The sequence below is a fragment of the Canis lupus genome, chromosome 34 (genome assembly GCF_048164855.1).
Source record: "Canis lupus baileyi chromosome 34, mCanLup2.hap1, whole genome shotgun sequence".
NCBI classification, from domain to species: Eukaryota; Metazoa; Chordata; class Mammalia; order Carnivora; family Canidae; genus Canis; species Canis lupus.
The window spans coordinates 8186936-8415555 of NC_132871.1; the positions used below are offsets into that span (position 1 = coordinate 8186936).

The 228620-nt window shown below is 37.9% G+C and overlaps 1 protein-coding gene and 1 long non-coding RNA gene across 4 annotated transcripts; one reads left to right on the forward strand and one right to left on the reverse strand.

Annotated features, from left to right (window-relative positions):
* Positions 1-28563: 28563 nt before the first annotated feature.
* On the forward strand, positions 28564-209218 carry CCDC141 (coiled-coil domain containing 141). Of its 3 annotated transcripts, XM_072811090.1 has the most exons (24): positions 28564-28873; positions 31284-31406; positions 74493-74684; positions 78434-78542; positions 83306-83559; positions 97785-97901; positions 125569-125763; positions 138957-139129; positions 152230-152371; positions 154072-154191; positions 155855-156046; positions 162419-162598; positions 167667-167846; positions 168442-168567; positions 170617-170805; positions 171701-171880; positions 173978-174127; positions 182643-182783; positions 183551-183745; positions 185153-185336; positions 188074-188186; positions 192007-192123; positions 207625-207709; positions 208417-209218. In XM_072811090.1, the coding sequence occupies exons 1-24, from the start codon at positions 28772-28774 to the stop codon at positions 208458-208460; spliced, it is 3603 nt and encodes a 1200-aa protein (XP_072667191.1). In that variant the 5' UTR covers positions 28564-28771; the 3' UTR covers positions 208461-209218. The 3 variants fall into 3 exon arrangements, with proteins under 3 accessions (XP_072667191.1, XP_072667193.1, XP_072667192.1); XM_072811092.1 differs by lacking the exons at positions 207625-207709; positions 208417-209218 and adding an exon at positions 202035-202177 and having other exon boundaries at positions 192010-192123; XM_072811091.1 differs by lacking the exons at positions 207625-207709; positions 208417-209218 and adding an exon at positions 202035-202176.
* On the reverse strand, positions 178149-190083 carry LOC140624334 (uncharacterized). Its single transcript, XR_012023824.1, has 3 exons — positions 189930-190083; positions 179931-179990; positions 178149-178728 (listed from the first exon to the last, which is right to left on the reverse strand). It is a non-coding gene; the product is annotated as an uncharacterized lncRNA (long non-coding RNA).
* Positions 209219-228620: the final 19402 nt, after the last annotated feature.

Here is a 228620-nt window from a genome sequence, read left to right on the forward strand (position 1 = left end):
GGAAGAAGGCATACATAATTACTTAAGTGTAATCCTTTATATCAGAGGAATCTTTCTGGAACAAAAACAGCAATTGTTAATAAAACTTAATTTCTCATGATAGACTAGAAACAAAATTCTGAAGTAGTCTAATAAAAATTGTACAACTCTTTTAGAAATAAAATTTATAAAATGTTAGTGCTTATAAGTTTATATTAAGTTTAAATGGTAAAATACATATTTAATTTTTGTGTTAATTTTTATTTCAGAAAGTGTTTTTGAAAAAGATTAAAAATAATTTTTTAGTCTGTGATCAATACAAAATTATGCAAAGAATTGTATGCTGGTTCCTTTTCATGTCCACAAAAATGTTCATGTATCTTCCAATGCAGAAAACCCCCTCTGAACCTGCTGGTTCTCCCATCCTTCTTCACTGCCAGGCCTCCTGGAGAAATTCATGTCTGTTCCCCCTGCATCCTCATCTCTCACTGTTCAACACCTCGCAATCTGTTTTTACATAGCACTTCAGTGAAGCTGTTCTCAGTGGGCTCTCAGTTACTGAATTGAATGAATGTTTCCTTTGATCTGCATTCCTTATCCTTCTCTGTCTCTGCAACATTTACACCATTGAGCAACCTTTCCTCGTTGGTGTCTCGTCCCTTGAAGATGTTATCCTCAGCCATAACTGAGTAGAGTCGCAACTCTAAGCATACCTACTACAGCGCACGCTCAGATTCTGTCTTCAGAATGCTTCTGGAGGGATCTCATCCTTAGGGTTTCTATTTTTATCCCAATGTTCTTTGTTCCATATCTGGTCCAAAATTTTAGACCGTACTTTCAGCTACCTACTTGACATTTCAGTCTAGATGAAGTCATCCTATTTTTCACTTTTCTACTCTCTGAGCAATTTTGGTTCATTTTTTTCTAGTCAGACATGCCAGAAAATCTGGGGGCAATAGCTGATTGCTCCCTTTTTTCTTATGCTGCCACTGCTTCTGAGAACATTCAGGAAAATTATTTCTATATTTGATATCCTCTCAGTCTTTTAGGACTTAACTTTTGAGTATAAACTTGTGATTCTTCATTTCAGTCCTCATAATGGTGCTAACCACATGCTACAATTGTTTATTGATGTCTGTGCCTGCTACACTAGAATCTCTGTTGAGGGAAGGAATCTTTTGGGACTCTCCTGTTCCCAGCCTTGTGCTCATATGTAATAGCCGCTCATATGTAATAGCCGCTCACTTTTCTGTGTGTGAATGGTCTGTTGTAGACCTTAGTAAGAATCCCCCCCCCCCATATTATAGATTGAAGTGTGTTTTAAATATATTTCCTAAAATTTTGACTGACTTATGAATTAATCTACTCATAAAGAAGTCATTTGGTATTTTAGATACTTATATATTAAGTAATTTAGATATTTAGTTACACTCAATATCTATTCTACTGAATTTCAGAGTAGTAAAAATGTTTTTATTAAGATTTGCTAGAAGGGAACTGCACTATAAGTAATGGGAGTCTTAGTTTTATCATCAACTTGACTACTTATTGTTCAGTGAGTTAATTTTTAATATGCCTTAAGCTGTCCAGCCTACAGCAAGAGTAAAATAAGGCATCATCTGAAAATGTTATTTGTAATTTGAATATTTCAGATGAACTGAATACGCTTTGACATATTGTTGCTGTTCATTTGTAAATTTGCTGCTACTTTCTATATGTATATCTTATGTATACATACTTTATGATTGAAAACCCAACAATGCCCTAATGTTTTCTTTCATAGCATAATAGTTCACTTAGAGTACATGTGAAGGAAATGACTGCAGTCTGTTTGAAATCACGAGTTCTGTATACATCATGAATTAATGTTGGCCCACAAATGAGAAAGAACCATCATCTCTATATGCCATTATTGGTATATGACACAACTTACCACATTACTTTTGCTCATCTCAGGGAATTCTTGAAGTATTAATTGGGCTAGATTTGTTTTTTGTTTTGCTGGGGGGAGGGGGTGTTTTCTCTTTTTACTGTATATGTGCTCCTCTCTAAACTCAGTATATATAGTTTTGACACCTGTTCTTCACATGTCTGGCTCTGCAGAGTTAAGATGCAAAGATGGTAACTTTTTTTCCAGATAAAATTGACTTCATTCCAAGTCCTCATTATTGGTGACCTTATTGCTAGGGTGACTCATTGGTGATGGTGATGAAACTGCTCAGCCTGCCAGCCAGGATGTTGATGGCAGGTCTAGGCTTCATTACTGTGTAGAAGACTGGATCCCACTCTAACTTTATAGGCATTGAAATCGGCCAGCACTCCTGAGTGTAACCTAGTGTGAATGTGTTGTTCCATTACCCTGTCAGTTGAAATTGGGGTGTGTTGTTTAGTGTATTGACTGTGGCACACCATTTAGGGCGAACATGATTTTCTGATAGGGCTGAGCAAACCATATTCTCTCATGTAAACCTGTTGTATAACCAACGGCATGATTGTGAGATTAGCTGAACGTAGCTCTCTGTATAGTCTACAGTTGGAAAAAGAACTCTTAATTCTCTGCTACATTGTAAGTTCCTTGCCAGAGACATTGGCTGTTGCTCTGCACTTTTCCTATCCTCACAGGGCCATAGTAAAATCCTGTGGTTCCTAAGAACTAAAATATGCTGTGGTTGCTAAAGTCCCCCACATCTTGAGCTTATTGAAAATGGTGTGGGAAACCAACATTAGTAAATATCATCAGTAACAAGAGTTACATGATTGAGATAACTGGTTAAACCTCCAAAGGAAAAATCTCCTAGAATTCAGAAGATAGACTGCAACATACCTGACTAGTTAACTTAATTAGCAGACTTACCAGTGTTGACTTTAAGTTTTGAAACTAAAAAACTTCAGTGAGAAATGGGAAATATGCTTCTGGGACGGAGGGCAATAAATAACCTTGATGAGGAAAAATTAAGTATTGATTTAACACTTGACAATACGTGGCTTCGGTGTGTGCTCTAGAAAAGTCTAAGTTTAGCTAAGAAGCATAAATAATGGCAAGCATACAAAGGATCATAGAAGAGCCAAAGTAAGAACTGCAGTGAATATAACGGAAAGAGTTTGGAGTTTGAATATCAAATTCTGACTTTGTCATTTACTTGACCTTTGTAAAAATTACCAAACTTCTCTGGGTCTGTAAATACAATCACATTTTAAAAATGTGTTGAAAACTACAATGTTATCCAAAGTGGAAGGAATTATTATTATAATTTTCTTTTTAGAATAGACAGTACAGCATTCTTTTAATGTTGCTTCTGTCTCAGATGACGAGCATGGGGTCATGGGGGAAATGGCACTGTCCTCACCTCTCTGAGCTCAATTTCCCCTACATTCAGAATTACTAAGAGTGGAGTTGGTGAGCTCATCAGTAAATGACAAGACTTTTAAATCTGACAGATTAACTCTTTTATGGCAGGATGATAGACCAGCGAGATGGAAGACAAGTGAGGAATATCATCTACTTTGAGGGTGACAGGACATGACACAGTGCCATTAATAAGTAAGTAAAAGTCATACTCAGAGTGGATCTCAGAGAGCACCAGCCAGTGGAAACAAACGCACCAAGCTGTTAAAAGTATCCTAATAATGAGGTAACAAGCGTGACTTGAGACCACTGTTAGTACTGTTACGGCTAGAGAACTTGAGCAGTGGTAATGTGATAGAGACTGCTAGAAATAGGGATGCTCTGTGAAATACAGGGGAATGTTTTAAGACTGAAAACGTTCATAGATACGATTCTGAATAATGTGACTGCAGTATTTTAAAGCAAACTTGGAGAACTTGACAACACTAGTCCGTGTGCTTCAAGGACAGCAGAGCCTGTACTAGAACATAAAGCACTCAGAGGTCAAAGGAGAGCCAGACCTGTGACTAAATATTTTGAAAGCAGCAAGTAAATTTTTAAAAGAAGATTATTTTTGTTAGAGAACCGTTATGAGGCGCTATATATATATAAAGCATATATATATATAACATATATATAAAACATATCATACCAATATAGTTATATGCAAATCCTTAGCAAATAACTAAAGATTGTTACAACCACTAAAAAGCACAGTGTTCATGGATTTTAAGGCAGGCATGTGGAAAACTACTTCTGACAAAAGGCTATTGAAGTCTAAAGCCGTTCTTAGTGAATATCAAGGAGTCACCTTAGAAGTATTTACAAGTTACATGCCTTCACTTTAGGGTGCCCCCAAATGAGCCTCTCCTTGGAGAGACAGGAGGATAATTCAGATGTCCTTCCACTCAGAAGATAGGGGCCTAGACAATATGATCAGACCTCATATTGTGTGTTGGATCTACATGCCTTTCTTTCTTTTAATTATTATTGTTACTATAGTTCTTTATTAGTTTAGATGTCAGGTAAAAATTTCTGTGCTTGATTTTTTCCCTTAGGAATGCTTCTTCATCTTAGCTCTTATGTTCATCTACACAGCCAACAAATTTGTTGAGAAAAAATGATCAATATAGGTAATTTTTAAAGGTGTGAGGGGATCAAAATGTCAACTGACAGTTTTGAGTCAGTATAGATTTGAGGGCTGACTAGTCACCTCACACTCTGGAATATCTTTTCACAAGCTCTTGAGTTTCTAAATTGACACTGATTGGAAGAATCTGATGATTATCTTGCTGTGAGATCGATACTGAAATTCTCAGTGGCATCATTTGGTAAGTGTTGCACCCTGGAATTTTTCTCCCAACATTTTATAAAAATTTTCAAACATATAAAAAGGTTAAGATTTTATAAAGTATTAATCACCCACATGGTAGTTAGCATTAATTATGCTTGCATGATCACATGTCCATCCATCAATTCATCAAATTGCAGACATCTTCACTACTAATAACTTCAGTATATGTATCGTTAACTAGAGCTCAGTATATGCTGACCACATTTTAAATGTAAAATTAGCATACAATGAAATGCATAAATCTTGAGTATGCATTACCTAGTTTTGGAAAATGCATACAGTACTACCAAAATATAAAAACATTATCAGAAAATTCCCCTTTGGCCCTTTCTAGTCAATCTTTGACCCCACTCCACTCTCCCAAAGGCAACCACTGTTCTTTTGTCTACCAGGAATCCAATTTCTCTGTTCTAGGTCTTTATATAAATAGAGCCGCACAGCATGAACTCTTTCTAGAAGCCTCTTCACTTAACATGTTTTGGAAATCTATTCATGTTGTTAGGTGTTTTAGTTCATTCCTTTTTATTGCTGAGTAGTATTCCATTGTATGACTATATTGCAGTTTATCCGTCTCCCTATTTACGAATATCTGGGCTGTTTCCAGCATTAGTAGTTATAAATAAAGCTGCTATGATTATTCTTAATGTAAGTCTTATGTGAACATAGGCTTTTATTTCTCTTGGGTGAATACCTAGGATTAGAATTTCTGTGTCATAGGGTAGTTTTAAAAGAAACTGCTATCCTTTTCCAATGTGGTTATACTGTGTCCTGGATTTTCACTATATTTTGGATGTGTAGAAAGGTGTAAACTATTTTTATGATTCATATTTGAAATTTTAGAAGTGGGTTTGTGATAGAAATGGCATTGTTAACGGTTGGCAGTTGGTATTCTTTGAGGAAATACCTGTCTGCCCAAAACAGCTCCCCAATGGGTTCCTATGCCTGAAATTTTAGGATTAGTTTCACTTCTTGAAGGATTAAAGCATTTCTGAAGCATGGTGATATATTAGCTAGAAGAAACAGCACTGGTTTGTTTATTTTACTAACTTTTGCCACCCGTTTTCAGTAGGTGAAATAAGACCAATTAAACAGAAAAGATTATTTCTGTTCAATTGGGGTGGAAGGGGTAGTCAGAAATGTGTACTACTCGTCTGTCATGGGTACAGTAATGTGAGAGAGCACTCTCTGGATGGGAAGGCCCCCCAGTTGGTGGTCAAGAAACCCGAAGACGGGGTGGGAAGAATTCTACCTCACGGTTGTAATAAGGGATAGCTCTGTCTTTGCAGGACATCTTAGCCTTTACAAATCACATTTTCTGTGTTGTCTTTTTGTTTAGTACCGCCTAGCTGTAGTTATTTCACACCTTAGTGACTTTCTTACTCACTGTTTTATCCTTCCTGCCTGTTATATTACATATAGCGGTTACTTGTATAAGCCTGTAAAATTATAATCATATGTATGTCTCTAATGCTTGTGTTCAAAGATATTTATGTATGGTTCATTCAATCTTTCCTACTCCGTTTTTAAGGGCTGGGATATTTGGCCTCTACTGTAAATCCCTATAATGTTCCACATATTGTAAATGCAATAAAGATGTTAAAAACTATTAGTAATGGCAGCATATTTTGATATGTATTTCTTTGATATGTTATCACTTTGGACAGTAAGTTTGATTTCTGTTAATAAAGATTGTTCATAAAATCTAGGGAGAATTAAATCATACTGGTCTCTATAATATAACCTGATGAATTCTTCATTTTTGGATCTATTCGAATTATGTCCTCTAAAACTTTAAATTTTTTCTAACATTTTCTAAAATGTTTGATTAAAACAAAATGTAACTTTTTTCTTCTGAAATCTGGAGTCCTAGAAGACAGAGGCTAAATACCCTTTCCCTTGTGCTTCTCATTCTCTATCAACAGCCCCCCATCCCACACCCAGGTTTGGCACAGAAATTAAGAGTTTCCTTTAAATTCTACATTGTATGAAATTGTTAGTTTTTTTATTTTTCCCCACAATAGGTAGTGGTTAGATTCCTTTTGATACTACCAATAAGTCTATTTTTAAGACTTAAAAAAGATGAATATATATTTGGGACTGGGGAAAGCATATTAGAACAAATGTAGCTAAATAACAAAATCATATTATGCTATAAATAATAGCAGCTCCAGAATGGCTACCAGGAATTTAGAATTGCCAAAATTTGGAAATTGGCAAGCCTTATACCTTGTCCAATGAAGTTAGGTACATTTTGGTGATAGTTGAACATATAAACAAAATATGTATACAAAAAAGAATGTACCTTTATTTTCAGTAGGTTTTTTTCATTTTACTACTGACAATATTTACCCTCACCTTTAAATTTCCCATTGGACACTTGGTATATCTACAGAGCTGTTCTACCTAATGTGTAAAATCTACCCAAAAGTAGTCTGATAATCATTCTTATGTGAAAGTCAAAATGGGTGCAAGAAATACCCAGTTTTTGCCGTGTCCAGAAGAGAATTACAGTTAATACAGAAGTCAAAAGTACTTAACAAAAAAATGGAAAAGCTGGAAAAGAAGTGAACAATAAGCATAAAAGCTCATTTGTGACCATGATTAAGTAAAACGTAATGGTTGACAAACCATACTCACTTATTAAATATTAATATTAAATATTAATTATTAAGTAGCCTTGCATTACAACAGACCATAACTTAGCTATCTTTGGAAGCTTACCTTCCACTTTAATTACTTTGATTATTTAACAAAAAGGATCTAGTCTTGAAAAGATTTGGTTATCAATGATTATAAGAACAAAAAGTTGAAAGCAACCCAAATGTTTTAATAAAGGTATCCTGTAAGAATATTATACCATTGAAAATGTTATAAAACTTTATTGAAATTGATAGAAGTCCATTAAAAAGATACTCATGATATATTGTTGAGTGAAAAAAGGCAGTTTCCAAAACTATAGGAATATTAGGATCCATTTTTAAAGATAAAAAATAGCTACTTGCAGAACTTTAGTAAGTTACTTTGAGATGTGGAATTAATAGATCATTATCAATTTCTTTGTTTTATTTTCTAATTGTTTTATTAAAATGGGTTTCTAAAAGCACTTCTAAGTATAAAATGCCTACTACATACATTCTTATATCCCAAAATATCTGTTGCAATAAGAATTCTCAAGAATATATAAGAAAATCTGGGGGGAGCATAGTTTTAAAATGTAAATCACTGTACCTTTTTTATTTTCAAAATGTTATAGAAAGTAAATCTCAATGAAGCCTTTATGTGAAATATGGATAACATAACATCATGTGTTTAAATACCTTGAGAAAACTGTGTGCATTGAAATTTGCTTACATCTCTACAAGTCTATTTCACATTATTTTGTGCAGGACAAAACTGCATTTTAAGAATGGACAAAGAAAGAAAATACTCTTAATGGAGAGTATAACTATAACTTCTAGTAAGCTATAACTTCTAGGTTGATACTAATGAAGCCATGCCTGTTTTGAAAAGGTTAAAATCCCTCAATCCTACAATGAGGGTTCTTTCAAACCCTTGAAGGTAAGTAATCTTGCCAGTGTGTATTCTTAGTAAAAATGGAGACTGGGAAACAAATGAGTCAATATCAACCCTTGGCATTCCTGTCTTTCTATCCATTTTATTCTTTTATCTACAACACACTCAGAATTGGATGATTAGCTCTACCAGTTGTCTACACAGTTGCATCTATGGGGAAGTGCTGTAATGCTGTCAGGACCAGGTTTTCCCAGACTTTTAGGACCGGGAAAAATTTTCCCATCAAAAACTGATTAAAATGCAATTTGGCTCACTTTAGCTAAATTATGGATTAACCAAGCTTCTCTGTATGGTGACCTAGAAATTCAGTTAGTATTAATAATATTACTGTAAGTTGTGAACAATTTACTTACCTACCAATAGATTTTTAGAACATATCCCATTCAGTAGTTGGAAACTACTTTTGTTCTTTTTCAATTTTTTGTTTTTAAGATTTTTTTTTTTTAATTAGAGAAAGGGTCAAGAGGACTCTACACCGATCACAGAGCCCAATGCGGGTCTCAACCTCACGACCCTGAGATCAGGACCTGAGCTTAACTGAGCTACCCAGGCACCCCAAGACTTGGTTTTGTTCTAAGAAAATGTTGAGCTTATAGACCACAGAGATCTCTTTGGTACTTAGGGCATGAACATAGATTTAGTTTCAAGGGAAAAACATAGTTACATTGCAGACATGTAGTTTGGAGTAGAATATTTGTTCTAAATCAGTAATTATCAAACCTGACTATGCCTGTAAATTAACTGGAGATGTTATTAAAATGCAGATTCTGATTCAGTAAGTTGGGTGGAACCTGAGGATCCGCATTTCCAACAAGTTTCCAGCTATTGATGATACCACCAGTCTGCAGACGACTTTGGATTGCAAAATTCTAGAATATCTTTTTTTTTAAATTGTATTTATTTATTAATGATAAGCACAGAGAGGGAGAGAGAGGCAGAGACACAGGCAGAAGGAGAAACAGGCTCCATGAAGGGAGCCCGACGTGGGACTCGATCCTGGGCCTCCAGGATCACGCCCTGGGCTGAAGGCAGCACTAAGCCGCTGAGCCACCCAGGCTGCCCTAGAATATCTTTTATGAAAAAAATTTAGTATATGAATCTTTTGAAGACACTGATCATCTTTCAAATTATCTGATTTCTGTAATTTGAATAAAAGAATGCAGAGGTGCATTTTGGGAAGTATGTTACATACTTCTAGGGACCATAGAAATCAAATATATTTATAATCAATAGGTTCAGGAAAATAAGGTCATCCCATATGTGGTGAATTTTAGCAAACTCAAAACAGTGAAGCCTGAACTGAAATTTCTATTATCTCATGACTGACTGATAATTATAGTCCACTGTGCCTTTTTGCTTTATTTTTTTAAATTCTGTTTTGGGGCACCTGGGAAGCTCAGTCAGTTAAGCATCTGACTCTTGATTTGGACTCAAGTCATGATCTCAGGGTCAGGAGATAAGAGTCCCACATCAGGCTCTGTACTAGACGAGGAGCCTGCTTAAGATTCTCTCTCTTCCCTGCCTGCTCTCTCTCCCCTTCCCTCTCTCCCTCCTTCAAAAGAAAATCTGTTTAAACTTAAGAAATAAATAAATAAATAGAATAAACTTAAGAAAGTATAGCTATTGTTTTTAAAAAGTACCTTAGGAACTAGAGAAAAATATAAAAAGCAAAAACTGTCCATAATTCATCAATGCAGAAAATACAGTTAATATTTGATGCATTTCATTTGTGCCTTCTCTGATTTTCTCTGGTGCCTAAATCAATACCTGGAACATCAGAAATCCTCAATAAGTATCTGTTGAAAAAAATATTTGAATAGAATCTAATATGCCATCAAGTTTCTGCTCTGTTTTGTTTTTAACCTATTTGATCTGTTTGGGCTTTTCCTTAAGAGTTACTAGTATGATGAGGAGATGAGAGAGTAGACAAGACCTCAAGTTTGTTTTTTGAAGTTCCATTCTCCAAATGTAAAAATGTCTTCTCTTGTCAAGAGCCCTTCTAAATGTAGTGTCATCTAGAATGGGCTACACTTTAAGTCATTATCATCAACTAAAATGTTAGGTAAGAGGCAGCTCCCTGGTAGGGACCGATTAACAACCAGGTAAGGACAAGAGTGGATGGCACTGAGGCAAGAGGCTCATGGCAGATGATGTGCACCCTGGCAGAGGAGACCAGGAGATAACAGAGCATGGGGAGAGCGCAAAAATAGACCTCTACCTTGTAATTCTCCATGAGCTGGTCTATTTGCTTTATTCTGCAAATTTTGCAAATCTAGGTGTAGTTAGAATTCTGTACAGAGATTCTAAATGAAATGGACACTATTCATTATTCTGGAGCGTGCATTCTAAACCAAAGAGCTGCCTTTCAGTTCCTTGGTTCCTTGGTCCTGGGGTTTTGCTTTTAAAGAAATGAATTTGAATTTATTCTTGGATTTGACTGAAATGTACCTTCGCTTCAGCCACAGTACTTACCCCAGCCTCTTGACAGTCATGAAGAAGAAAATAAACAAATATTTTACAACCCAGATGTCCTCAAGCCTAACCAGTCTGTGGAGAGGGAGTATCACATTACAGTGGTAACTCAGATTTTCTGTTTAACCATATTATTTGTTTACATTTTCTACCACCTGTTTGACCTGGAGTGTTTGGACCACTCAACCAAGTCTACCTGTGATCCATTGGTTACTGATGCCAAATCACTCTCCTATTCTGTCTGGGTACCTATCAACCAAGGTAGACAAAAGTGATTTTAAAAGTAAAAACAAGAATCTCCTGAACAACCAATGAGTCAAAGAAGAAATCAAAAGGGAAATGATAAACCCTGAAGCAAAGATAAATGGAAACACAACATACCCAAATCTATAGAATGCTGCAAAAGCAGTTCTAAGAGGGACATTTATAGTGATAAATGCCTAGATTAAGAGAAAAGAAAGATCTTGAACAACCTAGTTTTATACCTTAAGGAACTAAAAAAAGAACAAACTAAACCCAAAGTTAAGAGAAGGAAGAAAATAGCAAAGATCAGAACAGAAATAGGAGCTGGAAAACAATAGAAAAGACCAACGAAACTAAGAGCTCTTTTTAAAAAAAGATAAAAACTGGCAAATCTTTGGCTAGACTAAGGAAAAAAGACTCAAAATCAAAATCAGAAGTGAAAGAAGAGACCTTACTACTGATACCACAATACACAAAAGATCAGAGGCTACTCTGAGGAACTATATACAACAAACTAGATAATCTAGAAGCAATGGATAAATTTCTGGAAATACAGAACATAGCAAGATTAAATCATGAAGACAGAAAATCTGAACAGTCCATAACAAGTAAACAGATAGAATCAGTAATCAAAAACCTCCAAAAAGGAAAAGGCCAGGAGGAAATGGCTTCACTGGTAAATCCTATCAATTTTAAAGAAAAATTAACATCAATCCTCCTTAAACTCTTTTAAAATATCGAGGGTGAAAGAATAGTTTCAAATTCATTCTGCAAGGTTAGCATCACTCTGATACCCCAACCCAGACACATAAGATTATAAAACTATAGGCCAGTATCCTCGATGAATACTGATGCAAAAATTCTCAATATTTGCAAACTGAATACACTAACAATGAGACTGAAGAAAGAGAAATTAAGGAGTCAATCCCATTTACAGTTGCACCCAAAAGCATAAGATACCTGGGAATAAACCTAATCAAAGAAATAAAGGATCTATACCCTAAAAACTATAGAACACTTCTGAAAGAAATTGAGGAAGACATAAAGAGATGGAAAAATATTCCATGCTCATGGATTGGCAGAATTAATATTGTGAAAATGTCAATGTTACCCAGGGCAATTTACACGTTTAATGCAATCCCTATCAAAATACCATGGACTTTCTTCAGAGAGTTGGAACAAATTATTTTAAGATTTGTGTGGAATGAGAAAAGACTCCAAATAGCCAGGGGAATTTTAAAAAAGAAAACCATAGCTGGGGGCATCACAATGCCAGATTTCAGGTTGTACTACAAAGCTGTGGTCATCAAGACAGTGTGGTACTGGCACAAAAACAGACACATAGATCAGTGGAACAGAATAGAGAATCCAGAAGTGGACCCTCAACTTTATGGTCAACTAATATTCAACAAAGGAGGAAAGACTATCCACTGGAAAAAAGAGTCTCTTCAATAAATTGTGCTGGGAAAATTGGACAGCCACGTGCTGAAGAATGAAACTGGACCACTCTCTTGCACCATACACAAAGATAAACTCAAAATGGATGAAAGATCCAAATGTGAGAGAAGAGTCCATCAAAATCCTAGAGGAGAATACAGGCAACACCCTGTTTGAACTCGGCCACAGTAACTTCTTGCAAGATAGATCCACGAAGGCAAAAGAAACAAAAGCAAAAATGAGCTATTGGGATTTCATCGAGATAAGAAGCTTTTGCATAGCAAAAGGTACAGTCAACAAAACTAAAAGACAACCTACAGAATGGGAGAAGATATTTGCAAATGACGTATCAGATAAAGGGCTAGTTTCCAAGATCTAAAAGAACTTATTAAACTCAACAGTAAAGAAACAAACAACCCAATCATGAAATGGGCAAAAGACATGAACAGAAATCTCAGAGGAAGACATACACATGGCCAACAATCACATGAGAAAATGCTCCACATCACTGGCCATCAGGGAAATACAAATCAAAACCACAGATACCACCTCACACCAGTGAGAATGGGGAAAATTAACAAGGCAGGAAACCACAAACGTTGGAGAGGATGTGGAGAAAGGGGAACCCTCTTGCACTGTTAGTGGGAATGTGAACTGGTGCAGCCACTCTGGAAAACTGTGTGGAGTTTCCTCAAAGAGTTAAAAATAGACCTACCCTACGACCCAGCAATTGCACTGCTGGGGATTTACCCCAAAGATGCAGATGCAATGAAACGCCAGGACACCTGCACCCCAATGTTTCTAGCAGCAATGTCCACAATAGCCAAACTGTGGAAGGAGCCTCGGTGTCCATCGAAAGATGATGGATAAAGAAGATGTGGTTTACGTATTCAATGGGATATTACTCAGCCATTAGAAACAACAAATACCCACCATTTGCTTCGACGTGGATGGAACTGGTGGGTATTATGCTGAGTGAAATAAGTCAATCGGAGAAGGACAAACATTATATGGTCTCATTCAATTGGGGAATATAAAAAATAGTGAAAGGGAATAAAGGGGAAAGGAGAAAAAATGGGAAATATCAGGGAGGGAGACAGAACATGATAGACTCCTAACTCTGGGAAATGAACTAGGTGTGGTGGAAGGGGAGGTGGGCGGGGGGTGGGGGTGACTGGGTGACAGGCGCTGAGGGGGGCACTTGATGGGATGGGCACTGGGTGTTATTCTATATGTTGGCAAATTGAACACCAATAAAAAATAAATTTATAAAAAATATATATTAGCAAACTGAATTCTATAGCACATTAGAAGGATCATATATTGGGACAAGTGAGATTTATCTCTTGGGAATCGAGGACTGTTCAACATATCAAATCAATACATGTGATACACTGCATTAATAGAATGAAAGAAAAATGATATGATCATTCAGTAGGTGTAGCAAAGGCAATTAGCAAATACAATCCTTTTTATGATAATAACTCTCAACTAATTGGGTATAGAAGGAAAATACCTTAATATAATAAAGGCCATATATGACAAACCCACTGCTAACATCATATTCAATAATGAAAGGTTAAAAGCTTTTCCTTTAGGATCAGGAACAAGACAAGAGTTCCCACTCTCAACTACTCTTACTCAACATAGTACTAGAGCATTCAGGCAAGATAAATAAAAGGTATCCAAATTGGAAAGGAAGATGTAAAATTGTCTATGTAGATGATATGCTCTTGTATAAAGAAAAAACCCTTAAAGACTCTACCAAAAACCTATTATAACTAATCAATGAATTCAGTTGCAATATATAAGTTGCAGTATATAAGCTCAACTACAGAAATCAGTTATATTTCTCAACACTAACACAAACTATCTGAAAAAGAAATTTATATAAATAAATTTATATAAAGAAATTTATATAAATAAATTTATAAATAAATTTATAAAAGTTATTCATAATAACATCAAAAACAATAAAACAGGAATAATTTTAATCAAGAAAGATGAAAGAGCTGTACTCTCAAAACTATAAGATTTGATGAAAGACATTGAAGAAGACACAAACAAGTGGAGAGAGATCCCATGTTCATGGATTAGAAAACTATTGTTAAAATGTTCATACTATACAAAGTCATCTATAGATTCAATACAATCCCTATCAAAATTCCAATGGCATTTCTCACAAAAATACAAAATCTTAAAATTTATATAACCCCCAAAGACCCCAAATACCCAAAACAATCCTGAGGAAGAAAGGCATTACATTTCCTGATTTCAAACTGTATTACAAAGCTATAGAAATTATTTTGTAAATTTTTATTTAAATTTGATTAACATGTATTCTTGGTTTCAGAGGTAGAAGCCAGTGATTCACCAGTTATATAATACCCAATACTCATTCCATTATGTGCCCTTCGTAATGTCCATCATCCAGGTACCCCATCCTCCCACCCCTCTTCCCTCAGCAACCCTTTGTTTCCTATGATTAAGAGTCTCTTACAGTTTGTCTCCATCTCTGATTTCATCTTGCTTTAATTTTTCTGCCCTTTCCCTATGATCCTCTGCTTTGTTTCTTAAATTCCACATGTGAGTGAGATCATACGATAATTGTCTTTCTCTGATTGACTTACTTCACAAAGCTATAGTAATTAAAACAATATGATGCATAGACCAATGAAACAGATTTAAGATCCAGAAGTAAATCACCATCTACATGGTCAACTAATATTAACAAGGAAGCTAAAAAGTCTCAACAGGGGAAGAATAATCTTTCAATAAATAGTGTTGGGAAAACTGGAAAACCACATGCAGGAAAATGAAATTGGACCCTTATCTTACACCACTCACAAAAATTAACACACAATTGACTGAGACTTAAACATAAGATCTGAAACCATAAAACTCCTAGAAGAAAGCATAATGAAAAAGCTCCTTGACATTGGTCTTTGCAATGATTTTTGGATATGGTAGGAAAGCACAAGCAACAAAAGCAAAAATCATTAAGTGGAACTACATCAAATCTTTTAAAAGCCTCTGCACAGCTAAAGGAAAAACAACCCTCACAAAAAAACAACAAAATGAAAAGACAATATACAGAATAGAAGAAAATATTTGTAAAGCATAAGTCTGAGAAGTGGTTAATATCCAAAGTATATAGCCAAAACAAATGAAAAACAAACAAAAAACAACCCACAATCATACAACTCGATAGCAAAAAATAACCCACTTAAAAATAACCCACTTAAAAAATAGGCAGAGGAACTGAACAGACATTTTTCCAAAGAAGAGATACAGATAGAAAATGGGTACCTGAAGAGATGTTCGATACCACTAATTGTAAGGGAAATGCAAATTAAACCCAATGAAATGTCACCTCACACCTATTAGAAAGAATGGCTGTCATCAAAAAGACAGAAGAGAGCAAGAGTTGGTGAGGATGTTGAGAAAAGGGAATGCTTATTCACTGTTGGTGGGAATGCAAATTGGTGCAGCCACTACAGAAAACAAGATGGATGTTTCTTTAAAAATTAAAAGTAGAGGTACCAATTGATCCAGCAATCCCACTTCTGGGTATATATCCAAAGGAAATGAAAGCAGAATCTTGAAGAGATGTCAGCACTCCCATGTTTATTTGCAGCATTATTCACAATAGCCAAGCTATGAAAACAACCAAAATGTCTGTCAATGGATGAAAGTATAAAGAAATGGATAAAGAAAAATATATATACATCTTATGCGTATATATACATACACACATACATACATTACATATATATATAATATATATACACATTGTGTGTATGTGTGTATATATATATACGCATAAGATGTATATACACACACACACACATACACACACACAATGGAATGTCATTTAGCCAAGGAAAGAAGAAAATCCTACCATTTGTGAGAACATGGTTGGACCTTTAGGACATTCTGCTAAGTGAAAAGTGAAATAAGTCAGAACAAGAAAAATATTGTATGATCTCACATGTGGAATCTAAAAAAAGTTAAACCCATAGGAACAGAATAGAATGGTAGTTACCAGGGACTGGGAGATCAGAGTAATGGAGAGACGTTGGTCCAAGAGTACAAACTTCCGAATAGAAGATTAAATTCTTGGGATTTAATGCACAGCATGGTAATTGTAGTTAACAATACTGTATTATATACTTGAAAGTTGCTAAGAGTACATCTTTAGTCTCACTGCAAGGGTGCCTGGTTGCTCATTTGTTTAAGTGTCCAGCTCTCAATTTTGCCTCAGGTCATAGTCTCACGGTTGTGATATCAGGCCCTGCCTTGGGCTCTGAACGTGGAACCTACTTGGGTCTCTCTCTCCCTCTTCCTCTGCCCCTCACCCACCCCTCCCTCCCTATCTATCTATCTATCTATCTATCTATCTATCTATCTATCCTGTACGTATATATATATTCTCACTGCAAAAAAGGTATGATATATGATGTGATGGAGGAGCTGGCTGATGCTATTGTGTTAATTATTTTGCAATCAACACATTGTACAACCTTAGCTTATACAATGTCATGTCAATTATATCTCAATAAGGCTGAAAAAATAAATAATTAGGATGCTAATATTTCTAAGTCTAAAGTTTCTGATAGCTCAAAGTATCTTTAAATGTCTCCACAAGAATTTAAATATTTTTAAAAACACCTTTATTTTTTAAAAGATTTTATTTATTCATGAGAGACACAGAGAGAGAGGCAGAGACATAGACAGAGGGAGAAGCAGACTCCATGCAGGGAGCCTGATGTAGGACTCTATCCCAGAATTCTGGGATCACGACCTGAGCTGAAGGCAGACACTCAACCACTGAGCAACCCAGGTGCCCCTTTAAAACACCTTTAAAAACCTAATTAATATTAAAACACTGTTTGGTATGTGATATACTATTGGCAAGAAGGAAGAAGTAATGGATTAGTAATTTCACAGATTAACCACAGAGTGTGTATCTTAAAAAAGATTGGAAATATTACATTAAAATATGAATTGAAAAAGTGGAAAAGTGAAGGTTAGTGGATTCAGATATTCAGGGAGTCACTCAATGTTTAAACATGGTCCTATATGCCTTTACATTTTATCTATATTAAATATACCTATGTCGAGATATATCAATATAACTAAATATAAAATATATAAATGAAATAGTTATATGTGACATACAAATTTGTCCATAAATATATATTTATTAAAAATTATATATAAGTAATAGCAATCCAATAAAATGACAAGACAGATATAGATTGAATATTCAACATAGCAAATTTCAAAATTAATACTAAATAAAGTATTTCTACATGGATTTTTTTCTTAAATACCAGTGAAGTACATGGAAAAAATGAAAATCCAAGGAAGTCATGTATCTTGTTTTGATTATTTATATTTGAACATACTTGTGTAAAGTATGGGGAAATTAGGAAAATAGAATTAGGATCCTGAGAAGTTAAAAGTCCATGAAATAGATTGTGAAATAGATTGTATAGCAGATGCTTTTGTTTCAGGTTTGAAGTATAGGAAAAATGAACATCAATGCATAATTTATACAAATACCTATAAAATTAAACAATCCTATAGGGAATGTTACAGAAGAATTGATTTCCATTCTTCTATGTGTAAATTCCTTAATAATGTAATTTCATTTTAACAACCAAAAAAAAAAAAAAAGTAGGAAGAACTATGACACAAACCCAAAACAGTTTTATTATGATGCTGTTAATTTATATCCATGTATAAAACTATTCTGTATTGTGATGGCTCACATTGATTTGGGCTTTTTTTCTTTTTCTTTTTTCTTTTTTTTTTTAGAGATAGGGGAGAGGGGCAGAGTGAAAGAGAGAGAGAGAGAATCCCAAACAGGCTTACCTGGCTTGATCTCACAATCCTAAGATCATGTTTTGAGCTGAAATAAAGAGTTGGATGCTTAACTGACTGAACCACATAGGGGCCCCTGATTTGGGAAATCCTTTAAGAGAGTTCTTGTCATCTCCAGGACTTTAGGCTTGATATACTTTCTATGCGATAAAAGCCTTCTTGTCGAAGTACCTCATGTGTGTATTTTATCTTTGAGTTTTCTAATGGGGAAAACAGAACAGAGATGGAGTTTTGTACAACAGATTCGTAAGAGGGCTTGATGTAAGGTTCTGACTTGGGGCTCTGTAGAAGAAGTGCTGAACCATGTGAACTAGCTGAGTCAAGGGTGTGTATGGACATCTGAATAATTTTTGACTTCACATAATTAGGATAGAACTTTGTTTCTGTGGTATTGGAGCAAGAGACGAAGAGGGAAGTGTCTGGGCTATAGACTGACTTACTCAGAGACTTGAATAAGCCACTGAATTTCTTTTGCCTTGGTTCTCCAACCCCTATGACAGAAGTACAGGGTTGCTGAGGGTCCCAGCCAGATTCAGCCTTACAAGTTATACAAATCTAAAGGAATTTGATGAAGATGGTGCTAATAAAGGAAATTAGGGCTTATGCACAGCAGGTGCTCAGCAAACTTTTGTGGTGAGGCCATCCACTCACCCTGGATGCAGGGACGAGCCAGAAGCAGAATCTAAACTCCACATAAAGTGAGTTGACTTTGCTTTTGAAGTCCTTCCTTTGTGAGTCTGGAATTTGTGATAGGAAACTGGTTTGCTTAGGGTGGTGTGAGTTTTGTGGGGTGTGGCAGAAATGCCACTTTTGTTTCCATTTTTGATTTCCAGGTTTCTGTGAGTTTCTCTCATCTTGTTTCCTGTTTTTCCTAAAAGCTGGAGTATATGAATATCTTTTTTCCTGCAGGTGTTAGTAACCTCTTTATCCTTCCGGACATTCTCAGCAATCATTGCCTTTCATGTTGGGTTCGATGACTTGGGTGAGTAGTGCATTAACAAAAATGAAGATTCTCATAGCAAGGGACTTCTGCATGAACACTGATGGGAGGCATTCTCATTTGGAGCGAGGACGCAGATCTTAAAGTCCATACGATAGATTTTTAGAAACTCAGTTAAGTTGTAAAAAATATGACCTGCATGTTGGCAAATCGAATTCCAATAAAAAATATACCAATAGACCTGCCCTACGACCCAGCAATTGCACTGTTGGGGATTTACCCCAAAGATACAGATGCAATGAAACGCAGGGACACCTGCACCCCGATGTTTATAGCAGCAATGGCCACAATAGCCAAACTGTGGAAGGAGCCTCGGTGTCCATCGAAAGATGAATGGATAAAGAAGATGTGGTTTATGTATACAATGGAATATTACTCAGCTATTAGAAATGACAAATACCCACCATTTGCTTCAACGTGGATGGAACTGGAGGGTATTATGCTGAGTGAAGTAAGTCAGTCGGAGAAGGACAAACATTATATGTTCTCATTCATTCGGGGAATATAAATAATAGTGAAAGGGAATATAAGGAAAGGGAGAAGAAATGTGTGGGAAATATCAGAAAGGGAGACAGAACGTAAAGACTGCTAACTCTGGGAAACGAACTAGGGGTGGTAGAAGGGGAGGAGGGCGGGGGGTGGGAGTGATTGGGTGACGGGCACTGGGGGTTATTCTGTATGTGGGAAACGAACTAGGGGTGGTAGAAGGGGAGGAGGGCGGGGGGTGGGAGTGATTGGGTGACGGGCACTGGGGGTTATTCTGTATGTTGGTAAATTGAACACCAATAAACAATAAAAAAAATACCAAAAGAATATGATCTACAGTAGAATTTTGTTAAAACTGACTTGGTCATTAAACCAATGCCAACAAACTGTCAATAGATTATGAAATATCACCCCATAAAACTGAGAAAGCCCATAGTAACACTACTTAAGAGGGTCTTATTGTATGTAATGTACATATCTGCATGTTATTATATGTGTAATAGACACATACTTGCATTCATTTCTTTATGTCTTCCTGTTTCTTACTAAAAACCTTGTATTTTAAAAAGAAACTTTTTCTCCTTTTAACTATTTACATACTTCTTGCTTAGAATCCATGGATAATACCAGCCTGTGTAAGGTATTTGATTTTTATGTCCTTGGGTTTTACATTCTATTATTTTTCCTTCCTTGGAAAAAATTCTTACTGCTTGGAGAAGAGACAGCTCACCCTCAGTGTCATTGCTGGCTTCCCAAGCAGCTGGAAGGACTTTTGCTTTTCAAGCCTCCCTGGGGATTATTCTGGGCTGGAAATTCTCAGCCTCAACTGGAGTTTAGCATCAGTTAAGAAAAACAAAAGAAATCTAATTTTCCCAAAATCAAGTTGTCTAAGATTCCTATCTTCTCATATAACCACCCACTGTTCTGAAAGGTAACTCTTAGGACACTTGATTATATGTTAAAAGGAACTATATCAGAGAAAGGACCTCACTACATTGAGAGCTTAAGAGCATAGCTCAACACTGGTAGGGAGTCGTGTGACTTAAAATTTAAAAAATAAATATTGTACATGAAAGCTTTTTGGTGATTTTTTTTAACCTTTTCTGGCTTGAAATATCATATACAGCTCTCTTATTCAGAAAGAGTTTTCCCAAATCAATGATAGCTACATATTGACTGTTCATCAAATATATGTCTACACCTATATTTGACTGTTTTGCAGGTCATACTCTAAATAATTTTCAAGAAAAGATGTATGTAAGTATTGATATTTTGCACGTCATTCTTTATATACTATTGCTTAAAATTATCATAATATAGTCACCTTTGATCTTCTGACCAAGTTAAGTATTCTTTGAACTTACCTGAGTTTTATTTTCCTTATCATTTATAGAAAGGAAATTTGCTGGATTATAGTAGTTGCTTGTTTATAATTATTCTCCCAGGTCTTACAGAAAAGCTAGGGATTTATATGTCATTAAACATATTTAATTTGTAAGGAAATCTATGGAAGTCCATATGCAGATAGAGTAAAACTGTCAGAAGGAGGCATGATATTTTGGATATGCTATTCTTCTTAAGGGAAACTTAAATGACCATACTGAAGCATCCCAAAGACTCACACTGTTGGCATTTGTGGGTTGAGTACTATGAAGTTCATCCTACCTCTTGCTTTCACTTTGACTCCTACGGCCTCTTTTCTACAAAGGGCTTTTTAAAAATAATGTTAAGTCAAACGATGTCTTACCCCGGATGAAACTTGTAATAATGTTCCATCTCACTGAGAATGAAAGAAAGCCAAAGTCCTTACTTTGGCTTGCTAGCAGAGTAGCCACATAATTTATCATCCAAATGGGATTCTTGAGAGTGAAAGGCTCCTTAAGAGAAATTATGCCAGGGCAACGGAAGTAAACCATGACTGCCCCAAGCAAACCAGGAGATAGAGGCACTTACCTACAAAGCCCTGTGTGAATGAGTCACCACTACCTCTCAGGCTCATGTTCCATCAGAGTCCTTTTCTTTCAAGTCTCACTTAGCTCCAGCTATACTGACCTACTTGGTGCTTTCCAAATATAACATGCACATGCCCCAGATGGATGGAATGTTTTTCCCTGAGATATTGTCCTGCTCTTTTCAATTTAATTCTGATCTGTAACCAAATCTCATCTAAGAGACATCTTTTCTGACTCCCTCCTAAAATAGTATCACTCCTCCTGTTCACACTCTCCGCCTTACCTTGCCTTATTTTTTTTTTCATAACGTGTTACATTCTGACATAATTGTATTTGTACTTTTTGTTTTTTATATTTGGTTATGTCCCCTCTACCAGAAGGCAAGCTCGATCAGTGAAAGAGCTTTGTTTTGTGTATTTCTGTGTGCCTGGCATCAGAATAGTGTCTGACATTTAGTAGGTATTTAAACATACTTGATGAATGAACAAGTGAATACATGCTTTGAAAAATGAGCTGATGGCTAGAACGGAGGCTGTTTTAAGAGGAAAGGGCAATTTCTATTTACATATGGATTGCAATTCAGTGAGAATGCTTATAATCCAAAATAAACTAGAAGTACCAGGAGGAGTGTCAAATAATATGAAGATTGACTTAGGAAAAATTTTGGCTAAAGTGAGTGGTAAAAATGGTAATCTCTAGAAATGACGACTCACTGAAATGTTTTGATCATCTGATTATAGTAAAATAATTTCCTCCCTGGCAATGCATATTTTATGTCTTTCTAATATATTGAATCCATTTGGGTTGCTAAGCATGTGTTTTAATTCAACTTAATTTTTAAAATTTGTTTAAAAAATGTTGGTAGTTACTAGAGTTAGGATATCCCTTACCAGATATTGTTGCCATCTTAGAAACAATATGTGACTATCAGAATACCACCCAGGTACCAGACATTGTTCTAAGTGTCTTACAAATATTATCTTATTTAATTCCCCCCAAAACATATATGATGTAGGTATTCCCATTATCCCCAATATGCAATGAGGAAACTGAGGCACAGAGAGATTAAGGTAGTGGGACTTCAGAACTTATGTTCCTGACCCATTGCCTTTCCTATATTGTGTGATTTATTTTGTTGTTGTTTCCTAATCACTATCAGTTTATTCTTCTTCTTAATCTCTGTATTCCAATAGAAATACCCTGAAGGTATCCCCTGATTTCTCTGGCACATTCTAAATATGTGATTCAGTCTATTTAAACTACCAATGGTTATTGTTTGCCTATATCATAGTGTATTTTTAGGTTGGCTGCTTATTTTGTTGCTTATAATATGGCTTTTCTTATTGGAATGTTACCTTTTCAAGGGTAGAGACCTGTTTCACTCACTGCATGAGTGCCTGGTGTATAGCAAATGCTCAATAACTATTGGTTGTATGAATAAATACTGGCTGAATGAACTGTATTAAAAGTATCTTTTTCCTATATATAACGTGATTCAGTTGTGTCAGCCAATATTTATAAGCACCAATTCTGTGCCTAGTGTTGTGTTCTGTGTATAGCACTTGCTAAATACCAGGTCCTCTTCCAAGTACTTTATGTAAGCAACTCTTTCAGTCTTTATCATCTTCCTATGAGGTGGTCTGAAAAGATCCCCTAAAAATGTTAAGACATGGCTCCTTTCGATATGGAGCTTCAAATCTAGTTGAGAAATAATACTAATGGAAATGAAATAGAAAACAAAGCAAGTTTGTAATATAAACATGTAATTATTAAATTTTTAGAACAGTCAAATTTTAGAAAAAAGGAATATAGGCAGGTATTTCAACTTTTATTTTATTTACTTATTTTTAAAGATTTTATTTATTTATTTGACAGAGAAAGAGAGAGGATACAAGCACGGGGAGCAGGAATAGGAGGAAGAGAGGGAGAAGTAGACTCCCTGGTGAGCAAGGAGCCTGATGCGGGTCTCTATCCCAGGACACTGGGATCATGATCTGAGCTGAAGGTAGACACTTAACCAACTGAACCATCCAGGTGCCCTATTTCAACTTTTAAAGGTTTTTTTTTGTTTTTTTGTTTTGTTTTTAATGAGACACAGAGAGAGGGGCAGAGACATAGGCAGAGAGAGAAACAGGCTTCCTGCTGGGAGCCCGACATGGGACTCAATCCTGAAACTCCAGGATCACGCCCTAGCCAAAGGCAGAGGCTCAACTGCTGAGCCACCCAGACATCCCTATTTCAAGTTTTAAAAGGAGTTGGCGATTCATCTTGGTCTTGAGTGATGGGAGGACTTCAGAGAGATGAAGGGAAGAAGGGGATGATATTCCTACATAGAACAACTAAATTAGGGATCCCTGGGTGGCGCAGCGGTCTGGCGCCTGCCTTTGGCCCAGGGCGCAATCCTGGGGACCCGGGATCGAATCCCATGTTGGGCTCCCAGTGCATGGAGCCTGCTTCTCCCTCTGCCTATGTCTCTGCCTCTCTCTCACTGTGTGCCTATCATAAATTAAAAAAAAAAAAAAAGAACAACTAAATTAAGGTAGAGACCAAGGATGATCCTTGAGGCCTGGTAATAAAGGTATATGTCATTGAGCAGGTAGGAGGGGCCAGGCCATAGATAGCTTTGAAGCCCAAGCAGAAAAGTTTGGATAGGAGGTGGCAGGTATTAGTAAATCACTGTGCCTGTGTGATCTATAAAGTTAGGAAAATATGTCTTCCAGCCTTATGTAGATTAAATGGAATAGAATATAAAGCCCTTGTCCCAGTTCTTGGCATGAAATTAACTATCACTAAATGGTCTACTATTATTACCGCTAGTAATAATAATAGCAGAGAAGATTTTGCCTTGAATTTTTAACCTGGATAAATAGTCTTGTTCTGCTTTATTTATGTCAGGTCTATCCAATTTGTCTTTAAAGAGTTTAGTGATAATATTGACTAAGACAAACACTTGGGATTTTCTATGAAGAAATGAGCAGAGCCCACATGTACTCCAGTAAAGAAAATGTGTTGTTTTAATGTCATACCCATAGACAGAGCTAAAAAATAATCACATGAGGGACACCTGGATGGCTCAGTAGGTTAAGCGTCCGACTCTTGATTTTGGCTCGGGTCATGATCTTGGGATTCTGGGATGGAGCCCTGCATAGGGATCAATGCTCAGTGGAGAGTCCGCTTATCCTTCTGCCTCTCCTTTTCCCCCCTCCTCCTTCCCCTGCTCACGCACTCTCTCTCTCTCTCTCTCCAATAAATAAAATCATAAAAAAAAATCGCATGATGAAGTTTTCAAACTACTAGCTACCTATATTTTATTAAATAGTGTTATTTGCCACTGTGGAAAACAGTGTAGTGTTTCCTTTCCTCAAAAAATTAAAAACGGAATTACCATATGATACAGGGATTCCATTTCTGGGTATATACACAAAAGAATTGAAAGCGGGACCTCAGATAATTTGTACAGCTGTGTTCATAGCAGCATTACTCATAATAGGTAAAATATGGGAGCAGCACGAGTGTCCATAGATGGAGGGATGTGGTGTATATATACACATACACTACGGAATATTAGTCAACCTTGAAAAGGAAAGAAATTCTGACAGATGCTGCATCATGGATGAACCTCAAAGACATTATGCTAAGTGCAATGAGCCAGTCACAAAAAGATAAACACTGTATGATTCCATTTATATGAAGTACTTAGGATAGTCAAAAGCACAGAGACAGAAAGCAGAATGGTGGCTGCCAGGGGTTTGAGGAAGGAGAGAATGGAGAATTATTGTTTAATGGGTAATAGAGTTTCAGTTTTACAAGGTTAAAAGAGTTATGGAGATAGGTGGGTATAATGGTTGCACCACATAATTAATGTTTTTAATATTCCTGAACTGTACACTTAAAAATAGTGAAGATGGTAAATTTCATGTAATGTGTATTTTACCATAATAAAAAAAAATTGGAGGAAAAGAAGTGCTATTTTGCAACTCTACAGAATCCAGTTATAGCTTTTTGATATATCCCCATGAAAGACGCTTCACTAAAATTCAGCTGGTATAAAAACAGGCATTTCCCAGAGGGATAAACAGAGAAGGCATAATAACCTCTGCAAGATCCTCCATAAACTTCAAAGGATATGAGAATGCCTGTAAGGTTTTTTGTTTTGTTTTGTTTTGTTTTGTTTTGGTTTGGTTGTTGTTTTTTTTTTTTTTTTTTTTTTTTAGGTTTTTTTTTTTTTGTGATGATAGAAGAGGTAGAGTATAAACAAACTATCTCAAAAAGCTTTTTTTAATCCATCTAATTATAGTGTACCAGTTTCTTTAATATACTATATTTTATACTAACTATCCTCCAAACCATTTCCCAGAGTTAATAGTGCAACTTATAATTAAATATTATGCTAGATGCAGAAACATAGGCCAAAGTTCAAAATGAGCTAGATACGAATAGAGAAGTCTGAACAAAAGAGCTTCTGTAGGGAAAGGACTAAAAAGTTGAAAAGAAAGCAAGGGATGGGGAGAAAAAAGTGAATCAAGCCTTTTTAAGGTTTTTAAAGCCAAGAATTTGAATTCAAAAATATTAGTCAGAAATCACTTAAATTCACGTTTGCCGTTTGCATTATGGTTCATGTCTCCCAATGTAGAAAACAATTTCTTTCTTTTTTTTTGTAAACAATTTCTTTATGCAACACCAGAGGCCTGCTCCATCTAATTAGCAAAGAAAGGTCATCTACACACAAAAAGGCAATACCTTTGCTGCTGACGAGCTGGATTAATCTTTTAACAAAGTCTTAAATATTTCTAATTCCTTTTGCCCTTAAACCTTGGAATTAATCAGACTTTCAGCCATATTTTCTGTCCTCTTCATCTCTCTTCTCCTTTTTCCTTGGTGTGGACCTGCAGTGCCACACATTCCACCCTGCCCTCCGCACTCTTTTGGACAATCATCCATCCTAAGTGGAGCTTTATGACTATGCAGCCTGCTGACAAAGGTCCCTTTGCCTCTTGAGGGTCTACCTGCAACTATGACATATACCGACATATACCGTCATAGTTTTTTTTTTCTTTCCTTTTCTCTCTCTCTCTCTCTCTCTCTTTTTGGAGTTGAAGGGGACACACTGAGTTTCTACCTGATTAACTTGAAGTAAAAGTGCACTGTGTATTTTGGGTGCAGGTCACTGTTTGCTGTTCCGGTTGGCAATGTACACAATGATTTAAGCAATGCTCCTTTGGGCATTTTAGTGTAGGGTGTGGATATTATGTGACACAGTTGTCGACTCTTGGTTTTTCTTGAGGGCAATTAGCAGAAAACTGGTTTTTCTGTTTGTTTTGGTTTGTTTGGACTAACCACTTGCTGGAGCAGAAGGAGCCTGCCTTCAACACTGAGGCAGACTTGACAAAGAGGTCAGGTTGATTCTCCATCTCTGCCAAGAAATGAAACCACTTACAATATTTTCTATATCCTGGCATCTCTTGGTATCCACTCTCTTGAGCTTGCTCCAGCCTCTCCCTTCATGGTATCAGATAAGGTTTATAGAATCCCAGGAACTGGGATCCAGGCCTGGTTTCCATCTTGCTGGTCAGCAATCAGATGCTGAGACCAGAGACCTGGGTCCTGGCTACATAATTTCAGAGCAGCCATGACATGTTCTGGGAAACTAATTGCTGAACCCTAAAGTGCATGTGAAAGCACTTTTCCCTCTTTGACTCAAGAATATTATCACGAACTTTAGGAAAACAAAGCAATGGTGCTGACTCAGTCTTCTGAACATTAGGCTCGAACCTAAACATGTTTTTGAAATGAGCTAAGGGTTTAAACAGTAAGTGGACTAGTTTAACTCTGTTTATTGCTACATCCTCCATTCTGGCTCTGTCCCAGAGAGATTTCCAATGGCTCTAGCAGCTTTGGAGTTAGTATCTCTGATGTATTCACATCTGACCTCTGACCTAAACTTCAGTGTTATTTTCAGCTGTTCTTTGACAGGGAATCCAACAGCTGCTGTTTAATACCACAGACAACTTGTGACACACGCTGGGTTTCTAGCAAGAGGATTAATCTGCTGATCTTTGGCTCTGATTTGAAGCTGTCTATAATTTTCCTGCATGCGGGTGGAGGACAATAAAAAAACCAAACCTGAAGTAAAATGTTATCCTTTTTAAAAAAATTGTAGTAAAATATATAGTGTTAACCTTAAATTAAACAAAAATTTTTTTTCTTGCTGCAATGAAAAGGTAATAGCAAGGTATATTACTTCCTGGTCATCGTGATAATTGAATTTGAAAATGCTGGTGAGTGAAATAAAGCGGTCATAAAGACATCCTGAAATGGTAGAGATCTACTGATAATTGCTCACTGAAATATTTTTAAAATGTCCCTAACAAATCCAAGACTCTGAGAAAATGTGGCCATTCCATACAAGCTTCATTTGACAAAAGGCAATAATTTTTAGAAAGCAAATTAACCTAAAATTAGAAGCAATCTGTGGCTTAATCCCAAAATACATATTAGCACTTATTTTTAAGGTACATTTTGGGGGGCTTTCTTTGCATAAGGGTGACTTGAAAATCTTGCAAAGATATCCATCTTTGCAGGTCTAAGACTAGCTGGTTTCAAAGTCCACCCTAACTATATAGATTCAATGGCAAAACTAATTTGGGTTGTCAGGATGTAATTTTTTTCCATTTGCTATTAAACATCAGCTGATAGGCAGAGAGCTTGAAACTGCCCTCCCCGTTTAAGATAATGGCAAAAATATCAGGCACTTAGTGTTACCATACCAGGGGTGTGGCGATTCTTTCCCATTCTCTTCTCTCTCTCCCCTCTCATGATAAACTCAATGGGGTTGTCTATTTTTAACCTCCTGTTCTTTCCTTTTGGCAGAGTCATCAGTGTGAGCTGAGCGCTTTCCCTGAATGAATCCAAGTAACCCCAGTGATTGCCTTCTGAAATGACCAGCAGACACACATCTGTCCAGAGGCCGTCCAGAGTATAAATTCTGGTTCTGAAGTACCATGTCCAGCCAAGGAAGTCCTGGTGTGGGGTTTTCTACGACAACAGTCAGTTCAGTAGCTGTTCAGGCTGGGGACTCCAAAATTGTGATAGCTGTCATAAAGGTAAGACAACTTTCTTTTTTTTCTCTGCGGCTGTTGGCTTTTTGCAGGGTGTTGATAATCCTAAAGAACATTCCCACACAGTCAGCAGCACTCACCATATAGAAGATAGCGCACGTACATCTTACTGCTTTCTTAAATTGGCAGCTAAGAGAAACCTCTAAGTTTCAGCTACTTACTACAGTTTCTCTTTCAGTTAGTCAGAAAACATCTATAGCAGCTTAATTAAAACAAAAACAAAAAAACGTTACCATGTACTTTCGATTTGATTTTTAAAGGCAAAGTACTCAAGTGCTCATGACCACAAGTTCGTGGGTTACCAGGCTGGATAGTCAATTGGACCTGTGAAATGTTCGTGATTTTTGAGAGTGGATATGATGGAGGAAGGAAGAGGACAGTCGCAGTAGATATGAGGTGGCACTGTTTCCAGCATGATGGAGAACAGACAGGAGACACCTAGTAGGAGGCTCTGATATATGCCCTCTGCGGCCTTACTTTTGATGTGGTAAAGGCACTGGTAAATCGTTATCACATTTTGGGGGGAATGAAGACTCTGCCAGCGAAAGTGCAGAGGCATGCGTCAAATTTGCCCTTAACAGCAGGAAGTTGAAGCCACTTGCAGCTTAAGCTATTGCATATTTTACATCAAGTAATTCGCTGATTTGCAAAGAAAGCCACATACTTTAGGTTGAAGAAGACATCCATGATTTTATTTCCTATGAAAGTGTCTTGCAAAAACCCCTGAAGCATTATGCTCGGATTTAGACAAGTCACCACCTCAGGAATGCAGTGTTTAATGAGGGAACAAGGCAAACAAGCTCGTGCTCACCAGCCAGTTACTTTCAGGACCTCACCAATCTGAGTTGAATGATTTCTCTGGCTTAGAAGCCTAGACTGAGACCTGTTTAATTTAACTTAATTGCTGCAAATTTTATGTTAATATGAAAATTTGTAACAGGAAAGCAGCACTTGATACCGAGCAAAATGATTTACTCTAGAAGCACTGAATGTAAAGTGTTCCTAGCAATGTGATTCCTAGTGCTCCTGAGCCTTAGCCCCATGTAAACAGCACCTCTACTGATTCCCTTACCCTTGAGTCCTTTCAAAGGCAATAGGTAGACGTGGAAAGAAACCTGGCGCAGAAATAGCAAAAATTGATAATTTGCATGTAATTTTATGATGCTTTGAGTCACTAGAAATTTCAGCCATGAGAGAAAAGGGGCAAACTCCTTGTTTTCAAAAAGTTAACTTTTCTTTCCCTCAAATAAGAAATATTTCTGAGAGCAGGAAGAGGAATAATATGTATGGGATAAATTATAGGATAATCAGAGGTCAACGGATAGTGCAGGAAAAAAAAACCCTAAAATTACACTGGAAGTACTTATTTTAACTTGACTGAACGTTCCCTCTGACTACCCTCCATAGCTTCTTTAACTCACTACTGTTCCAAATAAAATAAGCCTCAAGCTTCTAAAAGAATAGAAGTGTCTGTGTCTGATCCGTATGGATTTGTTTCCAAACCATCTTAGGGCACTAATGATCTGGACTAGCCACATGTTTTTGTTTGTTTGTTTGTTTCATTTCTCTTCAACAATTTGCTTATCCATGTGCACGTGCCTCTTAGTGGTTCCTCTTGCTTAATCAGTTGTTGCTTCTTAGAAAAGCAATTCCCCAGGAAATGCAATAGTGAGTTATATCTTGGAGCAGTGAAAGTGTCCTACGTGAGGAAAACAATCTGGCTGCATTCATACGGCTGTTGTCACATGCATCAATTTTATTGACATTCTCATACATACTTTATTGATTACTCAACAACAAAAGTTGGAAAATGTTATGTTTTTACTTTACTACTCTAAGATAAAAATCTGTTGCTTCATCTGCTGTTTATTCTTCCCAGTTGGACCAGCAAGGTCAATGTAAAAACACTAATCAGACTAAATAGCATTTACAAAACCTTTCCTCTTTGGTGAAGTTTGCATCCTATTTACGCAGGTGCAGTTTCACTATTTTTATGGAATTCTGTGAGAGAGAATATACAGTTGTGCAACATGTTCTGTAATTTTGTCATATTCAATAATAATACTCTCTTGTATGTGTTCTTCCTTTGGGAATTTTTAACTTAAATAGAGTATGCCAAAAATAAATAAATAAATACAGTATTCCAAGAGAAAATAATTTACACTAAGAGTGGAAAAAAAAAGCCAATAAGGCATGGATTTATATTAAAACTGTTATATTTCAATTTAAGTAAGCCCTATCTCTATAGAAAAAATAAATTGTTCACAGTATAACTGAAACAAAAAGAAAGGAAGGAAGGAAACGAGGAAAAAGAAACAAAGAAGGAAAAGGAGAAGGGTAAAGAGGAAGAAACAAGAGGAACTGAAAGTGCATTTTATTTCATTTTTATTTATAGTGTGGCAAGTGGGTACAACTTCAATTGGCCGAATCACAACCCAATCTTCTAGAAATTGGTAGCAGTCAAGATGAAACCAAAAAACTTCTTCATGATCATGAACTTCTTTTGGCCAAGCTCAAGGTAAGATATTAAAATGTGAAGCAGATACAAATTAAAAAAAAAATGAGAAGCTATTTCTTATACTTCCTCTTGATTTCTCTGACATCACTGGCCTATGGCCATTGTAACATAGTGCCATATAGATAATGGAAAACCTCTATCCATAGTTATTTATGAGCAAATCCCAGCATTAGAGAGAAGTAACAAGATTTTTAAAAAACTTTCCCTAATGTGATAGAAAATATGGAGTGATAATATTTTCACTGTGGAAATATAACTAATTTTTTTTCCTGGCTGCCTCAGTGAAAAAAAAAATTCCATCATTTTTCCATTTCATCTATTATACTGTCAAACTCTCTGTTGTTAACGATACCTGCTGGCAAGAATAATACAGAAGCTTATTTTCCCTCTGTTGAGCTGTTGAAAATATCTGATTTTGTATTTAATATTAAGAGTTTTTGAAACCAAATAATAATTTTAGTAAAATCAGAGTTATTATTCCATATATGTGCGGTTCCTTAGTTCAGAATCTAAAAATAATATTAGCTTGAGATTACCAGATAAGGTATCGAGTCAGGACCTGCTACATAATTTGTGGGGCTCAGTGCAAAATAAAAAGGTAGGCCCCCTGTTCAAAAAGCAAGAAAAAGGTTTTTCTTGACCTGTCACATTGCATTTCATCTGCTATTTAATGTCTGTCTCCTTCATGCATGGGGTACGTGCTGGGCCAGTGCGCACCCTCACAAACTCTGAGCCCCCGGCCATAGCTCAGTGCACAGGGTGTGGCCTGGCTCCAACCTTTTCCTAGCTGTGACCTGGCCCCCCCTCCCCGCACTCCAGGGCAGATGGCAGAGGTCACTGAACAAGGGTGGGGACGCAGACAGGATACCAGAGACTCTCCCTGGGAGGCAGGACCCCATGTGAGATAGGGCACCAGTCCCTCAGCACTTCCTCTGTTGTCCCAAGGGACTTTACTTACAAAACACCAATTTCTAAATCAAATTATTAAAAATTTCAAAACAGTGACAGGCAGAGTCACTTTAGACTCCAAGTGGTGTGTCCCCTTCTAAGAAAGGAGCCCAGGGATGCAGCCAGCCCTTATAGGTAGCCTTTTAGGTAAGTGAATGTCTTCACTAAGATCAAAGAGGTTTGATTGGGCAACCGGTAATGACTATTTTTAGTGCTTCAACATTACTGGCTTCTGTGAACATCTAGCTGGATTTTACACTTGCTTCCTGGATTTAGAAGCAGATCTAAACTGCATCTGATATATACAGACCATGTTTTTCTGACTGCACAGTAGTAAAAGCAATTGGGTATATCAGGCTCGAAAGTTGAAGAAAACTTAGTACTGAAAGAGAGAGCCATTAGAATCCAAAATGTAGTCTCCTGTTTAGGCAGCTCCTTGCTCTGGGCTCTGGGCTGTCTTTCAAAGAAGAAATCCTTGGCTACCAGGAAGTCCTTTGTATATAAGAAAAAAACAAATCATGATGTGAAAGAGCATTGAACCAGGAATCAACAGATCTGTGTTGATTATACCACTAACTCATGTAACTCAGCTAAAAATTCAAAGTCTTGCTGCTGCTGCTACACAAATAAACTGAATTCCATGAATTGTGGAAACCCAAGACTTCCTCGAATTTTCTGCTCATCCTCAGAGGTTTACTTTCTCATGGTCTCCTTTGTCCCCAGCATCTTCTTAGATACCTGCCAACTGTTTGTGCTGAAGTTAACTTGGACTTGAAACCACATCCCTTCCCCTGTTGCCACTAATAATTCATGCCCAGCCTGCATTGCAGGTCTATTAATGAAATTCGGGGAAGCTCATGGAAGTCTGGGTCTTACAGACTCCCTCTCTTTTCTCCCAACCCTATTTCTGTCCAGGACCACACAACTCCAGGGAGAATGCTGTCTTAGGCAAAGCAGTACAGCTCCACAGCAACTATCACTAAATTTGCATACCTAAATCCATCCGGGAGCTGAGGGTGGGGTTGGATGGGAAAGGCTTCCCATTTAACAGGATCCATCCTCAGAAGATGCTTGTGGTTCTAGATTCCAAAGTCCTGTTGTCCTTTTATGCCAGTCTTCTGGATGGACTAGCCTTCTGGATTTCAGGCTCTTTAACTCTAAAATGAAGGGAGAGGATAGATCAAACAAAGCTTCATCTCTATTGTGGATCTTTCCATAAGGTGCCATGGGATCATGGGGCCATTCTCTTTCTGTGTGTGTGTGTGTGTGTGTGTGTGTGTGTGTGTATCTAAGAACATAAGGTCCCAGGTAAAAAGGCCTTTTGGCTTCATGTAGGCCCCTAGCCATTACCTCTTTATGTCCCTCTCCCATACCCTCCCTGACCCCCCCATCACTATCTACTAGGCACCCAGCCCCAAAAGAAATTTTAAGTAGTAGCATCATCCTCCAATGCTATTGATTTTAAAGAAGAAATCAAGAAGTCTGAAGTTCTGGATTTGTTGAGAAAAGACTTCTTAAAATAACGAAAAGGTAAATTCCATATTGTAGATATATAAATCAGGAATTTAACCAGTTTATTAGCTATTATGCTGTCAATGTTGGCATAGCTTAACCTGTAGCACAAAATTATTGGATCCAAGTTGGTTTTAATATGAGCTTTTTGAATGGTAAGAACATTAATAGTTCAATAAGCCAATAAATATTTAATATTTAAGTTCATTCCTGTCCTTTTCCAATACACAGAGCCCTGCAATTCATTCTAATTATAAAGAAGAATGCTGTTTAAGGGGTATTTAAAGGGTGTAGGGTTCAGTGCTGAGTCTACTCTAATTTGGGCGCTGCAGTTAGCCTCTCTGGTCTCAGGTTCTTCATTTGAAAAACTATGATAAAAGCAGTTACCTTCCAACACCTAAAAAGGGAAATTTGGGGGGAGAAATGCAATGATATATATATTATACCTGCTGCTTTTAAAAGAAAAAGTGGCATAATTGTTCTTTAATAATTAATATATCAGAGTAATTTGGATTCAATATTTGATAAATTAAATTAATTTAATTAATTTGATAGAAAAGCAACGTTCTGCCTCCATTGAAAATTGTCTAAAATTCTAGTAATTTAGATTAAAAGGAACATTTCTGGAAATGCAGAATTTTTATGAGTTTTCTAATATTGTTAAATGTCTATACCCTGAAGATGTTATTTTCCTTTCAACAGTATAGGACTTAATTCCAGTGGAATGTCTAGAAAAAAAATATTTCCCTATTTTCAGTAGTGAAAACATAATTGTGTGGAAAAAACATTAACTCCCAAAAGACATCTAGATTCCCAAACCATACTCAAATTATCTCTAATGAGAAAGAAGAAATTCGAGAAAGGGGAGAGATTTAAGTCAGGTAAAGATTTGCTTATGGCTGCTCTCGACGTTACATTTCTTCTTTTTTTTTTTTTTTTTGACGTTACATTTCTAAGTGGTCCAGGAAGAAAGAGGAATTGGGAGTACATTAGGGATGTTTCTGAGAATGTTCTCTTCAGCATCTATCTTGCAACTAACAACATTGCTATTGTCCAAAGGAATGATACAAACCAAATAAACTTCCAGCCACTGGCTTCTGTATTTGTACATATACAATATTAGCATTCAGTGAAAAATGACCTTTTAGAGTATAAAATACTAAATTTCACCTCTGATTTGACTCATAAATCTATTAGTTCCATGATTCTGACTAAATTTCTGACCCAGTGAGTACTTATTTTTGTCCTATTTCCATTTACTTAGCTAGAAATGAATTCATGAGAAATAGTCAAAATATATTAGTAGTAAAGCTAAAAGTCTTATTAAAATTTGCCTTACATAAGGAATAGCATGATTTTCTGCTGTGAACTTGAATACTTACTAAGAATGTAGTATTTAAAAATTTTTTTTATTGTACTAAAATATTTTAACGTAAAATTTGCCACTTCATCCATTTTTAAGTGTACATTTCCATGGCATTAATTACACTCAAAAGTGTACAACCATCAACACCATTTCCCAAACTTTTTCTTCACCTCAAATATAAATTCTGTACCTATTAAGCAACGACTCCTATTCTTGACTTCTCTGGCAACCTCAAATCTACTTTCTGCCTCTACAGATTTGTCAATTTTAGGTGCCTCTTATAAACGGACTAGCTCTATAATATTTGTCCTTTGTGGTAGGCTTTATTTCACTTAGCATATAATGTTCTCAAGGTTCATCCACATTATAGCATGTATCAGAACTTCATTCCTTTTTATGAATGAATAATATTTCATTGTACGGATATACCACATTTTATTTATCCATTCATACTTTGATGAACCCTTGAGTTGTTTCCACTTTTTAACTATTATGAGAAATTCTATGGTGAAAGTTGGCGTACAAATATCTGAGGACCTGTTTTCAGTTATTTTGGGTATATTTAACTTTTTAAAGAAACATCAAAATGTCTTCATAGCAGTTGCATTGTACTACATTCCTACTAGCAACAACCATGTGTTCCAGTTTTTCTACATCCTTGCCCAAAGTGCTTTTTTTTGTTTTAGGTTATAGCCATTTTACCATGTGTGAAGTGGTACCTCATGGTGGTTTTGATTTGTATTTCCCTAATGACTAATAATGTTAATCCCCTTTTTATGTGTTTAGACAATCGTGTATCTTCCTTGGAGAAATGTCTAGTCAAGTCTTTTGCCCATTTTAAAATCAGGCTGTTTATTTTTTGTGGTTGAGTTATCAGAGTTCTTTATATATTTTGAATGTTAATCCTTTATATGTTTTAGATATTAATCCCTTATCAGATGTGATTTGCTGACATTTTCTCTCATTCTGTGGGTTGTTTTTTCACTTTCCTGATAAGGTCCTTTAAGATTGAAGAATAAAGTAAATCCATGTGACTTAATTATATATGTTTACACACTAGAGAAAATTTTACAGCATGTATGTTGAGAATGTGATGGAACCCTTTAGGAGGGTATTGGAAGAGGAATAATTTGTGTTATATTATCTGCGTCATAGCAGTGTTTTACTCAAAATGTTTATGTCATATAGGAAATCCACGTTCTCCCTTGCCTGATTTTCCTAGAGACCCAGACCCACAAGTTAGAAAATTCTACTCTCTCAGAAATTCTAGTCTCCCAGATGCTTTCACCCATCTCTCCAGATTCCCTACAGAAGCAAGGGGGGCTATGTTACCTGACTGGTGAGACTAGAGAAAGAAGTGGCTGCCATGGGGAAGCCAACCTCAAGGTCTCTCACTGCAGACCCTGTCTACCCATGGGCTACTTGCTCCTTACTCTGCTGCTGCTGGGCTGGTTGGAAATCCCTGCCTGGCAGAGGCTGGGTCACAATCTCACCCTCTAGGGCAACTAAATGTGTGTCTCTGCCTCAGACTCAACTCTCTTCAGAGGCAGGTCCCAATAACTAGATTTTAGGGAGAATAAATGGAAAACAAAATCAGCCTATCCTCTGGTCCAGTTTTACTGGTAATGAGGGCAGATACTTTGATCCATATCTCGCCTTGATGTCAGTTTTTCAATTGATTTGTAATTTTGAGGGAGAGAGGTAAGATTAATTTGTACCTTCCAAATTCCAGTATTAATTTTTTTTTTTAAAATTTAATCCTAGTGTAGTTAACATCAGTGTTATATTAGTTTCTGGCATACAATATGGTGATTCAACAATTCCATATGTTACCCAGTACCCATCAAAATAAGTGTATTCTCAGTCCCCATCACCTATTTCAACCTATTCCACCATCAGCCTTTCCTCTACCAGCTGTTTGTTTCCTATAGTTGAGTCTGGTTTTGGTCTTTTGGTCTCTCTCTCTCTCTCTCTCTCTTTTCCCCCATTGTTTGTTTTGTTTCTTAAATTCCACATGTGAGTGAAATCATATGGCATTTGTCTTTCTCTGATTGGCTTATTTCGCTTAGCCTTGTACTCTCTAGCTCCATCTATGTTATTGCAAATGGCAAGACTTCATTCTTTTAATGGCTGATTAATATCCTATTTTATATATACATACCACATCCTCTTTATCCATTCACCAGTTGATGGACATTTGGGCTCTTTCCATAATTCAACTATTTTTAAAAATTTATTAATTTTTTAAAGTAGACTCCATGCCCAGTGTGGAGCCCAGGGTGGGGGCTTGAACTCACAACCCTGAGATCAAGACCTGAGCAGAGGTCAAGAGTTGGACACTGAACTGATTGAACTACCCAGGTGTTCCCATAATTTGGCTATTGTAAATAATGCTGCTATAAACAAAGGGGTGCATATATCCCTTTGAATTAGTGTTTTTGTATTCTTTGGGTAAATACCCAGTTGTACAGATTACTGGATGTAGGGTAGTTCTATTTTTAACTTTATGAGGAAACCCCATATTGCCTTCCACAGTGGCTGCACCAGTTTGCTTTCCCACCATAGTATATGAGAGTTTCTTTTTTTCTATGGTTCAAGGGAGCTGTGTCTTAGAGTTGTATACATATAAAGTACCTGTCATATTTTTCACTGATCATTTTGAAGAAAATCTCTAAAATTAGGTAGGAACTATTCCTGGGAGAATAAGAGCTAGTAGGCAGTTTAGTTTTTCTCTTATACTTTTGAAAATGGAGAACTTTTTCCGTTAAAAAACAAACAAACAAAAAGGACCCTTACAGTAAATGAAACAGTAAAACTTCCTAGTGATTTTCTCTACCTCACTTGGCTCTTTTCTAGTCTACAGGGTATTTCTTTTCTGAGATGTTCAGCTCCAGTAAGTACTATGGAGGAATGGAGTGAAATGAAATTCAAATAGCATCCTTTAGATTGGAGAATGCCATGGATAATCTGATAAAATATTGTTTATATAACAGAAGTTGGTTTAAGAGACAGTCTATGAGAGTAAGCTTCTCAGACATGGAGTTAAGGCACATTAATATTGCGAAAATCACAAATAATTTGTTAGTAGTTCAGGCTAAGCAGTTCAGAGTGTGATTATATATAATGAAGTGTTGATGGGAGTTGATTTACTAGAGGGGAAGGAATTCAATAAATGGAACTTTTTAAAAAAAATAAATGGAACATTTTGTGGGCACAGAGACTGTAGAGTAAAAAATTAGGGGAGGGCAATATCTTATCCCTGGTCTTGGTTTAGCAGTTAAGGTTGGACTTGACCCCTTGACAGAAGCTCAAGGACCTGTGGGAAACATGAGGCACTCACCATATTGCTTTGTGGCTGAGACACCAAGTGACAAAGAGTTGGCAAGAAAGAGAGGCATCTTCCATATTTCTGTAGGAAACAGAGCATGGCTTGGTTATAGCAAATACTGATAACTTTTTTGACAACTTTAGAAGGACCCAGTACCCAGGAAGATTATGGCAGATTAAAGATGGCCATAAATTCTTTGGCACTCCTCCCATTGAGAAGTGGGGTCTGTGTTCATTTTCTTTACACTGGACTGACTCTTGTACTTCTTTGACCCAAATATTACAGCATAGATAATGCTGTACCAGTTTCCAGACCTAGCATCAAAAGACTGGCTGCATTTACTTTCTGTAATTTCAAATAGTCACTCTTGGAACTGAACCGACTTGTGAGGAAGTCAAGTAGCACTTTTGAGAGGCCCATGTGGAGAACTGAGGCTCCCAGCAACAGCTCTGGCTGAGATCTTGGGTAACAGCCAACCAACTTGCGAGTTATGTGAGTGAGCCATCTGAGCCGTCTTGGAAGTAGATTCTCCAGGCTTGGTAAAGCTGCCCAGCTGAACTGTGTGGAGCAGAGCAAATCTTCCCCACTGAGCCCTGCCCAAGTTGAGAATTGTGACCAAAGTAAATAATTTTTTTAGGCTACTAAAATTCGCAGCAGTTTGTCACACAGCAAGAGGTAACTAGAACAGAGTGACAGCAAGAGTGGCATTCTCTGGGGATGTTGAAGTCAGCACTCATGAAAAAAAGGTACAGAAAGAAGAAAACAAGAATTTTCATGGAGAGACAGTTGAGAAATGGACCTGAAATTCTCTAAATGAAAGATGATGTGATTGTATTAATGATAAGCAAAGAGAAAATTCTGAAGTTTGTGAATGATTTAGTTTTGGAAAATTGAAAGCGGATTCAGAAATCTATCTATTGTAATGTTAGTCTGTTTAGCCTTCATTTTGGTATAGTTTCTTGAACAGGAGGAAAAGGTTTGTAGTTATAATTTAGCACACAGGGATATGCGCAACACATTATGGGTATAGTGTGGAAAGAATGACTAACTGCCAGAGGATCCAGGGGAAGCTTGACAGAGAAAATGATATTTGGCTGTCCTGGAGATGAATATGAGTTTTCCAGATACCGTAGACCAAATATAGAGGACAAACAATAGACTAGGAGAACTTTATTTGCAGTTTATATGAAAGGCAAAGGGTTACAATCCTTCATATTGATAAGAGAATCAAATAATCCAATAAATCAATAAAAACATCTGATTCACAGCAGAGAGGCAAATCACCAATAAACATTTAAAGGGATGTTCAACATCAGTAAGATGAGAAGCAAAGTGAAATAATAATAAAAAATAAACCATGATTCACCCTTAAAAATTCAAGATATTTATAATACCCAATGACAGTGAGAATACAAGGAAAGGGACATGCTACCATACTGTTGGTAGGAATTTGGACTGACACAATCATTTCAGAAACTAGCAAGCATTCAAATGTAAAATGCTTACATTCTGTGACTCAGCAACCTCGCTTCCCGGAATCTCTCCTTGGAAATGAGGGCACTCGGAAGAATATAGATATGAAAATGCTTTTGCTATGATATCGAGCATCTTTCCACATGTTCTTAATGGAATAATTTAACTGGAAACAAAACAATGACCCAACAATTGGGGAATATGTTTATAAATTAACCATTTATACTGATCATTTATAGTTTCTTTCATACTGTGAAGATTATGCTGAGTCCCAGACTTCTTGTTGTGACGTCGGTAAACTCTTAGATGTTTAACCCAATGTTGGTTGGGCTTTATGTTATTTGTCACCAAATACATTCCTATTTGAAATCTGAGTCAAAAGTCAGGATTACAACTAGTATTTTTTTAAGATCATAGGCCTATAGTCTCCAAGTTGTTTATTTAGAAAACAGTGCTTCTTTAAAATATAAACCTACAAACAACATTTTTCATTGAAAGTAGAACCCATAGTCCTTACTAGTTATCACAAAAAGGGTCTTGGTCTGAGATTTGGACTGACAGGACAAAACTCTGATGGTTTAAGAAATACAAATGAGGGATAGCATAGATAAAATAGTAGTGCTGGACTCATTCACCCCTACTCTCAATCTTCAGTACTGCTGAGTTAGCTTCAATGTTAGGATAAAAATATCCCTTCTGCATTCTATCCAGATGGCAACAGATCCTTCTACTTTAGAAAAGACCGAAGTATTTATTGTACTTAATCAAGAATGCATCTTTTCTAAATATAGATTTTTGTCTTAGATATATTACACCATATAAATGTGTAAAACTCAAGAATTTTTCAAACGGCATAGCTATATCATTCTCATGACAAGTTCATCAAGCTTTTAGTCCTCAGGAGAATAAGGCAAATTTCTGATTCTTTGGTTAGCCCAGTCTTCCAAATTACCTGTATCCTCTGTCTCCCTCCTACCATATATTTGATGTTTAGGGATTTGAGTGAGATTAGAATTTTTGTCTTAAAAAAATGGTATGAAAATGGAATAATGGTTCCAGTTCCAGGCAAAATGGAATAAACACCCTCCACCTTATCTCCCTTAAATGCAGGTATAAACGCTGGCAGATTGTGTGTATACAGAGGATGCTGAAAAGTAAGGACTAGCAGGTAGATTAGGGAAAGAGATGGGAATCCCCAGAACCGCCAAATAGTAGTGTTGTTGTTTTCTCCCTCCAGTGTTGCCCAGCTTCCATTCACAGGCAAGTTGACACCCTGAAGTATGCCCAGAAGTGGATGGCAAGAGCTCCAGAAGAGTCTTCTCTTTCACATCTACGCAGTAGAAAGAGGGCTTCCATGGGTCAGACAGAAAGAGAGGAAATACCAGGCTTTCATTTTTGTTTTTCTTTTCTTTTTTTTTTTTTTTAGGTTTTATTTATTGATTTATTTGAGAGAGAAAGAAAGGGAGAAAGCACACCAGCAGGGGGAGAGCGGAAGGAGAGGGGTGGAGGGAGAGAGAGAGAATCCTCTAGCAGACTCCCCGCTGAGTAAGGACCCTGAGGTGGGGCTTGTTCCCAGGACCCTGCGATCAGTTTCTGAGCAGATGCTTAACTGACTGAGCCACCCAGGTGCCCCTGCTTTTTGCTTTTCTATTCTGTCTTCCCCAGCCCAGGCAATCCCCCAGAAGCAGCTGTGATGGAGAAGGTGGAGGCAACCACGCAGGTGCCTAAACTGCTGAGTGGAGGAAGCCCTCTCTGACCAGAGGAATTATGGCTCAGAGTTTGCAGTGAATTTGCATTGCTTTTTTTCCCCCCTCTGTTCTCCCCAATGTTTGGTCTTGCAGATACAGTGATGGGTACTGCATGGCTGGGTGAGTAAACCAAAACTCCAGGTTTCCAGCCAGAGGACTAGTAAGGGGGCTTCCAAGACACAAATTTCAGGCCCTGAGTCAAGCCAGTGAAATTAAAGGAAGCAATCTCATCTTTCAACTCCATAACCCATATTTCCATAGATGGCTCTCTGATTTTCATTTTAAAAAGCTCACTCTGTCAGTAGACAGGGAGCTCTGAAGAACCAAAAACTCTTAAATTCAGTTTCATGGGATACTTTTTTAAACTTTAATTTTCAACTCAAAACATATCCCAAGTTTTTACATTATTGAATTTGGAGAAACCCAAACCACCCAAGGCTGTTGCTCACTACTTTCTGAGAGCCTGAGGTTCTTTGGTTCAGTGATCCCATAGGCAATTAAACTTTTATTAATGTAGTGGGGAAAAAAAACCCATTTTGCTAGTATGTTATACTTAGTAGAGGAGCAATAAATACCAATATATAATGCAAACCACACATGTAGCTTTAAATTTTCTAATTGCCACATATAAATTGTAGAGCATAAAATACTTACAGTAGAAAAGGATAAATATCTCAAATCAACAAAATTCCCACCTTATGAAATTAAAAAAATAAGAGCAAATTAAAATCAAAGCAGTCAGAATGAGGGAAAAAGTAAAGAGCGGAAATCAATGAAATTGTAAACAGGAAAACAATAGAGAAATAAATGGCTCTTTGAAAAGCTCAATGAAATCGATAAGCTTCTAGCCTGGCTACAAAAGGAAAAAAGAGAGAAGATGCCTAAATGTTAGGCGGGAGGGATGAGGCAGCAAGGTAAACCCCACAGACATTAAAAGGATAATATGGGAATACAATTAACAACTCTATGCATATAAATTCAACAACTTAGATGAAATGAACCAATTATTTTAGGACCCCAAATTGCCAAAACTCACCCAATAAGCAAAGTAAAAAGAAACAAGTGAAATTAATTTAATAATATGCTTGGTTCACCCCAATATATCACAAATTTTATCAAATAGCATGTAATCATTATAAAAATTATTTATGAGATATTGTATTTTTTTGTATTAACGTCTTCAAAATCCAGTATATACTTCTTACTTATAACACATAACAATTTGATGTAGCCACACTTCAATTAGCTAGTGGTTATCATATTGTACAAGGCAGATTTAGAGAATACAGAATAAACCCTCTGGGAATCAAATATTTTATTATTATTATTATTATTATTTTATTATTTTTTTTTTTTTGCTCAGGAGAAGTCTGCTTATAACGAAGCCAACATATGTAGGGCCTGAAAAGGAAAATTATGAGATGAGATTTCTTTCAGGGACAAGAAGTGATCGAAAACCAGGCCAATTTATTTCCAATAGCAAATATTTGAAAGCAGTTAATAAAGTTATTAGACACTTTCATAGGAGGGACTAGAAATATTTTTCCTCGTGTAACATTTTTAAAACTATATACATGTATAAATGTATTTGTGCATGTATTCAGTCACTATTGCAATTAATTTTACTGGAGAAAGTAATTTTTTCAAACGAATTACATAAGCATTTTTAAACAATGAAAAGAAAACCTTGTATTAATACAGTTTGAAAGACTGACCATAGAAGGCAGTAATTAAACTGTGAATTGTTTGGAAGCATTATTGCATTTCAGTAATAATTTTATGTGTAATTAATTTGTTCATTGTTTTTCCATTGCTCAAATATTGCTCAGTGGACTTCTTATGGTTTTGTTGCTTAATGGTGATAATAATGTGGGAGACAAATGCAATCCAAAATCTAAAATTACCCGAAGGGATTCTGTGGTAGGATTAATATTTAAAATACAGCCATTGCCAGATAATATATGGAAAACCTTTACCAAGTGCTGACAAATAGCTCATGCAAGAGTTCTATCAGCCCAATAGGAAAGAAAATTTATTTGGATCTCAAAGGAAGTGATGGGTAAAAATTGAGAGTTAAAATGACAGATCAGTGAAAGGTATTAACAAAGCTGTTGAGACAAGTATAAGAAAGATACGCATGGTATGTGAACAACCCTGCCAGGAAATGTCAACAGATGAGACTAAATTGGCCTAGTGGCTGAAGATTGGGCTAGATGGCAATACATGTTGGGCTACACAGATTTGACTGTGGCCAAACAAGAGTTCTTAAAGCAAGGAAAGATTTGATAAAAATTCAGTTTGAGAAAGGTCATCTTTATAATAGTTTACAGGGTGGGCTTCAATAGAAAATCACAGGAGTTAAAAGATGTATATGGAAGCTTTTAATAGACATTGGAACTTAGAATAGAGTTCTGAGTGTAAGAATAAAGAGAACTAAATTTGAAAATTTGGTTGTAATAGTATCAGATATATATATAGTAGAAATCATCATCATATATAGTAGAAATATACTTTGATGAATTCATAAATTATAAAATATTACTGAATCAAATAATTTATTTTTTACTTAAAGAGCAAGGGAAGAGTCAGTGATAATCCCAAACCTTAAAGCTGGTAGGATAAGAGAAATAGATGTCCCAATGATATTATTACCTAATTGCCAAAGAGGTGCCATTTTGAATGGAAATGTTCTTTATATTTGACAGACTGGAGATTAGTTATATCATTTGCTATAGTAGTTTTATGGAATAGTAATGCTGGATACCAAATTGCAGTTGTTTAGTGAACAAATGTGAAAGGAAGAATCAAAAATAGCAAAAATAGGCCATTTCTCCAATTAATTTGACTGAGGCAAAAAAGGTGATGCTGATTGGGAGAGACCAGTTAGGAGAAATGGGCAACTTTCGCTTGAGTAATGGAGTGTGAGAATTAGTGAAAAGTTTGTTTACTATGAATCTGAATTTCCATGAGATAAAATTGTGATGTTTGGAAGAATAGGGGCACAGTAAGAGAAAGTTTACAAAGAGGATAGATGAAAAGAAGTTCTTATACAAATGACCAAAGATAAGAGGAGTATGAGGCAGTTTTGAGATTCCAAATGGTCATGGTGGATTTGATCGTACAGTATCCTGGATGGAGAAGACTGGGATGGCCCCTTCCTATTCCGGTTGTTCTCAGTCTGATGACTGTTTCCAGACCCAGAACTCTAGACAGTTCAGGAAGCCAATGAAAGAAAATGATGAAAATAAACAATCTCCATATGGAATAGTAAGAGGAAGGAAGGCATCATTAGTTGGTTCTATTCTGGCTAGAATCTCCTAGGATCTTAAAAGGAAAACACAGGACACACATATCTAAGTCCCAAAGCTGAAAAATCAAAGGAAGCCTGGGACACCTGTATGTTTTTGAGTTTTTTTGCAGTAATTCTGATGCACAATGAGGAATAAAAGGCTCTGGCTCAAATCAGAAGAGGCAACTACCATCAAACAACCACATTAAAGTCTTTGAACAGAGGTACTGTCAATGGAATTGGCAAAAGGGGCCATGGAAAGTTAGAGGCAAAAATATTCAGGGTCATATCTCTAAACTTTGGGGAAAATGAAATTTCAAGGCAGAAGTATTGAATAATGCTTAGAAGAAGCATCATGTTCAAGGAATTTGCCATTAGGTTTGACTGTGAGGAGATTATTATTACTCTGAAAGCTTTCTGGAGTGCTCCCCATTTATGCTGTTGACCACATCCTCCTCTGAATCCCTTCTGTAATTTGTAGCCTATCTAACTCTACTTTGGATCCATTTCATGGAAAACCCTTATATGTTTCATTTTTGTTTTCTTCATTAGACTTTGATCATATTTATTTCCCTAGGGCCTAGCACTGTGCTTGGATTATATATCCAATAAATTTTTATAGAATGAACGAATAAACTAGACAAGGAAGGAATGAGTGCATTTATCTATTACATATCTTCAGGAACCATTGATTTCTTTGTACTAACAAAAGAAACATGCATAAAAGGACTGTAGGTAACAGAAATGAAGTAGTGGTTATTTAAATGGTATTTACATTCCCTGCTCTTCTTGCTCACAATGGTTCTGAAGATTTTAAGGAGACTCAATTATTAATGTACAGAACATTTGGGATCCTTAGAGAACATAGTGGAACTGATAAAATATTAATACTATTAGTTTTTTTTTTTTTTGATTTGTGTCATTATTCTTCTTCTAACTGAGCTGGAGGATGAGTTTCCGAGTAAATTATTGATATCCTCATTTTGGAATGCTAGGTCCCCCTCCTCTGAGAAGTGTTCCCTAAGCTCCAGTCCCATCTTAGGCCCATCTCTCTCCATGTGTTTCTACTGTGCTTTTCATGCAGCACCTCTGTACTTATAAGTTCAGTTTCATACCCTAATGTGGTATGTGTTCAAGTACAGACTATAAAATGAATGTTTAAAGTGTAGTTTATGAATAATTTATATCAGAGTCATCTTGGATACCTGTTAAAAGGAGCTATGAAGACCTCTATGAGATAAGACTCTGTGGATAGGGCAGCTTGCTATCTGCAGTTCTTCTGGGATCTTCCTATCATTTCGTGTCACTTTTAACTTTGGTTTGCTTAATTTTCTTTGCATATGTATGCAGTTCTCATAAGAGGATAAGCTTCCCTCTGGGCATAGATTGTGTTGGCACATACTAAGTTATTGTATGGATAATTTTTGTCTAAATTCACGTAAGAGTTTTGGAGCCTTGGGGTACCTAGGTGGCTCAGTTGGTTAAATGTCCAACTCTTTGGTTTTGGTTCAGGTCATGATTTCAGGGTCGTGGATCAAACCCCACACTGGGCTTCACACTAGATGTGGAGTGTGCTTAAGATTCTCTCTCCCCTTTTCCCTGTATCCCTCCCCTCTCTTTCTCTCTTGCTCTCCCCATCTCAAAAACAACAACAAAAAAAGAGTTTGGGATCCTAAATTGTAACCTAAATATAAACATAATACAGTGGACTTTTATTTTGTATGTGCTATGTGCCAAACACTTTTTAAAATCAGTATTTAATAAATTAAATATATTAAATGATTTAGGTATATTAATTGGTTTAATTGTTTACATAACCATATGATATAAATTTAATGAGAGGCAATGCACCTTAGCAGTTGAGTGTGTAAGCTCAACCTACCTGAATATGAATCCCCATGTTCCTGCTTAGTTTTGTAATTCTGGGAAAGTTACTTATTCTCTCTCTGTCAATATCTTCATCTATAAAATGGGGATAATAATAGTGCCTACATGATGGATTAAAACACTGAAAGAATTTAGAACAGGGCCTCACACATTCTGTTGAATGATTGTTAACTATTATTATTTTTACAGATGAGGAAACTAATGCACACACAAGTCATTTGCTATAAAGCTAGAAAGTGATGGAGGGGACTCGAACTCCAGCAGTGTGCTTCTGTGCCATACCTATACTGGGTGTGCTGCATGACCATCAGCCATTAACTGGACTGTAAAATCACACTCATTCAAGAGGGTCATAAGGATGGTATGAGTAGCTTCTCAGCTGAATGAGAAGAACCACTCAATAATCTCTTATCAAGATTATGACCGTGAATTATAGAGAATTTGCAGTAACCAAGTCTCATAGCATCAAGATGGTTCTGCTCCACCAGACTAGATTCCCTATCTACTGTATTCATAAATCTATGCTTAGCTTTGGGGAGTAGAGAGACACAAAAGTAATGTGAGAGACATTCTTGGCCTCCAGCAGTTTATAGTGTGTAACAGCATAGGGAAAATGACCCTGGTAGCCCCATGAAGCAATTAAATAACAGTGAAATCACAACATCAAGGTGCTGGATGATTAATGAGGTCCCTAGATGAAAAGTGTTGATAGTCAAATTCAGGGGAAAAGAGAAATTAATCTAGCTGGAGTGCTTTCTTCGTGAAGGTGGAACTTAAGATCAACCTTGAAATATGGGGCTGTGGGAATAAGCAGTGCGGAGAAGAGTTTCTGGGAGAGGGCAGAGGGCTGACTCTTCATGCCAGAAGTAGCTATGTCTCTCCTCTACTTTGGCTTCATCCTGTGTACAAATGCTAGCTTAATACTAGGATTTATTTATCCTCCTGTTTGGTACAAAAACTTCCCAATGTTCTAGCTTTCATCAAGTTTTAGGGAATGTGTCATTCTCTTTGTTATTGTTTTTGTTTTTTACTGAAGCATGCTGGAGTTCAAGTTCTTCAGGAAAATGCACAATGGCATTCTTGATAAGCCTTCAGAACTCTGTTTTTTTGTTTTTTGTTTTGTTTTGTTTTTCAGTAACATAAAAGGGCACAGAACCCTTAGGGAAAGGTAGCAAATCTAAACAAATCCAAGGGTACAGACAATTTCCTCAAAAAACAGAAGCCACCATTAGTAGTCTAATCCATGCACCTGTGTATTATTTCTAATTACATTATTTACTTCATTTCACAGAACTGGCATGGAAGAGTCATTTATATGCAAAATACCCAAGAAGGAAAAAATTAAGAAAAGGCAGTTATGAAAGATAATGTGATAGAACTGTTTGGGTGCACTTAAACATCTGTTTGAAAATGCCATCTTTTATCAAGTCTGTGAGAAAGAAATATTTTTTTGAACAATTGTTTGGCAGTAAATTAAGGGAAAGAAAATATCTGCTCCCAGGGCATCCGGGTGGCTCGGTTGAGCTTCTGACTTAATTTCGGCTCTGGTCATGATCTCAGGGTTGTGGGATTGAGCCCTGGCACCATGCTGTGTGCTCAGTGTGGAGCCTGCGTAAGCTTCTCTCCCCCCCAGCCCCCTGCCTCTCGACCCATGCTTGCTTGTGCTCTCTCGCTATCTAGAAAAAGAAAGAAATATCTGGTCCCATTTACATTTAATTGTAAAGAGCCTAAGTTGTAACTTTGAAAGGTAAAGTTTGTTCTGGCATTTTTATTGTGAATGGATTTTTATGGTGCCTTAGTAAATGGCTCTGGTTTGAAAAGTGACCCCCTTGCCCCCTGTAAAAGCTTACTTTTTAAAATCCCAATTGGCTGATTCAGTACAATGTCAGAATTTTCCAAGTTGGTTTTCTTAATCTTGCCTCTTTGTCATTGCTTGTGTCACTGACATTTCCTAGTGACAACAGAATCATCCGATATTTTCCTGCCTGGGATTTAGCATAGAAACCCCTGGAAGTTAAGAGTTGTCACAAGAATTCTTCATTAAATGAGGGCTGTGGTCTAGCTTTCAGTTACAGGCTATTTCCACCCAGGACAGCTATGGCCCACAAGGGCTTTCAGCAGCCTGTTAGCTGCCACTTCGATCTCAAACTGGAAGCCAACCAGAAATCTAGTTCTGCCATTTGTGTGTGGATTTGGATTACCAGCCACCCAAACAAATACAGCACGGCGGTCACGCCATCGAACAGGCAAGTGCAGGACGGCTTTTGCAGCCAGAATTAGTTGGTGACATGTTCATTTCTCTTGCATCAGAAAAATATTTTAAGCCAGAAATCCAGTTTGCTTCTATACCGTATGTATAAACTAAAATTTAGAGTATGATTTATAGAAGAGGGTATAACCCATCCTGATAGTGAGACAAAAGCCCTAAAATTTTGGAAAGGAAGTTCGTACTTTCCAAAGTATATATTATCTCACATATTAGTTATCATTAGGAATGATGATGATGATGCTAATAGTTTTTGACTTTTATGGAAGACAGAATAATGGCCAGGCTCTTTAGATACATCGTCTCATTTTGTCCTTATCACACTATTATGAGGAAGGCATTCTTATCATGCCGATTTTCTGGATGTGAAAACTGAGACTCCTCAGAGTAGTCAACTGAGGTCACAAAGTCAGCAAGTGACCCACTCATGGTACAATTTCAGGGGGCACTTAGAGGGTACTTTTGCCCTCACATATCCATGCCCTTCTTCCAACCAGGCAGTTTCTGCTGCCAAAAATTCCACCAACAGAGGATTGTTCTTTCAAATAATCAATAGCCTGTTCTTCACTCAAATGCAAGTAGCGAAGCAAGCACCTTTCCATCCTGGTACATTTTGCGAATTGCTTCCTCTCTCTTTGTACTCTATCTCCTTTGGTTCCTTTGGTTGACACTTAGGATACTCTTTAAAAGTGTAGGGGGGAAAAGATGTAAGGGAGTAGGGGGGGAAATAATAGGAATCTTTTTACAGAAATAAAAGTCTTAAGTTAAAATAAATATTCTCTGCTAATAGATTTGTTGGGATTGGCGAGCATGTGAAAAAAGATTCATCATGAATATCAGGATTTCTTCCTACCTTCAAAATCACATATTTGCTTATTTAGTCCACCAACATTTATGGCTAATCTGTCTGACATCAGGAAACATTGGAGTCCATAGAAATATAACAAGTATTGCATATAACTGGGCTATACTGCTGATGTATTTCCATAAAATACTACTACCACAACTAGGTCAGAATAATTATGTGGCATACATATTTACTTTAGAAACTGCTTTCATATACATTGTCTCATTTTTGGTGACATATTAAGGACCAATGTGGTATGGACTCCCTTTTACAGGCAAGGAAACTGAGTCAGAGATTTGATGACTTGTTCATAGCTGGTAACTGCCGAACATCTAAAATCCAGAGTTTGTCATGATCTTTCCACTATGCTTTATAGTGAGGGCTTGTGGCACTTGCTGAGCATCCAAGACTCATTCTGTCTAGGAGTATATACCTGATTCCACAAAAACTGCTCTCACCTCATAGCCAATGATGGGGATGCCTTGGTCCCAAGTGAGGAACTGTGACCTACATCTAGTCCAGTGACAATGTGGAGTTTTCTAGTGTGGTGATCCTTAAGCGCCCTGGTGATGGTGATGTGCATGAGCCTAGAGGAGCACTGTGGCACCTGGTGGGGGATGTCACATAACTGACGTAAAGGGCTAAGGACAAAATTAAGTAAAATTATGGATTTTATATGAAACTTTTGGATTTTATTTTATTTTATTTTATTTAAGATTTTACTTATTCATGAGAGAGAGAGACGGAGGCACAGGCAGAGGGAGAAGCAGGGTCCTCATGGGGAGCCTGATGCAGGACTTCATCCCAGGGCCCCAGGATCATGACCTGAGCCAAAGGCAGACACTCAACCCCTGAGCCACCCAGGTGCCACATATACTCTTGGATTCTAACTGTAAAACTCCTTATATAATTGAATAGGAGAACTAAAAACACAATTGCTTTGACACATATAAATGTTTTTTATGGAACTCTTTGGATTATAAGTTATAGTAATAACAAGAAAGTCATTATTGCTAATGGATGTAAGGCTATTTTCTCATGTCTTACCTATTTAAATGATCTTCCCATCACTGTGAAATAGATTAAGAGCTATATAGTGATATATCTGAACTATATTGTTTCCACTTTTTAAAATAAATATTGGGATCCCTGGGTGGCACAGCGGTTTGGTGCCTGCCTTTGGCCCAGGGCACGATCCTGGAGACCCAGGATCGAGTCCCACGTCGGGCTCCCGGTGCATAGAGCCTGCTTCTCCCTCTGCCTGTGTCTCTGCCTCTCTCTCTCTCTCTCTCTGTGACTATCATAAATAAATAAAAATTTAAAAAATTAAAATAAGTATTATTATTCTTTAAATACAATAGAACTTTTTATTTTAAAAATTATTTTTGTGCTTTACATTATTGTTATAAATTTCGATTCTAACAAAGCATTTTTTTGCTTACTTAGAACTTATAAAAACAAAGCATTTTTGCTTACTTAGAACTTAGAAAAACAACAGAGTAACTGTATGCCTGCTATTATTTGAGTAAATTAAACACAAAGTCAAATGGAAAGGTTGCAGGTAAAAAAGTGTTTTGGTATGATTATCACAATTCTCATAATCAAGATCTGAGACTATGAGCATCATTTCATCTATCACCATAAGTTATTGCCTATACATGCTAAAGCAATGGATCTACTTGTCTCATTCAACAGGATTTGCCTGAATACATTTCATATGCAAGCACTGATCTAAGCTGGTAGGATTCAACAGTGAGCAAAACAGATAAAAGTCAATGCCCTCCTGAAATTTTATAATCTAGGAAAGGAAGACAAATAATGTGCAACTTACATGAAAAATAAATACGGGTGATGATATAAACCCAGATGCCAAGACAGTCGTCGTCTATGCTTATTGTCATTGAGTTCCATCCAGTCTAACATGTTTGTAAGATTTCATTTTATTTTTTAGATTTTTATGTATTTTTTATTTTTAAACTATTTTAGAAAATAATTTTAGATTCACAGGAGGTTACAAAGTTAGTTCAGAAAGGACTTGAGTACCCCTCCCTTGGTTTCCTCCAATGTTTACAACATATGCCGTTAGAATATAATATCAAAATGAGGAATCTTATACTGGGACAATGTATGTGCATATAAGTCATTTTATTACATGTGGAGAGTAGTGTGAACACCTCTGCAGCCAACACAGAGAGGATTCTCTTACCACAAAGATCTCCCTTTGCTACCCCTTTATATTCTCTTCCACATAGTCCCTGACTCCTGGCAGCCACGAATATGTTTCCCATTACCATTTCATCATTCAAGAATTTTATATAAATGGAGGCATACAATTTTGACTTTTTGAAATCGACTTTTATTTTTCACTCGGCAGCAGAATGCCCTGGAGATCTATCCAAGTTATGTGTATCAATAGTTCATTTCTTTTTTATTGCCAAGTAGCATTCAATGATATGAATCTATGAGTTGGTTTAACTGTTCACCCACTTAGGCTCATCTTACTTATTTCCAGGTTTTGGCTATTACAGATAAAGCTGCTCTGAACATTCGTGTATGGACTTTTCTGTGCGACTAAGTTTTCAATTCTCTGGGATAAATACAATGGCTGAGTCTTATGGTAGTTCCATGTTTATTTTTATAAGGAGGTGCCAGAATGTTTTCCAGAATGGCCATTCCATTTGCATTCCTATCAACATTGCTGACAGATTCAGTTTCTCCACGTCCTCATCAGCATTTAGTCTTATCATGATTTTTTTTTCTTATTTTAGCACTTCTTTTGGGTGTGTGCTACATTAATTATTAAAGTGTAGTGTCCTACTGTAGAATATCATTTCACTTTTGATTTGAAGCAAGGTGTGAAGTAAAGAGAATAGAGAGTGAAAGAGAAGATATAATAGTTTATGAGTAGCTTTGCCTCCCTGAACAGTGCTAAAAGCTTTTCTATCTGAAATAAGTATGTAGTCAAACCGACATAAGAATTACTGGCACAAGAAAAAGAAATTTGTGGTATTGAGTAATTTAAGTATACAATAGTGAGGCCTTCATGTTGATGGGTCATTAGGATGAATGCATCTCTGTCACGATTAATGTTCTGTGTATATGAAGTCAAGGCTATAGGAAGTATTTATTATTTTTTTAAAATACGAAGGTACTTCACTTATCAATAATACAGCCATAAATAAATTTTATTGGTTCCAGGCAGCCCGGGTGGCTCAGAGGTTTAGCGCTGCCTTCAGCCCAGGCTGTGATCCTGGAGACCCGGCATCGAGTCCCACGTCGGGCTCCCTGCATGGAGCCTGTTTCTCCCTTTGCCTGTGTCTCTGCCTCTCTCTCTCTCTTTCTCGCTCTCTCTGTATCTCTCATGAATAAATAAATAAAATCTTAAAAAAAATTTTTTTTTATTGGTTCCCAGAGTCCCATCAAGATTGATAGGAATATTTGAGACATGTTTTAAGTATTTGGATTTGAATTAAGTATTGGGATCCAAAGAGACCTTTGTTTTATAATAGTAAGTAAACAGAACCACTAACCTATGTAACAAGAGCTCAGTGGACACAATTATATTTTTGAACCACCAAATAATAATTAACACTGACTTGGTGCTGTGTGAAGCCAAAGGAAGAAGGGCATACTCTGGCTTCGGGGACTTTATAATCTACTGGAAACTGGATTTTTGTTTTCTAAAATTTGCTTTTAAGGAATTATTATCCAAAAAAACTGTAATGGCCCATCTTCTCAGAATATGAATTTTAAAGCCCCTATTTCCTTTCTTTGCCATTTACCTTTTGCAGCGACTTCATCTTAAAGAATTTTTTTTAAAGATTTATTTCTTCATGAGACAGAGAGAGAGAGAGAGAGAGAGAGGCAGAGACACAGGCAGAGGGAGAAGCAGGCTCCATGCAGGGAGCCCGACGCGGGACTCGATCCCAGGACTCTGGGATCGTGCCCTGGGCCGAAGGCAGGCGCTAAACCACTGAGCCACCCAGGCGTCCAAGAATTTTTTTTTTTTAAATATATAATCCTGTAGGAGATGCAAGAATGGATAAATAGTTCTTACTCTCACCTAATTTATAATCTACAGAATTTAAGACTTTCCTATTTACAATTGTACTATACAATGAAATGTAACATGAAATCAGAAAGGTAGAAATAAAATGAGGAAGGAGTCCAGAGGAAGGAGGAATGCTTATGGCTGGGACAAATAGAAGGATTTGACACAGGAGGCAGCAATGGAACTAAGACTTGAAGCCTAACAGGTTTTGGATAGGCAGATGTGAAAATGTAGAATATTCTAGTTCAAAAGAACAGCAAACACAGAAACAAATATGTGATGTTACCTACAAGAGAATGACCAGATAATAGAACTCAACTATCTCTTTTTCTCAAAAGTTTCCAAACTTTCCATTCTTTGCTTTCAGGTATCCCAAGCTAATTGTCTCCAGTTTAGTGGTCACAAATATTATTTCTATGCATTAGAGACTCTACCTGTACTCCACGGTCTATTTTACACATAGACTCTGGCGCGTCAGGAAAACATATGCCGGATATGCCACATATATTTGCTCTTTTAGAAAATTGCTATTCAGGGGACCATTTAATGCTCCACTGAAGAGAAAATCCATAATCCTTTTTGTGCTCTGCATGGCAGTTGAGGTGGCATAATGTCCATAAAATATGCTATACTTAAAACCAGTGATTTCAAAGCTACACTTAAAAAGACAGAGTGCATTTTTTCAAGTATCATAGAATAGCCTCAGTTCCCTATTCTTTTGGAACCCAAAGGGAAAGTAGTGTCTTTTAGCATCTCTTTAAATAACCGGTTTTATGACGTTGGCCAGAGTGACTTTTTCTCAGATCCAATTCCAAAATACTTTCCTGAGTTTAATGACTAACCAAGTGGGAGAGGAAAAACTTAAATTAAACTGGCCTTGACCGAATCCTGAGGCAAGCCATTTTTCATGGATTGCTCATCTTAGAAGCTCCATATCTCATTGTCAACAAAGTCTGCTTACACTGTAAACTGGGCATTCCATTTTGTTCTAACAACTAGCTATTTTTTACAGAACAAAACAAAACAGAACAAAACCTAAACATGTTATTACTGTTACTGTTAATTAATCTAAGTGTTTATTTGGTGACTGCCCTGAGGATTCTTCAATTGGAGAATGGATTTTTTTAGTCTGAAAAAAATATATATTTTTTTACTAAGTAAAGAAGAAATTGATTTTTTAGACTCTGAAAATAGACTGAAGTATACATATATATTTTCATACCTCTGACAGTATCTAATTTTTCTTTGTGATTTTTTTTGTGTAGCCCAACTGCTATTTTCTTCAGACTTAAGGATGGCACCAAGGAGAAGGGAGGGTTTTATTTTGGTCTAAAGCAGGTGACAGGGAATGAAGGTCTAAAGAAGAGCATAGGGAAGACTTGAGAGGTAGGAATACAGTGTGTTTTACTTCCAGGAGATAGAAAGGAGGGATAACCACCCACTTCCCAGCCTTATAAAGCACCTTTCTCCCAAATTAAGATATAAGTAGAAAGTAGAAGCTCATTTGTAAAATGGGTTTCTCCAGTTTACAATGGAATGATGTGGCTCTTTAGCACAGCCAACACTGTTAAAAGATAGAAGTAGAGGTTTATATTTTTTTCCCCTCCAAAGGTCAACTATTATTTAGACACAAGTCAAGAAAGTAAGATGTGGTGAAAGTTGGACTAATAGGCCACTGGTAGGCACTTTACTTTCGTTGCAAATAATTGTTAAAAAGTTCAAAATTTCTAGATAACAATGAAAGCTTGATCATTTTAACTTACAGATATTTCTGCTATGTGAAAATTGAAATTCCAAATAAATAAACAGATGCATTTTTATGCATATGCAAAATCTACACTATCCCTCACTTAAAAAAAAAAAAAAAGAGTTCTTGAAGCATGGGGGCTGATATAAATTTTGCCTGGGAGCCAGTTCACTCAAACTTTACCATTTCTATCACCTTTTCCTCTCTAGAAACATTCTCAGCAGCTTGTAAAGTCCAGCCTACTCTAGTCCTGAATCTCCACCACAGTGTCACCCCCCTCACCCTTCCACCTCATCCAGAATGCAACCTATATTCCATTAGGTTTAAGTTAACTCATACATCAAAAGGTAGCAAGATATTAATATGCCTATTCTAAATCTAACCCTAACTCTAACCCTAGATTTGAGAAAGTGGCTTACTGAACACATGATAAGAAAAGCTGAGAAGCAGCCTAGTTATCCTAGAGAAGACCCCAAATATTTAAGAACTGGTAGTATTTCTGAAAATAGGTGTGAAGGTAGAGATTTTACAAAAAGATGCTAATGCGTCACTCCTCTCCTTCACTGATTCATTCAGTAGGTAATGAAAGTGGGTACTGCATTATATGTGGGCAATATAAAGGTGGACACAACACACATCTTGTACTTAGGGAGCATACATGAAGGTAGGCTTTTTTTTTTTTTTTTTTTTTGCAACTTTGCATTTTGGAACATTTCAAACCTATAAAAGTCCTTTACCTAGATTTACTAATTGTTAACATTGCACTACACTTGCTTTCTTTTTCTCACTATATTGTGAGAAATGTATGTATATATGTATATACATATATACATATATACATACATACATACACTTTTTGGAGTAGGGAGAGCAGTATTTATTTTTTACTTTTTAAATTTTTAAAATTTTTATTTACTTATTTTATTTCAATTCAATCTGCCAAAATATAGCTTAACACCCAGGAGAGCACTATTTAAAAGTGAGTTTCAGACATCAAATGTTGGGCATTTAAATAAGCAAGCCCAGTAAGTTTGGAGCAGCTTCAGCAGAAATCCATATAAAATTTAGTTACAGAGAGAAAGGGTAGTATAAGAGGAAATCAGAATTTTCTTCATAAGATTATTTTCCAGATATATAAGAGGTGGGTAGATAGCCTGAACAATGGGAAAAGCATACATATACCAGGGTCCCAGGACCAATCCAGTGTGAAGTGTTAGGATAGCAGTAAATAGTTTTGCATGGCTGGACCATGGGCTAGGGAGAAGGTATTTGGTAAAAGGGTCATGGGAAAGATAGGATGGATGGGTAGACAATGACCAGTTCAAGCAGGGCCAGATATGCCATAGAAAGCAGGTTTCTCTTTTTCTTATGGTTGATGAATAATCTCTGACAAGTGTTAGGCAGGGGGAGACCTGATTTGTGTATTATTACCAGAACTTTATGGAGAAAATATCTTAAGTTAGAAAAACTACTGTAAGGGAGGTCTTTTAAAAGCCATAATACTCACCCATGAATAGATGTCCTATTTTCCATCCCCAGAAGCATGGATGTGCGGAAATGTGCTTCAAAAACATGGTTGTACATCAGAATCAGGTGTGGAGATTTTAAGAAACAGAGATTTCCAGGTTGTTTTGTTTTTGTTTTTATTCTGATGTGTTTCGTTTTTTTAATTCCAAATCTATTGAATCAGAATCCTCTGAAGTGGGGCCTGGGAATCTGTATTTTAAAAATCTCTCCCAGATGGTGCTGGTGCTACCTGGATTTGGGATCACTGACCTGTAGAGAGAGGACAGAGATAATCAGTAGCAGGGGTCTTTACAAAGGGCTGGTCAGTGCCCAGAACAACTCTACCAAATGGTAGGGGAATACAGTTTTGCATAAAGCCTGCATTGTTCAAGTCACCATGTCATTCATCCTTTTGTGTCCTTGGAAAATATCACAAAGTCAGGTCCAAGGAAGGGCTTCACAGATATCTGACAAACGAATGAGCACTGCTTGGCCTTAATGGTAGTAAAGGAGCTGGCTAGGACTGTGGTTGTATATCTATCAGTTTATTAAAATAAATGATATAGGTAGCCTGAAGCCAAGATATTTAATCAGATTTTTCAGCAATTCTATTTTTTTTAAAATCAAGACTCAGCCATTAAAAAAAGGACTCAGTCATCTTGATAAAATATCTGCTTTAAAGAAAATAACAGAATATAGGCTATGACATCAGTCACCTTGTGAACACTGTCACACTAAGATTTTATGGGCTAAACTAAGAAAATGTATTCCCTGGTACTCCTTCTGAATCAATTATCATCACTGTGTGATTGTAACAGATAATCTAAGTGATGACAGGTAGAGATAATGGGAGTTAATTCAGACATATATTAAGTAATGGAGGTAGGCAAAATCATTTAAAACTAAACTTGACAGTCATCCCATGTTTATTTCAAATGCTTTGAAATAAGTGTTATGAAACATGTTATCTTACTTGGCAAAAGCAGAGATAGTATTACCATATAATCATTAGCTGACATACAGATGTCAAAACCAAGATTCTTGTTAGATAACAAAAAAAAAATTTTTAAGTCTGTCATTTCTAACCCTCTAGTACTTAAACAGTCTTATTTAGGCATTGTGAATATGGAGAGGGGCTGAATGGGTAGACTGAAATTGGGTGTTGGGGAACAGAACTGATCTTCAGGAATTAATACTTCACTCTGTTCAAAATCCATATTACAGAGTAGCATGCATTTTACTTATTTTTATTTTTAAGATTTTATTTATTTATTCATGAGAGACACAGAGAGAGAGGCAGAGACACAGGCAGAGGGAGAAAGAGGCTCCTCATGGGGTCCCTGATGTGGGACTTGATCCCAGGACCCTTGGGATCACAACCTGAGCTGAAGGCAGAGATGCTCAACCCCTGAGCCACCCAGGTACCCCATTAACATGCATTTTAAAGTATCTAAATAATGATATTGATTAGGTGCAGTTCTTTTGCTAACTCTCAATTCAAGAACGGAAGTGATTTTAAGATTTTGATTTGGTGCATATGCTGATTAAGTAATTTTGGTTTGGAGAAGCCATGAAAAATGTGAACTAAATCTCTAAACATGTTTATTTGTGTAAGGAGGAGAATTAGGCATGGCCAGAATCAGGAACATAGTAATGCTGTAAAGCTGTCTCTCCATCTTTTGGACAAGCTGTCTATATATGGCTGATAGGATGGCCAGACAAGTACATCAGTCTCATGTTCTGTCAACTTAGTAATTCAGGTGAAAAGCCTTTCCAGAACATTCCAGCAGAAACTCTGGAGGAATTGGATATTCTAGCTTGGATCATCTTCCATCCCTGATCAATCACATTTTGATCCTTGAGCCAACCAACCAATCCACAGCTGGGATAGATAACTCCTATGGGCTAGGCTAGCCTTATGTCATTGCCTTTACTTGTTAATGGCTGAGGAGCAGGGTTGGTTCTTGCCAAAGTCATATGTCATGAATTTTCATATGAAAGAAGGGTTCTATTAAGGGAAGAAAAGGGCTATTCACAAAAAGGAAAGAATAAGTTTGTCACAGTGGCTGAACTTTCACATTAGTGTTTGTGTGTCTAGGAAAGGAAGAGAAAGTACCATATTCAATGGCAAAAACAAATTTTGCTCTATCAAGTGAGAAAAAAATGCATTTCTTCAATAGTATAAACAATTGTTTTCTCTATTTTAATAAGGTCTTAAATATTATAAGCCTCTCACCAACCCCAAATTTAATATTAAATCCTTATATGAAATGTGGTAGAAAATAAAGTGAAACATTTTACGTACAAAGTGTCTAGATTTCAGCTACTTCTTATGCGTTGGATGTGGTAGAGACTCAATAAATGTTGAGCAAATTAATGAATTATTGTACTGGAATTCATTGGGACGATAGAAATCATCCAGTTAATCTCTTAGATGGATGTGAACTTCCCCTACAGTATCCTCAGAGTGGTTATTCAACTACTATTTGAACACTTGCTTATGAAAATCCCCACCGTTTTCCTCTCAAGGGACTTTGTTTGCCATATGCTCACATTGTATAAAATGACTAGAAGCTGGTAACATTGAGCAAAGGAGCATTCACATTGTTTAATTTCTTTTCTCTCTCTCTCTCCTCACTCCCCTGAATGTAAGAAGCAAATAACAAGTTACTATTGAATGATGACTCAAGTACTATTACTTGCTAATGATATTCAAATGAACAAGCTGGCCTTTGTTCAGGGAAATTTGGGGGAAATTTTGGCCAAGGAATTGATGGAGGGGAGACAGAGAAAGAAGTCATGGTGCCTTCTTTCAGGTCCAAATCCCTCCAGGGCGCGTTGGAGCTGCTGGAGTGGAAGGCTGTGGTAATGGTGGTACTGGGTGATTGACACCTATGCCAATAGCTATTGTGCCTTCCTTGTGGCTGATAGAGGTGTGTCTTCCACCGGATTACAGAGAAGAAGGACATGAGCTGCTGCCTCATCTGAAAGGTAGAAATATACAGAGTACCTCAGAGAGGTAGTTTATCTTAAAAAACATACACAGTATTGAAGCAGAGGTAGGGATAGTAAGCACATATCCCACACCTATTACATTATGATCTGTTACCTCTAGTAACAAAGATCATTAGAATACAATGTGTTGGTCATTGCAATATGACTTCTGTTGTTATTTTCCCATAGATACATCATATATGAATCTCTTTTTTTTTTATTTATTTATGATAGTCACAGAGAGAGAGAGAGAGAGAGAGAGAGAGAGAGGCAGAGACATAGGCAGAGGGAGAAGCAGGCTCCATGCACCGGGAGCCTGATGTGGGATTCGATCCCGGGTCTCCAGGATCGTGCCCTGGGCCAAAGGCAGGCGCCAAACCGCTGCGCCACCCAGGAATCCCAATATATGAATCTCTAAATACATCCCACTTTTGGATTAACCTGCTTTTTGTTCTATTCTTGGCTTGAATAGAACATCCTAAAATCCTCTCTGAATTTTGGTAAGTTTGGTAATTTCAAAACTCTCAAGAAACCAAAGGAAGTTTTGTGGCCCTTAACACTAAATATACTCTGGCTTTGAAACCAATTTGATAGGACAATTATTAGCATTAGAAGAAATAGTAGAACATGACTATAAACACTGATTTAGAATACATTTCGTATCAGCATTAGCAATGTGGTTTGCAATAAAGACAGTACACGTTCGCTTTCATGTATGTTTACTTTGTTTTAGTGAGGGATGCCTCAGAGATGCATAAAAAGGAGTATGTTGACGTCTTCCTAGTCACCAGTACAATTCTTTGCTCAGGGGAACTACAAATCCCAGAATACAACATTTTATTCTTACTTCAACATGGGTTTCAGAAATTAATGGAGTTAATTTGATGAGGTAGTTGGATTCACTATGAAACCCAAAATGTTAAGACTTGAACTTCATGTAACATAGACTTGTCAAGTTTCCTACATTCATTTGAAGTAGTGAATGTTTGTATTATCTATCTCATGTGATACAGCTAATCATTTGCATACATAAAAGGAAGTATTTCGTCATAAGGAATTCATGTAAAATTTAAGGACAAATGAGTGATAGAGAATTTTTCAGAAAAAATATATTTATAAAATATATCCTAACATATATGTGTCTTTGAAGTGCATTACTGTTATTTGGGCTCAGAGTAAAATATTTCATGTTTTGAACTTTTACCAATCCCGAAATTATTATTGCAGGTTGTAGTGTTGTCATGTCCCTCTTCAAATCAGAAATAGCTTTTTGTTTCCTATTTGGGAAATGGAGTCATTTTGTTTATTACTGCTAGGACCTCAGTATGTTCTTTGTCCAATGGTTTTAAGTACATAAAAACAATCCCAGCAAGAAGATACATGTAAACATAATTAAAGTAACATTTATTGAATGCTTGCTGTATACCAGATACTGTGCTAAGGGCTTCCATGGATTATTTCCTTTGATCTTCACAAAACCTTATAAGGTAGCTATTACTATTGTGTCCATTTTATAATAGGCTAAGACTTGAGAAAAAGTAATTTGTAAAACGTTCAGAGCTACCAAGTGCAGTCGGAATTTGGGCCTCAGATTTGTGTTTAAATCACTATTATACTGTATATGGTAGATCACAAAGGAAACGTTACTATTTTGTAATGTCGCCATTTGAGGCAAATTCATCTCCACCACTGGAAAAACACCTCCATGTACATGATTTTCATTGGTCTTAAAATATTGTCTTTATACAAGAAAGAGTAGACATAATTTTATTTTTTTTCATGAATAAATTTGTTTCCTCTTTGTGAGAAGACAAATTTTGAATTTCATCAAGAAATGTTAAAATATACAGACAAAAAATATCAGGATGTTTCAATCCAGAAACAAGTACTGAACAAAAAAGATTCCTATGCCACTTTCCAGATTGGCTTACTGCATAAATCAAATTATCTGAGTAATTGCTCAACTGCTCACTCATGTTTATTGGCAACCTGTACTTCATAGACATTGTGATTCCACTAGAAGCATATCAAGTACTCTGTGTGTTTGTAAGATGTATCATTTTGATTAGTCTGTGATGCTTCCTCATCCATTAAACTGTCCTTCCTGGTCTCCGTCTTCCTGCATCAAATTGGGGCAAGACTGGCATCTTCTTGGCTCTGTTAATCTTCCTGTTTCTGCCTCTGTTTCCTGAGGCTTCTGATTTACAGGTATTTTGCAATTCAGCATATCTCTTGTCACCTCCTTCTGCAGCCTTCTCTGTTCAACCCTGTGATTTTTGTCAGCCAAGGCAGAGGGAGAAGCAGACTCCCCACTGGGCAAGGAGCCTGATGTGGGGCTCCCTGGACCCTGGGATCATGACCGGAGCCAAAGGCAGGCACTTAACTGACTGAGCCACCCAGGTGCCCCCGATTTCAAATTTTTGATAAGGATTTTAAAACATTTAATGTAAACTGCCAAATTTCAATGCTTACACTTGTATTTGTGTTTTTCATTTCATTGGTTCCGACAGAGCAGCAGTTTGACTTTTCTGGTGTTTTCTCAAAATTGGGAATCCACGGACTTTTTCACTGAGTTCCTGAATTCTTGAGATTGAAAAACACTGCTCTACTGTGCTGAAATGGGCTTGGACAAATGAGCAGCCGCTCAAGCCTAGCTACTCATTCCTCATGCATCTATTGTGTGTATAATCCCTGTGAGCCTCATGCTCTGAGAATGTAAAAAAGTCCCTGTCTTCAAGGGTTACTGGGGAAGTCAGATACATAAAAAGACAATTTTAGTATATTGTGATAGTGCTAGTCAACTGGTACAAACTTTCAGGAGAACAATTTAGCTGTTGCATCAAGAGCCTTGAAAATGTGGGATAATACTTGACCTAGTCATTCCACTCTTAGGAATTTGTTTTATGGAGAAAACCACAAAGATTTATATGAAAAGATCAGGAAGTCAAATGAAATGAGAATTGTTGGAATTAGCTCAGCCCAATATTATTTATAATAGTTAAAAATGGAGACCAGAATTAATATCTGTAAGAGGGGAATACTTCAATAAATTATAGCCTTATTGATGGGATAATAAACATCCACCGCAAATAACATTTCTACAAAATATTGAAAAAGAAAGTATTCATAATATGATATTAAGCAGAAAAAAATATATATAGCTGCAGTACCAGAGATCAGCAAGCTTTCTGGTAAAGGGTCAGACCGTAAATATTTTAAGCTTTGTGGGTCATATTACTTTGTGAGTTGCAACTATTCAGACTCTGCTATTGTAGTGTGAAAGCAGCCATAGACAATCCATAAACAAATGGATTTTGTTCCAATAAATATGGTTGTGTCCCAATAAAAATTTATGGAAGCTGAAATTTAAAAATTTTGTATAATTTCCATATATCATGACATGGTATTTTTGATATTTTGTTTTGAAACCACTTAACATAGATGTAAAATGTAAAACAATGTAAAAACAATTATTAGCTTGTAGATCATACAAAAATAGATTTCAGCCTGGGTTTGGACTGCGGGCCACAGTTTGCTGATTTATACCATATGATTATAATAATGTGTGTGTGTGTGTGTGTGTGTGTGTGTAAAGCCATATGAATATTAATGGTAGTTCTCTCTGGAGTAAGATTATAAGTAATTTATGTTTTTTATTTTTTGTATTTTTCCCATTTTAGTATGAAAAGATTTTCATAATCAGAAATAAAAAATAATTTGCTATAATAATTGTTATAATAGTGGAAAGCACTTTCTTTAAAAACACTTTATTCATTCATTCATTCATTCATTTATTTATTTTAGAGACAGTGAGAGCAGGAGTGGGGGGAAGGGCAGAAGGAGAGAGTTAGAGAGGGAGAAGCAGACTCTGGGTTGAGCACAAGCTCAATTTCACAACCCTGAAATCATGACCAGAACCAAGACCAAGAATCAGATGCTTAACTAACTGAGCCACCCAGGTGTTCCAGTGGGAAGCACTTTAAAGGGGCAAATACAAGGTGCCTGGATGGCTCACTTGGTTGAGCAACCAACTCTTGATTTCAGCTGGGGTCATGGGATCGAACCCAGGATCTGCTTATCCTTCTCCCTCTGCTCCTCCCCCTACTTACTCTCTGTTTCAAATAAATAAATAAAATATTTAAAAATACATACATACATACATTCATACCCATGGAGGTTGGAGGTGAGGGAAAGCTTTCTGAAAAGAGTCAACCCCCAACATCTATCATGTCTTGAAGGATGATGAAGAACTACTCAGGCATAGTTGAATCACAGGAGGGGCGGAAAAAGTGGAGGCAGGAAGGAAGAGCATTCTAGGGTGAAACATGAAGGTTAGTCCATGTGAGAATGGAGAATCCATTGGAGAATCAGGGAGCCACAGAAAGTTTACATTTAAAATTAGACAAAGAAGGTAGACTTTTAAAAGAGAGACAAAGCATGGAGGGAAAATCTGAGTGCAGTAGTAACCAATGGAAGAAAAAAAGATTTAGGAATTGTGTAACAGCATTAATCATAAAAAAGTAAACAAGGATTGTTGACATTGACAAATGTGAGGTCATTGTGGAACTATACAAGAATATTTCAGTAAGGTATTAGGGATGGAAGTCATTCAGAGGGCTGGAGAGCAGTGTGGGAGAATGAGCAGAAACAAGATTAAACAGAGAATCAAGTACTGAAGGTCTTACATACCATGCTTACACTTTGAATTTTATCTTAAAATCAATTGGAAGCCACTGAAAACTTCATGAGTTGCTGAGTGACATGATCATATTTCTGATATAGAAAAATCTGCATGGTCTCGGAACAGAGAATGGATTGGCTAAGAGTGAACCTGGAGACAGAAGGACAAGCTGAGAGGCTATTGTACAAACTCAGGTGAGAAGTGATGAGAGGCCGAGCAGAGGTGAGGGATAGAAGTAGAGGGAGGGGAAGATTGAATGATTTGTAGGAGGTTGACTCAATAGGCCTTTGGAACTGAAGGACATATGGGGGAGAGAAGAGTAAGTAACAGATGTCTTCCTATTTTCTGCTCCTGAAAGCCAGGTGAGTAGGAGATTTGGTGGAGAAAATGACATGATCAGTTTCATATTTTTTTTAAAGTGCCCCTGGCTGACACGATGTGGACAAAATTGATTTGTTACTCATTTTTTTCAATTAAGATATAGTTGACATATAATATTACATTAGTTTCAGGTGTATAATATAGTGATTTGCCAATTATATACATTATGAAATGCTCACCGTGAGAAGTATAGTTACCATGTGTCACCACATAAAGTTATTACAATATTATTGACTATATTCTCTATCCTGTACTTTGCATCCCTGTGGCTTATTCATTTTATGGCCGGAAGTTTGTACCTCTTAATTCTTATCATTTATTTTGCCCATCCCTCCACCTGTTTCCCCTCTGGCAACCACTAATTTGTTCTCTGTATTTATGAGTCTGTTTCTCTTTTGTTTTTAACTCATTTGTTTTGTTTTTCTTTTTAGATTCTACATATAAGTGAAATCATATGGTATTGTCTTTCTCTATCTGACTTACTTCACTTAGCATAATACCGTCTAAGTCCATCCATGTATCCATGTTGCTGTGAATGATGAGATTTCATTCATTTTTTTTCTGAGTAATATTCCATTGTGTATATATACCACATCTTTATCTATTCATCTATCTGTGGACATTTAGGTTGCTTCCATATCTTAGCTATTGTAAATAAGGCTGCAGTAAACATAGGGGTGCATATATCTTTTCAAATTAGTGTTTTAATTTTTCTCAGGTAAATACCAAGAAGTAGAATTACTAGATCATATGGTATTTCCATTTTTAGTTTCTTGAGGAACCTCCATACTGTTTTCCATAGTGGCTACACCAATTTACATTCTCACCAGTAGTGCATGAGAGTTCCCTTTCCTCTGTATCCTCACCAACACGTTGTTTCTTGTCTTCTTGATAGTAGCCATTCTGACTGCTGTGAGGTGATATCTTACTGTGGTGTTGATTCGCATTTCTCTGATGAAAGATGATGTTGAGCATATTTTCACATGTCTGTTGGCCATCTGTATGTCTTCTTTGGAAAAATGTCGAAGAAGGACAAACATTATATGGTCTCATTCATTTGGGGAATATAAATAATAGTGAAAGGGAATAGAGGGGAAGGGAGAAGAAATGGGTAGGAAATATCAGAAAGGGAGACAGAACATGAAGACTCCTAACTCTGGGAAACGAACTAGGGGTGGTGGAAGGGGGTGGGGGTGAATGGGTGACAGGCACTGAGGGGGGCACTTGATGGGATGAGCACTGGATGTTATTCTGTATGTTGGCAAATTGAACACCAATAAAAAATAAATTTATTATTAAAAAAATGCAAAAAAATAAAAATAAAATAAAATAAATAGATAAGTCATAAAAAAAGAAAAATATCTATTCGAGTCCTCTGCCCATTTTTTAATTGGATTATTTATATTTTTGGTATTGAGTTGTTTGAACCCTTTCTATATTTTGGATATTAACCTCAGATATATCATTTGTAAATATTTTCTCTATTCAGTAGGTTGCCTTTTCACTCATTTTTCAGTTGTAGATGTTTTGAGTCTGAGGTAGTTGTTGGTATTTGGGTGAAGATTTTCAGTACAGTTGAAAAATCAGGGACAATAAATTATATAAACAGTGGTTGTATTTATAAGAGCTTATGCATTCATTTGCTCAAAGGTATTGAGCAACAATTCTTACTCTTTCTTTTCTACCTTGCACCCAAGGATTATATGGAGACACAATCTAATCAAAGCTTGTGGCTCATTGTGATAGTCCATCCAAACTTTGGGATCACTTTCCTTTTGCCCACAGGATTGCATCTAAATTTCTGGAAGAAGTTAAGTATAATTTGAAAAAGTTACACAAATGATTGATATAATCTCCCCAGCTCAGTCCTGATATCTACTTGTTGACTGAAAAGAAAAGAGTAAAAACCATGGTCTCCTGAAACACCTAGACATTTAAAATTAGACAAAGAAGGTAGACTTTTAAAAGAGAGACAAAGCATGGAGGGAAAATCTGAGTGCAGTAGTAACCAATGGAAGAAAAAAAGATTTAGGAATTGTGTAACAGCATTAATCACAAAAAAGTAAACAAGGATTGTTGACATTGACAAATGTGAGGTCATTGTGGAACTATACAAGAATATTTCAGTAAGGTATTAGGGATGGAAGTCATTCAGAGGTGAGTTGAGAAGTGGATGGGTATTAAGAAAAAGCTGGAGTATCAAAGAAAAGAAAACACAATCATAACTAGATGTCCTCTCCCCAATCTTTCATATCTGTTACCACAGTTTGTATGACTTGATTAAGAGATACTTGGAAAATTCTTGCTGAATGGCTGAGAGCATGGGTAAGTGAATACATTCTTGAATAACTTCAGGTTCCATTAGGTATTATCTTCTCTGAACCATAAGAGTCATTGAGAGTATTATTGTATTGTAGTTGAACAAGTGACAGTTTGGTTTTAGCTTTAATGGAGAATAAAGAGCACTCTTTCCAGTCAAGTGAAATACTTTCTACAGCTGTCTGTTGACTAAGGATGTTATAAGTGCTTTAGGGATAATGTATAAATCTTTAAGCTATAAAGCACTATATAAATATAATTATTTATATTGCAATACTATTACTGCATTGATAAAAAAAAAAGGGCATGCCAAAATGAGTTTTCTCCCATTTATTTTAGGTGCATTATCAGATACTGATTTATCTTTTTACCTCACAGTTTTTGATAGTGTTCAACATTTCTCTCTTTAGACAAGAAGTCCATCTATAGCCAGTAGCAACTGAGGGAGGCATTGTGAAGAGATGGTGTGAAGGTGGGAGCAGCACTGGGCTTACTTAGAGTTCAAAATTATATCCTGAAGGTGCTTGGGTTTAACTTCTACAGTATATATAAATCCTATGTAATTTTTGCAGGTCTAAAGAAGAAGTGAGAGATGTAGAAGACCTGCAGGATGTTGACAGGGGTTTTTCCACAGTTGGAAAGCTGGGAGTTGTGCATTCTAGGGAATCAGGAGACAAATCAATTTTGGTCCAGTCTAAGAAGACTTATTAATATAACGATGGAAGGGTTTGCTCCAAAAGTAACAGAGAACTGCTGCCCTAGCATGGTTGCTGTGTTGCAATTTTGCTAGAGGGGCTTCCTAATCTTGGTATTAGATTGGAACAACTGGCCTCTGAACTCTCCTCTAACAGCCTGTGAAATAAGGTGAAATCATTTTCAGGAGAAAGTGATCTCTCCTACACATTCCACCACAACATTTATTGGGCTCCCACTATGTGTAGGGCGTTCAGTGTTTCCTGGCATGGTTTCTATTTGGTGGAACAATACTTCATCAAACTGCTCCCCACGATACAAACACATTGTGACAACTAAAGATGCTTCAACATATTTTTAAACACTCCTTTGGGGCATTTTGGTTGGAAACCAATAATAGGTGCTGGAGTTTTATTTTTTTTATTTATAAATTTATTTTTATTGGTGTTCAATTTGCTAGGTGCTGGAGTTTTAAATATGACCACACGTGGTTCTCTTGTATCTCCTTTACAGACTTGAAATCATTCTGATTAGCATGCACAGTTTATTAGTTCTCTCCATTAGCATATTACTTGGATTTGTGTTTCAGGCTACCTAACTGATATGCTGCTTTTCTTATGGAGAAGAGAGATGAAAGAGGTAGTCTCTGTAGAGGCTCAGCAACCCATGTAAAATATAGAACAGTATTTCCTGAGTGCTGGTAGCAAATGAGATAGCACCAGATTCAGAAGGGAGGGCTGGCTAATAGGATGTCATGTACATGGGCAACCGTGGAAAGCTGGAGAACACTAAAAGAATCATGTGGCCTTCCTGGCCTTCCTAACACCTTCAGTGCAGAAGAAGACAGAGACCTAAGTGCTAAACATCAAACACCTAGATAGTGGATTTTTGGCTTTGGATTCAGATCATTCCCCATTTCAGGAATCTCACAGAAATATGCTTCAACCCATCTTTTTCTTGATATTTTAAGTTGGTTGAGAAATATCCCTGTTCCATAAATCCTGCCTATTCCATTCTGTCCGGGTCCCTCTCTCTCCTCCAGTATTTCGGATGGTGTTTGGTTGGCCGTGGGGAGCATTGAACTGTACCTGGCCTCTGATCCCAGCACCCTAAAAGCATTCTAAATTCCAAGGGAATTTGGAGCAGATAGTTTTCTGTCAATCCTTAAAGCAGAAAGTCTATGGGCTTTTTTGGAGAAAATCCCAAGTATGACTTGGGACCAAATTAAACCCAGAGGGTTCTGCAGGAATGTTCTGGCCTTGGGATTGCAATGAATAGAACATTTTTGTGGTTCACACTGGAGGTCATGGGAGAGTCTAAAGGAAATATTGGAAGCCAGAATTGTAGTCCTTCAAACTGCTTGTCCCCAAAACCTCTGTATCACTGATTTATGAAGTATCACTTCAGTGGGAAAAGAATGGTATTGAGAAACTATTCTTTATGTGATTAACAAGGCTAATCACAACAAACCACCTCTGAAGACAACCCTTTTAGAGATAGAGATAGCCAACTTTCAGATTTAGCTTATCACCTTTCTGTCAAACTTGAGAAATATCCCTGAAAGGTTGTGTTCTCTTGCTTTGCTCTAGAATGAATTCATTGCACATTTCTTATTCTCCCCTAAATCTCTGCCTTGGAATAATCAAGTTTTCCTACTTTCAGTTCTTAGTACAGTCTCTCATCCGATGAAGTATCTTAGAATTTAAAATTCCTAATATATCTTTCTTCTCCTTAGATACTCTTGAGCTAACACCCATTATAAGTAGAAATTAAGACCAAGTCATTCCATTGTAATGACAAAAAGTATAAAATGAAAAAATATGCACAATACAAAACTAACTGGCCTGCAAGATAATCTAAGACTTGTCACACAAGAGGAAAATGCCCAGATACTGTGCTTTCCAATAGCTAGATAAGAATGTATACACAGTTGATCTAATTCTTCTGACAATTTAGAAAAGCCTTTATCTGGTTTAGCCTAAACACCAAAGAGATCAGAGCTGGCACATATTCAGTGCATGCCTCTGAAAAGTTCATTGGCACGTTCATCCCAATCTGCCTGAGACTTTGAGGTAACTATGACATTATCAGGCACTGGGCTAGATTTTTTCCTTTTTTGCATAATGAATTCCATTTTCCTTCTTCATTAAGCATGAGGAAACGTTGGATGTATAATGTAAGATTTTACGTTTGTAAAATACAAAGAGTTTACCTTTGTGACTGTATCTGGCAATACTAGGGTACAAACAACCTCCCAGTAGCAGTGGCTCAGAGTAACACATTTTATTTTTATTCATATTACATTTTGCCTAAGTGGTAATTACAGTTCAGTTTTGCATGTCTTCTTTATTTTAAGGTCCAGGGTGTAGGAACATTCCCTTCTATGAAAAGAGAAATGATGGAGTCACTCGGTTCTAAAACTTCTGCTTGGGAGTGGAACACAAAACTCCTGTTCACATTTCATTAGTCTAAGCAAATCACATGAACAAGTCTGATGTTAGGAGGCATGAGAATATAATCCTTACAGGGAGAAACAGCAAGTAACTGGGAACAATAATACAATTAAAGTATATAATGTGTCTTAGGGTATAATTTGAAAGAGTAGAAAAGGGAAGAGCTACTCTAGAATTCTAACTGGAGATAATTCAAGTCCCCTATTCCCAGTAAAACAATGGCATGGCTTTTTTTCTTTTCTTTTCTTTTTTTTTTCAGAATAGTTCTATTTTATGTAATTGCAAAAATGAACACCTCATTTCTCCAATGACAAAAATAACATTCTCATAAAAATTTAAAAACTTACAAGATGGCATAAATAAGAAAGCAAAACTCATTAGAAAACATCTGGGTAAATACCTAGCAAAATGAAAAAATATATTGAAACAAAAACTTACACATAAATATATATAAATATTCATAATAGAACTATGCATTGTAGCTTAAAATTGGAAACACCTAAATGTCAGCAGGCAACTAGATAAATTATGGTATATTCATTCATTGGGATACTACTCCATAATGAAAAGAATATATGCAAGAGCATGAATGAATCTCAAAAACCTTACAGTGACTGAAAGAAGCCAGATAGGAAAACCACATGCTGTGTGGTTTCATTTATGTGAAACTCCAGAAAAGGCAAATCTAATCTAAGGCAGTAAGTCTATCAGTGGCATCCTGAGACATGAAGTCAGCAGGGTTGATTAATAATGTTGAGGTATTTTTCATTAATTGTTAAGTTAGAAGAGTCCTTTATATATTCTGCATAATTGACCCTTTTAGAGAAATTATTTTCAAATGTTTTCTGCCATTCTATAAGTTTTCTTTCCACTTCTTTGATAATGTCCTTGATACTTAAAAGTTCTTAATTTTGAAACAGTCCAATTTCTCTGTTTTTTTTTTGTTGTTGTCGCTTTTGCTTCCAGTGTCATAACTAACAAAGCATTGCTAAATTCAAGATGATGAAGATTTACCTGTTTTTTTCTCAGAATTTTAGAGGTTTAGCTTTTACATTTAAATCATTGATCCACTTTTAGATGGTGTAGTTAAGGGTTCAATATCATTCTTATAATTGTGGATATCTGGTAGTTCTAGTACTATTTTGTATGTGTGTACCAGTACTATTTGTTGAAGAAACTGTTTTTATTTCATTGAATGGTCTTGGCACCACTGTTGAACATCAATTGGCCATAAATGTATGGGTGTATTTCTGAATTCTCAAGTCTAATCCATTTATTTATATGTACATCCTATGACAGTACAACAGTGTTTTGATTACTGTCACTTTGTAGTAAGTTTTGAATTTGAAAATGTGAGTCCTTCAACTTTGTTCTCCTTTTTAAAGATTGTTTTGGTTATTGGGATCCCCTTACAATTCCATATGAATTTGGATTTCTGAAAAAAAAAAAAAAAGGCTGTTGAATTTTTGATAGTGATTACACTGAATCTATAGATAGCTTTGAGTAGTATTGCCATTTTAATAACATTAAGTCTTCTAATCCATGAATGTATCTTAGGTACTATTTATAAAAAATTTATAAAATTTATAAAAAATTTATAAAAAATAAATTTATAAAAAATTTATAAAAATAATAATGAGGCTATTATGTTTAATATTAAAATTGGAAACATCTAGCCTCATTATTATTTTTTCTCAAAACAACCTATAATAGGTTTTTAAAAAAATTTTTTTAATTTTATTTTTTGTATATTTTTTATTGGAGTTCGATTTGCCAACATATAGTATAATACCCAGTGCTCATCCCATCAAGTGTGCCCCTCAGTGCCCGTCACCTAGTCACCCCATCCTCCCACACACCTCCCTTCCACTACCCCTTGTTCTTTCCCCAGAGTTAGGAGTCTCTTGTGGTTTGTCACCCTCTCTGATATTTCCCACTCATTTTCTCTCCTTTCCCCTATAGTCCCTTTCACTATTTATTATATTCCCTGAATGAATGAAACCATATAATGTTTGTCCTTCTCTGATTGATTTACTTCACTCAGTATAATGCCCTCCAGTTCTATCCACGTCGAAGCGAATGGCGGTATTTGTTGTTTCTAATGGCTGAGGAATATTCCATTATATATATAGACCACAGCTTCTTTATCCATTCATAATAGTTTTTATTCTCCATTTGATCTAAGAATTATTCTTTAAAGTGTTATCTTAAGATTTCTAAGAGATTTATTGCTTGGACTTTTTTTTACCTATTGCATTGGGACTAGGTATATCTACTTTAAATATTTTGATGCCATAAATATAAAGATTTGTGAGTACCTTTAGATTGTACTATTTATAAAAATAAAATGCCATTTAAAATCTCCATTTCTTGTTTACACTTCTAATTTATCTGTCATTAATGTTGTCAGTCCTTTTATTTTGTCTGTCTTTGCCTGATATATCTCATCTTTTTATTTTCAAATGTTATATCTTTAGATATGTCTCTAGCAAACATAAATTAATTGACTTTTTGGGATCCCTGGGTGGCGCAGCAGTTTGGCGCCTGCCTTTGGCCCAGGGCATGATCGTGGATCGAATCCCACGTCGGGCTCTCGGTGCATGGAGCCTGCTTCTCCCTCTGCCTATGTCTCTACCTCCCTCTCTCTCTGTGTGTGACTATCATAAATAAATTAAAAAAAAAATTAAAAACAATTAATTGACTTTTTTTTTAAACCTAACCTGTTAATGTTTTTTCTTTTAATTAAGAAAGATAATGCATCCACTTTCTTGGTGTTAATTGATATTTAATCATATTCCTATCATTATGTTTTGTTTCTTTTGTTTGTATCCTGAGAAATATTCTTTTTATATCTTTTGTTTTCTTTATTTTTGTTTGCAAAAACAAGAGATTTTACTTCCCTTTTCTGCTGATATTCTAGAATTTATTCATATTATTTTTAGTCTATTATATTTTTAAAACCTTTCCCATTATTTTGGTGCCAACTTTAAGAATGAAACAGAATCTATGAGATTCTCCTCTTATCCCTAAATGAAACAATGATGTAAGCACAATTATCTTCCATATTTCGTTCAATCTGTATTACCAGTTATAGATATTCTAATTTTTACATTATAAACATCCTCTTTCAAGAACCTATTTTTAACATTTACATTAAGCTCCACAAGCATATTAACAATAATAATTATTTAGAATAAACTAAGTTTTACTGGGTTCATTTCTCATATTTTTTTTTCTTTATCACTCTCTTTGGGATGTGTCCCAGTTAGTTTTCTTTTTCTTTATTTTTTTTTTTCAAATGTGAGGTCAACATAATATTCTGGACCTCTGGGAATGTAAATGTGTGCCTTTGATAAGTTTCTACAATGTTTGAACAATGTTTAAATATGAATGCCTTAAGCCTGGCCATGCTTTCTAGCTTATCACAATTTCCATTGCTCCCTTCGGTCTGCTTGATTTATCTGCCTGCATTGCAGTTTTTGTTTATAAATTCTTTCTAAACCTTCTTAGACCACATACAGTTTAAAATATCCAAATGTTTAAAATATGATTCCAGGTTCTTACATTGAGTGACACTCTTTTCTTTCCTGCACTTAGGCTTTGGAAGATCAGGTATGGGAACTCTTGCAGGAAGCAGACAAGACAGCTGAAGAGAACAAGGATCAGAGTCAGGTCTATGATGCCATGGCCAACACTTTGGGTGAAGCATGGGCAGCCCTTGTCTCCATGCTTGAAAGAAGAAGGGAGCTCCTCAGGTTGACCTCTGAATTTTTTGAAAATGCGTTGGAGGTTTGTGTTTTAAAAAACTACCTTCACATCAGAGAAAATAGCACTCCTGAAAATGTTTTATTTCCACAAATTGACATTGCAATCAGTTTTAAAAATGGCAGAGCGACCAAGTTATATACAATACATTTAATTTTTGATTGCCAAAACATAAAACGGTTAATGCTTTAAATGTAGCCCTTCAAAAAAAAAAAAAAAAAAAAAAAAAAAAAACCCTAAAGGGGCACCTGTGTGGCTCAGTTGGTTAAGCATCTGCCTTTCACTCAAGTCATGATCCTGGGTTCCTGGGATCAAACCTGGCGTTGGTGTCAGGCTCCCAGATCAGTGGGGAGTCTTCTTCTCCCTATGCCCTCTCTTTCCTTGTGCTTTCTCTCAAATAAATAAATAAATAAATAAATAAATAAATAAATAAAATCTTAAAAAAAACCCCTCAGTACAGCTAGTTAAAATTAAGTAAAATATTAAGTAAAAATAGAAACTTATCCCTAAGTCACTATGATTTATTACTTTCTTTAGAAGATGGTAATACAATTACTAAATCAAATAATTACCCCCGATTTTAGTATAATTAGGAAATGTTGGTCTAAAGCGTTCTTGTTGACTAAAAGATGGAGGATAGAATTTCTTCTGCTATTTATGAAAAGGCAATTGCAGAATATTCCATAGAATATTTGACTTATAAGCATAGCACTTTACAGAATACTTTGCTAAGGCATTAACTGGATTCATGGTTTGAACTCATTAAAAATTTAAGGAAAGGAAAGTCCTGGACCTAAGAAGGTCATTTCTTCCTGTGACTTTTCCTGAATTCTGAGATTTTTTTTTTTTTTTTTGCAGTTCCCAATTTCAAAATGCAAGACTCAGAGAACATTATCAAAAGAGCTGTTGTATTTGGTGTAAGACAGTTATTGGAAATTTCACTTTTAACTTCTGTCAAGTGGCAGTACATTCATTTTGATGTCAGAGCACTGCTTCATTATGATAAAGCACTAGCTTTGAAAAATATGACATTTCCAAACTCAAAATTCAGGTCTTAAATCCAAAATAACAAAGGAAGGAAGATTAGTAATAGAACATAAAAATTGGGGTAGACAATCTCATGCATCATGAACTCCTTTAAAAGTAAAAAGAAGTAGCAAAAATCGTGTTGTAGCTTTTAAGTTTTGTTTTCCACAGTTTGAATACAGAAGTTCAGTTACAATTCATTTTACAGATCATCTTGGGAAAAAGCTTCACGCATAGTTTTCTTTCCTGAACACAAACTAGGTGAAATGTACCTACAGGGTCATATTGTAGATACATCTGATTCATTCCATCTTAGTAAGTTGGTTACAGATGTCAACTGCCCTTGAAATTCAACTCATTTGAGCACAGGAAATTATCTTTCTTAAAACATTAGGCCCAACATTTGTTTCCCATGGCATAGTAACATTAATGCTAGCTGATGGGAAGTTATTTCCAGATATTACATGAAGAAAAAGGGAATACTAAGTCTAATAATAATAATAATAATAACAACAATAATAATAGTATTGTATGAATAATAATACTAATAATACTAATTATACATAATACTAATCATACTAATAATCCAGCCTCTGATTTTTAGTGAAAAGATACTGTTTCTTATATTATCCTCCTTCCAATATTGTGGGTCACTTAGTACTAACCTGAAGGCAAACTCCTACATAATCTTTCCTGCCTCTTGTATTGCCAAAACTTGTATTGCTGATTTTAAAAAAATATATGAGAATAGGGTCTTTACAGAGTATCCCACTATTACTACTCCTATCCTGTGCAAGGTGCAAAAAGAAAAGTGAGCAAAAGGATATATCCATAAAGTAAAAGTTAACAGAAGTTTAAGGAAAACTTTTGAGGAAAAGCATTATTTGTTTATTTAATTTCAAATAACATTTGAAATATAGGTATAAGTTACACAGTGACTCTAAAACATTTTGTAATGTTCTACAGAGAAAAACCAAATTACCCTCTAGGGTTGGTTTTATATGTTTGTTTGTCTTGAAACTTCTCTTTAAAAAACATCCTTAAAATAAGCTATTAGAAATGGAATGAATTAGAGATGTAAATGATGTGTGGGAAGGATCCCCTTATTGAACTATGATGCATGCAGTTCCATTAAAATGTGAAATGACTTCTTATTGCATGGTTAATAATTATTACAGGACTGTTTCAGATTCACACACTTAACCATCAGATTATTCAAACACCATGCTGTCAGTAACTGGTATCCACCAGATTGTTCTAACATGATGGTGAAGCCTCCTCCAAGTTTCCAAAGGCGACATGCTCATTAGTCTCTCTTTCACCATTCCATGCCATCTATAACTGGATTTTATGAGGCTATTGAAATAATCAAAGTATAGTAGATCTTATTAATTGAATAGTTACATAAAAATATTAAAGATCATTAAATTCATAGACGGTAGTTTGGAAAAAACTTGAAAAAAAGACAAGCATGTGATAAGCTTTTGTGTCTTTCTCATCAATACTTTACCTTTTTGAGTTTATTAAATACCTGATACAAAGGTAAACATATTGATTAAACTATTCCTATAAACTATAATAATTCCTTTTGAATCTGAATGCTAGAACAAAGCTGCCATTGTCTAGCTACACTACTACTATGCCATTATCATCAATGTACTGTACTGGTAGAACCAAATATTATACCCTTTTCTAAAATTTGTTTCTAAATTTCCCAGAGAATTTTAATATCACTTCAAATGCCTCCCTCCCCTTCATATTTCCTCCAAGGAGAAACAGAGAAATGGGTCATACTCCTCACCACTTAGAATGTTATTGCTTCTTCTGCTTCTTCTTCTTCTTTCTTTTTTTTTTTTTGAAGCAGAGAAATTTTCCATTTTTCATTCTTGCTTTATCTAATCTCACTTTTATTTATATAAAGAATGCATAAGATCATTGATAAAAATGCAAACAAAATTACAAATGGTAGATTCAAAAGGTAAAAGTTCACTGGCCCCTATTCTTAATCTCATTTCTTCTCATAAGGTAATCCTTTGGTGTTATCTCTTCAGATCACTTTCTGTACAAAAATATATTTTTTTGTTTTGTATAAGAAAGGGGATTAAACATTACTTCTTAGCCTTTTTGTTAAGATCAAGTGTAGAAATGGGGTTAGACTTGTGTTATTTTAGAAGTTATATTTTTTGGTTCTAAGTCTAATCACAGAGGAAAATGTTAACTGTATTTCAACTTTCCTTCTAAGTGGGTTCTTAAGTAATATTTACTTATAATTACATAGGTTACTGGTTAACCAAACTTTTATTATTATTATTTTATTATTATTTATTGTTGTTTTTTGTGAACTTTTTGGTTATTCTTTGACAAACTGCTTTACATGTTGGAAGTGGCTGCTTTATTCCATAGACACAATAATTTTAGTTGAAGATTTCAATAGACACTTACCAATAAACAAGTTAAATTATTTCAGCATATATGACATATTTCCAAGTATAAAAAAGAAATACAAAGGAAGGAAAAGAAAGTTCTTTGGCACTTTGTAAATTGACTACATGTGAACACATAACTTCATACAAACACCCTAAATCCACACACATGCACACAAACACATACATCATCATTCAAACACACAAACACAGAAACACATATACAGTCAACTAGGATATGAATTCATGAAAAACATCTACAAATAACCCAAAGTGGCACATTGCTTTTTTTTCAAATGTCTTTCCCTTGTATTTGTGTTGTAGTTTGCTATTAAAATAGACCAAGCTGAAGATTTCCTCCAGAACACCCAGGAGTTTGAGAGTGCTGAGTCCTTAAAGGCACTTCTTCAGCTTCATGAACATCATACCAAAGGCAAGAAATAACGTTTATTCCTTACATAAGCGTTTAGAGGCTTTATAATATGTTCATGTGACAATGCTCATGTGTGATAGTGTATTTTAAATTTATATGTTTATACCTCAAATTGTTCCAAGAAAGTTTAAGTAAAGCTTTATTTTTGGTCATCTACTCCAAAAAAAGACATAGTTGTAAATGGTTTTAAGGGGATGTTAGAGGAACAACCACCAGAGATTCAGTTACTCAGTCTGCTAGATTTTAGCTCCTAAGGTCATGGGTCATGTCCACCTTGTTCTTCCTTGTATACTCAGCACCCAGCATGGTGCCCACACATGGTAGGTTCCTGGGGAAGATTTCTTGGTTAGATAAATGGTTGAATTTGGTTGAATTCAGTGAATTTCCCTTCTCAAGGTCAGGAAATGAAAATTAGCCTTTAAATAACAGCACTAGTTAAGGAAAATCCCTTTCACTATTAAGTTATTTTTTTAAAAAGTGGGTAGTGGGCTTTTTTCTCAGGAAGCCTACAATTTGGTTAGGGCATGTCCACATTTATTGGCAAGTTACCTCTCTGTTTCCTGTAGGTTGCTGTTATACCACCCAGCATACTATGTAGTAACAATTCATTTCCATATTTGTCTTTATCACCAGATTGTGGGACTCTAGAGGGCAGGCATTAGTACATATCTGAATCACCATGATGTAGAATAGTATCCAACCCAAAGTATGTTTATTGAGTGTCATTTGTATTTAATTCCAATGTAAGACACAGTACGATGATACAAACTGGAGCAATGAACAAGGCATTTCAGGGACATTAAGGAGGAAAAAAATGGATTCTAAGCTCTGAAGGTTCACAACTGAACCGTCCAGTTTTCCAATGTCTTCTTAAAATGAACATAATACTGGAGAAGCTTCCCTGCAGGAACAATCATATTGTTACTTCCTTGTTCTTAAATGTTCATAAATATATATATTTAAATGTGGCTGAGATATAGGCTCATTGGAGTCTATTATACTATTTTTTCTACTTTTGTGTATATTTGAAAGTGCCTGTTGAATGAGTTTAGGAAACAACATCCCACTGAGGAACACTTGGAATATTTAAAAATGTTTTAGGAAGAAATATCACCCCTCATCTCATTCCCAAGACTTTGATAGTTTTTAGAAATTAGTCTTTTGGAAATATTGCTTAGTAAGTTATAAATTCACTTAAGTTATGTACATCCCTCATTTATCCATCTTGAATTTGTTATTTGTACTTAATATGGCAATCTGTATAAATGTTAGTATAAAATCTGCCTTAATACAAACTTTCTTAGATATAATCAAAATCAAAACAAATAATAAAAATTTATTAACTATCTACTTGCCTCATATCACAAGGCATTATGTCAGAAAGTAGGGTTTTATGTATGCAAAAATATGATTTTTAAAATAAATACACCACAGAGATTTTGCATTTCTTGAAGTTCACGATATTCTATCTAGACAGTTTACCCTTGAGGAAAAATGCATCATTTTGTACAATCAGCTCGTGGAATAAATAGCTAGGAAAGTATAAACAATAAAAAAAGGTTAAGATATGAGAAACCAACAGAGGAAGAGCCAAAGGACCAACAGAGGAAACTGAGGGAAAAATTTGTCCACTTTAATGGCTATTATGGTAGCAGTACTGGACTGATTTTAGCCTGGTTACAGTTTACAAGTAACTTTGGCCAGAGACTCCATTCCTAATGGTACTTGGTAGTAGTCATACTATTTTGTCAGATATGAAACAGAAAATCACAAAAAGACTGCAAATAGAAATTTGGGCTAATTGTAAGTATCCTGGAAGAATCAGAACAGGCACTGTCAGTCTGCAATGTCCTAATACTTAGAGCTATGCTTTCCTCTCTCTTTTGAAATGTCTAGCGTGTATGAACGAGTTATGGAAAGGTAGGAAAGAAATACTACATAGAAACCCTGCCACTTGCCCACATTTCCTCCGTGTGTGTGTGTGTGTGTGTGTGTGTGTGTGTAACTTTTCACAATATCATAACAAACTCTTTGATGCAAGGAAATATGTAGCCATAAATATGGAGAATCAATCATACTGATTATCACATAGGTTATACAAATTAAAACTCTTCAGTTTATCACACAAGGCTCTCCATAACCTGTCTTCATCTCATTTTCAAGCTCTTTCTTTCTACATAAGAATTTTCTCTGGAGAGGTAGGTTTTTTTTTTTTTTTTTTCCTGTCCTTGCCTCTGCCATCTTGTTCATGTTTGCTTCCATGTCTTTGAGAGATTTATTCTAATGTTCTCCCTGTCTTTTCTTACTGTGTTTGAATGATCTCATTCCCTTTTTGGCTCAGGTTGTTTTTGTCATTTGTTGCTTTGCATCATTAGCTCCCCATCAGATTGCCCAGTGCACATAAGCACGCCTTCCTTACTCTGAGCGGATAACACCATCTAATACTTGGACAGATCTAGGTCATGTGACATAAACTACTTCAAATTCTTTCCTTTTCATGTCAAAGTCTCTCTTCACAATATCTTCACTTATCTCATTCTCTCTTTCAGCTCTTCAAAAAAAAAAAAAAAAAAAAGTATTAAAGAGAAACCTGGCCCAACTACCACAGCCTCGTTATTGCTGTGCAGTTAACTGCCGAAGGTTAGAGTGCTAATGTAGAGTGCCATGGGAGATTGGAAAGAACATTGAGCTTCTAATAAGAATAGGTGGCTTTTAGTGAACCCTGGGTGGCGCAGCGGTTTAGTGCCTGCCTTTGGCCCAGGGCGCGTTCCTGGAGACCTGGGATCGAATCCCACGTCGGGCTCCCGGTGCATGGAGCCTGCTTCTCCCTCTGCCTATGTCTCTGCCTCTCTCTCTCTCTCTGTGACTATCATAAATAAATAAATAATTAAAAAAAAAGAATAGGTGGCTTTTAGCACAGCTTAGTCCACTTCTAGTTGTGTTGCTTGTGAGGTACTTAGTCTCTGGGTGTTTTCCATAGTTCTCCCTGTCCTAAAAAATAAAAAGCAGTATATTCAATCTTGCTGAGATTCTCTTCTTTTTTTCTCCCCTCTAACAACAAATGCCTCAAAGATTGCCCTGTCTTGTTGACTTCAGTTCATCACTATGTCCCCACTTCTCAACCTGGTAACTTGGCTTCTGTTTCCATCACTTTCCCATCACAAAACCCCATGCCTTCTCAAAGTCTTTTTTACATCTATAGAGAACTGCTGATCTCTAGCACCTGTAGTTCTCTTAATTCTTCCCCCTATCTTAATACATTTGATCTCATTCAAGCATTCTGCAAAAATTGTTGAACATCTCACCTATGGCAATCACTATGCTAAGTGCTGGGGATAGTGTCATGGCCACTGTCCTCATATTGCCTTGGAGCCTGGTGGCAAAGGGAGATATTAATCAACTAACTCAACACGTAGGTATAAAACTATAGTTGTGATAAGAACTATTAATAAGAACAATTAATAGTATTTGATTTGGTATAGGATTGGATATAGGATTTTTTTAAAAAGATTTTATTTATTTATTCATGAGACACACAGAGAGAGGCAGAAACACAGGCAGAGGGAGAATAAGGCTCCCTGCAGGGAGCCTGATGCAGGACTCGATCCCAGGACCCCGAGATCATGACCTGAGCTAAAAGTAGATGCTCAAGCACTAAGCCACCCAGGTGCCCCTGATATAGGATTTTGATTCAGTCTGGTTTATTTCTTGAGGAATTGGCAGTTGAGTAAGACATGAAGTTTGAGTAGAATAAGGGTGGAGAAGAAAGGGCTTGAGAAGGATAGTGTCCCTGTAGAGGACTGAGAAGTTCTGGGGCAGAAGGGAATGTCAGATTTGTGATGTACTTAAAAGAGAAGGATGAAGAGTAGAGAGATTGAGATAATCTGAAAGGGATGATAGGAACCAGATCTGCCAGACCTAAAATCATGTCAAGGGGTCTGTCCTTAATTCTAAGGTAATGGGAAACCATTGTTGTGTGTGTGTGCACGTGTGTGATATAGTTTGTTCAGAAAAGATCTGTCTGGCTAACATATGGAGAATGGATGAATGGATTGGAGAAGGATACAATAAAGAGGTGGCTGCCCAGGTCACCTCGGTGGCTCAGTTTTTGAGCGTCTGCCTTAAGCTCATGGTATGACCCCAGGGTCCTGGGATCGAGTCCCGCATCGGGCTCCCTGCATGGAGCCTGCTTCTCCCTCTGCCTATGTCTCTGCTTCTCTCTGTGTCTCTCATGAATACATAAATAAATCTTCAAAAAAAAAAAGAGGTGGCTGCCCAAAAAATATTTTCTGTAATAGGGATGGAGAGCAGTAGACACATGCAGAAGATAGAGGGGAGAATTGACAGCTGTTGATAATGAAGGAGAGGAATGTGTCATGGATTGACTCCTGGGTCATAACCTTTAAATCTCAGAATTAGTCCATTCACTTCAGACTGTAGAACATGTCAAGGGGTGCAAGCAGCTTAACCACATCATTAAAAACCAACTGAAACAGTGCCAGAGTCCCTCGATCTTTCCCCTGTACTGATTTACCTTATCACTGAACTGCAGCATCCTATTGTTTGGCAGTTAGTGCTACAGAAATTGTTAAGTCATGGTATCTGACCAGTTGTATTTCTATTTATGCATTTGGATTCCTTACAGTACAATTTATTGTTAACATAAAGGTTACATAAATTTTAAATTATACCAAGAGTTTGAATATTACTATAGAAAAGCTCACTCATATTGCTATTCTTTTTTCCTTCTAATTCTCTTCTAGAACTCTTAGAACGATCTCTAGCCCTATTAAACAAAAGCCAACAGCTCACTGACTTCATAGAAAAATTCAAGTGTGATGGACCTAATGTGAATCCTGAGTTGATTCAGGGAGCTCATAACAGCTGCCTGAAGATTGACAGCCTTCTTGAGCTTCTACAAGATAGGAGACGGCAACTTGACAAGGACTTGAAGCACCAGCAGCAAGAACTGGGTCAGGTTCTGCAGTTATGTCAGTGGGACCAGCAAGAAAATGAGGTAACCCAAAGGGGAGTTGACTATGTCCTGACCTCACCTAATTAAGTTTGATTATTATGTGGACTAGCTGTTTCCTGGGATAGTTCCTCAGTTATTTTGGTCAAATTCTTTGGTCTTTGGCCCAAACTAACATGTTGTTTTCCCACACAAAGATTTTTATTTCCTCTCATCATAATATTGCTTTTATAAACGGGAAAATACCTGTGGGTAGTTTTGGAAATGACTGCGTTATATTTTTGGATTCTCTTTCTCACTTCCCTCCAGGTTACTACTTTTAAACATAATTCTTTGAAATTCTGAACTATAGATTGTAGCTTTCTTGAAAGTTGGGAGGCATGGTGGCGTTGAACTGTACCACATTGCTGCTAATGCCAGTGAAAAAGTCTGTCAGTCCCAAAGAGTGTTCTTAGAATGGTCTGGTGACAAGGAAGAAATATGACGTTGGCCTGTGGCTGGATGCTCAATGGTTAGAGGGCTTTGGGGCAAGAGGTCCAGGCTTGTTAGAGCTCATTACCCCAACTGCAAACACAGCTTTGATCAGTTGTCAACATGCTTGCCACGCACTCCTTTTGTCCCAATTCCTTAATGGTGAGCATGGATAGAACTCTTTGCAAACCTGCAACTTAAATAGGTGGAATGGTTACTGCAGTATTTCTTACTGTCCCAGTCCCACGCTTAAATCTATACAGAGCAAATGGAGGGAATTTTCAGGGAGAAATACGTAGAGGGGGTCTCCTGGTCTGGATGCATGGGGAAAGGGTCTATTCACAGGTTTTATATTGGTACTCTGATGTAGATTGGAGAGACAGACCTGTAGCTGGGAGCATATATGAGGCCAGGAGAAACTGGTTCTTATTTTAAGCTGGAAAAATGAAGACATCAATGATGATCAACCCTTCAGTGTGTATTTATCAAGTACCTACCACATGCCAGGTGCTATTATAGGTACTGGGAATAACAACACACGAGACGAAATCCTTTTCTTCCAGGAATTTTTCTAATTTTTCTAATGCTGGATGATTTGGGGGGGGGGCTGTCCCGTGCACTCTAGAATGTTGAGCAGCATCTCTGACCTTTACTCACTAGATGCCCAAAGAATATCCTTCAGTTGTGACAACAAAAAATGTCTCCCGGCACTGCCAAATGTCCCTGGGGGCAAAATTACCCCCAGATGAGAACCACTACGCTAGTGTAATTAGAAAGACATACATAAACAAATGAACAATGATAAGTGCTATAAAGAAAACCAAATAGGGCAATGAATTTGTCTTGTGTTGGTCTACTTTTAATCAGAGAAGGCCTCTCTGAGGAGGTGGCATAGAGCAAAGACCCAAATGCAGAGGCCTCCAGTCATACATTCTGCTTAAATTTTATCGCCGCCCCCTCAAGTCACCATATACTTTCCAACCCACCTCCACGCTCAGCCCTTTTGCCTGGTCTACTGCCAACCGCGGTCTTGCCTCTGCTGTGTTTTACCTGCCAACCCTCATCCACTCCTCAGTTTAGATCTTTGCCCATCCCATCTTTACATGTTCATTACCCAGAATCCTATTAACCCAGTGTAATAGTCTTTTAGTGATGATTCTGACAGAACAAAGGAAAATTAATGCTTAGGAAAAGAATCAACTTAAAATTGTTTATCAGACAAGCATTTCCAAAGTTCCCTGTTTTCCCTATCATAAGTGAGTCCATTATAATACTCTTTCTCTCCCCCTGTCCTTCCCTTCTCTCTCCTAATCCTAACCTGACAACATGTTCTGAGAGCTACTGTGCCCTTCAAGAAACCTTTCTCTTGTCTCTTTGCATTGAGTTCCTAATCCCAAACCCCTACCTCTAGGGCTTCCAAGTTTCAAAATGAATATTTTAACCCAGTCACATACTTAAGGGAAATCCAGGTACTTTGTCATCCCTAGAAATCAGAAAAACATCGTGAAAATAACTAAAGTAAGGTATTGCAGAAGGTTTCTGACTTGCTGAATCCTCTAACTTATGGGGTCTCATCTTTCTTAGAGTATGTGTTTTGGTATGAGTATGTGGAAGAGTATGTGTTTTGACTGAGGAGGTGCTTTTTTAAAGTAGACTTCATTCTTTAGAGCAGCATTAAACTCCCGGTAAAACTGAGTGGAAAGCACAGAGTACCCTCTCTTGCCACACAGACACAGTCTCTCCCACTGGAGAGTCTCTCCCAGGATCACCATCCTGCACCAGAGTTGTACATTTGTTACAATCAGTGAACCTGCACTAATACATCATTATCACCCCAAATCCATAGTATATATTAGGGTTCACTCTTGGTGCAATATGTTCTCTGGGTTTAGTCAAATGTATGACCTGTATCCATCATTGTAGCATACATAATAATTTCACTGCCCTAAGCATCCTTTGTGTTTTGTCTATGCATCCCTCCTTCATCCTCATCCTTGGCAGCCACAGAACTCTTTACTGTCTCCATAGTTTTGCTTTTCCAAAATGTCATATAGTTGGAAGCAGGTTGGATTGGTTGCTTTCACTTAGTAATTCACATTTAGGATACCACCGTGTCTTTTCATGGCTTGATACCTCATTTCCTTTTAGTGCTGAATAACATTCTGTTGTCCGTATTTGCCACAGTTTATTTATCTACTCACCTACTGAAGGAGATCTTGGTTGCTTGCAAGTTTTGGCAATTATGACTAATGCTGCTTATGGATTCATGTACAGATCTTAGTGTGGACATAAATTTTAATTTCATTTGAATAAATACCAAGGGATGTACTGCTGGCTCATATATAGTAAGAGTATGTTTATAAGAAACTGCCAAACCATCTTCTAGACTGACTGTATCACTTTGCATGCCCACCAGCAATGAAAATTCCTGTTGCTTCACAGTCAAGCATTATCAGTATTATCAGTCTTGGACTTTGGCCATTCTGATAAGTGTATAGTGGTATCTCAGTGTTTTAATGAGTCTCATCCTTAAATTGGGAATAATAATTCTTAATTCACAGAGTTGTTCTAAGGATTAAATGAAATAACACGTATAAAACACGTAGCAAAATGCCTAGCATTCTAAGAGGTACTTAAAAAATACTAGTTTTCTGGTCCTCCCTTGCTTTGGTTAAGCTTACAACCTATGAATTCTTTCTCATCTGGTCCATAATCTTTCGCCTGGGCTTGGCATTACTGTTGGTAAAATTGTCAACGTCTCTTAATGCCATTTAGTTCTCAGTGGCTGCTCTAGGTAAAGTAAAGCTTTAAAAATGAATATTTGTGGTTAAGAGAATTGGGCTTTCAATTAGACTCCATTACTAAGTGTCCCAAACCAAAATCAATTTTTAAAATAATAATACAGATAAATGTTATTTTTATTAAAATTGGCCAATAAAGAAGATAGTCATTTCTTTAAATATAAAATTAACCTCTTAAAAACACCCCATGTTATGTTTTCTCTTGTTAACACTAGTGATGAAAGCTGGAGTAATTAATAAAGTAACTGTTGCTTCTGTGTGCTAGCTTGTAAGAGCAAAGATACTGGGTCCAGACTGTTGGCTGAGTTAAAGTCCCAGTGCCACTACTTTACTAGCTTAGTAACGGCAATTATTTAACCTCCCTCAAAATCAGGTTTCTATATATGATTACCTACATCAAAGCATTGTTAGGATTATCAAACAAGTTATTATATGCCAAGTGCTTAGAAGAGTACCTGGTACTTGGTAATTGCTATGGTATGCTATATTGGTATTAGCATTTTTTGTTATCCTGTCTGAAAAGGATAGTGAAGACCCCAACACATTGCCTGCTCCCATACTCCTGCCCCCCTCTACCACCATGCTCAAGGAAAAACTATTCTTGCATTAAAGGCTGATCTCATTGTTTGTCTTGAGTTTAAAAGGTATGATTAAATAAAACTTTGAGGATCTCAATAGCCATACTTGTTTGATGGACATTCAATTGGTAGTTTAAAACAAAGAGAGGGGTCCCTGGGTGGCTCAGTTGGTTAAGTGTCTAACTCTTGATTTCAGCTTAGGTCATGATCTCAGGGTTGTGAGGCTGAGCCCCATATCAGGCTCTGTGCTGGGCATGGAGTTTGCGTAAGATTCTCTCTCTGTCCCTCTCTCCCTCTGCCCACCACCCGCACCTCTCTCTCCCTCCTTCTTTCTCTCTCTCTCCATCTCTTAAAAAAATTCATATTTTTTTCTGCTTGTCACTTAATAATGCTCATTTGTTACAAATGTCGATCAGACCACCATTCATATAGATAATTGCTGTTGGCATTTGGCTTACTGCCGCCTTCTAGACCTTTATATAAGCATGAGCACAGCCACAGGCACACACACATTTGTTAAAGAAACACCTAACCAAACAAATAAACATTAATGGAATTAACTTATACATGCTATATTATTACTTGATTAATTAATTGAACAAATCATAGGTACGTTCTTGGTCAAAAGTACAATAAATAATTTTAATATAATATTCCACTATTTGAACATGCATAGTTTTTTTCATAAAATATGGTCAGTATACAATGTTTTATTAGATTCAGGTGTACTACAATGTTTTGACAGTTCTATATATTATGTGATGCTCATGCTCATTAGGATAAGTGTAGTTACCATCTGTTACGATATAAAACCATTATACAATTTAAACAAAATCTTATTGATGAGAAAGTAGAGTCTCCCCAGTTTCTCAATATTATAAACAATAATTAATGCTTATTGTATTTATTATTGTGTGAACAAGGAAGTATTTTAAAATTCAGGTAGATACAAGCATAATTATCTTTCCTAAGTTTTTAAGACTTTTTGGAATGTTCTATTTTAAAGTTTTTTGATGCAATGGTGAAGGGTGGCAGGAGCAGCAACACTGAGTCAGATGGGAGCCTGTGAAATAGTAATTTGGGCCCCATGACTATCATGTTCCTGAATGATCTACCTGATAATCCTAGAACATTGTGGAACCACGAGTTCATACAAAGGCACATGTTTCATTGGAAGGCAAAGACTTTTTTGTCAGTTCTGTACTTATTTTAAAGGAACGTAAGAGCTGTCAAATCTTACATTGATAAAATGCCAGCTTTGTCGATCATTATAACCACTTAAGAAAAGGGAAAATTAAGTAGAGAATTAGAGCAAAGATTACTGATGAATAATAATGTGGATGTCTGAATATCTGATGCATCTTCTCATACGAGGGCCATTTAAAAGATGCATTTAGTGCTTCTCTGTTTCTAAGTGCTTATGGCCTAATGCTTTGAACTATACAGTTCAGCTAATTTTCCTTTGGAAAAGAAATCAACTGACCAGAATGATGGTGATGTAGGATTTATATCAATCACAGGGGGGAAAAAAGCCCCAAATGAAAAACCACATACTTTTCTATCTTAATAAGGATGAGATAGTCTGATAAACATTATCATAGCATGTTCTCTCGTTATCATTGTTTTTCAGATGTAAAAATGTGCACTTACTTTACACTTAAAGATGAGCGGCTGGCTGACCTTTCTTCTCAACTCCAGCAGCATTTTGTTTTGCAGATAATCTGCTTCATTAATGAAAATCAGAAGCAGCTTGGAATATTTCGTGCATAATTAATTATCTTGGCAAGAAGATTTATGAATGTAATTTTTCTCAATTGCTCCAATCAGGCATAAGTGAGACAAACAAATAAATTAAAACTAAGTTATTCATAGTCTCTTTGTACAAGACAGTGTCAAGGACATCTAAGAGAATGAAGTAAGACATAAGGGCAGATAATTTCTTTTCACTACCCAGATCACAAATAGTTTTAAGATACAAATCTTTGCAGCGGGGGGGAAAGGGGAATAGAATTCACATTTGGAAGGTTTTATAATTTGAGTGCCATGTATATCATAATCGTGTAACTGCACATAATCATATTCCTTATCTATAGGCAACTAAAATGACATCAAAGATGGAATATATAAGCACAGCCTCAGGACACCAGTCTTGTACGTGGTGGGCAGCTATAAAACTGTATGTGTGTGCATGCATGTGCCATATACACATGTGCAAGTGTAGTCTCCTTTCTTTGGTGCTGTTTTCTAAATAGGACTTAGAGCTGAACGGTTGACCAGCTTAAATTAATATGAGATAATATAAAAGTGCCTAGTTGAGTGGTAAGTGCTTTTAAATAATAGTCTCTCTTGGGCGTCTGTGTGGTGCAATCAGTTAGCCTTCCGAATCTTGGTTTTGGCTCAAGTCGTGATCTCAGGGTTGTGAGATTGAGCCCCATGTCATGCTCCGTGCTCAGCATGGAGTCTACTTAAAGTTTCTTTCTCCCTCTGCCCTTTCCCCCTCACTTGCTCTCTCTCTCAAAAATAAAGAAATAAATCTTTAAAAAAAAATCTGTTTGAATGCAGCTTTCTAACATTGACTGGAATAAACTCAAAATAAGGGTTGAATTATCTTGGAGATACTGGTATCCAGTAGCTCAGCCCAGTAACACACACATAACTTTCCAGCCACTTGTAAATTAAAATTTATGGCAAGTTTTATTTTAACACATAGGCTATCTCTAGAATTTACTCTAAGACATGCCAACAGTGAATCCAAAGTATCTGAAAGTACAGGAGAAGCATGTAATTTTGAAAACAGTAGAAACCCCTCTTAAATAGGATGCATGCTAATCGCTATTGCTTTCGAAGATACTGATGTCAAAGGTCCTGATAGAGGGACTCCGGTGCAGATAGTGTGGATATCAATTCTAGCTTTTACATTTACTAGTTACCTCTATGCTTCAGTTTCCTTTTCTGTAAAATGGGAATAGTAATAATATCTAGAGATTTTTATAGATGTCCTATAAAAATAAACAATGTTATATATGTAAAAATGCTTAGAGTACAGCTTGAATACAGTGAGTGCTCAATAAATGTCCAGATGTTCACCATATCACTATATACATTGGTGGGTACTTTCTGAGCTTTACTGGATAATCATTGGCTCATGAAATCCTACATTTTGGCCAGATCCCACACAAGTTCTTTAAATCACTAGGTAATCTTAGCTTTCTAAAATGCTATGATGTTGAGGGGAAATAAATGCCATTTCATGGCTTGGTAGTCAGCCTAGTTTTTTTCAGAAAGTCAACTTTATTTGTAAGATAAAGTTTAAAGTTAATTTTTTTCCTCTTTCTTCACTCTTTAGCTGTTTATTAAAGCTCATTTATACGTCTTATGGTTGATTATGTAATCATGAAGCTTAGTCATTTCTCTATACTGTTCAATTGGCTTACCAACATTTTAATTTGATATAATGATTTAAGCCCTTTAATCAGTTGCGAGAGGACTGGGTGACTCACACTGTGACTGAATGACTCTCTCTGCAGTAATAGGACTGATGACAAAGCTGTCTGATGTCCCAAAGCCCTGGGAAGGGCTCCACATTGATCCCTGATCCTCAGACCCCTCCATCGTACCGCAGAGTTAGCTGCTGCTACTTGAGCGATCCGCTAAGCCCCAGACTGCCTGTGGATCTCCTTCCACTACTCCAAGCTCTTTTTCTTCCCTGTCCCTGCTGCTGGAGATTGTTGGGTTTTCTTTCCTCCTCAACACTACAAATACCCCAAACTTGCTGGGAAGTGGGACTCATTCTCTCCTCCACCTTAATTCTCATGCTCCCCAAAGACAACCAAAGGGTTATGATTAATTTTAATGCTTTTTTAATAGGGAGATTTATAAGCAAACAAAGTAAATAGCACACTTTCAAAAAATGACAATATCCCTTAAAATTTAACAGTTATTTATCCTGTCGATATAATAGGCCTGACTGATTTTTTCCAACAACCAGGCGTCTAAGCCAAAGCTGCAGCATGAAATCTACTTGGCTGCATGGCTTAGGAACTGGGATGGTAATGTGACAATGTCAAACTTTAGTCCCACTCCTAAGTAGCTCTGTAATGTCTGTTCTCTGTCTCTCTCTGCCTCTGTCTCTCTCTCTCTTTCTTATACACACACACATACACACACACACACACAGTAAATATAATTAGCTCCAGATTCCACTTATGGTGGAACCCCAGGTTATATTGGGAAAACCATGCCTTAGATATTTTTGGCAGAAATGCACATTGCTAGGACACTGGGCTAGTCTCTTTCCTTTCTTGAAATAAAGGCTTTCTCCCACTGCTGGGAGGATTTGCCCCAGTGAGTCAGAGGTAATGCTAGAAATAAAATTTAGGCCCAGAGACATCCACTGTACTGATTTTATCCATTGGACTAAACAGCTTTCTTCCATTAAGTGGTTGAAAGTAAAGAGCCTACATAAGCAAGAGTTGAGGCCAGTCTTGGGAAGGGAGGAAGTCCTTAGTGCCATTTTTCTTGCTCTATAAATGTGAAAAGAAAAATGATATGTCAACACAAATCAGAATAATTAAATACATAAAATTGTGATTCTAGACAGGGAGATAGATTATCTGTGAAGCTGTTTATAAAGTAAAAAATTTACTTCATGACAAACAACATATTTTTGCTTTCCTACTACCCATCAACAGAGAATACTGAGATCCTATAATTTGTTGAGGAGATATTAATACCTTCCAATTGTCTTCCATAATATATGGAGAGCTTCCAAATTCCACAAAAGAAATATGGTGAACATTATTCTCTTAGAATCAATGAAATGAAGTCCAAATATTCATGAGCCAATAATTAGTCCCAGAATGCGTCTAAAAAGAATCCCAATCCACGTTTTTGGCAGTAATGCTTCTTTCCTCCTCTGCTCTCAAGTCCTCAGGTACAAAGATTAGTGACATGCTTTAGTGTCTCTTTCCCTAATATACATGATCTCCTGATGGAGCAAATGGATATTTGAAGTTTTGTTATCATCTAATTAAATACAGAGCACATTTGACCGTATTGCCTAATATGAAATAATTTCTCTACTATAAAAAAGAAAAAAAAGTTGTTACAATAGTAACATGCCTTCAAAAACAAAGTAGAAAAAAAAAAAAAACAAAGTAGATGTTAGAAGTGTCACCTGTGGCCATCTACTGTGATTGAAAACACCTTTGTATATGTGTGCATTTTTGATACGTGGAAGAGAGACTATCAAAAAGTCTTGGGTTAAAGAAGATAAATACCTGATGCCTTTTCTTCTGCTTTATCAGTTTTTGTCTCTAGTAGTAACTGGCTATTTGTCAAGAATTGTTCTGCACATGGAAAAGAAAATGAAAGTAATTTGAAGAGATTTTCATCTTCCCTTAAGCATTTCTGTTAAGGTGGTTTGAATAGCTTATTGCTGGCTCACCTCCTGCAGCACACTTTTAAACAAAGATAAAAAAAAAAATAAGATCTGTTCTCGGATGGTGGAACAAATTGCACAAAAAGAGACTGGTTGTGTTTGGCAGTCTGATGCGTCACTTTGGGCTGCAGCAGGAGTTCACCTTGTTGCCACGTGAGGTTTTTCTTCCGGACTGTCGGAGAGCATTTTCTATCACTTGTGTTCCCATGTGTCAGTCCTGGAATAGTCTTTGGAATTCTCAGCTTGCCTTAGCTGTCACCTGTGCCCACAGCCAGCCTCTTGCTCTCAGCCCCTGTTCCTGATGGGCCTGCTGCACGCATCTGTTCTCTCAAATGCAGTATTTCCACTGAACCCCCAACGTGGTACACGGAACCCATTTCCCTGTTAGACTCTCTAACTGTGGTGTTGTGTTTTTTTTTTTTTTTTATCTTTTTTCTTAAAAAAAAAAAAGATGGTATTTATTTATTCATAAGGGAGAGAGAGAGGCAAAGACAGGCAGAGGGAGGAGCAGGCTCCCTGCGGGGACTGGATCCCAGGAGGTTTTGATCCTAAGAATGTTTGTAAACCTAGCCTGAGAAGAGCCATTTCTTCCCTCTGGAATCCTTTGGTTCTGCAGATGGTGGTGATGAAAAGAAAAACGTGGGATGAGAAAGTGTGAGTTCTGACCATGACATTTCTGCCTGCGGGACTTGCCTCTTGTTGGTTGTATGACCTTAGGCAAGTTGCTCCACTCCTAACACACCTGCTGGGTATGTTTTCCTCATCTGCTGAAAAAGAAAATCTCTCCATAGAGGAGGGATGTAAAGATGGCATGAGGTTACTTGTAACCTGCTTAGAGTTGTCCTTGACCCCTTTCTGCAAAGAGGGGTTTTATTTATTTCTCTTGCTTTCTTAACTCTTACCTCCCAGCAGGGTGTTAAGGGGATGGGTTGTCCAAGAAGTAAGAGCTAGCCCTTCCTTGCCCAGTTAGTGCTCTCCTCCAACCTTTCCCCACTTCCTGGTATGTGCCTGCATCCACTCTCCTTCATGTATCTTCAGACACTGCGTCTGCACATAATGCTGAAGTCTCACCTAATCAAAGAAAAAAAGGTGTGGAGAAACCCCATTGCTACCTCTGCTTCCTGAAAGCTGCCATCAAGATCTCTCCTTTACTGAACCAATAAGCTTCTCTGGAAGTATCATTAGTTCGACTTCTTTATTCTCCACTCAGTGGTCCGTAAATGCTTGCCAACCGAGATCTCATTTCACCATTCTCTTGACCCTGCTATTTTAAATTGCCCTTAATTAAAACCCAGTCCTTAGATCTATATTTAACCAACATGGATAGTCTGAATGTCCTAAAATGGTCGAACCATTTCAATAAAGATATAATTCAAGTCATAGGTGATTTTAAATTTTCTAGTAGCCACATTAAAAACGTAAAAAGTTACAAGAAAAGTGAAAAGCGATAATATATTTTGTTTAACCTAATGTATCTAAAATGGTGCCACAATATTTAATCAACACTAATATTCTTAACAAGATATTTGTGTTATTTTTTTCTTCTTTTACAAAGTCTATGAAATTTGCTATGTACTTTATACTTGGAGTACATCTTAGTTTGGACTTGACAGAATCCAAGCACTCAATAGCCATAGAGGATAGTGTGGGTCTACATACAGCATTGGAGGGGACTGTCCTGGAACTCCTCTTTTAAAAAAAAAAAAAAAAAGATTTTTTTTTATTATTCATGAGAGACACACACCCACACACACAGAGGCAGAGACACAGGCAGAGGGAGAAGCAGGCTCCATGCAGGAAGCCCGACATGGGACTGATCCCAGTTCTCCAGGATCAGGCCCTGGGCCGAAGGTGGCGCTAACCTGCTGAGCCACCCGGGCTGCCCCTAGAACTCCTCTTTAATTTCCATGGCAGCTCTCGGTTTTCATTGAACATTCCCGAAAGCTCCCGCTTTGAATTTTTGCTGACTTCTTTCTCTATCTCCCTTCACTCTAATAGGTGCTCCCCTTCCCCACCCAACCACCCCCCCCAACAAAAAAAGATCCTCATTCCTTCTCTTAGTTCTACCTCCCCTGGGCACTGAGTACCTAGAATGTTATGTCAAACTGGTAGGATGATCATGAACACATTGCTTAGTTCAAGCAGAAAGGTGGGAACTAAGAAGAGAGAGGATAAATGTTCTAATTTTCCCCTTACTTCATCATTGCCAGGAACTGATTTCTGGTGTATACTCTGAATGTGTTTTTTTTTTTTTTCCCTTCCTCCCTTTCTGCATCCTCTGAACCCTTGGCTCATTTCATCCTTTTGCAAGGACCATATTCTACAGAATGTCCTGATGCCTCATTTACTGTACTTATTACTCAAGCTTTTGGACCGCAGCTGATATAATTTAAGTGCTTAGAAAAAGTGCTTTTGGAACATCTATGCAGCTGTCTGCAGTAGCTACTTGTGGGATGCAAGGACTGATTTATTGGGTGGCCCAATGTTATGGTTGACTAACGCTCAGTAATCTAGGGTGTCCTGCCTTTACCTCAGAAGGATTCTGAGAGCCTGTTCTGTGTGCATCCCACAGCACCACCTAGTAAATCTGATCCAAGAGGCTGCTCACGTGTGTGATGGATGCCTCATGATGAGATCGCCTACTTAGGATCAACTACTTACTTCTGAGTTTTATGCCAACTTGTTTTTTATGTTTCCTCCCAGGGTGCATTTGGTAGTAAAAATGTGTAGACCTAGAGAGTCAGGATGCTTATCAGGAAAGCATATACAGAATAGCAACATAGATCTTTAACACATTCACTTATAGGAAATGGCATTGCCACACAGGAATAGTATCCTCTGGGGGTTAAAATAGTATTTGCCAAATCTAGGGGATGAGGTCAGTAGATACCTTTTAAAAATCAAAACACTCCCTCCTTTCCGGCTTTCATCACTGCTGGCATGTGCTACATGACAAGTCTTTGACTCATAAAGTTGAATAGGATTATCTGAGGGTTCAGGGTCCTCACCTGTTTTTAGAGATTAGCAAACACCTGTTTGTACTCATTTTTTTTATTCACTCAGATCCTATATTAAAGCTTTCCCTATTAAAACATTCTTGAGATTTCTGAGTTCTTCCCATGTTAGCTAATAATAAATGAAACTTACTCCCAGTACTTAATAAATGCTCTCTTAAATTTATATTCATGATCCATTTTTCTTTGATGAAAACTTTAAATTAGCCCTACTTGTGGTTTTATACGGGTTCACTGTATCTTTTGTGAGAAATTGTTTTTGTAAAAATTAAACAAATTAGTGAATAAACTTTATAGCTCTTACTAAAATACTCTCTGTGGGTTCTAATATGCATATTATATATATATATATCATCTAGTTCTAATTGAGATAATAAAGACATCTTCAAATAATGGTAAATACATCAATACAATACTTCAGATATTGGTAATGTGTATATAGCACACAAATTACCAAATATTCTGGAAAAAAATGAGTTGCTTCATATCAAAACTGCTACAGGTTTGCCATTATTTTTTAATTGCTAAATGCTGGTTAGCAAAGATTTACAATTAGCAGGAAGCTGGAGAAACCCTCTTACCCCAAGCTGTGCTGTTTATTTCATCCTGAAAAATGCTAAGTGTTGATATAGACCATTCAATCTCATAATCAGCTTTGTGCTATCAGCCCTATAATAGTAATACCTCTTCTAGGTAACTCCTAACTTGACTTTTGTGTAGTGGCGGGGAGGGGGTGTACATTTATTGTGTGGAGCTTTAAGACTGACCTAGCTTTCTCTTTGACCACCTACTTCACACATATCTCTATGTATTAGGAGTTCAGAGAAATCCTGAGGTTGTTGCAGGCAGGACAACATAGGCGGGGAAAAAAGTATAATATAATGTTTGGGCATTGCCCACCATTTTAAATGGGATGCCAGGATTCATTTTTCAGGCTTGAAGTAATTCCACCCAATGACCAGGGCTGTAAGACTTTAGATTACCTAAGAAGGCAGCAGGGCACAGTGAAAAGAGCATGTACTTTGGAATAATGTAGGTTTGGAGACTATACCTGGCCCACCACTTACTATATGGCCCTGGATATGCTGCTTCACCTCTCTTCATCTCTACAATGATGATGTCATGCTTGTTAGAGAGCTGTTGAGAGAAATAGAGATGATGCCCAAAAAGCAAGTAGCGAACCGTCTATCCTGTTGTGGGCTCTTAAGGACCAGTAGCTGTGATGTGATCATGGAGATAACACTGTATAGGATTTGGGAGTAAAAATCTCTTTGCTTGAGCTGGAATAAGGAATCTGCATCCATGTCATTGGCCCCATGTCCACTTATGTAATCATTTAAAAATGTACAGCTTCTTTCAAGTCGTTTGCTATTTGTTGTTTCAACACTGTGTAAAGCACGTATTGTAAATCAAGTCTAAATGAATGTGAGTCATGCCCTTTAGCTATTTATAATACCAACAGAATTTTAATAACTTGTCTATTTACTTTCTGAAGACAGATTTTCAGCAATTGCAGCAATTGCATGGCTGAAATATTTTTGCATTGTCTTTGTAGAGTGGAAATATAATTCTACATAGCTATTTAATATCTTCATGTAGGTTTATATAACAATATTCACCTTCATCTTTTTATCCAGGGAAGATTTATATTCTAAAAGAATGCATGATTTATAGACTGTGGGAATCTATTCTGGTTCTTCATTTTTAGGAAATTTTGAACTATTTTCTTCATTCCATGTAGCCAACTGAACTGATATATCATTTTCATGCATTTGGGGGATTATTTTTTTCTCTTATATACAGATTGAAATGAAGAAAAATAAACCTGATCGTATTAATTTAATGTGTGAGATAAATTTATGTAGAAAGAAACCGAAGTAGCTTAGGTTTTGAAAATATTTCTGAATTTCGACTTACTTATCCTAATCATTTAAAATTTCATCTCTCTTTGTTGCTTCTTACCTAGGTTACTTGTTGGTTTCAGAAAACAATAAGAGATTTACAGGAACAAAGTCTAGGTTCGTCGCTGTCAGACAATGAGGAACTAATCTGTAAGCATGAGGAATTGATAATAAAAGCAAAGGTAAGAAACATATTAAAAATAATTTTTAAATGCATGGTCTTCTTTTGAATATGCTTCTGTAGGTAATGTAGAGAAGTACTAAAACTCTCTCTCTGAATAATCCACTATTTACAGAGAAAGGATTCTGATAGCCTTAGCTAATACCACTACCTATTGACTGGGCTTTTAGAATAATAGAGAACAAAGCAGCCTCTACAACAATAACTATCATCTTTTGAATAGTTACCATGTATCAGCAGTTATATTAAGTATAAGAGATGTATTGTCTAAATTATCACCAAATCCCTAAGGGGTAGGTATTATTTTACTGATCAAAACAAACTAAACACAAAGGCTTGGAGATGCAAAGTAACTTGACCAATGTAATATATCTTGTCAGCGGCAGAGTTGGAATTCTTTTTTTTTTTTTAAGATTTTATTTATTCATTTATGATAGACATAGAAAGAGAGAGAGGGGCAGAGACACAGGCGGAAGGAGAAGCAGGCTCCACACCAGGAGCCTGATGTGGGACTCGATCCCGGGGCTGGATCCCGGGGCTCCAGGGTCATGCCCCGGGCCAAAGGCAGGCGCCAAACTGCTGAGCCACCCAGGGATCCCCCAGAGTTGGAATTCAATGCAGATCTTATCTAACTCCAAGGCCCAGGCTCCTAAACTATATTCTGCTAGCTTTCTAAAAAAGTTTTTTTTTTTTTTTTTTTTTCCTGCACTAAGATCTCATTATGATTTCCGGGTGTAGTTTGCTTGCTGTTCCCATTTATATTTCCCTATTTCCTTAACTTGCTTCACCTTTCTTCATTTTGCAAAAAAGTAATAGCCACCAGCCAGTCAACCATTTGTAGGTTTGTGGACTGTGCAAAGTGGAATCATGAAGTATTGAAAGCAAGATGAGCATCTGTGTAAAGGTGCTTCTCTCTTGTTATTTGGAAATTGACTCATTTGTATCTTTGGGGTCTATAAATACTTCCAGAGTTCTTCACTGATGTTCTATTTTGATCTCTAAGGAAACAAAAATCCATTTGTAGTAGATTGAATAGGAATGGTGACAACTTCAATCAGTATCAAGACTTAAGAGAACTTTCTATTATTAATGTCTTGAGTGGTTGATAGTTGTAGGTACAGCCAAATATTGAAGCTCTGGAAAACAATGGGCCAGCACTACTAGATAAGGGTTGAAAATAAGGAAGACAAATAAATATTTACATGTTTGGGAGGAAGGGATTGGTGGCGGGCAGAAAGGAGGATGGGCATGGAAGGAGAAGCAGTAGACTGCATTTATCTGGACTGAAATCTCATAGGAATCATAATGCTTTTGTTTGTTTATGGCTTCTCTCTGAACACTGCAGCATACACAAGTATTCCATATGTTTGGTCTGAATATTTGCTGGATTGATAAAAGATGCAATTACAGAAGACTACTATGACTGATGATTTTTAAAAGTTCTTTAAAATGCTCAGCATTTGGTTGATCTGTTTAGGAAATTAATTTTCTTCATTGAGGTTAAACAGCAGTTTACTCTGTGGGTGTCACAAGTTTTATCAGTGAAAATTCTATCAAATTCCCTAAATGTCAAACACAAGAGAGGACCTGAATTTCACAGGATGGCTGCCTTATTAAAACAAACAAAAATGGCTTATTTACGTTATTTAGTTATACTTGGGGTTATAGTCCCTGTAACTATAGACTAATCATGGTTTCTCACAGTCTGGATAAAAATATTTGTTTGACATACAACCTCAGTTCTAATAGGACTTGGGCAAGTTCTGTTGTATAGATATTAATGTTCTACTTCTATCCTCAAGGTTTTAACTAGCTCCTAGTTCTTTATCCTTAGGAAATGCCTGACCTAGCTCACTAACTCTCCTAAAGCGCTTTTTCTATTATTTGGCCCTCTTGCCAAGTTTCTTGACTTCACTGATTCCATTTTTCATGCCCGATGCCTCACACTGATTCTGCTTCATAATTGTTTTTACTTGCTCCATTTGTCTAATGTTCTTCCGTATATCTTAAGGTATACTTTATTCACACATCAAATGTTTGATCTGTCCAGTGCCTTAATTGTACTTCCTCTGACTCAGGTATTTCAGTGTGTTGCTTGCACTCATCAGATTATTATTTTACCCTGAGCTAGTATTCCTTTGGGATATCAGCAATTTTGACTGGTAAGGCATGGGAAGTGTGAAAGCGGGTGATTTAATCTGTCACCTTCTGGTGCAGGGTTGGGTGGCCCTGAGTACAGGGAGCTTCTGTTGTTACATTAGGGCTCAATCATTCATGGTCTTCCCTTTGACCCCAGATACCTATAAAGGATGGGATTTCTTGGAGGGCTTCCCCCTGATTGGACTCTCAATCCTGCTTTATTCTAAGACTCATGGGGTACTGGACCAAAGAACAAAGACCCCGGACCCTGAGAATGTTCTGTCCCGTTCACTTAGTGAGAGTTGGAGACAGCTCATTAAGAAATAGGTCAGTTTGATTACCTCTCATATGTTAGCTCTCTACCTGGTAGATTCCAATGCTGTCCTGATGTTTCTTCTCTCTGGATGCTACTGGACCGGCACTACTCTTTTTTTCCTGAAAAAGGTACATTGACAACACTGACCAAACAGATGGGGAAAGAAAGCATCATACTCAGCAAGTTCTCCCCTGGCATATCTCCCATCATGATATCTAACTTTATTCTATTCTAAGCCATATGGCCCTGACACCTTTTGGCTCCTCAAGGAGAGTTCTTATACCTGTAAACTTTATTCTCACTTTGTTGACCTTTAGAAGAAGGACCAGCTACATTATATGTAGAATCAGAGCAAAATGAAAACATGGAGGAATTTCTTAATAAATTATTCAAATTTCAATACAGCAACAGCAGAGCATTAAAGTCAGCATGTGGCTCTTCTAAATTCAGGGCTCTGTGTGATGATATGGGTCCTTTGCCCATGAAGCCAGTCCTATCTACAGTATTAGGATTTCTGACAGGACCTACCAATCTTTGCTGGTTAGATGCTTTCCTTAGCTACCTCTACTGACCTCTTCCCACCTAGATAAGCAAGTTTTCTGAAAATAGATTATAATGTTATAATGGGTTGCATCCACATGATAAAAAACAGGTTCAAATCCCTGCTGTCACTCACTATGTAACTTTGGGGACATTTGACCTCTTTGAGCCTTACCTTCCTCACCTATAAGGAGGGAGCATGAAAATTCAATTAGAAAATATCTGTGAAAACACTCACATTTTAGTTGTGGCTCAAAAATGTTTTTCTTTTCCCATGGATGGTGTAAATGTTCAAATAGTTTTCATCTGTGCTTTTTCGCCCATCTCATTCCTTGTTCTTACAGATGGATTCTAATTTTATATGGCTTTAAACAGGAACCAACATATTATGTTTTGAAGTTTTGTTTGGGTGTGAGTATGAGGAGAGGAAGAGGGAATGTGGCTTCCAAAGGAGATTTTATGTATGAATAAGGCCTCAAGCTGGGAATTCATTAGTGAAACTCATATAAATAACCTGGTAACACAGGGAAAGTAGGTGTTTCTGCTCCCCACAGCTAAACTGAAGAGCAGAGAGGTGTTCTGTATTGCTTTTTTTTAAGCAGTAAGGTTTTTAAAAATAAATTTTGAAAATGCCTGTATCATTTCTTACTAGAATATAGTCAAATAAGAAATATGGAAAACTTTCTATCTTAATAAATGTGATGCCTTATTCAGAATGTGTTGAAATAACTGAACCAAATTTTTTATTATAACCTTTGACTATAAATAAATCATGTTAAATCATTGCACTTTTTTTACTAAATGTGAAAAATATTTTTCTTTTACATATGTAGCAGATAAAGAAATAGGAGACATTGATGATTATCAACTACCCTTTTGTTGAGACTTTAAATACTCTTCAATTTTATCATGTATTAATTTGATTCCCCAAAGTTTGAATTCAAACTTTAGAGCTCAGAGTTGGTTTTAGAATGTATTAACATAATATGCAAATAAACACTTTCCTATTATCTCATTTGAGGAGGCATAATCATTCCTTCTCCTGCAGATCAGAAATAATGTTCATATAAGAACTTCCTTCAGGAATGAGCTTGTACTTCTGTTGAGAGGAAAACTTTTTCTCTTCCAATTTGTGTCGAGTGTTTGAGTGCCTGCAAATTAATTGACAACAGACAGATTAACAGGAATAAAGACAGGCTTATTTTCATACATACATTTCATATATGCATGGGACGTCCTAGTAATGGAAATTTGTTTCCAAAGTTGAGGTTTATATATATCAATTTAACAAAAAAAGGGTGGGGAGATTAAGGCCTCGGTGGAAGAGTATGGAAGGTTCTATTGGGCCTTTTGCTTCTAATGAAATGGGCAGTCTGTCTTCTTCCTGGCTGAAAGTTTCCCAGTGGGAGAGTTTGTGGTAGCTAAATTGTACTCCTTGGTAGTAAGGGTCAGTCTTCTTTTAGTTAGGAAATGCCCTGGGAAGAGGGTTAATGGTAGCTGTTTTTTCAGGAGACTCTGCTTAAGTTTAAGTAATATTTCTGTGACTGCTGATTGTTCAGGTGTTTTCAGTTTAAAGTAATTTTCATACCACTCTGATGGACTTTAAATCCTCTCACTAATATTGCTTCAAACCTTGGTTCAGTTCGGACTGTTTATAGTTGGTGCACACTAGAATCACCTGAGCACTTTGAAAATATGCAGAAGTCTGGATCTCATGTCCAGAGATTCTAGGTAGTTTGGAGCATTAGGATTTTTAAAATTAGTTAATTAATTAATTAATTTGAGAGAGGGGCAGAGATAATAACAGAAAGCTTGAGTGAGGAGCAGAGGGAGAAGCAGACTCCCCACTGAGCAGGGAGCTGAAAGGGGGGCTCTATCCCAGGACCACAGGATCATGACCTAAGTCAATGGCAGATGCTTAACTGACATCAACTTTCGGTTTTGGCTCATGTCATGATCTCAGGGTCATGAGATCGAGCCTTGCATCAGGCTCCAAGCTCAGCGAGGAGTCTGTTAAAATTGCACCCTCCCTGCACTCATTCTTTCTAAAATAAATAAATAAACCTTAGAAAGAAATTTATTGTTAATCTTAAAATGATGATGTTTCTATAAAAAAAAAAAAAAGCAATCCAAATCTTCTTCTCCTTCTAAAAACACTGGAAGATCAGGCAATATCAGGCTCACTTTTCCATGTACACATAACAAACACTTGTCTGGAAAGTTATAATAGCTATTTCCTTTAGAAAAGACACGTGCACTCCAGTTTGCCACAGTCCCTGCCATTCCTCATTACTACGTCCCTTCCCACCTTTGCTTCACCTCATTCACATTATGTGCCTGACCCCTATAAGCATTTGGCTTGGAGAATTGACGAGCAATGAAGTACCATCCAAGTGTAGTAGTGGCTTAAACTGATTTGCATTTTTGAAAATTAAGTTGGAAACTGAAATAGAAGAATAAGAGGTAGTGATATTAAAGACAGAAAAGTCACTTAGAAAGTTATTGCAATTTTGATGAGAGTAACTTTAGGTAAAGTGTGATGTCTTTTGAGATAGAGGCTATTAACCACCATATTAAAAGTTTAAAGGAGACTTATAATTGTGTTGTTCAATGTGTGGCCCCCAGAAAGCAGCAGCAGCATCTGGAAGTCTTAGAAATACAGAATCTCAGACTCTAGCCACCGAACCTATTGTGTCAGAATCTGCATTTTAACAAATTTCCCCAGAGGATTTGAACTGACACTAAAGTGTAAGAGGCACTAACTTAGAGGCTTTTCCCATATATTTCATGTATGTCCATATTATCCTTAATTTTCCAGATGACTATATATTGTTTATAAAGTCCTTGGTTAACAACGATCCTTGGCATTCTGATATATTGAAACATTATCTTCAATGTTTTAATATAGTAGAATTCACATTCCTCAGCTTCAAGATTAAAACCATCTTCCATGATTCATCATCTAATCCGATTTTCCAAGTCATTGAAAATATTTTCCAGTTGTTGCTGAGTGATTTCATAAATTGGATTTGTGACCTTGGCATCAAGTTCCTTTAAATAATATTATTTGGGGATCTTAAAAAAATACCACCGCTTAGATCCCATATAAACTTTATTTAGAGGAAAAGTCAAGTTTAAATTTACAAAATATTTACAAATGTAAGATAAAAAAGTAAAGCAGAACCTCTTGCAAGCTTATTTGAATATTCTAAATGCATAATTATCATCAATAGAACCACTACAAGCAAGTAGCTCTTTAAAATATGTTTAGGTGTACCTGGGGCTCAGTCGGTTGAGCATTGACTCTTGGTTTCAGTTCAGGTCGTGATCTCAGGGTGGTGGGATTGAGCCCTGAGCCCTGCATGGAGCCTCACCTTGGTCTCCAAGCTGGGGCAGGTCTGCCTCTGTCCCTCCTCCTGCTTGCACTCTCTTATGTGTGCGCTCTCTCTCTCAAATCAATAAATAAAACTTAAAAAAAATGTTGTTTTTCTGATTATGTAATACATTTTCATTTTAGAAAAATTAGAAAATAGATAAAACTAAAGAAAAATTAAAATCACTTATACTGTGTGAGCATGTATGGAAATGGAAAGGAAATATAAAACATAACTCTGGGAAACAAACTAGGTGTGGTGGAAGGGAAGGAGGGCGGAGGGTGGGGGTGAATGGGTGACGGGCACTGAGGGGGGCACTTGATGGGATGAGCACTGGGTATTATTTTGTATGTTGGTAAATTGAACACCAATAAAAAATAAATTTATTTAAAACAAAGAAATATAGAACATACATAAAATTGAATATCTCCAAACTGTATATGTGTGTATAATACACTATATATGTGTGTTTTAATTTTTTAAATTTTTAAATTTTTTTTGTGTTTTTATATGCAAAATTGTTATGTATTATTTTGCAGTATGAGTTTTCTTTTTTTTTGAAGTATGAGTTTTCTGATTAGCATTATATCATAAGCATTTCTCCACTTAAATGCATACTTTATTATTATTATTATTATTATTATTATTATTATTTTATTTGAGAGAGAGAGTGCATATGGGAAAGAGCACCAGCCAAGGGAGAAATAGAAGGAGAGGGAGAAGCAGACTCCCTGCCGAGCAGGGAGCCTGACATGGGGCTCTATCCCAGGACCCCAAGGTCAGGACCTGAACCAAAGGCAGACACCTGATTGAGCCACCCTGGTGCCCATAATTGCATATTTTAAATATGTTTAATGACTGCATGTTATTAAACCATGTAAATGTATCATATCTAATTTTTCTTCTCATTGTGGCACATATTAACCTATATAAAGAAGCTGACTATTCTATTTGAACTTTCATTACATCCCCAAATTCTTTCATTGAAGGTATGTGAGAAAATGATAAAATCATTATAAAACATACTGCTTTCGTAAATCAGCTTACATTGTCTCTGATGATTATGAGGAAAATGAGCAGAATGAAGCAGAGTTTGTTTCTTTTTTAATGTCTCATGTAATTTAAAAACTGAAGTGGGGTCTGGATCTGAAATGTCTCCAGGCAGAAATTAAGTGAGTCCCCAAACAGTAAAGTCACCTGCATTAGTGCATTTCAATTCCTCCGTCTTCATTTTAGTGAATAATTTGTTTTACTTGTCTGATTTTTTAATGAACTTCCCAATTAAAAGCAGATGTCACTTTTCACAGAACATAAATTAGAAACAATTCCATTACTAACAGGCAAAATAAGTATAAATAGTACCGCATTTGCCTGCAAGCATTGGGAAAATCTACAATGTGATGGGATTTTCACACTGGTAAACTTACTGTAGCCTTAACTTGTGGGTTAATTTAAAGCTTAGTGAACCATATGTTTTCATTTCCAGGGGAAATTTGATTTAGAAAGTCCCTCAGAAATATTATGCTCATCTATGAAGGGGGTGAGTTAAAGAAGCAAATGAAGAGCATTGTACTCCGCGATCACTAGGTTTAAAGCTACCTGCTGTGGTTTTGTTTACAGAATCTTCACCAGCTCGTTAAGTTTAAATGCTCAGAAAAGTTTCCCCTCTCTCTTTTTTACTTATGACTTTTACAATAATTCTTTAAACATTTTTCTTCCACTCCCCCTTCCCTCCCCCCTCCCCCTCCTCCCTCTCCATCCTCTCTCTCCTCCTCTCTCTACCTTCCTCCTCCTCTTTTCCCCCACCTCTTCATCATTTATCAGCCCTTAAATAAAATTTCAACAAAACATGGCTTTGCACAGTTACTATTATTACAACTCAAGGTAAATGCGATCATGATAATAACAGTAGAAGTGAGTCTATCTGAAGCGGACACCAGAGAAGGCATTTTCATTTTCTTATGGCTTAACATGCTCATGCCTTAAATCCCTACAACCTTTCTGTGCTACAGCAGCATTCACTTGGAGAAGATTCTGGATACTGTGGCCATAGATCTCCTTGACGTTCATCACTCCAAAGGCCTTTACCTCACCTTCCCGGCCTTGTGGACACACTTGGCTCCAGAGCATTGCTGATCCTGCTCTTCCCTCACCCTCCTTCCTTTTGCCTTTTCCTGGCTTCCCTCCTCAAACTCTTCTACATAGGCCACTGGGGCTACTTGCGAGTAAACTCAGTCACCCATTTCTCTCTGTTTCTACTCCAGAAAAAAAGATGCAACACTTGCATAATTTTTCCAATTAGATCATTTTTAAAGGACATGATCTATTAGCAGTGAGCCTTACGAGTTCCTTTATATATCACCTGTTAATTCCCTGCTCCATTCCCCATAATAACCAGTCCCCAACTTTTATCCTCCTTTAAAACTCCCAGCCAGGTTTTACGTAAGTGCACAGTCACTTGGCCCTGAGAGGTGAAATTGCTTGACTCTTTTCTTTCCTGCCCTTATTGGCTCTTCCACCTTCTTCTCCCCAAGTTGCTCTCATTCCCAAATCTAAGCCTCCACCCAGCGCTCCCGGTCCCACCTTTCCCATCTCTTCACTTTGAAGCTCTCTTCATTTTTCAGTCACCCTTTCTCACCTTTCCTCAATTACATTTTAGTCTCACAAAATTGAAAACAAAAGCATTGCTGCTCACCCTTAAGAAAATGTTATTGCACCTTCTCCTCGGCTACTGACGTGGCTTGAATTGTCCTTTCCACCATTTCTATGTTGATGTCGTTAACACCCAGAATCTCAGAATGTGACCTCTTTTGGAAGCATGGCGATGGCAGATGTAAATGGTGGAGATGAGGTCATTGGGGTGGACCCTGGTTTTATGTGGCTTTTTAAAAGGAGACATTTGAACCCAGAGGCAGACGCATACAGAGGAAGGATGACATGAAGGGTCACAGGGAGAAGATGGCCATGGACAAGGCCAGGAGAGGGGCTGGGAACAGGTGCTTCCCTCATCGCCATCAGGAGGAACCAACCTTACCTACATCTTGACCTCAGACTCCTATCCTCCAGAACTGTGAAAGAGCACATTTCTCTTGGTCAGGCTGCCCAGTTTGTGGTGACCTGTTACGCCAGCCTTATGAAATGCATACAACTACCTCATTTTCTGCCTCCTGCCTCCCTCTCCCCCCACTAATCCTTTCCCTGCATTATGAGAGACTGTTGTTTCTCAAGTAACTGATGACTGGATGCTCTGTGCACTTGGCCTCGGAGACACTGTTTTCTCTAGTTCTCCCATTTCTGGGATGGCTCCTTGTAAATCTTGCTCAATGCCATCTCCTCCTCCAGTCTCCCTTTGCTTATCATGCTTAATCTGTGGCTCTTCTCTTGTTTCCTGCATTCTTCATGTGGCCTTATCTAATCCCACAATGACAACATCACTTTTATCTTGATGATTTCTAGACTTTCAAAAAAACAAAACAAAACAAAACAAAACCCAACCCATATATCTTTTCTCAACTCGTCTTCTTTTTAGAAATTCCTATAGAAGACTTACACGTAGACGTCTTGCTAGCACTTCTAACTAGCTAGTATCATTACTTTCCCCATCAAACCCTCCTGTTTTCTTTCTTGGCTAGAGATTTGCAGTCCTTCAGCCACCGAGTTTGAGACTTCAGGGTCATGTTAGGGCCTCATTCTCTCCCTCTCTCCCTGCAGGTCAGATGACCTCTTGGGGTGAGTCCATTCTGACCTCCAATCTTCTTCTCCTCTTCTCACCCTAAGCCCACCACGTCAGTTTGGATGCCTGGAATCTTTGACAAAGACTATCACAATTACGCTGAGTAGTGGTATGGATCCAAGCCTACAAACTACAATATTTTTTCCTGAAGCATTGCTTGTTTACCTCTACATTTTTTTTTCTTTTTAATCAACATAAGCCTGATTCTGAGCTTCCACCTTCTGACTGGAGGGACAGCCAATCTCTGTGGTTATTGGCATTCCCTTTCCCCAAGGTGCTCCTTTCACCATAGCATTGGGAAGCCCCTCTACTCATCAGTCTACTCTGACTCCCTCTGAAACAGTCATTGTCTCAGCCTGTATGGAGACTGCACTTTCAGTGGCTCTGCTGCCTTCAGGCTCGTTTGGGGCCCTAGGATGGCCCAACTTCCAGTCTCCTGGGAGGGAACTCACAGCCATGCCCAGGGAAGACTTGTGCTTCACCTGGCACTGCCCTAAGAGGACCATCCATCTTCTCATTGCCTCATCTCTCATCCAGCCTTTTCTCTGGTGCTGGCCAGATCTTCCCATTTTTGATAACCTCCACCTCTGTCTCCTTCTCCTTCAGCACACCTATGATAATGTCTTCAATAGACATGGTTTATTGTTGTTGTTTTGTTTTCTTGACCAAAGACAGGAGGGGAAATATCTTGCCGGTGACTTCTGTTTTGGGTCTTAGTATGAACTTCACTGAGGCAAATGGGACATAGATAATATTGACTGTCTTCTTAAAGCAGAGCAGATGGGATAATACAGGAGGAACATAGTAAATCATCTTGCCACATGCCTCTCTAGCATCTGGGCCTCCAGTCTTTGAATTTTGCAATTAGTCCTTTATGCTGTCATCAGCCACTTTTGAACAAACTGAGATCAGGCCAGTTTTTTCTCAAGCACCTCCTAAAATTCCCTTTGGGTATAGAATAAAGTACAAGCTCACTTTGTGGCCTTAAAGGCCCCTGTGATCTGCCCTTTGCCAACCTGCCCACATTACCTCCCTGAATCCAAGTTTCCTCGGACTGCTTATCACCCCCATGCTTACCATGCGTGTTCTCACCTCTGAGTCGTGATGTAGTCTATGCCCTCAGCATAGAATTCCTTTTCCCTTATTTTCTCTTCTTCTTTTTCAAAATTAATTACAAATTACAGTGTTCAAGTTGACAATGTGAAGAGTGAGGCTAAGAAAACAGGCATAGCCTGAGGTCAGTTTGGTTAGCAAAGAGGAGGAGGAGGAGAATGAAAACAGGCTGTGCCATCAAAATGAAACCAGGGGCAAAGTGTTAATGACTTAGAAAGGCTGAGCAGAGAGAGAAGCTCTAAGCAGAGTTTGGTACGTACTTCTAGATTGAACCCCACAGAAGTTAGCCAAGAAGCAAGACAAAGAGAGTGGCGTTCCCATTTAGGATGTCTAGACCACATTTTGAGGTAAGTACACTGGGGAGGGAGGATCTATTTAAAACTCTGTCTCCACCAAATAAATAAATAAATAAATAAATAAGTAAATAAATAAATAAATAAATAAAACTCTGTCTCCACTCCAGAGTTGAAGAATGCACCTATGCAAATCTTAGTCAGGTGACCTCGGGGCACAGTGTCAGTCCAGATTGCTTCTCTGGGAAGTTTTTGATCCCTCCTCCCACCCCCAGCACTTGTCTTTCCCTTCTTTTCTCACAGACCATTGCTTATTGTTTAATTAAAGCATCTTTTCCATCCTTGCTGGCATTTCAGTTGTTCACATGTCTGATTCCACAGATTTTTCTCCACAACTCTGAATTTCCTAAAGACAGGGCCATGGCATATTCATTTCTGGCTTTCCTAAAGCACCCAGCAGAGGAGCCTGGGACACCTCGTGTTTGTTGGGTCAGTAGATGACTCTATTAGAATGGGAACTGGCAGCAACATGTCACCCTATGTTGGCCCTTGCTGGATTTCTAAATTGCTCTGGTTTATAAGTGACTTTAAGCTTGGCTGGGAGGTCATGAGTCATTCTCTCTACTGCAGAATTATCATCAAGACTATGGATTAAACAAAATTTGATAGGAAGACTTGATTCTAAAGCAACAGAGAAATAATGGCTGAAACTTTGTGAAAGACGGATGCAGTGCTACAATTTTCAAGTGTTAAGTAGAAAGCAATCTGATTCACACTCATGTGTGAATGTCTGCCAACTTCTTAACTATCCTTTACTTTTGTTTGTTTGTTTGTTTATTTATGAGAAAGAGAGAGAGCACATGAGCAGGGAGAGGGGCAGAGGAAGAGGGAAAGGAAGATGGAAAGAATATCAATCAGATGCCACCCTGAGCATGAAACCTGATGATGGGCTCAATCTCACAATCCTGAGATCATGTCCTGAGCCAAAACCAAGAATCTGACACTCAACTGACTGAGCCACCCAGGTGTCCCCCTCTTTATTTCTTTTTAAAATTTTCTACCACCTCATTCCACTTCTAATTTTTTTTTTAAGTAAATGTTTATTAACCCAAACACAAGAATGGAATTTCAGGCACTGTTGAAAATTGAAGTGATTTGCAGAGTGGCCAAATGCAAGGCTGCTTCTAAGTTTTACTTACTATTAAAGATAAAGCACTGCATTGGTTTTTTTCTTTTTTCTTCCCCACTCCCTTGGAAGTTTGTACCTCTTACTTCCCTTCACTATTTTGCTCATTCCCCACCCCTCTCTCTTCTGGCAACCACCACTTTGTTTTCTGTATTTTCTGTTTCTGTCTTCTGTTTTTGTAGTTTGTATATTCATTTGTTTTGTTTTTTAGATGCCACAGTTGAGTAAAATCATGTGGTATTTGTCTCTATCTCTGACTTACTTCACTTAGTATAATACCTTTTGGTCCCAAACATTACTTTATCTTCTAAAGCTGAAATCTAGCACATCCTATCATGGTAGTAAGACATTGATGGGGAATGCAGGCATAGAAAGGGTGTACAGGGTGAATTCCTTGTTAACCTGGTGTTTGTAACACAGAGATTCACTGCATTGTAAATGTAGAGATTTCAGTTCTTCTTTTTCAGTTTTGTTGGAGTGTAATTGACACATAATATTGCAAGATATTTAAAGTGTACATCTTGATAATTTGATATATGTATACACTGTGAAAAGATTCCTCCCATTGATTAACACATCCATCACCTCAGATATTTATCTTTGTGTGTATGTGAGAACAATTAAGCTCCTTAAATTGCAAATTTGCAATTATATGATGGTGTTATCCACTGTAATCATCATGTTATACATTAGATCTTCAGACCTCATTCATCTTGTAGCTGAAAGTTTGCCCCCTGTTTTGCCGATCTCTCCCTTTTTCCTCTCTCCTCCAGCCCTTGACATCCACTTTTCTATTCTGTCTCTGAATTTGACTTTTTTTTTTAAGGTTCCATATGTAAGTGATAAAAACTCTTAAAGAGGGGTGCTGGGTGGCTCAGTCAGTTAAGCATCTGATTCTTGATTTCGGCTCTGGTCATAGCCTTAGGGTCATGAGATGGAGCCCTGCATTGAGCCCCCATCCACGCTGGGCATGGAGTCTGCTTAAGATTCTCTCTTTCCCTCTCCCTTTGCACCTCTCCAGCCCCCTGCTTGAGCTCTCTTGCTCTCTCTAAAAACAACAACAACAACACACTTAAAGATTTTCATTCATGTGTACAGTATGTCCCTGGGAACCCAGACCAAAACTACTTTCAGGGGGGCTCTTAAGGAGTATAGAGATAGGGTCAGGCACCTCTCCCTTTGTATGAATTGTCACAAGAAACAGTAAAGGCAAATAATGTTCACGTGCTCTCAGTGTCTGATATCACTGGTATGTATGTATGTTCTACCTAAACCCTCACATCCTGAACAATCCTGTCACATCTTAACTATCACTATGCAGTACTTTTGAACACTGAGTATTCAAGGGCATATGTTAAGGGCTTCAAACCATTTAAGACAGTCCTATAATCTGGGATAGCTGTGCAGTGTTACCTTACACAGTAGTTGGCTTGAGCAGTCATGTTGCTTCTCTGCATTCCAGGCACGAGAAGAAGCACCAGCTGGGAGATTATACACATCCCTGCACATTTTTAAAATGTGTATGAACAAATCCTGAGTTTTTTGGTTTCTTCTTGCTACTTTAGTTTGTGATTTTATTTTTTCTTATAGACAACTTTAAGTCTCTTTCTTCATAGTCCTTTTGGATAGGCTATTCTCACTGAAGAGGCTAGGAGCATACGTGGGAGAAATCCATGAGAGCATTTGCTGGTACAATATGAGTGTGTGGGTGTGTACGTAGATGTGTGAGAGTGCTTGAGTGTGTATGTGAATGTGTGTGTGTGCGTGTGTGTGTGTGCGCGCGTGTGCAGGCAAAGGTGGGTGGTGAGTATTGACTTCAGGATTCTAAGCTCCGCCTTTCTAGAGAGACCTCTAGTCAACAGGGTCTCATGAACAGAATTCCTCATCTTCCCACTCAAAATCTATTCCACCTCATTTCCCATCTCAGTTAAAGGCAACTCAATCCTTGCAGCTACTCAGATCAAGAGTCTTCACTTCCTCTTAGAGGAAATTCACCTGGGCTGTAACTTCCAAACGGCTCCAGAATCCTGTGGTTTCTCACCATCTCCACCACTGTCCTGGGGACTGAGCCACTTGCATGTTTGCCAGGCTGGTTACGGTAGCCTCCTCATGAATCCCTACACTTGCATCGCTGTCTCTGTGTACTCCTCCTCTTCCAATGTATTCTCCATGACAGCCCAGTAGTTTTATTTTTAATTTGTTTTTAGTTTTTCAAGACTACTTGCTATTTACCAACAACTTAAATACTTTTTTTATCATTTAATTTTTTTTCATCATGATAAATATACTCTTTAATCCCCATTCCCTATTTCCCCCTCCCCTTCGCCACCTCCCCTCTGGTAACCATCAGTTTGTTCTCTGTAGTTAAAAGTCTATTTCTTGGTTTGTCTGTCTTTTTTTTTCTCTCTTTACTCACTAGTTTCTTAAATTCTACAAATGAGTGAGATCATATGGTACTTGTTTTTCTCTGACTAACCTTTTAACTTAGCATTATACTCTAGCTCTATCCATGTTGTTGCAAATGGCAAGATTTCAGTCTGTTTTGTGACTGGATAATATCCCGTTGTACCCCACATCTTCTTTATTCATTCATCTCTTGATGGACACTTGGGCTACTTCCACAGTTTGGCTAGTGTAAAAAAGACTGCAATTCCTTTGAATTGGTGTTTTGTATTTTTTGGGTAGTGTGATTCCTGGATCATAAGGTAGTTCTATTTTTAATTTTTTGAAGAGCCTCCATACTGTTTTCCACCAATTTGCATTCCTACCAACAGTGAAGGAGTTTTCCTTTTTCTTCACGTCCTCACCAAAACTTTTTGGTTCTTGTGGTTTTGATTTTAGCCATTCTGACAGATGTGAGGTGATATTTCATTGTAGTCTTGATTTGCATTTCCATGATGAGTGATGTTGAGCATCTTCTCATGTGTCTGTTGGTCATCTGGATATCTTCTTTGGAGACATGTGGCTGTCCAGTTTTCCCAGCACCATTTGTTGAGGAGACTGCCTTTTGTTCATTATATATTCATTCCTCCTTTGTTAAAGATTAATTGACCGTATAACTGGGGGATTTATTTCAGGGTTTTCTGTTCTATTCTGTTGATCTGTATGCCTATTTTAAAGCCAGTACCATACTATCTTGATCACTACATATTTGTAATATAACTTGAAGTCCAGAATTGTGATATTTCCAGCTTTGCTTTTCTTTTTCAAAATTGCTTTGGCGGGCAGCCCGGGTGGCTCAGCGGTTTAGCACCTGCCTTTGGCCCACGGTGTGATCCTGGAGTCCCGGGATCAAGTCCCACGTCGGGCTCCCTGCATGGAGCCTGCTTCTCCCTCTGCCTGTGTCTCTGCCTCTCTCTCTCTCTCTGTCTCTCAATAATAAATAAATAAAATCTTTAAAAAAAATTGCTTTGGCTATTTGGAGTCATTGGTGGTTCCATACAAATTTTAGCATTGTTTGTTCTAGTTCTGTGAAAAATGCTGTTGGTATTTTGATAGGGATTGCATTAAATGTGCAGATTGCTTTAGGTAGCGTAGACATTTTAACAATATTTGTTCTTCCAAGCCATGAGCATGGAATGTTTTTCCATTTCTTTGTGTCATCTTCAATTTTTTTCATAAGTGTTCTCTAGTTTTCAGAGTATAGATCTTTTACATCTTTAGTTAGGTTTATTCCTAGGTATCTTATGGAGTTTTGCACAATTTGGTGTAAATGGGATCAATTCCTATTTTTGTTTTTTTAAGTTAAGTCAGATTACGTCAATCCTATGCTCCAGTTCCTTCAAAGCTTCCCACTTCTCTCAGAATGAAGGTCTCCATGATTATAGTTCCCTCTGCCCTGCTCTGCTCCCACCATGCCCCTTTTATGCTTCTCCTCCTGCTTTTTCCATCCACACTCCCCTGCACTGGTTTCCTTGCCCTTCCTCCAGCCAAGCAGGAAAATTCCCACCTGAGAGCTTCCCTCTAGCTATGCCATCTGCCTAGAAAGCTCCTTCTCTAGAGACCCATGTGGCTCACCCACTCCCTTCCTTCCTGTCTTTGCTCAAACCTCACTGATCAAAGAGGCCTATCCTGACCACTATGTTTAATACTGCACAGAACTCTCATTCTGCATGGAAACCTTAGGTTCCTTACCTTGTTCTATTTGTCTTTATTCTACAACTTCATCACCTTATAACATCCTAGATAATGTACTGATTTATCATGTGTATTGGTCAGAAGCAAAATAAAATAATAGCACAGCACCACTATCACTAATATTGGAACTCCCCCATCAGCCCACTACTGACTCCCCTGGCCTAGATGAAGTGTTTAGGGGAATGCCTGGCATAGAATAACCCTGCCAAATAAGTGTTGATTAAATGAATAAAGAACTATAAATGGGATCTTTATTACAAGATCTGTATCTTTTAATTGACTATAATAATTGACTATTGTTGCTATGTGTGAATGTCATTTTCTTATATTGATCCTGTATATAGCAACTTTGATGAACTCTTATTGATTTAAATTATTTTTCTAGATTCTCTTGGTTTTATATGTAGAAAATCGTACATTTACAATGACAATAATGTGTCATCCTTTCTATCTCTAATTAATGAATTAATTTATTTTATCTGATTGCATTGGACAAGACCTCCAGTAAAAATGAAGACTAGCAGCAGTGGTATAGGGCATTTTTGTTGTTCCTGACTTTAAATAGAAAGATTCAAATGCTTTATCATTAAGCATGATATTTACATTTTTAGGGTTTTTTGTTTGTTTGTTTGTTTGTTTTGGTTTGGTTTTTTGCTTCTAATTTTGTTACATTTTGGATTAAAAAATATCATGGATGCACACTGAATTTTATAGATATCTTTTTTTTGCATTTGCTGAGAGTGTCATTTTCTCTTTCATTTTATTTGGTGAGTTGCATTTCTTTGTTTTTCAATGCATTTAATTTACTTTTTGGCCAATAGATTTCCATTGTTAAAAAAATATTAAAGGGAAATAGAAAAACCTTTAATAAAATATTTGTGTTTTTACTTACCTGATCCCCTTTCCTCATGTCAAAACTAACTACTGTTACTAGTTTTTTATTATCTGCCTAGTTTTTTTATGTTAGCTAAACAAATACAACTATATATTCTTATTTTGTCCCTTCCTTACCTCATTCATGGCCTACTAAGTTCACCCTTCTGCATCTTGTTTTTATCACTTGGTTATTTTTCTTTATTAGTATATAGGCAATGTTCTGATGTTTTTGCTACTGGGTATTCCATTGTATGGATGTATTTATTTAAACTACCCCCAATGATTGACCTTTCTTATTGCTTTCAAAGATTAAGTTTTTGTAGTTTTTTTAAACTTCTTAAGATTCTTTTTCTTTTTTCCTTAGCTTTTGTTACTAACTGTATTAACTCTTCTTCCTTAACTTTTTTTTTTTAAAGGTTTATTTATTTATTTGAGAGAAAGGAGGAGGGTGAGCAGAGGGAGAGGTGAGAAATCCTCAAACTTTCCACTGAGCATAGAGTAGGGCTCAATCCTAGGACACTGAGATCATGACCTGAGCCTAAATCAAGTGTTGGCCACTTAACTAACGGAGCCACCCAGGTGCCCCTCTTCTTTCTTAACTTTTAATTTAGAAACTTCACACAGCAAATTTGAAAGAATAGCACAATGAATGCCCGAATAGATTTCGTCAATTTTAAAATTTTGTGACATATATAGATATAGATATAGATATAGATATAGATATAGATACTTTTTCTTAAATCATTTCAAAATAAGTTGTGAGCATTGTGTATTTTCACCCCAAATATTTCAACAGATGTCCTAATGACAAGGATGGTTTCTTCTATAGTTATAATCCAGTTTTACACCCCATAAATGTAACATTGAAAAAATAGTATTTTTTGTTCTATTGCTCATTTTCAAATGTTTTCAAATTGTCCCAAATCAAGCATGATGCACTGCATTTGATTGTCACGTACACTTCTTAGTACAATCCTCCTGATTTGACTTCTATAATTTCTTCTCTATTTCTGTTTCTCTGGTGTAAACATTTTATTCTCTGGCCATTGCATGAGTCCAAGCTCATCCTTCTATTTTGCCCTTAGCTCTCTTATCATTTCCCACACTGCTCTTTAATGAGTCGTGCTCTGCTTTCAAAAATTCTCTCTAAAGAGTGCTGCTCACAAATCTACCTCTCTGGTTTTGGCTCCTCTCATCTGGTACTGCCCAGCTTTCATTTGGATGTTTGCCCATGGGCTCACTCTTCACTCTCCACTCCACCTCCACTCCTCTTTTGCCTAGGAAACTCCCACCCTTTTGTTTTAGGTCTTAGCTCAAACATCATTTCCTATGAGAAACATTTATTACTTTTCCAATTTTTTTTTTTACTTTTCCAAATTTTTAAAAAAGATTCTATTTATTTATTTGAGAGAGAGGGAGAGAGAACAGCAGGGGAGCAGCAAGGCAGAGGGAAATGGAGAAGCAGGCTCCCATCTGAGCAGGGAGCCCCACGTGAGGTTTAATCTCAGGGCCCTGGGATTATGACTTGAGCCAAAGGCAGACACTTAACTGACTGAGCCACTCAGTCTCCCCAAAATTTTCGGAATGAAATAGTTTTAGCTCTGTATGATCCAGCATCATCCTTCTCTATCTCCTTAGTAATAATCAACACCTTTGCCTACATGCTCTTGCTCAAGCTGTCTCTTCTGCTCAAACCAGCCCTTTGCCTTCTCCCCAGTCCCATATTACACTCATCAGTTGAAGGTCTCACCCATAATTAAGATCCTATAAAAGGTCTCCCCAGATTCACAAATCAGAATTTATTTTTTCTTCCACTTAAAAATGTTTTATTTTCCATTTGTACTTACAATGATCTATTTTGAATTAGTTAGATATTCTTAAGATTTGTTATATATTGCTTTTTAGATTAGACCATCTTCAGCATAGGAGCATTATGCAGTGTCCATCCTAGTATCATTTGCTGCTAATTCACAGATTATTGAATATGGAAGGTATGGAATGAGACTCTCACGCATGTACATGCTGATTAGCTGAAAAGTGAACCTATGTAAAGATGAGCTGAAGAAATTCTAGCTTTGACTAGACTTTGTTAGAAAATGAGTAATTTCTTCCATACCATAGAGGCGAAGGTTTTTCCTAAAAAAAGAATACACATATTATAAATATGATTATTAAAAGTTTTCAAGTAAAGTTAAAGATAACCATATAAATGTATAGAAAAATTTGGGAAAAAACTGGATGAATTTTGTACTTTCTCTTAGCTTTTTTTCTTTTCTTTTCTTTTTTACTTTTTGCTTCCCTTTTAAATCAGTGGCTCTTTTGCCTGACACAATAATATGAAGAAAGTACAAAGTCAAAAGAAATGTCTCCATTTTCTCTCCATGAATTAGGACTAGTGATACTCAACTTTGCAGCATGACTGTTTTAAATTCAGGATGGGTTGGTGTTAATCATTTAAGCAGTATAAGGATAAAGATTTTATTTGTCATTGTATTTTCTACAGCCTAACACTATACTAATTGAATGAATGGAGTAATTTGTAACACAGAAGTTAAATTTTAGATATGGGAAATCATTAATACAAAATGTAATTTCACAGAGTCAAGTTAACTCAAAGTTGTGAGGTTAAAACCTCTCTTATTAAATAATCATTTTTTCTCATTTATTGGTAAAATTACACAGAAACTATTATAGGTCTATTGCTCCTAGTCATTCAAATATTTTGGAATATTCTAGTCCAGTTCCAAAATTTGTCAGATTATAAGTATTATTTGCTTGTTCCCGATTTAAGTAAAATGCTTCAGATTTTTAAAAATACATCTTCTTCCACTACCAATAATGATTCAGTGGATATAGGATTGGTGTAAGAAAGCATATTTAAAAATTTTTTAAGAGATACTGATAGCCAGATTTAAGAGCTATTGTTTTAGTCTATATCTGATATTCATTGTCAAAGTAATATATATGAATTTTCCCCCTATTTCCCAACTTAACCTATTTCATTTAGGAAAATCATCACAAGAAAATCATCACATCTAAATCCAATAATTCTCCCCATGGTTGAGTTATATGTTGAGATCCTGAAGATATCTCCAACAGATGCTCTAGAATATTAAAAAATAAGTCCTCTGAAAACATTAATAGACTAGGACCACCAAATCAGCTATTGGGACAATCTGATTGTAGGCAAATTGTGTTAGATGCAAATAATCTGGCCAGCTACACTTTATTAATTTTTATTAAAAATGGAAACACCACTACCCCCAAATCTGGCTCTGTTCCTTACTTTTGCAACTCAGAGAAAATATGACTAAGAGGAATAAGAAATCTAAGAAAAACAGCAAGGACATGACAGTAAAGAAAAAATAGTGATTCTTGAAAACAAATCTTCAGAAGATGTCTCCCCAACTTTCCATGTATTTACATTTTCACCCACAAACTATGTTGAACTAAGGAAGAAAAAAATAGATGCATTGTTGCTCTACTCATTATTTTGAAGATTTGCTCATAAATGTAGTTTGTTAAGATTTTATTTGATTTTAAAAATTTATTTTGCTGCACATCATTTTGCTTCAGTATTAATAGCAAAGCACACTGCTCTGAGCAGCTGGACAACAAGCTCCACTTGGTGGCCATGCACTGAACAGGATTAGGGAAACAAGAAAATTCCAAATCATGGCTTTTCCTATGATTTTTGGAATATTTGAATGGACAGAGGAAAACAGCAAACAACCATTACTCAAAAATTATTTTGGTAATATCTATCATTTCTACTATAGACTATCAGTCCCATTCCCATTAGGGTTATTTATGGGAAATACAGCTAAAATTTCAAGTTTTGCTAGGGCCTAAAATCTGGGAATTTGAAGCACAGCCAATTCATCCCTGAATTTATAGATGATTCACTAGAGAAGCAGATGCATATATGTGGTGGTGCATTGCATTGCATTGCAGAGAAGTAAGGCTTGGAAAAGCAAAATGCCCTGCTTGAGATCACTTACTAAATTTGGAATAAAAAGTATGTTTCTAGTTCCAGTTCTCTTCTCTTACCCACAAGCTCTCCCTGGTTCAGTAGCTATGATTCTCTGTCTAACGGCTGGGAAGTTAAACACCACACTTCTTTTATCTTTAGGTGACACAAAATCACAGTTCTTCCTGTTTACCGTGAATGCCTTTGCTGAAATGCATCACAGTGAGGGCCAAGTTCAAATGGCCTGTGGACACTGAACTCTGTGGATACTAAACTCATCCAACGGTGGGATGGGACCTAACTCTTCCAGTAAGATCCTTGCTTTTGTGTAGATCAGTGTAGAAATGCCTGGAAAGGGAGCAAGGGAGGAAACCGTAGCCCAGTTTGCAATCCAACTTGGCATAATCAGAGTTTCAGCGTTTCAGGGGCTCACTGCCACTCTTTAGAAGCATAAAAATTTCCTCTAAAAAGAAATCCCTGCTCAAAACAGACTTTCAAATATTCTCTGATTAAAATTGCCAGGTTTATTTTGTTTGTACCAGCTGTTAATGCAATCATGTACAATTCTATGATTTTGTGTCAATGAGTTAATTCTCTTTGGTGCTGAACCAAATGGGACTGTAGACTTAGAGAATGAACAAGAAATGGTCTGTGTCTAATGAGATGTCCTAGGAAATAGCCATGCTTTTGGGGACTATACATGAGCTCCACACATGCTTCAGCCAGATGTGATTTTGGCCCGTCATCTTCACAGCTGGTATTTTCTTAGTAGTTTATATAAATACGTCCTTTATTCTTTCTTGTCCATCTTCCCCCTTCCACTTAAAAAGTACATTCTGAAGTCAAGTTTATAACGAAAATAATTTTACCACATGGTGTTGGGTCATTAAACCCTCTCATCTACAGCGAAGTTTTCCTATGAATAGAAGCTTATAAACATATTGTGATTATAGTGTTTCTTTTTAAATGGAGGAGCTAATCTTCCTAGTTTTTGAATCTACTTGCTGGATAATTTTTATGCCAGTTCATGACTTCATTCAAAGACCTAACCTGGGAGTATAGAAAAGACAGAAGAAGTCATTTTCACCTTCTTGTCTATCAGCATTAATCCTCTTAAACATACCTTTCAATCAAGAGATACAACAGAAGCTCAATTTCCTCAGCAGATGGAACACTGAAAGGTACAGTTTAAAAGGTTAACACCCGCAAGTGAGAAAGGAAAAAAAACGGAGTGACCTGAGAAGACACCCTGAGCCCAGACACACAGTGCCACATGTCTTTACTAGGTCAGACATATGCATGTATCTGTCAAGACTGAAAAGCCAAGGAAATGGCAGGCTTTGGCTTTCAGCTGGTAGGGATACATACTGGAAATATTTTATTGCTAAGTGACTGAAACACAGTCAGAGGTTTAACACTTAGCAGGCAGCCAGCAATGGCTAGCAAAGACGGACTGCGATTTTCTCCATTGGGTTCCTCCAGCCCTGACAACAGTGACAGCTAAGTTTCTTAAAAATAGTGTGATGGATTCAGATGACTCTGGAACATTCTATGTTAAAAATAAAATAGTGGTGGATGCATCCCCTAAGAAAAATGGCTGGGGAAATACATCATCAGAATGTTATAGAAACGCATCAGAAACTGCCTACGGATTGCCCAAAGAAAACAGAACCAATTTTCTGAGAAGATTGAATAGAAATATTGAATGGACCCAAGTTCATTTAATACCCACAGAGTTCATGTGAAATGCAATTAAGAAGACTGGGGATGGAGAATAAGAAAAGATACGAGCCACAAAATGGTCCTTTATAGCTTCTTTGGAAAGTCATAGCCCACTTTTTATAAACATGATGTGAAGCACAAAGTTGAAGTATATTTTCAAAGAGTTGGCTCTACTCCAGAAGTCTTTCTTTAATGTTGTTTGCAAAATTTATGCTAAAGGCAGATTTATGAACACTGTTAGAGAACAGGTATTTCCTTCTTATTCACAGAGAAGAGTTTTATTATTTTGGTCTATTCGCCAAGCGAAATTAAGCTTGAGTTTGGGCTATAAATTCTCAGTTCTATATGTAACAGCATTGTTTATTTAGAAACAATGAAGCTTCTGATTCTAAACCAGAAAATCTGAGGGTCCTTTAAGACTTTTCTCATTTCCAAGGCCTTATCGGGGTTTCATAGAACCTTCATCTCTGTAATTCTATGCCAATAAATTTAATCTTTCTATGCTGTAAGAAACACTTTCCACCACCTCTCCTCTCTTAAGTGCTGAGGTCAGTGTACTGATTGAGAAACAGGGTCTAGAGTTCAACTACCTGAGTTTGAATTTTGGCTCTTTCACTTACTGGTGTTGAGAATTCAGGCAAGTTCTTAATCCCTTTAAACCTCCATCACCCCGTCTGTAAAATGAGGATAATAACAGTTCCTAACTTGTAGGAATGTGGTGAAGAGTGAATGAGATGATAGATGTAAAGCATTTAGCACAGTGCTTAGCATACAGAAAGAGAAATCACTGCTATCTTGCAGATGGTTAGGACATCTACACCTTAGGGCTTTGTGTTGTCCAGGCTGAACACATAATGGCAGTAACCCACTTCTCCATGTCCTAACTCTTTTTCCATTTCCTTCTCCCTAGCTTTCTAGGCCTTCCCCTCTAACGAGCAAGTGGTTAAGTGGTCTTCCTCTAAGGAGCAAGAAGATTCTGGTCAATAATAATTTTTTGAAAGAATTACCTTCTTTATTCTGTTTTAACACATGAAGCACTTCTGGAGTCCATTGAGGATTCATACCCCACAAATCTTTTTTTTTTTTAATTTTACTTATTTATTAATGAGAGACACAGAAAGAGAGACAGAGACATAGGCAGAGGGAGAAGGGTTCTAGATGCAGCACTAGAACCCAGGACCTTGGGATCACGCCCTGAGCTGAAGGCAGACTCCCAACCACTGAGCCACCCAGGTGCCCCATACCCCACATATCTTAACAGAAAATGAGAGAATGGATGCAAAAGACAGAAGATGGACTAGTTGGGTCACTGGAGAGATAGAGACAAAAGAGGAAAGACATAGACTTGTGAAAGCAGGTGACCTCCTAGGTGATTCATCTGCTTTTAGCCACAAGCACAGAATTTCCCAACATTGTTCCAACTGGAGGATTCGTCCAGAGATGATCAGTAAACACATGGTTTCATGATCAAAACAGTTTGTCCAGGGGATCCCTGGGTGGCGCAGCGGTTTAGCGCCTGCCTTCGGCCCAGGGCGCGATCCTGGAGACCCGGGATCGAATCCCACATTGGGCTCCCTGCATGGAGCCTGCTTCTCCCTCTGCCTGTGTCTCTGCCTCTCTCTCTCTCTCTCTCTCTCTCTGTGACTATCATAAATAAATTTTAAAAATTAAAAAAAAATAAAAAAAATAAAAAAACAAAAAACAAAAACAGTTTGTCCAGGGATACCTGGGTGGCGCAGCAGTTTAGCACCTGCCTTTGGCCCAGGGCGCGATCCTGGAGACCTGGGATGGAATCCCACGTCGGGCTCCCGGTGCATGGAGCCTGCTTCTCCCTTTGCCTATGTCTCTGCCTCTCTTTCTCTCTCTTTCTCTCTATCATAAATAAATACAAATTAAAAAAAAAAAAACAGTTTGTCCAGAATATTTCAAACCACATTTCCAGCTAGGAATCTCAAAGCACATTAACATATTAAGGAATCCAAGAAGGCCTGCAGTAAAAGAAACCTGCTTTATTTTGTTTATCTCATAAACGTCATACACAACACGGATCAATACGTAACATTGGTCAGTAACATTTGGAGAATCCTTCCACTACCATTATTTTTAGAGCTGAGAAACAGAAATTCCCATGAAGAACAAATTTGGGAGTGCTAGTGAACCATGATAAAACTGATGGAATGTAAAGGGGGACTAAGATTTAGTGAATGCCTATTTCCTGTGCCAGAAATTGTGCTAACTGCTTTAAAAACATTTGCTCTTTCCTCATAAGGTTAAGGTAATAGTTTTTAAGTGGGAGGGATATTTACAGTGTTTTACGAAAGAATGTCATGACACATATTAACTGAATTAAGTGGGGGCCAAATTGCTCTTTAAAAAAATGAAGGAGCTTGGGAAATCACAAAGCCCATGTTCATGCCTCAAGATATTGATTTTGCACTCGCTGAGAAATTTGGAGTGTCAAAAGTTCATAAATACCAGAAGTAAAAACAGTGAATCACCAAAGTAGTAATTAGTAAAAGTTTATTGTGCACAGAAGAAAAAGACAGTTTGCAAACCGCAGCACTCACCCCAAAATACAAAACAAGGCTCAAGGGTCTAGTATTACAAAGCAGCTAATATAGTGAGGAGGCTGTGACTGCTTACCCTTCACAATTATTGGTCATAATATGAGAATTTTCTTAAATGACAGGGAATTGGTCAGTGGTTACGTCATATCCACCTTGGGGAAGGTTCAAGTTTTGCTTATACTTTCCAGAGGTGTAAACAAGAAATGACCCAGGTCAAGACAGTCTCACAAAATAAGCTAAATTAAGCTTTGTTTGTATGACTCAACTGGTCTTGTCTGCCCAGGCAATTTTCAGGGCTGGTCTCCATTTGTTTTTAACAACCCTCCCCCCACTTTTGGTCATTCTCTCAGAAGGCTGAGAGTATGATCAACTACTATCATGCTTTTCCCAGTTACCACCATTGAGGTAGCCAGGCTGAAGAACCCTGCAGTCACTGGTTCCATTAGTTGAGTCATCACGATGTGTTTGGAGGCCCAGCATACATTTCATATGGTTGATGGTATGAATATACTGAACATGATGTAAAATAGCAGTTTATATATTGTTAAAGGAAAGAACTACATTTTATTCTTTCTTTGTACCCCCAAATCATCCATCTGAGTGTGATGCCAAGTGCATAGTATTTAGTATGTCTTCTGAAATGAATGAATGGAAATAGTAGTGGTAAACTGCACTAAAATCATACTTATTTTGCACAGTATAATATAACAAATGTAACTTAACAATAGGATATTTTGCCCTGGGGAACAAGCCAGGATGGAGTCAGACTGTAATTTTTGAAATTTGGCGCTGAATCTCTGATGCTTTAAAAAACAACCTATGCTCAGCGCTCCAGTCTCAGCTAAGAGAGGTACCAGAAAATTCATTTGCAAGACTGCCATGTTAGAGATAAGAATGGTTTTAGGAAGCTGAATCTGGCTTCAGTTCTTTTTGCAAGAAATTTAAATTTCCCTTTAAATAAATTGTTAATATGTTCAGTTTACCCCAACTTTTACTTTCTTTCTTCTCTACTTAACTGTTTTTCTTCTTCATGTAACAGAAAGCAAAAAGATACCTCTTTTCTTTTCCTGAAATGTTTATATAGCATTAAGAATGAAGCATTGAGAGGTGAGACTCAGGTCAGGAAGGAGAGAATACTGCACAATAACCACTATTAATTTCATGAAGAATAACAGATCTTAATTTCGGTTCTAAGTGTAGGCACATACAAAAACACCAGCCATAAAATAGGAGATTTCTCTTCCTTTCTTGTACTCGTTTGCCCACATTGGCAATGAGATTGAATTGTAGGAGAGAGATTTTCTTTTTATTTGAATGAATGAAAACAGGTTGCAAAGAGTTAGAGACTGAAAAACACTGTTGCCTATTTTTGGAGTATATTTTCAGACAGCATTAATGGAAGGGGAAGTGGCCTGTGTGCGGGGCAACCGGACACTCCATCAGTCACACTCCCCCCCCCCCCCAGCCCAGCTGCCCTTTCCTCCTATCATCCCTCTCCTTTTCTGGCCTCTTGCCTTTGTTCTCTCTCTCTCTCTCTACTACATCTTGGTACTCAAACCTGGAATGGAGCATTTACCCTATCATGATTTGAAAATATAGGGACACGTTTCTGATACGGTCAACGCACCTAAATGTTCTCTGAGTCTTACCAGAGTTTGCAAAGGGGAGGATGCGTAAAATAAGCTGGAGTGCTCTCTTGTAGGAGTGGAATTCTGCTGTTGAGAAGCTGAAGAGTGATGCACTTGGGATTCTGCTGTCCAAGGGCTACGTGGAGAAAGAGCACCTACAGCTCTCTAACCAGAAACTGAATCAGCTCCAAGGAGAACTTGGTCAGCTCATGGCGGAAAGGAAAACTTGGTTAAGAGAGGCAAACGGTTTTTTTAGCAGCGCTAATCAGGTCAGTGTAAGGTCACGTTGGTAATTTTAGGTAATCAGGGCAGACCGGTGAGAGGCTCGTTACCTCGCTAGGCTGGGGCACATCGCAGAAGTCTGGGTTCTGCACACAGGTTCAAAATTAATAGCAGCAGAAATGAACTTCTAAAATAGATTCTTGTCATGGCCATTACTTGGATCTCAAAATAGGAGACTCTATGCCTTGACATGCAAAAAAAAAAAAAAAAAAAGTCCCCATGAGAGTTTCATCTTAGAGCTGTCGTTGATCTGTTTCAGGGGGACGCTTGTACCAACACCACAGTGTTTCTCACCAAGTAACGGAATTATCATAAAGTATGTCTGGATGAAATGGACCCTTTGAAACTTTTACCGAAAATATATTTCCCCTTTAAAAATTCTCTTTCATATATCAAGTAAAGATATATGGATGTTGCAAGCCTTCTGCGTGCAAACCATAAGGCTAGAAGCAGAGCCTCAACCCGACTGCCCTGCCTTGGGTCTGCCTTTTAAAGTCAGCCAAGGGAAAATCTTGCTCTGGACCATCCCCAGGTCTTCTTGAGCTGGAGAAGTGCTCTGCTTCTCATGGCTGACTCACTTGATACTGATGGTAGCAGGTGGCTCTTGGTGACCGGGAATGTCTACATGTTCACCTCACATGTAGATCTGAAGCTGGTGATATTATTATTTGAACACTTTTTTCTACCTTTTCCAATCTAATATACACCTCCAAACTGCCTTATTCGAATTGCTTAATACCTTAAATTTCAGTGATACTTTTGAAACTGGACAATGTGACAGGAAACCAAAGGGTAACCCCCCAGAAGGTAAGTGTATTGTGATTTAAGGTCATGATATCAACAATCTGAATACAATGTTCTGGTACATATATATAAAAATATTTCCTTAATTTTGAACTTCCTTACTAACAGGAAATTTGAAAAGGATGAAGAGTACCATTCCAAAATAGAGGTGCTGGAATTAACAGTAAATGAGGAAGTGTTCAAGAAATATTTGGCAAATTATTTGTTTGGGATTTCTTTGTTCTAAGAGAAGAAACAGAGCATGTTACTGGAGCTATTGAACTGAGTAAATGGTAGGGCTTTAGGAAAGTTCCTCTTAAATAGTCCTGATTTCAAATAAGAGATTTCTAACTTGCATTGCACCCTCATTCTACAAAATGAGGGAGGCATCCATCGGTTAATGCTGCTTCTAAGGAAGATAGTCATAGAACTTGTTGGTATGGTAAGACAAGGCTTCTACAATAAGCCTATAGTTTCAGTCCTGTAAAATATAGTTTTTCTCACTCTCTTTGATTCTTACTCTCTTGCTCTTGCTTCCTCTGCTCTCATTATTTGGTAACTTTCCAGGGAGACTTTGTTCTTACATTATTTCTGGGCCTTGAGGGAAAAAGAATGACATTTCTTGCAATAGTGGAAAAAAAAAAAGAACAGAGTGATTACTTTCTCAAATTCATATAGAAATTCAGGTCAAATCTTAAGAAATTATGTTTCTTAACCCCTAAGACTTGACTTCTAGATTCCCCGTTTCATCATTTGAAATGCCATGACATTCAACTTATAACTAGTTCAGTTGGGATTTATCCATTCTGTATTATCCATGCTATAGCATTCTCTTCAGTCAAGTGGCACTTACAAAGGTATAGGATTTGTTCTCCCTTCTCAAAACATCAGGGAAGTAATTTTTAACTACAAATTTAAGAATCAGGGTGAAAGTTGCTAGATTTTTACCTCAGCAAAAATAGAAGCCGGAGTGTGGACAGTGGATATTTAATCATGACTTTTGAAATGAAAAATTTATCATATTATTAAGATGCATTAGGTGAGGAAATAATGTAGTGGGTAAGCCCATTTAAATGAAAGAAGGAAACTCTTCTTAAGACTTGCAAATGGTATTTTTCTTTTTTTATTTATATTGTGGAATCTCCAAATTTTACAAAATTCTCACCATTTTACCCAACTTTTGGCATAACAATTATACATAATCCTAGTTAAAGAGCTGGATTTAAAACATTAATATAATTTTAAAATCCCTTAATTTTTTTTGTTACCCTGAAAATTCTGTTTACACTAGGTAAGGGGTATTTTCAATTTATATCACCTCTGAAGCACTGAATTTTCCTTTTAAAAATTCACTTTACTGTACCATGAGTGCGCTGGATATTTCTAATTTTGAGCATCCCTGTCCCTAGATGAAATCATGTTGTCCAAGATTATGAGGCACCTGAAATTTTACCCAAATTTCAAGCTAATATGCTAACTTGCCACTGTTTTGTGGATGCTCACAAAAGACACATGACTGCTGTGTCAGTTTTGAAAGACTTTTTTTATTCACAAAAACAATAAAAGAAATGTCAGTGTGTCGAATCACTTTCCTAAGTCCAATTCCCTGGGGCCGGGGTGGGGGGTGGGAATGGGGGGCGATGGGCCAGCAGATGGGCCCAGCTGGACGACTGCAGGTGCAGCCTGGTGGAGTTCTAGGAGGGGAACCCTCAGCTTGGGGAATCTGTTTTATAGCAAACAATAATCCAGCCTGCTGTTTGTCTCAGAAGGAGACATTTTCTCAGCCCTGAAGGTTGCTGGCTGCAAACCAAACACTGAGAAATGCCCCAAATAAAGAAGGGTCAGTGTTAGGCATTCTTGGCACACCAATCATGATGGCTAGGAGCGCTAGTGACTCTCCCAACACATGCAGCACTGTGAAAGAAAGAGGAGGTCAGCGCTTTAAAAAACGGTATTTGCTTTGAAAACCAATTCCATTCTTGATAAGTGAATTATTTGTTCAGCAAACAACCTTATTCCAAATTTGTTAAAGCTATGTCAATATTCCCCTTCAATATCTGTGCCAAATACCAGCGTAAGAAATATGCTAGTATCATATAATATATGAATGAATGAACGTGACAGCTCGAGTATTTGCTCAGTAAAAAGTGAAATGTATGATTTTAAAAACACGACTTTCACTTTTTAAAAATTTTGTTAAAATGAAAAAGATGTCCTAATCTCATCTGCAGAATGGACTATTGTTAGTGCTTTCATATCATATATATTTCTCTTTTTAATCTGGATTTTTTTTATCATATATTGCTGGTACTTTTGTTGCAAGCACCTGGAAATTTTCCCTCTTTCTTCCTCTCCCTTCATTGTAATTAATTCCCCTCTTGCTCAACTTCAGATATGGATATTCATATTTACTAGAAAGAAAGTCATAATAATTTCTTTTAGTGACGTCTCTAAGTAGTGTGGTGAATAATTAATTACTTTCCTTCTTTAGGGGCTCATTTCTTTACCATATTTTTGCTACATAATTACTGTGTGTCAGGTGCTATTCTAAATATTGGGGATACAGCAGAGAACAAAACATACACAAAAATCTAGATTTGTGCAATTCAGTAAAGTAGAATCATCACCTAATTATCCACCTCGACAAGACCTCCCCACGGCCTTTGCCCTGTGGATTCAGGAGTGGCATCGATTGGCATTTAATCCTGCTAGGGGTTGCGATTACCCCAAGGTTCAAGGGTCTGTTTCTTACTCAGAGCGTCTGCAGCCTTTGGCTTGAGGTACGGCAGTTTGTACCTGGAGTGAGCGGCAGGTGGCGATGTTAGCACACAGGACCCCAGAATGTTGCTCCTAATGCTTTTTCATAAACCGGCCACTGGATTCAAGTGGACACCGAGCCAACTGTTACTTAAGAACCTGAGAGACCCCTTTTCCATTTTGGGGCTATCTACCATGTTGGTGAACTTATTGCTAAATCACTTAGCAACGAATACAAGAAGGGTTAACTGTCAGTGTGGGATGGCAGCTGATTGTTTCAGATGAAATCAAAGTAAGGATGGAGCTTGGTACGATTTTTCTCATTTATGTATACACTATTCTCCCATTCTCAAAATAGGTGCATGTTAGCCCAGACATGGGAAACAATCAAGTGAAATGGCCCAGATGTTGTACATATTGAAGAATGAAGAAACCTGTCCAAGTAGCGGACCTAAAAAAATATTTCCAGAAGGAATTGGCTAAGATGATATAAATGAATTCAGGAAATTAAGCTAATTGTCATTGGACGTCAAGGGAAGTGTACTTACATTCAGTTTCATAATTCTTAGGCAGCCTGTCTCAGATTTCTCCTTTCCAGAACAATTTCCCTCTCTCTTACAAAGTACTAATGCATCTTTTTTTTAAACTCCCTCCATTCTTTTACGTTTCCATTCAGCTAATGTATCATATACCTAATGTTTTCATGTATCATATATGTACTTTAGCTAAAGCAATTGAAGATATAATCCTTGCCTTCAGGACCTCTTGGTCCTAGTTTGGAGGAGAGGCAAGGGAACGGAAGTGTTGTGCACTTTGGGAGAAGCCCAAAGCTTCCGGAGTGAGTGTAGAGAATTAGGGAACATAGAGGAGAGGGCCAGGGAAGACGTGTCAAAGAAGGCTTCTCTAGAGACAATGAGCACTGAGCTAAGTATGAAATGCTGGGGCAAGAAGGGGTGGGGGAGGACTGAGTGGTACAGAGTTATGTCTTGTTTGGGGGAGCCTGAGGTAATTCATTTTGCCAAGAATGTAGGATATAAGCCCAGAATGATGAGGGACGTGCAGTAGAAGTAGTCATGGCATCAGGGACATCTTGAATAGTATGCTAAAAAGATTCTGTCTTGGGGTGCCCGGGTGGCTCAGTCAGTTAAGCATCTGTTTCTTAGTTTCAGTTCAGGTCATGATCTCAGGGTTATGAGATCGAGCCTTGCATCAGGCTCCACACACAGCACAGAGTCTGCTTGAGATTTGCTCTCCCTCTCCCTCTGCCCCTCCCTTGCCCGTGCTTGCTCTCTCTCTCTCTTTCTCAAATAAATACATTTTTAAAAAGAAGTTTCTATCTTTAAAAAAAAGTTTCTATCTTATGCTGAATATATCCTTAAATATGAAGAGATATTGAGGACTTTTAAAAACCATGAAGCAAACCTCTTGATACAGAAGCAAATGATGTCTTAATTTACTCTCCTCCTGTATGCCCTCTGAGAGAATGGTTTAGAAACCTTTAGTTTTAGAACTCAAGGACAGGCTATTTAAATCACAGCGAATATTTTATATACATATATATACAAAATACATATAAATAATAACAAAAATATATAAATAATAAATAAATAACACAAAATATTATATATAATAGAAAAGTTATCAAAAACAAGAAATGCCTTTAACATCTTACATGTCTCATGAAAGCCCACAACTCAACCCATATTTAATTAGTCTTAAAATGAAGGCAGTCAGTTTTATTGTCACTTACTCATGAGTATCCTTCACAATAAAGCTGTTGAGTGACTTCTAAGCGAGTCACGAGTGTATTTATTAGTTTCCCTTCCATGTACAATTTTAAACTGTTACATCTCTCCATTGGCATCAGATATAGTCTTCTTTGTATAGTAGACATTCCTGGGTAGAATTTCTTTTCTTTGCTTTGCTGAATTAAAACTCCTTGAGGATAAGAAACATGTCTATTTTATTTTGCATTCACCAGGACAGAAAAACACCTAGGGCAGTGCCTTTCAAGTAGCAGATGCTCAATAATTATTTGAATTATTTGAAGCAGTGAAATATTAGAAGCATTATATTTTCATAAGAGATTACACTGATCCAAGGTCATTGGAATGAGATCCTTTTGAAAGAGGAGAGCTTAATTACTTTAATACATGACTTCAAGCTCAATCTCTATGTCATAGCTGAGAAGGGAATTATGCTGGATGAAGAGATCCACACGTACCACCCTTACCCATACCACCTCCTCCAAGAAGTCTCCAGGGAGCACTAACTGCTTTTTTTTCGTTATTCCCCTAGTATTTCTCTGTGCTCCCTAGAGACAGATTGTGTCTTAGTCATCTGTGCATACCACCTCGTGTTCAACAAATTTTATTGAATGAACGAGCAAATGACTAGCTATGTGATAAGTCAATTTACAGTTTAAGCCTGAGTTTTCTTATTTTCTTTTTTTTAAGATTTTATTTATTTATTCATGAGAGACACAGGGAGAAAGGCAGAGACATAGGCAGAGGGAGAAGCAGGCTCCCTGCAGGGAGCCCGATGCCAGACTGGATCCTGGAACCCCGGGATCACTCCCTGATCCAAAGGCAGATCGCTCAACTGCTGAGCCAGCCAGGTGCTCCGTGAGTTTTCTCTCTTTAAAAAAAAATTCTAACAATCCTTATTTACTTCAGGGAATGCCATTCAGAATACAAGTTCCAGCAACTGGTGATAAATGTACAAAAAAAATATTTTCAGGATAGAGTTGGAGTATAAATAAATAAATGGAGTTGTGGAGTATTTTTTTTTTTTTTTTGGAGTTGTGGAGTATTAAATGAAAATTTTTAAGTGTTTATTAGGATGACACTTTTCTGTGAAAGTATATAACAGCAATAATTGTATTTTACATGATATGCGATGTAAATGTATCATTACATCTAAATGAATAAATAGCATGAGTACACACACACACACACACAAATAAAATAAAATAAATAAAATAAAATAAAATAAAATAAAATAAAATAAAATAAAATAAAATAAAATAAACAATATGATAGATTTTGGAGCCAAGCTGCTGAGGTATGAATCTGGCCTTAGACATGAATTAGTTCCATGACCTTAGACAGTTACTTAACTTCCTTTTACATCCACCTTTTTTATCTGAAAAATAGAAATAATAATTATATGCACCTCACAAAGTCACTGAGCTATTTTTTTTATAAATTTATTTTTTATTGGTGTTCAATTTGCCAACATATAGAATAACACCAGTGCTCATCCCACCAAGTGCCCCCCTCAGTGCCTGTCACCCATTCACCCCCACCCCCCGCCCACCTCCCCTTCTACCACCCCTAGTTCGTTTCCCAGAGTTACGAGTCTCTTATGTTCTGTCTCCCTTTCTGATATTCCCCACTCATTTTTTCTCCTTTCCCCTTATTCCCTTTCACTATTTTTTATATTCCCCAAATGAATGAGACCATAAAATGTTTGTCCTTCTCCGATTGACTTATTTCACTCAGCATAATACCCTCCAGTTCCATCCACGTCTAAGCAAATGCTGGGTATTTGTCATTTCTAATGGCTGAGGAATATTCCATTGTATACATAAAGCACATCTTTATCCATTCATCTTTTGATGGACACCGAGGCTCCTTCCACAGTGTGGCTATCGTGGCCATTGCTGCTATAAACATCGGGGTGCAGGTGTCTCAGCGTTTCACTGCATCTGTATCTTTGGGGTAAATCCCCAGCAGTGCAATTGCTGGGTCGTAGGGCAGGTCTATTTTTAACTCTTTGAGGAACCTCCACACAGTTTTCCAGAGTGGCTGCACCAGTTCACATTCCCACCAACAGTGCAGGAGGGTTCCCCTTTCTCCGCATCCTCTCCAACATTTGTGGTTTCCTGCCTTGTTAATTTTCCCCATTCTCACTGGTGTGAGGTGGTATGTCACTGAGCTATCTAAATGAGTTGATACATGACTGGTGCATAGAAGAATTAAGCACTTACTATGCTCTAGCCATTATTTTGTTATTATATATGCATTTAATACTGCACTGGCCACTCTCATGTGACTTGAATGCTTCTGTTCATTTTCCTGTCCCCAGCGTGCACCACGGTACATGCTCCATAGAGTCAAATAAGCATTTCTTGAATAAATGAAAGAAAACAAATGCTTCACTCATTGTAAAGGGACACTTTCCATGATTCCCAAAATCATCCTAAAACCTAGTCCACTTAGATAAAAGAAACCAGAAAGTATAAACAATGACTAGCTGGGTTCTACTTGTGGGTGGAGTTTATCCATCTCAAAGATAGGCTTACCTCAGAAAAGGTGAGAGTTTGTCAATACATAAACTTCCTTCACTCTTGTTGATACGATGCATCAGCTACATGCCATTTTCAACCCCAAACTCACCTTTCAATGTTTTTTCAGCTTTTCAGATTGTGAGGCCCAAACCAGGTTGAGGACCTCAGGATTTTACACATCTCTCATTAACACCACAAAGCCGCCTTTTAACACTTGGAAGGGGGGTGAGTGCTGGGGCCCAGCGGAGAGAACCTTGGAGACACAAGAGGGACAGGGACACCAGTAGGGAGCAGCAAATACTGGGAGCTGAAAATCACATCACCCTTTGGCTCTCGCCTTTCTGGCATTTGAGAGCTGGGGCAGATTTGGACGGGATCTGAATCAAGTATCAGCTCTCCAAACCAGGAGTCACAAGAAATTATCTCAGGTGGTGTTTAGGAAAGGAAATGGAGGCTCTCCGTCTTGATGAAACGGAACCCCGAAGAAATCTCTGCAGACAGTGGGATTCTCTCATGAGAAGCTGAGTTTTGTGACCTTGGTAATTATAAAAGTTCCAACCAAACTCATTTTTCAGCCTTGGAACTCATGAAAGGAAAATTTCAAGGTTCTACACTGTTCAGATTTGTTTGTTTTTAATGTTGATTCCCTTTAAATAAGTTAGTCTAGCAGCAAACAATACTACATCTTAAGCATCTTTGTGAAATAGTGTGATACAATTATTCTGGGTGACTCATGGTTCTTGCTTAATTTATAAATCTCACTAATTATTTTTAAAAGAGTAGAATGTGCTATGTCCTGCTACTATGTCTATTTGATTTGGTCCAGCCCCACTTTGGATCTTGTACTTAACAATGGAGGAAAAAAAAATCCTTTTTTTTCTTTTTTTGCATCAGTTATTCTTTTTTTAAAATAATATATTTATTTTTATTGGTGTTCAATTTGCCAACATACAGAATAACACCCAGTGCTCATCCTGTCAAGTGCCCCCCTCAGTGCCTGTCACTCATTCACCCCCACCCCCTTCCACCACCCCTAGTTCGTTTCCCAGAGTTAGGAGTCTTCATGTTCTGTCTCCCTTTCTGATATTTCCTACCCATTTCTTCTCCCTTCCCCTCTATTCCCTTTCACTATTATTTATATTCCCCAAATGCATGAGACCATATAATGTTTGTCCTTCTCTGATTGACTTATTTCACTCAGCATAATACTCTCCGGTTCCATCCACTTCGAAGCAAATGGTGGGTATTTGTCATTTCTAATGGCTGAGTAATATTCCATTGTATACATAAACCACATCTTCTTTATCCATTCATCTTTCGATGGACACCGAGGCTCCTTCCACACACACAAAAAAATCTTTATTAGCATCGTAAAAAAAACCCAAACAACTCCTTAGTCTTTCCAAACCAAGGCAAAAGAGCCGAGTGGTCTCCTTATCTGCCCAAGAACTGGTTGGTACACTATCAAATAAATCATCAAGAAAAGTTAGAATCCAGAGGGAGAAAATATTATCCTTGCGCTCATATCCTTGTTTTTGCCCCTAGTCATAAAATCTGTATTTGACCAAGTTTGAAGAAAGAGAGGAGTGTGAAGAGAAAACTACAAAGGAAATATTAATTCCACAGGAGTTTATATGGGAGTCATAGTGTCATTGCTAAAAATAACTTGCTCTATACCATGTGTGAGACAAAGAGATTCTTTCCAGACTGGATCCAGTATATCAGGTTCCTTTTGCATATGGTAAATAGAAAAGCATTCGGTTCTATTCCGGGAATAGATTAAGTGAGAGCAATGTTACTTAGATCATTTCTGGAATTGGTACATAGATTCCTCATCAACTTCTACTTGGGGATAAGATAAATGAGTTTTACATGGGATTCTGACAATCACAGACAGTATAATCTTTTTGAAAGGGGACTCCTCTTAAAATCATTAAATTTAACATTTCTGTGTGTTTAGATGATTCCCAGTAGGGTTAGGTTTGGATTATGGATAAAAAAATAAACTCTCTATACTATATGATGGCAAATTAAATTTAAATAAAAATAAATAAGCAAAAAAAAGGAATAAGTTCTCTTACAGTATGCACCTCACCTTATTTGTAAATATATTTGTTGAGCTAATGAAGGAACACAACCACTCACCTCCTTTCTTCCACCATAATTCTATCAAGTGTGATACATGGGATAATTTGTAAGTAGGTGCTTTCCTAACACTTTGATCTTTTTGAGAAAAAAACTCTAGAAGAGAATTTGGCTATTTTAATTCTAAGTTATGGGTTATCTTGGTCCTTGATGTGCCACCTCCTCCTTCTAGTGACTGTTTTGCCTTCAATGTATTCCCACATTATTGAGATATAATACTTTTATGGTAACATTCAAGAAGGGAGTGGAGTCCCCTTGCACATGCATTTAATGTACATGCAGCTTTAGACTCTAACTCCTATGAAGATGAGACCAGGGCCCGAGGATATGAGAGTAGCAGCTGTGCACTGGGGCGACAGGAGGAAAGGCCCAGGCATGATTAATGACCGCAGCAGGTGGTCCCGCTCTTCTCAGTGACTTTTCAAAGATGTGTCCAATCAAGAGTTAGAGTAATCAGGAGAAAATAATTTCTGAATATTTTCTGCATGTCCACCTTCTTGCCCTAACTTTCCTACGTTTTTCCCATCTCTCATTCTCAAAACAACAACAAACATGTATTAAGGTTATAGTGGCTTAATGCTAAAACAGAGTGGGATCAAACTTGTAGAGAAGAAAAAGCACTTTGGAATTCTCTATCCTTTCCCCCATTCACACAAAGAATTTTGGGGACTCCTTCTTTTAAGGGAAGAAAGAAGTGAATGCCGTCACGTGTCGTATATACACTTTCTCTTTATTTCTTCCTTTAGTCTAGCTCCATGGCTCCAATCCTCAATGTGAGCATGAGTTACTATAAGCACTTGTGCACATACACTAAATTTTAAGTATGATTTAAGGGGGTTCATGATAATTTTGACAGCGCTAGATTTTTGTTTTAGGCACTAACTTTAAAGCTAAACTTTGATCAACATGAGACTCCACTTCATTAAAAATAAGCAATAAAAATTTAAAATATAAAAACAAAATTCCGGAAATAGTGGTGGTTACTGCCAAGTGGTATTTCAATGTGTCATGGAAAGATTGGGAAAGTGATTCAAATAATCTTTTTCAACATCAGCATCTTGACGCGTTTAGCTCTGTGGCCAACTACAGAAAAAAAAAGTGGGAGGATCAAATAAGGAAGAATCTTAAGGTTCAAAATTTCTGTAATAAAACTATCTTCCTTTCCCAGTCCTGTGCAGCATAAGAGAAATCACTCAACCTTTCTCTGTATCTCTTCTCACCTATAAGAAGGAAAAGTAGACACTTATTTACAAAAAGTTAAGTTTTTAAGATCTTACTTTTTCCACCTAAGATGAGCAGGCTTCTTGGAAATGCCCCTTCTATCTTAAGCCTCCTCTGGTAATCTTTTGCCACATGGCTCCGTGGGCCAGGGTTTAAGAGCAGGGCCTCAGGGCCTGGCAAACTGAGTACAGAGACCAGATCTGCCACTTAGTAGAAGTATCACTTTATGCAATTTATTTAATCTCTCTGAGACTCAGTTTCCCCAGTCAATACAATGGAGATAATTTCTCACTTCCATCCGGGGCTGTTAAGGATAATGTGCCTGAAACTCAGCAGACATCAAAAATGTTTGTTGGCTGAATGAAAGGTAATCATGAAACACAGAGTATAGAAGGAGCACAAGTCAGTTCCCATTAAGCTGTAGTTGGTATTATTACTTCCTTTCATCCAAATAAATAGGAATGATTTTTTTTTTAATATTTTAAGCAATCAGAAAGAGCAGATTCAGGAGACAGGAGGAAACTGATGGGACTACAGAATATCGACATATAAATAATGGGACAGTGTTTGAGAAATTTCACTTGTAATTCAAATTCTGTTCGATTCCGATTCTGACATGAAAATTCACTCCCTTAGATGGCAGCCAGGTGCAGGTACAGGGATACTTACTTATACACAGCTCGCCTTAGCCTCTATATTTGGCTTAAACTGTGTTCCCTCAGCATCAACTCAGCCTTGCTCTTCTGGTCTCTCTTCAGGTCACAGTGGGAACTAGACTCATGAGGCCATCCACTTTCATGGCTCAGGAGTCATCTGTGGAGTCTTCCTACTGTACCTGGTAGGACCCTACCAAGCTCACTGGCTTCCAACTCAACAGTCCAGGAAGGCTAGACTTCACGGCCCCTGGTGACTGTGACACCATCAGGCTTACGAAGATAGGAGTATTCTCCAGACTGGTATGGGGCATCCCATTTGGGTGGCTTCTTCCAGTAGTGCCAAAGAGCAACACGCCAAGAACTCCTTTGCCATGCAGGTTTTCCTTAAGTTACCTAATTCATCTTCTGCTCTCCAGACCCAAGGTCAGAAATAGGCTACCAAGACACCTATGGACACCAATGCACTTTGCTCTCTTTCTGTTTCCCTCGTGTTGCCATGGTCCTCTTTTACTGCCTTTATATCATATACTCCTCCATCTTAATATCCACTAGGCCTTAATGGACAAAAGGATAGTGCCTCTCTACTCTCTGTTAACTCCCTAGACTTAATCCCCCACATTTGGTTGTTGATCTGCTAAGTAAAGAAAATAAAGGAATTTGAAAAAACGTCTCTTAAGACGATATCTTGGTTTGCAAGATGTGTTTTTCCTACATGGACCTATTTTGTGTGTCAGAAGTGAAATATTACCTTGGCCTTAGTCTTTGCACAGCTTCAGAATCAAATTATAATCTTTGTAGACAGATGGGTGTCTTGGATGTAACAGGTAGAAGGTCTTATGCTTAGAAAGACAAGGGATGAAAGCATATTAGTCATTTCTTGAATATTTCTCTGTAATGACTCAAGGTGCAATTTACTGGGCAATTTCCTTTTAGGAGCATTATAGGACGTTCAGGTTGTGAAAGTCTGCATACCATTTTTAAAATATGTCCTCCATTATTTGTATACAGTACAGAACGTGCAAAAAGTAAACCTGGCTCTCCGAGTTCTACACAGTTATCGCTGTGTTGTATAGGTGCATTCTCAATGTAAACTATTTTGCTGGCTTTATGGTGTTGACACTTACATATGCCGAGCTAAGTTATGATCAGTTTCCCTACATGGAGCCTTAAAACTACACAGCTGTTTTCTTAGACTAAGATTGTTGTTTTGGTTATGATCAAACTAATAAATTGAATAGGCTGGTTTAATCTCTAGTATTTCATGTACACATTGATGTAGATTTTAAACTAGAAAAGCAGAAAATGAAAGTTATGTTTTCCTTGGCAGGCATTTGATGTACTTGGGAGAGTCGAAGCTTACCTTAAGCTCCTTAAATCAGAAGGTTTAAGTCTGCCTGTCTTGGCATCGAGGCATGAGGAATTACACAGAGAAATTAAAGACTGCACAGCTGATGCTTTGCAAAAGGGACAAGCCTTAATCAGCCAAGTAGACTCCTGTAGGTGAGTAAATCTATTTCTTCCTCAGTGTAACAAGCTTTTTCATGGTTTCCACAACCTGTTAAAGAAGTAAGTTGCTTGATTTTTTTTTTCTGCTTCTGATGTTTTGCTGCATTATGACATGGCTTAAAAGGATCTATTGAATTTTGGTCACCAGTGATTCTAAACACAGCACTGCTCATCCAGAAGTGAGTCCCTATTCTGAGCCTGAGGACCTGAAGACGCTAAGGCTTTTTTTTTTTTTTTTCTTTCTTTCTTTTCTATGAGTTTCTGAAATGGAGAGAAAGAAAGGACAAAACTAAAAACAGAACTTAATTCTCAATGCTTTTCATAGCCCAGCACCCTGGCGGGTTTCCTTCTCCTTTTTAATTCATGAACATCGAGTCTACCCTGTTCCTTTTTTCCTTTCTGGAAAAAAAATAGAGTACCAGAATTCCATTTCATTTATGACCTTGGTGGTTTACCGAGCAAAACCTTAAATAAAAGGTGACATTATTAATAATAACAATAGCTCACTTTTTTAAAAACTGAGAGTCCACCATGTGCCAAGCACTGTGCCAAAAGGCTTAGGAACATTACGTTATTAATCCTCACAAAGACTACAAGACACACAAGAGTAGTCCTCCCTTATCCATGGGAGAGTAAGTCCCCCCAGTGGATGACTGAAACTGCAGATAGTATCAAACCCTGTATATATACCATGTTTTTCCCTATACATACATACCTGTGATAAAAGTTTAATTTATAAATTAGGCACAGTAAGAGATAAACGATGATCACTGATAATTAAATGGAACAATTATAATAGTTTATTGTAATAAAAGTTATGTTAATGTGATTTCTCTTTCTCAAAATGTCTTATTGTAGTGTATTTACCTTTCTTGTGACATGAGATGATAAATGATTACATAGTGAGATGAAATGAGGTGAATGACATAGGCTTGGTGACATAGTATTAGGCTGCTGTTGACCTTTGACAGTATGTCAGGAGAAGGATCATCTTCTGGACCGTGGGTGATCATAGGTAACTGAAATCACAGAGAAAACAAATCTGCAGATAAAGAAGGGACCATTGAACTATTAATATTCTCCTTTTATAAATAACTAAGGCACAGAGAGGCTAAGTAACTTGCAAAAGGTCACATAGCCAGTTATAGCAGAATCAGAATTTGACATCAAGCACACAGGCCCTAGACCCCGCACTCTTATCCAGTGTGCTAGGGCAGGTTTTTATTAGCACATTTGCTGAGTGTATCTGTGTGGATTTAGATCTGGGTAGAAATGAGGAGAGAGAAGGACCTTGAGAAACAGAAAGAAGATGCAGTGGGAACATATGAAAAATAATAGGATTGGAGGACAAAAGAGAGATGCTGGGGCAGATGGTGGAATATATATTATCTAGGAAGACATGAAGGCAGGGCTTACATTTTGACAGAAGGAGACAAAAAGATTTGTGCAAATGAGATAAACCTAGTTGTTTATCTTCTGCATCAATAATCTTCTTGAAACTCAGAGATTAAATTTGAAGAGTGATTAAATAGGTCAAGTGTGGTAAAATTACTTTTATTTCTCTTATTTATTCTACCTCTTTTTAAACTTTATTTCTCTTTAGATCTTCATTCTACTCTATTTTAGCTGCGTTTAAAAGTGTTCATTTGGTCAGTTTGGGTTTAGAGAATTTCCTTTTCAGAAGACAGTCTGAATCTGGACAGAGAGATTTAGCCAGGACTTGTGATGGTTGCCATGGGACTATGTGAAGCCAAGATCTGAAATAATCCAGGGTCTTCCTACAGGACCCAAACAGCTGAGGCTACGAGAAAGGCAAATGCTTCTTCTCTTTTAAAAATTAATAACTGTAGCTACTAAATTTCTTTACTTTAGCCCAAACCATCTATCAGATAAGGGTGTGTCCGCTCTGCTCCAGGAGCCCCAGCCCACCCTTGTCTAATGCAAAGTGTGGGCACACTCCTTTTTTTCCTCCCCTGCTTAAAGGTCCAGTCTTCCAGAATGTATGTATACGTGTCTTGCATCATGCAGGAGCTATCCTATGGGGTGCCTGGACCCAGGGTACACGCCAGACACCGATCTGAGTCATGGGATGATTGGATGAAGTAGTGAGGTCTCCAGTTGGAATTAGGAAATGGTCCCATGTCAGCTTTGCAAGTGAGTCTCAGAGTACAGATACTCTGTTTAGGCTACTCTTTATTGGTGGTACTTTCCATGGTGGTACTTTCCATGGCTTTGGGCAATTTCTTTTCCTGCGCTGGGTAGATTAGGAGGCAGCCAAAATCTCTTCACTAAATCTTTGGAAGTCTGTCTTTGGTTTACTGCCCCAGAAATTCTACGTGCCTCTGCCTCCCTGAGTGTGAACCCTGTCTTTTCGACTCAGCAAGACCTCTCGGCTTTCTCTGGGTCCCACTGCCCTGAGTTTTGGTCTGGAAGTTGCCTCTCAGGCAGTAAGCTGATGTGATCATTTACTTCCCTTCTCTCAGGGATCACCATCCTGGGCTACCTGTTGCTCAACATCTCAGAACTATTGTCTCATATGCTTTGTCTGTTCTTCTGTCATTTCAGGCATGAGGGTCAATCTAGTCCCTGCTTCTGGCCAGAAAAAGTTGCCTATTCAGTGTTGATACTTAGCTCCTGGAGTTGGAAAGCTGGTCACAATTTATTACTCTTCAAGTTCATCCTATTTGCTCTGATTAGTAATGTTTTATCTTCAATATTTAAATATAAGGAAAAGTGCTTATATTGTATATTACATTCTATTTTCAGGGTTTTAGCAACTGCTTTTGGCCACTCACTTTGTTGTGGTTGACATGTTTATTTACTTAGCTATTCTCATTCTTTTTTGCCTTCTTGGTTCTTTTTAGTCTTAGTCTTTTTAGTCTTTCCTTTAGGTTACAGATAAAATCCTAATAGAAGAAGCAATAGTTAGGGAACATTTCAAGAATCTTGAATTAAAATTGTTAGGTAATTGTATTAAAAAATAATTAGCAGTATGGTTTCTATCAACATCCTAGATATATGAGCTTTCATAGTAGTTCCAAGATATTTGGTTGCCCTGAGATCTCACAATATTTTACAAATCAATACTATTTTCCATTTCGCAGGAGGAACTGAAGGTAAAGTGAAATTGTTACTTGGCAAAGGACATTTTTGATTCAGAAGGTAGATGTAGAATAGAAATCCATTAAAAACTGAATTGAAATGCATGAGAATCTCGGTGGCAAACTAAAGCCACACATAGCTACAGGCCTCAATCCCATGCATCACATTTCAGTCTTGCTTCCTTTCCTCATTCAGTGATTCGGCTGTTCAACAGTGTGGGTCACCATCATAGGAAAGAAGCAGAACCGAAGAAGGAGATTTCAGGCTGCAGCCACTGCTGAAGTGAAGGTGGAATTTAGAACATTGGCAGTGGGAATAAACATACTGCCAATTTCAACATGCAAAGTACATGTCACTGAACATTGCAGTGGCTTCCTAGGCTTCCGAATGTCAGCAGCACCGCGAGGCCATGAACTACTAAGGCCCGCATTATGAGACACTTGAAAACTGGTGTGGACAAGAAACTTAAGATTTAGGATCAAAGCAGCTTTATTCATGCATTCTTAGGGCCAAAACAAAGCCATGACTTTTAAACTTAACTTTTCTGAACCTGTTTTCTCATCTGTAGAATGGAAGGGTTTTTTGTTTTGTTTTGTTTTGTTTTCTTGCTTGTTTGTTTGTTTTACCTTCTTTACAAAGAGCTTTTAAAAGGAAAATATGAAGAGTCACACTGTTATTTCAGATAATCACAGCAGAGTCATCTGCACCACACTATATTCATTTTCACGAACTGGGGAAGGTTAAATTTGAAATAGGGCAGAGAAGCATTTATCTTAAGGTAATAAAAAAAATTTAGTGCTGGGGCAGATAGGAATTTCAAAGACCTTTTAGATCTATTTTTCCCCCCTGTTAGTCAATAAATAGGGCTTCAGAAGTTCACATTTGTGTGAGATGATGCTTTGCAGTGAATCTGAGACCTTTGTCGTTACTTTTCTGTAACCATTACCTTATTAGGAACAGATCCACACTGGATCTGGAATCAAACACCTTTGAAGTTGGAGCAGCCTCACAAAATAAATAATGGCTGTTCACATGTTTCCTTGCTTTTCTATCTTCTCCCTGTAATCGGATGATAATTCGGAATCATTGCTAAACAATTTATTATCTTCCTGAAGTATAATATCTGTCATCTAACCTAGCTGCACTTAACTTTAAAGACATTTTAGCCCATTTATTTTTACTTGGTTATGATGCAAGGTCCTGCATCTAATAATGATCAAACTTAGACCTGCAGTGAAGTCAATGTTCCTGGCTTCCAGCCCCCCTCACCTCCTCCTAAGCTTCACTTGGCATCATCTTTGAGCAGCAAGTCTAAAGACAGGCCAAAGGGGGCCTGCTACCCAGGCAGAATTCTGCATTCATTAAGCCACAGGAAACTGTGGGGATTGGAACTCCTGGGGTGGAGGCTTTGTATGAGGGTGAAGTTTTCCATAATTGGACAAAATCAAGGGACCTCTTCATTTCTCCCTGTGTAGCTCACAATTCAGAAAACTCAAAAACATACAAGGCCGTCTTGTGCAATTCCATTTGCGTTTTCCTGTTTGCTAAAATTAACAAGATCTGCAAGTACACTTGCTTCAGTTTTGACTCAGTCTCTATCTTTTGCATGGGACTACTGTACCAGTTTTCATCCTACCTTGCTATGCTGAATTTAAGCTTATAAGCCTCACCCTCACTATACTTCGCTGTGGTATAACCTTAAGTATTGTCTGTTTTGATCCAAGACATATTATTACTTATTTAATGTTAATCTTCATATTTTTATATTTCATAAAAGCAGGAGTTTGTTGGGATTTTGCATTTTCTTATCACAGTTTTTTTTTTTATCACAGTTTTCATTGGTGTTGGCTCCCACTACTTCTGTTGTTTGATATTGTGAATGGTGATGAACTTTAGGCAGGACAAGCGTTCATCAATTTATTCATTTATGTATTTCAAACATATTATTGAGCATCTTTTTATAAATCGGGTGGTCCCATGCATCCAATGCAGCAGGGGAGTGTTTGCCCTCACGCTGTTTATATTTTAGTGGGAAGAAATAGCCAACCAATGGTTAAATCAATAAATGAGATGCTCTTACAAGCAACAGGTACTATAAATGTGAAGTGGGATAAAGAGTCACTGTGGGGAGGGGACCATTGTGGACATTGTAGTCAGGGAAAGGTTCTTCGAGGAGAAGGGGCTACCCTGCAAATGGCTGGGAGATGAATGGACCTAGCCGAACAACAGCAAAGATGTAACAGAAGGGAGAACAGCATGATGGGAGAAGGTGACAGGAGAGAAAAGCATTAGACAAGATCTGAGGAGGTGAAAGTCAGACAATTCATATGCTCATTAGCAACAATGGCAAACACTTGTGTGCTTTATATACATTAAAAAGTTTCATCCTTAAAATGACCCTGTGATGTGGGTACTACTATGATCATTGCCTGTTTTGCAGGCGAGGAAGCTAGGGCACAGAGAGGTTCAGTAACTTCCCTGAGCACCTGTCACGCGGTGATAAGAGGTGAAGTGAGTACGGGAATGCAGGTCTGAACCACTAGCTAGCTGGCTAGCTCCCTCTCTTCCCCTTTCATTCCACTTTCATCAGTAATAAGGAGCCTGGTCACATGGATTCCTTTTTTTTTTTTAACTTTTAATTTTTTAATTCCGACATGCTTAAAAGGTACTCTATCTATGAGTTTCAACTTAAGTGTCTCCTTCCCTGCAAAGTTTTTCTTTCTTTCAGTTTATTTAAACAGTTATTGAACATATGAATAGGCATCCCACATGACATACCAGCACCAGGCTTCAGGGTTTGTCAAAGATATGTAAACCTGGCCCCGAATCTCCAGAACCTTACCAATGGCTAGTCAGCAAATGGACACAACAAGGAAGTGTGCTCTAGGCATGAGGAAGCCATGGGGACAGCGGGTGTTGGGGCCACCTCTCCAGAGAAGAGAGACATAATCCCTAGCTTCCATGACCAGGATAGGTCAAGGACTTAAGAAGACCATCGTTGACTTTGATAATCTAAGATGGATGAAGGCCCTACATCCAGCCAAGATGAACAGAATCAATATCAACCATACAATACCTTCTGAATTCCTTTGTATTGGTCAGCTCTATCTCATGGCTTCACTTTTCAATCTGAGGTGTTCTGAGTCATCCCTCAATTGTTTGACTTGGAACAGTGTCGCCTCCTCTTCCAGCTCACAACACTGTTTTGAGGTCGGCCCACAGGGTTAACCATGTAGGTTAACCTTTTAATGTTTTTTATGTTCCTTATCTTTATATTTACAAACTAGGTGACTTGATTTGAAATGTCACGGAGCTGATATGATATTAAAAGAAAGCTTTTATCATAGTAAAAAATGTTTTAAAAGATCCTAAGTGGAAAACAAAAGTGGTCCCTGCCCTCCAACAAAACGAAGAAACAAAAACAGAAATTTTCTTTGCCTGATTGAGTTATCTATGGTTGCATTTTAGAGGAGTCCTGCCAAGGATTTAAGGACTTTAAATAAATTAAAGAAGAAAAGGTTTGATGATGCATTTAGATGGCCAATGTCAGGTACTGAAATTTGGGATATTACAAAATTGAGTTCTCACGATAGCTGTTACCTCAGCCACTACCCAAATATTTTCAAATGTATATGAGGTTGTTCTTTTTAGAGAATGAGTAAATATAACTGCAACCTGGGCCTGGTAGCATTGGGCATGCTTTTGTAATTCTGAAACTGTTAGTATGAAAACATGCAAGATTCACACTTTCCCTTAAATCTAGGAATAATCAGATTAAGTTCTTGTAAAATATCTAGGAGTCACTCACTACCATATGAACTTACTCATTTATGATGTGGATGACGGGATGTGAAGCAGCAAGCTTCCCAGAATGAGAAGGTCTGGAGCTGTAGTCTAGAGAGGAAGCCTGATGATGGGGGCAGAAATCTGCGCTGGATAACTGAAGAGAAGTTCTCTCAGGTTAGAGAGGAAAATAAAATAAAACAGAAAAGGGCTAAGGAGAGAAGTGAGTTTACTTATTTATGAATAAAATGCTCATCACGGTGCTGTTTGTAATAGTGCAAACCTGAAAACCCCCTAAGTAGTCCTAGAAAATAGGGAAGTGTTTGAATAGTTTAAGGGCAGGGCATTATAGAATATTCTAAGTTAACATGGAAAGTGTATTTTTGAGGATTACTTGAGGACTGAGTGTCCTCACCATATAATGTCAGGATCCAGATTGTGTAGAAAGCATCAACCTCACTTTGGAGCAAGGAGAGGACTGCAAAGAGAAAAACCTTTTTGGAAGGAAATACATTAAAATGTTATTTCATATTTTCTAAGTTATCTTAAATGAGAATATCTGTCTGTTAGTTCCTGCTGTGCCCTTTTTATCTGAGGATTTATGTCATCGATCATGGAAAAATTTTAGCAATTATCTCTTTAGGTATTGATTTTCTGTTCTCTCTTTTCTCTTCTCTAACTGGTGGTAGAGAATGTTGGAGCCTCTGGGTCTGCCTTTCAGAACCCCGAACCGCCTTCCTGACTGGTCATTCCATCAACTCAGGGAATCCCTCACACTGGTTTGCTCTTTGGTTATATATATTCATAACCATATTGATTTGATTTCATTTCTGAGATTTCTAATTCATTTTTTACATCTACCTTTGTTTTATTTCTGACTTTTTGTTTCAGTTTCACGTTCTTTGATTATGGGTGCTGGGTTTTTCTTTGTCTTTCTAATGATCTCAGGTGTGATTATGTAAAGGTGGTTTTCAGATTGCTCTACGTGGCTTTCGTTTCAGAGAGAGTACATTTATCTCTCGATCAGAGTTGCCTTTTCTTCAGATTTATATTCTTCATGTATTTTGAAATTTTAGATTGTACTCTCATCTGGAGTGGGGAGGTGCTTGCTCTTCCGCTTATTTTCCCTGCTTTGTTCTCTCCTCTTCCCTCCTTAACAGCCTTGCTGTGACGTCAGCATGAACTCGGTGTCCAGTCCAGTTTGTACTACTTAATCAGGGTCACCCATGGAGACACTGTGGCTCCCAGAGATGCAGGAGGTGGGGTGGGGTTCCTGACTGCCCCAATGTGTCTGATTTCTTATCCCCAGTACCAGTGGGCTATAGTGTTTTCCAACCTTTTTTTGCAAGGAGGGAGAGTGCCCTCCCTGTTACTGGTTTCCGTGGACTGCTCGCTGTGGTACCCTTGGTGCAGGACATGCTTTGCTGTCTGCATCCTCCTGGGAGTGGAGCCTCTGGCCATCTCTGCCGTGCATGTGGACCAGAACCCAGGACACCTGCAGCTTCAGTCCCACTTACTACTTTTGGGTGACGAGGGATTCGGGATGTGTGTAGGTTAAATTAGAGAAAAACTTTGTAGAAACATACATTTCACTTCTAAAGTATGAATGGCACCCTTTTGAAAGTAGGGATGAAAACGAGAGAGTAGCCATTATTTCCTCCAAACTGGAGGTCATAACCATGAAGGGATAGTGTTTGGGTCCCTGTCAAAAGAAGCAGTAAGCGAAAGGCAAGGAAAATATTTTCCCCCATTTTTAGAGTATGATTTGTTCATAGACAAAAAGAAAACTATGATCAGCTGATTCTTTCGGATGAGAGAGTAAGCTGTCAAGTGCTTCCCATCTGGTTGAGCTCCTGATCCAGATGGGCTGCCAATAGTAATTTATGAAAGGTTTGAAAGCAACTTGCTGTCCTCGGGAAAGAATCATGAGAACACATTAACATGGGGATGTGCTCCCCTCCCGTAGCCCCAATTTGCAACAGATGCAGAGATGGGGCAACTGCTTCCGCTCTGCAACTAGAACCATCTATTTCTGAGCCAGGAGTCAGTATGTCTCTGCTCTTTAGGAAAAAAAAAAAAAAAAAAAGGCAAGCGTTTACCCCCCTTTCCCTCTCCTCCACTGGCTCAGTGAATGGGGGGGGGGGTGCTCCCATGACAGGGGTTCCAACAAATGGCCAAAGCAGCCCTCAGAGCCTATCACAGCTGAGAATCTGGGATGCTTGGGAAAGTGAGCGTGGACAGCAGGAATGGGGGGGCGCAGCCCTGTATCTAGTTCCCTCGGGGGGAGCAGGCCAGAGTGGCCAGGACCTGCCATGCAGGACCCTGAGGCCCGGAGCCCCTGGAGCCCTGTCCCCTCGTGGGGCAGAGCCCAAGCGGGCGGCAGGGTCAAGGGCAGGGCGCCCGAGCTCAGGCCGCCCCTGGGCCTGGGCCTACCACTTGGTGAGGCCCCCTGGAAGGAGCCACCTTCCTGAGTGGCTGCTGGAAAGCAGGCAGGCCGTCTGCAGGGCGCCAAGGAGCTGCTGGCAGACAGAAGCTCCTGTCTCTGCTTTGATCAAACCATCTGCTTCCTAGGCTCTGAGGAAACTGCCAATGTGCATGCCGTACGTGCTTCAAAGTGTTCTGGAATGTTCAAAAGAAAAGTCTGGAATCACTGTTTAATGTTCCTAACTGACACTGATGAAATCAGGGCTGGAAGGAACCTGAACCCCAGGATTTCAGTCAGAAGGAGCTGAGGGAGGGAGGGAGAGGCCTGGGCTCAGAGCTGTGACAGGCATGTGCCCTGGGCTCTGGGGCAGGGAAGACATGAGTCCCCATCCGACAGACCCCCAGCAGAGCCGGCGGGGGGCCAGGGACTCTGGGGCCCCTCAGTGTTGAGGATGGGCCTTGGCCCCAGGTGAGAGCAGGGCGCCGTCCAGGCCTCATCTAGGGGCCACCAAGCATCCAAGAGGAGGTTGCTTGGTCCTAGGGCAGCTTGAAACTCCTGTTATCGGGTGCAGGTAACAGGCCCAAAGTCCTTAGAGCCTAACACCTACTGAAGACTTCACCAGGGACATTGTTTTTAAAAGATTTTATTTATTTACTCATGAGAGACACAGAGAGAGAGGCAGAGACCCAGGCAGAGGGAGAAGCAGGCTCCATGCAGGGAGCCCGACCCAGGACTCCCCGGGGTCATGACCTGAGCCAAAGGCAGATGCTCAAACCCTGAGCCTCCCGGGCGCCCCAACAAGGGACATTTTTATACAGTATCTATGCATATGCTGTTGTTCTTAAATCTATGTCTTTTTTCCCCTTACATTTAGACTAAACTATGTATTTTATCTAACCTGAGAATAGGCATTGACCCACAAACAAGGCCATGTGCTCAGGGCTACAGAGGACATATGGGTGAAAAGAATGTTGTCCTTTCCCTTAAAGAACCTGCAACACGGGGTGCCCAGGTGGCTCAATGGGTTAAGGGCCCGCCCTTGGTGTTGGCTCAGGTCACGGTCTCGGCGCTGTGAGACTGAGCCCTGCATCGAGTTCAAGTATATTCTCTTTCTCCTTCTCCCTCTGCCACTCCAAACCCCCCTCCCATTAAAAAGAAAAAAGAAAAAAGAATTTACGGTGCAATAGATATATACCGTAAGGCACAAATCACCACAAAATGAGACCCAATCTCCCGGGTCATTGAAAAATCGAAAATGAATTGTTCTTCCAAAGACACAGATCGCATTTGCTTGGTTGTGAGTCATCGAAATTAAGGTTGTGGGATGCCCTGCTTCTCCCTCGGCCTGTGTCTCTGCCTCTCTTTCTGTGTGTCTCTCAGGAATAAATAAATAAAATCTTTTTAAAAATTAATTAATTAATTAATTAATTAAGATTGCAAGTTGCTAACGAGCTATATTTTCACAGAAGGAATGCTTGCTGTGGTTTCGTTGGCCCATTCTAGTCTCTGTGCTGGAGAATCCTCTAAAACGGGAACTGGGACAAGTGTCCCTCTAGTGGCCCCTCCGCAGATTACAGGCCGGTATGTTGGCTCTTGGAGAAGCCGGCCAGTTTCAAAAGAACACGCCAGCCAGACTAATCCTGTTTCCACTAATAGTCCACTGGAGGGAAGATGAAATTTTAGAGGACGAATGCCGTCCCATGCCATCATATGTCAAGAGCGTGGACCCTGAGATCAGATGGACCGGTTCAAATCCCGGCCCCACCACTTAGTGACAGTGACCCGAGCAAGTTACTGAGCCTTTCCCTCAGTTTGCTCATCTGCAAAATGGAGATGACAGTTATACCCAGGTGATAGGGTAGTTGTGAGCATTAGAAAAGAGACAATGCAAAATGTTAAAAATGCTGCCTTGTCACAGCGAGCACTCAGTCATCATTTTTGGAAAAGGTGGGCACATTTATTTTCTTTTTAAAAATTTTTATTTAAATTCAATGAATTACCATATAATGTATTATTGGATTCAGAGGTAGAGGTCAGTGATTCATCAGTCTTCTGTGACACCCAGGGCTCATCTCATCACGTGCCCTCCTTAATGCCCATCACCCAGTTACCCCGTCCCCCAGCCCTCCTTCCCCTCCAGCAACCCTCAGTTGAATTCCTAGGATTATGAGTCTCTTTAGGTAGACATTTACTTCCACAAACTGTTCCCTGTGCCTTCTTTCCACATTGCTGCTACTTCGCTTTTCTTTGTTATGGGTCTTTCTCATTCCAGATTTGCATATTTTACAGAGAACTCGGAACTTATACAGGACAAGTGGGCTTTTAAGTGCTTTTTTAGTCTATAATCTCCCAAAGTCTAAAACCTAACCAAAATACGGTTGGTATTACCAATACACTGCTTTTATTTACAAAATCTGTAGACATAAGTAGCACTAGAATTATTTCTATACAACTCTCCTGATTTCTTGATTATACTCTTCGCCATTCCTAAGTTATTACAATGCGAAACTGATTGTTTTAAGCGTAGCATCTGTGAAACATTCTGCATCAGGAATAAGATTCCTCCCAGGGGGTTAATTTTTTCTTCCCAGTTAAACTTCTCTGGGGCTCCAGTGGTACCCACAAGACACACAGGCATCCCATGCACATCCAACAAGATTCTCAAGCTGCCTGATAAACTCTCACCACTTTGGCAGCTTTATTGTCATTCCTGTGAAGTTACTTTACCTCTCGATTGTATGGGATCTTGCCCTCATTTCATTACTAATTAAATTCGTTTTTACCAAAAAAAAAAAAAAAAAAAAATTCGTTTTTACCGAGTCATAAATTAATTATTTGAGGTAAAATCACGGAAATCTATACCTCCCTCCAAGATCTTTTCTTTAACTCTGGGTAATTAAACTTCAGAGTTATTGTGTTAATCTTTATTAGTATTGGAAGGAAATGACTGACGCAAAATTAAAGGCATCAATTTCTTACATAGTAGGAGAGACTCTGTCTTAGGGGTGGGTTGACCAATTAAAAGGTGCCCTTTCCACCAGCAGTGTTTCTCCATTGTCTGGCATTGCTGCTAAGCCTAAGTTGGACATGGTTAGAAAACCTGCTCATTTATCTTCCGACTAGAGCAAATGGGATCCGACTTTAAGATCATTCGTTGTTCTAAAGGCATGTGCATTTTACAAGCTTTCGTGTCACTTTTCTCATGAAAGGTGAAAAATGACAATGTGAGGCTTAGTCTCTTTTTTATGAACAAGTACATTAGATTCCTAATTACTGGTGATAACTTGGTTTTCACTAAATGAATATAGCCTTGAGCATTCCTCATCATTGAGAACAAGGAATTTAGTGTTACATAAATATTTTACCCTATTGGATTAGTAAATGGTTTGTTAATTGGCTGATCCACATTTCTATTCAAAGAGCATGTTTAGATAAATGAATCCTTTAAATAACACCCCCAGGAGAACTCTTGGCAAACACACTGTGCTTTTTGCCATAGGGTTGTCAAAATATCTTAGAGGGAAATACGACAAAGTAAACCTTTAGAAAAGAAGATCAGACCTGGTTGCAAAAACCCATAACTCCTCTTTTCCCTCAGGACTGAGTGATTTAAACAAGGGAAGATAATTTGGTTTTACTTAACTTCTGTTATCCTAAAGCCTGAAGCCCGATAACTTTTATCAACTCATCCCTACCACTTAAGAGATTCGCTTTGAAATGTTCCCTACTCCCGGGGCTTCTCTCTCAGGGCAGAGTGAACTAACAGCTGACTCCTTCCATTCAGCTCTCCGGTAACCGGAGTCCATGAGATGATGGGATGCATTCAGAGACGAGTGGACCATCTGACCCAACAGTGTTCGGCGCACAAAGAATTTGCTCTTAAGAAACAGCAACTAACTGCCTCAGTGGAGGGCCACCTCAAGAAGGTAGTCTCTTGAATGTGTCCTCCCTTGCCTACTACTTAGATACAACCCTTTCCTTGGTGATACTAGATGGCACAGCACCTGCACATGGGGGCCTGGTGGGAGGATAGCAGTGTGTCTCCTTTGGCTTCTCTTAGGTTCCACATTAGGTCTTGTAATCGAACAGCATGAAGCTGTAGTTCACTATTGCTCAGCAACCATTCCTGTCCCCGGCTGCAGACACTTGCTGTGTCATCCTACCCGCCACGCCAGCCCTGAGTACGGACACACAAGGGCAGTTCTTGCTTTGCACAGAACCGAACTGTCTGCATATTGGGGTTGTGTCCTTGTTTTAACATGGTTCTGTGCAGGTCTCCAGTTTGCACGAAATTCAGTTAACGTGGTATTGTACGACATGAAGACAGCAGGCAAACACCAAAAATGATGTCTTAGGGATTTCCAGGGATAAATTGTCACTATTATACTTTGGCAAACAAGGTCAGTACAAAGGACATGGTCATTCTGAATAAAATAAAACATACACATGAAAGTCCTCTGCAGAGTGGATACAACGGCTTGGTATCTATTTCCTATTTTCAAAGAGGAATAAAACCAGGCAGCTGCTGTTTGACTGAAGAAAAAATTGCTTATCTGTAGCTGGGACATATAGCAAAAACTATTTCAATGACATTAATGCTAATCAATGTCGATGCCCATTTTCAATGGTGTCTTCATCTGATACAGTGGACCCATATGCCTGACTTAAGTAGAATTAGTAGACTTCACAGGAGAGGACCTTAAATACCCATGTCTCTGTCTAAATTGACTTTCCACCTGTTATCGATCCAGAAACTTGGGAATTTGAGCCTTGTTCTGATGCCTGGGTCCAGGGAGATTCCAAATATGGCAGCAGCTGTGGTGCCACATTCCCTAGAGATTGAGACTCAAGCTAATTTGGTGGTGGTGGACAACACAGCAGGAACTCAGACAACTGTCGCTCCTTGTCTTACTGCCAATTCAGAGCCAACTTGACCAAGGGAAGTATGGACTCTGGTTAGAGCCAGGAGATGAAGAATCTAACTCTGATGTTATAGAACCCCTTAAAGATGACTTTTTCACTGAATCACGTGTACTAAAAATCAAATTGCAGTCCCCCACATTCATTAATTAAATGGCCTAAGTGTGTCCCTGTGTTTTATTGTCACATGTACAGGGTTTGGTACTGCCCCAGGGCCTCTAAATATAACAACCCATAGGGTGATTTAATACCTAGGTTTTGGACCTTTACTTCAAGACATACCTGTAAACTGGGCACAGTAGACTTATAGTGATGATTATGAGTTAATCAATCAGATAAGTTTATCTCTGCTGATGTATTTTAGCAAGTACATTATCTATTCTAGGTAATATAGATAAATTCTCAGAAGATGTGGATGATTGTTTATATCTCATTTCTGTTAATAAAATATATGTCTGTTAATAAATATATGTCTTTAAACACATACCCTCTGTTGATGGGTCAGTCGTGTTACCTCCTACAAAAAGCAACATTATTAATTTAAACATGACATTCTAAAATATTTAAAACTTTTTAGATGAAAATTGGCATATCCATTTAAAGTACAATGGGATTGGTGAGAGTGGTATTTATCTTTTCTATACATAAGTCATCATGTATGCACATATGTTTTACTAAGACTGCCATATATTCTTTGTTGCTAAAGGTGGAAATGTCAATTCAGAAAATCAGTCCGGTACTTTCCAATGCAATGGATGTCGGTTCCAGCCTTTCTGAATCACGGAAGATTTTGAGTAAATACTTGGAACTGGATATCCAAGCTAAGGTAAATTAAATAGGAATTTTTATTATGGTAATGACTTTGTAAATATGATTTATTTATATTCAGTGGCTATAAAACTTAATCCGGCTCTCTTGAGGGTTGCAATTCTAAATTGATATTGTGGTAAACAATGACTTAAAACTTCTATTATGTGTATCTAAATTATTTATACTCATATGTGCATTTATTAGTGTGTTTGATCTCACTGAGACTGCAGCTTGGTATTAAATAGTCATTTGGCCCCTTTTCTTTGCCTGGGAGATGTTAGCAACTCCTTTTGGGATGCCACAGGAGGCAGGGCGAGTGCTTCTCTATGACTATCTGTGATTTTCTGCTAGAGTAACTTACAAAATTAAATTCCCAGAAGAAGCATGCATTAATGCAAGATTCTAGGAAGCAAATAAAAACACAATCTTGCTTGCAAGCCCGATATTCAGGGACAGGAAATACCCTCTTCTTCCCGGCACCTCCTCTAGGTTCCCCTTGCCCCTCTCCTATGGGACTGAGGTTCCAGGACTCTTGCTAGTAGCTCCAAAGCTGTACTGAGTCCCAGCCTGCCCCAGCAGGTGTTCAGGAGAGTGGGCCTAGCACTTCCCCTGGCTTACCCATTGGTAGGCAATGGTTATTCCATGGGTTCTCGGCCAGAGGGCCTTCACATTTGGAAACTCACGGACATACTGATTTTTTTTTTTACTCATTATTTAAAATGTTTAAAATAAAACGTATGTCTGAATCCAATTTCTCTTTTCCTATTTTAAGAATTTTAGAAGGAGGGAGGAAATGGCATGGGGAGAAACTGTCCTGCTTCCTCCTACCCAGAGTGCTATCTGGAAGCAACACTTGGAAATGAAAATTAGCTTCATTCACTGGAGGACTTGGGAAGCATATTAAATACAAGCGGGGAAGCAATTCTTTCTCGCTGCAAATGACAGTGAAGCTTTTTTCTTTCATTTTTGCTTGATTCCTCGCACAGTCTCACATAAAATTTTACGTGGCTCTTTCTGGGGGCAATTGTAGATGTAATGCCTACCCTACCTGCTTATCCGTTCCATCTGTTAGATTTTACCTGCTAGAAATTGCACTCAAAACTCAGAAGAGCAACCCTGTGGGCCACTTAGATTTCATATGTAACATTTCCCCTACATTTGCTTCAAAACCCTTCTAGGTAGAGATTCAAATAAGACTGCATAACTGACATGTCATCTTTTATAATTTAAACAAGGAGTAAACAGTCTCTATAACCTTGCCATCTCCTGTTTAACAAAATTAGTTTAAGAATTTGCTAGAGCTTTTGTTAAATTTCATAAAGCAATTCTCACATATACTTGTTAAATTACTTAAAACATTTCCGCCATGTTGTTTTATAACTTTTCACACCAAACAGCCTTTCTTCTATTTGTGACCCCAAAAAAATAGAGTGCTCCAGATGAAAAGTGGAGCTGATAGAGTGAGAGAATAATTTGAGATGGTTTTCATTTTAAGATAATTTTTTTTTTTTTTTTTTTTTTTTTTTTTAGTTTTGAAAGTTGTGCCTTTCTTTCATCAAGGAGAGTTCTGGTAGCAGATCAATTAATAATCGCAATAGATGGGTGTACAGAAGGTAATGAAATGTGAATGTTCATGATTCCCCTGTCAGCTTCTGACCCCCTGTGCTTTGCTTTCATAGGAGACAGCACAGGAATTAGAAGCAGCTGCAACACTTGTGACAGAGAAAAATGAATTTGAGCCTGACAAAATGGCATTGCTTTCTTCTAAAGCTAAATGGCTGGAGGAAGAATTAAAAATCCTTGGCCAAAGCATCAGCTCCAGGTCACAAGTCCTGCAAGCTTATGTGGCGTTTCTACAGTCATCAGAAGAGGTACGGTGCCTGTGTGCTGACCTTCCTTCAGGTGGCCTCTTCCCTTCCTCCTGCCTTCCTGGGAAATAGAAGCCCTGGCAGGTGGTCCGTAGCTTCCACTTCCATGGGTGCACTCACTTCGTGGCCCTTCATTCTCCAAGGCACCATGCATGGACTCAAAGAGTAAGTTGTTTAACTAAAAAAAGAATGCAAGTGTGTCGGAGACATACTCACAAATAAGCAAAGTGGTTGTGTTGGAACACGTTTTTTTTTTTTTTAATTGTGACCAACAAGCATTTACAATACCCTGAACGTTGAACAAAATGATTTAAAAAGAAGTCATCTTCTTTGAATACCCAAGCAATTAGTGCGATTCATTTAAAATACATACACGGAATCAGAAATTAGGGGCTTTGGGGTCCAATCTCAGATCGGTCTTGTTTGATGCCTTTTAACGAATCATGTCTGAGGGCGGCTTCCGAGGCACTCTTCTGACAGGCTGTACTGGAGAATCCGTAAATGCCCGCCGTAGACGAGGGTTCCATCTCTCAAAGGGCCCAGCCTCTGGGCGATGACACCAGTAATGGAGGGGTGCTAGGTGCCGCCTCCTTCAACTCTGGGGGCAGCGCGCCCGGGAGCGCCTGGCATGAGGTGGAACCAACATGGTCCACTCAGGGGTAAAGCCAACCAGGAGCGTGCTGGCATTGCGTTGGCTCACTGTCACCTCCCCCTGTCCCCCTGCTACCCCGGTGTCCCGACTAAGCACAGCTCCTGTCAGCAGCTCCCATGCTCGCCCCTCCGGAGGAAGGCCATGCCCAGTCCCTGCAAATCTGCGGTCACCACTGCCGCCTCCTCCACATCTTTACTCCACCTTTTGTCCTTTCTGGCTTTTTTTTAGTGTTTCCTAGTCCCATACCCTCATGGTTTGGCAGGGGGCTGGGAGGCGACGGGATTATCCTGTTGAACGTTTTTATCCAGAACTTGAAACGGTGGAGAAGGTACAAAGACGTGCTGCGTCCTGTGCCTTCGTTGCCCGGAACACACCTGCTTGGCTTCAAGTTCAGCATCCACCCCCATGGCCCCTCTGGCCTTGGGCACCAGAGCCTCTCTGCGCTGGGACCTCAGCTTTGCGAGAAGCACCTCCTCAGAGGACCTCATGTCCCTGTCCTTGTTCTCACTAAACTGTCTTCCTCCCTGGGCGGCCTTCTGTCCTCTCACCCCCTGCCCCTCCAGCCTTTCCTTCTTTCCTCACCAGCTCCCGGTTATTCATTTCCAGCCCCACCCCCGCCCCCCTGACTCCCCACTGGTTCCCAGCACTGGGCCACCCAACGGTCGGTTTACTCAGCTCCCATCTCCAAGCTTTTAGACACTCCCGCGGAAAATCATACAATGGTGCTGATGGGCACCGTTACCATGGGTGGGCTCTGCCTCAGCCAGGATCCCCTGCACCCCTAGTCGGTGCCCACGCGGTAGTAACGCTCAAACATCTTCCCCGGTTTCCTCCCCTGCCCTTTCCTCGGATGTGACTGGAAAAAATGAGGCCATTGAGCCTAGGTGTCTTGACCTCCTTCAACTTCCAAACCTACTGATTCGCTTCATCCCTCCTCCAGCTGCCAACCCAGTGGAGCCTGTCTCTGTGCCCCCCAAGAGCCAGTGGTCAGCCCCCTGGGGACACATGCCTCCACCCTTCAGAATCTAGCCTCAGCCGGACCCACCTCCTGTTGTTCAAGTTGGCTCTTTCCATTGCTTCCTTCTCTTTGGTCTGCAGCCGTGCCTGGTGGTATTGCCCTCAGCACAGCTGGCGCTCTGTGGTTGACCTTCCCGTCCCACGGGCACTCTGGGGACAGGAAGGTGACACGTCTCCTTTCTGCATACCTGTCCTCCCCCAGCCTCGCCCTGGTGCCTCTAGTGTATTCCCTTTGCAGGCCTGCCCGTCGCCACCTCTTCAACCCATTGAGAGGGCTCTGAGAGCCTCCTAACTGGCTGCCAGATGAGATGGTGTATTTTCCATCTTCATCCCCCTTAATCTCTCTGCCACATTTATTTAATTCACTCACTCTCACCTCCTGTGACTCTTTAAAAGATAGATTTGTGTAAGTCCAATTTGCATAGGATAAAATTCACCTATTTTAGAGTGTGATGATTTTTAGTATATTCATAGAGTTGTGCATCACTGCACTCTGGTGTTAGTACATCTCCATCACCCCAAAGAGAGGCCTGCTGCATATTTTGTCACTCCTGGCTTCCATCCTCCAGCCTCTGGCAAGCATGGAAAGGCTTTCTGTCTCAGCAGATTTACTGTATGTGGATATCCACATAAGTGGCATCATGTTGTCTACTTCTTTATCCATTCATTTTCCTTTTTCCTCATTTAGTTTCCTGTTCCTGAAGTGTAGTGGGTCATGGAGCTCTTACCTGTGCTCCCTTTTGGACATTCTATACACTTTCCCTACAAAAATCGCACTCCTACCTGTGGGTTTTTTTTTTAAATTATTATTATTGGAGTTCAATTTGCCAACATTCGGCATAACACCCAGTGCTCATCCCGTCAAGTGCCCCCCTCAGTGCCCATCACCCAGTCACCCCAACCCCACGCCCACCTCCCCTTCCACTATCCCTTGTTCGTTTCCCAGAGTTAGGTATCTCTCATGTTTTGTCACCCTCACTGATATTTTCACTCATTTTCTCTCCTTTCCCTTTATTCCCTTTCACTAATTTTTATATTCCCCAAATGAATGAGACCATAAAATGTTTCCTTTTCCGATTGACTTATTTCACTCAGTGTAATACCCTCCAGGTCCATCCACGTCGAAGCAAATGGTGGGTATTTGTCGTTTCTAATGGCTGAGGAATATTCCATTGTATACATAGACCACATCTTCTTTATCCATCATCTTTCGATGGACACCGAGGCTCCTTCCACAGTTTGGCTATTGTGGACATTGCTGCTATAAACATCGGGGTGCAGGTGTCCCAGCATTTCACTGCATCTGTATCTTTGGGGTAAATCCCCAGCAGTGCAATTGCTGGGTCATAGGGCAGACTATTTTTAACTCTTTGAGGAACCTCCACACAGTTTTCCAGAGTGGCTGCACCAGTTCACATTCCCACCAACAGTGCAGGAGGGTTCCCCTTTCTCCGCATCCTCTCCAACATTTGTTGTTTCCTGCCTTGTTAATTTTCCCCATTCTCACTGGTGTGAGGTGGTATCTCATTGTGGTTTTGATTTGTATTTCCCTGATGGCAAGTGATGCGGAGCATTTTCTCATGTGCTTGTTGGCCATGTCTATGTCTTCCTCTGTGAGATATCTGTTCATGTCTTTTGCCCATTTCATGATTGGCTACCTATGGTTTTAATTCACCAACTCAAAAATGGTTCCTCAAACCCTACTCTTCCAAGTCCCAGACCAATGCTTTCAACTTCCATTTATACTAACTCCCTCTGTAACCTGTAGGCTCCTGAAGCTCAGCAGAACACAGCCAGTTATCTATTTTTCAAACATGTTTTTCCTCTGTATCTTGGCCTTGGAGTAATGATCTCATCCTTTCTCAGAAGTCCTATGTATAAGTTCCGAAGTCTTTTCCAAGGCCTCTCTCTAATTGAACACTTATTTTGTATGAGGTCCCATGGTCTTCATTCCTAATTTACTTTATTTATTTAAAGGTTTTATTCACCTATTTGAAAGAGAGAGAGAGAGAGAGAGAGAGAGAGAATGAATTGGGGAGGGAGGAGCAGAGGGAGAGGGAGAAACAGACTCCCCGCTGAGCAGGGAGCCCTACATGGCTTGATCCCAGGACCCTGGGACCATCATCTGAGCTGAATGCAGATGCTTAACCAACGGAGCCACCCAGGCACCCCCATCCTTGATTTCATTTAATTCTTGTAACACCTCTTTGTTGTTACTATTATCCCTATTTTACAAATGAGGGAAACCGAGACTCTAGGAAGGTAGTTGTCCAAGATCAAAGAACTAGTAAATGTCAAAGCTGAAGTTGAATCCCCAGTTGACTTCTTTTTTGTCTTTTCCTTTGTTGAAGGCCATTCTATCCCTTGTTTGTCTATGGGGACAACCTAAAAGATTTCTGAATTCCCCTTCCCCTCCACCTGCACCATCACTTCTTCAGTTCAAACCCTCATCTCTTGTTCACTTGAGGATGTTGTCTTCTGTTTTCTCCACCTCCTATAATTCCCCCCTCCAATCCTTTCTAAAAAATGGTCATTCTAAAGCAAATCTGATTGTGCTACCTCCTGATATTCAGGTAATATGAGAAACATAATTTGTGCAACAAATCACAAATAACTTTCTTCTTCAAATTATAAATAACTTTTTACCAAAAGTGGATGAAGTATTAAAATTTATCATTAATTCTCTTAAAACACAAACTAGTACAGATTCAAGGGAATTCCTATAATGGCATCATTCTCTCTGGTAGTCAAGGCTTCTTTGAGGTGTTGGAAAAAGAGGATGAATTAAAGTCTATATTTTGAGAGTTGCACACAACCGACAGTCCCTCGAACTGACACCCAGCCTGTAGCTACAATCTCAGATACATGCTGATAGTTGTCATGCTGATTCTGAGCCATTGTGATGGCTATCAGTTGTCTCAGACTACTGAGAATTTGTCATGTCTTGTTGGTTACAGTAGGAAACAAGTTGAAACCTGCTGGCCACCTTATCTGGCTCAGGGATCCTTCTAGCTTCTTTTGTAACCGCTCAGCTTGTGCAACCAGAATTTCACTCCCACTACCATCTTTCATCACGCTCTGAACCAGCCAGTGTTTTCACACTTGTGCCTTCATGCGTGTGATCCCTTCCATCCAGGATCCCGTTCTGCTCCCTCTCACCCTGGACAGTTCTGAAAGACACAGATCAAATGTCGCTTGCCTTGGGATGTGCTTCTCTATTTACTCTGTGTAGAGTTCATAGTCCCTCCTCAGTGAGGCCATAGCATTGTGCTGTGTATGTGTGTATATGTGTGTATGCTTGTCTTTGGGTTTCAGTAATTTGCTTACAGTTCTCTTTCTCCCAGAACTATCTTTGGGAACCCAAGGAAATGAATGCTTAATTCTTACCAGGGAATCTGAGGAGACTCCATGAAGGGAGTAGCATTTTCAGTAGTTCAGAAGGAAAAGTAGGAACAGAAAATTAAAGAAAGCTCATTGTGGGTTGAAGAAACAAGCATCAGCTAGAGGCATGAATAAATGGAATATGAGAAATGAGAATAGAACTCCTGTTTCTGAGCACCATTTGGAGGCCCACCTATTAAGTTGATTTAAATGATGCTTGATGTTAATATCTTTAAAATATGATGACCAACCATTGCTTGAAATTTCTCACCCTGATTCGACCACTTTGGGTAGTTATGAGCTCTTTGAGTCTTGTCCTATTGGCCATTAAATATTACTCAAAATGCATAAAAGCTTATGTCAAAATTTTTCTACTATTTCTCCATTTCCCAATTACCTGTTAATCTATAGTTCTACAGGTGCATTTGATTTTATGTAAGCTCTAATCAAAGAGAGTGATTTAAAATAATCTAGCAATCTAGCATTGCTTAGCATATGAGAAAATATGATTTTAGGCAGGTGAAGTAATGTGCCTTAGTAAGGTACAGTTTAATATTAATACTTGCACAGAAAATTAGTAGTTGTACTTTTTTATTCTGGTTTATTACTAATTAGAAGGAAATTGTGATTAGTAATTATAAATAATTTTTCACTGGCTTACATTTCTTTTTTTCTGATTTGTATTCCCTGGTTGTGTGTGTGTGTGTGTGTGTGTGTGTGTGTTTATGTGAGAATCTTCCTTCTGAATTATAAAACACGCTGTAAAGAGAACCACACTGGTCTTTGACGTAAATTGTCCCCAGTTGTAAAACATGTACATATGTAATACAGAAGTAAGGTTTTGGCTCTGGTAGCTAGGTCTTTTTTTTTTTTTTAAGATTTAATTTATTTATTCATGAGAGATGCAGAGAGAGAGAGAGAGAGAGGCAGAGACACAGGCAGAGGGAGAAGCAGGCTCCATGCAGGGAGCCTGATGTGGGACTCAATCCCGGGACTCCAGGATCATGCCCTGGGCCAAAGGCAGGTGCCAAACCACTGAGCTACCCAGGCATCCCCCTAGTAACTAGTAGGTCTTATGGGTAGCAGACTTGTCAACTTAATTTGCTACTGAGGGGCAGTCTTATCTGTCAACAACCTAAATAGATTTTCATGTCTCTTCAGTAAATTGACAATATTTAATAATTACTTAAAGAATTCTGAGATGTAGTTTCTGTTTAATTTTCTACAGGCTTTTATTAGAATCTACTGCTATTTTTCTTTAAAAATGTTTTTAAGTGTTCTTAATTTTCATTTATACTCTTCTTTTCGTTTTGTTTTGTTTTTAGGTACAGGAGCAGTGTCAGGGCCTAAAGCAGTTTTACCAATCTGGAATCCTGCAGAAGGAAGAGGATGCTGCTGAAGCCAAGCATCAATCTGACTCAGCTGAGGAGCAATGGCAGCTATTTTTGAAGAGGAGTTTTTTAACTCAAGACCTAGGGTTTGAGTTCCTTATTTTAATAAATATGGTAAGAACGACATTAAATGTGTCACACCTTCTGCAAAGATTCCTTGTCAAAGTCAAAACCATAAATTCAAAAGTCCATCTGTCTGCTAATCAGCCTTGCTGGTTTAGGAGGTTGTTTTTGGTTTTATTTATTTACTTATTTTTAGATTTATTCAACTTAGAACAGTCCCTAAAGCCAGGCACTTATATGCTTAGTTGGTCTTAGACCTCCTATTCATTTCTAATGAAGGCTATTTTTTTTTTTTAGATTTTATTTATTTATTCATGAGAGACACACAGAGAGAGAGAGGCAGAGACATAAGCAGAAGGAGAAGCAGGCTCCTCTCAGGAAGCCCAATTCGGGACTCGATCTCAGCACCCCAGGATCACCACCTTAGCCAAAGGAAGATGCTCAACCACTGAGCCACCCAGGCACCCCAAGGAGGGCTTTCCTTTATTTATATATTTTTTAAAGATTTTTATTCATTTACTCATGAGACGCACACACACACACACACAGAGAGAGGCAGAGACACAGGCAGAGGGAGAAGCAAGCTCCATGCAGGGGGCCCGACATGGGACTTGATCCTGGGTCTCCAGGATCACGCCCTGGGCTGAAGGCAGCACTACACTCCTGAGCCACCAGGGCTGCCCCTAATGAAGGCTATTTTAACTATTAAGGAGAAAGAGTGACTTGACTATCCTTCAAATACAACATTTCCATTATTACATAGAGACCTCAGTAGAAGTCCATCTGAAAGTTCTGTTATTTTGAAAGCATGTAACAAGGTCCTTACAAAATTTCCGGGGGTTAAAGACATCTAGAGTGAATTACCATTTTGAAGAATTTCTTACTATAGCATATCTTTTCATAGGGCAGCTCTATTATATTTAAAAATATACTCTAGGGGATCCCTGGGTGGCTCAGTGGTTTGGCACCTGCCTTTGGCCCAGGGCGCGATCCTGGAGTCTCGGGATCAAGTCCCACATCAGGCTCCCTGCATAGAGCCTGCTTCTCCCTCTGCCTGTGTCTCTGCCTCTGTGTATGTGTGTGTGTGTGTCTATCATAAATAAATAAATAAATAAATAAATAAATAAATAAATAAATAAATAAAATAAATCTTTAAAATATATATATATATACTCTAAATTTTAGTTGTTGAGTTGTTATCTGTAAAATACTCTAGAATCCTTAGATCAACCTCCTAATGAAACTGCTCATTTCATTGTTACAAAATGCTAGATATTAGAAATTTTTTTTAATATTAAGGAAAATCTGTCTATGTAACTGTTTCTAACCCTCTGTGGTTACACAGGGAGAAAAAATTGTTCATATTTCATTCTTCTCACATATGAAAGTCATTCAAACTCTGAACATAGTTGCAGTGTCTGAGTTTTTTCTGTAGGTAGCCACGTAGAAATCCTATCTATCATTTATGAGATAACTTCATTTCTCTTCCCATCGTAATTCTCCCAGAATTTTTCTATGTTTTGTCAAAATAATTCATAAAATGTAACCAAAAAGTGAGGTCCAACTTCAACACAAAGTATAACAAAATGGACATCATTCTTTACTAAGGAGACCTAAGATTATGCTAGCGTTTTTAGCAATAATTTCTCTTTTGCTGGTTCATATTCAGCTGTGATGAAATAAAACTCTCATTGCATTTTCATTATAATTCCTACCAAGCTACTTCTCTCTCATTTTATATTGGTCAGGCATTTATTTTTTACATACAAGTGCAGGCCTTTACATTTATCCCAATTTAATTTCATTTTGTTTGTCTTCACTCATGATTCTATCTTGTTAAACTAATTCTGAACCTGCTATCTACTGCATTAGCCATCTTTTCTGAGTTTAATTGTATACATTTGATAAGTAGGCCTTCTGTGGCTGCAAGTAGATTTTTAATAAGTGTCCAGGGACAAGTCAGCTTCCCAATCCATTAAGCCATCAGTTGATTAACCCGTTTATTGAACAGTCATGGACACTTTCAATAGTACTTCATTTCAACCATTAATTCACAACTTTCCCCCCTTATCTATAGTGAGAGAGACAGCTCAAAAGAAGGTCTACCTACCAAGAATCCTATCAATTACATAAGTATTATTTAGCATAAATCAGGAATTCTTTCCAAAGTGCTCACAAACTACTGGATTGATGATGAACTTACTGCACTGATTTTCATTATAAAGCTTATCAGTCTGTAAATAGTGTAGCCCACCCTCTCCTTGTGTAAATCAGGGCATTTTCCTTTCTCTAACTTTCTGGCTTTTCTCTTATTTTCTGTTGATTTGCAAAGATTACTGACATCTGCAATTTTCCCAATACTCTGAAATGTGATGAATCTCAGTCTGGAGTCTGAATTCATTTGGAAGATTAGGTCCTGTAACTATACTCATCTACTTTGAGTTATAATTTTCTCTTTATCTACTCTAGCTCCACATTTGCTATTCAAAGACTATACTTATTAAGTCTACGTGAAAACAAAATAAGTATTTAATAATGCTGATTTATCTAATGCTATTCTTAAGCATCAGAGAAAACTTGCTAAGCAATTTGCCCATGTTCTTTTATTACATAGGTGCTTTACAGTAAAAACCAAGTTATTTTACATTTGGAGCATTTAGAACACATATTACCTATCTATCATCTTTTACATTTTTACTTTGTTCGTTATATAGTCTTCAATCTCTTGATGTGACTGCTCTAATTTTTACTCATAAGGGAATTAAAGTATTTGCAAACTGCATTTATGTGTCCATCCTTTTAATTACTAACTTCATTTCAGAAATTTTTCAGTTCTGTAATTTCTTTTCTAATTACATTTCAATTGCCAATGAAATTCTCTCTCTTGTCCTCTCTACATCTTTGCTGTACTTTCTTGACCATATTAATCATGGGTATTTTAAAGTGTTTGTCAGCTAATTCCAACATCTGGGCCGGGAGTTGTTTCTGTTGTCTACTTTTCTCTTGGTTTTCAGTAACGTAGTCCTGTGCTGCCAGGACCCATGAATATTTGTCAAGTCTCAGACATTATGTGTTAAATACATGCTTTACCCCAAGGTCCTTACTGCTTCCATGTAATAAATTTCTCCTTGTTGATAAACATTAAGATCCACATAATAGTTAACTTTATTGGTTCAGTGACATTCTGAGATAGGAAATTGTTGGTAGAGCAATTAAAACACATTTTTAATGCTCTTCATATTTTTTGGACCATTAGGTTTTTAAACAAACATTATTGTTGAAATGTGGTAACCAGTTCTGTTGTTAAAAAGAAGGCCAGCTGGCATTTTCCACTGAATGATTGGGTTGCTGTAGTTCATCTTTTCAAGCTTGAAACTGAAAAATTTTCAGTTCATTTAAAAAATCATCAAGATCAGAGAAATTGATTTAGGTGAGAAATCTGGCAGACATATTGATCAAAGTGCCAATTTACTAATTTATAGCAGTGAATATCAAGGATGCGATCCAGGATACTGCCTTCCTGTTATCAGCATATCTAGAAAACAAAACACACCATTTGTGCCTGAATTCAAATGGAAAATGGGTAATTTAGATTACCCATTAGACAAGAATATGGCAAATTTTTCCTTGCCCCTGCACAGAAGTAGAATGTGTATTGTGTTTACCAACTAGACCTTGGACAAATTATTTAATCTTCCTGAGTGGTCAAAATATTTAAGTCTGCCAAGTACATAATCACTATTCTTGAATCCTGCTAGATAGACAGCAACTACTACTACTGTGGTCTCTTTTTTCCAGACCTCACTTGAATCATACCCTGCTGATTGTGGTCGACACTGATATGCTGCAATTTCCAAGTTTACATTAAATTATATGTTACATTTTGATTAATAGTTTCCTAATAATGTATAAAAGATATGCTAATTTTATAGCATAGATCAAAAATATTATTTGGGATGGGTTCTGCTGAAGTCTTATTATCTTTTATGATATATTAGAATCTTCTTAACCATAATTACAGCATATATCATTTTATTTCTGAACCCCAAATTCATGGGGGCAAATCTAATTTAAGACTTGCAATTATATTCTTTTGTAATTAATGAATACTTTATATGTCTAAATTAATATAAAAATATAATTTTTATATTAATGTCATTTAGAATAATTTAAAAATAAAATGGCCTTTTAAAATATTGTTACATATTTTTGACACTGTCTTCGGACTACAATCTAAAAGATGCCTTGACTTTTAGATACCTAGCTGTAATTGCAATTATAGACATCCATGTACATTTGCTCCTTAGAAATTGAAGGATTTATTGAGAAATGCTGGACATCGAAGTGAAAATCATTGTTTTGTCAGCCAAATATTCTCTGTATTTTTTTATGTTTGCACATAAAAAAAGCACATAGTCTTACTTTTCACATCTCTTATCCTTCTGCCTCCAACTGAATTTTCCCTTCTTTAAAAACATTCTTTAAAGACCTTCAAATCAGTCAACCAGAACGTAGAAGCTGGGAAGAGGCCTCTGAATTTAGATATTGTGATTCTGGTGAATAATAGAGATACAAATATACAGATATATAGACAGACGTTTCAGTTCTCACAAAAGGGAATAACTTCAAGAACTGTTCACAAGGAAAATCTAAAGTAACATAATATATACAAATGCGAAAGTTTAAAGAGAAAAACAGACCCCTCGTAATTCCTGATACCAAGACTTTGACATATGCTAATGATGTGTTAAAATAAAAGGTGGACTATACTTTAAAACTTATGCATTAAAATAATCTTGACGTTAACATTTCTGGGGACTGGTTCTCGTTTTATCACCCTGTAAGTCCTAGGAAATAACTAGACCCTGGCCAGGGGTGGGGAGGGTGGTGGCTCAAATAGCACTGGGTTTTGAAGAACTCGGGACCTGGTGTCCAAGCATAGAATATAGGTCCTGAGAGCCCCACTGTGCCTTCACACAGGCATTCCAGACTTGCCTTAATGTCAGAACCATACTCTGCGTTGGCTATGATCAGGTGTTTTCCTCCTAAAATTGTATATGCAAAAAAGTTGTGTCTTTTGGGGGAAAAGAAGCCATTTTATGGATTATTAACTTAACAGGCAAAAAAGGATGAAATATTAAATGTGAAAAGCAGAGTACACTTGACGGAGAACACTATGGAAAGCCACAAGGCAGAAAGAGAAGAACTCAGCCACCTTCGGATGACATGGCAACTTAAAGCCATTGCGAGCAAGCCTTTGAAACAGCAGTGGGGAGCATTCAAAGAACAACTCAGAAAGGTACAAGAACGTGCAGTGGGTATTATTAAGTCTTAAAAAGGAATGAAATTCTGACATGGGCTGCAACACAGAAGAGACTGTAAAACATGATGCTAAGTGAAACAAGTCAGTCTCAGAAGGATAAGTGCTGTATGATCCCGCTTAGGTGAAGTACCGAGAGTCAAGCTTATAAAGAGAAAGAGTAGAATAGATGTTAGCAGGGCTGAGGGAAGGAGGGATGGGGCAGCTACTGGTAAATGGATACAGAGTCTCTGCCCAGGATGAGACAGTTTTGGAGGTAGATGGTGGCGATGGGTGCATGCCATTGTTCATGTCCCAATGCCACCAAACTACACAATTAACAATTAGTTAAAACAGTAAATTTTGTTATGTATATTTTGCCACAGTTAAACAACAACAACAAAAAGTAAGGGAAACCCAGGGCCTGCACTTTTGTTCATTGGTGGTTTAGAACTATGAACTCATTTGAGGTAGTGAATGTTTTCATGGGGATGGAGAAGTTCGATGACGTACCAGTCATCACTGGAATGATTGTTTCATATTTGCTGATGGTGTCAAGGAAAACAAATACATAACTATCTAATGTTTATTTCAGACTACTTACAACTTAAAACGTCTTCAGGAAGCACTTATGCCTGTGTCTGCCCTTGACCTTGGAGGGAGCCTCCAGACCATTTTAGGTCTACAGAAAAAATGGAACGAAATGAAGCCTCAGCTCCAGGTGACAAAACAGACTGATGGATCCGGGCAAATGGGAAAAAAATCAAAATCTGTTCAGTTGAGGTTTACCTAATTAGTTTTAACAGACTGGTGAATCGCTATTTTTTTTTTTTAAACAAAAGCATTGCTTGTCTAAAACTCCACTTTTCAAATACATTTTTCTTCCTGTTGTTCTGCACTAGTCTGTGTTTGATGATTCACAAGCATTCAGGCTGCAAAATGTCCTTAATAGATTCTTATCTTACATTAATTTTACATTGAATTATTTCTTTATTAAAGTATTTATCACATATATTCACCCTATTATTTTCTTAAGAGGTATCTAGACACGTTTTATTTTTTTTATTTTTATTTTTTTAAAGATTTATTTATTTATTTATGATAGACATAGAGAGAGAGAGAGAGAGAGAGAGAGAGAGGCAGAGACACAGGAGGAGGGAGAAGCAGGCTCCATGCCGGGAGCCCAATGCGGGACTCAATCCCAGGACTGCAGGATCTCGTCCTGGGCCAAAGGCAGGCGCTAAACCGCTGAGCCACCCGGGGATCCCTAGACACGTTTTAGAGTTAAGATATCTCAGAGAAAGGATGGACAAGCTCTGATGCAGAGGCTCTGCTGCCCTTTGTCCCTGGAATTACCACTCTGATGTCACTGTCCCCACCCACTGGCACCCCAGCTTCCTCTTACCCTCCCAGGAATCTCGCTGTGCCTCTCTCATTCCCCTTCTCAGAGAACCCTCAGGATATGAGAGAGAAAACCATGAGTCATGTTCCCAGGCCCTGACTGATAATGCATTCCATACCCTTCACCTCCTGCTGCTCCTAAACCTGATACAACTGCCAAAAATGATTGCCAGTCATGCTGTCCTCCTGCCTGGCCTCCTGTTCTTGGCTGCTGCAAAGTTAAGATATCTGTGTCTCTGTTGGTCACTACTTCATAAGTGTTGGCTTTAAAGAATGACGAATCAGAAAACTGAAGGTTCCTTTAGGGAATATCTATTTTAGATTCTTTAAAAATAAAACTGATATAAATATATAACCACCCCCCCCACACCCCACACCCAAAAACACCCCGTCGTAGCCTACCATGAATGATTTCCTATAAATTCTTAGAAAATTCAACTAGCCTACATGTTAGGGACTTTGATATACCCTGTGTTAGATGTTTATTTGCATTTCATGTACGCATGTGTGCATGTGCCCCTAAAAATGCACGAGTGTGTGAAGTCCTCTGTCCAGGGCATTCCCAGGCTATGCACTGTGATGTGCATATATTTGATGGCCCCATGCTTGATTTCAACTTGAAGACTTTTATGTTACTCTTCTGCAAATTATTTTCCTTAGCCTAAATCATTTCCATGACTTTTTTCCTTGATGTAAAATCCATCCCTGACATTCTAGTGGCTTCCTCCTTGAGTTGTCCACCCTTTGCAAGTTCTATCCCAGAATCATGGTTTCATCTAAGGGATATCTGAGCAGTGCTGGGTAAAAAGGAAGCTGCTTTATCCCTCTCTACATGTGCTGGCTATTTGTGGATTCTGGGATGACCATTTTTAAAGCAGCATATCTAACGCGTTGCTCAGCTGGTAATTCATTCTGATCATTCTGTTATCATAGAGGACAAGTGATTCCCCCAATATATTTTTAGACTTGTCTTTTCATGATGTTTTTACCATACCGTCTGACTCTAGGCTGTATTAAATATCAGAGATGATTGTGGCTTCACAAAATATCAAAAATACATTCATTTAGCACATAACTGGAGTAGTTGGTGTGCCATAGAAATATGGGCCTTTGTGTTTTACCAGCTGACTCTGAAACACGTTTTTTGCATTGGTAATACTTTTTATTTTTATTTCTGAGAAGATGGGGAGAGAATAATGTATCCTTAGCATCAAGCCCAAAGCCTGGATTTGTAGGGAATGGGGTGAGGCTGACAAAAGTAATTGTTAGCAATGAGAGAATGATTTCTGATTTAGATCTTTGTATAGTCAGGTGTAAAGTAAAAAGCTCTCTAAAAGCTGGATATCTCTTATTGCTTTTAACTTTTTAGCAACTGAATGATGAAGTTCAGTACATTATAAAAGAATCAGAAGAGTTAAGTGGCAAAGGAGCCCCCGTGAAAGAGAAGTCACAACAACTGAAGGAGCTTATTCATCTCCATCAAACACAGAAAGAGAGAACCCGAGATTATGAGGATATCCTGTACAAGGTGGTCCAATTCCACCAAGTCAAGGAAAAGGTAAGATGTGTCACGGATACCTGGAAGACTCTGTTTTAAACCATGAAATTAAGAATAAATTATTGTCTAATAAAGACCAAATTGTTTACTCTGGTATTAGGAGCTTTCCGCAAACTGGCCTTTAACTTTTCTCACTACACCTCGATCCTCCCTTATGTTCCAGCCAAACTGAGCTCTTTGTTTCTCAAAGATGGTGCACACATTCCTAACTCACAGCCTGGGCTCCCAGGCACCATTATCTGACAGGTCCTTTTCTCTCCTCCCTACTCTTTAAACCCTGCCCCTGCTTCCAACAAATCTGCCTCACTTGGAATTTGTCTTCCTTCTAAATTTGCAGAAGTTTCATTATTTATCTCACACGTTTGTCATTCTTAGCATCTTGATTCTTAATTACTCCCCTGCCCCAAGTCAACTGTAAGTTCTTTGAGGGAAGAAAACAAATTTTTTTTTTGGGGGGGGGGGAGGGTATCTCAAGTACCTGACATTATGGAGTGCTCAGTAAAGCTTCATAGTTATTAGCTTCTATTAACAGAAAATGAACATATATTGATATCTATTTATTTATTTATTTATTTATTTATTTATTTATTTATTTGATATCCCTTTAAAATAGCCCCTGAATTTACTCAGATTTTGCAAAGGTTTTGGGCTATGACCAAAAAAGAGTGTTTTCTTCTTTAATAGAACTGGCAATGTTAATTCCTCCATTTTACCATCTCAGTTTGAAGCACTGTAACATTTCTTTGTCTGTGACACTCATAATTACAGATGGGCTTGGCAGCATTTTGACCAGGTAGTAAAATTTGTTATAGGAAATGGGCTTTTTTAAAAAAAAAAAAATCTGTCTTCATGAAAGTTTGCAACCTATGTTAATGGTTAATGTCCTAAATTCCAGCTGGGTCATCTCAACAAATCAAGGGAAATGGAGTTTTTAGAACAGCCAAAGGAACTGGATGATGCCCATGAAGCCCAGGTTCACCTCAGCCGCTCTCAGGATAAGCAGGCACAGATTGATCATCTCCATGACCTGGCCCTTTCCCTGGGAGTGGACATCATCTCATCAGTGCAGCGGCCTGTAAGCAACAACACTGTTATTCATACCTAATTAAAGCTGAAAGTTGGGGTATAATATCAAAGAAACCTGGCAGATTGCCAGTAAATGTTAAATTCAAAAATACATTAAACCACTGGGATAGTTATTTGTGGTTAATTCCTACCACCTATAACAACAATAACAAAAAAAACAATTCTTAAGGAGAGAAATCTGTTTATAAAAGTCTTGCTTAATACATCTATTCTCACACTAATTAAAAAATAGAATTGTAGAGCTGTGTTTTCTAATATAGCAGTCAGTTTTTCACATTCAAAACGTGCCTAATGCAACTGAAAATTTCAATTTTATTCATTTTTAATTAATTTAAATTTTAAAACTGACCTTCAGTGTAATTATGGGGAAACTTGTAAGTACATTGGGAACAGCATGGATATGTGAATCTACATTTTAAACTACGAACTGCAAAATTTGAATACAGATTAAGTATTTCTGATAGAAGTTTAGCAACAGTTAAGACATGCTGTAAGTGTGAAATACATGCTATATTTCAAAGACTTAGTATAAAAAATGTATTAATATTTTTTATATTTGGGTGCATGGTAAAATGATATTTGAACAAACTATATTATGAAAATGAATTGTACCTGTTTCTTTCTTACTTTTTAATATGACTACTAGAAAATTTTTAATTATTCATGTAGTTCTGACTATATCTTGATTGGACCAATTCTGCCTTAGCATTTTGGATTTGGAAGGTATCCTAGAGATAATCCAGCCCAGGACACTCATTTTGTAAAAGAAGAGTCTAAGGCCCAGAGAAACTGCTTTATCCATAAAAGCCCATAATGGTGGAGCCTCCAGGCTTCGTCAAAGGCTTGATACTAGTCACTGGATATGCTTTATGTCACTGAACTGACTTTAACAAAGGAGCCTAAAAAGAAGAAAATCTTTTTCTTTCCTTCTTCCTTTCCTTCTTTTTTTTTTTAAGATTTTATTTATTTACTCATGAGAGACAAAGAAAGAGCAGAAACATAAGCAGAAGGAGACACAGGCTCCTTGTGGGAAGCCTGATGCAGGACTCGATCCCAGGACCCCAGGAACATGATCTGAGCCAAAGGCAGACACTCAACCACTGAGCCACCCAGGCATCCCAGAAGACAATATTTCCAGATCAAATTTTTATAAATAATACATTGGACTCTGATTTAAAAAAATCCTTCTCAAATTCCTAATTTTATTCTATCCAATATGTATAGTATTAATAAAATCATAATGGCCAATTTTACTTTAAAGTTCATTTAAGGGGACGAGATCAGACCCGGGATCGAGTCCCGCATCGGGCTCCCTTCATGGAGCCTGCTTCTCTCTCTGCCTGTGTCTCTGCCTCTCTCTCTCTCTCTGTGTCTCATGAATGAATAAATAAATTAATCTTTTTAAAAAAATAAAGTTCATTTAGGATATCCTTTAAACAATATGGAATGCAGTGAACCTGAAGTTTTTTAAAAAATCTTTTAAAAAGACCTAGAAATACAAAATACCTGCCACTGTTTATAGAATCAGTTTTTACCACAAAGGAGTTTTCTTTTTAAAGAGTTTTATTTTATTACTAAGTTTATTATAAAAGGAAAGAAAAAAGTAAGATGTCTCACTTTGCACAAATAATATTATAAATTGTTCTCCAACCCTCATCTGGCCTTGGACTCAGCAGCCCTCTGTGCTGAGCAGAGATTGGTGCACTTGCATAATGAACCTGAGGTCAAGTTCAAGTTGACAAGAAAATTATAGTGCAGAAGCTGAATGCTTCCAATGTATATTTTATGCCTTTTGAAGTAAAAATTATGTCTTAAAATAAACGGCGTCTCTGAAGGGTTGGGTATGATGAGCAAATCTTCAAAATTGAGATTTCAAGACTAGAAATGCGATGGTTTGCCTTCCCCAACGTGGTGGTGTCTGGCTTCTTTCTGAAATCATTATATTCAAATGTGCTTAAGATAAGGTAAGCCAGGAACCTATTTTTTAATGGCCTTTATGAGTTTAATAATGCGGGTAAATAGCACCTTCGTCTCATTGCTGTTTCGCCCCCTCCCTTTGTCACTTCCACTTCTCCTTCGTGCTCAGAACTGCTCTAACGTTTCTGCAAAGGACCTGCAGCAGCAGCTGGACATCCTTGAGGGGGACAGCGTGAGCGGGCGTGCCAAGGCCGAGGAGTACGAACGGACCCTGGCCTGCAGCCTGGAGTACTGCACCACGAGGGACAGTATAAACGAGGTGGGGTGACAGGGCTGAGAGCCGACATGAGTCGGCCCCAAACCGCTCTGAACCCAATGCATGTGTCTCTGTCTGGACGTGTGCACACAGGAGCAGGAGACATTTTGTTCGACCTTGACCTTTAATCCACTAAGCAATGATCTCAGGGCTCCAAAAGTTTGAGTAAACCTCAAGCACCCAAGCCAGTATGTTGTCAATGCATAGAAAAACCTAGAATGCACTATTATGGTTGTCTGTTTGCTTTCTTTTCCCCAACTCAAGGCTGTACAGCAGTTGCTTGCTCAAGCGGGTATAGCCTATCTGGACAGAAAGGGTGACGCTGTCCCCATGAAGCCAGCTCCAACCTGCTGAGATTCTATTTAAGTACCATTGACTCATGGTGAAGGGGGTGCCAAGGGTCAGGGGAGAAGGCTCATTGCTTCCGAGGCTGCAAAGTATCATCACCAAAGTCAAGTGGCTGGTTTCATATTTACTCAAATGGAGTGGCTTACTGGCAAGACAACTTCTGGAGGAAAAGCAATAACAGATGAAAGTCCTCCTCTGCACCCGTGCACACCCTCACAAACACATGCTCCCACCCCCTCTCCCTCAATTCTACCCAAACACCAACCCCCAAATGTGTCGTGAGCCCCAATAGCCTTCCTCTAAACTTTCCATTTAAATAAACTTCTTTTGGGGTGAGAACACAGATCAGGATGGCAAAACATAGACCCTGGTTTTGAGAATTGACAAGCACAATACAAAGTACTGCAGTTCTGGACTTGTCTCCATTTAGAGCAAAATGTTTCTGAGTCCATCAGTCACAAGTCCGTTACAAAGGCGGGTGGAAGTGATAAACCTTCTCGAATGTTCTGTTTATGCCCAATGTACACAATCTGGGCCCAGCAAGTATCAAATATTCAGACAACATTAGCTCCCAGATTAACATGTGAGTCACTAGACTGGGGTGATGGTCCAGCTGTGCAGTGCTCCTTCCTGCAGGCCGCACGTCCCCAGACTACAGGCAGGTGCAGAGAGTGAGCAGGAGAGAGGCAGAGAGCACGAAAGGCCACACAGGCCCCAGGGCCTACAGCCACGGACTGCAGACTTGCCGCTCAGACTCTGTGTTGCAGGGAGACGTTCTGGGCTAGAGATTCATTCGGGGTTCAACCCAGAGTGTAGCCTACCCTCTGTGGCCTCTTCTGGTTTCAGCTAACACCACACATTCACATCTTGTTAGAGAAAACATCATTCTCCCCAAGTCTGCAACATGTAGATTTGCAGGCTTGCAAATAATTTTTTTTACAACCTTTCCCCCCAAATTTACCTTCTTGCTTCCCTTCCTCCTCGTCCTTCTACCCTTTCCTCAACCCCTCCCCTTCCTCCTTGTCTTCTTCCTTCTTTGTCTTCTTCTTCGGTAAACTTTTGTTTTGCCAAAGATCTCTCCCTCTGCAGGGATGTGCAGCTGTACACTAACCGAAACCACAAGTGGAAGAGGCCCAGGGTTCTTCCCAGCAGTCCCAGGGCTCAGTTTCCCTCTTCCTGAAGTGCTGTGGCATTTATGGAGCTGTTCAGACCCTTCCCACAGTGGTTCTATTTACAGGCTGCCTCGTGAGGAGCCTCTGCTGGGAGCCAGCCAGCTGGGATGACAGATGTCCCCTGTAGTCACAGTAGGGACGCCCCAGGATTGTCTGTACCATAATGAGCAAGCAGATACATGGAGGAATCAGATATCACTTTAACATAATCTTAAACATTAAGAGAACTGGTCTTCCGCATTTCTTTCCACTTCCTATCCAGCTAATCTTCGGTGTGGGTTATAATTTCACATTTAAAGGATCTCTGAGAATCTTTGGTCCTTTTTTCATTTCCTTCTTGTAGAAAAATAGTAGGCATGTCACAGTGTAGCGCCCACACCCTGGACTTTCCAACTACAAGCCTAGTGGAAAAATAATCAGAAGGAATATTTTTAGTGCACTTTAGTAAAATAAATATACATACACTCTAGTTTGTATTGTGAATATCAGACTCCAGATGAGTAGATTCCAAGTGGTGATATAATATTTATACACCTAGACGTTTTTATTATATTATCATTATTAATACTTGGTGTAGGTACTTAAGACATTACAAAACATTAAAACAGCATGTCACACTACTTTTTTGTGTTAAAAAAATAAAGTCACCCTACCAGGGAACGAGAGCAAATATCGCATTTTACTTTTTAAGTTGATTTGAAAACATGTTTCGCTTCTAATATTCTTCAAGTGCTTCTTGAACGTTCACAAACTCTGAGTTAAAATAGATTTGGGGAGATCTCAACGTCAACACATCTTAGTTTTTAACAGGAGAAAACTGAGGTGAGGATTTGCATTTGAGCAGTGTGCCCCCACCCTGCAGAGTTTCTGTTCGTGGTGTGTTGAGGAGTCAGCTTTGGGCCAGAAGCTCATCTCTTGGTCATCATTTCTCAGACAGCAACACATTGTTGCTTGCTAAACTCAGAGTTCCCCACTTACTGCTTTAGCCCACCCAACCACTGCATGATCTGATGTGCCGTGGACGCTTTATATATGCTGTCCTCGTCTAGCCTTGTTTCCTTGCGCATCCTTACAAGCTATTTGTTTACAATAGCACAATTCATTTGGTCATTTCAACCAAAATTACTTTTTGATGATGCCCTAACTAATTTATGTGATTACAACTGCACTAAAAGCTAGCGGAGGCCTCGGTACCTCAAAGCAAAATAAAGTGAGGTGCTCTAAATGTGATCTTTTTTCTTTTTTTTTTACATGATGTGATATTTTTTAAACAAAAGAACCATGGTTCTGTGCCTTGATTATCTTTTGGTAAAATATTATTATTTTCTCATTTCGTACACTACACAAAACAGAAGAAATTGGTAAAATCTCATTTTTTCCATGTCTATCTTCACAACCTTCAGACTGCCCAGATTTTGTGGAGTTTTTTTTCCCACTCGTTTCACACAAAAATACATTTGTATGCATGGATGTTGAATTTCACTATATATGTTCTTGCCTGGCAACATAAGTAAGCTGTTAATACACAAAGTGCATTATAGACATTCTCGGTGAGAATACGTGGCAGGCCATCTTTTGTTACTCATTCTGTTACACGTCTTCGTTTAGAAACATAGTAAGTTAATATGAAGCATGTTTCCTGTCTGCAACCTGACCAAAAAAATTACTTTTACATTTACATAATGTTAATGGAAATTTGTAACTGGAGTCTCATTATGGGTCACAATTACTTTGCTGGAAAAAAAATAGCAATGACAGAACTGGGTTGGGATCCATTCTCTCAAAATAAGTCTTGCAAATAAGCTTTCTTATAATTATATTACTTTAGCCTGAAATTTTTACACTGTAGCAACATCTTACCCATCAGGAAGGAAGTGGAAAAGGATGCGGTGTATATATAGGTATATTCCATATGTCAGAGTCTCCTGTTCCAATTACACAAATTTTTTTTTTGTCAATTTGGATAAATTGGTCATCTGAGTTCCAGGGATTAAAAGCAGATTAGAAGCAGTAAATTAGAATAGGGGAAGAGACACAGAGCCAACTAATAAAATAAAACTTCCTGACATCCCATAGCACTTTGCTATTGACAAAATGACCTTGGAGAGTCACCCGCTGGCAGGATAAGAAGCAGCAAAAGAGTGCACGGCCAGATATAGCATGCAGTGGGGCATCACTGTGGTGTAGTGCAGAGAATTATTATTTTCTAGATTGATAACCCTAACTCGTCATTTTAAGAAAAAAACCAAACTATCATCATTTGACACATATCACCAACGTGGCTATTGTGTACTGGACCATAAGAATACAAAACTCCTGAGGAAACATGGAGTCCAGAGTGAATTAAAGCCCATAGAATTTAAGTCATGGCCAGCGTGACCAGGCCATACCATGGGTCCATTGAAAGGATATATATAAGAGAATAGAAATTTGTTCTGAAAATGTCCATCCCAGAGGCTTAAAATGTGTTAAAAGTTTACTGTTTCACATCTGCAAAGTGACCCTTTTTCTTTTTTTTTTTTTTTAATTTTTATTTATTTATGATAGTCACAGAGAGAGAGAGAGAGAGAGAGAGAGAGAGAGGCAGAGACACAGGCAGAGGGAGAAGCAAGCTCCATGCACCGGGAGCCCGATGTGGGATTCGATCCCGGGTCTCCAGGATCGCGCCCTGGGCCAAAGGCAGGCGCTAAACCACTGCGCCACCCAGGGATCCCATCGTTACCATGTCCAGAAAATATCACAAACATAATATGAACACACAGAACTTGCAGGATGGAGAAAAGAGCCATTCCTGAGACACACTGCCATCTCCAATGTCAAATGGAGCAATCGTCTTCTCTCTCCAGGCTGTCCCACTTGTGCCACCGCAGGGCTTGCCTGGAGCACAGGAGGACAGAAGCCAAGGGGGCCTTGTCTTGAAATCTCTCCAAGCCTTAAGCTTAATAGTTTGTCCATAATAATCGTAGCAAATCATTCAGGTTGAATTATAAATCTTTGGGTCCTTTCATTTCAAATTCAGGCATCCCTGGGAGTTGGTAACTGCGAAGCCTTCCATTGCTGAAAATGAGCATTGGAAGCTTTTTCCTGGAGTGGGCAAAAGGATGGGCAAGAAATGAAACTCATGAAGGGAACGTTAAGAGAAATGGACTATTTGTTTTGTATTTTGCTTCTGGCCAAACCTGTGCCATAGTTCCAATGAAGGCTTTATTTTTTATTTTTAATTATTTTTTAATTGGCTCCATGCCCAACGTGGAGCCTAACGTGGGGCTTGACCTCACGACCCTGATCAAAACCTTAGCCAAGATCAGGAGTCGGATGCTTAACCAACTGAGCCACCCAGAGGGCCCCAAAAGGCTTTTGTTTTTAATGCATTTCCTTAGTTTTAAAATGTCCCATGTCCCTCACATAAATTGGCCTTGCCAACAACAAACTCACAATAATACATTCTTATGCCAAACCAGCCCCAACCAGCTTAGTCAAGACTAAGAATAACAATCCAGCCTGGTCGTCATCAGCCTCTTTTGCTTTCTGCTTCTTCTCAAAGAAGCTTTGTTTATTCCTAACCCTGAGAGAAGCTTACAGCTCCCTGGGAAATATGGTGAAGATGTTCATTCTGTTAGTTGCAAGAGAACTACAATTGTAAAGGCTTAATTTTATTCCTAATCATGACTCTATTAACTTAATTCCATAACAAATATGGAGGATCTGACCAAGTGGAAAGATAGGAAAATCACACCATTTGTTAGGGAAAAAAAAATTTCTCTTAGTATTTTAAAGATTTTTAGAATTTTTATTAATATGGATTATCACAACATTTAAATTTTTTTAATAGGGTAAAATACCCTGCCCCAGCTTTGGGTGTTTTTTTCTGCCTGAGTGCTCCAATTGAGCAGTTGTCTTGGCCATTTTCACCATTCCCCATTGTTGACAAGCTAACTAAAGTTAGAAACAGCTGCAGGAACAATGATCCCATAGCCAAGCAAACATGGCACTCAGTTCCTTTAAAAATATGATCTCAAGTTATATGGGGATTAGATGGGAAGTTAAGTTTTCATGTTGGAATATGCAGGTAAGAAATGTAAGCACAGTTAGATTTTCCTGAAAATCTAGTTGTTAAACGTACTTCGTTCATGCTGCCTTCCACTTGTGTCTGCAATAGTCTTAAATTTGAGCTGGGATAGGCACAAGATTTAAAATAAATTTTTTTAGGACCAAGAGAGAAAAGTGCCAGCAACTTTGTCAAAGGAGCTCATGTGTCAGAAAGAAGCTGATTCCATTTCACATACCCATAGCGCCATGAATACTCTTTGGTCTTATAAATCATCTTCAGTGGAAGGGCATACATTCTGCAGCAACAGAAATAAAATTGTGCTCATCATTTATCAGTCTTAAATTTTTTGATCCAAAGTAGATTTAAAATTTCATGGTTTAGAATTACAATATTAAGGCTCAAGCCTTTCTCCCTTCATCACACAGTTTTCAAATAGAAGTTGATCTTTCCCATTTAAACTAGCAGACATAACCCAGTGATTATGAGATTGATGATAGAGCCCCTCTTCCTTTCTCTAGACTGAAGTTTATAATATAGATCATGTTCCAGTAAGAGAAAAAAAGAGTATAAAATTTTATTTTCCAATGATAGATATTAGTGAGTGACAGGACATATATTTTCCCTTTTCTTTTTTCTTTTATTCTGCTTATTTTTATTTAAAATAAAAATTATTTTTAATTGCGGTAAAATACACATAAAATTCACCACCTTAACCATCTTAAGGGTAAATGATATTAAGTACTTTCACATTGTTCTATCCATTTCTAGAACTTTTTAATTATCCCAAACAGAAACTCTGTACCAGTTAAGCAGTAACTCTCTACTGGGGACATGTTTTTTAATACAAGAATCTGTGTATACCTATAGTTGCAGGTTATGACTTTGAGGAGAAGAGTTCCTGCCAAAGTTTAATGTGAATAACTCAGGATGTAGTCCCTTTATTTATTTATTTTTAAAGATTTCATTTATTAATAAGATACAGAGAAAGAGGCAGAGATAGAGGCAGAGGGAGAAGCAGGCTCCCTGCAGGGAGTCAGATGGGGGACTCAATCCCAGGACACCAGGATCATGCCCAGAGATGAAGGCAGACTCTCAACCACTGAGCCACCCAGGTGTCCTGGATATAGTCCCTTTATATCTCAATCCCATTTGTCTTTTCTCACTAGAATCGAAGACATGTGTATTAAAACACTGAATTTCAAAGAATTTAAATATTTTAGATTTTATTTAGTATTTTTAAATATTTAAAATTTAAATTTCATATTAATTGGTTATTTCATAAGTATGCCAGTTGAACACGATCTTCTCAAATATTTTTGTGAGTTCTAATAGCGAAATAGTTTCCACCTCTCTAGGATGTTACTGATTTATCAATTTAAATGTTTAATATGATCTCTGTGGTTGGCTTAATTGGTAATTTAAAATTAGTATTCAACAATTTCATTTACCATATAAAATAAACAACACTGATTAAGTATAGGTATGTCAGAGGAAAAAATTGAATCTGCATAATAATTTCCATATATGCAAGTCTGCTTGGGCCTTTATAGATAATTATCTCCAAGAAATGTTACAGATAAGGTCAAGGTTCCGTTATTACAATATGCGGAATTTGAAATAAGCATTTTGAGAAAGCAAATATTTTTAGGGCAGATATGTTTTCTATGCATTACAAGGCTAAAACCTAGCATGTACACAGCCTTTATTTCCTTCCAAATAATTTATTTGCTGTCATTGAAAAGAATTTTAATGTGTCTCTGACTTTTCTTATCATAGCTCAAATTTATCAACCATGACATTGTTCATTTTTTGCTGTTAAATGCTTCCATATAATCTGAGAAGGTTTATGTTTTTCTTTATATTTCTCTTTACTGATAATGTAAAGAGAGAGTTGCCTGTCAATATGTTTATCTCTCTCGAATATGGAAAAGGGCATGGAAGGTGGTGTGTTTAATGGAACTGGACTGCTTAGAACTTTGGTTCACTAGTAAAGTTGAACTGTGTGTTCTTAAGGCGAGCTTAATGCATGCCCTACTCTCAGTTCATTGCCATAGGCTCTGTTTATACACAAGCTAGCGTTGCCATCAGTGGTGATGCTGTCACTTTATTTTCCATCTTGGAAGGACATCTGAAGTTAGTGGCCTATATCTAAGAAGGAAAGATCTTCAGGAAACTTCTAATGAAAAATAATTCTTTGGCTGAATTTGGGCAAATAAAATATTTTTGCTACTAAATCTCATATCGGGTCCCCTCTTTTATCCTACTTATGTTCTCAGTGGTCTGAATGTCAACTCTTTATTGACCTCTGCAACAGGATCAGCTCATTGGAGCCTAATAAATTCATGCCTTGATGCTAGAAGAAAGCCCCAGGAGGCAGAAGGATCTGGGGCAAGTGCTAGCATACGGAGAACAGAATGAATGGGAAACACGATGTCAAATAAATACAAATAAAAAAATTAGAGTTGTTGAGAATCTATGACATGTTAAAAACTTGCTTTTTTGGAGGCCAAAGGATATTTTATATTTATAAATCTAATTGTAAATTACAAATCAAGGTTCACCTGGGTGGCTCAGTTGATTAAGCATCCGACTCCTGATTTTTGGCTCAGGTCATGATCTCAGGGCCGTGAGATGGAGCCCCGCTTCAGACTGCACACTGGGTGTGGAGCTGCTTAAGATTCTCTCTCTCCCTCTCCCTCTGCCCCTCTTTTGCCACTTCTCAAAAAAATTACAAATCAAATAGTACAAAGAACATCTTAGATTTTGGGGATATATTTAAATTCACATTATGTGTTTACTTAGCCGACTTGTTTCCTATTGAAAAATCACTGAATACATTTGGAAGATTATAAATATTTTGAAGTGTTAAGATTTTTTTATTTATTACAAGTCAGTGTCAGTGTCCTCATTTTAAGCAAATCATCTGTTTCTTTTTATCGAACTGCAGCTCAAAGAGTCATTCAAAGATATCAAAAAGAAATTCAACAATTTAAAATTTAATTACACTAAGAAAAATGAAAAAGCTCGGAATCTAAAGGCTCTTAAGAATCAAATTCAACAAGTCGATGCTCATGCTGAAAAGATACAGGTAAAGAGAAAATGTGAGTGGTGTGTTTGTGTGTGCATGTCTGTGTGTATGCGTGTACATGCACTACTACAATTATTGCAAAGTCATTCTGCGTTTCAATTCTAGAAGCCTAACCATTGGGCTTTTTTGCAGCATTGGGACTCAGAAGGTGGTTTTCCACTTTTGTAGCAGTTAAGTTCCTCGCATAAAATGTATACGTTAATTTATCTCGAGGCAGCTCTAGGATGGATCCTACCAAACCTACCCAGCCTCTCTGCTTCCATTCTTCCCCACCACATGCATACACACGCACACGCATGCACGCACATCCATGTACACACCTCTCTATACCCCTTTTCCTCTGCTTGCACCTGCCTCTGTCAGGAACTTCCTCCACTACTCCCGGAACTTCTTGTTCTACCTTGATTACCACATGTACCAGCTAGATTCTTTGAATACCTTTCCCAGGAGACAATGAGCTCCCTGAAGATAGTAAAATATTTTATGATCAATGTCTTTTAAAAAAAAATCATAATATAATTCTTGAAATCTTGAATAGGACCTGGTATACAGTGAATTTTCTATATGATTTTGATGCTGCATCAATAAACTATGTGGAAGAAAACCCATTCTTTCCAAAATGCATTTGTGATCATTATGATTTTAATATATTATCATGGAGAAAGCTGCAAAAACTTCCCCAAGTTTTTCTCTCAATATGTAATCACCAGCTAGCCTCATAAAAAAAAATGGGAAGTTATTTTAAAACTGTTTCTTTTTTCACACAGGCTTTGAAAAGGAAAATGGAAAAAATTGAGAAGAAGACTTCTAATTCTTTCTTAAATTATCCAAATAATAAAGTTAATGTTCTTTTGGAAGCCATGAAGGATTTGCAAAAACATGTGGATGATTTTAACAAAGTTGTGATGGATTATAAGTTGAATTTGGACCTGACTGAACATCTCCAGGAGACAATAGAAGAGGTATCCTCTTCTTGCTGTAATGGTATCCATATGTAATGCTTTTAAAAATTGCTCTGCTACCCTAAAACAATGCTGCAGCAGTTAATTTTGTTATTAAATCTATGCATCATCCTCCTCTTCATGATTATTTCCTTAGGATGATTTCTTAAAATAGAATTGTTAGACTGAAGTGGATAAATGTCACAAGGTTTGATTGTATTGTCCAGTTGTTCTTCAGAAAGATTTTACTAATTTACTTTTACCAGCAACGTATAAAGGTTTCTCATTTCTCCATGACTCCATCAAGTCAAGATGTTTCACTATCACAGAATTATACTTACTGCTGGCTATCTTTTTAAAATATTCAAAATGACTTATTTCACAAAATTTGAAAATATTTAGAAAGAAACCTTAATGCTGGGATTTGTCAGGTACAAAAATTGTTAGTGGTGTTATTTTTGTTTCTGTCAAGAGGATAAATGGCAGAGTATGCATGAACTATATGAAATTGGACAAGTTAAAGTTATTATTTGCACATTTCATATTGAAGAAATTCCACACTTGAAGTTCTTTGTGGCCCATTATCCTGTGATACAAAATGTCTCTCTTTACCACGGATGCAGCAGCTTTTAGATGTAACACCACACTAAGGAAGATGAGGATGATCATTCTTCTATATCTGATACATAGGTTTGCTGTGGCTCCATGGCACTTATTTAAAGCCGGCTCCTAACAGAGTCATGTGTTTCTATTTCTCACTCATCATAACTGCTCTGGCCTTGGTCAGACACATTCCTTCCATCACAGTTACTTAGTACTTTTTGGTGAGAAACTGTCTCAATTCTCTATTGTGCTTTTCAAATATTGAGTACAATATTCGAAAATATTGATTTGAGTACCTTCTATTTTAAAAAAATGGTTAAATACTGTTCTTTAGATAATACTTCCTCAATCCATAGACTACATCTCGTTCTTAAAAGAGAATTTATTTATTTATTAGAGTGTTAATTAGGCAGTGCTTTATCCATATCTTGTTAATAATTTCAGTTAATTTGCTTGATTTTGCACATTTGGGCTTTTTCTCTTTTCTTTTAGCTGATAATTTGAATTCTTCTTAGTGTCATATGCTTTTTTATATTGCCTGTTCTTATAAGTCTGCAATGTTCTTAGGAAGTATATTTCAGGCAAATCTAAGAAGGCGGGGAAAGCAAATGAATTTCCATACCTTTATTTTCTTATCTAACTCTAATACCTTAGTGCAGAAGCATATGATCATATTTTGATATTTTCCTTATTATGACTTAGAAAGTTCAAACTAACATGATTATAAAGTTGGAGGAAATTGAAATGTGATACTTTAGTGGTCAAGATGAAGAACTTTAGAAGGATGGCATCTCTTTAATCTGTGCTTTATCCCATTTAATTTAGTGTCATTTTTGGTATGAAGACGCAAGTGCCACAGTTATAAGAGTTGGAAAATATTCCACAGAGTGCAAGACAAAGGAAGCTGTGGAAATTCTCCACCAGCAGTTCAATAAGTATATCATGCCTTCAGTGCCTCAGCAAGAAGAAAGGATTCAGGAGATCAGTGACCTAGCTCAGCGCTTATACGGTGAGGTCTCTTTTAAAATATCCAGCATTTGCCATTGAACAAATCTGTAGCGAACCTAACCCAGCAGAAAGCAGAGCAAGGCAAGCCCTCAGGGTCCTCACTACAGCAATTATTCAGGCAAGAGACTCAAGATAAGAGCCCGTATCTACAAAAGTAAACAGTAGGGAATAGAGGAAGGAGCTTCTGCCTGCAGGAGAAGAAGCCTTTGGATTTTAACTATCTTGTGTAAACCCTCCTTCTCTATTCTCTTTTCTCCCCTATTCCTGTTGATCATCCCCAGGGTAAGAAAACCACAACAATGCTCTGCTTCTGTAGATAAAAAAAAAAAAAAAAAAAAAAAAAAAAAAAAAAAATCTCATCTCCACTAGGGTGATTTCTTGAAAAACATGCAAAACTCCTCATAACACTTTAATGAGGTATAAAGCTGAGATTGAAGTCTGCAGCGCTCATATTTCCATGAGGGGTGTAGTTTGTGGATTTAAGAAACAGCTGGTTTGGCTTGTGGATTTAAGAAATGGTTCCCTTGCCTTCCTCTCATTTGTGGGATAAACAGGAGAACTCAAATTATCATGTCACTGGTTCTGCTTTTCTCTTCTCCAGGACCAGGAAAGATAAAACAGTTGTCTGTCTCAGGAGTCTTTCTATCTAAAGGAGGCCCTAATTTAAGAAGCCCTCTGGGCGATGACAGTCCTTGGGGGTGCTGAGGTACAAGTTTCATGAATCCCCTGATGCTGTTCCTGTAGACAGGGGTAGTTCCCAGTGGCCAGGCAAATCTAGCCCAGAAGGCAGATAGCAATGGGGGGAGGGGAGCAAAATGCTTCAGCTGGCTGCCCACATTGCGGCCAGGTGGGTATTTTCTCAAGTGACATAGAACGCTATCCACGGATAACTATAAAAATGCATAGAACCATATGTACTGTAATACAGAGAACAAATTATTTCCAATATCATTATATATTATTTCAGGACATGGTAAATACTCACAAAGACCCGATACTAGTTAAATCCCCCTCCCATCACGCATATCCTGCATCCTGCCTTGCCTGTGTTCCTGGCCCTTGTCACCAACAGACAGATGGATAGTATAGCTATTTGTTTATTGTCTGGCTTTTGCACCAGAGTGTAAGCTCCATGAGAGAAGGGATTTTGCCTCATAGTTTCCTGCTTCATGGTACATACTAGGTGCTTCACAAATATTTGATGAATAAATGAATCATTGAGTGAATACCTTGAACAAGTAAGATGAATGGCATGAGTCTTCATCTGCTGAGTATGGAAGCTATGCAATTAACATTTGCAGTAAGTGAGAAGTGTTAGGATTATTGTATTAACTCTTGGAGGCCACCCAAGCATCACTGGACCCGGCATTGTAATGCAAATAAATGTAGCTCAAAAAATTGTTTTGAGTACCTATTATGTCCAAGATAATATGATTGATATAAAGACAAATAAAACTTAGTTCCTTCATTTAAGAATCCACTGCCTATGCCTGGAAATGCAGTGAGAAAGGTGATATGAAAAGTGTGTATTGGTTCATGAGGGTTAGCATCACAAAACACCACGGCCTGGAGGGAGCAATTCGTTTCCTCACAGTTCTGGAGGCTGGAAGTCCAGGATCACAAGACCACAGCGCTGCCCGGGTTGGTGTCACCTGCAGCTCCTCTCCTCGGCTGGCAGCTGGCTGCCTTCTCGCTGCCCTTTCACATGGGCTTCCCTCTGCACCCACCCTTCTCTTGGGTCGCTCCCTCATCTTACACGGTGGGATCCAGTCATCCTGGGTTAGGGTCCCAGCTTGATGGCCTCATTTTAACTTAATCACCTCTTTTGAGATCTTATCTCCAAATGTAGCAGCAATCTGAGATTGGGGCAATCGGGCTTCAACATAGGAGAATTCTGGAGGAGACACAATTCAGGCTATTCCAGTGTGAAAAGGTTTAGTCTAAACCTCAGAGTCTGTAATCCCGGTTTCAAATCCCTACTTCTGCAATTATTGTCTGGGTAACCTGAAGAGGCTGTTTGGGCCTCAGTTTCCTCATTTGTAAAATGCAATAATAGAGCCTTGAGAATCCGAGGGGAATTACATTAATGCTTATCCATAAAGTGCTTATCCATAGTCACATAGTAAGCACTCACTACGTGGTAGCAATTTTTATTATTATTCCAGCAGAGAGAGAGTAAATTTAGGTGGGGGATGATTAAGAACACTTGACTGAAGATATCGGTATTTGGAGTAGACAGCAGGGAGGGGGCCAAGGGCACTCCTGGTGTAGGAACTCCTACACTCCACTCTGGCTGTGGGGAGGAGTTGCTGGTTCACTTTGACCAGAGACTAAATATATGAAGGAACTAGGGTGACATACATTCGGGAGAAGATCCTTGAGACCGTTTTAGGGAGGGCTTCAAATGCCGGATTGAACAATGACAATGTTCTGAGCAGGAAAGAACGGATTAGAGTGGAACTTTAAGAATATTAACACAGCAGTATGATTTAGGTTACATAAAAGTGACAAGGTTCAGCAAATGTAATCATTTTTCCGAGGTACCTGGTTTGATTTTTTTATTTTTGTTTTTGTTTCAAAAAAATGCCTTCATTCATTTATCTATTCAACAAGTATTTATTAAGCACTTACTGTCTACCAGCTTTTACACCAGACACTGGGGAGGTGAATTAATGCCTGGGATTTTTCTTTTTTTCTGCTAAGGATTTCAAAAATAGTTTTTTGTCCCTTCTCCCCAGGTTTTGAAGAGGGACAGAAATATGCTGAGAAAATCATGGCAAAACACAAAGAAGTTCTTGAATCTATCACTGAATTATGTGTCTCTCTCACAGAGCTTGAAGAAAAGCTGAAGGTAATTTCTTCTTTCCAGAATATGTATTTTTTCAAGGGATATAAATAAAAACGTGTTGATAAGTGTCTTCTGGTGCAAAGATGTTCTAATAGAAATTCTCAAGGGACATAATGTGCACATTTGTTTCACAGCTTTCTAACATAATTATCTGGGTGTTTCTGATAATTAATTCTGTTTCTTTTCCATCACTGCAGAGAAAAATATTGCTGGGAAGGAGGGCTAAACACAATTAAGGTGTCTCATTTACATTTTCATGGATCACATCCTAAAGGATAAATGTGTGCCATTAAAATCAAAGTAAAGTCTGTATTAAGTAGCCTTATGTTTTCATTCCCAAATAATAAATGGAAGGTTTTTTTTTTTCCTTCCAAATCATGGCCCCAGAGAAAATAAAACTAAATCTTCAGGTATTGTATTCACTGAACATTTAGCTTCATGGAAGTATTAAACCAATCATTAGCATCTTTCATGAGATAAAAAGTTGATGAAATAAAGGATAGAGAGAAAATATGTTGATGTCTAATGCTTAGGCAAAATGCAGTTAAAAGACAGAAATACATACATTGTTTTGTCTGTATTTTGTGAAAACTAGTTTCATTAGTACTGTTTGAATGACTGGCTGAAAGAACTGGCTACTTAGGATGGAGAGAATGACTAGATAATTAAAACCATAGGCTTTAGAGTAAAACATAGCTGCTTAGGAATACCAGTTCTCCCAATTCCCCCAATTATTGGATTTGTAATTTGGGGTAAACTACTTCATGTCTTTGAGTCTCAGTTTCTTGATCTGTACAATGGAGTGAACAGGGGAAAGTAATCACAGAGTAACCCTGAGGATTAAATGTGAAGAAACCCGTGATTATCATGATCATTGTTGATATTGAGACGTAAGGGTGCTCTTGTAGTTCAGAGCAGAATTGTATTTCTAGCAACCATTTTCTTCTTTGTGAATTTCCATGTCATAAATTTGAGGACCCAGTCCATTCAGAATAGTTTGCTAATTGAGGCAGTGACCAACCAAATTATCTTTTTTTCCTTAAGAAACTAGATTTTCAACTTTTTTACTGTTTTATATAACACTGCAATGAACATCTTCATACATATTTTTTCCCTCTTGTGTTATTCCCTACACATAAACTCTCCAGAGCAGATTTGAGTAAATGAGTATGAAGTTGTTAATGTTTCTAATATATATAAGTTAAATTGCATTCCACAAACATTTTACAGTTTTAATGCCACCAGTGATGTATGAATGTGCCATATGTCCTATTATCTTTTTATTATCTTTTTAAATAATGATCATTTCTTCTCCACTTCCACCCAACTCTCTGAGGGTCTGTTTCTTCTCCTGACTTCCAATACATAGCTTGAAAATAGCTGCTTCCTCTGACTCTTTGCTCTTTATGATCTTTACATCAGCCCTTCCATTTCCTTTGTACATCTTCAAGTGAGATCCACTTAACAAAATTTACTCTTATCCATTTCTGCTTTTCACCTTCATAGCCATTCTTTCTGAAATTTCTTGTCATTCCCTCTGCCCACTTCCTTGTTCCCATTCTTTTCACATCCCTTAGTCAGTATGGTACCCTCTTTTTCTCATTTTTCAACCCATCACTTGGGTTCCCTTTTTCACTAGTCAGGAGCCTCCGATTATATACTCTAGCTGGATTACCCTTTCTAAATACAACTGCTAGTATCATTTTTACACCCAAAGTACTTCACTACAAATTGTTCATTGCTTACCAAATTTAGTTGAAACTTTAGGCTTTCCAATGTTCTGAGGCTGTCTTTCCAAATTAGTGTGCTGCTTTATTCATTGTAGGTCCCTGTCTCACTGGTCTACTACCCCACGTTCCTGAGTTTTCTGCTTTTAAACTTTTATGTACATGACCTTCTCTCTCTGCTTATCTAAATGTTACCATGTCTCAAAGCCAAACCCAAGTGCTGCCTCCTCTGCCAACTCCTTTGCTGGCTGTGTCCCTGCCTTTCTGATCCCCAGAGCACTTGTGTTCTTTCCTACTATAATGGTCACATATAACTACCATTACTACCCCAACCTGTCTACTTGGTTACACCTGAGGAAACCTTTGGCTCTGTTGAGTTTAGGGTCCCACACAACATTTAACACTGTGCTTTGCCTAAAGCAGGTTCTCCAGAAAGAGTTTTGGCATTTGTTGTAAAAACTCAAAGGATTGGTACAGAGAAGAAGAATCATTCAATAGCTCAAAAAGGTTTGATTTGGGTGCATATAAAAATGAGGAAGGGCCTCTCTGGCAAGAGATACATGCATCAGCAAGGCTCTTACAAGTTACAGCCTGAACAAAAGCTTGTCAAAGAATGCTTACTAACACTTTACAGATGTTTGCATGAGAGCATAAATGTCTAGTTTTTATGTTTTTAAGGTTGATGCTTTGTTTTGTAGGGGTTATTAAAAATAGGCCCAGAAATCCCTAGCGAGGCTGAAATAGTGATAATGATCCTTTCCATTTGTATAACAATTTGAGATTTACAAAGGCTTTTCATATATATTACTTCAGTGATTTCTAAATAACCTTGTGATGGTGGTGAGGCAAATGCTGTTTTCCTTACTTTATTTATTTACATTAAAGATTTTATTTATTTATTCTAGAGAGAGACAAGGAGAGAGTGCACATGAGTGGGGCGAGGTGGGGGTGCAGAGGGAGAGAAGCACAGACTCCTCCGTGCTGAGTCCAGAGCCCAACACGGGGCTCTATCTCAAAACCCTGAGATCATGACCTGAGCTGAAACCAAGAATTGGATGCTTAACCAACTGAGTTACCCACATGCCTGATTTTCCTTGTTTTAGAGGTGAAGTTCAAAGATGGTAAAAGTACTTCGCCTGGGGCCTCACCATCAGTAGTGGTGGGATCTAGAATTAAATGCAATTCAAAATCTAGCATTCTTTCCACAACAACTACCATTTTGAAATTAGATATCAAGCGTGTACTAAAGCAGATTAATTTATCCACTAACACCAACCAGATTAAGTTTTAGAGTTAGACTGAAAGCTGAATCTCTCCCTGAAATCTCTGAGTTCATTAGCATGTGGACTTTGAGGAGTGTGCTATTTCTTTAAGGCCCATCTAATGACCATGTCTGGGTGGAATAGAGAATGTTCTGGTGTGGTGTAATCAATCATCCTAAACTTGGTTTACCTGAGGCTCCTTTCACCTTTACCAAGTCTTCTCAGCCCTCACAGGGGCTCCCCAGCAGCTTGCAAACCCTGTACTTCCATGACTAAAACAGCTCCATGAAATAATAATAATAATGAGCAAGATATCATCACCCACATTAAGCGTGGCTTTCATGTTTTGTTCTCATTTTTTTTTCTTTATCACACCCAGTGATATTTTCTTCCTCTCTTCACGAATCTCTCAAACATTTGCTTATGTAAATTCTTGGGATTTCCTCTTTGTTCTCCACCAAAATCTTCAGACATTTCTCCTCATCACTGCTCCCGCAGACTCTCCTAATGGCTTAGACCGCCATGCACAATGATCCTTTCTCTAGAGAGCATTCCTCTAGGTACATCCTACTTCACTAATGACTTTGTTCTGGCTGGGCCTTTGAACAACCAATTTTTATTGGCAATGGACTTTATCAAAAGAGCGAGGTAGATGGGGAACTGTGCACTTGACAAGATAATTTTGTAAATCACATCATGAGAGTAGTCAGTCTCTTGTGGAATACATTTGCTGAAAGGCTCCAAGTGGCCTAGGTTTTCTTTCAAGTAGTTCTTATGTAGCACTGTGCTTCCAACTTCCCTGGCCAAGCTCTCACTAACCATTGCTTTGTACAGCAGGGAGACATTTTAAAGACAAATGTGAATCAGGAAGATTTCCATGATGACTTCATCGACCTGCTGAAAGAACCAGCGAGAAATAAGCAGACACTATTCAATGAAGAAAGGAATAAGGTAAACAAAACTATGATTTCAACTATTCACTTCATTTTGAGGTTAGAGTCCTTGTTCATTGAAAAAAAAAGTGAATTAAAGCCTTCTTGTCTAGCTGAATCAAATCTTTCAATGTAAATGCAATGTGCACTGTACTTCCTTTCTACCCTTTACTTAGTCCTTCTTCTTCCACCTATGCTATTTCCCTTAGAGTGCCTCCTATTTAATAGTGGGACCACAGCATTGCACAGTGGTATTTGGACAGCCATTCAGTCACCATACTGTCACCCCAAACCACTTCTATTTCTCCCACCTTTAGCTGCATTTGCCATTTTCCTTTTATAGTCAACCCCAACTTCAAGTTTGACTTCTCTCTATCATACCATCAAGCTGTGGTTCTGCTATTTTACACTACCCACCAGAAAACCTTAATACATGAAATTATCTTGTGTCTTGTTCCCAGAAAGATGATATTTCCAGATATATATTAAAACATAGAATCCAACTGAAATATAAATGCTAAAGTAGAGAAATATTTAAAATCTGTATATTACAGATAAATTAAACTTGTAGCAAAAACTGCAAATATTCACAAAATGCAAATGTTTCATGACTTCAAAAGTGTTATTATATAGATTTTTGGTGTAAGTTGCTCACTCTCTATTCATAGCTGCCGGACTATAATTAGTTCCTATCTTTTTGCTTTGCCAAGTTTGCTTCCAATGTTTCTCTCCCTCCCAAGGAACTGAAGGAACAAAGAGTCAACGTTATTCTCAACTGCTCCCAAATTAATAAAGTATACTTCCTGTGACATGAGAATTTAAAATAAATATCTCTCCACTTGTAGTTATCTCATGGAGAAAGTTTTATCTTTCTTTGAAGTCAGTACAATTCTTAGATTTTCTATATAACCTTCTAAAACCTTTTCCACAGGCTAAATCTATGTCAAGGTCTACTACATATATACAGTCTCCAAGAAGCAAGTATCATTATGCAAATGGAATTTTTTGCTGCATGGTCTTGAAGCATTTAAACCCTGGTTCTATTCTGAGGCAAAGGAAAGCTGCCAAACTTTGATCACATGTCTTAAATCAGATGGTCTTTTGTTACTATGATTGGTCTATCAGTGTTACTCAATCTCAGCACTATTGACACTTTGGCCCAGAGAATTCTTTGTTGTGGAGAGCTGTCCTGTTTAGCAACATTCCTGGCCTCTATCAACTAGATGCCAGTGGCAGCCACCACCACCTCCCCCCCTTCTCCTCCCAGTTGTCACAACCAATGTCCACAGACATTGTCAAATGTTTCCTGGACAGCAAAATCACCCTTGATTGAGACCCACTACTTGAAATAGTAAAGAATAACATTAAATGCATCACATTTTCTTAACTAAGTTTCTAAGAGATACTTAATTCAACTTATTTTTAAAATTCTGCACATTTTCTACATTGTCAACCACACACATGTACTAAGAACTGAAGTGAAAATCATTGCTACCAAAGCAAACCATGATCATTTGTACTTAATAATATGGATTTTCTTGCTTTTATTTATTTCTCTTAAGAAAAAATTAGAGGAACAGATTCCTTTAAATATAAATGCAAGATTTATTTTCATTGAGAAATATGCTTTATTTTAATATAAGTTAAAAGGTCATCTGTCATTTGGTATAAAAGTGAAGGTTCCCTATTATAGCTCCCAAGAACTCTCACTGACATCATTTCACATATACATTCTGGTGTAGTTGGGCACAGAGAGCAAAATGAAAGGATGGCAGTAATTTCCCTTTTAAACAGCTCAACCACATTTACCTTTTTATTGTCTCTATCATTTATATTATGGGTCCTATGCAATGATTCTCAAAAAAACCATGTGAACAGATAACAAAAATCACCAAGTTAAAACAAAAAAAAAAAGAGCTTAGCGGGGAATCACTGTGTCCAATTCTGATACCCCAAATGGTATTGATCATCCTTGGAAAGTTATTTGGCTCAAAAGAACAATTCTAGAAATGTGTAGTTGGAGGAAGATGGCAGCAGAGTAGGAGGGCCCTAGGCTCCTCTGGTCCCATGAACACAACTAGATAACTATCAAATCGTCCTAAACACCCCAGAAACTGACCTGAAGACTTACTGAATAAACTCCACAACTAAAGGGAGAGAAGAGGCCGTATCAAAGAAGGTAGGAAGTATGAAGATGTGGTTTAGGGGAGAAGCAGATCACAGGTGCTGTGGAGGGCAAGTGGCTATAGTTGCTGAGACGGGTGAGAGAGAGGAGCACACAGGAGAATGCACAAGGAGAACTTTTCCCCAAAAACCTTGGCTTAGAAAACAAAAGGGACTGTTTTATGGGATTGGAAACAGGCTTGATGTAATGAACAGCAGGCTAGAAGAAGCAGAGGAATGAATTAGTGACCTAGAAGACAAAATACTGGAAAATAATGAAGCTGAACAAAAGAGAGAAAGAGAATTATGCAACACAAGAATAGATTTAGGGAACTCAATGACTCCATCAAACGTAGTAACATTCATATTCTAGGAATCTCAGAAGAAGAAAGAAAAAAAGGGGCAAGAAAACATATTGGAAGAAATAATAGTGGGAGCCTAGATGGCTCAGTTAGTTAAGTGTCTGCCTTCAGCTCAGGTCATGATCCTAGGGTCCTGGGATCGAACCCTGCATCAGGCTCCCTACTCAGGGGGAGCCTGCTTCTCCCTCCCCTTCTGTTCCTCCCCCCACTTGTGCTCTCTCACTTTTGAGTAAATAAATAAAAAATCTTAAAAAAAAAAAAGCTAAAAACTTCCCTAATCTGGGGAAGGAAACAGATATCCAGATCCAGGAAGCACAGGGAACTTCCATCAAAATCAACAAAAGCAGGCATATTGCCAACACCAAGACATATTGCCATTACATTTGCAAAATATAGCAATAAAGAAACAATCTTAAAAGCAGCTAAAGAAGTCCTTAACTTACAAGAGTAAATCCATAAGGCTAGTTAGAGATTTCTCAACAGAAAAATGGTAATTCAGAAGGGAGTGGCATGATATAGTCAACATGCAGAATGGGACAAAATCTGCAGCCAAGAATACTCTATCCAGCAAGGCTATCATTCAGACTAGAAGGAAAGATAGAGTTTCCCAAACAAAAACTAAAGCGATTCATGACCACTAAACCAGCCCTGAAAGAAACATTAAAGGGGACCTTTGAGTGTAAAGGAGAGACCAAAAATGACAAAGACATGAAAGGATCAGAGAAAATATCCAGAAACAATGACAAAACAAATAATAAAATGGCAATAAATACATATCTATCAACAATTACTTTGAATAAATGGGGTAAACCCTCCAGTCAAAACACTTATGATGTCATAATGGATTTTAAAAAAAGACCCATTATATCCTGGCTACAAAAGACTCATTTTAGACCTAAAGACACCTGCAGGTTGAAGTGAAGGGATGGAGAAACATTTAGCATGCAAATGGATGTCAAAAGAAAGCCAGAGTATCAATACTTGTATCAGACAAATTAGACTTTAAAACAAAGACTGTAGCAATAGACAAAGAAGGGCGTGATGTAATCATAAAGGGGACAATCCAACAAGAAGATATAACAATTGTAAATATTTATGCATCCAACATGGGAACACCCAAATATATAAAACAATTAAAAATGAATATAAAGAAATTATATTGATAATTTGATAATAATACAACAATAGCAATATAGGACTACTTCAAGAAGCAAGAAAAATCTTGAATAAACAGCCTAACCTTAAAGGAGCTAGAAAAAAAAAAGAACAAATGAGGCCTAAATCCAGCAGAAGGAAGGAAATAATAAAGATTAGAGCAGAAATAGATGAACAGAAACTAAAAAACCAAAACAAAAGAACAGATCAATGAAACCAGGAGCTGATTCTTAAACTAATGAAAAATTAATAACATAACTTGGTAAGTATAGCCAGACTTACCAAAAAGAAGAGAAAGGACTCAAATAAATAAAATCACAAGTGAGACAGGAAAAATAACAACCAACACCATAGAAGTATAAGAGAATATTATGAAAAACTATATGATAACAAACTGGACAACCTAGAGGAGATGGATAAATTCCTAGAAACATATGAATTACCAAGACTGAAACAGGAAGAAGTAGAAAACTTTAACAGACTGATAACCAGCAAAGAAATGGAATCAGTAACCAAAAAAATCCCAAAAAACAAAAGTCCAGGGCCAGATGGCTTCACACGCAAATTCTATCAAACATTTAAAGAAGAGTTAGTACCTATTCTACTCAAACTATTACAAAAAATAGAAAAGGAAGGAAAACTTCTTAATTCTTCTTAATTAAAACTTCTTAATTCGTCCTATGGGGCCAGCATTACCCTGATACCAAAACCAGTTAAAGACTGCACCAAAAAAGAGAACTACAGGCCAATGTCCCTGATGAACATGGATGCAAAAAAATCTCAATAAAATAGAAGAAACACAATCCAACAATGCATTAAAAAAAAAATCATTCACCATGATCAAGTGGGATTTATTCCTGGGTTGCAAGGATGGTTCAGTATTCACAAATCAATGTGATATACCACATTAATAAAAGAAAGATAAGAACTAAATGACCATTTCAATAGTTGCAGTAAAAGCATCTGACAAAGTACAATATCCATTCATGATAAAAATCTTCAACACAGTAAGTTTAGAGGGAATATTACCTTAACAAAGGGCCCTATGTGAAAACTCCCACAGCCAATATTGTCTTCAATGGGAAAAAACTGAGAGCTTTCCCTATATAGTCAGGAATAAGACAGGGATGTCTATTCTCATCACTGTTATTTAACATAATACTGGAAGTTGTAGTCTCAGCAATCACACAACAAGAAGAAATAAAAGCATCCAAATCAGCAAGGAAGGAGTCAAACTTTTACTATTTGCAGATGGCATGATACATTATATAGCAAATCCAAATGACTCTACCAAAAAACTGCTAGAACTCATAAACTAATTCAGTAAAGTTGCAGAATATGAAATCAAATACAGAAATCTGTTGCATTTCTATACACCAATAATGAAGCAGCAGAAAGAGAAATTAAGGAACCAATCCCATTTGCAATTGCACTAAAAACAATAATATACCTAGAAAGAAACCTAACCAAAGAAGTGAAAGACCTATACTCCAAAAACTATAAAATACTGATGAAAGAAATTGAAAATGACAGAAAGAAATAGACATTCCATGCTCATAGATTGGAAGAATAAATATTGTTAAAATGTCTACGCTACCTGGGGCACCTGGGTGGCTCAGTCAGTTAAGCATCTAGCTCTTGATTTCAGTTCAGGTTTTGATCTCAGGGTTGTGAGTTCAAGACCAGTATTGTCTATATTACCCAAAGCAATCTACAGAAATAAAGGAATCCCTATCAAAATACCAAGAGCAGTTTTCATAGAACTAGAACAAAACATCCTAAAATTTGCATAGAAACACAAAAGACCCAAATAGCCAAAGCAACCTTGAAAAAGAAAAGCAAAGCTGGAGACATCACAATTCCAAACTTCAAGTTACACTGCAAAACTGAAGTGATTAAAGCAATATGGTACTGGCACAAAAATAGACACATAGATCAATAGAACAGAATAGAAAACCCAGAGATGATCCCATACCTACATGGTCAATTTTCAACAAAGCAGGCAAGAATATCTAATGGAAAAATAGTCTCTTCAACAAATGGTGCTGGGAAAACTGAACAGCAACATGCAAAAGAGTGAAACTGGGCCACTTTTTGCATCATACACAAAAATAAATTCAAAATGGATGAAAGATCTAAATATGAGACAAAAAGCCATTAAAATCCTAGGGAGAAAAAAAAAATCCTAGGGAGAACACAGCCAGTAATCTCTTTGACGTCGGCCATAGCATCTTTTCTAGATATGTCACCCGAGGCGAGGGGAAAAAAAAAAAAAGCAAAAGTGAACTATTGGGAGTACATCAAAGTAAAAAGCTTCTGCACAGCAAAGGAAACAATCAGCAAAACTAAAAGGCACCCTACCAAATGGGAGAAGAAAATTGCAAATGACATATCTGATAAAGGGTTAGTATCCAAAATCGACAAAGAATTTATCAAACTCAACACCCAAAAACCAAATGATATAGTTAAAAAATGGGCAGGAGACATGAATAGACATTTTTCCAAAGAAGACATACAAATGGCTCATAGAACCATGAAAAGATGCTCAACATCACTCATCACCAGAGAAATATACAGCAAAACTAGAATCAGATATCACCTCACACAAGTCAGAATGGCTAAAATTAACAACACAGGAAACAACAGGCGTTGGCAAGGATGCAGAGAAAGGGAAACCCCCTTGCACTATTGGTGGGAATGCAAACTGGTGCAGCCACTCTGGAAAACAGAATGCAAGCTCCTCAAAAAGTTAAAAATAGAACTACCACTATGCCCCTATGTTATGGAAACAGCTCAAGTGTCCATCAACTGATGAATGGAGAAAGAAGTTGTGAGGTAGAAAGATAGATTGCTATGTGTGTGTGTGTGTGTGTGTGTGTGTGTGTGTGTGTGTGTGTTTCATTATGGAATATTATTCAGCCATAAAAAAGAATGAAATCTTGCCACTTGCAAGGACATGGATGGAGCTAGAGAGTGTTATGCTAGGTGAACTAAGTCAGAGAAAGACAAATATCATATGAATTCACTCATATGTGGAACTTAAGAAACACAATAAACCAACATAGGGAGAAAAAAGAGAGAGAGGCAAACCAAGAGATAGACTCTTAACCATAGAGAACAAACTGCTGGTTACCAGAGGGGAGGTGAGTGGGGGGATGGGTGAAGTAGGTGATGGGGGTTCACCATGAACTTGTGAGAGCACCAGGGATTGTATGGAAGTGTTGCATCTCACTAGATTTTTCTACCTGAAACTAATATTACACTGTGTGTTAACTAACTGGAATTTAAACAAAAACTTTTTAAAAAGAGAACAATTCCACCAGACTACTACACGAATACATTCATCACAGAATTTTCTCTTGGAGATAATAAAGTGCTTCTTATTTTTCAAACCCAAAAATGCAGCACGTGGAATTAGGTAGCGCCTATTGCACTGCTAGTAAATGCAGTGCCCATTGCACTGCTCACAGATTAGTGATGATATTTTACCTCCAAGGCGAGGGCTGTAATATCCACAGTAATATCTGAAAACTCCTAAGGTTAAATGGGCACCAAGACCATAAAGAGATTCCCATGAAATCACAGAACTTTATTCAATAGAGGATGCAGGCTTGCAATGCCCACATTTAGCGTCATAGAATTCAAGTGCTAGGAGGAATTTAGCAATCATCTAATCAAATCTTATTTTACAGTTGAGGAAATTGAGACTAAGAGATCAAATATTTTGCCCTCCACAAATCCCAGAAAGTACAGTCAGAACGGGATGGGCAGCCCCATTCTCCTAAATTTCAGACGTGTTCACTTTTTCCACAAGACCTACAGGGAGCTCCAAGGAAGTGCTGCATATAAATGAGCTGCTTTGTAATGATACTGCAGATTCCCATGCTGACCCTTTTCCCTCTTTCCCTTCATCTGTTTACACGATGATTAATAAAGCAATAGCATGGAAGTGCTTTTTTAAAAAATATTAATAGGGATTTTTAATTCTATGAAGTAAATCTGTAATTTAGGAGCTTTCCCGGGCCACAAAGGAAATCATAGCTGGGAAATGATGTTGCCAGTTTAAGACTCAGGTGTACTAGTTAATTCTCATACGTTAAAGATACTGCCCGCAAAAGCGGGGAGCTTGGGAGCCTTCTCTGAACTGAGCTCATTTAAACTACATACTTACATAGAATCTTTCATTTTGGCAAGGAGATATAACAATCCATTCCTGTATGACTCAGAGCCAGGGACACACAGGCAATGAAGGCATCATTCCCCCACTTCATGGTGATAATTTTTTGCACCCCAAGAAGAACAGATAATATAAAACAAATTTATGTTTCAAAGTTACCCTCAATATACATGATCTAAGAGTTCAGTTTAGAGGTACTATAGCATACAGGAGACAATTTAAAAATTTAAGAATCAATTAGTTAACTCTCCCTACAGTCTTAGAACCAGACTGATATGGGGGTCAATTGGAGTAGAATGTAAGACCCATGGGTTAATAAATACTCTCTCACCCCACAGAGAGAATTGTCTGGATCCCCCTGCCTGCATAAAGTACATAACTGCAAAAAAAGAAAAAAATAATGGCTGGCACGTAGTGTTAATGCTTACTTGCAGTTGGCAGCATCAAAAATATCTATCGTAAATCCTTTTCTATCATTTGCCTTGTAATTTATTATTTTTTTAAGTTGAAGTAAAGTTGGCACACAATGTTACTTTAGTTTCAGGTGTACAACATTGTGGTTCAACAACTTTATATGTTATGCTCTGCTCACCACAAGTGTAGCTACCATCTCGTACATACAGCACATTACTAATATAATGCTGTAGGCTAATTATACTTGAATTTTAAAAATTAATTAATTAATTAAAAAGGATGTTTTGTAGAATTCCATAATGACTTAAAAAACTGAAAGCTTATTTATTTGCTTTTGGAAATAAAGGCAGAAGTACCAAGAGCCAACATGGATTGACTCAGGATAAATTGCATTAAATTCACCTTATTTTATTTGGTGAGATGATTATTTAATGGATAATCCTAGGTTAGTGCCATAGGCAAAATGTATTGTGATTTCAAAAAGTCATTTGATAAACCCATTCATGATCTCTCTCTCTTAAAGTAGGTGGAAAGAAATGAACTGAATAAGTTTGGTTGGGTTATAAGTGTTCCAGGAATGTTAGATTGTTCTACTGTGTCAACCTGGAAGACAGTTTGCTTTGCCTTGGGGAGACATCTGACTTTGACCTGAACTCTGCTGTGTTCAACATTTTTGTCAATGGCATTACTAGAAGAGGTAGAGAATTTTAGCTGATTAAAAACTCAGTATGAGTCAATAGCCACACCTAGTTCTTTTTTTTTTTTTAATATTTTATTTCTTTATTCTTGAGAGAGAGAGAGAGAGAGAGGCGGAGGGAGAAGCAGGCCCCATGCAGGGAGTCTGACATGGGACTCGATCCCGGGACTCCAGGATCACACTCTGGGCCAAAGGCAGGTGCCAAACCACTGAGCCACCCAGGCTGCCCACCACACCTAGTTCTTATAAAAACAAAAACAAAAAAAGGATGAATATAATCACTAAAAATATATCACATAGATCAAGGAGATGTTGGTCCACTGATTAGTTCCCATCTGAAAGTAAATAAATCTTGGAAATAAACATTTAGGGGGAACATAAATAAGTTGAAATGTTTCTAGAAAAAGATTTGATAATACTCCGTCTCTCTTATTGTCAGTAGAAATTATCTGGTAGTGTTCTTTTCTGTGGACAGTATTTTTCTACATTAGGAATTGTAGGCAGTAAATACAAAAACATAATATTCTTGGATTCCCTTGTGAGTTCAGCACCATCTGAAAGAGAGGAGTCAGGAATCAGTAACTAGTCAAAGCTGGCTCAGAGAAATGGCTTGGACTTTTCTAGGGGGTCTCCTAAAACTTAATCGCTGATTTAGATAGCTTTGCCTACCCAGACACTTGGGTACACAGCTAAACAGCCACAGGCTTTCTGTTCAGGGCTTTTCAAACTTTAGAGCTAGTGTGAATACACACATTTGGTGAAAGGCAGATGCACAAGAGAGGCCTCAAAAAGTCAGAGCTGAACATGCTCAGTCTAAACCTGCAGTTGGCAAAGTCATCTCCTCCCCAAGAGGGAGGGGGGAGTGAGAAGACTAGACTGGATTTTTATTCAGGTTTCTCTCCTAAGCTTGTTGCAAATTTTCAGACAATTCTTCAACATTCTTCTTCTCTGGAGAGACACAGGTTACCCAAAGAAGTCACTAAGAAGTTGCCTGGCCATGGAAGATCCTCAAATCAACAAATGTCCCTGCTGTGAAGGAGCTGATAGCCCAGTAGGAGTGGGACTTCTGTAAAGTTGACCAGGATGATAAAAGTTCTACAACCAAGGCCGAAGAAGACCTGGAGGTTTTGGTACAAAGAAAGAGACTGAGAGGTTGTGGCACCAATTCTCCAAAAAGTCAAAGGGCTGTGGAAATAGGAGAATAGTTAGTCATCTATGTCGCCCCAGGAGGCCAGTTCAGATCCACTGTTGGATACTCAGTGAAGGCATATCCTTGCTAAATACAGGAAGAGATTCTTAACACAAGTAAAGCATAAAATTCTTTGCAAAGAAAGCTCTTTCCCAAAGAGTATTCAAACAGAAGCTACTAGATTGTCATCAAGGAGATTCCTAGACTGAACAGGAAGTTGGACCTAAGTCCCTGTGAGAAGGAAAATAAAGGCAGAGCTAAACCGGAAGAAAACCAGAAGGAAGGGGCATTTCCTACTGGATATGTGTTTATTTAGTAATTTTTTTTTTAAATGGCAAGAACCTTTAAAAACTTTTGGCTTTTAAACCCAGAGTTTAAACTTCTACTAAATGGCTGGAGGAAGCCACTTTCTCTAAAGCTATAAGGCTAAGGATAGTGTGTGTCTCTGGGGTAGTGGAAGGAGCATCGTTTTGTTTTTGCTTCTCATCTTCCACCTGAAAACGCATTTATTTCTCAAAAATTATAAAGTATTTGTCAGGGGTAGGACTATGAGCTAAAATGAAGAACTCAAAGTCAAGGCAGGACATAATGTTCTTATGTGCAAGCAGTAGCAATGGGACAAAACCTGGTAATTGCTAAGCAAAAATGTACCCCCAAACTGAGGAAAGGCAAAAAAAAAAAAAAAAAAAGCTAAAACAACAGGTTAACAGGTTGAGCTAGATGAGTTCCCTTTCAGCTTGAACTCAGTTTGGAGTCTATGCCCAATAGGATATTTGAGCTTCTTCTTAAGCCAGAGATGGATGTGGGTCAGGGGGGAGAAATACTAGGGTAGTGGGGAGATAGACGGGTTAGTGGGGAGAAATACTAGGTTACTGGGGAGATAGAGGGGTTAGTGGGGAGAAATACTAGGTGGGCGTCAGCAGCAGGAGGTGAGGTCCTGCTGTTCTGGGCTCCTAGCCTGAGGGGCGCCCTCCATGGCATGGAGGGATCGTGGCAGGCACTCCCCCTTTTGTATCTTGGGTTCTCTTGTGAAAGACCATACTGTGGGATTGTGCCATCCATGTCTGCCTCCCACGCAGGCTGTTCTGTCTGGGAGGACAGAGGCTGTGTCTTTACTCTCACTCATCCCAGCTCACCAATCCCAGCATGGAACCTGGTACAACACAGGTGCTCGCTCCACTGGTGGTTTTCAGCGGAAGAATAAAAATAAGGGGCTTTAAGAAAATAAAACCAGTCATTAAAAATGGCTTTCCCAATAAATAAAAAAATAAATAAAAATGGCTTTCCCAAAAAATAAAAAATAAATAAATAAAAATAAAAATGGCTTTCCCAAAAAATAAGTAAAAATAAAAATAAAAATGGCTTTCCAAATAAGTAAGTAAGTAAGTAAATAAATAAATAGCTTTCCCCTTATGAGGTAACTGGAGTTGTCAGATTGCTAAAGACGGGCTGTAGGACTTGCTGGCGGGAGTGGGGAGCGGGACCTCTGTGTTGAAGGGGTACAGGTCCGGGCTGGAAGGACGGCCACGCGCTGGGACGACCCGGGGGGGGGGGGGGGCGGCTGCGCCAGTGTGGGTGCGCTCCGTGCGCTGCAACGGCAAATCTCATGTTGTGTACGTTTAACCACAGTAATAAAAATAATAATGATAATGATAATAATGATGATGATGATGGTGATGGTGATGGTAACGAATGGCTTTCCTAAGGAAGACAGAGGGGTTATTCTCGGCAGGGTCGTAGGGAATGACCTCACACGGGAGCCCTGAGAGTCCGGAACTGTGTGCTCACACGCAGTGTAGACAAAACAGAGCAGAAATTGCTGGTGGAGGGAGAGTCCTCAGCTCACGGCTTGGGGGACCCGGGGGCCTTGCGGGCGGAGAGCAGGCCTGTGTCTCCCGGCCCCCGCGAGGCCTGCCAGCCGGGGTCGGGCGGGGGCGCCCAGGCGCGCGGATAGGTGCTCCCAGGTGCCCCCAGGTGCGTCCAGGCGCGCGGACAGGTGCTCCCAGGTGCGTCCAGGCGCGCGGAGAGGTGCTCCCAGGTGCGCCCAGGCGCGCGGACAGGTGCGCCCAGGTGCGTCCAGGCGCGCGGACAGGTGCTCCCAGGTGCGTCCAGGCGCGCGGACAGGTGCGCCCAGGTGCGCCCAGGCGCGCGGACAGGTGCTCCCAGGTGCGTCCAGGCGCGCGGACAGGTGCGCCCAGGTGCGTCCAGGCGCGTGGACAGGTGCTCCCAGGTGCGCCCAGGTGCGCCGCCGCAGCCCTGACCCCCCGCGGGCCCGGGCGCCGGTGGAGTTAGAGAGCCCTAGGCGCGCACCTCCGTGACTCACCCGAAGCCTTGGCTTTTCTGTTTTGCAGGCGCGGGCAGCAGGTGCGTGGGCGGCGGAGGCCCCGCGCGCTCGGCGCCCCAGGCCCCCGGCCCCGCCCCCGTCCCCGCCGCCGGGCCGCCCCCCGCCCCCGGGCCCCGCCGCCGCCGCCGCGGAGGAGGAGGAGCGCGCCCGCCCGGGCCCGGGCCTCCGCGGGAGCCGCCGCAGGCCGCCGCCCGCCGCCTCTGCCCCCGCTCCCGAGGCCGCGGGAGGAAGCCTTCGGGGCCCGGTGCAGACGGCGTCCCCGCGGGCCCGAGCGGAGCTCGCGGTGGGGCCCCCGGGACGCCCGGGACACGGGGCAGCCTCGGGCCGAGGGGGCGCGGTGCACGCGGCGGCGGCCCGGGGGAGCTGGCGGGGGCCGCGGGACCACGTGCAGGGCCCCGGTACCCCACCCCCGCCCCGAGGCGGGCTGCTCGGGGCCCGGGCGGCGGCCCCGCGGGAGGAGGCGGAGGGCGCAGCAGCCGGCGGCGCTGGGGCCGGCCGTGCGCGCCAGGCACCCGGTTTCTCCAGGCTCCTGTCTAATGTAACTGTCACGGAAGGTTCTCCAGTGACTTTGGAAGTGGAAGTTACAGGATTTCCCGAGCCTACACTGACCTGGTGGGTAGCCTATAATGACAAGTCATACACGCATTGAACCACCGAGCAACCATTCTGGGTGCGCTGACTTAAAGCTTGGGGGCGGGGGGGGGGGGCAGCTGATTAACGTTGTGCAGCACTGCAGCCCTCAGGACTCACCCCAGCCCCCGGCCCCCCTGCAGGCGCTCAGGCCTAACACCCGCCAGCAACGAAAGGAACCCGTAAAATCATGACTTAACCAACTCCGAAAGCACTGTAGCTTAGCTGTGCTCTTGTGCGGCTCCTTTTCCTCTTTTTTCTTTCTGGTATTAGTTTAACATTCCACATTTCTGAAGATTGTGGGTTGAAATTCTTTCCTATTGCTTATTTCCACATAAGCATGACATTTTCTTAGTCTAACCTCCCATATTCAATTAAAACGCAAAAGAATCGGGTTCCCCCCCCCATTTCTTTTTGCCTATTTCATCTTTTCCCTCTTCCCAACAGAGTCACCCATCATTTTTGTAATATTTGTGTTTGTTTCACTAAGATTTCTTTCTATAAATGTCTTCAGTGTGAGAGAGGGAATAAAAATATTTCTTTCACAGTTGCTCCCAGTGACAGGTAATAAACCCATTTTTGAAAGGTGGTGTAATAACTGAGCCGTGAACAATAGGATTTCCCTCTGGAGACATCATTATTTTTTAGCATATTTGTTTTAATAGAAAGTAAACTGAAGAATACAGGTTATGAATCACTGTTTTAAAAGTAGTTCTCGCTTTCTCGATTACATGGGTTTTTACTAAACATTTAGATATTTTTCACCTGTAAGTAGATTTATCTGAGAACAAAGTTATAAATATATGAGACTGAATTCATACTCCTAAACTAAGTAAAATAGCATTTATTTATCACAATATTTCAGTAGACACTAAATTAAGAGTTTCAACTCCTGCGTGTGCCCACTGATGATACTTGAAGTGTGAGTTGGTTAACTAAAGAATCTATGAGAAAACTCGGGTCTCTCAGATTATTATTTAATATTATTAAAATTATATTATTATTAAAAGATTCTGCATTTGTGCTACCGTGCAGCCATTTGTGCTTTTGTTTTATTATATTGTTTTTACAATTGCATGGTTTTTTATAGATCAGAAATTTCATATTTATGAATTTAGAAAATATTTTACTCATTATTAAATACCAGTTCACCCCAAAGAAAAACGTTGTCTGCAGTATTTCTTGGTTTTGTCCACACAACAAATAACTTGGCTAGTATTTATTGTTGAAGAATCATCACCATATTGTGAAAAAATATCTTGCTTTTGGATTTACGATGATTTTGCTCAATTATCACCTAGCAAGCTCTTAGAATCCTACATTCTTTGGACTCCCATGAAAATGCAAAATTATCACATAGGCAATGGGAATAGAAAATTATTCAGGTTTGTTACCACTCCTTAGGTGAAGGAACACGGGTATAAATAAACAAGAATCGAGAATATACAAAATAAATTATTTGCTTTCTAAAAAGAGGCAGCTAAGTACTCATGTTCATAGGAAACTTTTAGAAACATGTCATCAACAGTAATAATCCAATTACATAAATGCCTTTTGTAATTAGAAGTCATTTTTCTTCTAATGAAATTAATTCATAAAAATTAAATGAACTCATTTCACTAGGAAATGTGTAAGTAGCTTCCTCTAAAACAACGTATTGGAATTCTCACATGGATCTTGTGGGGTGAATATGATGGGATGGATGAGCCTAACTCCAATATGGACTCCCAGAAGTCACAGCTGCTGTTCCATAGTGGCTGAAAGAATGACACAAGCCAAACAGAGGGGTGCCATTTCACACTGTAGGTAATTGTTGCCATAAGCAAATGGTGGCCCTCTGTGACCAGGTGATCTGGGTTTGTGTGTGTGTGTGTGTGTGTTTTGTTTGTTTGTTTGTTTGTTTAGAGAGGGAGAGAGAGGGGTGAGGGAATACAGAGGGAAACAGAGAATCCTGAGCAGGCTCCAGGCCCTGTGCAGAGTCCCACATCGGGCTCAATCTCATGACCCTGAGATCATGAACTGAGCCAAAATCAGGAGACCAACACTTAACCAACTGACCCAGGCAGGCACCCTGTTCTGGGATTTTTTTTAGGAGTAGGATATCTGAATTTTCACATGCAATATTCCAACTGTTAAATGTTGTCAAAAAAAATTCAATTTTTTTGAAAATACAGTCTGACCCAATCAAGCATTTCTCTGGCCACAAGTCTCCAACCTCTGCTTGAAGATTGAACAGCCCCATTGGAATCTGTGGTAGCTGTAAAGTTCCTGCTAACACTAGAAAGAGAATATCGCAGTGGTAATGGGCTTGTTTGCAATGGTTTTTAGAACTTGGAAATGATGTGAATATACAGTGATCCTGACTTTCAAAACTGACTCTCTGCTTCAGGTACAAGAAGGGCCAGAAATTGTCTGCAGATGGGCACTTACAGGTTTTACACAAGGAGACAAGACATTCGGTGTTCATTCCAAAGGTATGTGAGGCAGACGCAGGCCTCTATGTGGCTCGGGCCCAAAACTCTAGTGGCATTCTCTCTTCCAATGTCATCCTCCACGTGACAGGTAACCACAGGCCGCCAATCACAAGAATAAACTGGATAACACTGTGTGTCATCTATATCAGTGTGTCCCTAATGTACTGGGTACTCACACAGTGACTGCGGGGTTGGCACCCCCAGACATCATTCTCACGAGCCTAAAGAATGACACCGGAGTTGTTTATTTTCCTGCATCTCCCACATCTTCCTGCATCTCTCTTCCAAGTCTACCCCAACTCTGGCCATTTTGTTTGTTTGGCTAGTACGCTGCTCAGTGAAATAATCACATTTTCTTTAGCGTTTCAGTATACTTGAGGAGCCTGGTAAATTATTAGTAGAGGATACGCATACATTTTTGTATTCTAGAAAGAGATGTGTTCAATATAAAGCCCAGCAAAATCACACTATATTTAGTCCCTCCACATGTAAGAGCATGTACATCAAGGCTCACATCGGCGGAGAGATGTGAGTTAAATTTCAAATCCAATTGCTTGATAATGTGTTTTTAATTGTACTCATAGACATCTCTTTGTAGAATAACAGTAGAAATATTGAAGTGAAGCTGCCATTTACCTTATTGCATAAGCTGCCCTTTCTTTGTGTTTCATGTCTTGATCTCATTTGTTGAAATACATTCTATGTAGTTTCAACCTACCCAACCCTCCTAAGTCTGAGGAGGCCACTGTAGATGATCATTCCTCATGCTGATCTCACGGGGTTTCACAATGGAGAATAGATGTGCTGTCAACTTCAGATGGAGTTTCAAAGTTCTAGCAGCGGTGCACGTCATAGAGCAAAACAGAGCACAAGCTGTAGATGGACCAACATAATTCCTGCTGTGCCACTGTCACGTTTTGAGCAACCTTCGTCCTGCATCTTATCTTGATTCTGCTGCTGACCATTTTTTACAGCGTGTGGTAAAGACAACTCAATGCCTCAGTTTCCCATTTGGAAAAATGGGTTCATCATCTACCTCTCGGGCAATTGAGAGTTTTCATGTCTTATAAAGATTTGGAAAATGGAAAGCATCCTATGAAGGCTGAGAGGGATTACATCGTTTGATGCGATTTATCGTTACACTGCTTTCTGCCCACTATTCTTGTTCAGATGCTGTTTCTTTAGAATATTAAAGGAGTGGTATTTATTAGTCTGTGATTTCCAACCTTTCTCAGGTGGGAAGATGATGTTTTATGAATTGGGGTTTAAATTCCTTTCTAATTTCTTAACACTACGTCTTTTTCAAAGACTTGAAATTGAAACTAGAAGGATGCACTTAGTATTATCTAAGGGGGAAAAGAGTGTAATAAGACAAAATAAGGTGAATTCTATCCTTTTCTTATAATTATCACTGTAATATTGAAGAATGTTCTATGCATTTCTGAAATATATTATTTAGAAAAGCAGACTTTTTTTGGTTCCTTTAAAAAATAAACATAAATGAGAGAAGCATTTGTTTTTAAGTTTTAAACATAGCCTTGTCATGGTAGGGCAAAATCTTTAGTTGAAAGCATAATTTATTATAGATTTTTGATGAAGGGAAGAAATTCATTATGTTGCTGCGAGACTGTCTAGAATATAAAAATATTTAAGTAATATATTCAAGTTAATATTAAAAAGTTACTGAATGTTATCTGAATATATGAAATGTGTGTTTGAGTAAAGTTAACGTATTTTTTCTGTGTACCATTTTAATTAAACAATTAAATCTCTTAATTTCCTTCCAATTTTGACAGAAACCTATTTAAAGTTTATGTACATGATGTCCTAGGAAACTCATAGTCTCTTAAGTTTCCTATCCTTTTTGTCCATTTTCACATATTTAACATATTTGCCTAATTGCTATTTCCATGTAGAAACTAAATAGTAAAATCTATTCATGTCCAAAGAGGGCAGGCAGGCAAAACGAGGTATCAAGTTCTTTTCCCACTCTCTCTTTTTTGTTAATTTAGTAAGACTTCCCTTCCCACTTTGTCAACTTCGTTGAATTTGTGGCTTCAGGTTGTTAGGGCATGGGGGTTGCTTGTTTGCTTTACATGTTGCCAGTTAAAGGCTAATCCTTTGGGATCTATCCATCTAAATAGATGGATAGTTATCTCTATCCATCCATGGCATATGACTAAATAAGGTATAAACCCCTGATATATTTGATGCATATACCAAATATAATATGTATTTGACATATATGTCAAATATATGTATATACACACATGTATGTACACACACCTGGAGCTCAAATATTGGGAAAAAGCATTGTGCTGATATTTAAGATACAGTTCAGCTGTCTATCTATATATCAGTCTATCTGTCCATCCAAACATCCATCCATCTATCTATCTGGTTATCTCTCCATCCATTTTCATACCTACCTACCTATCTAGCTACCAATTCTTTTGGATTATCAGTTGACTATCTAGTGATTTACACAGTAGTGAAGAGTAATTAGCTATTCAGTTATTCTTCTAGTTGTATTTTTATCCCAAAGACTTAAGTGTGATTTTCCTTTTACTAGGATTTCTGCCTTGACCAAAGAATTCTCCTTAAAAAAGTATGAACTAAAATTATTTATTAAAAATAAAAACCTAGGAAATTCAAATGATGTCTTTATATATAGTTTATGCCCATTTCTTCTACAGAAAATTCTGGACAGTTAATAATATTTAAAAAATTCTCAACAAGAAAATGTGAATGACAAAGAAGATTAGAAGGAACATGTACTTGACACCTTGAAGAAACACAACACAAAATGTGTTTTAAGCTTCCTTAAAGGCAAAATCATTGAGCTTTCCAGTTCTGAATATTTTATAAAAAGTATATAAATATTTGGCAGTAAAAATTTTTTTCACGCTCAATTCCAAGAGAAATTTACTGCAGGAACCCTTCCATTCAAATCTCTCTGTATTCTAAAATATCTAAAACCTTCGGAAAAAGAAGCAGTAAATGATTGGTTATTTCATTCAGTAATGCTAACCATCACTTATAATCAAGATGCAGCCTTAAAGCAGATTATTGCAAGAACCTTCTAACCACTTGACTCAGGTTTAAATTTCTTCAAGTGATACACAAAGCCCTTTAGTACCTGGCCTCCCCTTCCCAATCTCTGTTCCATCCCTTCTGATCCCCCCAGAAAGTGAAATTTTACTTCAGGTTTTTAACTTCTCATGTTCTTTCTTCTCTCCAGTCCTTTCTTCCTAGAACTCCCTTACTATAGTCTAACCTATCTTTATGTGGCTTAACTCCTGCATATCCTCCTTGGTCTGTTTGAGACACACCTTCTCCCAGGAAGCCTTCTGATCCATCAAGTCCAGTGTAGATGTTCCTGCCATGTGTGTTGTCAACACCTGAGCTGCCCATGTCATGTCCCTTGATACATAGAATTGAAATTGCATGTTTGAACATCTGTCTCCTCTGGCTAGAATGTGAGATATTTGTCGGCCAGCTCTGTGACAGCCCTGTTCATCATTATACTCCCAGCACCTAAGACATAGTCATACCCAAAAATATTTTTTGAATTGTTGTTAGAGGTAAGCAAAGATAAATCTAGCTTGTTTTTTTCTTTCTTTTTCTGGAGAGAGGGGGTGGGAGAATGTTAAAAGATGTATTTGTTACCTGATTATTCCTTCTTATTATGGATGTTGGCCAATCAGAATCAGTTTCTAGTCATGAAGTCATTGTAGGCATACTACAACGACTATGTCCAAAATGCCAAGCCAGAATGTATGTACGTCTTCAGAACACTACACAAATTATCAGTATTTTATTATAGTAATCAATAATCTCAGTTATCTGGTTGTGTACAGAGCTTATTTGCAAGGAGCATTTCATTCATATGTGTAAATATTAAAAAAGCCAAATCCAAGAATTTAGATTTTGATTTCCAAATGAACAAAGGAAAAAATATTGCATCTTGTTCCACTTGTTTTGTTTTTATTTATGACGGTTCCCTACTAGAAATCGCCATCTGAAGCTTTTGACATTCCTGTTGTACGTACATTATTTTAAGTGTGTCCATGAAATAAGTTATTTGAAACAAGATAAACTATATCCTCCTAGTATGCTCTGATATTGTGCATGTCAATGCATATGCCAAAGCATGACAGACTGTTTTCCATTAGCAGAATCTTGAACTGTATCAAAGAGCCAAAAGATTTGCATTCACTAAATGAAACAGTGTCCTGCTTAAAGCAACAACAATTCATTTTCTCTACTCTCATTACATGAGATGAGATTTGAATGTTATCAGCTGTGTATGAATTCAGCCTTAAAATGGAAAGCACAAAGCTGCTAATTTGGCTTTTACCCATGAATCCCCACATCACTGCTCCTTATGTTGGTGAGAGTTTATAGAGCATCATCAACCCAAGAAGCAGTGGTGAAGGTTGGATGCATGACATTCCTCCAGATGAACAAATTCTTGATCCTGGAGTTTGAGTGTTTGGCCACATAGCAATTTCTGCTGTTTAATGGCAGTTTCATTTGTATAAGCCAGGACCTGGCAAATCCAATTCTTTGGATTCTCCTTTTTATATCATAAAATTAACACCCCATTTTCCCAAAAGGACAAAGGAATACAAAGAGTTGTATAGACAAGAATGTTGGTGTGCATATATTTCTAATTAGCACAATAAAGACTGGCTGAAATAGAAATATATTTTAACCACAGAAATAGCTGGAAAACATTTATCCAACCTGAGTTTTCTTTAAACCAGAGCAATAATAGTTACATATTTTGACGTTTTCAATCTGTATTCAGATGGCTCCCTGCTATGGCTTTTCCCATTTAGGACCCACTTAAATATCAATACTTGTGAAATAACTGCTCCAGACCTAGCTAATGAAATAAACTTTTCCCTTTGACATTCAACAACTGTTCTTTTCCAAGAACCTTATTGATCCAAACAACTACAAAATGGTATTTTTATCTCCTGTTAGCATTAAAAATAATATAATGAAATCTTTTGAAGATAAAAATTCAAAGGATGAAATAAAAAGAAACATAATTTATTCATGGTGAATAGTCTCCAACCCATATTATTCTCATGACGCCAGAGAGCCTTTCTTTGCAATAAGTATAATTCAAACCCACATGCAAACAAGCTATTGGCAAACAGGGCCACTGGAAATGGAGACAAAAGTAGGAAACCAGTTACCTGGCAGGATCGGAAAGGCTAAAATAAATGCCCATCTGCTCCAAAGTGTCTTCTCTTGCAGCCATTGCCACATCAACTCCCAGAGGCCTACCTTTGATTACAGTTAATGTAGCTCCAGAAGATGCCTCTTGAAATGAATATTTATCATTTCTATTACTCTCAAAGGAGTAATAGAATTTCTCATCATATCCTGATCTCAGTTATCAGATTAAATAAGAAAAAAAATAAATTCTTGTGAGGAAATGGGATATGCACTAATCTGGAAGAGTTGTATGCTATGTTCCACTAAGTGTTGCAGAATGTAGGACAGGAAGGGGAAAATAGCAAAACATCAGGGTGATGTGTCAGCTGTGGGTTTCATCCTCCCTCTCACTGTGAATTTCCCATAGATTCAGGAAATGAATGCATGTGGGGAGCCTCTGGGAGGGAGTGAGAGCCCGCAATAAAATGTGTCTGCATGACATTTTTTGTTACCCAAGTAGAGGACTGGACTGGACTGAATAGCGTCAGGGTGGCCCTAAACCCAGTGACTTGTGTTCTTATAAGAAGACCATAACAGACATGGAGGCAAAGGAGACACACAGGAAAAGGCCATGTGATAAAAGAAACAGAGATTGTTGGCATTGTCAGCTTCTGCAAGCTATGCAACACCAGATATTATAACATAAGGAACAAGAAGAGACACTAAACTATTCTTCCCCCAGAGACTTCAGAGAGTTCATGTTTCTGCTGATGCCTTGATTTTGGGCTTCTAACCCTCAGAACTGAGAAAGAATAAATTTCTGTTGTTTTAAGCAACCCAGTGTATGGTTCTTCGTCATAGTAGCATCAGGAAACCAACACAAGGACCATGTTCTAGAAAAGTCCAGTTAAGTCTTTCTTTGGTAAAAAAAAAAAAAAAAAAAAAAAAAAGGAAAGACAAAGGGAAGCCATGGTTAGAAATGTGAACCAAAGGATGAAGGTGCGGTATGACACAGTGTAAAGAAGAGAGTTCAATAGATGGTACTACTAACACCTAAATATTAGGATATATATGACCCTAAAGAGCACTATCAATCAATTAGATCCAATTTACATACACATTCTTCTTAAGCTCACAGGGAGCATTCACCAAGATAGACCATATTCTTGCCCATAGGACACACCTTACTTAAATTTAAAAGAATAGTAACCATACAAAGCATGTTCTCAGATCAGAACAGGATTAAACATCAGAAAGATAGCTAGAAAATATTCACAAATATTTGGAAACTAAACAGTACACTTCTAAATAGCACATGGGTCAAAAATAAAACTGAAGAGAAATTTTTAAATATTTTGGAATATACAAAAATACCTCAATACTGACGACTGTTAAATATTAAAAGCCTAATGAGGGAATGCTATAAGAAACTCCAAGCCCACAAATTTGATAAGTGAGATGAGATGTATCAATTCCTTGAAAAATATAAACTACCAAAGCTCACAGAAGCAGAAATAGCCTGAATCACCCAATATCTATTTAAGCTATTGAATCAATAATTAGTAAACTTCCAAAAAAGAAAGTTCTATGTGCAGATGGTTTCACTGGTAAACCTACCAAATATTTATGGAAGGAATAATACCAATTCACCACAATCTCTTCAAGAAATAGAAGTAGAATACTTAAAACTCATTCCATGAGATCAGAATTGCTCTTCTACTAAAACCAGGTAAAGATATTAAAAGAAAGGAAAACTATAGTCAATATCTCTCATGAATATAGTCATGAACATTCCCCACACAGTACAAACAAGTCAAGTACGACAATGCAGAAGTCAAATTATATGCACCAGTGGGATTTGTCCCAGGTATGCAAGGCTGGTCCAATATTCAAAAATCAATCAGTGCAATCCACCACATCTACAGGCAAGAGAAATCACATGCTATGTCAACTGATTCAGGAATAACATTCGACAAAATTCAGCACGTGTTCATAATGACTTAAAAAAACTCTCAAAACTAGCAAGAGAAGAAATTTCCTCAACTTGATAAAGATCATCTACAAAAATCCTGTAATTAACATCATACTTAATGGCAAGAGACTGGACATTTTGCCCCTAAGATTGGGAAGAATGTAAGAAGGTCTTCTCACAACTCTTACTCAACATTGTACTGAAAGTCCTAGCTAGTGAATAAGACAGGAAAAGAAAATAAAAGTTTCGCAGTTTGGAAAAGAAGAAATAAAACTATCTTTATTTGCAGACAGCATCATTTTCTATGTAGAAAAATCCCAATGAATCTACCAAAAACTCTTGGAACCAATTAGTGAGCATCGCAAGTTTATCAGAAGCAGGTCTGCAACAACTACATCTGGGAAAAAGGCAGGGAGTTAGCAACAAATGAATCACAGTGAATCAAGCATTTTCAGAAGTAGGGATAAGGGCAGGCAACATAAATTTGTCCCTTTTCCATAAATTTGTTACATCATGGATATTTGTCATCTACTTGCAATATTTCACACTTGATTTTTCCTGCAGCTTTCTATGATATTTTGGGGATTTCAAAAGAGATAAATTATTTGAAGAAGATGATGCTCACCAGAGCAAGGGGATACTTGATGTGGAACATAAATAAAATTTGATCATTTGCTGGCTGTTGTCATTATCAACAAACCAAAGGAGAAAAATTAGAAAGACATTGTAATTATACCATTGTAGAGCTTAGCTTTCTTCAACAACAGCAATTTTAATATTAGAAGAAAAAGAACCCTTTTAGCCTCTGACATCAAATCCCAGAGTGGACGATTTATTAGCTGGTACTCCGCTACACTGCAAGAGTGAAGGTATCTTTCATGGATTAGTACTTTCCTATCAGCAAGGGTGAGCTCATACTGCTAGTATATTTTTAAGACTTTTTGATGGAACCCAGAGCTAAAATATGTCAGACATTGTGTTATACCTTTAAAAGTAATCAGTTCTATAAAATCATATCTTGGTCTACTAATTAATTGAGGGATAGAATACAAATGACTACTTTGGCACCTACATTAATCGGAAACTTCAATGAAACTAATCCTTTTGTATTTTCTAAATGTTAACTGTAAGTGCTTTCTTTATTTCCATGTTCTTGAAGGTGACTTTTGGTCATATAAAACAGAATGGTATTATACTTTATCACTTAAAAGAAAACCAGCTGATGTTCCACAAAGCCAAGTACTGAAATTGTATTTTATCAAAAGCTTTGTAAAGATAACTATATAAACAATGAAGTACTGTTAAGATCCCATCCACAACTTAGAAATGGATATTCAAGCAGAGAACTCATTGTAGTTGTTGTTCAAACCTATGGCAACACATTATATATTTGAACAAATATTAATTTACTATTACAATTAAAAATGTATCATGGAAAGTGTACAAGTGCAAGTCAGGACCACAGTCTGAGCTACAGGGCCTAGTTTTCTTGGCATATGAGTCCCATTCTGTGCTCTGACATCTAACCTATCTGGCCCATCCGTCACAGGGAACATATCTCACAGGGAACCTTAGAATTAGGAATATCTATATGGTTTCTTTTGATGTGAGAAATTATCACTGATTGTCTCAAACACAGTTATATAGCACAGCATGTCACATGTCATTGTGAATTAATAAAAACCGTTTCAAGTGTTTTCACCACACAAGTGGGGTGTGTGTGTGTGTGTGTGTGTATGTACACCTACTTGTTAGTATGAGTTCTTATCTGTATGAATTAGGTAATATATAAAGTGCCCAGGTGATGCATGATGTAATGAGCTTAAAAAAAAAAAAAAACACTTCATGTTGATGGAACCAGTACTATGACCAACTGATGACCAAGAGTTAATGAAGAAACAGACTTTTCTTTTTTTAGCATGGAATAATACAGACAAGTATTTATATGCATCCTATAAGATAAAATACTCAGCCCAAATCCAGTTTTATAAATGTATAATTAAAAACTTGTGTATTTCAAACAGCATTCCCAGATAGTGGATCAAAACAGGAAAATACTATTCAGATCTGTATATACATCTATCAACTTCAAATATAAATCCACTTACATTCCTCATAGGTAGCAGTCCTAAAAGAGTTATTTCTAAATAGAACTTACAGGTGACTTTTATTTAAATGTACTATCATAAATCATGCTCAAGAAGCTGCTGTTGGGTTTTTTTTTAGTCCATTGGCTACTGTATTTGAATTTTCCATGTGAAGTACTGAATATGGTCTTTAAAGGTGGATTTCTCTAGCTTATTTCTTAAAGTTCTTAAAGCATATGTGATTATTTCAAGAACCAATGTTTTGTGTGTTCATTTCTTTTTTACTGCTAATGGTTTATGCATGTGGATAATGAAATGTGTATTATGTCTAGTAAGTACTTAGAAACAATAGAATTTGCTTACCTGTTTCTTTGCTCTACTGGGAGCTCCTTAAAATATAATGCAACATTAAATTTCTGTAGAAGTAATACATTTAATCTGATTATTTCATTCAGCCTCTTGCAGATAAGGGATGTTTATCCTTGTATAAATATTGTCTCACAAATGTTTTTAATTAATGCAATTGCTCAATTCAAGAGGAAAAATCATCATGGTGTTTAATATTTGATAGGGAATGTATTCCTATTTAACATCCCATTGTAGAATAGTGATCTGCTTTATAACATGACAGTAATCAAAGCAAGTGAAGACAGTTTTCTAAGTCAAATTTACTGATTTCTCACAAGCAAATACTCTGAGAGTGATAGAGTCCTGTTTGAAAATGAATTCGGATTTAGGCATCACATGTTTAATTACACAGTTTTGATGATGTGTGGGATTTAGACAACGCCACCAAGAACTCTGCAAAAGGGGTACCTGAAAGGTAGTGAACTTCTATGTTCCAAACTGAGAATGTTGCCCTACTAAGTCTCTCAGGGCCACAGCAGGCCAGGCATATTATAAAGTGCTTATCTGTTTGAAAATATGCCAGAGGTTTATTCTGAATGGGAAAAAGATATGCTCTTTATTTAAAAGTCCTTTGGGCAAAAAAATCAGAAACCACTTGCAGTTACACCCAGAATTATATGCCCCATCAATGAACATAACCTTTCTCTATGGAAAAGCACTAGCTATTGAATTCATTTCTCCTATACTTTCTTGCCATGTCATTGATTTTAAGGAGAAAATGTTTAGGAGAGATGTAATAATAGCAAGTTTGCTTTGCCAGGCATTAAGTCACTAATTTATGCTGCATAGATAATTTATTCCAATGGTCACATTAAATATTTTACAGGTTCATGAAATTCACTGAAATGGAATTCCATGTCAGACACAAACAGGACATATTATTTAACACAATATACAGGTGATATGGTAAGGACAAGACGACAAACAGTAACTATAACAATATTATGTAATGACAAATGGGATGAAGGATGGGAACCATTGTGGTGCTGAAGGGGAAATGCAAACCCATTTACAATCGTGTGTTAGTGTTCTTCTCTGGGGTGTTGGGTTCTTTATTTTTTTTTTTAAAGTATCCTCCTCCTTCTTTCTCTGTTCTCTTTTGAAATAAACACACACATATGCATGCACATCCATATGTACCTAGAAAACTCATATATGAATGCATCTAGTTGTATCTCTGTCCATAATGGTTGTCCTCAGAAAGTCTTACAAAGACTCCCTGCAAAAAAAACAACAAAAACAAACAAAAACAAGCAAACAAAACAACAACAAAAACAAAGACTTGCTGCAGGAAGTCATCCCAGGCCTCCTCAGAGTCTCCATATGACCATTCCACCAGGACCGACCCTGAGAATCCTTGGGCTAGCTTCAGGGAAGTTTCCTCCAGGTTAGTATGCAGACACTGTGATAAAAACCTCTCAGATTTAGCATGTGTGAGCCAATCTGCAAAATTTCAGATTGATAGAAAAAAGGAACATTTCTCCATTGTGTATTTACATTTGGCTGCCACCAACCCTTTTATACCTTATTTTCTTTAAGTAAAGAGTTAATATAAAGTACGAGAAAAGTATCGTTCACAACTGCTATGGAACTACATATCCTAAAACATAAGCTGCTGTAAGTCAACTGCTTGATTTTATCTGCTGTCTTTTAAAGTCTTGCTACAGAGAACCAGCCGCAGCAGCATCACCTGGGAGCTTATTGAAAACGAAGAACCTCAGATTCTGTCCACACCTACTGAAACAGAAACTGCAATTTAGCAAGATTCTCAAGTCATTTTTATGCATATCAATGTTCGAGAAACACTGTTTTAGAAAATACCTTGGGTTTTAAAGAGTTCAAACCTTGAATGCAATAATCTCATACTGGTTACATCTGTGCTCCAAATTTGTAAGATTCAAAATGAAGAATTCAACATTGGTTTCCATAGAAACACTGGGGTAGATTGACAGATTTCTATAGAAGAAATAGTAAAAGAAGTTAAGAGTGATACCGCTCTGAGAGTGGTTGAGTCATGTTTGAAAATGACTTCAGATTATGTATCACATGTTTAATCAGAAAATTTTGATGACGTGTAGGATTTAGGCAATGCCACCATGAACTCTGCAAAACCAGAAGGTACCAGAAGAATAAAAAAAAAAAAAAAAAACAATTATATTCCAAACCCATAGTGCTGCTCAACCAAGTCTGATAGGGCCATAGCAGGTCAGGCATATTATAATGGCTTAGTGCTTGTCTGTTTGAAAATATGCCAAAGGTTTATTCAGAATAGAAAAAATATTCTCTTTATTTAGAACTCCTTGTGCGTGTGTGTGTGGGGGGAGGGGATCAGAAACTACTTGCTGTTAGACTCAGACTTCTATGTCCCACCAATGAGCATAAATAGCCAACAAGCCCATGCCAACATTAAATGTTCTATGGAAAGTTTAACCTGAGTTCCCAGGGTATACTATTTCAAATGACCTAAAAACTTGAGTGACAGTGTGCTCACTTAAATACTGTGCAATATAAGTAAATAATCTAATTTTTAGAAGGCTACTATCTACCACTGCCATTCATGTAAATAGAGATTACCAAGGAAACTTTGTTATTCATGTTATTAGCATAATGACTCCATATGCAATATAAAATTCATATGTCTATTTTAACAACATTGACACATATTTAAAATGAGTATTATTGGTACTTAAATTATATGACATTGACATTGGCTGTGTACATTATCAGAAATAAATTAGAACCAAGGTTCCCTTACATTTTTTTTTAATGATAGATATGACTTTACATGTCTAATCTAGAATTGTCATTTGGAGATAAAGTAGATGAAGCTCAGCCCCTCTATTAATGCTGCTCCGAGAAACCTACAGGCATCTGAATCTTTTTTAAATTGGATAAACATAGGCTTTTTTGTTGAGGTTGTCATGTACATTTTTACATTTAATTGAAATCCTTAAATAATGCTTGTTAAAATAGTGGAACACTGATTTTATAAAACACATTATGCATTTCAGCCTATTTTAATCATCTTGCATTTATATAAAAATGAACACTTGTTTTAAAGGTACAGGCTATTTCGTATTACTCCTCTTAAATGTTACTCTTTTAAAGAGCTGAAGACCTAAATTCTAATCCTAGCTCTGTTACAGAACGGCTCTGAGGACTTAAGCAACTAAAAGCTCTGACCCTCGTGTTCCTTGCCTGTGAATAATGGTATAAATTACACCATCTCTGAAAGTGCCTCCAGCACTCACTGATCTCTAAGGGGTGTTAAGCACACAAGTACATTCTTGATTTTCTCATTAGAACCGGCAGATGATACTACCAAGGACTCAGTATTTTGGGAGCCAAGTGATCAAGAGGCCAGCTAAATTTTAGGATAAAATTTAAAGAAAATTCCCTGGGAAGCAATAGGCAGATAAGAGCTTTCTTTGGTGGGAATAGTACGCTCCTTGGCGGTCATAAAATGTTCTCTTTATTCACCAGAGAAGAAAAAATATACGGAGCGGTAGGACTCTGAATAGAGTCAGCTAAAAACTGAAACCTTTCAGGCTCTTATTCAACCTCCAAAAGTCCCAGTGTCAAAGCCCTTTACTGCAGGCATGATAACTCGTTTGAATGATAAAATAACAATATCACACATAGTACTTGATGAAAAAATATCTCTGTATTAGAAAAGAGGAAGTTGGCATACATTTTGTCATTCTATGACATTGTGACATTCTATGACATCTTGAACATTCTTCTTGTGTAGAATGTGTATAAATATGCATAGTGGCACAATAGAACCTAAAAATTCATTTCAACATGTTTAGCGTGTGGAATCTTGAAGCACTTCATACATGGATGACCTCAGGACTGTAGCACCCTAAACAGTGTTATCAACATGCCCGTTCCTATCTTTTCTTCCCTAAAGAAATATGTTCCCTAAAGAAAAGCTCAGTACCAGGCTCAGGCAAATTAAAAATTTTAATCTTCATTATATTGAAATGAAGTCAAATTATTTTTCTATTGTAATGTCTTTGAAATAAGCTTTCACATATTCTAATGCTTGCTTCTGCATGGTTCGTATAAATTCATGTTTTCTCTAAGATATATTGTTTAGTTTCACTTTGATCAACTTCAGCTCTCATTTTCAGGAAGAGACAACTGTGTTTAAGTCACTTTTTAAGATTTTATTTATTTATTCATGAGAGACTCAGAGAGAGAAGCAGAGACACAGGCAGAGGGAGAAGCAGGCTCCCTGTGGGGAGCCCGATGCGGAACTCAATCCCAGGACCCTGGGATTACAACCTGAGCCGAAGGCAGTTGCTCAACCACCGAGCCACCCAGGTGCCCTAAGTCACTTTTTAAAATGATATCTTCTTATTGCGTCTAGACTAATTATAAATAGAGCACTTCATAATTTTCTTCTAAATTGAACTAGGCCTAGATATTTTTTAGTGCCCCTCATATTCAAATATCACCTTCCTTCTTCTTCAGCTGTTTAAAGGAAGAGGTTGTTGTATGTTTAATTAAGAATACATACCTGAAAGGAAAATCTGATTTTGTGAAATTATAAATCCTGGTTTTCAGAGTGAAGCTAATCCTGAAAGAAATTATCCGAGCCTTGTCTGAGGAAAATACAACCCCTCCCCTTGTCCTAAACACATTACACACACACACATTCATTCTCCACCAGTGTGACCAAGCCAAGGAAAATGAGAAGCAGGAACCTAGTTGCACAAGTCCTGGCCAAATAAAAAGCGTAAAAATAGTATCTTAAGCTTTCAGAACCACCAATTTTCAAAGTGAGCCAGAGGGCAGAGCAGCAGCTATAGTTTCAAAAGGAAGTCACTACATCTTTCTAAACAGCTACCCTGTGATAGACTATCAACCGCAGTAAATCATGTCTTAGTGTCCTATGACGTATCAGATGAGCAAGGGGGTGTCGCTGGTGTGCTTTACTTGGGAAATATACTTACTGATATGTTTACTCAACATATGCAATAAATATATTCCACTTATGCTTTTTACTGTAATAGCATGTTTTAAAATCTTTCCAGCTGATGTGCACATTGACCAGAAAGTTCTATGTGAGCATTCCATTTTGCTTGGGTTTTGAGAAGAGCCTTCCATAGGGTATCTATATACTTACTGAAGTTAGTGAGAAAGAAAAATGTGGTTTTCCTGGTATATTCCTCCAAGGCAGAGTTTCTCAATCCTGGCACTATAAACACTTGAGGGTGGCTGTCCCGTGCATCTCAGGATGTTTAGCAGCATTGCTGGCCCCCAGCCACCAGCCGCTGTTAGCATGCCCCACCTCAGATGTGACCATCAAAAATGCCTCCAGCTATTGCCAAATATCCCCAGCATAAAATCATCTCTGGTTGGACATCACTGTTCTAAAAATACAAGTTAGCCTGGCCTTGGTCAGGATCAAACACTGGCGCTTTGGAAAATAAAATCCACCAATTAATGTGGACTTCACAAAATGTTACTTCATTATTTAGCCTTATCCTTTATCAGTTTTTTTCTTAAATGGATTGCTCCTATCCTAGGTAGATTACTACATTGTTTTAGTCTAAAAAATTTGTTATGAGAGCTAAATTTCTGACATATCACCTCCCAGTTTAATGATAATGATAATGCTTAATCAAATATATCAAATAGAAGCCCACAAATTCATCTGATTGGAGTCTACATTCTCCTGATATTTTATGGGAAAATAAAGATGGAAAATCTGGATCCATCTTGCAATCAAAGGTTATTTACTTGGTTCTAAATATCATCAATATCAATTCTGTTGAAATTTGTATCTATGGTGTATTCTCCAAGAATGTGGCTTTTTACTCTGGAAACCCTTTGCTGATTGATCCCCCAGAGAACATAGAAATTTAGTAGCTTAAGAAGAAGGTCCCCCTCCTGTCAGGTTCTTCTCTCCCCCTTATATGTGAGGAAAGTAGAGTATAACAAGATGACTTCATTCTTCAGATAAATTCAGCTTAATGGGTTTGGGCTTTACTTTTGCTTTTGTTTTTGTTTTGTTTTGTTTTGTTTTTTAGTTCAGGAAACTGTTGGTGTTGGTAGATGTTAGAAGATTGTGAGATTGCAGTAAAAGAAAATTGACGTTGTTCATAAATGCTTCTGAAAGTGAACACATTTTAAATATTGCACATGTGTGCCTTTTATCAGCAATTTCAAATGTATTTTTCTTTTTTAGTACTAGACAGAATTCCAACATTCCTGGAATGCTTTGAACCTGCCCACCTCCAGGAAAGACATATGATTCCACACCGCAGTATCTGGAATACTGGCTTATCAATTGGGATCAATGCACTATGCTAATGCAAGATGTTCATAATAAGGAAAATTGTAGGCGTGGAAAGAGAATACATGGGAGCTCTCAAAACTTTCTCCTCAATATTGCTGTAAACTTAAAACTTCTCTAAAAAATAAAATCTATTATTAGTTTTTTAAAGTGCTCTAAAACTAGCTAATTTTCAAAGTGAGAAAAATGTGAGGCCTATCAAATTATGGTTCTTAAACATAAATGGAGTCATTGTTTTAAGCATCACTTAGATTTTTCAGTTGTGACATCATTTCTCAAGGCTTTAATAATAAATCTATTTTAAAGGAAAAATATGTTGCAGGTCCCAAGAATTTTTTTACACTGCCGTTAACACTTTATTATTTAAATTTGTAAATAAGCCTTTTATTTTTACAAAATTAGGAAACCAAAAATTCCAAAGAGGAAACAAAAGCAATAAAAATATATCTATCAGCATTCATTAATGTGACAGATGATATGTTGCTGAAACTAATCACTGCTTTAAAATGTGACTATGGGTTTTTTTTTAATTTAAATTCAATTAGCCAACATATAGTACATCATTAGTTTCAGATGTAGAGTTCAGTTATTCATCAGTTGCCCATATAGCAAGCTACCAGCGGAGCCGAATTACCACTCAAAAGGGGACTCTGTGAGCACCGAGCCAGGATGTGTTTGAATTCATTATCATTAGGCTCAGATGGCCTGATGTGCTTATCCTACTAATACGATGGGGGTTCAGTGGACATGGGCCTTTCAGAGTTTGCTGTGCCTGCCTCCTTTCAGAAGGTGCTAGAAGGGCTGAGAAGAGCCAACCCCTGCTTTGGGAACTCCTTTTTCTGCACTCCATTTCTGAACAAAATGTTCATGACTTATTAAAATAGTCTTTCCATTCTACTCTTGCATGTCACATTTCTATTTTACACAGCTTCTTCCTCTTATTATACACAACAATAATCTTCCTTGTAGAAAATCAGAGTATATATAGATAGGCAAAAAATAAGAATATCAAATTAACCTGTAATCTACCACCCAGAGACAGAACTACTAGCATGTTCTTCATATTTCCAGGCTTTATGTTGTGAACACAACACACACACATACTTGTAAACATAAAACATCTATGCCTCTCAGCCACAGACCACCAGGTTAAACATTTTGGGGTATTGCTTGTCGCAAAAAAGGAACCACAGAGCGCCTTGGTAACTGGAACAGAGACAATTTATGATCAGACTTAGGCTTTGCATTAGGTGACTTTGGAGAGTGTTTAAGACACTGCTGTGGATTGGACGTAGGGGGTAAGTCCATGTTTCAGTATCTTACTACATTTTATCTGTAGGACAGGAAGATTGGATAGAGGTAAGAGCTATAAACCAGCAAGAAGCACCAGTCAGTCACCTGAGCCAGACGAGGGGATTGCTGGGTCATTTTTGTGGCTTAGGCAATGTTCGTGTTTGTGTTCAGGCAAAATGATGGAGCAGTTTTATCCGTGTCTTGACCCATCATGGTTCCAGAGTTGGGTTTTTTGGCTGCTGTTCCGTGAAGTTGTTTATGTTCAACAGAAAGACCTAGCTGTGAGTTCCCGGATGTCAGGACTGCTTTTTATTTTATTTTCTCAAAGCTTAGCAGGTTTCTAAGCCTACATTAGACCTTATACCTGTGACTCCACTGACCTCTAATGAGTGTAGATATTGTAGGGTGAATAATAATTTTCTTCCTCTGAGCCTCTACAGCATCCCCAGCCAACACCACACTCTATTACCACACATGCAGGTGCGAAGTGTTTCTTCACTCTTAAGATGAAAAGAGTTTGCTAAAGGTAGAACTTTACTGCTAATGCTTCAGCTTTTTAAATGGGAGAGTAAACATTTAACACTTAGACCAAAGTGAGGGCCAAAAGCTGGGCTGTCTTTTGCTACTGGAATATTATAATTGGCAGGTGGAAAGGCCCATCTGCTCCAGCTTGCTGCCCTCATTCCCTTAAAGCAAGCTTCAGAGCTTCAGAGCAAGTCAGTCCCCAAATAGTCATCAACATTTTTCTCTAATAAAATTGTTCATTTCTTCCAGAAATATTTCATTGAGCATATAGAAGTTTGTGAGGGCTGCTCTAGCAAAGTACCACAGATTGGGTGGCTTAAACAGCAGCAACTTATTTTCTCACAGTCTTGGAGGCTACAAATTCAAGATCAAGGTGTCAGCTGGGTTGGTTTCTTCTGAGGCTTCACTCCTTGGCTTGTAGATCACCATCTTCTTCCCATGTCGTCACCTGGTCTTTCCTCCGTGTATGTCTGTATCCTAAACTCTTCTTATAAAGACACCAGTCATATTGGATAAGGACCCACCCTTATAACCTCATCTTAACTTAATTACCTCTTTAAAGTCTCATGTCCAAAGACAGTGACATCCTGAGGTACTACTAGTGGTTAGGATTTCAGCATATGAACTGTGGAGGGGGAGGGGGACACAATTCAGCCCGTAACAAGCACTGACTGCATGCCAATCACTGTTATGGCAGTGCGGCACCTGACAATGAGCTGGGCAAAGTCAAAACGCGGGGGCCAGAAGGTCATAAGTGGGGGAAAACGGATTTAGTCAGTGCTTCAAGCGATGCAGAGTTCCCAAGAGTTGCTGAATATTTAAATCAGGGAAGTGATAGAAACTTGTATTTCGGAGTGCTTATTTGGGTTTTGGTGTGGAATTTAGATTGGAGGTGGCCAAGAACAGTTAAGAACTAAATCCAATCAGACATGTGAGAAATAAAGACCTGAGGGTGGCAATGGCAATAGAACCACAAAGATTCAGGATATATTTAGGTGGCAGAACTAAAACAAGTTATTGACATCTCAGAAGCAGTTATGAGAGGGCGAGAAAAACTCCCAGTGCTCTAACTTGGGTGATTGGGTAGATTGTGACATTACTAACTCAGATAGAAAAATCAAGAGAAACAGATTCATAAGGAGCCCAATCCAGGTATTTTGAGTTTAGGATTCTCTTGGAGATACCAAGTAGACAGTGAAAAGTGATTCTAGAGCTCGTAAGAGTTGAGAAGGCCAGAGATAGTGTTCCGAAGTCATCAAGATGTAGTTGAAGCCTTGAAGGTAGATGAGCTAACACAAGGAAAACACAGAGTAAGAAGAGGCAAAACCTGAGAAAAACCAATACTTAAGGAGAGGCAGGAAGAAGAGTTGCTCACGAATGAACCAGGAGTGTCTCCAGAGACACTGATATCATGGGATTTGAGTTTGGAGAAAGCTCTCAGAAGAGGAAGTGTAAAAGTTAGTGGATGCGGTGGTGAGGTTATGGAATGCAGGAAAACATACGTGTTCATAGATAAAATGTCTTATTAAAGGATCAGAAGCCAAAGGAAGACTCAGTCTTGGAGTAGTTCATGTTCAGTGCTGTGAACTCACCGACTTCTCAGTTGCTCAATATAGTTTTCCTTTAGCAAATTTTATTTGAAGTTCTCTAGTACATCATATACTATTATACATTCTAAAAATATTTTTTAAAGGACCCATTGGAACATGCTAGAGATGCATCAGGAATTAGTATCAAGTGACAACCAAAAATGCAGCAAAAAAAGAAAAAAAAATCCCACTGGGCTTAGAAATAAGACATTGGTATATTTAATGAGAGTAGCATGAGAAGAATGATGAGAAGAGAAGCTAAATGAGGGAATGAAGTGAGTAGGAAATGAAGCAATAAATCAAATGAGAAAACATATATGGTGTATCAGCTATGGTGGCTGGCACACAATAGGGACAGGTCTTCAATTAATGCAGATTGCTCTCATAGTTGGAGTGGTTATTGGAAGAAGAGAGAGAGTGTGGAACCCAGAGGGCAATGCCGAGTCATGAGAAAGTTGTATCTTTTATTATTTTTGGTTTTTAAGACAAATAAGACTATGATATATTCAAGAGGTAAGGGGCAGAAGCTTCTAGAAAGGGAAGGTTAAATGCAATAGTGTAACTCTTGGCAGGGACAAGAGAAGAAGGATCCAGAATATTGGTCCGACCTTGAAGAGGAATAGACCCATTTCCTGTGGGACTGGAGGAAAAAAGATAAGTTTATATATGGGTAGAGAATGCATGTTTAGCTTTGCCCCTGATAATGGTGATTATAGGAGATGTGGCTTCAACTAGTCTGTTGATGAAGAAAAGCAACCCCGGGAAGAGACCTGGAGAGGACAAGATGCAAAGCATTGTTGGAGTGGGAGAGAATGTCATCGAAGACCTGTAAGACAGGAACGGTATGGCTAAGGTGTAGAAAAGGCCGTGCAGGTAACATCTCTCAGCAGCTTCCACATTGAACATTTAACATACTGTCCTATGAAAAAGCAAAGACTAATCATTATGTTATGTATTGAAAACAGATGTAAAATTATAAAATTAAATGAAAACTTTAATAAAATAATTGTTTACAGCAGCATGGAGTTTCCAGAGGGCCTGGGGAAGGTAAGGTCAGGTTCAAGAAAAGCAGACATAGCACCTACAGCAAAGAAAGATTTTTCCAGAAGACTCATTTTCTGCAACTGTCTTATTTATGTTGCTGACAGTTGTGACTGCCTTTTGTCAGTGCTTGAATTTTTTTTTTTTTTTGCTCTTTATAAAAGTAATTCATGCACCCAATTAACCTATCTAACACTTGAGTATATGAGGCCTCCCTTCCAGTCATTTTTCCCTTCATGATTATGGTTTCTCTTGTTTAGATTTGGGTTCAGCCTTTAGTCACTTTTAGCCACAGAAGAGCCATTCAGGGGGGTGTCTTTCATGGAGAAGACTTTTTGTTTGTTATCCGTTCTCATAAACTAGATTTGTTTAAGTTTTAATTTTATTTTTTAATTTCACGGCTGGTTTTGGATATGTTGCCCTAATAATTAGCCTCTTTAAATGAAAGTAATACATGCTTATGGCGAAAACTCAAATGCTTCAGACAGGTATAAGGTAAAAAATAAAAGGTTTTCAC

Excerpts from the sequence above, each read along its gene's own strand:
- CCDC141 (XM_072811090.1), top strand. The coding sequence starts at position 28,772 with ATGTCCAGCCAAGGAAGTCCTGGTGTGGGGTTTTCTACGACAACAGTC. Across the intron at positions 74,685-78,433 it reads TTTTTGAAAATGCGTTGGAG|TTTGCTATTAAAATAGACCA; the intron begins GTTTGTGTTTTA and ends TTTGTGTTGTAG. Across the intron at positions 78,543-83,305 it reads TCATGAACATCATACCAAAG|AACTCTTAGAACGATCTCTA; the intron begins GCAAGAAATAAC and ends ATTCTCTTCTAG.